General features: G+C 39.6%; 9 protein-coding genes and 1 pseudogene across 20 annotated transcripts; 5 read left to right on the plus strand and 5 right to left on the minus strand.

The window, feature by feature from the left end:
- Positions 1 to 11,865: 11,865 nt before the first annotated feature.
- On the minus strand, positions 11,866 to 16,393 carry LOC148096258 (actin filament-associated protein 1-like). Of its 2 annotated transcripts, XM_087836013.1 has the most exons (8): positions 16,269 to 16,393; positions 15,621 to 15,766; positions 15,225 to 15,339; positions 14,205 to 14,444; positions 13,323 to 13,452; positions 12,432 to 12,596; positions 12,161 to 12,351; positions 11,866 to 12,081 (listed from the first exon to the last, which is right to left on the minus strand). In XM_087836013.1, the coding sequence occupies exons 2-8, from the start codon at positions 15,746 to 15,748 to the stop codon at positions 11,866 to 11,868; spliced, it is 1,185 nt and encodes a 394-aa protein (XP_087692139.1). In that variant the 5' UTR covers positions 15,749 to 15,766; positions 16,269 to 16,393. The 2 variants fall into 2 exon arrangements, with proteins under 2 accessions (XP_087692139.1, XP_087692140.1); XM_087836014.1 differs by lacking the exon at positions 14,205 to 14,444.
- Positions 16,394 to 38,834: 22,441 nt separating this feature from the next.
- Positions 38,835 to 45,335, plus strand: LOC102798480 (dedicator of cytokinesis protein 9-like). 2 transcript variants are annotated; one of them, XM_087836281.1, is made up of 7 exons: positions 38,835 to 38,928; positions 40,842 to 40,988; positions 41,774 to 41,984; positions 42,364 to 42,554; positions 42,654 to 42,754; positions 42,927 to 43,065; positions 43,689 to 45,335. In XM_087836281.1, exons 1-7 carry the CDS (start codon positions 38,866 to 38,868, stop codon positions 43,821 to 43,823), a joined length of 987 nt encoding a protein of 328 aa, XP_087692407.1. In that variant the 5' UTR covers positions 38,835 to 38,865; the 3' UTR covers positions 43,824 to 45,335. The 2 variants fall into 2 exon arrangements, with proteins under 2 accessions (XP_087692407.1, XP_006804171.1); XM_006804108.3 differs by lacking the exons at positions 38,835 to 38,928; positions 40,842 to 40,988 and adding an exon at positions 41,369 to 41,676.
- Positions 45,336 to 48,782: 3,447 nt separating this feature from the next.
- Positions 48,783 to 54,331, plus strand: slc15a1b (solute carrier family 15 member 1b). 2 transcript variants are annotated; one of them, XM_087836280.1, is made up of 19 exons: positions 48,783 to 48,871; positions 48,972 to 49,071; positions 49,611 to 49,701; positions 49,787 to 49,870; positions 50,152 to 50,234; positions 50,339 to 50,425; positions 50,500 to 50,589; positions 50,900 to 50,948; positions 51,074 to 51,102; positions 51,349 to 51,434; positions 52,011 to 52,092; positions 52,183 to 52,299; positions 52,394 to 52,531; positions 52,836 to 52,882; positions 53,067 to 53,168; positions 53,252 to 53,363; positions 53,452 to 53,589; positions 53,727 to 53,834; positions 54,074 to 54,331. In XM_087836280.1, the coding sequence occupies exons 1-19, from the start codon at positions 48,798 to 48,800 to the stop codon at positions 54,323 to 54,325; spliced, it is 1,869 nt and encodes a 622-aa protein (XP_087692406.1). In that variant the 5' UTR covers positions 48,783 to 48,797; the 3' UTR covers positions 54,326 to 54,331. The 2 variants fall into 2 exon arrangements, with proteins under 2 accessions (XP_087692406.1, XP_006804169.2); XM_006804106.3 differs by having other exon boundaries at positions 50,900 to 50,944; positions 51,070 to 51,102.
- Positions 54,204 to 71,686, minus strand: stk24b (serine/threonine kinase 24b (STE20 homolog, yeast)). The gene is made up of 11 exons (XM_006804107.2): positions 70,918 to 71,686; positions 67,638 to 67,868; positions 64,895 to 64,951; positions 63,924 to 64,032; positions 63,481 to 63,638; positions 59,198 to 59,383; positions 58,962 to 59,110; positions 58,674 to 58,797; positions 58,387 to 58,455; positions 57,729 to 57,865; positions 54,204 to 57,630 (listed from the first exon to the last, which is right to left on the minus strand). Exons 1-11 carry the CDS (start codon positions 70,957 to 70,959, stop codon positions 57,594 to 57,596), a joined length of 1,299 nt encoding a protein of 432 aa, XP_006804170.1. The 5' UTR covers positions 70,960 to 71,686; the 3' UTR covers positions 54,204 to 57,593.
- Positions 60,113 to 62,236, plus strand: LOC148096259 (zinc finger protein 862-like; annotated as a pseudogene).
- Positions 71,687 to 73,489: 1,803 nt separating the features above from the next.
- Positions 73,490 to 133,527, plus strand: LOC102797402 (sodium-driven chloride bicarbonate exchanger-like). Of its 3 annotated transcripts, XM_006804105.3 has the most exons (27): positions 73,491 to 73,817; positions 75,346 to 75,375; positions 92,987 to 93,068; positions 110,865 to 111,008; positions 111,169 to 111,310; positions 111,505 to 111,665; positions 114,049 to 114,237; positions 116,279 to 116,367; positions 116,689 to 116,846; positions 117,006 to 117,093; positions 119,602 to 119,748; positions 120,355 to 120,455; positions 122,313 to 122,487; positions 123,170 to 123,303; positions 123,464 to 123,709; positions 124,944 to 125,049; positions 125,662 to 125,823; positions 126,663 to 126,776; positions 127,641 to 127,802; positions 127,983 to 128,234; positions 129,538 to 129,606; positions 129,695 to 129,868; positions 129,956 to 130,078; positions 130,160 to 130,224; positions 130,422 to 130,535; positions 130,809 to 130,846; positions 131,176 to 133,527. In XM_006804105.3, the coding sequence occupies exons 1-26, from the start codon at positions 73,770 to 73,772 to the stop codon at positions 130,819 to 130,821; spliced, it is 3,288 nt and encodes a 1,095-aa protein (XP_006804168.1). In that variant the 5' UTR covers positions 73,491 to 73,769; the 3' UTR covers positions 130,822 to 130,846; positions 131,176 to 133,527. The 3 variants fall into 3 exon arrangements, with proteins under 3 accessions (XP_006804167.1, XP_006804168.1, XP_035769420.1); XM_006804104.3 differs by lacking the exon at positions 130,809 to 130,846 and having other exon boundaries at positions 73,490 to 73,817; XM_035913527.2 differs by lacking the exon at positions 130,809 to 130,846 and having other exon boundaries at positions 111,172 to 111,310.
- Positions 133,528 to 138,575: 5,048 nt separating this feature from the next.
- On the minus strand, positions 138,576 to 140,891 carry LOC102797107 (glucagon-1-like). The gene is made up of 4 exons (XM_035913546.2): positions 140,676 to 140,891; positions 140,421 to 140,527; positions 139,475 to 139,630; positions 138,576 to 138,915 (listed from the first exon to the last, which is right to left on the minus strand). Exons 2-4 carry the CDS (start codon positions 140,516 to 140,518, stop codon positions 138,795 to 138,797), a joined length of 375 nt encoding a protein of 124 aa, XP_035769439.2. The 5' UTR covers positions 140,519 to 140,527; positions 140,676 to 140,891; the 3' UTR covers positions 138,576 to 138,794.
- Positions 140,892 to 141,805: 914 nt separating this feature from the next.
- On the minus strand, positions 141,806 to 158,597 carry dpp4 (dipeptidyl-peptidase 4). Of its 2 annotated transcripts, XM_006804101.3 has the most exons (26): positions 157,848 to 158,597; positions 157,661 to 157,748; positions 157,065 to 157,160; positions 156,083 to 156,174; positions 155,865 to 155,939; positions 155,715 to 155,767; positions 155,510 to 155,582; positions 154,085 to 154,205; positions 152,031 to 152,185; positions 151,846 to 151,943; positions 151,626 to 151,755; positions 150,837 to 150,872; positions 150,371 to 150,469; positions 150,169 to 150,239; positions 148,530 to 148,583; positions 148,331 to 148,440; positions 148,180 to 148,227; positions 148,001 to 148,099; positions 144,323 to 144,392; positions 144,043 to 144,237; positions 143,775 to 143,829; positions 143,521 to 143,620; positions 143,379 to 143,437; positions 143,207 to 143,279; positions 142,619 to 142,692; positions 141,806 to 142,536 (listed from the first exon to the last, which is right to left on the minus strand). In XM_006804101.3, the coding sequence occupies exons 1-26, from the start codon at positions 157,848 to 157,850 to the stop codon at positions 142,444 to 142,446; spliced, it is 2,220 nt and encodes a 739-aa protein (XP_006804164.2). In that variant the 5' UTR covers positions 157,851 to 158,597; the 3' UTR covers positions 141,806 to 142,443. The 2 variants fall into 2 exon arrangements, with proteins under 2 accessions (XP_006804164.2, XP_087692202.1); XM_087836076.1 differs by lacking the exon at positions 157,848 to 158,597 and having other exon boundaries at positions 157,661 to 157,835.
- A 6,250-nt stretch (positions 158,598 to 164,847) lies between these two features.
- Positions 164,848 to 171,011, plus strand: gca (grancalcin). The gene is made up of 8 exons (XM_006804097.3): positions 164,848 to 165,021; positions 165,543 to 165,752; positions 166,870 to 166,939; positions 168,191 to 168,234; positions 168,415 to 168,562; positions 169,292 to 169,405; positions 169,612 to 169,670; positions 170,358 to 171,011. The coding sequence occupies exons 1-8, from the start codon at positions 164,998 to 165,000 to the stop codon at positions 170,382 to 170,384; spliced, it is 696 nt and encodes a 231-aa protein (XP_006804160.1). The 5' UTR covers positions 164,848 to 164,997; the 3' UTR covers positions 170,385 to 171,011.
- A 3,023-nt stretch (positions 171,012 to 174,034) lies between these two features.
- Positions 174,035 to 242,414, minus strand: kcnh7a (potassium channel, voltage gated eag related subfamily H, member 7a). 6 transcript variants are annotated; one of them, XM_087836600.1, is made up of 19 exons: positions 242,358 to 242,414; positions 241,428 to 241,818; positions 240,423 to 240,653; positions 216,741 to 216,896; positions 207,587 to 208,066; positions 206,966 to 206,986; positions 206,215 to 206,238; positions 205,321 to 205,535; positions 198,887 to 199,312; positions 193,243 to 193,474; positions 192,980 to 193,147; positions 192,481 to 192,680; positions 190,347 to 190,599; positions 188,634 to 188,839; positions 188,020 to 188,104; positions 183,170 to 183,460; positions 181,892 to 182,051; positions 177,598 to 177,775; positions 174,035 to 176,119 (listed from the first exon to the last, which is right to left on the minus strand). In XM_087836600.1, the coding sequence occupies exons 2-19, from the start codon at positions 241,501 to 241,503 to the stop codon at positions 175,844 to 175,846; spliced, it is 3,678 nt and encodes a 1,225-aa protein (XP_087692726.1). In that variant the 5' UTR covers positions 241,504 to 241,818; positions 242,358 to 242,414; the 3' UTR covers positions 174,035 to 175,843. The 6 variants fall into 6 exon arrangements, with proteins under 6 accessions (XP_087692726.1, XP_006804162.2, XP_006804161.2 ...); XM_006804099.3 differs by lacking the exon at positions 242,358 to 242,414 and having other exon boundaries at positions 190,347 to 190,590; positions 241,428 to 242,014; XM_006804098.3 differs by lacking the exon at positions 242,358 to 242,414 and having other exon boundaries at positions 241,428 to 242,014.
- Positions 242,415 to 288,358: the final 45,944 nt, after the last annotated feature.

Consider the following 288,358-nt stretch of genomic DNA (forward strand, 5'->3'; position numbering starts at 1 on the left):
ATGCTTGCCAAGGCCAGGGACGCCTAGGCCTTGTCCTCTTGGAGGGATAGTCAGTTGGTCACTGTGGAGCTTGGGGCACTCCAGAATAACTAGGAGTTAGAGTCTCCTTACCGTGTTGAACGGTATCTGCGCTTTTTTGGGCACTGTAAATTGAGTTAGGGATTTTAGAGATGAGGCCAGATACAGTTAGAGTCTGATACTGGTTAATTGATTACAAAAAAGTTGGACTTTCTTCGGTTGGACCCGTTAACTTAAATTTGTCAAAATTGTGTAGGCGCTAAAACTTTCAGGCCTGAGAGTGATTGTAACTATAAGACGTCTTTGTAAAATAATAGAGAGTTGAGTGTGAAACGAGGCTGTGTGTGTGACGACAGTGCGCTGCAGCGCTGCGAGCTATTTTGTGTGAACATGCAAATGAGGTGGCTGCTGTGAAGCCCACAGAGGACTTCCTGTTTAGCGTGTTATTGAGTTTTATATACGTATGATTTGCAAACAATGATACATGCCTGTAATTAAAACGCTGATTTTGCTGATTATAATATTACAAATAAAGTTTTGAATGACTACGGTGAATGTTTAATGTTTGGCTGGGTTTTGATATGGGAGAGACGGCTTCGCAGCTGCTGGGGGTAAGTGACCGGAAACTTGCATGCCCATAAAAGGCAACTGCCTGACTGTGTGAACTATGCACCAAGAGAGAGAGAGTAAAATCTAGGCAGATGAACCAAATGGATGTTGTAAGAAAAATAGTAAATGAATGTTTTAGTCTCTTAATACAGGTGGATTTCTCTCAACCTGGAGACCTGAGTACAGCAGCAAAAGGATAGATTAACAAAATTGGGACGACACACAGGCCAAGCTCTGGCTTAAAATTTTACAGCTTGACCTCTCACTTTGTCCCTACATGAAAAAGAAGCTTAAAGGACATCTTCTCCTCCAGTTATCGGCTACCATCACTGGAAATTTTCAGGCAAGTTTTTCACTGAATTGTTTTTGGCACCATGTGTCCCTGAATCTCACAAGCAAGCTCTAATTCCTGGCTGAAGACATGGAATGCTGTTATTTAAGGTGGGAGATCAAAATTTGGGAAACAAAATTAAAAACACACACAATTAGAGAAATGCCTTGTTGGAGAAAAAAAAAAGTTAAAATAACCCACCCAAAAACGCACACACACGCAATGAAGAAACAGCTTACATTCATGAACACGTGAAGATTTTCCAGCAAGCTTAAAGCAGCTAAACTTAACATACACCTGATGTTAAAAGATAAAGTTTATCCACTACTAACAAATAAACTCTCTGGATTGCAGGACAACTTGACTTCAAAAAGAAAGACACTGGTAAATCACAAACCAGTGATGAAACAACAAATTTAGTGGTTAAAAGAGTCAAATTGTGACGTGATTACTATACCTTTCTAATGTGACGTTGTTGTCCCTCACTCTCTTTCTCTCTGGCTCTGTTCCTGTGCTACTGCAAGTGTAACTAACGCCCCTCCCCCCTCTGCCCAGCGCAAAGTACAGGCCGCGCGTGCGGAGTTTAGCAGAAAAAAGGGCGAGAGAGAGGGTGAGAGAAAGAAAAAAAAAAACCTCACGGCTCCCAATAAGGAGCCGGCTCGCATCGTTCACTTCAAAGAGTCGGCTCTAAGAGCCATTTCGTTCGCGAACGACCCATCACTAGTGTTGATATCTGTGCATTCCTGTATTATCCTTCTGTGTTACACATTTTGATGTTTTTTTTCCTCGCTACCTAGCCTGACCTGTCTCCCCAATGTGATGTTTGTGTATTGTATGTACGGTCGGCAAGGTCTGTCATCTCGGTTGTGGGCAAAAGACCTCCAACTGACAAATAAAGGCTATCTCTCTCTCTCAAATAGATGAAAACCTGTTTAGCATGGTGATTGAGGACTCCCAGCCATTTAGCATTGTGGAGGACAAAGGATTTAAAAGATTTGTTAAATCATTAAATCCTAGCTATGTTCTCCCCACTAAAAAGGCCATAAAAGCAGTGAAAATGTATTTTTTTTACAGAATAAAATGTGGGCATGACTGAGCCTCAGTCTGTAGCTGTCCATACCTCAACATTACAAAAGCACAACCACTGTCCACACCCCAACCACACCTCACCTCACAGTAAATGATCATTTCCATTTTAAGCATTTCCAAATAATCATTTTCCATACTGCCAGTATAAATATACACAGTATACTGCCATCACTACAATATACATGTTTTACACACTCCTTTTGTTGTTGACATTTACAGGCTGTGTGCAAAAGGTCACACTCTTCAAATTCATGCCAACTAATATTTTTACGTCCAGTAGGTGTCCTACTAGAGCAAATGAAGCTTCAAGACGCTTTGCGCTGGGGTGAACCAATTGGATGAAAAGCTTCAGTGCTTCATGAAGCTTCATCTGCCCATCACTACTACCAGGGGACCTAGAAGGGAGAAATACATCGCCCACGGAGGATGCCGAAGCACGCTCCAATAGACGCACACACACAGTACTCTCAAGGTAAGCACTCTTTCGCACACACACACAACAAGTGGAGATCAACGATCACCGGTGTCACGTCTGCACAGCTGTTTTATACGTAAGCTGTGGGGCGTAGCCGGGCATGCCAGAGTGTCTTAAAGAAATATCCACGCGCCACGACCAAGGGGGGGGTCGTACCCCGTACACATGGAATATGTAACGGTGTGGAGAGATAGTCTCGATATGCTAGAGAACTGTCACTATACAGAGATGTGCTTCTGAATGTGGATGATGTGTCTTCTGATTTTGTAATTAAAGTTATGCTTGTGTTAAGTGATGTAAACAACCAATCGATCTACACTCTTCAGACGTCAAAATTGATCATTCGATTTTTTATGACACAGTAATGGTAAGTGTTCCCACCTGCTACTCTTTGTAACTTAACGTGATTCTTCCATTTTCGTGTTTTGGACATGATTTTGGAGTCCATCTTCGCAGTAGCGATTGACTGCAAAAAAACCCCTACCGGAAATGTACAACTCTACATCTGGTCTTAAAACAGGAAGTTAGCATTTTCTTGTCAGGGTCTATTGTGTCAGAGAAAATCTCATGTCCTCTTCATGCAGCTGAGTACATTCAGTTTTTAAAACCGAAGCTCTGCAGGTCTGAGATCAGTGGCTTTCTGAACCACTAAATTGTGGTACTGTTAATGCTGATATATAGTGACACCAGTTAAATGGATGATACCTTTGACTTTTTGTCTTTAACTTTATCAATTAAACAGCTGAAGCTTTCACTGACAGCACATGTGATACTTTAACTTTTGTACTGTTTTCATCAGTTAATTTTAACATGTGAAAATGTTGGATGATCGGTCTGCTGTCACTGGGTGGAGCTGAGGTCTGAATCTGAGGGCAGCTCCTGCATTCACAAAGGGAACAGAACCATCACAAACTGAAATATAAAGTTTATCCCTCGAATCTGAAATAAAGCTGATCCTCCCTGTCCTCACACACTCACATTTTTTTTAGTTCTACATTTCTGCTGACATATGAGCTGTTTATTTACAATGTGCAAAACCTTATATACTATATTTACCTTTGACCTGTTGGTGCTTTTTGCATGATGAACTGCAAAGATGAGATGATGGAGCAGGTTTCAGGCCCGGTTCAGTCTTCTGCTGCATAGTAGACAGCAACATGCAGAGGTATTATAACTGGTGTTTGAGCTGCTGCTTGAGAATTGGACAACAAATATTAACGCTTTCAATTATTTTTCTCAAAGGATGTAAGCTGTAAGCACTACCGGACATCTAACGCTGTGAACAATACCTCATTAAGATTAATTCAGACTGTTTTTTTAACTGAAACTAATTCAGTAAAATAAATACACAGAGTCAGTACTAAAAGTTAATCAGTGGAAAAATTAAACAAATTTTAACTTAAGCTGCCAAATGGCCATAGCCAAATGGCCATAAATAGCAAAAGCTATTTATGTACTGGTCCTTAGGGACTAGCAAAGCGCTATACAAATACAGGCCATTTACCATTTAATCGATAGTGAATGAGTTATGAGGTGCTACTGCAGTGCAACCTTTTTTAAACTTTGGTGTTACTGTCTTTACAGATGTGGCAAGAGACAGAAAACGTGCTGCTGTTTGCTCTGCACAGGAGCTGTAGAATCCAGCCTGTTGCTCTTACAGTATAATACTCATAATAAACGTACAGTAATGGTTTTTCTCAGGATAAATTAATTAACCTGCACAGATGAGCTAAACGAACTTTACAAAATTAGTTATTTTTTATTTTAGTCTGACGCCAGTACTGCAGCCAGACACAAGGGGGCAGTAGAGACATTTTGGCTTCATTTCTGGGGAGTTATCTGACTCATGTGAAAAGAGACTTTTTAATATATTTAAGATGACAATAAACGAAGCAGCTATAACTCCTCCAGACAGTTACATTGAATTCTGTGCTTGAATAATGAATTGTACAATACATGATGCATTTCTAAGTTCATTTACGATTTCATGTTTTAAAATTATTTTATTTATTCAAACATTCAAACAACACTAAAGTAATTTATTATTTAACAAGTTAATTTAAAATAAAAAAAACGTTTTAAATGAAAATTTTAAACCTTATTATTACTATTAATAAATACTTCAAATCACAAAAAATTAAATTCTCAATATAAACCGCATTTGAAAAACTATTTTCGAATTCTAAATTAAAACACAGATTTTCAAAATCATTTTTAAAACACAATTTAAATGGATAAAAAAAAAAAGATTTATTTCTGACATTTAAAATGGCGATTTGTGCCTCTCATTTGAAAATCCATTTCCCTTTCCTGTAAACTCGCGGATTAGCTTTTCAGATTAGCCTGCCTGGATTTTTCTACACAGCTGTGCACTGCCAAAAAGCGTGTGTGCTTGAACAAAGGCCATTCAGCTGCGGGCTTTACACTCTTGCCCGACATGGATATATGAAGAATGAAGGAGCTCTCCAGGGAAACGTAGTGCGCCTGTGGACTCAGCTTGACCACCTGTTGAAGGTAGTTTGATACCATGGCTAATTCTAGCATCACCGCATGTAGCCCTGCTGTTCTAAGAAAATATTACCCAGCTGAACTAGCTAGCATTATCTCCAGTCTTAGCAGAGGACAGTGACACTATTATTTTAACCGGCAAAAGTTGATTCTATTCATCTTATGTACCTTTTTTGGATGAGTGACAAAATGTTTCTCCCACTAAAAAAGATAAGACTTGATGAACAGAATCAACTTTTTAAGATTTCCTTACCTGGATGATTGAGCATACATCAAGACACTATTGATTTAAGTCCATAAGTGTGCGCAAACATTTCTTGCCTCTTGATTTAAATTTCTGAATCATAAAAGTGAATGCATTTAAAGCAGGAACTGCACACCTAGCCATCAAAAGGTTGGTGAACTTAGGGTACTCATCCTACTGTAGGGTCCTGTTAAAAAAAATCACACAAGCATCACATCACCTCTGGTTATATTTTGTAAATTACAATCATAAACTATACATTCCAGTCATCCACTAATCAGTATTTTTTTGAGTAAATGGATGTCACTGATAAATCAGTAAACATCCATCACTACGTTCTCACTATTAAAAAGTACAATTATTTTCTAAATAGATTCATTATTCTCAGTCAGCTACACACAAACCAAGCTATCTAAATCTTGCTGGGTTTGATGGCTTGATAGAATTAATCAAAAAACAAAAATTGGAAGAAAAAAAAAACTTCCATTTTTGCAAAATATACATTGAGAAAATTTCTGCTTTTGTCTGTGTCAACAAAATTAAAATAATTGTGAACGTACACTGACCATCAAAGAACAACATAAAAGCTTCTTCTGACATGAGAATTGTAGAACAGTGAAATCTACTACATCCTGATGAAGCTCTATAGACTAGCTCTACCATACACATGACTAAAGTGAAACTCGACTGACAAATTTAAAGAAAATTTCCAACTCTGACTCTGTCACTAGAAAATTTCAAACCTCTTACACTTTTAATGCTAGGAATGATGATGGATTCTGAGTATTGGATGTGCATAACCTGTAGAACACTGGAAGGAACACTTCCAGAAATCAATGTCTATGAAAAGTTTGTATCTAGATCTATCTACAAATTCAGGTTAAAGCTCTAACATTTAAAGAAGAAGCCAGATGTGAATAGGTCTGGAAACACTGCCATTTGCCCTGGGCCAAAGCTCATTTAAAACGATTGGAAAACTGTTCTGTGGTCAATACATTGCTCTGCTTTTGAAAAGAACCAACAATAAGGCACAAAGTCCAAGACCGGTTTGTTCGGAGGTTTATTAATTTATGTACAAGTGTGCCTGTCCCCGAGTTGGAGACTGTCTGTGATATAAAACAAGAGAAAATGTATATGGTGCAAAAGAAAAAAGAAAAAAAATTCAAAGCCCTCCTGCCCTTCTACAGTACTACATTTACCAAGCTATGTACAGCAGGTTCACATTTACTGACATCAGACATCCTTTTTTGTTGCAGGTCAACACTTGCTGACCACCATCTCTTGTCCCATCTTTAAGCTAACATGCTTGTAAAACCTTAGGGATATCATTCAGGCAGGAGACAGGAAATATTTACATCACCACGAACCAGTGAGTGTCTGTGTGTTCAATGAGTTCCAAACTGAGTGCATGCTTTCACTACATCTGTCAACACTCCCCATAAAGTAAATTAGCCTTATATACATAGTAGCAAAGCTTAGGCAGTGAAACATCGTCCAAAAACAACAACAACAACACAAAAGAAACACCATTATCAGTGTGACACTGATGAATGTATGTGTGTTTAACAGTGTGGAAATCAAACTCACAGTCTTTGATTGAGCAGAACACACAGCAGTGTGAGTTTACAAGTGCCCCCCTTTTAGTCAGTGTAATGTTGAAGGATTTGCAATGTGCCATGAAGACATCTCTGAGCAACACAAGCACACACACACAGAAAGAAGCGCAAGTTCTCCATTAACAATACAACTATTACAAAGCATGGATGATGATGCTCTTAGTGAGGCCTTAATTAGAAACATTTTAATAAACATATAGGCTGTATAATATGTATTTTATTTGGGTCTGTCACCAGTATGGCCTTTCTTGATAAACTGGTCTGATTTGTCATATTTTCAATTTTAACTTTCACCAGTGAGTGAGAGTATGGACTGCAGGCAGGTACTCTTAAAAAATGTCACCTGACTATATGTTGTTCGTAAACTTGTTTACATCATTAATGGTGCCTTCACAGAATGAGCGAGCTTCCCATGCCATGCGCACTAATTTCACTTTGTTATAGCCAACCATGTTACTATCTAATCTAACTGTAAGGCATCCTGTTGTTCTTTAAGCGTTACACCTTTCCTGTCTTTTCTGCCCCGCCTACTCTTTATATTAACAATGTTCACATATTTCACCACATATTAAAAAAAAATCTTATATGTGAAATCGAATATGTAAATTTAACAGGTTATATTTATATTTGACTCAGCATCTAATCTACTTTCAGTTAGTTGGTCAGCTTTCTGTTCATAAACTTCTCTAAACTGGCAGAAAAAGACATCCTTTTGGAAGTTGTCCAGACCACACATGTCTGTATTCAGTCATGGTTGTTTTAATGCAAAAAGAAAAGCTGAAACAAACAGAATAAACAAGGAACTTACCAAACCAACACAAACTTACCATCGGATTACCCATAGCAATAAAGTCACAGATATAAAATATGGACATTCATATTAAAACACGCTTCAAGTGTGATTCATCATGATCTGTGTGTGAAAAGGTCTTTAGCTTTTCAAACACTTAACACAATTAACAAAATCTTCTGCTAGCCATGAGTCGGTGTTTCTGACAGTTGGGACAATTGTATTTGTACTTCTTCAAACATCAATGAGAGAGGAGCTACATTGTTGCCAGGCTGGTGTGTGTTACAATTATTGTTACTACAACAGAGGTATCATGACTGATGACCAATTATGTTGTGGGAAAAGGGAGAGTGAGCAGAGCCACAAACTCTACGAAAATACTTTAAATACGTCAACATAAATAAACACAGGGAAGCTAGCATTTCCTTTAACATTTACAAATAAATACTTGGTTTTGACCTTGGACCTTTTTAACTTCAAATGGCTGGTACACATTTTGAGAGGAAAAATAAAGACAGGTGTTTGCTTGAAAAGATGTCAAAGCGGAAAACACAAGTTGCACAAGCAAGTACACTGAACATGCTCAATAGTATAAAAGTTTATGTTGTGGTACTTACAGTATACTCAAACTAGGCATGTGTTTTAGTACATGTGAATGCTATGCATGTATCCTCCTCAGCACACCTTCTGACGGTATTTTGTTTTTTTGTTTTTTAAATAAATATATACACAATTTCAAAAAAAGAGATTGGAGGAAGACGGATGCAAGGGTGTATATGATGGGTTTATGTGCCGGTCTTCTGTTCCCATTCCTGCAAACAAACACAAAGACTTGGTTTGCATACTTGTACACAGATTGCAAGTATTTGCATTTGCTGGGATTCTCTCATTTGTTTACTACCTCAATGCATTTTTTATTGCTAGTCAGTACCAAATTAAATGAGCAGCTACATCACACTTATGTACGTGTTTGTGGAGTACCTAAACTCACTCGCTTGTAGTTCACTGAAGCATGCAGTGAAATACAAACTTTATTAACCATCTTTATTAGCCTCACTGGTTATCTAGTTGGTGGAACTCCTCTGTGGACCTTGACACACACACACACACACAGCTGTTCTCTGCACTGCAGGAATCCTGAACCATAACGCTGCTGACCCGATCATTCTTATGCAAGTTGTTATGAGCTAACTCACACTGTTTCCACTGCTACCACACAAGTTCAAGACAAATGTAATTAAAATTACATATATTACATATGACTAAAAGAATGGGGATACTAACGTTACATTCATATTTAAATATGTCGATATTTTAGGAGTGACAAAACCATCTTAAGCCGAGGAATGCATCTTTTAGATGTATCAGAGCCTTTCAGAAGGTTCCAAGAAGTTGATTGCTTAAAATACTCAGCCTACTGTTTTATAACAGCCACATCACACAAAACAGGGAAGTCAAAGAGAATAAAACCAAATTTCAAAAACAAAAGACCCTGTCCACACCAAACAATGGATCAAACAATGTGCTTCCAAAAAGGTCCCAGCATAGTTTAAAGTTTTGCAAAAGACAGAGCTAGTCAGAGATGTAAAGTTAAAGGCACACTAGAAAAATTTGCATTTCCTGCGAAAATGCCGTGTGGATGCCTTAACGTTGAAGATGTCTGCTGAAAAAAGCTGAAAAAGTTGCAAAGAGTTGTATGGTGGTGAAGACACTTAAAATTCTGCTGAATACAGGTGAAGAAGCAGAAAATTTTGTTGAAAAGTGGTGAAAAGGCTGAAAATTTTTCAGAAAAGAGATGAATCAGCAGAATTTGGGCTGAAAAGAGGTGAAAATTCTGCTGAAAAGAGTTCAATCAGCAGAATTTCTGCTGAAAAGAGTTCAATCAGCAGAATTTCTGCTGAAAAGAGGTTTTTGCTGAAAAAAGCTGAAAAAGCTGGGATTTGTGCTGAAAAGTGGTGAAAAAATTTAAAATTCTGCTGAAAAGAGATGAATCAGCAGAATTTCTGCTCAAAAGGGTTTTTTGCTGAAAACAGTTTAAAAAGCTGGGATTTGTGCTGAAAAGTGGTGAAAAAATTCAAAATTCTGCTGAAAAGAGTTCAATGAGCAGAATGTCTGCTGAAAAGAGTTTTTTGCTGAAAACACCTGAAAAAGCTGGGATTTGTGCTGAAAAATGGTGAAAAAATTCAAAATTCTGCTGAAAAGAGTTCAATGAGCAGAATTTCTGCTGAAAAGAGGTTTTTGCTGAAAAAAGCTGAAAAAGCTGGGATTTGTGCTGAAATGTGGTGAAAAAATTTAAAATTCTGATGAAAAGAGGTGAATCAGCAGAATTCTGCTGAAAAGAGTTTTTTGCTGAAAACAGCTGAAAAAGCTGGGATTTGTGCTGAAAAGTAGTGAAAAAATTTAAAATTCTGCTGAAAAGAGTTCAATGAGCAGAATTTCGCTGAAAAGAGTTCAATCCGCAAAATTCTGCTGAAAAGAGTTCAGTGAGCAGAATTTCTGCTGAAAAGAGTTCAATGAGCAGAATTTCTGCTGAAAAGAGGTGAATGAGCAGAATTCTGCTGAAAAGAGGTTTTTGCTGAAAAAAGCTGAAAAAGCTGGGATTTGTGCTGAAAAGTGGTGAAAAAATTTAAAATTCTGCTGAAAAGAGTTCAATCAGCAGAATTTCTGCTGAAAAGGGTTTTTTGCTGAAAACAGCTTAAAAAGCTGGGATTTGTGCTGAAAAGTGGTGAAAAAATTCAAAATTCTGCTGAAAAGAGTTCAATGAGCAGAATTTCTGCTGAAAAGAGCTGAATGAGCAGAATTCTGCTGAAAAGAGGTTTTTGCTGAAAAAAGCTGAAAAAGCTGGGATTTGTGCTGAAAAGTGGTGAAAAAATTTCTGCTGAAAAGAGTTCAATCAGCAGAATTTCTGCTGAAAAGAGTTCAATCAGCAGAATTTCTGCTGAAAAGAGTTCAATCAGCAGAATTTCTGCTGAAAAGAGTTCAATCAGCAGAATTTCTGCTGAAAAGAGTTTTTTGCTGAAAACAGCTGAAAAAGCTGGGATTTGTGCTGAAATGTGGTGAAAAAATTTAAAATTCTGATGAAAAGAGGTGAATCAGCAGAATTTCTGCTGAAAAGAGGTGAATCAGCAGAATTCTGCTGAAAAGAGGTGAATCAGCAGAATTCTGCTGAAAAGAGGTTTTTGCTGAAAACAGCTGAAAAAGCTGGGATTTGTGCTGAAAAGTGGTGAAAAAATTTCTGCTGAAAAGAGTTCAATCAGCAGAATTTCTGCTGAAAAGAGTTCAATCAGCAGAATTTCTGCTGAAAAGAGTTTTTTGCTGAAAACAGCTGAAAAAGCTGGGATTTGTGCTGAAAAGTGGTGAAAAAATTTAAAATTCTGCTGAAAAGAGATGAATCAGCAGAATTTCTGCTAAAAAAGGGTTTTTTGCTGAAAACAGCTTAAAAAGCTGGGATTTGTGCTGAAAAGTGGTGAAAAAATTCAAAATTCTGCTGAAAAGAGTTCAGTGAGCAGAATTTCTGCTGAAAAGAGTTCAATGAGCAGAATTTCTGCTGAAAAGAGGTGAATGAGCAGAATTCTGCTGAAAAGAGTTTTTTGCTGAAAACAGCTGAAAAAGCTGGGATTTGTGCTGAAAAGTGGTGAAAACATTCAAAATTCTGCTGAAAAGAGTTCAATGAGCAGAATTCTGCTGAAAAGAGGTTTTTGCTGAAAACAGCTGAAAAAGCTGGGATTTGTGCTGAAAAGTAGTGAAAAAATTAAAAAATTCTGCTGAAAAGAGTTCAATCAGTAGAATTTCTGCTGAAAAGAGTTAAAAACGTTTAATTGTTAACTGAAAGAAATTTTGCCATAAGCGGGATTTGAACCCGGGCCTCCCAGTCTGAGAACGGATGCTCATCTCACTGAGCTAAAACACAGGTCAACCCGGCAAGGAAAATCAGTGAGGCCACTGATAATGTGGCAGAAAAGGGCAAAAAATATTGCAAAAAAAATTCAATATCTCAAAAAGTATAGAAGTTATGAGCACCAAAAGTCATAGCAGGAAAGAGCAGAATTTTTTAAGATTTGAACGGTGAAAATAGCATGAAAACTGAGGGAGTAGTTAAGGTCCAAAAAACCCTATGAGGGCATCCACACAATAAAGAGAAACAGGAACTCAATAGTGTGGATGCCTTTGAGGGGATCCACACAATTATATTCTCAGAGAAAGCCAGTCGCGTTGTGTAGCGTGACCTCTGACCTTAGCCTTCCTGAGGACATGTCCCCGGACTGCTGAGGGCTTCTGGCTGCCCTGCTGCCGGTAGAGCAGTGAGGCGCTGTTGACCGGCAGCGAGCAGGACTCGGTGTCACTGGTGTCACAGCTGGAGAATGGAGAAGACTCGTGTGTCCGTCGCAGCATTGCTGGTGACTATACAAGACAAAAATATGAAGGAAACATGAGTACACTAACGTGTCAGCACAAACTTATAAAGTAACTTCATACTCACCTGGAGGCCAGAGGAGCCAGCTTTCGGCTCGATGGTGAGGCCCAGGGTGACACCTCCGCTAAGGGCTTTCTTCAGGCTCTCTTTCACCTCAGTTAGCTCCAGCTCCAGGTTCACCCGCTCCTCCTCCTTCAGTTTGCACTGTTCTTCCAACTTCTTCAGGCGCTCTGATAGTGAAATATGTGAGCGTTTGCCTAATGTGAAAGAGAGGAGAAATATTACTTTATTAAACTCGTCTTTTAATGACAAGCACGTTTCTATCTCTCTCTCTTACCAGCCGCTGCCTCCACAGCAGCACGAAGGTCTCTCCTCTCCTTCTTCAGCTGAGTCAGGTGGTTTCTGATTTCCTGCTTCTTCTTCATCAGCTCTTCCTCCTTTGATTGCAGTCGCTTGGCATCAGCCTCCACACGGTTCTTCCCATACTTACACTGGTCCCCATCTACACAAGAAAAGTCGGGTTTCAAAAAGTTAGAAGCCAGAGACTGGGGTCATTTGCTAGCAGAGAGAGAGAGGGGGGGGATGAACTGCTTAGAAACCCATTGATCTCAGTGCCATACGCAGGAATTAATTGCCAAGCCTATGTTTCAGTGAAAAATACACTCATTGTGAATAACTGTGAAGAATCAGTCATATAAACCGCTGCTAATAGTTTCAAATTTAGCACTCTTATCTGTGGTACTCTAAACCCAACATGAAACATTTGGTGTTTGCATTCTGACATTTGGAGGAATTGCAAGCTACACTAAGTGGTTACAACCCTCCTCGTTCACACATTAGGCAAAAAATATTTTTCTGAACCACAAGGATTAACTCGACCACATTTCGCTCTCTTCCAATGAGCTAGGGTCTGTTTCTGCTATCGCGCCTCTTACCCTGGAGTTGGCAGGAGGCTCAAGGCCCACATGCGTCACATGAACTGTCTCGAGGGTAGGATAGGTTTAAAGGCTTTCAGTTATTTACTCCCCTCTACTTAAACCAACTGTAATTTAGATATCCTGCATTTTCCACATTGCTGTGGAACAGAATTTTGCTTGAAAGCAATCAGCGGTGAGAAGCCAGACACACTGTCTGCTATTCCTTACAGAGCAAGACCTGACTGGGAAAGGTGGGTGATATTTCAATTCAAGATGACTTCCTGTTGGTATCTTCAAATCTCAAAACTTACTGGAGTTGTTGCGCTTCAGAGACGCAGTCCCATTTGTGGCAATGACTCCATTCTTCTTTGGCTGGTTCTTTGGCTCTGGCTTCTGTTTTGATGCCACCCCATTGGTTGTTGCTCCCTTCTTTCCCTTTAGCTGAACAAACAGGAAAGACACAATTCAAATGACCCTTCAAATAGATGTTAGCAATGCCTATAAGCTATACACATACAAAACTGTACCAACATGCTCTTCCATAAAAAAAATAAATAAACATTTCAAAGAAAAATGTGTAACTGTTGTTTATGCCACAGGTTTTCTACTTGGATTGCACTCAATATCACAAAAGTTACAAACACTTTTATTATTTCATTAATTTTCCTACACTGGACTACTGTAATTCAGTTATCACTTTGTTCTGAAAGTTTCACAAAAAGTCTAAGCTGATCCAGAATTATGCAGCCAGATCACTAACTGGGACTGGAAAGAGAGACTATATTTCTCCCATATTAGCTTCTTTTCATTCCTTCCTTTTAAATTCAGAATTGAATTAAAATCCTTCTCTTGCATTATCAGACATATCTAAACGACTGCACCTTATTATCCTAACAGATCACAGGAGACAGTTTCCTTTTCGGCTTCAGGAGACAGGCATCATCTCTACTTTTGTTGTTTGGTGTTCATAATGACACAGGAAGAAAATCAGCAAACAAACTCCAGTTCACACTAGTTTCATGTTGGCCTATTAAATACATAAACATAAGAGATCACTAAGTAAACAAACAGCGAAGGAGAATTAAAAACACTAAAAGTTAAGAGGAGGTTAAAACAAACCCTGAATTGTTAGACAGTTAATATGCAGAAATGCAAAAAGAAACATGAAGGTTATGCAGCAGAGTGTTAGTCACCTGAGCGGAGTCTTTAGTTTTAGAATCAGCAGACAGGAACTTAGAGGAGATTTTAGAAACAGGGGTTTTGTAGTGACAAGCAGAAGAAGATGCAGCAGTAGAAGAAGAAGCCTTGGGAGGACAGCTGGTGACTAGCTTGGGTGAGGGCATGTTCTCATAGAGCTCAGTGTTTTCATAGTGCAATTCCTCTTTCCGCTGGCGCCCCCCTGTGCTGGGAGTGGAGTACTGCATCTCTGGGTCCTTGGGTTAGACCAGGTGAGCATGCAATAAGCAGAAGATTTAAGAATAAGGAGATGCCATAAAGGGGGGGGGGAGGGGGGGAAATAAGGAGAACAGAAAGGAAGAAGATGATAGCAGCATTACTGCAGTATGTGAAATTAAAGAGCAATTGCTTTGACTTAACAAATTTAGTTTAGCTTCCCAAAATGGAGAGTACTGCTCCACGACTGAAAACATATTTAATGTTTCCTCTTTTTAATTGTTGATGAGCTTTTATCCAAGTCCTATAACGTTAAATCACAGGTTACTCTTTACTCCTTTATTATAGCATCTTTTATGAATAAACAATGTTATATTCTCTGTCTGCTTGTCTTTATTAGTTTTATATCATTATTATCATGCAACAGTGTAATTTTGCTCTTCTTTGGGTGCAGACAGACTCAGCCCTCAGGTTTATATGTAAATCTGTCAGGAGGTCAATGAGTGCAGAAGGTAAAAGCTGTGGTATGCAAGGGGCCCGAGCACCATTATTGCAAATAGAAAAGTACATACCATTACTTGGTCTAATTTGATTTTAGGAAAGAAAAAGATTTTTATCATGCAGGCTCACTGGAACTTCTGAAAGTGTCATAACAAAAATGACACATTTTCCAATAATATGTTAATGATATGCAAAAAATGAAAAGCAAAGAAAGAATCAGCCAAGAGTTTGTAAGCAAACTAGAGGGTGCTGAAGTGAATTATCTCACACTTTTTTCATTGCAGTACATATGCAACATCAGCAAGCAGTTGTGTCCTTACCATTCCATTTATGGGCACATCATCATAGTGTAGTGCCATACCAGTGGGGCAGGCATAGCCACTGACTGGGTTGTCCAGATATGGGTTAGGAGACACGGCACGCTTACTGGTGAAACTAAACATAAAACATCACGATTGAGGCTTAAATATACAGTGCCCTTCATATATCTTCATTACCTGCGATTTTTGTATCTCTTAGTCTACAAAATAGTACAAACTATCGTATAAAAACAGGAAAATGAAAAAAGCCAGACATACTACGTTTCAACATATGAGTCATTGTGAGCTAATGAAATAAGAAATAAAACACATTAAGCACTAATTCTTTAAGAGTTCTTCCAGGTATTAACCAGAGAGAAAAAGATTCATGTGAAATGATGTGGATGCATCTCTCACCAGAAAGACTGTTTGGCAAGCTGGATGACGTTAGCAGTGGTCTCAACATCAATGTAGTCATAGTGCAAGGTGGCTGGGTCTGTGGTAGATCCAGTCTCAGCTAGCAAAACCCCCAACCAGCGACCCATCTCCTCAGAGGAGGAGGCCTGAAGGCAAAAGTCAGAGTTACAAAATATGCAATCCCGCCAGTGTCTGTGAAGAGTTAAATGTTTAAAAAGAGAGAAGGTTTATGATTTAGTGAAGGAGGACAGTAGAAACAGGGTGAGATGGAGGCAAATGATCCCCTAAAAAGACCAGCCAAAACAAGAAGAGGATCCTTATAAACTTTAAATTCCTTATTATTATTATCTGTTTAAATGAAGATAATAATAATTGGATTGTTTAAGGATAGCGTGCAGACTATGTGAGGAAATAGAATCAAAACAAACTGGATGGCAAATGGAGGAAGTTTGTGAAGACCAACAACATTAAACACAAAAATCACTGTGGGTGGAGGAGATATGGAGCACTCAAGAGGAAGATAAAAAATAAGGAGCAATATTTTCCTGCACCAGCTTAAGTGTGATTTAGTGGTGTTTGAGGCATTTCTAATTCCCTCAACAAAGTTTTTTTTCTATGAAAATCTCTCAAGTATGTAATCAAACTCACCTCCAGTACGGCCACTTCTTGGCTGTTACGAAGGAGGCGGAAGGCAAAGGGGTGTTTGTGATCAAGGCCGGGGCTGACCTCACAGCCTCGGAGGGGCAGTGAGGCTATGTGGCTCTTCAGGTCATCCCGGTCCTTGTGAAGGAGCAGCTGGTTGTCCTTGAGGCGGCACCAGCGCTCCCTCCAGCGGTTATTAGAGAGAACATTCAGGTAGCCTGTCAGAGCAAACACAGTCAAGAGGATACCATCTGAAAGAAGCCGTTACAGTGACAATATTTTTACAGGCCTGTCTAGTTGGGAGACATTTTAGTCGTACCTATTTGAGCCTAAATGAAGGAAATAATAAGACATAAAAGGCATTTCTATTTGTTTGTCCATCACTGGTCCTTATTGCACACAATGGGGTTAGCATGGACCCTTGAGTACATGGGTACTTCAGGATCTAGCTAGTGCTACTAGCTACTCAACAAATATCAGCAAACACACAAACTGTTTCTGGGCAGTTTGTCACACATTGTGTTTGGTAGCTAAAGGTACAACTGCTATATTTCCCAGGGAGAGAAAAAATGAGAGATAACTTCACTTTGAGATGGAGAAAGATGTAAGAAAGAACACAAGACGGTGGGGTTACACTATCCTACTAATCTAAAAATGCCAAGAAACACAACAAAAACAGGATGTCCAGAAACATGCACTTCTAAATGATTTTTTAAAAAAAACTTTTAGAATCATTGTTTTATAATACATCTGAAAGCATAAGGAAATCAAAGCAACCTGTCTGAACTGTTTACTTTCAGGACCCTAACATAGCAATCTTAAGAAAAAACTTCCTAGAAGTGAGTTGCACCACTCAGCAGCCATTCTGAAACGCCTCTGGCATTACTTTGAAACATTTTCTTAATTAACCAAAATTCCAAAGATTCATTGGGACATAAATGCATTTATAGACCGGTCAATCAATCAAGATCCATATAAAAGCCATACTTCTACCATGTCAGGATTATTGCGTCTCTCTCTCTCACCACATGTAGGTACGTCTTCTTCAGCTGATGATGTCTGTTCATCTGTGGAGGGCTTCTTCTTTCCAAGTCCAATGATCTTAGTGATTTTCTTACTTGCTCCCTTCCCCACAGTGCCAGTCTTCTGCTCCGACTTTGTATTTTTCTTTCCTTTTCCTGAGAGAACATTTTGAAATTAATTCCTTTTTTACACTGAAGAGTAAATTAGTAAAAAGAACTCTAACAATCCTTGCTGAAGGACTCCTGCAAGCTATGAGGCAATCTATGATCTTGATCTCAGCACAGGAAAATACCAAGAGAGATGTTGATCCAGTTATGTTTGGATGCTTTTGTAATAATGTAAAAAAGAAGAGAAACCTTAGATTCTACTATAAACAACGCCGAGTTCCGAACGGGTTTAATCAGACCCTTGTGTTCAAAAAAAGCAATGTTGGAGAATTAAACTCATTTCAAAATCCCAACATTCCCTCTGGTCTGAGTGTTCTGATTTGAGCTGCCCTAGTTTCTATTCAAATAGCAAAAGAGAGTTGAATGACTGTGCACATTCTGCTGGAAAGAGGGCTAACGGTGAAAAAAAAGGTCATGAGAGGCTATGTCTGAGTCGCTCTGTCTGTGTAAGGAAAATAGCTTCTGCTTGACTCTCTTGCTTTGCTGATACTCTGGTCTGTGATGTATCTGAATGAGTGTAAATGAGAGTGAGAGAATATAAGAAAGACAAAAGAAAGATGTGTGTTTTAATGTGTTTGTATCTCTACACTAGAAAGGAAAAAAAAACTTGACTTTTGACCTCTCTCTACTGTCAGACATCGAAGTAAAACAGACAGTGGAGAACAAGCGGGGGAGGGAAATATAAAGCATTCCCCTTCACTTATGTCATAGCCAACGTCTGGACTGACTCTAAACACACATGTGTACACAGAGATCTGTATAATCACTGAGGCTAGTTTGCACTTGCACTTGCACACACACACACCCATTAATACTTAACAGGAATCAGCACCTGGCTGCTAAAAACAATGAATAGCAGTTCAAACTGATATGATATAATGACAGCAACTCCCTGTGTTAACTTCCTCTTTGCAGTCAAAAATTCCTGATTTGGCATTTTTCCCACATTGCATTTTCCTCAATGCAAGATGACAATTACCATGGCAACTGTCTTAATTAAACAGTAAGCTGTCTGCAGTCAATTTAAGATGCAGGGTCTTTCTTGCAATAACAAAAGAATACAAAGACACAATGCAGGGCTGAGGTGGAGCGTAGACACACAGTTGTAAAAGTAATTTAAAAAAAAACTCTGATCAGGCTAATTTAATTCCAGTAAATCAGCTTTTTTTGTTACCTGCCATGGAAAGAATGTGGCTGATTAAGATTAAGAGAGTTCTTGGACTGAATAAGAGAAGGAGCAAAGGATGAGAACTACTAACTATTTTTTGGCAATTATTACAGCTGATGATATTGCTGTGACGATACTGCATGATTAATATATGTGAATTCTGCTCCAATCAGTCAGAGAAAAACCACATCCAAAACTTCCTGAAGTCTTTAAACATGGTTTGCAATACATTTTGGTGTAACAGAAGTCACATTAATAGTCGCCAATGTTCCCTCTAAGCTGCGCACGTGCGCAATTGCGCACTGCTGGCACGGTCTTTGCGCACAGAAAATCTGCGTTGCGCACAAAAAATCCAACCTGAATTGAAATTAAAATTAATACTTTAACAATTCTGTTTTGCAGTGTTAGTCAGTAAGTGACTGGCTGCTCCCGTATGGGATTAGAACGATCCCACCTTATACCATAGTCCAGCCAATATTGTGATTCACGTTCGTATACGCAGCCAATCAACGTCGCTGACAGGCTATGACAGCGTCCTTATGTGCCGACACCAGTAGTGATGGGATTTCCGGCTCTTTTTAGAGATCCGGCTCTTTCGGCTCGGCTCACTAAAAAGAGCCGGCTCTTTCGGCTCTGAACCGGCTCTTCAGGTTGTTTTGTTGCTTTAATTATTTAATCATTAACAATAATATAAAATTATGCAGAAAAGGAATTACTAATGTAAAAAAAAGTGGTTTTATTTATATATGTTTATATATGGCCCCTAGAGACAAAGCACGTACACACTCTAAAGCATATACAAACTCCAAAAAGCACGTACAAACTCCAAAACACATTTCTAGCGTTTACTGAACTTCCAAAACAGAGCTACCCAGATCACTTAAATTACACAATTGAAAGCATGTGTGTATTGTTTGTGTATTTATAGACAAGCACTCATATTTATTCAAATAATTAAAAAAAAAAAATAATTTACCTGTTACTACCACACACCAAATCCGGTTGTTGATACTTCCTGGCTTGTGTAGCCACTAGGTAACAAAAGCTCAACACTGCGCCCTAGCATCCTGGAGCACTTCTGTTGTCTTTTGTAAGTGCTTCTTAGTTTTTACGTGTTTTGGAGTTTGTACATGCTTCGGGGTTTGTAAGTGCGTCTGAGTTTTTATGCGTTTTGGAGTTTGTACATGCTTAGGAGTTTGTACGTGTTTTGGAGTTTGTACGTGCTTTTTCTCTAAGGGCCACCATAAATATACTTTATTTATTCACTCCACATAAAATGTAATAAATAAATCATATAATACAAAGAACAACTATTTACATTTTAGACTTTTAACTATTTAAATTTTCAGCTTTTTCCTTTTAAACAAATTTAACGTGAAACAACACAAAACACTGCAAACCACAACACAATTAAATATAAATTAAAATATTAAAACAAAAAGAAGATGCACATTCTCTGTCATATGGGCCTGCATGATTTCTGAATCCTTTATCATCTGCAACTGAAAATAGTGGATGATTATGTGGGATTATGATATTATTTTATGCCATGTTATACCCCTAATTAAAGATTGTGAATTATTATGTAGTTTTAGTTTGCATTATGCTCCTGAATTAGAAGAAGGTGATAACTATTACATTTGGTAAACTGATTTGCATTACATTAGACTGCTGATTTATTGTGAATGAATGATATTGTTTTGTGATGCATTATACTGCTGAGTTAGAAGAAAATATTGTTCACAGAAAGTCATCGCCTTATTTGTCTGATTAGAAGAGAACAGAGCATACTGCCCCATCTCATCAGGAGCAGATAAACAGGGAGCCAAGGTCGTAGCTTAGGCGCTGTGTGAGAAAGAATGTGAATGTTTAGGCTTTTATGATTAGGTGGGGGCCACTAGAGGCTATAAGAGTTTGATCAAGGCTCCACCATTTTGAGATCTGATGCTGTCTGCTGTATGGTGTCCATCTCCCACGCGTGTGTTCATTAAATCATCATTTGACTTGACCCGGCCGGACCAGTGTGGTTATTTTGGGTTTTCCTCCTGTATCCATCCCCAATATTTGAATCCGTAACAGTTTTGGGGGCTCGTCCTGTGGTATTGGGATGGAAGTTTTGGAGGTTTGGACGGTCCGAGGTGGTTGAACGGGCAGGCACGAGCCAGTGGTCTGACGTGAGTGGGCAAGCCGGCACATTTAAAGGTGAGGCACAACCTGTTGAATGTAAATCCAAACTGTGCCAAATTGGACTGTATAAATTAAAAGTCTACTCACTGAAATTACTGGTGAAGGCCTGTTTTGATTTTGATGAAAAATCTCATGAGTTTTGAAACTTGAAATAAGCTTAAAGGTAAAAATACTGAGTTAGAGTCTCAGGTAAAGGTAAAAATACTGAGTTAGAGTCTCAGGTAAAGGTAATAATACTGCGTTAGAGTCTCAGGTAAAGGTAATAATACTGAGTTAGAGTCTCAGGTAGTTTGATAGGGAATTGGTCATTTTGTGAGTTAGAGTCTCCATTGGTCTAAGGATTGCATCTGTGTTGGTCATTTTGCGAGTTAGAGTCTCCAATGTCCATAACGTTGCATCTGCCTCAGTCATACTCTTGTTTTTTGGGTGTTGTCTGTTGTTTAAAAGTATTATAAATTTTGTGAGAACGGTGGTTAGAGTCCACTAGGAGGCGCAGTGCTCAGAGGTAACGCTTGCCAAGGCCAGGGACGCCTAGGCCTTGTCCTCTTGGAGGGATAGTCAGTTGGTCACTGTGGAGCTTGGGGCACTCCAGAATAACTAGGAGTTAGAGTCTCCTTACCGTGTTGAACGGTATCTGCGCTTTTTTGGGCACTGTAAATTGAGTTAGGGATTTTAGAGATGAGGCCAGATACAGTTAGAGTCTGATACTGGTTAATTGATTACAAAAAAGTTGGACTTTCTTCGGTTGGACCCGTTAACTTAAATTTGTCAAAATTGTGTAGGCGCTAAAACTTTCAGGCCTGAGAGTGATTGTAAATATAAGACGTCTTTGTAAAATAATAGAGAGTTGAGTGTGAAACGAGGCTGTGTGTGTGACGACAGTGCGCTGCAGCGCTGCGAGCTATTCTGTGTGAACATGCAAATGAGGTGGCTGCTGTGAAGCCCACAGAGGACTTCCTGTTTAGCGTGTTATTGAGTTTTATATACGTATGATTTGCAAACAATGATACATGCCTGTAATTAAAACGCTGATTTTGCTGATTATAATATTACAAATAAAGTTTTGAATGACTACGGTGAATGTTTAATGTTTGGCTGGGTTTTGATATGGGAGAGACGGCTTCGCAGCTGCTGGGGGTAAGTGACCGGAAACTTGCATGCCCATAAAAGGCAACTGCCTGACTGTGTGAACTATGCACCAAGAGAGAGAGAGTAAAATCTAGGCAGATGAACCAAATGGATGTTGTAAGAAAAATAGTAAATGAATGTTTTAGTCTCTTAATACAGGTGGATTTCTCTCAACCTGGAGACCTGAGTACAGCAGCAAAAGGATAGATTAACAAAATTGGGACGACACACAGGCCAAGCTCTGGCTTAAAATTTTACAGCTTGACCTCTCACTTTGTCCCTACATGAAAAAGAAGCTTAAAGGACATCTTCTCCTCCAGTTATCGGCTACCATCACTGGAAATTTTCAGGCAAGTTTTTCACTGAATTGTTTTTGGCACCATGTGTCCCTGAATCTCACAAGCAAGCTCTAATTCCTGGCTGAAGACATGGAATGCTGTTATTTAAGGTGGGAGATCAAAATTTGGGAAACAAAATTAAAAACACACACAATTAGAGAAATGCCTTGTTGGAGAAAAAAAAAAGTTAAAATAACCCACCCAAAAACGCACACACACGCAATGAAGAAACAGCTTACATTCATGAACACGTGAAGATTTTCCAGCAAGCTTAAAGCAGCTAAACTTAACATACACCTGATGTTAAAAGATAAAGTTTATCCACTACTAACAAATAAACTCTCTGGGTTGCAGGACAACTTGACTTCAAAAAGAAAGACACTGGTAAATCACAAACCAGTGATGAAACAACAAATTTAGTGGTTAAAAGAGTCAAATTGTGACGTGATTACTATACCTTTCTAATGTGACGTTGTTGTCCCTCACTCTCTTTCTCTCTGGCTCTGTTCCTGTGCTACTGCAAGTGTAACTAACGCCCCTCCCCCCTCTGCCCAGCGCAAAGTACAGGCCGCGCGTGCGGAGTTTAGCAGAAAAAAGGGCGAGAGAGAGGGTGAGAGAAAGAAAAAACAAAACCTCACGGCTCCCAATAAGGAGCCGGCTCGCATCGTTCACTTCAAAGAGTCGGCTCTAAGAGCCATTTCGTTCGCGAACGACCCATCACTAGTGTTGATATCTGTGCATTCCTGTATTATCCTTCTGTGTTACACATTTTGATGTTTTTTTTCCTCGCTACCTAGCCTGACCTGTCTCCCCAATGTGATGTTTGTGTATTGTATGTACGGTCGGCAAGGTCTGTCATCTCGGTTGTGGGCAAAAGACCTCCAACTGACAAATAAAGGCTATCTCTCTCTCTCAAATAGATGAAAACCTGTTTAGCATGGTGATTGAGGACTCCCAGCCATTTAGCATTGTGGAGGACAAAGGATTTAAAAGATTTGTTAAATCATTAAATCCTAGCTATGTTCTCCCCACTAAAAAGGCCATAAAAGCAGTGAAAATGTATTTTTTTACAGAATAAAATGTGGGCATGACTGAGCCTCAGTCTGTAGCTGTCCATACCTCAACATTACAAAAGCACAACCACTGTCCACACCCCAACCACACCTCACCTCACAGTAAATGATCATTTCCATTTTAAGCATTTCCAAATAATCATTTTCCATACTGCCAGTATAAATATACACAGTATACTGCCATCACTACAATATACATGTTTTACACACTCCTTTTGTTGTTGACATTTACAGGCTGTGTGCAAAAGGTCACACTCTTCAAATTCATGCCAACTAATATTTTTACGTCCAGTAGGTGTCCTACTAGAGCAAATGAAGCTTCAAGACGCTTTGCGCTGGGGTGAACCAATTGGATGAAAAGCTTCAGTGCTTCATGAAGCTTCATCTGCCCATCACTACTACCAGGGGACCTAGAAGGGAGAAATACATCGCCCACGGAGGATGCCGAAGCACGCTCCAATAGACGCACACACACAGTACTCTCAAGGTAAGCACTCTTTCGCACACACACACAACAAGTGGAGATCAACGATCACCGGTGTCACGTCTGCACAGCTGTTTTATACGTAAGCTGTGGGGCGTAGCCGGGCATGCCAGAGTGTCTTAAAGAAATATCCACACGCCACGACCAAGGGGGGGGTCGTACCCCGTACACATGGAATATGTAACGGTGTGGAGAGATAGTCTCGATATGCTAGAGAACTGTCACTATACAGAGATGTGCTTCTGAATGTGGATGATGTGTCTTCTGATTTTGTAATTAAAGTTATGCTTGTGTTAAGTGATGTAAACAACCAATCGATCTACACTCTTCAGACGTCAAAATTGATCATTCGATTTTTTATGACACAGTAATGGTAAGTGTTCCCACCTGCTACTCTTTGTAACTTAACGTGATTCTTCCATTTTCGTGTTTTGGACATGATTTTGGAGTCCATCTTCGCAGTAGCGATTGACTGCAAAAAAAACCCTACCGGAAATGTACAACTCTACATCTGGTCTTAAAACAGGAAGTTAGCATTTTCTTGTCAGGGTCTATTGTGTCAGAGAAAATCTCATGTCCTCTTCATGCAGCTGAGTACATTCAGTTTTTAAAACCGAAGCTCTGCAGGTCTGAGATCAGTGGCTTTCTGAACCACTAAATTGTGGTACTGTTAATGCTGATATATAGTGACACCAGTTAAATGGATGATACCTTTGACTTTTTGTCTTTAACTTTATCAATTAAACAGCTGAAGCTTTCACTGACAGCACATGTGATACTTTAACTTTTGTACTGTTTTCATCAGTTAATTTTAACATGTGAAAATGTTGGATGATCGGTCTGCTGTCACTGGGTGGAGCTGAGGTCTGAATCTGAGGGCAGCTCCTGCATTCACAAAGGGAACAGAACCATCACAAACTGAAATATAAAGTTTATCCCTCGAATCTGAAATAAAGCTGATCCTCCCTGTCCTCACACACTCACATTTTTTTTAGTTCTACATTTCTGCTGACATATGAGCTGTTTATTTACAATGTGCAAAACCTTATATACTATATTTACCTTTGACCTGTTGGTGCTTTTTGCATGATGAACTGCAAAGATGAGATGATGGAGCAGGTTTCAGGCCCGGTTCAGTCTTCTGCTGCATAGTAGACAGCAACATGCAGAGGTATTATAACTGGTGTTTGAGCTGCTGCTTGAGAATTGGACAACAAATATTAACGCTTTCAATTATTTTTCTCAAAGGATGTAAGCTGTAAGCACTACCGGACATCTAACGCTGTGAACAATACCTCATTAAGATTAATTCAGACTGTTTTTTTAACTGAAACTAATTCAGTAAAATAAATACACAGAGTCAGTACTAAAAGTTAATCAGTGGAAAAATTAAACAAATTTTAACTTAAGCTGCCAAATGGCCATAGCCAAATGGCCATAAATAGCAAAAGCTATTTATGTACTGGTCCTTAGGGACTAGCAAAGCGCTATACAAATACAGGCCATTTACCATTTAATCGATAGTGAATGAGTTATGAGGTGCTACTGCAGTGCAACCTTTTTTAAACTTTGGTGTTACTGTCTTTACAGATGTGGCAAGAGACAGAAAACGTGCTGCTGTTTGCTCTGCACAGGAGCTGTAGAGTCCAGCCTGTTGCTCTTACAGTATAATACTCATAATAAACGTACAGTAATGGTTTTTCTCAGGATAAATTAATTAACCTGCACAGATGAGCTAAACGAACTTTACAAAATTAGTTATTTTAGTCTGACGCCAGTACTGCAGCCAGACACAAGGGGGCAGTAGAGACATTTTGGCTTCATTTCTGGGGAGTTATCTGACTCATGTGAAAAGAGACTTTTTAATATATTTAAGATGACAATAAACGAAGCAGCTATAACTCCTCCAGACAGTTACATTGAATTCTGTGCTTGAATAATGAATTGTACAATACATGATGCATTTCTAAGTTCATTTACGATTTCATGTTTTAAAATTATTTTATTTATTCAAACATTCAAACAACACTAAAGTAATTTATTATTTAACAAGTTAATTTAAAATAAAAAAAACGTTTTAAATGAAAATTTTAAACCTTATTATTACTATTAATAAATACTTCAAATCACAAAAAATTTAATTCTCAATATAAACCGCATTTGAAAAACTATTTTCGAATTCTAAATTAAAACACAGATTTTCAAAATCATTTTTAAAACACAATTTAAATGGATAAAAAAAAAAAGATTTATTTCTGACATTTAAAATGGCGATTTGTGCCTCTCATTTGAAAATCCATTTCCCTTTCCTGTAAACTCGCGGATTAGCTTTTCAGATTAGCCTGCCTGGATTTTTCTACACAGCTGTGCACTGCCAAAAAGCGTGTGTGCTTGAACAAAGGCCATTCAGCTGCGGGCTTTACACTCTTGCCCGACATGGATATATGAAGAATGAAGGAGCTCTCCAGGGAAACGTAGTGCGCCTGTGGACTCAGCTTGACCACCTGTTGAAGGTAGTTTGATACCATGGCTAATTCTAGCATCACCGCATGTAGCCCTGCTGTTCTAAGAAAATATTACCCAGCTGAACTAGCTAGCATTATCTCCAGTCTTAGCAGAGGACAGTGACACTATTATTTTAACCGGCAAAAGTTGATTCTATTCATCTTATGTACCTTTTTTGGATGAGTGACAAAATGTTTCTCCCACTAAAAAAGATAAGACTTGATGAACAGAATCAACTTTTTAAGATTTCCTTACCTGGATGATTGAGCATACATCAAGACACTATTGATTTAAGTCCATAAGTGTGCGCAAACATTTCTTGCCTCTTGATTTAAATTTCTGAATCATAAAAGTAAATGCATTAAAGCAGGAACTGCACACCTAGCCATCAAAAGGTTGGTGAACTTAGGGTACTCATCCTACTGTAGGGTCCTGTTAAAAAAAATCACACAAGCATCACATCACCTCTGGTTATATTTTGTAAATTACAATCATAAACTATACATTCCAGTCATCCACTAATCAGTATTTTTTTGAGTAAATGGATGTCACTGATAAATCAGTAAACATCCATCACTACGTTCTCACTATTAAAAAGTACAATTATTTTCTAAATAGATTCATTATTCTCAGTCAGCTACACACAAACCAAGCTATCTAAATCTTGCTGGGTTTGATGGCTTGATAGAATTAATCAAAAAACAAAAATTGGAAGAAAAAAAAAACTTCCATTTTTGCAAAATATACATTGAGAAAATTTCTGCTTTTGTCTGTGTCAACAAAATTAAAATAATTGTGAACGTACACTGACCATCAAAGAACAACATAAAAGCTTCTTCTGACATGAGAATTGTAGAACAGTGAAATCTACTACGTCCTGATGAAGCTCTATAGACTAGCTCTACCATACACATGACTAAAGTGAAACTCGACTGACAAATTTAAAGAAAATTTCCAACTCTGACTCTGTCACTAGAAAATTTCAAACCTCTTACACTTTTAATGCTAGGAATGATGATGGATTCTGAGTATTGGATGTGCATAACCTGTAGAACACTGGAAGGAACACTTCCAGAAATCAATGTCTATGAAAAGTTTGTATCTAGATCTATCTACAAATTCAGGTTAAAGCTCTAACATTTAAAGAAGAAGCCAGATGTGAATAGGTCTGGAAACACTGCCATTTGCCCTGGGCCAAAGCTCATTTAAAACGATTGGAAAACTGTTCTGTGGTCAATACATTGCTCTGCTTTTGAAAAGAACCAACAATAAGGCACAAAGTCCAAGACCGGTTTGTTCGGAGGTTTATTAATTTATGTACAAGTGTGCCTGTCCCCGAGTTGGAGACTGTCTGTGATATAAAACAAGAGAAAATGTATATGGTGCAAAAGAAAAAAGAAAAAAAATTCAAAGCCCTCCTGCCCTTCTACAGTACTACATTTACCAAGCTATGTACAGCAGGTTCACATTTACTGACATCAGACATCCTTTTTTGTTGCAGGTCAACACTTGCTGACCACCATCTCTTGTCCCATCTTTAAGCTAACATGATTGTAAAACCTTAGGGATATCATTCAGGCAGGAGACAGGAAATATTTACATCACCACGAACCAGTGAGTGTCTGTGTGTTCAATGAGTTCCAAACTGAGTGCATGCTTTCACTACATCTGTCAACACTCCCCATAAAGTAAATTAGCCTTATATACATAGTAGCAAAGCTTAGGCAGTGAAACATCGTCCAAAAACAACAACAACAACACAAAAGAAACACCATTATCAGTGTGACACTGATGAATGTATGTGTGTTTAACAGTGTGGAAATCAAACTCACAGTCTTTGATTGAGCAGAACACACAGCAGTGTGAGTTTACAAGTGCCCCCCTTTTAGTCAGTGTAATGTTGAAGGATTTGCAATGTGCCATGAAGACATCTCTGAGCAACACAAGCACACACACACAGAAAGAAGCGCAAGTTCTCCATTAACAATACAACTATTACAAAGCATGGATGATGATGCTCTTAGTGAGGCCTTAATTAGAAACATTTTAATAAACATATAGGCTGTATAATATGTATTTTATTTGGGTCTGTCACCAGTATGGCCTTTCTTGATAAACTGGTCTGATTTGTCATATTTTCAATTTTAACTTTCACCAGTGAGTGAGAGTATGGACTGCAGGCAGGTACTCTTAAAAAATGTCACCTGACTATATGTTGTTCGTAAACTTGTTTACATCATTAATGGTGCCTTCACAGAATGAGCGAGCTTCCCATGCCATGCGCACTAATTTCACTTTGTTATAGCCAACCATGTTACTATCTAATCTAACTGTAAGGCATCCTGTTGTTCTTTAAGCGTTACACCTTTCCTGTCTTTTCTGCCCCGCCTACTCTTTATATTAACAATGTTCACATATTTCACCACATATTAAAAAAAAATCTTATATGTGAAATCGAATATGTAAATTTAACAGGTTATATTTATATTTGACTCAGCATCTAATCTACTTTCAGTTAGTTGGTCAGCTTTCTGTTCATAAACTTCTCTAAACTGGCAGAAAAAGACATCCTTTTGGAAGTTGTCCAGACCACACATGTCTGTATTCAGTCATGGTTGTTTTAATGCAAAAAGAAAAGCTGAAACAAACAGAATAAACAAGGAACTTACCAAACCAACACAAACTTACCATCGGATTACCCATAGCAATAAAGTCACAGATATAAAATATGGACATTCATATTAAAACACGCTTCAAGTGTGATTCATCATGATCTGTGTGTGAAAAGGTCTTTAGCTTTTCAAACACTTAACACAATTAACAAAATCTTCTGCTAGCCATGAGTCGGTGTTTCTGACAGTTGGGACAATTGTATTTGTACTTCTTCAAACATCAGTGAGAGAGGAGCTACATTGTTGCCAGGCTGGTGTGTGTTACAATTATTGTTACTACAACAGAGGCATCATGACTGATGACCAATTATGTTGTGGGAAAAGGGAGAGTGAAAAGAGCCACAAACTCTACGAAAATACTTTAAATACGTCAACATAAATAAACACAGGGAAGCTAGTATTTCCTTTAACATTTACAAATAAATACTTGGTTTTGACCTTGGACCTTTTTAACTTCAAATGGCTGGAACACATTTTGAGAGGAAAAATAAAGACAGGTGTTTGCTTGAAAAGATGTCAAAGCGGAAAACACAAGTTGCACAAGCAAGTACACTGAACATGCTCAATAGTATAAAAGTTTATGTTGTGGTACTTACAGTATACTCAAACTAGGCATGTGTTTTAGTACATGTGAATGCTATGCATGTATCCTCCTCAGCACACCTTCTGACGGTATTTTGTTTTTTTGTTTTTTAAATAAATATATACACAATTTCAAAAAAAGAGATTGGAGGAAGACGGATGCAAGGGTGTATGTGATGGGTTTATGTGCCGGTCTTCTGTTGCCATTCCTGCAAACAAACACAAAGACTTGGTTTGCATACTTGTACACAGATTGCAAGTATTTGCATTTGCTGGGATTCTCTCATTTGTTTACTACCTCAATGCATTTTTCATTGCTAGTCAGTACCAAATTAAATGAGCAGCTACATCACACTTATGTACGTGTTTGTGGAGTACCTAAACTCACTCGCTTGTAGTTCACTGAAGCATGCAGTGAAATACAAACTTTATTAACCATCTTTATTAGCCTCACTGGTTATCTAGTTGGTGGAACTCCTCTGTGGACCTTGACACACACACACACAGCTGTTCTCTGCACTGCAGGAATCCTGAACCATAACGCTGCTGACCCGATCATTCTTATGCAAGTTGTTATGAGCTAACTCACACTGTTTCCACTGCTACCACACAAGTTCAAGACAAATGTAATTAAAATTACATATATTACATATGACTAAAAGAATGGGGATACTAACGTTACATTCATATTTAAATATGTCGATATTTTAGGAGTGACAAAACCATCTTAAGCCGAGGAATGCATCTTTTAGATGTATCAGAGCCTTTCAGAAGGTTCCAAGAAGTTGATTGCTTAAAACACTCAGCCTACTGTTTTATAACAGCCACATCACACAAAACAGGGAAGTCAAAGAGAATAAAACCAGATTTCAAAAACAAAAGACCCTGTCCACACCAAACAATGGATCAAACAATGTGCTTCCAAAAAGGTCCCAGCATAGTTTAAAGTTTTGCAAAAGACAGAGCTAGTCAGAGATGTAAAGTTAAAGGCACACTAGAAAAATTTGCATTTCCTGCGAAAATGCTGTGTGGATGCCTTAACGTTGAAGATGTCTGCTGAAAAAAGCTGAAAAAGTTGCAAAGAGTTGTATGGTGGTGAAGACACTTAAAATTCTGCTGAATACAGGTGAAGAAGCAGAAAATTTTGTTGAAAAGTGGTGAAAAGGCTGAAAATTTTTCAGAAAAGAGATGAATCAGCAGAATTTGGGCTGAAAAGAGGTGAAAATTCTGCTGAAAAGAGTTCAATCAGCAGAATTTCTGCTGAAAAGAGTTCAATCAGCAGAATTTCTGCTGAAAAGAGGTTTTTGCTGAAAAAAGCTGAAAAAGCTGGGATTTGTGCTGAAAAGTGGTGAAAAAATTTAAAATTCTGCTGAAAAGAGATGAATCAGCAGAATTTCTGCTGAAAATGGTTTTTTGCTGAAAACAGCTTAAAAAGCTGGGATTTGTGCTGAAAAGTGGTTAAAAAATTCAAAATTCTGCTGAAAAGAGTTCAGTGAGCAGAATTTCTGCTGAAAAGAGTTCAATGAGCAGAATTTCTGCTGAAAAGAGGTGAATGAGCAGAATTCTGCTGAAAAGAGTTTTTTGCTGAAAACACCTGAAAAAGCTGGGATTTGTGCTGAAAAGTGGTGAAAAAATTCTAAATTCTGCTGAAAGGAGTTCAATGAGCAGAATTTCTGCTGAAAAGACGTTTTTGCTGAAAAAGCTGAAAAAGCTGGGATTTGTGCTGAAATGTGGTGAAAAAATTCAAAATTCTGCTGAAAAGAGTTCAGTGAGCAGAATTTCTGCTGAAAAGAGTTCAATGAGCAGAATTTCTGCTGAAAAGAGGTGAATGAGCAGAATTCTGCTGAAAAGAGTTTTTTGCTGAAAACACCTGAAAAAGCTGGGATTTGTGCTGAAAAGTGGTGAAAAAATTCTAAATTCTGCTGAAAGGAGTTCAATGAGCAGAATTTCTGCTGAAAAGACGTTTTTGCTGAAAAAGCTGAAAAAGCTGGGATTTGTGCTGAAATGTGGTGAAAAAATTTAAAATTCTGATGAAAAGAGTTCAATGAGCAGAATTTCGCTGAAAAGAGTTCAATCAGCAAAATTCTGCTGAAAAGAGGTTTTTGCTGAAAACAGCTGAAAAAGCTGGGATTTGTGCTGAAAAGTGGTGAAAAAATTTAAAATTCTGCTGAAAAGAGTTCAATCAGCAGAATTTCTGCTGAAAAGACTTCAATCAGCAGAATTTCTGCTGAAAAGAGTTTTTTGCTGAAAACAGCTGAAAAAGCTGGGATTTGTGCTGAAAAGTGGTGAAAAAATTCAAAATTCTGCTGAAAAGAGTTCAGTGAGCAGAATTTCTGCTGAAAAGAGGTGAATGAGCAGAATTCTGCTGAAAAGAGTTTTTTGCTGAAAACACCTGAAAAAGCTGGGATTTGTGCTGAAAAGTGGTGAAAAAATTCAAAATTCTGCTGAAAAAAGTTCAATGAGCAGAATTTCTGCTGAAAAGAGGTTTTTGCTGAAAAAAGCTGAAAAAGCTGGGATTTGTGCTGAAATGTGGTGAAAAAATTTAAAATTCTGATGAAAAGAGTTCAATCAGTAGAATTTCTGCTGAAAAGAGTTTTTTGCTGAAAACAGCTTAAAAAGCTGGGATTTGTGCTGAAAAGTGGTGAAAAAATTCAAAATTCTGCTGAAAAGAGTTCAATGAGCAGAATTCTGCTGAAAAGAGGTGAATGAGCAGAATTCTGCTGAAAAGAGTTTTTTGCTGAAAACACCTGAAAAAGCTGGGATTTGTGCTGAAAAGTGGTGAAAAAATTCAAAATTCTGCTGAAAAGAGTTCAATGAGCAGAATTCTGATGAAAAGAGGTTTTTGCTGAAAACAGCTGAAAAAGCTGGGATTTGTGCTGAAAAGTGGCGAAAAAATTTAAAATTCTGCTGAAAAGAGTTCAATCAGCAGAATTCTGCTGAAAAGAGGTTTTTGCTGAAAACAGCTGAAAAAGCTGGGATTTGTGCTGAAAAGTAGTGAAAAAATTAAAAAATTCTGCTGAAAAGAGTTCAATCAGCAGAATTTCTGCTGAAAAGAGTTTTTTGCTGAAAACAGCTGAAAAAGCTGGGATTTGTGCTGAAAAGTGGTGAAAAAATTTAAAATTCTGCTGAAAAGAGATGAATCAGCAGAATTTCTGCTAAAAAAGGGTTTTGCTGAAAACAGCTGAAAAAGCTGGGATTTGTGCTGAAAAGTAGTGAAAAAATTAAAAAATTCTGCTGAAAAGAGTTCAATCAGTAGAATTTCTGCTGAAAAGAGTTAAAAACGTTTAATTGTTAACTGAAAGAAATTTTGCCATAAGCGGGATTTGAACCCGGGCCTCCCAGTCTGAGAACGGATGCTCATCTCACTGAGCTAAAACACAGGTCAACCCGGCAAGGAAAATCAGTGAGGCCACTGATAATGTGGCAGAAAAGGGCAAAAAATATTGCAAAAAAAATTCAATATCTCAAAAAGTATAGAAGTTATGACCACCAAAAGTCATAGCAGGAAAGAGCAGAAAGAGCAGAATTTTTTAAGATTTGAACGGTGAAAATAGCATGAAAATTGAGGGAGTAGTTAAGGTCCTATGAGGGCATCCACACAATAAAGAGAAACAGGAACTCAATAGTGTGGATGCCTTTGAGGGCATCCACACAATTTGCATTTCCTGCGAAAATGCTGTGTGGATGCCTTAACGCTGAAGATGTCTGCTGAAAAAAGATGAAAAAGTTGAAAAGTTGCAAAAAGTTGTATGGCGGTGAGAAAACTGAAAATTCTGCTGAAAACAGGTGAAGAAGCAAAAAGTTTTTGCTGAAAAATAATGAAAAGCAAAAAATTCTACTTATAGGGGTAAAGACGGAGAAATTTTGCTGAAAAGTGGTGAAAAAAAAAAAAAGTTGCCCTGAGCAGGATTTGAACCTGGCCCTCCTGGTTTCAGGTCAGCTATTAATCTCACTGAGCCAAAGTCATTCTCACAACGAAGTGGTGGAGAGACTGACAATTTTGCTGAAATGAGCAGAAGCGGCTGAGAATTGTGCTGATAAGAGGTGAAAAGGCTGAAATTTTTTCAGAAAAAAGATGAATCAGCAGAATTTCTGCTGAAAAGAGGTTGAGAAGAAGAAAGTAGTGCTGAAAAGAGATGAATCAGCAGAATTTCTGCTCAAAAGAGTTTTTTTCTGAAAACAGCTGAGATTTGTGTTGATAAGAGGTGAAAAGGCTGAAAATTTTGCAGAAGAGGTGAATAAGCAGAATTTGGGCTGAAAAGAGGTAAAAATTCTGCTGAAAAGAGTTCAATTAGCAGAATTTCTGCTGAAAAGAGCTGAATGAGCAGAATTCTGCTGAAAAGAGGTTTTTGCTGAAAACAGCTGAAAAAGCTAGGATTTGTGCTGAAAAGGAGTGAAAAAATGGAAAATTCTGTTGAAAAGGGGTGAAAAAGCTGAAATTTGGGTTGAAAAGATTTAAAAAAGTTTTACTGTTAACCGAAAGAAATGTTGCCATAAGCGGGATTTGAACCCGGGCCTCCCAGTCTGAGAACGGATGCAAAATTAGTGACCATATTGATAATGTGTTCCTTTCATTTCAATGGTCAAAAGTCATAACACACATTAGGAGAAATAGCAGAATTTTTTAAAGTTTAAACATAGTATTTCTGCTAAAACTTAGTATTTATACTGAATAATATTTTTTCCTGCCAAATGCATTTTTGCTGAAACACAGAAAAGTCTGCCAAATCATAGTATTTGAGCCAAATCATACAATTTGTGCTTAAACATTATTTATGATTTATGATTTATCAGAAATACTGGGACTTGGTAGAAATACTATGATTTACATGAAATACTTTGACTTAGCAGAAGTACTACAATCTAGCAAAAAGTACTACAGCATAGCAGAAATTCTATCATTGAGCAGAATTACTAGGATTTAGAAGAAATACTATGATTTGGCACAAATACTATGTTTTAGCACAAACACTGATGTGGCTCAAGAACCTTTATTGTGCAGTTTTACTATGATTTGGAAGAAATACTATGCTTTGGCACAAATACTATGATTTGGAAGAAATACTATGTTTTAGCACAAATACTATGATTTGGCTCAAATACTATGATTTAGCAGTAATACTATGTTTTGGTACAAATGCTATGATTTGGCAGACACTATGATTTAGCAGAGATAATATGATTTGGCAGAAATACTAAACTTTGGCACAAATACTATAATTGAGTACAAGTACTATAAGATTACAGAAATACTATGATTTAGCAGAAATGCAATGTTTTTGCAGAAACACTGTAATTTCGCTTAAATAGTATTTTCTGAAAACAGCTGAAATTTGTGCTGATAAGAGGTGTAAAATGCTGAAAATTTTACTGAAAATAGTTGAATGAGCATGATTTCTGGAGAAAAAAGGTAAAGAAGCAGAAAGTTGCACTGAAAAGAGATGAATCAGCAGAATTTCTGCTCAAAAGAGTTTTTTCTGAAAACAGCTGAGATTTGTGCTGATAGGAGGTGAAAATGCTGAACCAATCAGAGGTACTTCTTCTGTCTGCTTTATTAGGCTGTGTACTTGTATGTATTTCTGCCATGGAGTGTTAACAAGAATCTGAGGTCCATATTAGAAAAGTTGCCAAAATCATAAAACTTTGCAGAATTGTAATAAATGATCAATACGAATTACTGGTCTGTGATAGTGTATTAATTTGTAGTGAAAAAAACATGTGGATAAGGTGGAATTGAACACACGACCTTTGGGCTTCAAACCCGTGTCATTACCAACTGCGCCACTGGCAAAGAGAGCGGACACTTGGAAAACAGGCTGATGAGCAGTCAGAATTAGATCGCGGTAAGAGGCGAAAAACGCCGTTTTTTGGAGTTACAAAATGTCGTGTAACTCAAAAACTAGGTGGACTAGAAACATAATTCTTACACTGGGTGAATCAGCGGACTTTGGTGAACTTTGACTGCGATTTACATAGCTCTTTGTACTTCCGTTGCGGAGATATGACGAGAGAAGAAACGGCTTCATTTTCGGAGTTTGAAAACTGAGAGGAGGACAGATTTCCTACCCTCAAACAACTCTAACTCATCTCAGAACGGTAATAGGTGAGAAAATAATTCTTGAATTGTGAGCGTCAGGAGTGTCTGAAGATATACGGGGACAAGCCTCATGTCTTAACTTCGCTTCGTTAAGGAGATATGACGATTTGAAAATGCCTTCAGTTTCAGTATTTTAGCTCTGAGTTTCACAACCTCCCCATAGACTTTGAATGGGGAGTTTTTAGACTTCGTGTCACTTCCATGCAAATTGTGAAAAAACCGTAACTCGCACGATAATTATAGTGACACTGTCTTAAAGCCAGCAAAAATACCTACGTTTTGATGTATAATTTGTGGGGGATGAGTGGAAATTGAGCGAGTAGCAAGAAGTTGTTCAGACATGAAGAGAAAATTCAGAACGCACCAGCTCTCATTCTGAGTTAATTGCATAGCAACCATAACAACACATATATTTTCTGAAAAATCACAAAGCTGCAACTGAAAACTTAAAGAGGCATTAAATGAAAACGGTAACAGATATGAAAAAGCTGAATCACACACGAAAAGCCCAATCATTTGAGAACGTTTTAAAGTTTGAATGGAGTTTCTAGGTGAAAGTATGAGGAAGTAGTTAAGTTTGAAATACAAGCAAGCTTTAGCAGAATTGTGGAAGTTTTCCATTCATTTCAATGGGACAAAAAAAAGGAAAAAAGTGTAATATTTTAAAAAGTATAATAGTAATAAACACCAAAAGATATAGCTGGAATTAGCAGAAAGAGCAGAACAGTTTAGAGTTTGAACGGAGAAAATCGGCTGAAAACTGAGGGAGTAGTTAAGTGCCGAAAAACGTGGAGCAACTATAAGAATAAAGTTTAAAGAGAAACAGGAACTCAATAGTGTGGATGCCTTTGAGGGCATCCACACAATAAAGTTTAAAGAGAAACAGGAACTCAATACTGTGGATGCCTTTGAGGGCATCCACACAATAAAGTATAAAGAATAAAGAGAAACAGGAAAACAATAGTGTGGATGCCTTAAAGCATCCACACAATAATAATAACTAGAAAAATTTGCATTTCCTGCGAAAATGCTGTGTGGATGCCTTAACGCTGAAGATGTCTGCTGAAAAAAGCTGAAAAAGTTCAAATAAAGTGTTGCCCTGAGTAGGATTTGAACCTGGCCCTTTTGGTTTCAAGGCAGCTAGTCATCTCACTGAGCCAAACTCATTCTCACAAAGAAGAGGTGGAGAGACTGACAATTCTGTTGAAATGAGCAGAAGCTGCTGAGAATTGTGCTGAGAAGAGGTGAAAAGGCTGAAAACTTTGCAAAAAAGAGGTGAATCAGCAGAATTTCTGCTGAAAAGAGTTAAAGAAGCAGAAAGTTGCACTGAAAAGAGGTGAATGAGCAGAATTTCTGCAGAAAAGATGGAAAGAAGCAGAAAGTTGCACTGAAAAGAGATGAATCAGCAGAATTTCTGCTCAAAAGAGATGAATCAGCAGAATATCTGCTCAAAAGAGTTTTTTCTGAAAACAGCTGAGATTTGTGCTGATAGGAGGTGAAAATGCTGAACCAATCAGAGGTACTTCTGTCTGCTTTATCAGGCTGTGTACTTGTATGTATTTCTGCCATGGAGTGTTAACAAGAATCTGAGGTCCATATTAGAAAAGCTGCCAAAATGTTAAAACTTTGCAGAATTGTAATAAATGATCAATATGAATTACTGGTCTGTGATAGTGTATTAATTTGTAGTGAAAAAAACATGTGGATAAGGTGGAATTGAACACACGACCTTTGGGCTTCAAACCCGTGTCATTACCAACTGCGCCACTGGCAAAGAGAGCAAGCACTTGGAAAACAGGCTGATGAGCAGTCAGAATTAGATCGCGGTAAGAGGCGAAAAACGCCGTTTTTTGGAGTTACAAAACGTCGTGTAACTCAAAAACTAGGTGGACTAGAAGCATAATTCTTGTACTGGGTGAATCAGCGGACTTTGGTGAACTTTGACTGCGATTTACATAGCTCTTTGTACTTCCGTCGCTGAGATATGACGAGAGAAGAAACGGCAGACCTCAGATATGATTGGCTGGCTGGGAAGCCCTGCAGGCCCTGATATGTAAATTTCAGGGCTAAGTGTCTCAGTCCTCACAGAGGATTGGCTGCCTGGGGACCTGGCAGTAATATATAGAAATAGTATGATTAAGCAGAAATACTATAATTTAGCAGAAATACTATAAAAAGCAGAAATACTATAATTTAGCAGAAATACTATAAAAAGCAGAAATACTATATTGTCACGGTATGGCATGGCAAACCGTGGGGGGTGTGGGGAAGGAGGACCCAGGCGCGGTGCTCTGTGTATAAACAGTGCGTTTATTTACAGTGTGTGGAAATAACAACAATAAATTCCCGTGCTTTCCCCAGACTCCCGTGTCGTGTCTTCTCCCAGTGTTTGTGCTCTCCGCTCCCGTGTCTCAGCACTCCCCGTGCTGGCTGCTGTCTGGCACTCCACCCCTCTCCTGGGGACACAATAGAAGCAGCCGTCAGGACACATGCAATCGCGGGCATACACACACACTAACCAAGCACAACTGGATGACTGACGTGGAGTCTCACCAATGATCCCGCGTCGGTGGGAGCTCCAAGACTCTCTTAAGTAGCTTAAGTAGCCAGAACCAAAACAAGCAAAAACAACAAACAACAAACCCTCCCAGGTCACAGTCCCAAAGTCAGACCGCGCATCCCGCAGCGGCGCAAAAAAAGCGCCGCTCTCCTGCTCGCCGCTCTCTTGCTCGCCGCTCTCCTGCGGCTGCGGCGCGGGCTCCTCCCGCTCGCCGAGCTCCCCCAGCTGCGGCGCGGGCTCCTCCCGCTCGCCGAGCTCCGGCGCGGGCTCCTCCTGCTCGCCGAGTTCCGGCGCGGGCTCCACCCGCTCGCCGAGCTCCGGCGCGGGCTCCACCCGCTCGCTGAGTTCCCGCTCGGGCAGTGCGAGCTCCACCGGATCGCCGAGCTCCCGCTCGGGCAGTGCGAGCTCCACCGGCACGCCGAGCTCCTGCGGCAGCGACGCTGGCTCCACCGGCTCGCCGAGCTCCTGCTCGGGCAGTGCGAGCTCCTCCGGCTCGCCGAGCTTCTGCTCGGGCAGTGCGAGCTCCTCCGGCTCGCCGAGCTCCTGGGCAGGGCAGGTCCGGGTGGCGACGTAGCAGCCGGTGAAGAAGATGGCAGAAGGGTGACTGCAGGCGGATGAGATGACGGCGGTGCCACAGCTGCAGATGTTGAAGCAGCGAGTGGTGTGGAGACCTCTGACCGAGGTGATGTTACCTGCGCTGTCGGCTCGTCCACTGCAGACACAAACACAGATGGTGAGGGAAATGGAAAATTGTCCGTACTACTCACCACAGCCGACTCTTGAGAAGTTCGTGGATTAGGCTGCGGTGAGGAAAGCCGGCGGCGCGAACGTCGTTTCCGTGTAGACGTCGGGGCCGGCATCTCAGGGTGTGAATCCACCAGCGGTCCGGGCCGGTGAGCAGCCTGAGGAGGAGAGTGGAGGTGGAGGGTGGAAAGCAGGAAGTCCAGGACAACTGGATTGAGGGAGTCCACCAGCCAGGGGAATTTAACAAGCGTCTCCACATATGTACAAGCATAGAGCAAAAGGGGAAGCAACACCAAAAATACATAAGATATAACTAGTCCATAACTGCATTCATATATATTCATATATATATATATATATATATATATATATATATATATGAATATAAATTCCCCACTTGGCCCTGTGGGCGGTTTATCCTTCAAGCTCCGGTCCTCTACCAGAGGCCTGGGAGCTTGAGGGTCCTGCGCAGTATCTTAGCCGTTCCTAGGACTGCGCTCTTCTGGACAGAGATCTCCGATGTTGTTCCCAGGATCTGCTGGAGCCACTCGCCTAGCTTGGGAGTCACTGCACCTAGTGCTCCGATTACCACTGGGACCACCGTCACCTTCACCCTCCACATCCTCTCAAGCTCTTCTCTGAGCCCTTGGTATTTCTCCAGCTTCTCGTGTTCCTTCTTCCTGATGTTGCTGTCATTCGGAACCGCTACATCGATCACTACGGCCGTCTTCTCACGTTTGTCTACTACCACTATGTCTGGTTGGTTAGCCACCACCATTTTGTCCATCTGTATCTTGAAGTCCCACAGGATCTTAGCTCGGTCATTCTCCATCACCCTTGGGGGTGTCTCCCATTTTGACCTCGGCCATATTCGGCACAGATGTTTCTGTATACTATGCTGGCCACTTGGTTATGGCGTTCCATGTATGCCCTGCCTGCTAGCATCTTGCACCCTGCTGTTATGTGCTGGATTGTCTCTGGGGCATCTTTACACAGCCTGCACCTGGGGTCCTGCCTGGTGTGATAGACCCCAGCCTTTATGGATATTGTGCTCAGAGCTTGTTCCTGTGCTCCATGATTAGTGCCTCTGTGCTGTCTTTCAGTCCAGCTTTGTCCAGCCACTGGTAGGATTTCTGGATATCAGCCACCTCCTCTATCTGCCGGTGGTACATACCGTGCAGGGGCCTGTCCTTCCATGATGGTTCCTCGCCTTCCTCCTCTTTCTTGGGTTTCTGCTGCCTCTCCCAGAGCCTGGTTCTGCTCTAGATTTCTTCCTGTTAAAAGGGTGTTTTTCCTTTCCACTGTTGCCAAAGTGCTTGCTCATAGGGGGTCATATGATTGTTGGGTTTTTCTCTGTATGTATTATTGTAGGGTCTACCTTACAATACAAAGCGCCTTGAGGTGAATGTTGTGATTTGGCGCTGTATAAATAAAACTGAATTGAATTGGTGTGGCTCAGGTGGTTGACAGGTCGTCTACCAACTGGAAGCTTGGTGGATCAATCTCTGGCCTTGGGTTACAATCCTGAGTTTCTCCGAATGTGTCCATTGGCACGTCATTTAGCATGACAATGCTAAACAGTGTTTATGCATACATAAAGGGCTGTATGAATGTTTGTGTCACTGGCTTTGAGAGCTCAATTTGCGTATGTCATTGTTAACACCTTTAAACAAATACAGACTGCTTCATACATCTTGTTATTGAAAGAATAAATCCACCATCAAGTCATACAATAAGGAGACAGTGCAATACTAACAATGTGGAGCTTGAAATGAGCACAATAGGTCCACTTTAGTCCACAGATATTTTCTTTAACCATCTTATTTCAGTTTTGATCTTTCCGTTTTGCAGGGGTTCTTTGAGGATGAGGATGGAAAAGAATACATCTACAAGGAGCCAAAGTTCACTCCACTGTCTGAAATTTCCCAGAGGCTCCTGAAGCTATACTCTGACAAATTTGGCCAAGAAAATGTCAAGATTATTCAGGACTCTGGCAAGGTGTGATCACATTCTTGTATGTTTGGATGACAGTATGATAGTAAATGGTAGACCTTAGTAACTGTGCAATAATCTTGAGAAAACGTTATTGTAGGTTTGACGTACACATTGCATTCAGAGAATTCACAATGAATATATGAAGTTTTTTTAATTTTTGGCTTCACATAGGAGACAAACCTCGTTCTCCTGCATGAATACATTTTCCCCTATTCATCCACTACAATGTACTTTGTTGCTGTTTATGCTATATCTCCTGGTAACCTAAGCCCCAAAGGCAACCCCCCCTCCCCTCTCCACCACTGTGAATGTTTGTATTCAAAGCCCATAACTATGACAACTGTTGATGAGCCTCAATCTGATTTTGGGTCACATACCACATGCTTAGGGTTACTTTTGAAGTGCTGAAATGACTAGACCCATCTTGCTTAAGAATTATATGAATTCTAAAAAGAAATCTCAATTTTTTAAAGTTAACCTTTTGATTTATTTTCAGCTTGCACTAACTTGACTTGTGAATGTTATTTTTTTTTTGCCAGTATAACCTGTAACCTCAAAAAAAATGAAGTTGTGTAGCTGCAAATACCTTTGTTAAAATGTTAACATGAGAGCATACAAAGCCAGTTGGGAAGAAATCAAATGTAATATATACCTTTTATATGTCAACTGCTATTGGGAAATACCGTTACTGGTTGGTTAACACACTAATTTATTTTCATGTAAGCTTATATAAATATTATGGATTGAACACAAAAAAATATGTTGAAAAACTTCTTCTGCATCCACAGGTGAATCCGAAAGATCTGGACTCAAAGTACGCCTATATCCAGGTAACTCACGTCACGCCCTACCTCGACGAAAAGGAGCTGGAGGACAGGAGGACAGACTTTGAGAAGAGTCACAACATCTGGCGCTTTGTGTTTGAAACACCGTTCACAATGTCAGGCAAAAAGCAGGGCGGGGTGGAAGAGCAATGTAAACGGCGGACTGTTCTCACCAGTATGTCATACAATCATGGAAACTATTTGTAAATGTAGAGTAGATTAACCAAAGTTTAATTATATCTTCCTGATTGTCAGCTGTTATTGTTGATTACAATCGCCTGTGTCTCACTTTAGTGCAAATCACTTAAAAAATTATGTAGATGAATTTAGTTCTGTTTCATTAGTGTACCAGTAAGTTCAGCTCTTACTGTGCCTTATTAATAATTATGCTAACCGACTTGGCTATAGCGGAGACTCCGCTGTGGCCATTTACAGTGTTTAATATCCTGGTTACCAGCATTACTGCGGAATCTACTGTTCCTGTGTTCAAATCACATTTGTATGTTGCTGCTAAAAACAGATATTTTTTCTCTTCCAATCCTATGTTCACTCAGCCACCCACTGTTTCCCATACGTAAAGAAGCGTATAGCAGTCATGTACCAACACCAAACTGACCTGAGCCCCATAGAAGTGGCCATAGATGAGATGAGTGCCAAGGTGAATGAGTTGCGACAGCTGTGCTCGGCCTCTGAAGTGGACATGATACGCCTGCAGCTCAAGCTCCAAGGCAGCATCAGTGTTCAGGTAGAGTCAAAATCACAAGGTTATAATCATTTTTACTTTATCATTAATTATTTTATTCCTTTAATCTAGAATTAACAGTCTTTGATTTTGATTTTTCAGGTAAATGCTGGTCCTCTTGCTTATGCCAGAGCCTTCCTAGACAGCAGCAGTGCCAAGAAATATCCAGACAACAAAGTCAAACAGCTCAAAGAGGTCTTTAGGTACTCACAGAAAACCTTCTTCCCACACACTATAACATGCCCAATATTACTATGATTACATTGTGCCTTAGTGAGCTTGGCCACAGAGGTTGGATGCTCGTCTTTCTGTATTGCATATTACTATTTTGCGCTTGTTGCTTTGCTTTGAGTTTTTTCATGCCTCTCTTTTCAGGCAGTTTGTGGACGCCTGCGGTCAAGCGCTTAGCGTTAATGAGCGGCTGATTAAAGAAGACCAGCAAGAGTATCATGATGAGATGAAAGCCAACTACAGGAATCTGACGAGGGAGCTGTCGAACATCATGCACGAACAGGTGGAAACACTGAAGAATGATGAATAATCACAGCATGTGATGGCTCTGAGATACCTCATAACTGCTAAATATTTTATTTATAAAGTTTTGTTCCGTGTGAAGAATCAAGTTGCACCTGGTCTGTCAGATTTTACTTGTATTCACATCTGCACGCTTCATCTACACTTATCTACACATATATTTTGTTATGAGGGTGTTTGTCAATGTGTAATTTTATATTTAATTGCATGACAAAAAGTGCTGTCCTGTGCTGCAGTTCTTTTACTCTAACCTTTACTAACCATGTTTCCTATCTCCTTTATTTATGCTGTCCTGAGCAGCTTGGATGGTAATAATGATTGTGTCATTGAATAAAGTAACTATTTACACTGTAAAAGATTTATAGACAGCAACTGACTAACAGCTTCATGGACATAGTATTTGCACCCAATTCTGCCTTCCCAAAGATGAAATGTAATGCCCTCTTGAATCAGCTTCATGTGTAGCCTGATATTTATGATTTTCCATGGATTAAGGAAAATTTTAAAAGACCATTCCTCACTAATTCCATCCCCCACCTCCTTTTAAACATAAAACAAACCAAACAGTATATTTTAAGCTTCCTAACAGTCCATTTCTTCCAGATAAACCCAGTGGATGATGGTCCAAGGAGCAATCTGTCTGCTTCTATGGGCATCTTCAACACCATCACTGGCACACCAACCAGTGCCAACCTACAGTACATGGCTCGACCACCATATTCTGACAGAGATATTTGACATCAAAATTGCTGCTCCATCACTACTAATGACTGTTCAAACTACCTGAAGGATCAGCTGAAAACCTTCAAAGAATGTAACACTACCTAAAAACATAATTTGTTACCGTTTTTCCTCCTATTTTATCTGATTTCAAAATTTTCCAGGTCATAACCTGAAAAATCAATTCAATGTTATTCTGTTTTATTTATATAGCGCCAAATCACTACAAGGTGCTTTATATTGTAAAGCAGAGACCATAAAATAATACAGAGGAAAAACCCAACCCCACTGAGCAAACACTTGGTGACAGTGGGAAGGAAAAACCTCTGACAAAACCAAGCTCAGGGAGGGGCACCCACCTGCTGCGACCATAAAGTGAAGTCACGTGTGCCCCCCATTATTCTTGTTTCCTATGGAGACTCCATTAAATACAGATGGTTTTCAAACCTTTACAACAATTGTAATATCATCATCTGTCTACATTTTCATGTGTTGTTTATTCTTTTCTGTGTTCTAAGAGGGTTAAACCACATGTAACTTAACAAGCATGTATTAGTACTTCAGTTTACAACATGGTCTTATCTTGTTCTTCTGTCCAGAGCCCAACCCAAAGGATACTATCATGGGGTTAAAACTACAGACAAGGAAGTTAAGTGTTTTTGTATTTGACTACTTGATCTGTTTTTAACTGTGGGGATCTCATTCACATAGTGTGTTTGTAAAAGAGTGTTTAAGACAGTGAGCCATCAGTGCCGCTGTAACCATTCATACATTCCTATGGTGCACAGTATTCTTTCTTCATTTTCCCCCCATGTCTAGCTATAGCAGGAGCTTTTTTTGTAAAGTGCAGAAGCATCAGAGTTTATCTTTGATCTTTTCAAAGAATTATTCACTCTATTTTAGGCCATTGGGCATTTATAGAAACTATTTATAAAGCCAGATGAACCAAAATGTTTTAACCTATTTTCTGTAACAACATTATGTGCAATATTTTTTTTTACAGTTACCAAGTCTATCCCCTCTTGCCAAAGACATGAGAGAAAAAGACAATGCAATGCAAGCCAAGAGTGTAACAATTTGTAAGCTACCCCTTTGTTTCTTTGTCATGACGCCTTTTATTATCTGTGAATTCAAATTTAAAAAGAAACACAAGACTTTTACTAGATGATGATTCATCCATTCATTCATATGTTTAAGACAAATAAATAAAACATGTAATAATAATAATGCCTACTTCCTTGCTTTGCCTTTAATTGTTTTTTTATTGTATGAAAAACAGATCAGTGCTGAAATACCACACTCCTGTATCTGCAGCATATCAAATTTCATCAAAGTTTACAGCTGTTAAGAAAATAATTACCTAAATAATTCCATCTGTATCTGATGTGATGACTTAGCACCAGTGTTGCTGGAACTCTTTTGCTGTCTGATTGCAAAGGTCACATCTGAGATATTTGCCAACAAGATGTTAAGGCTGTCACAACCTGTGTTTTGTCCTATCATGACTATTACTGAATAAAGAAGCAAAAAATGCAACAATGGTTCAACTTTATTCTAGACACATATATATATATATATACATATATATATATATATATATATATATATACATATACATATATATATATATATATATATATATACCCAAAAAAAAACAAAAAAAAACCCCCGCCCCCCACAAAAACAACCTCTCATTTGTTTGCTGAACAAACTCCTCATGGTGTCATTCAGAGATTTGGGCAGCTGAGCATCATGTGTCTGCTGTGAGTCCTGCTAATGTTTCATGCTGTGTGTGATTGTCTTTAATGAAGTGCAGGGATTCATACTTCTTTGTCCTTTCTATATGCTTTTTGTTGTTTTTACTTTTATACAGAAATGGTAACTTTGTGCTTCTAATTTATTGTTTAGCAGGTTTGTAATATAACAAAACATCCTGTCCTGCAGTTTTAGCTAGCAGAATCATGGTCTGAATGCTTTGCTGTACCAAACATTTGCTTTGCCAAGAGGCGTGTTAATGACTCCTTATAGGGTCCACTTATTAGTCCTTTTTATTACGTTTATTTTAGTGTTATTCTATTGTTCACATTAGTATATGTGGTTGTACAATACCGGAGCTGACAGGAGAAGACAAAACTATCCAACTTTTGCATCTGTAATAAAGCGCACTGAAAAACAATGAGACACATGATGACAAAAATTGCTGTGTGCGAAGAGAGCGAAAGTGTCTGAGTGTTTGCCACAAAACATGCAGGATAATGAGGTTTAGAATCTCCAATCTTTCCACATGGAAGCTCTAGCACACCTGGCCCATCCATGTACTGAAGACCTGAGGTCACGCATCTCAATGTCAACCAAATACCTACCAGAAGGACGCTAGATACAAACTAGGGATCTGTGATTTCCCCCACAAAACAACATTAAAGCAAACTAGTTTAAAGCAATAGCAGGAAGTCAAGTGGCTACTGTAATGGCAGTAGAATCCAATCATTTTTAAGATACTTCATCAGCCCAAAGATAATTCACAGAATGAATAACATTCATGACAGTATCTTATTTATCTGATAATTTTACTGTTCTACACATACAAAGGGTAATTTATATCCCTGACCCATATGTAACTCTGTCTGTGAAGATGGATTTAAGAAATAAGTGTTTTCAGTTTTAAAATGACCTCATGTGGTTGGTTGCGGCTATAATAGACTGGTGACACAAGAGAACTCGGAGAGAAATAACAGTAAAACTAAATAGTTTGAGGGGATCACTGCCCATGGCTGCTATCCAAACAACCTACAGCTACTTATTGCTAAAGACAGTAAAGTGGAGAGTATGGCTAATGTTGCAGCCCAATAAGTGATTCCCTCAAACTGATCTTCTGTTTTAGTGTCGTTATTTTCCTTTGAGTTATTGATTCAGTCTCTAGTTAGCTAACATAAACTAATTTAAGGCTATGACCTGCAACTACAGGTTGCCACAGCAGTTTTTGGGCCTCCATCTTACCCTATCCTCTTGTACATCAAACCAAGCTACATGCCCTCTTCTACTGTATCTATTAACTTTCTCTTTGATTTTCTTCTTTTCCACTTGGCAGCTTAGTCTGCAACATCCATCTCCTGATATACCACTATCTGTCCTCTGCAGCTCTTTCATTCATCTCCAAATCCTCCAAACCTAAGCTATGCCTCTTATTCATTTCTAATCCTGTCCGTCCCAGGAAAAAGGAGTCTTCAAAGAGTCTACCTGTTGCAGATTGAAACGTTTCAACTGTATTCCCTCTCTAGGTGGCAAACACCATCACCAGTTTAGAAATCGTGATAAAAACCTGTACACATGATCAATCAGACATTGACAGGTTGTCTTTGGTCTGCAAAAATGTGTAGCTGGGTGAATGCCTGGACAACGCTTTCCCAGCAGGTCACTGCATCATAATGACACAATCGCTTGTTATTTGCTCCACCTGTATTCACTTTACCTGCCTGTTTTAATGTTGTGGTTGATTGATGTGAAGCTAAACAGGGCTAATGAGGTTTTAAGAGAATGCAATGCCCGAATGTGCAGTTTCTAAGAACTAGTAGTGATAATGGAACCTGAAAGCAAAAAGGAAAAACATTGTACAGTATTGTCCCCGTTATCAGCTGTTCTAACCGTGCCTCTTATTGCACCTGAGTTCTTTGAGTCATCAGATAATTAGGGGTTGGCACAGTCACTTGTGATAACAATGATGCTGAGAAGGGCAAATTGGGAGATGGTACTTGGTTTCACAGTCTAGCATCAGTGGGCGTCGCAGAATTGTTGATAGGAGGTTACATAAGGACCTGGTCATGTTGACTTAGTCTTAGTGTCGAGGATCTAGACAGGAGTCACTAGTCTCTCTCTGTCTTTTGTTCAAAGATTCAGTCAGAGAATTTGGGACCCAAGGTCGACACAGAGCACAGCAGCCATGGCAGGTGAGTCTCAATCTGGAGTATAGAGCTATGTGAGCGGGATTTCTTTATTTTTTTTAAAGAAATATTTCCTGACACACAGATTATTCTTTTTTCCGTATTTGGTTTCTACTTTGTTTCCATAAGTATATAAGTTATATGGGACTTATATTAACTTCTTTCCGCAGTTGAAAAGATAAAGAAGCCCAAGAAAAGAAGTGTAAGTTCAAGTTGCACCGCAGTTCATCCTTTTGTACTGACAATACACAGTGCTTTGATCTTGTTGCAATATCCGTGAGGATTAAACGCTGCAGACCTTCTCCTTTCCCCTTTAACAGGTCACAATCTTCGGCTACCCACTGAGCATCTTTTTCATCGTAGTTAATGAGTTCTGTGAGCGGTTTTCCTATTATGGGATGCGAGGTGAGTGGCTTCATTGGGTTCTGATGTTATTTTTCTTCACCTGAAAGTTGATTTAATCAAGTATTTACTGTATGCTGTTTAAGGATGTTTTTATGCTACTGTGCATGTATAACTTTCCACTAGATTTTTGACACTTATAATTACTTTATTTTTTTTACTTAACACGCAGAATGGATTTTTATAATGTAGAGTAAGCTTCAACTCAATTAACTTTTTCCTTTGTGCTCCCCCCTCTCCCTGCCTTCCTCTCTTCTTGCTGTCTGCAGCCGTGCTGGTGTTGTACTTCAAGTACTTCCTTAGGTGGGATGAAGACTTTGCCACCACCATCTACCACACATTTGTGGCTCTTTGCTACCTAACGCCCATCCTGGGAGCTATTGTGGCAGACTCATGGCTCGGGAAGTTCAAGTGAGCTTCTCAATAAAATAAAATCAATACATGAAAAGACACCAACCTATAATTTGCTTGTATTCAGTTTCAGTATTTGCATGAAGACTCAGTTTAAATGTTTAAAGTGTTTAACCTTGGAGTTTTGATCCTTGTCTATCTTACCTTTATCTGCTCAGTGCCTCACACATCCCTTGTCCTCTTTCCTCTGTGTAGGACGATTGTCTACCTGTCCATTGTTTATGCAGTGGGACAGGTCGTCATGGCTGTAAGTGCTATCCAGGACATCACAGATGCTAACAAGGATGGCACCCCTGACAACATGACCTTACACGTGTGAGCTAAACACACCCAGAAATGACTGGCAAAATAGAAATGCACTGGATCCACACTGTCAGACAAATGAACATCTGTCTGTACTTTGTTTTGCCCCCAGAGCTTTGTCCATGCTGGGTCTCTTCCTTATTGCCTTGGGAACAGGAGGCATCAAACCCTGTGTGGCTGCTTTTGGAGGGGACCAGTTTGAAGATCATCAGGTCAGACGGTGCTCAAAGATACGTGTTACTTACTGCAGAGAGTGGAACTTGCCAGAAACACCTCTTTTTTTTTCAAAGAGTCCAGGAGTTTTACACGTTCATTACAGACTGTATATAAAAGACGGACATAGCCACCTTGACGTGAATCTCAGTCTCGACATCTGTGACCATATATGTTATTATAAAACAACACGACAACCAAAACCACACACAAATTCATGCAGCAACAAAGAGATGTACTTTTACATGTAATTATACACACACCAAATATATACATGACAACATACACTGACTGTCCTTTGCACACAGCAGTTAAAGCTACACCTCCCTAAGTTATCAGCTGTACTCGGTCAGCACTTTGTTTATCTGTGTTTTTTCGTTCCTGCTAGCTTTTTATTAACTACTTGATCGCAAGCACAAGTGCCCCCGTAATTTTATTACACTCTTCAAGGCCGGGGACAAAGATTAATCCATAATGTTAATGACATGGCTAAATTATCTAAGGAAATAAGTGTGCAATATAATGCTGTGCCCCACAGGAGAAACAGAGAAGCACCTTTTTCTCCATCTTTTACCTGTCCATTAATGCTGGAAGTCTCATCTCCACTCTGATTACTCCCATTCTCAGAGGTAGAGCCACAACACTCAAACTGATCACAGAAAATAAAATATACCGCTGGGTCACAAACAGATTTTTGTGTCCTTACATCTTCAGCTCAGACATGTGGTATTCACATCCAGCAAGAGTGCTATCCGCTGGCCTTCGGTGTCCCTGCTGCGCTCATGGTGGTAGCTCTGAGTAAGGATTTTATTATAAAAAATTCTTGTTTGCTGTAATAAGCAAATTAATGCTTCTTTTCGATGACGTATCCTTCATTAAGTGTTGACAAATTGTAGCTAAGTAGTGAGTGCTTGTTACAGAAATTCTAACCAAGCCGCTAAAAAAACCTAGTAGTTACCATAAACTGTGTTTTCTAAGAAAGTTGCACCATAAAGAGATAACTAGTGAAACAATATTGTCATTTATAATTTCCTGTTACTTTTGTAACACCTGTATGTGTCGTGTGTGTGTGTTTGCAGTTGTGTTCATTGTTGGAAGTCCCATGTACAATAGGAACCCCCCGCAGGGCAACATCATTGTGAAAGTTTGCAAGTGCATCGGGGTAGGTGGTTCCAGTGTCTTTCTAGCTTAAAAGTGAATCCCATTTGAATCTCCTGCTGTACAGTTACAGTCATTATTTTGCAATTGTCTTTCTGCTGTTTGTAGTTTGCCGTCAAAAACCGTTTCAGGCATCGTTCTTCTCAGTATCCTAAGAGAGAACACTGGATGGACTGGGCTGAGGAGAAATATAATGTAAGTGGAGCACAGGCACATGCAAATACAAACAGCATGGCCGTAGATTTATCATTTTCTTATTTTTGGTGTAGAAACTCCTGATTGCTCAGGTGAAGATGGCATTGAAGGTGCTGTTCCTCTACATCCCTCTGCCTATGTTCTGGGCTCTCTTTGACCAGCAGGTATGTGTGCATGCGTGAGACTATGAATAACTAGCACCTGAATCCAGTGTTAGGAACATACTGTCTTGAGTGAATGAGTTACTTTTACCTTATAATATAGGTAAATCCCACATTTACCGTATTTTCTGAACTATAAGGCACACTTAAAACACTTTAATTTTCTCAAAAATCGACAGTGCACCTTATAATCCGGTGCGCCTTATGGTCTGAAAAATACGGTATATGGCCTTGAGATGGCTTAAAACTGAAATGAAGGATTGAAGCAAAATCCGGTGACAGGAAAAAAATGACAACTGTGTTTGTTTCACAGGGTTCAAGATGGACCTTCCAGGCGACCACAATGAACGGCAACTTTGCAAGTGTTATGTTTTAATGTTTTGATGCAAAAACCCAGTTAAATACAGGTATAACACCTTGTGACCTCAAACCACAGAAATGGATGATATTAATGAGACTCTGTTTCTCTTCTTTTCCCAATAGGGAGCGATTACAATCCAGCCTGATCAGATGCAGGTGAGATACTGGGCTTGATTACATCTGACTTTGACCTGATTAAATTAAGCATTTTTCATGCACGAAGAGCTGACAGCATTGGGAGAGTCTGGGATTGTCAACAAATCCTTGTAAGAATCAGCCAGTGGTTTAGATGATGGTGCTGGTTTAGCATAATGTCCTGAATGCATGATTGTGATATAAAGCAATGCTCAAAACCACACTGTGTGTGTGAACATGGCTTAAGCATCACTCTCTTCCCACCAGACTGTCAATCCTATCTTGATCCTGATTCTGGTGCCAGTCATGGACACTTTGATCTACCCTCTGATTTCCAAGTGCTTTAACTTCACGTGAGTGTTTTGTTCTGTCTTCATTTTGTTTAATCGATACCATTTTACATTCTAGAATGAAAACAAAATTCATATTTACTATCCATTAGTCATCTTATAATTTATATTAATGTATATTGTTATACTGTGTAAGAAAATAGTTGTTTGATGAATTAGCACAATTAATATTTTTTGTTAATATATATATTTTAGGGTCTTTATTTCTTTACAGTAACCTTTTAAATAATTGGTTCACATGGCAACTAATTAATGTACTACATCGTAGCTTGTTATCTTTATTTAATTATAATTTATTTTTTGTAATAAAAGAAAACAAAGCAAACTAACAAAAACAACTGTTTAATTAGTTGCATAAACAGTCTGTAGATTACATAACTGTAAACAAATCACATCACCAAATTATAAAATGTGTTCAAACTGTAGAAATCTTTAAATAAGCAATTACTTTAAGCCTTCAAAAAGACAAATAGAATAAAGTAAATGCCTCCTATAAAATAACTTCCTGTAAACACTGTTCCATGTGGCTGAATATAGGATAGTGATATAAAGAGGATATCAAGTGTGTGTGTTCTGCAGTCCTTTAAGGAGGATAACAGTGGGGATGTTCCTAGCTGCTCTCGCGTTTGTGGCTGCTGCCCTGCTCCAGATACAGATTGATGTGAGTGTAACACAAAAAAAAACCCCAAGCACACTTTTGGCAACTTATTAAACATGCATCGTATGATGCAAAATTCCATTTTTCTTTTAGGAAACCCTGCCTGACTTCCCATCAAGTACTGAAAGCCAAGTGAAGTTCATCAACATGGTTAACAGAGATCTACAGATTCAAGCTGATAACGAAACTATTTCCTTGAAAGGTTTTGGGGTATACTAGCCAACACAAGAAACTATTCCCAGACACTATGAACAGATGCAAGTTTGAAAAATTTTCTGATATTGGCAATTGTTTTCTCTTACAGGCTAATGAGGATTATCTGACCTTTCATAACCAGTTTACACTGGTTCTGGAGTCTGGGCAACAAAATACCGTCAATTTGGCTAATGGCACTCGGAATACCATTGCTATCATTCAGGGATCCAAGCTTGGGTTTGAAAAGGTAAAAACACCTGGCCAACCCTGAAGCAAAGCTGGGAAAATTTTACTGTAAAATTCTTAATATTGGGAGCATGAACTTGGCCTTTTTTCCTCCAATCTCCTTGGTATAATTCCTGAAGATTTTTCAGATTAAAGCTCTTGCAGCCTTTACTTAACATGTAGACTTTCAAGGTAAAAGCACAGAGGAATGAAGCATTTTGTTGATGGAAGAATAACATATTTGTAAAAACTTACATGTACGTTGAGACAGCTGAGATGAAAACGATACAGTGAATGTGAGATGCTAAAATATTTTTTTTCTCCAGTTCGACGACATAACTTCAAAGCCAGAAAAGGGTGAAAATGCTATAAGGCAAGTGTTTTGTTGTTTTTGTTTTTTTAAAGTTACTCATACATTTTACATTACTGCCGGAGGTTTCTTCCTGTTAAAACAGTTTCCTTCCCACTGTTTTATCGTGTATGATGAGTTAGACCTTGGTATTAAATTCTTTTGTTTATAATTTGATCTTTTCTGTTTTTGAACTGTCCTTCCGCAGAGTTTTGAATGGTTTTGGCTCAGTTTTGAATGTAACCGTGCGTGACAAGGTGTTCAACTTTACCAGCAACATGTCAGAATATCTCAGTGTTTCACATGGAAAGTAAGACTGATTTCTCATTCATATGAAAATTCTATATGGTTATACTATACTGTTTTGACTGGTGGTTTTCTTTAATATGGCAGAGCTGAGTTCATGATCAAGGATAATAGAGAAAGCTGCGTCTACACTCAGGAGCTGGGCTTTGGCAGCTCTTATACACTGATCATCCCATCCACTTTCACATTTGGAGAAAGGGTAACATGTAAATCCACCCTGAGTCACATCATGGTTTCAGTGTTTGTTGGAAGCAGCTAAGACATGCATACCTCTCTGTATGCTCCAGTGCTCAGAGAACATCAAGGCAGTGATGGACATGAAGCCTAACTCTGTGCACATGGCCTGGCAGATCATTCAGTATTTCCTCATGACTACAGGAGAGGTCGTCTTCTCTGTGACAGGCCTCGAGTTCTCCTACTCACAGGTAGAGGGTGCTCTCCTTAACTTTTCTCATTTGATAATAAGGTCTGTGCCAGCTGCCTAGAGAATGCAACATGCAACCCGAGGACTGATGATTCTTGATGTTACTTATAATTTGGGATACTGCTTTTTGCTATCCAGGCACCCAGCAACATGAAGTCTGTGCTGCAGGCTGGCTGGCTGTTAACCGTTGCCGTAGGTAACATCATTGTGCTTATTGTTGCTGAGGCTGCAACGCTAGAAGATCAGGTGAGTGGATGCATATGCATACTGTGCTCACTGACCTTGGGCAGGTTTATTTTAAGTGATATAAATGTCTGAAAGTTGCTGTACTTGCGTTTCATGGACAAGAACAACACAGGTTGAGTTCAATAAGGTACACCAGAAGTACAGTGAAGAATTTCAGAACAACCTATGACTGGTGATGCAGTCTCTCACCCTTTATACCAAGCTCCAAATGAACACTTTTTTGTGTTTCTCTTCACCAGTGGGCCGAGTACATTCTCTTTGCCTCCTTGCTGGTGTTGGTGTGTATCACCTTTGCCATCATGGCCTATTTTTACACCTACACTGACCCAACCAAGATAGAGGCCCAGTTTGATAAAATGGAGCCTGAAGAGAAGGAGAAGAGGAAAAACTTCGACATGCCCAGGAAAGGCTCAGCTGAGAGCCACAAAGAGGACAGGGGGAGTTCTGATTCCAGCTCTGATGACGAGTGCACCAAACAGACAAAGATCTAAAGCAACTCCCTCACTATGGCTTTCCCCTCTCTTCTGCTGGATTTTGTCTTTCATGTCTCAGAGTGCCTGTGCCATTTTGGTCAATTTGTCAGAGAAATCAGCTCACAGTTGGACATGTAGCAGCTAGAGTGACCCGAGTGAAATGGCACTGAATAGCACAGAAGCTGATTATCCGCATATCAGCTCATATAATTAAAATCCATTCATAGGTTTGTCATCTATAGTTGAACTGTTGTAAATTTGACATGATTTATTTTGCACTGAGCTTTATTATCTTCAACTAATTTTGTCTTTCATGTTTTTACACATGCATAATTACAGAGAAATCATCCCAATATTTGTATTTATTTCAAAGTGCAGTGATGTATGTATTGTAATATGCTGTTGGTATTTTATACATAAACAATATTAACAGGAGATAATCTGACACCACACACAGCTTCCTCAGTAAGAAATCTTTGTTATTGAAAGTCTGAATTAATTTTGGGCTTGAAGAACACTGTCATGTTATGGCTATTCAATGTTGCAATGCTCTGACACTAAACATCTATGTCAGCGGTGGTTTCTTCCACATATGCAATGACATCATTTAAAATCAGTGTCTACGTTCTTACAATTCTGTAACTGAATATGCCTTCAAATACAAATGATTGCAGCTAGTTTGATGACTGGGTGGATTTGTCTTTCAGTGCAAGAAGGTAGTGTTCACCATTCTTGCCCAAAGTGTTTACCACAAAAAAACATACAAGTTATTGTGATTACAATAAATCATACTCTTGAACTATTAGAAATGGTATATCATATCTGGGTAATTACTTGGTGCTAATTATTTAGCTTTAAAAAGAGGACACTGACTGTAGTAAATATAGCTCAGTTTGTCATTTCTCTGGTCTCACTGACATTTAATGTCAGTAAATAAAATACTGCCTCAGCCTCCTAGTAGATGCACTTGCCAGATCTGGTGATCAAGAACAAACCTATTGTTGCATTAACAGGTTTATGTTGTGTAGTGTCTCTACTGCAGTTTTAATTATCTTTCACTGTAGCTGTCGACCAACGTGCTCCAGTCACTGTGGCTATTTTGAGGCAGTTACTATCCCATACTGCCAGAAGCTCCCCTTCTGTGTTCTGGGAATTTTGAATAAGAACAGCACTTTTTCTTTCCTACCTAAAAACAAACAAGCAAATGTATACTTTACCATGCTGGGGAATTGCTTTAGCATCCTTTAGAAACACTTGTGAATGTGGCACAATGGTAGGGGAAGTGGAGTAACTAAATTCCTGTATGGTGTTGAAGGAGTTTCCAGTCTACAAACACCAACTCCTGAAAAGTAAATGTGGCCATTATGTTCTCAGTTAGATTAGATCTTTATTTCTCATGTCACTTTGAAAGCTTATAAGGAGCTTAAATTTAACTTGGGGATTCTCAAATGACACAAGCAAAGATTATATACAGTATTATAAACTGTCAGCTATGATAAAGGAGACCAAATGTACACATTTTGTTATTTTCGTAGCATATGTTTTTCTGTAAGTTACAGATTTTTTTTTGTTGTTGCCAGAGGCAGGTGCTGATATCCATAAAGCATTCCATATTTCCATACTCAACTCTTTGCAGTTATAAAAATATCACATATTTCTTAATTTCTTTCAGTCCCTGTGTTGACAAGTGCGTCTTGATGCAACTCACCAACATTATTGCTGCATTAGCACAGTAGTAAATTCTGGAACTCTTAAGTAAACATATATAGTAAAACATGGCTATTAGCAATTTTTGTTTTTTTTTTACAGGTTTCTTTAAATACTTGACACACTTTCAAAGTGCAAAAAAACTGATCTGAAAATTAGAAAAAAAAGGTGCAAATCATACTACAAATATCTGGTGAAAGCATAAAAGAAGACATGGCACTTCTATAGCACGGTGTGGAGGTGAGAACAGAAATGTGTGAGGATAATAAAGATGGCATTGGATTCTGCAGCTTGGCTTGTGCTGATCAATAGTTTAATTTGGCCATGAGCAAAGTTTTGTGTGGATTGATTGCCTTCTTGGGGCCTTGCCATTTTTTCCTCATCTCCATGTTGAGTTTCTAAACACTGCTAAGGAGAAATTACAAGCCGAGGAATAATAATACTTCACATATCAGCATTCGATCACCCCTAAAGGTTCCTCTTTGTAATTGTCCTAACTTCATCTTGACCTACAAAATTTCAAGACTGACTTTAATTGTCTAAACGTAAGTACAGGTAGCAGTTTTCCTCCTGACTAAAGAAACAAAGGAAATTCTTCTGCCACTAAACAAAGTCAGCTTAGTAACAAAGTTAGTTTGATTCAGCAAGTGATTGAAATGTGAGATTGAAACCAAGTCACTTTGGAAAAAAACCCAAAAACACTGATGAATCTCACTCACTGATAAGTCAAAGAAAACTGTGATGTAATGCCAGAACACAGATTTGTGTGTATCTGTAAAGGCAAGGCATTTTCTGTTCTTACTGTTGGAGTAACTTTAAATATCTGCTTTTAAACATTATCAGTATCTACAAAATGCGCATGACCATTTTGTACACAGTGATTCAATTCCCGTAATGACAACTTGTATTCATGTACAGCATGGCCCCCCACCCCCCGCGCCATTGGAGGACAAATTCCACTTAAAGCACTTTACCTGAGGTTTCCTTATGAATGCTGCAATTTGCCTAAGCAGGGAGTCTTACTTACGTGAGAGAACACATGAACACGCAGTCACAGGTACACGCGCACGCACGCACACACAGCTTGCACACTAAGATAATAACCCTGCAGGTTCATCAAGCATGCTTTCAGAAGTTTGGGGGGATATGATTCCTACTTTGGGAGTGGGGGAGGGGTGGGGCGGCTGAAGTCTTGTTGTGGATTTTGGGGAGATTTTTTTGGCTCCTTGTGGACTCTGCTGTGTGAGGCTGGAGGAGTCTCCTCGACACAGAGCCCAGCATCGCTGACATCACTCTGACTGAGTTTGTCCCATCAAAGCCTTTCCAGCGGGTCTTGCTGCCCCCTTAACTTCTCCTTATTACTGAATAAAAGAAGCTCTCCAGAGGTTCCTTCTTTTCCTCTGCTTTGGAGTTCAGTCATTTTTATAGGCCAGGTTAGCACCCCGCCTACACAAAGAGGTCACATGTGGTCAGCTGGTATTGAATGACATCACCCCTGACTTTGAACCCTCTGATCTGGCTGTGGTGTTGGATGGGGGGGTAGGGGCTTGGGAGAGCAGGGCTGGGACAGAACCAATCACTAAGTGGAGGAAGTGGATGTCTTGCTTGTGGAGAAACTGGAAGAAAGAAGAGACAAGTATAAAACAGATTAATGGCATCTTCTGCTTTGTACAGTTACTGACTTCTGAGCACTAAATCTGAGGGAAGCTGTTACCTCTGGAGCCTGTGCACCATGTGAGCAACCAATGAATCAGAGATGCCAGGGTAGGCCTCCTCAGCCAGCAGGATAGCCTCTTTCAGCTCATCCAGGACCAAGGGGTTCCCGTTCACCTGTTCCTGTCGTGCCTTCAGCTGGGAGGTAGAACACAGGGAAGGAGCCACACACTTTGTTAATCTAATGACACAAAGATACAATACAAAACTACACATCTAAGGAGCTAGAAATGGTTGAGCATTAATTTTGCACAACAGGAAGAAGTGGTGACATGTTGTTTATCTTTATATACCGCGTATGTTCTGAAAACGCAGTCACTCAAAATGTAAAAACAAAATAAAACTGCTTGTTTGATTGAGTTTAGTCAATTAATTTGAATGTTTAGATGAGTGAAACAGACAAAGGGAAATTACTCAATGGAAGCCCTGCTTGAAAACCATGGAAACGCAGCAAAGTTCATTTGGACAACACCAAAAACTATGTGAGCGAAAGAATGAGTCACACACAGATTACAGTTCCCAAAATATTCAGTGTGAAAAACAAGTCTCGTCTATAGTTTGCAGAAATCCACCACAGCTACACGAGTCAGACCGAGTGAGAAGTGATGGCTGTGGAGGAGAACAACTACTCAGCTGATCGTCCACATGAAGCTGCTTACCTCAGATAATGCAGGAGAGATAACAGTGGCCAGGCTCTGTGAATAAGGCCTCTTTGGAATGTCTTTTTTCTGTGTTAAAAGAAAATAAAGAAGTGCACTTACAGGGGATTAAAAAACAAAAAATTCTCAATTTCCCCAAATAACATCACAACTTTTTATCACAGTAAAGTGCGCATAAGCTGCAGATACGCTACGTCAAAGTAGGAAAATGGAGCTGGCTAAGGAGCCAGATGAAGTGTCAAATTAAAAAATTTTAAAAACTAAACAAAAATCCATTCATGGCTGACCTGATCTGTTGTTCCTGACTGGCCATCCCCATTCTGCAGCTTCTTGGGGTCCTTCTCTCGGATGGTGAAGATCCAATCATCACTACCAAAGTCGTTCCCACCTGAGGCCTGGCCATCCTGCTCTCTGATTGGACAGATATTAAAGAGGATTTTGGACATTTATCAGGATGAGTGATAAAGTCATGCATGTTAAGTGCTTCCAGCTCATCAGAACAAAGCAGCACAGAGATGAATGCATTTTTTCGTTAATGAAAATTCACTTCACAGTTAAAGACATTTTGGACTTACGAGTCGGACTCGTCAGAACTGGATTCTGTGGTTCTAGACTGCTCTGCCTTCCACCTTTTGTACTTGTCCACCAGTTCGGTCAGGTAGGACGTCTTCTTCGCATGACGGACGATCAGTTTATGCTTCAGCAGCTCTTTGGCAGTTGGTCTCTGTAAAAACAAAGCTTTGAGATGAGCATGTGATGCAGTCTGAAAACTCTGTACAGGCAGCAAAACAAAACTTTTAATATTACTTACAAAACTGGGCTCTTTGTTGAGGCAGGCCTCGACAAATTCCTTGAGTGGTTTACTGTAGTTGCCCTCCAGTGTGGGCGGATTGTTCTTTGGGATGAGGAATAAAACCTTCATTGGATGGAGATCTGAATGGGGCGGCTCACCCTTTGCCAACTCGATAGCAGTGATGCCCAGAGACCAGATATCAGCCTGGAACACACAGAAGATAAACATAAGATAAACTAAATGTCAGAGTTCTTGTTATACCTTGGAGCAGGGCTCGCAAAATCGCTAGCCCGACGTCCCGGGGCTAGCAATATTTCCAGTCGGGCTACCAGAATCTATCTCAGCCCTGCCTGTCGGGCTATCATAGGAAGTAAAAATATATGTCAATGCCTTTGCTTTCTTTTGCAAATGTAGCTGAGTAATTATGTCATAGGCATCGATGAGCCTCTGTCAATATGTGCCATATTGAAATCGCGTTTGAATTTGTGCTCGTTTTTTACCTTATGTTTCACTTTGCGATCGCGCAAACTGTGTATAGAGAGTGGCAGTACTGATTGGTGAGTGATGATTAATTGCGCACCAATTCCTCTGCAATCCTGTTATCATTTGTAGCAGCGACAGGTAATAAACCAGTCCTCATCAAAGAACAGTGCTCTTTAATAAATGCAGCACATAACTTTAGATCGTAGAGGTAACAGGGAGACACCGAGTTATCAGTTAGCCGTCTTAACTATATTCTAACTCTACAATTTCCCGACTGCACTTTCCTCTTATTTCACGACACCACCCTCTAGTGGTGCAATATGGTATAGTCAGACAGGACACAACATCACTCACTAGCTTACTTTTCAAACGTGGCAAGCTTAAACGTGCTAGAGGTTGATTGCGCAGAGAATTAAAAAAATAATAATAATAAATCGCTGGCATGTGTAAAAACAGATGGATTTACGCAGGTATTTTAGTTCTGCTGAGCCAAAAAAGACAGGTCAGGATGAAGAAGGGACAGGCAAAGAAAGGCTTACCACAAAGCGGAAAAGTTACGACAAATCAGACTACGAGGCAAAAAGAAAGCGCAGTTTTTTGGTTTCATGGACAAAAGAATTTCTGTGGCTGGAATATGACAAGGTAAATAACATGATGTTCTGCCGGGTGTGTCGTGAGTTTCCCTCGATTTCTGAGTCGACAAGCGCCTTTGTTACTGGGACCAGTAATTTTAGGAAAGACCCCATCAGAACTCATGAGAAATCTCTGCATCACAAGAAATGCATTGGTGCTCAGTCAGCAGCATCTGTCCCAGAACAAACAGCAATCGCAAAAACCATACTAAAAATAAACCAAGCACAACAAGAAGTCCTGAAAAAGTTGTTTAGAACTGCGTACTACCACTGGCAAAATTTAGCAGTCTTTGCAAACTTCAGAAAGCAAATGGCCTAGATCTTGGTTCCACTTACCTCAATGACCATGCTTGCAGAGAGTTTATTGGAGCAATAGCACAAACTTCAAGAGACCAGATTGAAAAGGAAATTCAAGAGAGCAGGTTCTTATCTATTCTTGCAGATGGCAGTACAGACACTGGTATAATAGAACAGGAGCTGGTTCACGTCAGGTATGTGAGGGATAATGGTGACATATCCACATACATGATCAAATGTCAGCCAGTCAAGAGTGCAAATGCTGAGGGATTTTAGAGGCTATTGATGAAGCAGTGAACACCATGGGTATCAGAGAAGACACATGGAAAAAGAAAGTAGTTTGTGCAAATTTTGATGGTGCTGCAGTGATGATGGTGAGAAAACAGGAGTAGCTGGGAGACTGAAACAGAGGATACCCCACATCATAACAATCCACTGTGTGGCACACAAACTAGGATAGCGTGAAAGGCTGTGAGTACCTGGTGAAATTTGAAGATACACTGAAAACCATCTTTAAGATGTACTACTATTCCCCAAAGAAGCGAAGAGAGCTGACAGAAATAAGTGAACTGCTAAATGAGAAGCTGGCACATTTCAGTGGCCTGAAGAGCACACAGTGGGTTCCAAGCCGGCTGAGATGTCTAAAGGCTGTGGAAAAAAATTACACTCCCACTGTTGTTCATATGGAGAACATGGCAGAAGGAAGTGATGTCAAAGCCGAGGATGCAGCCAAGGCTAAGGAGGTGGTGCAGGAGATGAAGACTGAGAAATTTGTTCGCTTCCTGCATTTCATGTTGGACTACAGTACCATCTTATCCAAGTGCTGTACTGATTTTCAGCATGATAACCTGAACATCACACGAACAAATCAGTTAGTTGAGAGCACAACATCACGCTTACTCAGCCTAAAAACAAAACCAGGAGAATATCAGAAAACCTTGGACACAAAGTTCACAGCGAACCAGGATGGTAGCATTTGCTACTGTGGAACTCGAACATGGACAACAGATTTAAAAATCTCCATGAAAAGCCTCTCTCTTGTTTCAAGGTTTTTGACCCTTCCACTCTTCCCTACCCCAGAGAAGAACTAGCAAATTATGGGGATGAAGAGGTGGATTACCTTGTCACACATTTTGCCTGTTTGCTAGATGCAGAAGAGAAAGAGAAAATTCCACAAGAATGGATGGATCTAAAAATGTGGCTTGCAGAACGCCGGGGTCGCAAAGTAGATTGCTTGTACAGAGATCTCCTCTCTGAGAATCCAGAACACCTCTCTCATATCTTGTTGCTGGTGAAATTAATGCTGACACTTAGTCCATCAACAGCCATCTGCGAGAGAGGATTTTCTTGCATGAACCGAGTGAAGACAACACATCGTACCTCTCTACACCCTGAAACACTGAATGACTGCATGCAACTCTCCATTAATGGGGAAACACTTGAATCTTTTTGCCCTGACAAGTCGATTAGTTTCTGGATGTTTTCTGGAAAAGGTTCAAGACACCTGGATCATAAAACCCCGACAAGAACAAAGAGCAGTGAAATGGAGGGCAATGCACAGGAAGAGAAAGCTGATGAAGGAGATGCTATGCCCTCATCCGTGACTTCAGTGGAAATTTCAGATTCAGGATCTGACACAGACTAATTCATGTTCTACACAGTTCTAACAAGTTCACAGAAATTTCTGTTTAATTAGAACCAGATATTTGAGTTGATTGTAATGTTTATACAGTTGTTGTCATTTGTGTTTTAAAAATGTTTTGATTGATGTTTTGTTTCCTTTAATATATTATACAATAAAAATAATATTTTTTATTCGGGCTACTTAAATTTATTTTGGGCTACCAAAAACCAAAGAGTGCCTGCCCGAAGGGCTACCAGGGATTTTGAAATTTTGTGAGCCCTGTTGGAGTGACTGACCGATGACTGTGGAGCTGTGGACAACCTTTACTTTGTGACAAAGAAGCTAAAAACAACTAAAAACAACTAAAGTCCACAAAGCTAGATAAAGAAAAAGATCATTTGTGGTCAAGTAGTGAAAATAACAACTAAAAAAAGTTCATTTTAAGGCCACACATGTACTTTGTTATCCACTAAAAGACTAATTACAGACAACCAAGACTCTTCTTCCGAGTTTATATGTGCCGGCTGGACGAACCATTACTGATGTCCTTTTGGTTACAAGTCACTCTGGTAACTCACATCTTTCCTCTGCTGCTCATAGGGAGCCAGCGCCCACTTCAGAAAGTTACTCCTGTTCTATGTGGCATTTACCATCCTTTTAAGAAACGCACAGAGCAGTCACCAACAACAATAATAATTAATAATCAATTACTTAACACCCATTTCCACAAACAGTTAATGGATGAAACGAAGGACCAGTTTGCAGGACTGTTATTCCATTTCTTAAGGAGATGACTTTCAGATACTGTTCATCTGCTGCAGAAAGTGGACATGAAATGCAGCACAATCTCAATGAAGTGGGCACCAGCTCGACATGGTAGCTGTCACTTTGAAAGCAGCTGAAAGCACATGTGCTGCTGCAGGCTGCTCTTCCTACGCTGTGTGCATCAGCCTAAGCTGACATAACTATAACACTATTACAACCACATGACTGGTAATGACGCTATTTTCATTGTCACCGGTCTTTCATAGTGTCTGTTAAAAAAATATATGTAATGGATTTATACTGACCATGTTTTCAATTGCTGTCGAGGAAAGCTTTTAGACAGCTCTATGTACAAGTTATTCACAGTTTTCTTTTTTGTGTCATTTTAGCATCGTGAAAACTTTGAAGTTTACATTTACAGCAGAGTGTAGCCTGAAAGATTGCCAGAGGAATGTAAGTCAACGTAGCTGTGTACACTATGTAACTGGTTCTGAACTCACCTTGGAATCATAGGCCGACTGTTTGATGACCTCAGGGGCCATCCAAAAGGGGGTGCCCACAAAAGTGTTGCGTTTGATCTGGGTGTCTGTGAGCTGCCCGGCAACACCAAAATCAGCCAACTTTACTTCTCCTTGCTCAGACAGCAGAACGTTGGCAGCTGCGGAAGGAACAAGAAGGATAGCTGATGTGATCCAGCCTTGCTACTGCTTCAGACAATTCTCTTAATGCCATTTATCTACATCACCAATTTCTATAATAAAGAGGGAACGGTCAGATAGCTTTCAGAGAACTGCTGCAATGTTCATCTCAAGTCTCAAGTGAACAACATCATAATGAAAGAAACTAAGTGGGTGTCAAAACCATGATATTTGTGTTCACTCCTGAAGCCCAAACAGCTGAAACATGTGTCCTCTAATTATAGCACTCAAAGTCAGTCGGCTACCTTTGATATCCCTGTGGATCTTTTTCTCAGAGTGCAGGTACTCCAGGCCCTTGAGGATCTCTCTTAGGATCGTGGCGATCTGGGTCTCATCCAGAGCTCCAGGCTCCATCTTTGGAAAAAAACCAAACAAACAAACAAAAACTATGAGCTGTGGATTTCAGCAGAGTTGTCTTCACGGAGATGACTGCTCATTTTCTGTGAGAAACATGTACAAACCAGAAATAACGACTGAGCACACATACTACTATAGCCAGTACATTTATATCCTTTACATGGTCTTGGGTCAGGTTGACATGTCTATACAGACATGTCACAGATACAAACACACAAATAATGTTACATTATTATAATCTGAGCACAGGGAAGTCTTCCACCCTCAACATGACCAAACGTTTTAGCTGTCAGAGGACTTTAGAGTTCATATTTGTTAATTGTATTCGAACAAAGACTAATTGCAATCAGTAAACATACATGTTTTCTCTACTGTTTGAAACTGAGATGAAGACAATAACTGTTAATAGTTCTATGTCAGACTAGGTTTTAAAACCCCAAATACATCCTCAGTCAGTGTGACCTGGGGGATACCGAATGGTCCTAAAGGTGAAGACAATACAGGTTTTGTGTACAGTGATAAACAGTGATAGTGACACTTGTGTTGTTTACTACTATTGCAATACAATGTTGTTTCAGTAGATGTACATTTTGAATTATGTAGTGTGCCATCAATCCCAGCAGTTCCTGGGAAAAAACAGACTCATTTTACTGCTTCTAAGCTCCAAGCGCTGATAAAATGTTGTTCAGTATCATTAACACAAATTTACAGAAATTTTCTATGGACAACATACAACATTTTGACCCATATAAACATTGGGCTTGAGATGTGAACAAACACTGTCAATACTATATAAAAGGAAAGAGTGTCAGAGGTTTTGTTTTGACAACCATTGTACTGGGTTGAGAGAACCACTTACCAAATCTAATGCTGAACCGCCACCTAAATATTCCATAATGATCCATAGCTTTGTGTCCTGGAATGGTAAACAGGAAGAATGAAAAGAGAAGACATTGAGTACTTTGGCATATTTGTGGGTGAAAGATATACAGTTGCTTTTTTTAAGTTTAGTTTACTTTTTGCATAGTGACAAGTATGTTACAGGATCCAGAGAACACACCACTGCATTTATAGCTTCAGCTAGTTTGCAATGATATTTAGATTCGGACCATAATGTGATACTTAGGCCATGTCCAAACATACAGGTATTTTTGAGAACAGAGAAAAAAAATCCCGTCCACACGTAAACGCAAAAACAAAGGAAAACGCTGCTAGGAACATGCCATGGTGATATATTCCTAACCGTGTAGAAATGTTGGCCAATCAGAAGTATAGAAGCCTGGGTGGGAAAGAGTAAACAAAGATGGTGCATAGAACGGAGTCCTATGTATGGAGGGAGTGTAACTGTGTGTGTATATGTAAGCATTTAAACACTGCAGAGAGTAAAATTAACAGTAACAGTATTTTGTCTAAAGTCCGCCATTGTAAAAATTAATTTCACCAAAACAATAACGTGGCACACAGTGTGACGTGAAAAAAGGCGCACACCTTTGACGCTGTGTTTTCTCTGTTTTCCTCGTCCACACGTAAATGCAAAAATGGAGTTTTAGAAAATATCCACCCTGGCAGGAGTTTTTAAAATCTCCGTTTTCAGTGACCGAAAACGCCGTTTACATGTGGACGAAAGGTGCAAACGCATAGAAAAATCTGCATTTTCAAAAATACCCGGGTACGTGTGGACGTAGCCTTAGAATCCCCGTTGTCATGCACACACATACAAATGCAACTAAAAACACATCTCTGGTGGGTGTCTCGAGTCATTTTTAGGCTAATCCCCATTAAATTTTTGATTATTTGTTGGAAACGTGGGCAGCAGAAGGAAGTTCATTGTATATCTCATCAAATTTGCTCAATGTCAAGTTCGACTAAACATCTTGTGTTAATGCAGGAGGAACTTGGAATACATGTAATCAGGTACTTAAGTTGCACAGACACACATGTAAGAAGTAACTAAAGTCGACCTCAGTAAAGGCCTGGCAGAGCATCTCATGTGTTCCAGATTCCAGAATTCTCATTCCAGTAATAATGGTGGTCAAATGCTTATATACATCAAGCACGGGAATAAATATCGCTGTAATTTGGGGCTTTTAATGATTTGTTTGCATGTTTTTTTTTTCCCAGGCTGGACTGATTGTACAGCATACAGATTTAATGACTTTAAAAGAAACAAGATGACCAAAGCAGGGTCAAAAGTACACATGAAGGCTCAACGGTATATACACTCTCTTAAAATCATTTAAAACCACTTTTAATAACTGGTGCTATACCATTTGGTTAAATGTCTCTTAGCAAGCTGCACCTCAACTAGATGCTTTTGCAGAAAAGCTTTGATGTCCTCATGCTTCATTATTTAATCCATCTTGTGCGATGTACCAGCAGAACTGGCAGCAAAACAGCCTTAGCACGATGGTACTGTTACCATACTTGACAGCTAGTACAGAGGCTTTAGGTTTGAAAGCCTCATCTCCACTCCTCTAATTATACCTCTTTTCATTGTAGACAAGCAGCTCAATCTTTGTCTTGTCTGAGACGAACACAAAAAACATATCTCCGGAAGGTATTTGTTTGTCCATGTGGACGACTATAAATTTCAGTCAAATCTAAAGATGTCGATCTTGGAGCAGGGCCTTTTTTCTTGATCTGCAACCTCTCAGACCACGGCGGTGTCAAACTCGCTTCACTGTGGGCAGTGAGGCTGGTGTTCCAGGAGTTTTCTTAACAGACTTGGTCTTTGTGTCATCCCTGAACATGCTAACCAAATTCCTCTCATCTGTTGCTGACTTTTTGAGTATTCCTCAAGATCAAACTGGTGAAGACATCTGAATAACTTGTACTTGTGTAGTTTCAGCTGATGGTTTCTGAATCTGCAGTTGTTTAGAAATGGCTCCAAGAGACCTCCCAACTTGTGTAAATCTACAATTATCCTTCTTAAGATCCTCACAGAGTTCCTTGAATTTTTCAAGACATTTTTTCTTATAAGAACTGGTCAATCTAATGAGTGCTGTCAAACAAATCCTTTTGATGCTGGCAAAGACAAATTACCAGTAGTCAATCATTTTCACTAACAAGACGTCAACAGGCCTTGACCATATCAAGTTAAAATACACTATAAAACCTTCAGGACCATTAATTAAAGTGGTTTTAAATCACTGAATTAAATGATTAAAGAGAGTGTATGTATAAACCTCCATGTACAGTTTTGACGCCAAGTGATGAGAAAATCCAAAATGGATTTAGATTTGACTTGTGCACATTAAAGCTGTATGTTGTATAATCATTCCACCCTGGCAAAACCCACCAAAAGAAATAAACCCCCCCACAAAATATCATGACATTTATGCCCGTGACAAGCATATGTACACTTCTTACCATAATTGTATACAAATATTAAATGTTTTGCCAGCATGCACAGTCATCTTTGATTCTCTGAAAAGAGAATACTAAAGCTAAGTCTACAATTAAATCAGATCTTGACTGTTTGATGTCAAATCCACTGCAGTGGTGTAAAGAACCAAAATTAGACCAAATGTTTATAAATACGTATGAACCTGAAAGTATGCTGCTGATTGCAACCTTGCTTTTGTGTGAGAAACAAACATCACCTTCAGGTATGAGCCATAGTACTTGGTGATAAAGGGGCTGTCGCACTGGCTCAGCACAGTGATCTCTTGCTGGATGTCTTCGATCTCGTCCTCTGCTTCCTCTAGATCTATGATCTTGATGGCCACGACCTTCTGTGTACGGTTGTCGATGCCTTTGAATACCTCACCAAATGAACCCTTGCCAATGCGCTCAAGCTTGGTGAACAGCTCCTCTGGGTCCACTCTAGCATTCTGATGTTTGACAGGCAGGGGAAACAAAACAAAGGCGGAAAGGGAAGATGGATTGAAAAAACAAAACACAAAACAAACAAACAAAAAAACATTAAAGAAAGGAATGTTTAAAAAGAAATCAGTCTTGGGGAGCAAACAGGAAACACCAGCAGGGTGCCATTCTTACAGGACACATTAATTCACTCATTGCAACACCTTTTGTTTGTGTACACAAAAAGAAAGACACAGGAGAATGAAAGGGAAAAGTGTAAAAATTGGACAGCATGCAGGTTAAGAAAGCATTAAAAAAAATCAAAAACAAACAAACAAAAAACAAAAACCCAAAATGTAAATGGAAGGCAACATTTTAGTCGAGCTACCCCTTTGGGGTTTACTGTGCGCTCATCATTTTCTTCAAAACAAAACAAGCAAACAAACAAAAGAACCCCCCCCCCCCCCCCCCCCAAAAAAAAAAAACATGTAGAAGAGAAAAATGATGACCAAATTAAACTTTCAAAAAGGCTGAGTTACTGTTCTCATGATTATTAGTAAATGAAACATTGTAGCTCTGCTTTGGACTCTCTAGACCTGAGGCAGCATGTATAAACACACACTAAAAATCTTAATACGCTGAGGACTTAAGTCTGACTGCAGTAAAAACATCTAAGATTATGTCTACAAAAAAGCCCTTCCTCAAGAAGTCAATCAACCCGTATGAGGCTTTCAAGGGGACTTGGAGATCAGGGCTACTTAACATGAATCATACATTCATGTCATTACTCATATATCATATACAGTATATAAGCATACAGCTACATACACTATATGGACAAACCTATTGGGCCACACCACTCTGAATTCAAATGTTTTCAGTCACATATGCACGGGTGTATACAAATCAAGCACCTAGCCAAGCAGCCTGCCTTTACAAACAGTTGTGAGAGAATGGCCTGTTCTAAAGAGCTCAATGAATTTGAGTGTGATTAACAGGATGATACCTTTGTAACACATTCGTTTGTGAAATATCTAGGCACGAAGAAATTTCACAATCAACTCTAAGAGCTATTATTAAAAGATGTAAGCCTTTAGGAACCACAGCAACTGATTGACAAAGTGACAGAGCATGTAATGTTGCACAGCAGGGTCGCCAAGTGCTGAGGCTTAGTTACTAACACTCTGCTGACTCAGTAAGTTCAACATCAGCACAAAAAATGTGCATTGGGAGCTTCTTGACATGGGTTGCCATGACTGAGCAGCTCGAGCAGTTGTAAGTGTAGGTGGTAGAGGGTGTGATATAGCTCATGATACAAGAAAATTTGTGTAATACTTTAAAAATACTTTCTATCTGGAATGTTGTATCTTGCAGCTTTTTAACCAGCTACTTAAAGTCCTGCTTTTCAAACATATAACCGCATCAGTAATGACTATCCATGGTTTGCTCTTACTATCATAGAAAGTGTACAAGCCAGTGCTCAGTGGAGTCATTTGTTTACATTTAGGTCACACGTCACCACCTGCTAGCATCTCCTCCTTCATAGCCTGGTTGCACTTAACACTGTTTCTGCCTCACGTGGTGAAACACATTTGTCATTTCCAGCTTTTGTGGTAACACTGTTCTTACATATTTTACAAAGTACTGTGCTTTGTTAGAGACAGTTTAAGTAGCTCCTTTTTAGGTACTAACCCGTTGTCAGAGACTGACACATGGTTCTCAGACAAGACCACAGTAGGGAATGTAAACGCATAGCATTACTATATTAATGATATCACCATATGACATATTTATCTCATGTAAAAATTTGTACAGGTATTTTTGTGATATCATACACAGCTCTTGTACGTCTTATTTCCTTTGACAAGTTTTACATGCTGCCTGTTTAACACTGAGTAACTGCTTTTGCCTGATTTTAAACCGTTTGAGCAGTCACACAGAAAAGCTTAACACTCTGAAGTGCTTATGATGGAAAAACTGAAAGTGTGCTCAGTGAATTCACTGAAAACTGTATCGGTGGGGCCGGTGGATAGTAACACTGAGTGTATCTGAGTGGGGTATGAAAAAACCTTTAACACCACAGGAAGTGAACTAAAATTACTGAATTCTCAAGAGGCTGTTATGTGGGAAACACAGGACTAGGCACCAACAAAAACAACTTCCTTTTTTGACCTCTCTGAGCACAGGCAGGGTCAATGTGTCCATTTTGAGATTACTAAAATATGAAGCCACTGGTTTATACAAGGACCCTTCTGTCAAAGGGTGCCTTTAAATACAATTTTCCAAGGAAAAACCATTGACTCTGCGAGTAAAATGTGTTACAATTTCTCCAAATTGTGGACTGGCAGGCAACAACCATGATTTAGCGTGCTTTAGTGTTGTGCAGACTCATATAACATAAACCTAACCTTTGTATACTTTCAGTATGAGTTACTTTGTATTAACTGAGGTAGCCGTTGGCTAATCCCAAAAGCTTCTCTACTTCTGATATGCATCTTGTGTTTACTAACAAGCCTGCAAAGACAGCATAATCTGGTGCGTGAGGCAGTTTACATTAGGAACAGTTATCTGCTCTAGTCATCTGCCCAACACAAGCTCTACAGGCGCAGTAAGGATACGTGAGATGCAGGAACAAAGTTCCAGCTTGCACGTCTCTGCACAACGGCGCATGAGAGCTCAATATTTCCTTCAAGTCATGACTGAAATATCCGAATTTTACCTCTTGCAATTCAAAATATGTGTCATTAAGTAGAAGACTTGTTGTCAGTGATACTAACAATGAAAACACATTGAGCAGAAAGGTTAATTAACTTACCCTCGACACACGCAAGTCTATGTGTTTTGGTAGCTTTTAGAGAATATGTACCTCCGATTTATTCTGCCCAGTTCACTAATAATGGCATGTCCTACCTCGAGCATGAGGCGAATTGACGCGATGTACCAGAGTACTTAAACGCTTCACTTCACTGAGCCGAGTGGGAGTACAAACTCACAGCAGGGAGGCAAACGATTTAAATTCTGTTCTGACAGTCATCTCGACTACCTATTGCGGACAGACTCCACAGACATTTAACTTACCTGCATCCCCGGCAGGTTACCCTGAACGGGAGAATGGGCCATGGTGATGCTGACTGGTTCTGTAGTGCAGGGCTGAGGTCTGATCGGTTTCACTTGTGTTTACAGTCCCGGCTGTGGTGCCGTTAATGCCCCACAGCGCTCCTGCAGCACACCTAGCTACCCAGATCTGCTCAGAATACCCCCGGTTACTCTCAAACAGGACAATAAAATGTCCTTCCTGTACACGAACTAATGCACCTTTTCTGTATCCGAACAACCTAAGACACCCAAAACAGCTGAGCACGCTAACCAACGTTTGCTAACGCTAACTCTGAAGAAATCCGCAATGTTAGCTTACTAACCAGAAGGCTAAGTGTTAACTAGTGTGTTAAATTAAATTTCTCACTCGTAGAAGTAATACCGTTGGCGAAAAAATGATATCTGTAATAAAGTAGCAGCGACGACTGTGTATTTCAAATTTAACCTGATGTCACTTTCTCAAAGCATATTCTCTAGCTAACGGTGTCGTCAGCTAGCTAACATGATTAGCGGGTTAGCTCCCTGGCCAACGCAGACGACCTGCCAAACGTTCCGTCAGCTTGGACTACAATTCGTCTGCATACGGCAAATGTCACCCACAGAACAGAAACTCTAAGCAACCCAGCTTATATCTTTGCACTAACTCGTCACCCGCTGCTCTACAGGTCTGGCATCCACAGCAAGGATAGTGTCACCAGTGTTTTTGTTTCGTCCCTCATTTTCGTCCTGTACTCTCGGCCATCTTGTCGGTGCCGTGACGCCTGACTGGGCGGATCCGGATCCGAATCAGTAGCAGCATCTTTACTTCTCTCCCACCTAGCAGGTGTTGATGGCAGCTGGATTGATCCTGGGCCTCCAGACTTTATTTGTCTTTTCTTTTTTGAATGACTGAGTGCGAGTTTAATACTAATAAAAAGGATCCATATTTAAACCACAGAATCTCATCTAAGAAGTTCTGTTTGGCCTGTTCTGGTAACACCGCTTTACGGCAAAGAACAAAAACTGTCAATAATTCATAAACGTAGCGTTTTTAAAAAAGACCAAATAGCAGTAGCTTGTCTTAAAATGCCTTAAAGTGCAAACATATTACTTATTTTAATGTTCCCATTAAGGCGTTACGTCAAAATTCAGACATGTTAAGTCCTAATAAGTTTTTTCGGCATTGAATGCATAATCTGTGTAATGACAAATATACTCACTATTCACTATTACTATTTATTCATCACGCGATCATATGTTAAGATAACGGTAAGATAAAAGTAATATGCCCCTTATTTGGAAGGATCACTGAATACGAGAAAAAAATGAATATGTCGTCTTTTCAAGTACAAGTCTTGGAACAATCTTTCATTGTTTTTTTCTTCTTAAATTATTATTTTCATTTAATCATTTATTATAAACAAAACCAGCTTGGTAGACCTGACCTTTTATATGAAACTCAAAGTTTTCCATATTAATACATTTTATTTAAAACCGCCTTTCAAGACACCCAAGGACGCTTAATAGAATTAAAAACATAGTAGAAGATAAAATAAACAAACAATAAGTTTACAGTGAATATGCAGACTTGAACAGAACCGCTGTTTATTATATCTGGGGGAAGAGAGTTTCACATATTCCATATTCAACCTATATCAGCCTATAGAATTTATTTCATTTTCTGCCATATTTATGCACGATCAAACCCCATCATAGCCTAAAGAACTCATAATATCCCAAATAATAGATTTCGGTCTCAGACTGCAGGCTTGCTTACTTGTAGTTCAAAGAGTTGCAAAAGTTAAAATAAAAAGGCAGGGGCAATTTCCCCCCTGCTTCAAGCAAAAGTTTGACAAGGAATTCAAGAGTTGATGTGTTTGACCTTAGAAAGCACTTCACTGTAGCCTGATCATCATTAAATGCCACCATCAACTTAAATATTGATTACTTAGGTACTTAAGTACTGACGTTCATGCTATTGTCTTGTGTTACTCTTAAGTGAGATTAAACAGTTGCATTATGAATATAGGCTAAATCCAATTGCAACGGTTTTCTATGGCCACCAGAGGAGGGCACCCTGGTATAAACTTCACTGCAGCGGCATCCTGGTCAAACGTGAACTCCGGCACAGGCACAGCATGGCGTGCTGCAGCTAGAAATAATGATGGAATGACCGGAGCATTTCTGTAGCCGGTGTGTAAGATGTTCTGGATAGTGGTAATGCGCATTTGACGTAATATTATGCGTTATATGTTTATATCTGAAATGAGAAGAAAATAATGACAATGACTGCGGCTGTTTTAGTGTGGAGGGGGCCTGTGTATGGCGCAGTGGTTGAGAAAATCCACATGGGTAACACCAAACAAGCAGACATTGCTCCATTGCTGTATTGATTGCTGTCGCGGTTAAACTAGATATTAATAACGCACGCAGTACAGTACAGTATTTAAACGGCACCCTACTGAAATACATTGAATGTTTTTTTCACAGATCCAATTGAAACAATAGACTGTTTGGCCGAACATAGTTATGCGTGTCTTAACGACTACAAATGACTATAAATATGTATTCACAAATGAATCCCTGTATGCTCACTCGCCTGTGTGCTCATCACCGCCGCGTCCCGGGGTGAGCGCGTGTAATGGGAAGCACTACCTCCCTCCTTCGTGCGTAAATTATGTAGGGCAGGACGGCAATGCTTTGCTACCTCCATTTGAACAATACGGTGAATACGAGGGAGAAAAGAGACATCAAATCAGCTACAACAAAAAGCCATCCTCGTTTTCGAGACGCATTTGACAGAGGCGGAGTAGCGCATCACGACTTGCCTGTTGTGAAGCCAAGGAGAAGAAAAGATGGACATCACGGATCAAGGAGCTCAAATGGAGCCGCTCTTGCCAACGGTAAGGCTAAATATTCACGTACTTGCAGTATTTGTGTTCAGTTCTTTAAAATTTAACTGATAATCTTGTTGAAATCATAATGGACTGTTGGTGCTCAGTGTTTACCCCCTTGGAATAAGACAGGCGCAAGCACGCGATAAATGAATGATTCATTTTCATTATAATCGTGCTTCAAAATGACCAATATTCGGACGCTTTGCCGGCTATATGACGCATGACTATATCACGACTAACATGGATGTTGCGCATCATATATAGGGGATGCAGTTCCCTTGTGCACTGCATGTATATCCGAGTAGAAGATGTTCATATCCTTAATATCCAAACGCCTTCACACAGGAGGCATTTGTGATGAGGCTAGTTATATTTCATGGGTTCTTTGCTGCTTGTGTAGAAATCATATGGGCTGGCTACCCCCTCGACCCAGTTTTCTTATCTATATGAAAATCTACTGCCAAGCTGTTGCTTTAAGTACACATCATCTCAAGATGATACAGTGAGATGAGCATAAAGTGTTTGATCCTAGCAGTGAGGAGACAGAGACAGGAGAGACTGGATTTTTATGACTTGAAAATATCATATTCGGCAAATTGACTGTATCATGCAGGAATTTATGTGCAGTAATCATATTCTATCTCATGTGTAGGTGTTACAGTCAATACAGTTATAGACAGAGAGATGCAGCACAAATACAAAAAATTGACTGAGGAATACACGCATCTGTAGTATAGCAAATTAACAAACCCAATGGCAGAGTTACACACAAACAAACACATGCAACACACTGAGACACTTGAAGGCACAGCCTGCTTCTGCGGTCAGCCTTTCCTCATTAGCATTCAGGTGAGACTGTGTGGAGAAAAAAAATGTCAGCTGCCTTGGAAGCACTGTCAGTGCCAGAGGAGATATGAAATATGCTGCTTTGTGCTCACCATTTAAAAAAAAGCACCAAATAGAGGCAAATCAATACTCTCATTGTTTGTTCTATTTGTGGCTGTGTTACATGAGGACTTAGTTTTCCGCAGCTTATGGTGTACAGTGAAGCCTGATGGGGCTGATGTGGTATGGGATGGGATGTTCCGTTTCCCCGCAGTGCCATTGCAGTGTAGTCGTTTCCCTGTCATTGTAGTTCATTGCTGTTTCCCCATCCCTCCTCCTACATAGCTCACAGCAAGTGTTGTCATGGTTTCACCAGGATGTGTATGAGTATGTGAGGTGTTAATATAGTGAGAATCTCAGGGACTTCTCAGCAAACGACGTGGCTATAAAAAAACAGTATAATTGTGTACCGTTCTAGTGTGTTACCAGGTTTCCAGGGTCATGCATGAGAGTATGTTTAATTTACAACAGCAAGCGCTGCATTCAAACGCATTATTGGTTTTCAATGTCTGCTGGCTTTGAGTTGTTACACTCAAAGTTTACATGCTAAGGTATGTTTTTCACAGACCATTTTGGCTGACAGTAATGTTCTTGCGTGTCTTGCTTTTGTCCCATTAAGTGATTTCCTGATATATTTTTTTAATTGCAGGAACAAAGTTCCCAAGAAACTAAAGAAGTGGTGAGTAACACAGAATAATGCAAACTATATGACTTTCTTATTGTTTTGCATGGTCAGTGGACTGCTCCAACCCCTCAGTCATCAGTTGGTTTCTGATAAGAGGCAGGTACTGTAAGGTTATAGAGTCAGTCTGGTGTGGGATGGCTGTATAGCTCAGTAGGAAAAAGTAGTAGTGTTAGCAGCGAAAAAACTGCTGGGTACAATTCCAGCTTGCAGGGTATAGATTTACACAACTGTCTAATATATTGTTTTCCCCTTTGTAAGTATTTCTTGTTTGCTTTGTTTTAGTCTTAATGAAAAAATAATCACATGCAAAAATTTGGATAAAAAAGCCCCCTAGTACTAAAAAGTTATTGAATGACATCAAGCAGGTGGCCAGGTAACATGCTGGATGTCTGCATAAGTTTCACTGTTATTTTTTATTTCAGCTATCTTGAATGGATAGTGATGATCAATCAACAACAAAACGTTAGCTGGGTGTACTGATGTTGATTTTGTGTTTGGTGTATGTGTAGAGTTTGCAGTTGAAATAAACGGTAAAGAGTTTTAGAAAAAGATTTTAAACCCTATATACTATAAGCCACTGTTATGCATACATGCATACACCACTCTATTCTCTGTATTTTAAGTCCTGTATTGAGCTCACATCCACACCACAAGCAACGGTGAGAAGAAAACTAGAGAAAACCCGCACAGACTCGGGGAGATCATCCAAACTGTGTTGTTCTTGCCATGAGGTGACAGTGCAAAGTGTTGAGTAGACTTCCAACTTAAGATTGAAAATTTTAGGAAATCTAAAGCTTGACAAAAAACAAATGTTAGAGAGAGCCCACCCCAAATATTGTGTTTTTTTGTGGGGGTGGAGGGAAGCCCTCATCTGCATAAGAAACTGTAAAAAAATAGCTCCACACCACAAACGAATCTGTCTTACTAAGGCAGAATGAATGAATGAGTAGATATTATAAAATTGAATGCAGGCCTGCATTGCTTTACTGGTACTATTGTGCTTCTCAGAACAATAGGAAGTAATTAAAAGTAAATAATCAGATAGATTTACTGATGCCTCAGATGGTGTTCTCACATTCTTTGGTGTTAAAAAGCTGTTAATCTGCAATAATATAGCAGCTGTATTTGGTTCAGATCTTCAATTAGATTGCTTGCTAAACAGATGTTGACTATTTTTAGGTTGCAATAATCACACGTCACCTGCATTTGGCATCTACAATAGGTTAACATAAATAAATAATAACAGATAATCTATGTGAAGGCTTTCTATCTGTGAAATGCCTTTGAGAGTATGAGCCAAATATAGGAGTATGAGAAGAAAGTGCCCCTGTCTAAACTGACAGGGGCACTTTGATGACTTTCACATTACAAGATATTGCAAATATTAGAACCCTGTTTTATTAAGTAATGACAACAGTAACTAAATTAAACTGCGATAGAATGGAAGATAAATCAAATTTATCATTCACACGTATATACAATAATTTCACATGGAAAGTAAAACTTTGGTAACATTAGAAATAGATAACGCTCAAATCTTAGTGTTTCATAACTCAAAACTTAATTTCAGAGCAAATTTATTAAATCATAGAGGCTATTTTAAAAATTCTTTAACTAATAATGTCCGTATATACAATGCTGCTTTTGACAGGAGGCATCAGTCATCTTTAATTTAGTTCAGTTCAATTTTATTTATACAGCGCCAAATCACCAAAACAGTCGCCTTAAGGCACTTTATATTCTAAGGTAGACCCTACAATAATACAAACAGAGAAAAACCCAACAGTAAGCACTTTGGCAACAGTGGGAAGGAAAAACTCTTTAACAGGAAGAAACCTCTTGCCTTTTAAGTAGTCTTTGGTGTGGCATCAGGGTGGCTCAAACACTTTGCGTATCTTTTAGGAATTTCAAAAAGATAATATTTTCAGTTTAATTTCTTTAGTTTAGCAAAAAAATGTTTTAGTTTAGTTTCTTTAGTTTTAGTTTAGCAGAAGCATTCCTAATGACACTTAGATATGAAAATATCTAACTCTAGTGTCTGGAAATTAAATTGAGCAGAATATGTCTAGCCTAACTTAGAATATAAAAACTGAAACTGTCTTTGTAGCCAGCTTCAATAAACCAAAGGGGCAACTAGAAATAATACGTTTTTAAATGTGTTTTTTTTTTTTACCTGAACCAATACATAATTGTTAGTTAAGTCCGTGACCCCAATTAAAAAAAGAATAACAAAAGTTTTTAAAAAAATGGATGGATAGCTCAATGTATAGTTAGCTTAGTTTAGCATTAAGCCTTGTAAATGACCAAAGTGCTAGCATAATGCTATATCCAACTAATTAAAAAAATGTTCACAACGGTACAGTTAGAAAAAGATTTAGAAAAAGTGCGTGACAGCATCTTCGGTGCGCAAAGCTCTATCTGAACACATCACAAGACATGTGACTTCAGCCCAAACAATGTTTTTTGGACAGTGAAGGCCAAAGTGGAGATATTTGTCCATAATAAACAGTGCCAAACACAAAACATCAGCACAAACTCCTTATACCAGTTGTCAAGCCCAGTGGTGAAGAGATGACTGAATGGTAAATGGACTGGTTCTTATATAGCACCTTTCTGCTGTACTTGAGCACTCCAACTTGCCTGATTCATTCATTTATACATGCACCTTTTTCAAACCACCAAACTTCCATTTAGTAATTGAGCTGCTCTACCTCCTAAAGTACAACCACCCAGATTGTCTGTGTAGGTTTTTAATAATCCAGGTCCCGGTATTCCTAAAAGCTTGACAAGAAGGTGACTGGACTTCTTTAAGTTTTTTTCGAGGACATATTACCTCGCATCCAAGAGACTTCAGTTGTAAAACCAAAAGGTGGAGAGTTCCAGTCATGTGTTGTTGTAATAAGGTTATATTTGGCTATAAGTGACCGTGTCTGTGATTGGCCAGTACTGGTTGACAGTATTGTAAAGCAGAGATGTATCATTGTTGTTGTCTTTGCACATACCGGTATTTATCTGTTTCTTTATAGATAAATATATTTATTTTCCTTTACCTATTATCAACTTGACTCCAATTCAAATGACCATTGTTTTGTTTTGGATGTGAACTTGACTGGCACAGCTCTAATTGCTGTACAACCCTGACATAACAGCAGGCTTTCTGCCAATTTGTTCAGTTTAAGCTGGAGAAGATCAGTGAGAACAGATGGAGGAAGCTTGCTGGAGTTGCCGGGGTTTGTTCTATTGAGAATGTTGTTATCTGTGTGAAATCTGTGCTCGACTTAGTGATCTAACTGTGCAAAACTGGCAGGCAGGGAGGAAGCCTCCCCACCTCAGCTAGCAGCCCAGACTGGCTGCACTCCTTTCCATGGTTAATTATAGCAGTGTCAGTGGAGAGGAGGATGATGAGAGCATGGAGGTAGGCAGAAGAAGAGGATGCAGAGCTGGTTGGAGAAGATGAGAGACAGATGGGTGGATGAGGAGAGGCAGGCTTATGGAAAATTAGATTGCATACTATAATTGTAATATGGCTGTCTGATCTTCACTTATAAATGTTTCAATGATAAGTGCTTTTTCTGTTAATGAAATCCTTCAGAAGTATCAGCTGACACAAACCACAAAGGCAGCACTACTGTAATTTCACAGTGGTCTCCGGCAGCGCAGTAGGAATATTTGCTTGTTCCTTTAGGATCTGCTTTTAGCAGATCACAGTTTTGCTGACAATGCACTAGAGCCAGAGAACAGCTTCTTTGCCTCAGGTAGGTCATACATACACTACTGTGCATAATGAAACTGCAATGCTCCACCCTGCCTCTTACGTCCTCTGCTAGATGTATGTGTTGACCCGTAACTGTGTGAAGCTCCTTTCTGAGGATAGTGTTTTTAGAGCCCATGCGACCTACGATTTAGGTAATAGAACAACAGAGCTTGGATGCTCAGCAGTAGAACTCTGCACAGCACAGCACTGGTGATGTCAGAGCGCTAATCTCTCTGGGGGGATTGGCGGATGGACGCTTGTCAGAAACATTTGATGTTACCCTGGATGAAAGGCGTCGGAGGCAGTGGAAGAGGCACAGGGAGAGCTGGCGCGGTGCTGAAGTCTCTGCTTTTGTTTTTATGTTGTGTTCGCTGAGCTTTTTGGAATAAGGTTGCTGCCTTTTTAAAGCATGGGAAGAGCAGCTGAAAAGAGTGGCTGAGAAGAGAGGCAAGGGTTTGACTGAGATGCACAGACAAACAAGCTGTCTGCCTCTGTTATTCTCTCTGAGTCCTCTTACAACAGTCATAGTCATCCTGAGCTGAGTGGGGCTCAGGCCCTTAGCCTTAGCCTCTTATCTTACTATTGCCGCAAGCACAAGGAGAGTTAGCGGGCATCCTGCCCCAACATTTCAAGAGGTGCACCATGCTCTCAGTGGACCTCAATAAAGGATTTATTTATCAGGTAGGCTTCTTTGATGTTGTTTCTGAGTTTATTCAAAGCATTACTTGCAATTCAAGCAGTTAGCTCTCACTGAGTTAGTTGACTTTTGATTTGTATACCCTGTTGTTATAATATTGAAGATAACCAGTAACTTAAAAACAATATCTGAACTAAGGTTTTTATTTTTCCTACTGCATGTATAGTTAATAGCATGTTTGGTTCCTGTGGTGCAGAAAGGACCGGTTGTACTGATGTGCACGCAAAAGGTCCTGAGGAGGCTGACAGATGTGGCTGCCATTCAGGGGAAAGACAGGAGCTTAAACCTGCTGTACTGACCCTAGTAATCTCTGATAGAGAAATGGGTGAACAAAAGCCAGGAATGCTGGATTTGTTTTAGCTGGAGTACTATGTCAGATATGTAGAGTTGCCTCTGTCTTTGTGTGTGTGTTTGCAGAATGCTGAATGCTTTTACCACTGCTAGCTCAAATCCAAACAGCTTAAGTCTCAGCCTCATCCACACCTGATGCCCCTGGAACCCCTGTGTTTACAGCAAGCTAGAAAGCAGGAATGTTCCAAGTATTCCTTGCATATTTTTCCAAGGAAGGCTGCTGATGCTGAGCCTGCTGTCATTGCCACACTAACCATGGCCATCTGTAGGGATGAAAACCCTGACAACAGAAGCTGTTGGCCAATCGCAGTGCTTGTGCAGCCACTGATAATCCGTCTTGGCTAGCTACCACCTATACAATCACTCTATTTCACAACACATGTGGAAAGTCGACTAAAGCAGATTGAAAGTAAAGAGATTTACATTAACAGCCAGTTCGTGCTCCCAGCTGGCTAATATGATTTTTTGTACTCTCCTCTTGTCCTAGATCATAAGGTAAATTAATGTAAATCATCTCTACTGTTGAGAACATATCAGGAAAAATCCCTGAAGAATTCAGTAATGAGGTCACATACTACTTTCCAGAGAGTGATGTGGTAGTGTACACAGATTCCTGGAAATGAGCTTGTGAGAATCAATAGGATCTGATTTATTCTGGCCAAGAATGTGGAATATAAGCTCCCAGACATATCTAACACTGACATTTAAAGATATCTTCTTTGTTGTTTTGTAACTAGTTAAACCCTCAAAGATATTGTGATTGGAGTATCAGCTATGTTGCATTTGATGATTTTATTCCTGTTTCACCCTATATTTTCATTTCTGTGTGCTGGTACACAGTTTACAATGTGAGGATGAAAATAATTTGCTTTTATTTTAATTAAGCAAACTGTTAAAATTCTAAATGTAGGAGGTACTGTATTGTGAACATTTAAAGGATTTCCATGAAAGTAATTTTCATCTTTCCAGTGTGGTGAAATTAGATGCTTGTCATCCTGAGGATTTTTTTTTTTTTTGCTGTAGCTTTCACAATTCACTTTTCTTTTAAAAGTGGCTTCAATAAAAACATGGCTGAATTTCAACATTGAAAAATGTTAGCCACATCCCAGCTTAACTTCTTTATACCAAAAAGGTGATTGCATTTTCATAGAATTTGTGCAGAGAAACACATTTGAGATAACACAAGTCCAGGGTTTATGGTTCAAATAAAATTAGTATTCATCTATAAAATAATTAAAATCACAACGTTATCAATTAAGAGCACTGATTCATATTATAGCTATATAGTCTCACACACTGAAACTAATGCCTGTCGTAATGAGGACACATATGTTCCTTCTTCTTTCTTCTTCTTATACTTTAGAAACATGCACATGTAGAAATGGAAGTTACAATGCTATAAGCCTGATTACTGCCTATTGGAGGCCAGGCTTTTGGCTGCTGGGGACATTAGCCTTTACTCTGCTTTAACATCACTCTGGGTTTTTTGCTAGCCTTGTGTTAGCATGCCGTCTGTTCAGATGCTTACAAAGAGCCAATGTTGTGTTAGCACTATAATGCAGTTGTTTCTGGATGTAGTTTGCACTCTTCTTCTTTTATGGAATGAAAATGAAATGAAATGTCCAAACCTAAACTCTGATATTTTCCTCCTTCCTGCACAAGAACTTTAATCAGCTGTTTGTAGATTAGCTGCTAAGAGAAAAATCCGCTAGCCACCTGTTGTGCAGATAACTTAAGAAACTTTGTTTTGCAGGTATGGCATAACTGTAACTCTAATGTGATTATGTCTTACTTTTGAACGTATTACACCAAAAATGGGTAAGAGGAAATGTTTAGCTGAAACAGTAAATGTGGGAAAACACAATTGTAAGAGTTGTGTTTTTGAAGCAGGATGTTCAGTTAGCATCCTTTGAGTTCAAACAGGTCACATTTTAGTGTTGGCTGGGTTATTTTTTAGACTCATAGCAAAGATACACAAACACTAAATGCCTTATCGATGATTAAAGCTGAAGTTTCAGTTGGTATCACTCAGTAGGTGAATGTGAAAGGAATATTGTTTTGTTTGTTTGACTTTATGCTAGAACTTATTTCAAAAATTCTTAAAAGATTCTATTTTTTTTTTGCAAAGAAATGGTTTACTTGAAGAGTTTTAGTCAGGATTTAGAGTGCACCATAGCACAGAAACAGTATTAGTAAAGGTTATTAATCATCTTCTGTGCGTATCCCGCTAGACCTCAGTGCAGCATTCGATGTAGCTGACCACAATATTTTACTAGAGAGAGTAAAACACACTGTTGGTATTTCAAGGATGTTTGTTGCAGTAGTCTGATTCTTATCTATCTGACTGATTTCAATTTGTGCATGTAAATGGAAACCTTTTTCCACACACAAGATTTAGCCAAACAGAGTTATGTGTTGGGAACAATACTTTCACATTATTCATGCTTCTCTTAGGTAATATTATTAAAAAAAAACAATGCCTACATTTTCATTGCTGACACCCAACTTTATTCATCAATGAAACAGGATGATACAAATCAACTAAACTACAGGCACATCTAAAAGACATGTCAGACTATAGGCCTGGATGACCTTGAATTTCTTGCTAAAAACGATCTAATGCACCTTCAGCTGATCCAGAACGTTGCAGCGAGAGTACTAAATGGGACTGAAACGAGAGCCCATATTTCTCCCTTATTAGCTTTTCTTCTCTGGCTCCCTGTTGTAATCAGGTCCCACCTAATCTTAAAGACCCTCATACTACCTTCAATTCAATGCAGTTTTATTTTTGTAACACTAGATCACAACAACAGTTGACTCAGGGTGCTTTATATTATAAGGTAAAGACAATACTACAGAGAAAACAGAGAAAATCCCCAACAGTCAGATGACCTCCTTTGAGCAAGCACTTTGGCAACAGTGGGAAGGAAGAACTCAATTTAAACAGGAAAAATCCTCTGGCAGAACCAGACTCAGGTAAAGGCGGCCATCTGCTACCGCCGACTGGGAGGAGAAGACAGGACAAACACATCTGGTGGAAGAAAGCCAGAGATTAATAATTACTAGTGATTAAATACAGAGTGGTGTAGAAGCACATAAACACTCAGTGCATCATGGGAATCCCCCAGCAACCTAGACCTTTTGCAGCATAACTAAGGGAGGATTCAGGGTCATGTGATCCAGCTCTAACCTCATGCTTTATCACCTTATAATCCTAACAGAGCACTCTCTGACTGCAGGCTATGGTTCCTACAGGGTGCTGCTACCTCCCATTATCCAAAGTATAATGGGAGGTAGTAGCACCCACCAACGTCTCTAAACAAACACTTTTAAACAGCAATGTTAGAAAAAATATATACTTACATCAGTCTTTATTGTTCATAGCTCCCAGAATAAAATCAATTCATGTACTCTCCAATCTGCCAAATGAGCTAGTTATGTGCTAGCTCCATTGCTAGCATTAGATTGGGTCCTCATCCCAGAGAAAAAAAATTATTAAAAATAAAGACATAAATCCAAGGATGAAACTTGTCTTCAACCCAATTGAATGAGCAAAGGTTCTGGGAACACAGACATTCTTGCATACACACTCACATGTTTGTACTAATTTACATTACATTATTATGACTCTGTCCTAATTTGTTTTGAGACACATTGCTGCCATCAAATTCAAAAAGGAGATAATACTTTAAAAGATTCATTTTCTGTATAACCATTCACTTTTCTGTTTTCTGTTGTAAATAAAACACAGATTTATGAGATTTGCATATCATTGTATCATCCGTCATCTGTCTTTACTGATATTTTACACAGTGTCCGCTAAAATAAGCTGCCTATTTATGTATTAAAGTGCAACTTTATAATGTTTTTTTCTAAACCACAATCTACTGTGGCCACAAGCAGGATATAATTTGTGAAACTGTGCACTGTTTCCAGATAATAAACTTTTATCCCCACTGGGAATGAAACATTATTTAGCAGAGGCAGGAACGTGTTGACCGGAGAGAGGGAAACCCATCCGACCCCCCCTAACGAATCCTGGCCACAAGTATCAGTTACAAGACAACAGCAAGAGCAATTTAGTGTTTCTGTGTGTTTTAATTACCTCTGGATTTTAGAGATTTTGGCCAGCTCTTCTTTACAGAGAAGTGGACCAAAATCCCTCCTGAGACGTGAGCAAACCTGTTGACCAACTATAAGAAACGTTTTACTGCTGTGCTTGCCACCAATAGTTTCTTCACCAAGTGCTAAGTGATGTTTCGCTTGGGGATCAAATACTTATTTCATTCAGTGTCATGCAAATCAATTTATAACAATTATGTAATTAGTTTTTGCTGATAATCTGATTCTCTCTCCATTAAAATGAAACTACAATAAAAACAAAGCAAACTTACAAATTTAGCAGGCGATCAAATAATTATTTCCCTCACTGTATGAGTGTAACTCTTCAAGGCTTTATTTTCCAACCTGGAAGTTATATCCATATTTTATATTGTTTATTAATAAAACACAGAGGCTCATTGTGCAAACTTTGCAGTTGTACAGGTCACTTGGTGGGGGAAACAAGCTTCTATCCAAACAATTGCAATGCAACTCAGACCGACTGCAGTCAATTTCAGACAGACTGGGGAACTGCTGTCTAATGCAAACAGATGGCCAACACATTGATATCAATCCGAGTTAGTCTGGAGTGCAACTCATCAGTTGCAAGGTTGCAGAGCCATTTTACTATTAAATTTCCATCCTACATCAACTATGCCACTATTTGTGGAGTAATTTCTCAATTTCTGGGTCAAATCTATGAGGTTCTGGCTGGGTGCTGAATGTAGACAGTAACAGATTTGTGGTTTTCATGGATTTATCACACATTGCATATAATTGCCAAATTGACATGGATCAATCGTAAATTAATGAACACTGATAGTAGACTGTCTTATTGTAATTTGATCACTGTGCTTCTGCATCAGAGTTGGTCACACACCTTCTTCCCACCATAAATAAACCATTTCAAAGGCTACAAGATCACAAGTTTATTGAACAAAGTGGCAATAAGACCCCCATTGTTTGAAGTGTTTGAAGACCCCCATTGTGCCGTGGGTCTTCAAACACTGTTTTCCATAGTGTGATCGTACCATTAATGATTTGGTGCTGCAGACCCTGACTTTCTACTAGTTGTCCACTTGATATACTATAACCTCCTGAGAACCAGCCTATTCATTTATGTCCTCTGTAATGGACATTTGTTTTTGGTCTATATCTTTTGACTAATGAAGTCCTGATGTACTAAGAGAAGACATTTCTTCATTTCTTAATGAAGCTTTTATTGTGAATGCATGTTTTGAGCATAGCATAGATATCTACATATTGTAGTTGAACATAGACGTTCTAGCAACCTCCGGCCTTAATATAGAACAAAAATAAAGATAAATAAATCACAGCATGAGAAACTAAACCACAAACATAACTGAGAAAGAATATTTTTGGACAAGAACATCTATGCTTGTGAGGGAATGAGGGTTTTTTTGGTGTACATCTACAGAACATACTGTAGATTGAATCAAAACAGATGAAGTACACGTTACAACCTTCCTCCTGAAGGTTGTAACGCTTGGCTTAACATCACTGCGCACATGCTTGCACATGAATACTTCACACTGTGAGGCATCAAAACCACCTCTCATGCTCTCTTTGTGTCCAGGCCTGATGGTTTTTGCATCTCTCCTCCTTTGTGCTGCTGTTTCTTCCTATTTTAACACTGCTTTGTGCCACATATCCAGTACAATTTGTTGATGCTATTTCTTTCACTTATAATAACTAGTGCATCTAAAACTACAATAAAACTAATAAGCTGTACAGGGGGGAAAAAGCTACAAGGTGAACAGCTGTAGATATAATATCTGTTCAGGTTAAATTCAAGTGTCTCTGTTCATCATACCATATCTACCCCTCCTCCATTTCCTCTAGAGTCTTGATCACGTGAGTCCTGCCCCTGTTCCCCCTGAAGCCTCTGTCACTGACCAGCGCATTAACTGAGAACCAGCTGATTTAATTCTACCCACAGTGCAGGGCCCTCAATCACTGATCCCATGGTCAAAGACAAGGCTTTATCCTGCTGGCAGATTAATCTCAACCCAGATTGGTGAGCTGGGATGTAGCTGTGTGTGCTGGTCTGGGGTCAGTAACATACGCCAGAAATACCGTTGTCCAAAAATAGAAGCAGGGACCTGCAGGCAGGAGATTCTGGCTCATCTGTTATATTAAACAGAGTAAAGCTTTGTTTGGGACAGACCTGAAGAGGCGTAAAGCTTAGAAAAAACCAAAAGTCCTCTATGATATTATTTATTACATCATTTATTCTGTGTGGAAATGAGAGAAAATACAGGAGTGAAGCAGTCAGGACAGTAGGGTGGAACTCATTGTTTCTAGTTATTATATTTCTCTCTGGTTTTCAGTAATAGGTAATGAATATAGATGTACAAACTCCTCAAAGCTTCCTGTGTTGAAAAACAAAACAGTTCAGAGGAATGGGAGAAAAGAAGTAAATAAACATACTCCAACAAAATACATGCGCCAGAAAAAAAAATGACATTTTGCCTCTATAATACTTTAGTTTACGGTGAGCTCAAGTTCAACTCAGTTAGTGAACGGTGATCTTTCCAAAGGGCATAATTCCAAAAATCAGTCAGAAGTGGTTTGTCTTTTTCTAATTGCACTGTCTTTAACAGTTAACATGCCTAATTGCAGGCTGATCTTGTGGTGAATCTGTCAAATGACTTTAAATTAGGGTGCACAAACCCAGAACAAAGTTTTGGAGTCACCCTGTCAAATAAACCGGTTAAGTGACCTTTGCAGTACTACAGATTTACTGTGAGGAAGAGTTGAGAAAGATCTTGTCTTTCTTAATATTATTTGCTATTAAGTGTCATGTAGAGTAGTTGTTCTGGCTCCTCTGAGTCCATCCTGAGTGGAGTTTCTCCATTGAAGAAGCTCTCCATACACCTGTCTAGTAATCAAGTATGGAGTATACACGGCCGGAGTTTGCAAAATTTCTCTGACAGATCATGGTCGTCATTATTAATTCCATAATTAACCAAACTTGGATATCCACCAACTGCCCAAAAACAATCTCTAAGTTTCCATTCACTCTTAACTATACGAATAACTAATAAAACTAATGACTATCACAGGTGGACCATATTCTCCTCTTCGACTCCTGGTAATTCTTTATCTCTTCTTTGACAGGGCTCCCATATGCAAACCTATAGTGCTGCTAAATCTCCCTGCCAACTGCTCTCTATCAGTAAACCATTCACTTCTTAACTATGACTACTTTAAACTTGCCAAGTGTTGCCTGAGTTTGCTCTTTGGATCCACCTTTTGGCAAAGCATGACACCAGAACTGTTACAAACATTCAGATCTTCACTGCAGCTTCTACCAAGAAAGAAAAGGACAGGAATTATATCAGTTTATTAGTGTTTCTGTACTTTTTTCGCTCCTTGACATATACACACTTTGTCTTGAGTGACTCATATGTGTGACTGTAGATTGAGGTGCAGTACATGGAGTCTGTAGAGGGTTGATTCTGGGATGCATAGGCATAAATAGTGACAAAATGGAGAGATTGAGGAAATGTCAGATTATCATTTACCATCTGCCACACTGTAAAAAAAATTGTAATATAAAAGTATGTTACTGTGTATTTTACAGTTTTGTACTGTTCTTCTAGAATATCATTAAATTCACATAAATAGACTGTGATTTCACATTTCAAATGTAAATCAACGTAAAATCACTGTAAATGTAATAAAACAGCGGTTCCCAACCCCCGGGCCTCGGACCGGTATCGGTCCGTGAGTCGTTTGGTATCGGGCCGCGAGAGTTGAGGCTCAGGTGTGAAATGTATAGTTTTCAGGTTTTTTATCAGTCTTCAGCGTTATTTTGTTATCGTTTTTATCGTTTACTCGATTTTCTTTGGTCTTTTCACGTGTGTTATGAATACATTTTCTTTTTTTCGGTTTAGTTTTATTTTGTTGTATTTATCCGCGACACCTTAAAGGCCGGTCCATGAAAATATTGTCGGGCATAAACCGGTCCGTGACGCAAAAAAGGTTGGAGACCTCTGTAATAAAACATAATTTTCTTGTTTTTTAAATGTATCTGTCTGTACATATGCATATTTAGATTGTTAAAATACATTCACAAATGTATCATCATTTCACAAATATTTGTTCGTTATTTGAAAGATTGAACTGTTAAATTCAAATGTAATGCTATGGAAAAATATATAAAATGATTCGTATAAACTTTTTTTACATCAAATAATAATAATTATTATTGTTATTTAGGGCGATGGTGGCTCAAGAGTTGGCAGTTCGCCTTGTAATCAGAAGGTTGCCGGTTCGAGCTCCGACTCTCGGTCGTTGTGTCCTTCGGCAAGACACTTCACCTACCACCTACTGGTGATGGCCAGAGGGGAATTATAAAGTAGAATTGTAAAGCGCTTTGAGGGTCTCAAAGAGCGCTATATGAATGCAATCCATTATTATTTAAACTAACTGTATATTTCTGTACATTTAAGTATTATTATTCACATTGCCGCATTCATTGACCTTGTTTATAGGTAATTTCATTGTTTAATCACATTAAAATGTTCTTAATTTAATGTTTAAAAGCACCTGAAAAAGGCAAAATCCCATGTAAAATTAGGGCAACAAACTGTATTGTCATTACTAAAAATAACCGTATTTTTTATGAGAAAGTTATTATCTGTTATTTTCTGGTATTATTTTGGCGCTCCAGCTGCCGGAATATTACTGGTTTTTTTAGGATTTTTTTTTTAACGGTGCAGGGGAAATCTGGGGAAGGTAGCCTATAGGGACTTCATGATGAGTCCTCATTTGGGCCTGTGTGCATGTTATTGTTGCTGCTATTGTCCGTGTATACAGTTACAGTGGGGCAAAAAAGTATTTAGTCAGCCACCGATTGTGCAAGTTCCCCCACTTAAAATGATGACAGAGGTCAGTAATTTGCACCAGAGGTACACTTCAACTGTGAGAGACAGAATGTGAAAAAAAAATCCATGAATTCACATGGTAGGATTTGTAAAGAATTTATTCGTAAATCAGGGTGGAAAATAAGTATTTGGTCAATAACAAAAATACAACTCAATACTTTGTAACATAACCTTTGTTGGCAATAACAGAGGTCAAACGTTTACTATAGGTCTTTACCAGGTTTGCACACACAGTAGCTGGTATTTTGGCCCATTCCTCCATGCAGATCTTCTCAAGAGCAGTGATGTTTTGGGGCTGTCGCCGAGCAACACGGACTTTCAACTCCCGCCACAGATTTTCTATGGGGTTGAGGTCTGGAGACTGGCTAGGCCACTCCAGGACTTTCAAATGCTTCTTACGGAGCCACTCCTTTGTTGCCCGGGCGGTGTGTTTTGGATCATTGTCATGTTGGAAGACCCAGCCTCGTTTCATCTTCAAAGTTCTCACTGATGGAAGGAGGTTTTGGCTCAAAATCTCACGATACTTGGCCCCATTCATTCTGTCCTTAACACGGATCAGTCGTCCTGTCCCCTTGGCAGAAAAACAGCCCCATAGCATGATGTTTCCACCCCCATGCTTCACAGTAGGTATGGTGTTCTTGGGATGCAACTCAGTATTCTTCTTCCTCCAAACACGACAAGTTGAGTTTATACCAAAAAGTTCTACTTTGGTTTCATCTGACCACATGACATTCTCCCAATCCTCTGCTGTATCATCCATGTGCTCTCTGGCAAACTTCAGACGGGCCTGGACATGCACTGGCTTCAGCAGCGGAACACGTCTGGCACTGCGGGATTTGATTCCCTGCCGTTGTAGTGTGTTACTGATGGTGACCTTTGTTACTTTGGTCCCAGCTCACTGCAGGTCATTAACCAGGTCCCCCCGTGTGGTTCTGGGATCTTTGCTCACCGTTCTCATGATCATTTTGACCCCACGGGATGAGATCTTGCGTGGAGCCCCAGATCGAGGGAGATTATCAGTGGTCTTGTATGTCTTCCATTTCCTGATGATTGCTCCCACAGTTGATTTTTTCACACCAAGCTGCTTGCCTATTGTAGATTCACTCTTCCCAGTCTGGTGCAGGTCTACAATTCTTTTCCTGGTGTCCTTCGAAAGCTCTTTGGTCTTGGCCATGGCAGAGTTTGGAGTCTGACTGGTTGAGGCTGTGGACAGGTGTCTTTTATACAGATGATGAGGTCAAACAGGTGCCACTCATACAGGTAACGAGTGGGGGACAGAAAAGCTTCTTACAGAAGACGTTACAGGTCTGTGAGAGCCAGGGATTTTCCTTGTTTGAGGTGACCAAATACTTATTTTCCACCCTGATTTACGAATAAATTCTTTACAAATCCTACCATGTGAATTCATGGATTTTTTTTTCACATTCTGTCTCTCACAGTTGAAGTGTACCTCTGGTGCAAATTACTGACCTCTGTCATCATTTTAAGTGGGGGAACTTGCACAATCGGTGGCTGACTAAATACTTTTTTGCCCCACTGTAGCTCACAATGGCAGACCTCAGCTGTCCACACACTCCTTGTGCAAGCAAGCGGATGTTGAGCCGCTAGTGCTCCATCTTGCATGTTCAGAGATTGATATTTGGGCTGAACTACAGTGTTTCTAATTTAATGGCTATAGTATACATATACCTGATATTCCTTATTAGAAGCAACATCTCTCAGACCCACTTGGACTGATTGCAATCGCTCTGAAACAGACTGGAGAAGGTCCACAATTCATTTCCCTCTAATAAACACAGACTGTAAACAGATTGTAGTCAGTCGGAGTCAGTTTGTAGTCTCCATTTAATACTGCAACACAGAAACCAGAAATGATTAAGGTTTCTGGCAGGTTATTTACTGTAAAATGTGCTAAATGTAACAATGAATAGTATGTTTTATACATGATAGTTGCTGCTAAATGGACCATTTTAATGAAAGGAAACTTCAGTTCACTCTCAAATCTTTAATGATATAACAGCTTGTGACTTAATATTTGTACATATATTTAGGGCTGTCTTTGAAATTGCCTAAATTGCCTCTCAAAATACAAAATGTAGATGAAATATTAATCCTAAAATGAAAATCATCTACATTTACCATGCATCCTTACACTGAGGTCATTGCCAGCTGTCTGTATTGTTAAGACTTTTGCTGAAGTGTTTGTACATACATTATTCATAGTGTGAAGTGGCTGTAGCTCAGGAGGTAGAGCACGCCATCTACTTATGGAAGGTTGCTGGTTCAGTGCTTGGCTGTTCCAGTCTGCATGCCAAGTATCCTTGGGCAAGATACTAACCATTGGATGTCCATGAATGTTAGATAGAAAAAATAGAAAAGAAATATGGGTGTGAATGAGGCAAGTTGTATAAAGCAACTGTCTTAGTCTAAATGATTAACTTACTCTCCAGCCCTGTCTCCAGTTCAGTAACTTCAAATATATACTTCACATATTCATAGTTTTTTCCATGTCTAATTCATTAAAAGTTTTTCCTTGACCTTAAACAGGGTGTAAAAACTGCCTTCCAGTCTGCAAAGATATTCTAACCATATAATGGTCAACATGGTGAGATATTTTGGAGCCAATGGGCAGCATTGCTGCCATTTTGAAATGTCCATGAAAAACTTCAAATTTTCTCTGTCAACAACTTATCATGCTATTGTCCTTTTTTTTTGGTGTAGTTTATTGAATTAGATGAGTGAAGTCTGAAGCAACAAGGTATATTGGACGTTTATTTATTTAGCAAACAGGGGCCTCAGTGGCATGCAGAAGCCACAACAGCCTGAAGGCCCTAACAAAGAAAAATAGACCGAACACAAATTTCTTTACTTTTTGTGCTAAGTTTATTTTTTTGGTCAAATGCTATTGTGTGAAGACTACCAAAATGCTTGTTGATACTGAATAATTCGATGACTTGCACATTCATAGGGGACATCTAGTAAAACACATATGATCTAGGAGCTAAAGACAAGACTCCTAATAAAAAGAGAGAGACATAGAGTGATAAGGCGCAGAGTCAGAGGTATAAGACAAAGTGACAAGGAGATAGAAAATTTATTGCTACAACCACTTTTCTACTACTAGTAAGCCACAGAAGTTGTCTCATTTTTTTTGTCTCCAGAGCATATGTTAAAAACACCACATTCACATTTCAGTGTTTTCAGTGAATATTAAAAGCACAGTGAACACTCAAAAGTTATGCAGCCTGTTTTTTTATTTGTCAAGGTCAGAGCTATTTATAGAAGGGTGTTACCAGAAAAGCACTACTCTGTGTCCATTATCACCAGGCCTTGTTTCTTCCACTCTACACTGAGTGTGTGCTCTTGCTCCAGTTCCCAAGAAACTGGGCTTGGGGAAGGTGTGGGTGGGTTAGGGTTTACATGATTTAAAGTGTACACACAATAAGGCGATCTTCTTAAAGGTGTAACTGAAAATGGTGTACTCTGGCATTCCATAGATGAATGTGCTCCTTCTAAATTGCAATTGACTGTCTGTTGTTGCCATGGTAACAGTGACTGGATGTCAGCTTTAATGCTGAGTTTTCCTGTGTGTTTATTTCAAGACACATCGTTTCACTAGGCTGATAGCAGGGGAGGCAGAGAATTGTTGCATTTAGGGCAACAGGGAAGTGCTACACCTGTGAATTTGTAGGAAGATAATATTAAAAATGTGCATGCTACATACAAATTGTTGGTTCTTATGTTTTTTAATGCTGAGTAATCACCTTTGCCTCTGTGTGTCTCCTGTAGAGAACTGATGAAGAGGCAATAGTGGACCGCGGGGGCACACGCTCCATGCTCACCACCAATTTTGAGAAGGAAGAACTAGAAGGTAACATCACTAAGTGATACTGAACATTTGCTTGATACAGCAGAGGCCAAAATATTCAAATGTTTATTCCCAGGTGACTCAAAAACTGCTCACACCAACATTTTCCATAACACTGATCAATTATATCTGTCATTTTCATGTGTTATATAATATCAATGTAATATATAAAAGCTACAACATAGCAGTGTTAATCATAGCAGAGCCTAGGAACACCAGAAAAGCCCTATATAATATCAGTCCACTTGTCTAAGTCATTGCAAATGGATGTTGGATTTTGATGTGAGTACTGCTGCATCAAAGAGCACAAGGTCTTTTCTCTGCACATCAGCATTTCAGATGACATAAAAGAGACAGAGGTGCAATTTCTGCACCAAACAGCATCCTGAATAGACAACAAAGTTCAAAGCGTTACAAAAGGGTTTCCTTTTTGTAAAAGGGGACTTAATTTTTGTTTAAAAAGAAAAACCTTAATAAATCCACAGGTAAATATCAGCAAATAAGAAAACGTCTTAAAAATGCAAAAAGATCAGTAATCCATGACAATCATATAATGTAAGCAGACCAAACCTTGGGTTTAGTCCAAGAGGATCTGGAACAGGCTCTCTGTTATGATATGTTTAAAAGTCATTAACTTTATAGTGCTAAGTGGCATCGCATGTTAAGACAAAGACTAACCTGACTGAGTATGTTAACAACAATGAGAGAATTGACCAGATGTTGACTCACCAGTTTTAGTAATACAATTGTCCCCATATCTATTTTTGAATGTATTACCTTTATTATTTGACTTTTTTTTCTGCTCTTGCTCTTGACGAAGGCGGTCGCACTTTTCTCCTCTCCTCCTCTCCCTTAGCTTCCCTGCTTAGCCTCTTATGTCTTTGTCTAGTCTCGTGTTTTTTTGTATTACTCTTCCCTGGAACACTCTCTCACAGTCTGTTCTCTAAAACCTAAAAGAGGAATTATGGATTTGATCAGCTGGTCCCTGAATGCAATTGACACCGCTTTCTCAACGAGAAGTTTGGGCTTGGGTGAGCCTGAGTGCTGAAGGTATCTACCTATTCAGAACCATGGTAACAGGGTTCTGGCTGATCGGAGCTGGCTTGGCCCTGACTTATCGAAGAATTAAGAAAGCGGAACCGGCTGTTCAAACCCCCACAAGGCTGCCCGCTGGGATTGAAACGATGGGAAGAGGCGTGAGTTTACGGCTGCCGTGAATACTCAGAATAAGATCTCTGAGCGCAAATTGGATGACATCTCGGGGAGGCACACTGTCGTGAGTTCTCAGAATCGGCTCTTTGAGCACAAGAATGACAACATCACAGAGCGCAAGTATGGCGAAGCTCGCGGCTCTCCAATAGGGCTTTGGAGCGTGATGTCACGGGGGTGGGCGTGGAAAGGATTTTGGCCCGATCCGCCATTTTGGGGGTCTAGCGCAAGTGAAAGGGAGCGAAGGCACACACAACAGCCACGGTTCGTATTTGCTGTGTGGTTGGCTGCAATGTTCAATCGCACGACCGGCAAGAGAATAAGCTTGAAAATGGTTTATCTTTTCATTCTTTCCCAACCTGGAAGCAACATGAGGCAGCTCGTGTATCGGATGTTACCAAACGAAGGCGTGTAGCCTGGATAGCAGCTGTGAGATGAGCTGATATCCAGTTCTCTTCCATCTCCAAATATCTGTTGGTGCTCCAGACATTTTCATTCCAGTAAGTTCTAAATATGTTCATATCACTCTTTATAGCCTATTAGTTTTATTTTCGATGCGCTCTGAGCTCATAGCAAATTAGAACAAACATCCTAATGAGTGATTTTGCAGAACTACCTTCTATTTATAGAGATGCTAATTATTTGGCATTATTGCAGCAAACCAGTCTATGAAATGGATGAAACATCGTGACTGGGTTCCAGCGCTACACAAGGGACCTGCTTCAAACATACCACCATGCCAATCAGATTACTTCTTCCATGTGAGGGTGAAGAGGTGACCCTTCTGGATAAGATGGTGAAGGTTTGCTGCGTTTGGTGAACAGTGTGATAATAAAACCAGGGAAAAATGAAACCAGCACTAATCTGAATGTTTGCAGGGAAATCAAACGCATTTCACACGCAGTACTCGAGCTGACTTACCTTTGTTTGAATGACGTTTTGTACACGCCTACTCCACAGATAAGGTACGAAAATATGTCAGGCTATGTCAGTAGCGGTTGGTCTTCAGGGTTTCTACTCCACGGCCGTATTTCATATGGATCCACATTTCCAATGCACGCTATTTTCTGCAGGTACCGCCGCTTCGCCTCTGAACGAAATCGGTCTCTATACAGTCCATTCTCTTTTGAGCTGCTTTTAAGCATCTTGTAATCGTTGTTCCAACACAGTGTGTTTGTTTTGATTCGTAGACCCCGAAAATGGTGCCGCGCTCCCACAATGCATTGCGGCGTGACGTCAACTCCAAAGCCCTATGGGAGATTGAGAGACCAGTGTTGGACTGTAGAACTGCTTTGAAATTCATATGAGCTGTTCGCACTAAAGTAAAAAGCACTATCACTTCATGCGGATACCCTTTCGGCGCCAGCTGCGGTCGCAGAGCTGGAGCCGAACAAAAACACCCTGATAACGACTGTGTTTAGTCTGTTCCTTCCCATTCCATGCAAGGCCACCTGGGTTGGCTGGTAGACTGTTTACTTAGCCTAGCAGGGCGAAGGACACTGTCTTAGCTGAACTCTGGACACGCACACACATACATATACACTGATATGCACACACTCATCCCCCCTCCCTTTCCAAACGGCTTCGATGCTTGTTCCCTCCTGGGAACACGGCGGGTCTGAGCCCGCGCTGGAATGATAGCGCTGGGCAGGATGGCTGCTGTGTTTGCTTCGGATTACTCCTCATCCCCCACCCGACCCTGTGGCTTGTCACGTGTTCCATAATGTTGTGTTGTGGATATTTATGCGCTTTTTTGTGCAGAAGAGTTTTTTGTTTCCTGTTTTCATGCTGTCCTCCCAAGAGCCCAGCATGAGTAGAGGTCTCTTTTTTTTCCTCTTGTACTTTCCCATTGTAGTGTATATTTCAGTGTTTATTTTTTTATTTATTTATATTTTTTCTGTAACGCTACCAATCTCCGACCTGTATCCCCATGTGATGTGTGCGTGTAAGGTCGGGGGGGGGGGGGGTATTTCACTGCAGGGCAACCTGCACGTGGCGAATAAAGCCTTGATTGAAAGGTAGTGAACATTACTTTATTGCTAAACCTGTAATTTTGCAATACAAGTGTAATTAAAAAAAACCCAAAACAACCCTGATGTATTTACATGTTTAGTAAGATGACCAAAGACAATCTAAACTAGGTGAAAATGGGCAAAATAATGTGGGTACATGAAGTAATTTTAGAAAGCAGCATACAAGACAAAGGCCTGTTAGGAGGCAAACTGTGAAAATAAATGTACATTCATACTGAGAGCATTAAAGAGTTTTCTGTGCAATAGTCAAACAATAGAAAGCTTTGGTACACTCAAAAGACGAGTTATTACTGAAGCAGAATTGGTTTCCCGTCAGCATCCACAGAATTTTTGTTACCAGGCAACGTGGACCTAGGTAGCTGGCAGAAATGTCAGTCTTTTATTCTGACACTCTGTCAGTGAGGCAGTACTTTCATCTCAAGGACCCGTGTCTCTGGATGATGGTTTCCATAATTACTTTATTCTTGTCTGTTGCTGTGGTAACACAGACTCTTCAAAAAGCAGGAAAAGAAGATCCTCTGAAGTTATGTCACTGCATAACTCCTCCTCCTAGATTAGTTCTAGGAGAGTTAATTATGTGTATTACATCACTGTTAATAGATCCAATTCAAATACAAAATTGAACAATATCTCAATAGAAAGTATTCCCTTAATGTGTTAAGTATGACCCCTATTCTAAAAAATTGGAATATTGTGTGAAATGTAAATAAAAAAATATGAAAAGAAAAATATGAGCTTGTTTTGAATTTAAATTTGAATTTGTTTGCAGCAACATGTTACAAAAATATTCTTTCAACAAGAGTCGTAAACATTTGGGAACTAAAGAGATCATCAGTTGGACCTTTTGAGGAGGAATGTTATCTCATTCCCGTCTGACATTCTAGGACTCTAGCTGCTCAACAGTCGTGGGTCTTCTGTCATATTTTTGAAAGGTCCGGACTGCAGGCAGGCAATTCAAATCCTGGGCATCAACAATGAAGCTACGCTGTTGTAAAAGGTACAGCGTGCGGTTTAGCATTATCCCTCTGAAATATGTGAGGCCTTTCCTGAAAAAGATTTTGACTACACCAGAGAAGAGCGGTGACGTTTCTGGATCGTGTTCACATGTTACTACTTCTTTGGATTACAAAGCTTGTGGATAACATGGAAAAGCGATTTCTAGAAGTGATCTTGAGTCTATGTAGATATTTCCATGACATAATCATGGCTTTGTTTAATGCAGTGCCGCTTTAGGCTGAGAAGATCATGAGCATCCAATATTGACTTATTAGAGTGTCCCTTACACGCAGAGACTTCTCTAGAGTCTCAGAATCTCTTGAGTATATGATATGCTCTATATGGTGACATAGTCACAGCCTTTGCTGTTGATGAGCATTATTCTGAAAGCTCTAGATTTTTATAGAGTGGTAAATCTCTTCCACTTTTACTTAAGAGAAGCTCAGTTAACTTAATTAGGTGCAAAATGTTCCTCCGGTTATTTCTTTATCACCACTTACTTTTTGTAATCTTTTGTTGCCCGGTCCCAACATTTTTGAGACATGTTTGCTGACATTAAATTCAAAATCAGGATGATATAATTTCTCTAACTGTTCAAAGTCAAGGAGAAATTTCGCCACCACCTTCCCCTTTTTCACAAGGGAAACATGGTCTTTTGATAAGCTGATGTCCTCAGTAATCTCTTTCATTGCTCATTAGCTGTTGAGGATGGAGGACTCAGCACTGGGTATCTCCCCTGCAGCTGGATGTGAGATATCTTCTCAAATGTATGCCTGATAGGTCTCTGTGAGTGGGGAGATCCAGAAGTGTTCGCTGTTGGTGACCACTTGGATGTGGTTGTTATGAGGAAAACTCTGACAACAGGTGCTTCATTGACTGGGTAGGGGGTATTTTCAAGAGAAGGACCATAAATGGCACTTGGCCCGAGTTGCTCCTTCAAACAAATATGTGGAGGACAGTTTTTCTGGCTTTGAGCTATTTCTTGCTGCTTCTGAAAATTGTAATGTCTTGTTAAGGACGTCAATGCAACAGCAGTGGTGTATATAAACTGTCAGGGAGGCTTTCTCTCGGTGACATTACACAAGTTGGCTCAGAGCCTGATTATGTAGAGCAGCAAACAACTCCTCTCATTAAGTGTGACGCATATTCCTGGTGTGTTGAACACTGGAGCGGATTTGCTCTCCAGAGGTTCTCTACTCTACAGGGAGTGGTGACTCAATCCCAAAATAGTTTACCAGCTGTGGGACAAGTTTGGTCAGGCGTCCGTAAATCTGTTTGCATCATGCAATGAATTATTTTCTCTAAGAAATGAGGGCGAGGACAAAAAATCTCACCTCACCCATGGCTGAATGTGCTGCTATATGTGTTTCTCCCTTTCAACCTCAGGGAGCAGTGACTGTCTCTGATTTTAATTGTTTCTCATTGACCTAACAGGCCATGGATGACCATCCATGGCCTGTTGGGTCAATGAGAAGCAATGAGCCTGTCTGCTCCACAACCAGCAGTGGCCACTGCCTTTGTGACTCAATCCCAAGAGGGTTGAGGGACTTAGCGTCACAGAGACATAGGCAGGTTTTTCATCCACATCCAATGCAGTTAGTTCTCGGGGCCTGGCATGTGAAAACTTGAATTTGAATGAGTCTGTTGTTCTTCTGTGGGTCATTGAGACCATTCAGAGTGCAACAGCTCTTTCCACATGTTCACTTTATGGTGTGTATCTTAGATATGGTGTTCAGATAGGAACATCATTCCTTATTAGTGCTCAGTTCCAAAGCTGTTATGCTCCCTTCAGGATTTGCTAGATAAGAGAATAGCATTTTCCACTCTTATGATGTATTTGGCTGCAATTTCAGCCTGTCATGTTGGCTTTGGTTCTGCACCAATTGGTCAGAATTCTCTGATAAGGAGGTTTATGAAGGGAGGCCACCAGCTGAGGTCTCCTGCCAAGCCTGTTTTTCCCTTGTGCGATTTACTGACAGTTTTAGAGGCACTTTTAGAGCTGCCTTTTGAGCCTTTAGAATGTCTTTACTTAAAGGAACTTTCACTCGAAACACTCCTATTGCTGTCTAGCTAAAATCTGATGCTTCTGTATCCTATGCCTGTCTTCGTGTCTAAGGATAGGGAGTCTACCTATAGCTGTCCCACACTGGAGCTTTTAACTTTTCATCTCCTGTTTTTTGCTGATGAGAGCCAGACGTGGCTTAATTCACTTTGCAGTGTCTGAGCTTAAAAATGTAACCAGAACTAAAGGGTTTAGGAAAAGCAACAAACTCCTTCCTGGGATCCTTCTTACAGAAGGAATCATGTGTCCCTCCAGTGGTTGCCACTCTGGAGTGCCAGGGACTGCAGCCTCCTGTGTACCTGCATGCACATTACACCAGGAGAATACCAAAGGCTAGGTCACGCACCTTTTTTAAGAGTGTTTCTGTTGGGGACATCCATACAACTGCTAGCTGGGCAACCCCACACACATGATTTAGGTTTTATTGCATTGATGTTACCGCACCCTTGTCACACTTAGCATGTTTACTATTATTAGCTGCATGCTGACTTTAGTCTTGTTGACTGGGCGCTGTCACTTGGTGTTCGCTCGCTCTGTGGTATAGTATCGCTTCCTGTTCCTGCTCAAACACAGTGGTGTTTCTGAGTAGCTTATTTGCTTAGCAGTTTAATTAACAACTTTTAAATACATTCTGTTTTTTCCACAGTATAATCTTCACGTGCTTCATCCGAAGCACACTTTCTGTGTACTCACTACCTAATTTATAGCCAAAGTATTCACTCACTGTCTCTGTACTGTTTCGCTAGCTTAGCTCGTAGCCGACCCGTTAGCACCATGGCTACTTCACCTGTCCCTTCTGCACTTTCTTGCTCATTGTGTCAGATGTTTAGTTACTCCTCGGCCTCCTTTAGCAGTAATGATATCTGTAACAAATGTAGCATATTTGCAGCTCTGGAGGCCAGGATTACTGATCTGGAGACTCGGCTTTGCACCCTTCTCTCACCCTTAGCTAGCCAGGCCCCTGTAGCTGGTGCAGCCGAAGATAGCGTAGGCCCCGCTAGCTGTTCCCCGGCAAATCCCAAGCAGCTGCGGAAAGAAGGCGGCTGGGTAACGGTGAGGAGGAAGCATAGTCCTAAACAGAAGCCCCAGGTACACCACCAACCCGTTCATGTGTCTAACCGTTTTTCCCCACTCGGTGACACACCCGCTGGGGGTCAAACTCTGGTAATTGGTGATTCTGTTCTCAGACATGTGAAGCTAGAGACACCGGCAACCATAGTCAATTGTCTTCCAGGGGCCAGAGCAGGCGACATTGAAGGAAATTTAAAGCTGCTGGCTAAGGGTAAACGTAAATTCAGTAAAATCATAATTCACGTCGGCAGTAATGACACCCGGTTACGCCAATCGGAGGTCACTAAAATCAATATTGAATCGGTGTGTAACTTTGCCAAAACAATTTTGGACTCTGTAGTTTTCTCTGGTCCCCTCCCCAATCAGACCAGGAGTGACATGTTTAGCCGCATGTTCTCCTTAAATTGCTGGCTGTCTGAGTGGTGTCCCAGAAATGATGTGGGCTTCATAGATAATTGGCAAACCTTCTGGAGGAAACCTGGTCTTGTTAGGAGAGACGGCATCCATCCCACTTTGGATGGAGCAGCTCTCATTTCTAGAAATATCGACAAATTTATTAAACCCCTCAAAACATGACTATCCAGAGTTGGGACCAGGAAGCAGAGTTGCAGTCTTACACGCCTCTCTGCAGCTTCTCTCCTCCTGCTACCCCCCCAAAAACCCATCTCCATAGAGACTGTGTCTGCTTCCAAAAAGACAAAAAACAAACTAAAAACCAGCAACAAACAACTTAAACATTTACAAAGAAAGAACAATACAGTATCCACATCTGAACCAAAGAGTAAAACAGTGAAATGTGGATTATTAAATATTAGGTCTCTCTCCTCCAAGTCTCTGTTAGTACATGACTTAATAATTGATCAACAAATTGATTTACTCTGCCTTACAGAAACCTGGTTGCAGCAGGATGATTATGTTAGTTTAAATGAATCAACACCCCCGAGTCATTCTAACTACCAGAAATCTCGAAGCACAGGTCGAGGGGGCGGTTTGGCAGCAATTTTTCACACCAGTCTATTAATTAATGAAAGACCAAGACAGACTTTTAATTCATTTGAAAGCCTGATGCTTAACATTGTCCACCCCAGCTGTGAAAGTCAGAAACCAGTCTTACTTGTTATCATCTATCGTCCACCTGGGCCTTACACAGAGTTTCTGTCTGATTTCTCAGACTTTATATCTAATTTAGTTCTGAGCTCAGATAAAATAATTATTGTGGGTGATTTTAACATCCATGTTGATGCTAAAAATGACAGCCTCAACATGGCATTTAATCTGTTGTTAGACTCAATTGGTTTCTCTCAAAATGTAAAAGAACCCACCCACCACTTTAATCACACTCTAGATCTTGTTTTAACATATGGCATAGAAACTGAACATTTAACAGTGTTTCCTGAAAACCCTCTCCTGTCTGATCATTTCTTGATAACATTTACATTTACAATAATTGATTACGCAGCAGTGGAGAGTGGACTTTATCAAAGTAGATGTCTTTCTGAAAGTGCTGTAACTAAGTTTAAGAATATAATCCAGCCACTGTTATCATCGTCAATGCCCTGTACCAACACAGAGCAGAGCAGCTATCTGAACGCTACCCCAACAGAGGTCGATTATCTTGTTAATAATTTCACCTCCTCACTGCGTGCGACTCTGGATACTGTAGCTCCGGTGAAAACTAAGGTCTCTAATCAGAAGTACCTGACTCCGTGGTATAATTCTCAAACACGTACCCTAAAGCAGATGACTCGTAATCTGGAGAGGAAATGGCGTGTCACAAATTTAGAGGATCATCATTTAGCCTGGAGAAATAGTTTGTTGCTTTATAAGAAAGCCCTCCGCAAAGCCAGAACAGCTTACTACTCATCACTGATTGAAGAAAATAAGAACAACCCCAGGTTTCTCTTCAGCACTGTAGCCAGGCTGACAAAAAGTCAGAGCTCTTTTGAGCCAACCATCCCTTTAACGTTAACTAGTGATGACTTCATGAACTTCTTCACAAATAAAATTTTTATCATTAGAGAAAAAATTACCAATAATCATCCCACAGATGTAATATTATCTACAGCTACTCTTAGTACCATTGATGTTAAGTTAGACTCTTTTTCTCCAATCGATCTTTCTGAGTTAACTTCAATAATTACTTCCTCCAAACCATCAACGTGTCTTTTAGACCCCATTCCTACAAAACTGCTCAAAGAAGTCCTGCCATTGATTAATTCTTCGATCTTATATATGATCAACCTATCTCTAATAATCGGCTATGTACCACAGGCCTTCAAGGTGGCTGCAGTTAAACCTTTACTCAAAAAGCCATCTCTAGACCCAGCAGTCTTAGCTAATTATAGGCCAATCTCCAACCTTCCTTTCATATCAAAAATCCTTGAAAGAGTAGTTGTCAAACAGCTAACAGATCATCTGCAGAGGAATGGTTTATTTGAAGAGTTTCAGTCAGGTTTCAGAGTTCATCACAGCACAGAAACAGCTTTAGTGAAGGTTACAAATGATCTTCTTATGGCCTCTGACAGTGGACTCATCTCTGTGCTTGTCCTTCTTGACCTTAGTGCAGCATTCGATACTGTTGACCATAATATCCTGTTAGAGCGATTAGAACATGCTGTAGGTATTACAGGTATTGCACTGCAGTGGTTTGTATCATATCTATCTAATAGACTCCAATTTGTGCATGTAAATGGAGAGTCCTCTTCACACACTGAGGTTAATTATGGAGTTCCACAGGGTTCAGTGCTAGGACCAATTCTGTTTACATTATACATGCTTCCCCTAGGCAGCATCATTAGAAGACATAGCATACATTTTCACTGCTATGCAGATGACACCCAGCTCTATCTGTCCATAAAGCCAGATAACACACACCAATTAGTTAAACTGCAGGAATGTCTTAAAGACATAAAGACTTGGATGGCCACTAACTTTCTGCTTCTTAACTCAGATAAAACTGAGGTCATTGTACTCGGCGCTGAAAAGCTTAGAAATATGGTATCTAAGCAGATTCTTACTCTGGATGGCATTACCTTGGCCTCCAGTAACACTGTGAGGAACCTTGGAGTCATTTTTGACCAGGATATGTCCTTCAACGCACATATTAAACAAATATGTAAGACTGCTTTCTTCCATTTGCGCAACATCTCTAAAATTAGAAATATCCTGTCCCAGAGTGACGCTGAAAAACTAGTTCATGCATTTATTACTTCCAGGCTGGACTACTGCAATTCATTATTATCAGGATGCCAAAAAAACTCACTGAAAAGCCTTCAGTTAATCCAAAATGCTGCAGCAAGAGTACTGACAGGGACTAGAAAGAGAGAGCATATTTCTCCTGTTTTGGCTTCCCTTCATTGGCTTCCTGTTAAATCCAGAATTGAATTCAAAATCCTGCTCCTCACATACAAGGTCTTAAATAATCAGGCCCCATCTTATCTTAATGACCTTGTAGTACCATATTACCCTATTAGAGCACTTCGCTCCCACTCTGCAGGCCTACTTGTTGTTCCTAGAGTATTTAAAAGTAGAATGGGAGGGAGAGCCTTCAGTTTTCAGGCCCCTCTTCTGTGGAACCAGCTTCCAGTTTGGATTCGGGAGACAGGCACTATCTCTACTTTTAAGATTAGGCTTAAAACTTTCCTTTTTGCTAAAGCATATAGTTAGGGCTGGACCAGGTGACCCTGAATCCTCCCTTAGTTATGCTGCAATAGATGTAGGCTGCCGGGGGATTCCCATGATGCATTGAGTTTTTCCTTTCCAGTCACCTTTCTCACTCACTATGTGTTAATAGACCTCTCTGTATTGAATCATATCTGTTATTAATCTCTGTCTCTCTTCCACAGCATGTCTTTTATCCTGTCTTCCTTCTCTCACCCCAACCGGTCGCAGCAGATGGCCGCCCCTCCCTGAGCCTGGTTCTGCCGGAGGTTTCTTCCTGTTAAAAGGGAGTTTTTCCTTCCCACTGTCGCCAAAGTGCTTGCTCATAGGGGGTCATATGATTGTTGGGCTTTTCTCTGTATCTATGAAGCGCCTTGAGGCGACATTTGTTGTGATTTGGCGTTATATAAATAATTGAATTGAATTGAATTGAATTGAATTGAAATTGAATTGAATTGACTTTACTCTGCAATATTCTATATTGCATAAAATTTGGAGCAACACTGAAAGGAGTTCCCAGAAATACTTTATTTCATGTTTGATTAACATTTGATATGAAATTATAGCAAGCAGCTGCTTTAGCAAGTTACTGACATTAGGAATATATTCTGTAAATGTATATTTTACAGAATTTTGAATATAAATATATTTGAAATAATCAGCTATTTTAGCTGTTTAAATAGTCTCCAGTTGGCATCAAAAACTGAGATATATATATAAAGACTATCTCTAATCAAAGAAATATGGAGGCCTTCAAATAAATAATTTTTTAAAACTTTGCAATGTCAACAAGTACAAGAGGTTGCCACACATGACACGAATAAACTGAGAACATAAACTGTACTGCTTCTTCAGAGGCCAAGGCTGTTGTATGATAAGACTGCAAAACCCAGCAAAAGCCAATCAGAATTACTTTTGTCAGTAGTCACGTAATCCTACACATACATGAATACACACCCATGGACTTGAGGATGTGGACGCTAAAACACAGCATGTCACACAGCTGAGTGAATTCAGGCTGAGGCTGACTGAAAGCCAGTGAGATGTGGCAACAGAAGAAAAGAAGCATCCTATGACATCAGCAGTAGTTTAGGCCTGGAGGACAAGTGCTATTTTTGTAAAGTCCTTCACTTGTGAGACTTGCTCATGAACTCTAAAGCTCTCTTGCTTTCCTGTTATGTGTTCCTCAGCTTCCTAGGTCCTGTCTGTTCATATATGAAATTTCCTGCATATGCACAGTCATTCTCTCCTCGGCTTCTGACATGCATAATTCAGTCAATGCTGAGAGCAGTTTGCATCTGCAACAGTACATGCTCTGTTAAGAAGATAGCCTAACAACAAATCTATTCTGACCTGTCGTTCATTTTCTCATCGCGTCCTCTGAGATCTAATTTTTTCTCTGGATTCCTATTGGTGCAGGGTGTGTACTCTGAAATGATCTGATGTTACTGTGCTCCTAGATGATTCATCTTTTGTCTTTTCATTGCTTAAATCTGATTAGTATGCTGTGATGAGATTAGGCATGTATCCAAGCAAGTGAAAACAATTCAAGGCAATCACTGGGATATTTTTATCTGAGAAAATATACAATATACAGTACCGAAAATATACAGTACCGAGTTTTTCTGATAATCAATCAGATATGTATAGGAAGTGTATTCACACTTCAACTGTACATTGCAAATATAATAATAAATAATCTTTCCTCCTATATTAAAAAATACACATATTCTGAGGATTTAAAATACTTGAGAGAACTTACTCATGCTAGCATTACTGGGAATTACTTGTACAGTTTTGGGGAATGTGTTGAAATGTATGACTGTGATGCACACAGTTTTCACATGAACACTAATTTCCAAGGTTATTATCGTTAACGAAAACTAACGAAATAACGAAAACTAGAAGTGAAAAAACATTTTCGTTAACAGAAATAAAAATAAAAACAAAAAAAGGAAAACTAACTAAAACTGGAATGAGTGTTCACAAAACTAACTAAAATTAACTGAATTTATAGCAAAAAAGTGTTTAGTTTTCATTGATGTGTGCGTGTCTTACAACAGTCAAGGGTGAAAATGAAGTTTAGTTTCCAGATTTTTTTTCTTGCTGTGTCTCATTATGCCAGCAGGTGGCAGCACGTTAGTCGAGTCGTCTGTGTTGCTGCTCCGTCCACGCGCAGAATCATGTCAGAAAAAGTCGGAAGAAAGCGCCAGAGTCCAATTTGGGATTACTTTGAATATGACTGTGTTTTGGATAAAGCAAGTGTCTTGTAGTGGAAACAGACAAATTATGAGGGACATTTCTAAAGGGAAAAAAATCCCACAAACCTTAAAGTGCACTTGAAAAGCTCACACAAGAAGGCTAACCTAGCTTAGCTTGAGAAGGTAAGGGAGCACACTCAACCCTCATCCCCAGAAAACAGAAGCTAACCCCAGGCAAGGCAGCGTGATGCATCCCGAGACAACAGGACGGGGATATCTACACAACTGTGTGAGTCAATTACCTTCAAAAAGTTTATCAATTCACTTGAACCAAAATTACGAACACCCGGTGCTGCAAGAGTTAATAGTCTCATTGGGGCCAAGATATACATTTTATAGTTGCCTGGTATCAATGGTTGTTCAGCTGCCTTTATTTATTTATTTAAAGAACCCATAGGTGGGAATGTGAGTTGTCTGTCTCTGCGTGTTAGCCCTGCGACAGACAGGCGACCTGTCCAGGGTGCAGTATGGTAGCTGGAATAGCAACATACCCAAGGATGAGCAGAATGACTGATATGATGAAACTGGGATTTTGTTACACTTAATTATTGCAAACACAACTAAAACTATAACTGAAACTAATCAAAACTAAACTGAAACTAAGGATTTTCAAAAAATAAAAACTAAACTAAACTAGCAAACAATTGGTAAAAACTAATTAAAACTGATATACAATTGAAAATCTGAAGTCAAAACTAAATAAAAATAAAAACTAATGAAAATTGCAAAACTATTAAAACCCTGCTAATTTCAAATGCATATTTTCACTTTGATTCACCATGTATAGTGTTACAAACAAAGTGATATATTTAATGGTTGCTAATGATAAATTATTTATGAATGAAATAACCTTTTTTACAGTGGTATGCAAAATGAGTTTGATCTTTTCCTCTAAAGGTGAATGCCAACAAGAGTGTTGTTTTTTCAGTAAAGTAGACATGTAAATTTGTACAAAAGTGCTAGTGCCTTTGATGGGTTGATGAAAACAGTATAACCTACCACCTTCCCTTGTGTCATCTTTCTGGTGAGAAAAAAATGACTTAAAGTGATGCTCCTTTGACGCACCCTATTTTGTGGCTCCCTAGCATCAAATTTCATGGGGTATATCCATTTGGTGTCACATTATGCCGGACAATGTGGCGCCTCATACGGTGGTGAAGCCAGATAAAGAGAACAGCGTGTGCAGAAGTATTGTCTGTGTCCGGACACAGAGCTGAGAGCCGGCAGGAAGGCAGCAGCGGCCAGGCAGCTCGATTGCAATAAAAGAGGAGAAAGTCATCTCGCATTATCTTACTGACCCTGCGGATGCGCACGTACATACACATGGACATTAGAAAAAGGCCTTTGTGCTACATTGTACAATATCCTTTCACAATCTCTCTTTCATTATCTGTTCTGTATTTATTTGATGAAAGTAAGTAATTACAAAGATATTATAATGTCAAAATCATTTCAACTTGTGCAAAGATGGCCAAAGGCCCTAGAGGTAGTAGTTCATTAAATAATGTCTTTGTGGTTTTTATCTAACAGGCAATGGGATTTACTTCTCTATATTACTGGGCAAGTTGACCATTGTTATTTTTATTTATGTACAAGCTACAAGCTATGATAGCTTGTTTTTTTTTTCTAGACCTGTTTTTGAAATATGATATAATAATATAATTTTGTTTATTAAACCAGCATTTGTGAGAGTTAAAAATATGCCAGTATGGGTTCTTTTTATATGCATAAAAATAGGCTAAAGTCTAAACTCAACACTGCAATTCTATATGTGATTTACTTCTACTTGGGAATGAAAGGTCTATAAGTTGAATTAGATGATGTGCATTGGCATATTTACCGTAACCAATGTACTCATTCAGCTGCTGTCCTAACACCTGTAGCAACGTGTTTACCTGCAGAAAAAGGTTTAGGTAAAATAATATTTACAAGTTTTCCACAAAGTTTAGGCAAGGCAAGTTTATTTGTATAGCACAATTCAACAGCAAGGTGATTCAAAGTGCTTTACAGAGACATTAGAAACAAAAACACATGATTTAAAATTGATTAAAACAAACAAACAAACAAACAAACAAAACAGTATATAAAATCAAAACAGATAAAATCAGAACGGTAGATAAAATCAGTAGTTAAAATGTAAGTTTTGAAATTTAAGCTTAAGTGCGGATTTGTTGCTTTATTTAAATGCAGCTGAGAATAAGTGAGTCTTCAACCTGGATTTAAATAAACTGAGTGTTTCAGCTGATCTGAGGCTTTCTGGGAGTTTGTTCCAGATATAAGGAGCATAAAAGCTGAATGCAGCTTCTCCGTGTCTGGTTCTGACTCTGGGAACTGATAAAAGACTGGATCCAGATGACCTGAGGGATCTGGAAGGTTCATACTGGGTCAGGAGGTCACTGATGTATTTTAGTCCTAAACCATTCAGAGCTTCATAGACCAGCATCAGAACTTTAAAGTCTCTCCTCTGACGGACAGGCAGCCAGTGTAAAGACCTCAGAGCTGGACTGATGTGGTCCACTTTTTTGGTCTTAGTGAGGACTCGAGCAGCAGAGTTCTGAATGAGCTGTAGTTGTCTGACTGACTTTTTAGGTAGACCTGTAAAGATGCTGTTACAGTAATCAAGCCTGCTAAAGATGAATGCATGGACTAGTTTTTCCAGGTCCTGTTGAGACATCAGATCTTTTATCCTTGAAATATTCTTGAGGTGATAGTAAGCTGATTTTGTTATTGTCTTAATGTGTTTTTCTAAGTTTAGGTCTGCATCCATCACTACACCCAAATTTCTCGCCTGGTTTGTGGTTTTTAGGTGTATAGATTGAAGTTCTCTGGTGACCTGTAATCGTTTTTCTTTGGCTCCAAAGACTATTACCTCAGTTTTGTTTTTGTTTAGCTGGAGAAAATTGTGGCACAACCAGTCATTAATTTCCTCAGTGCATTTACCAAGAGCCTGTACAGGGCCTTGGTCTCCAGTTCTCCAGTCGTTTGAGTAATATGTTGTGGTCAACTGTATCAAATGCTGCACTGAGATCCAGTAAAACTAAGACTGACATTTTCCACTGTCTGTATTCAGACATATGTCATTGAACACTTTGGTCAGAGCGGTTTCAGTGCTGTGGTTCTGTCTAAAACCTGACTGGAAGGCATCATAGCAGTTATTCTGTTTTAAGAAGTAATTGAGCTGTTGAGAAACTGCTTTTTCAATGATCTTACTTAAAAATGGGAGATTTGAGACCGGCCTGTAGTTGTTCATTTGTATCTTGTCAAGATCGTCCTTTTTCAGTATAGGTTTAATTACAGCAGTTTTTAGTGGTTCTGGAAACACACCTGACATTAAAGAAAAGCTGACGATCTGTAACAGGTCTGACTCTAAAGTCTTTGAGACCTTTTTGAAAAAACTTGTTGGCAGGACATCTAAACAGCAAGAGGAGGAGTTCAGTTGACCTAAGATGTCCTCCAGGTCTTTGCTGTTAATAGTGTGAAACTGTTTCATGGTGTTTAAACAGTTTTTCGGTGGACACAGTACATATTCTGGATCTGCTGTTGAAGTACCAATTGCTTGTCTAATGCTTGTCTTTTGGATTTTTTCTGTGAAGAATTTGGCAAAGTCATTGCAGGCCATGGTCGAATGAGCTCAGCTGCCACTGACACAGGAGGGTTTGTTAGCCTGTCAACTGTAGAAAATAAGACCCGAGCATTATGGCTGTTTTTAGTGATGATGTCAGAGAAGTAGGACCTTCTTGCACTCAGTTGTAAATTATATTTGTGAAGTTTCTCTTTATAGATGTCATAATGAACCTGGAGGTTTGTTTTTCTCCATCTGTGCTCAGCTTTCCTACACTCTCTTTTTTCATTTTTCACCAGTGTGGAGTTTCTCCACACTGGTGCTTTACAGCAAAAGCTTTACAGCAAATGACTCAAAATACGGTGGCTAAAGGCTAAAGGATGTTTTCTTTTCACTGGAGTACCACAAGGATTGGTGCTCAGTCCCATTTTCTTTGTATTCTACACCAGGTCTTTTGGTTTATTTATCTGTATGGGTGACCTCTGTCACAGTTATCATGCTAATGATACTTAGCTTTATTTCCACAGGAGGTACGTACCCCCAGTTGTGCCAGGGATCTAACAACATTGATAAAATTTCTGCCACGTTTAAACTATATAATAATTAGTTTACCCAGATGGTAAAAGTGTTTGGTTAGGCAGTTATAGAGTAATGTAAGACTGCACAATGTTTTATTTTGCATTTTGATTGTGAAAAAATAATACAGATTTTACATGAATAATTAAAAACATTCACTGAAATAATCAGGACATTTCCTGATAAATAAAAGTTTGTCTCTAAGAATTAAACTTTTGGGCTTTTACTGAGCTACTTCTTAATCTTGCCACATCCCACATTGGCAGTATTCCTGCGTATGAGTCACTGGTTAGTGACTCACCGATTAGGTCTGTCAAATTTTAGATCAATGACACAGCTAATCTTCATCTTTTTCCATCTTTTCTCAAGGTCACCGCACTCTCTACATTGGGGTTCACGTTCCTCTAGGCAGGAGGTCGCACCGACGACATCGTCACCATGGACACAGACACAGGAAGAGATCCAAAGAGAGGGATTCCACAGCTGAGGATGGAAGAGAATCCCCATCACACAGTAGGTTTTGGTTCTAAAATGCTGATTTAGATTACACATTTTTACAGAACCTGGGTTATGTGCTTCTAATCCATGTCTTCCAGTGGGATTCAAATTCTTAATTTCTTTGGCTTTTTTCTTCTTTTCTGTGCTTGTCTTCCACCTATCAAACTTGCTGCAGCAGACACACCAGCTCAGAGGGTGCAGTTTCTGTTGGGGACTGAGGATGGCGATGAGGAACACATCCCCCACGCCCTGTTCACTGAGCTGGACGAAATCTGCCTCAGGGAGGGTGAGGATGCTGAATGGAAGGAGACAGCAAGGTACGCCTTTATTTTTTCTCTCCTGTTGTGCTTGAGACTTTGAATTGTTTCTATCTAAATAAAAGTTTATTAAATGATGTGGCCAGACGACTATGAGTTAGCAATGTGATAAAACATAATGTACACATCAAAACTAAAAGGAAAATACAAGGCAAAATCGAGGATTTTTTTTGTGTGTTTTCTTTTGGTTGCAGGTGGCTTAAGTTTGAGGAAGACGTTGAGGATGGTGGTGAGCGGTGGAGTAAACCCTATGTAGCCACTCTGTCTCTACACAGTCTCTTTGAACTTCGCAGTTGCATCATGAATGGCACTGTGATGCTGGATATGAGGGCAAACTCACTGGAAGAGATTGCAGGTAAACACTAGATGAATTGATTTTTAAAAGGGTTTATGCGACCTTCCTGGCACAAAAACATGCAGCAGGCACATTTGTTCAAAATCTACATAATAAAAAAAACAACCCCAGCTAAAATCTCATCTTTAGACTCGTGTTTAATTAACTTTTTGTTTTTATGTTGGCTTTTGTTGTGAAGCTCTTCGTGGTGTTTCTCTTGAAAGCTTCTTGGCTCAAGTACTTAATATACTCGAGCCACTCTCCCAGTGTCAAGCTCTATTTTGGACCACGCTTTGTCAGTCTCTGGTACAACAGTTTTCTCATGTTCCTTCTTTCTGATGTTGCTTGTCAGTTGGGATTTCCACACAGTTGCCCTCTTCTGCTCCTTGACAGCCACCTCTGTGTCTGGTTGCTGGTTCCTGTCTGGAACTAGAAGTCCCACAGGAACTTTGTGCTGGTGTTCTCAGCCACTTTTGATGGCATGTCCCATTGGGACATGGGGATTTCTAATCCATATGCAGCAAAGATGTTCCTGTACAATATCCGAGTGACTTGGTTATGCCTCTCAGTATATGCTGTCCCAGCTTGCATATTACTTCCTGCTACTATGCCTGCACAGACTTCTGCTTCTGTGCTGTGCTTCATGCTAGCCTTTTCCATCCACCAATAGAATGTCTTGATGTCAGCCACTGCCACTATCCATGATTAAGTACCAAATCCACCCTTTCCTGATCCAGATGCTCCACATGCTCTAGGCTTAGCCTCACTTGCTCTTCTGACTGTCCCTCGTTTCAGAATTGTGTACCAAAGCTTTTGTTGCTCCACACCTCTCTGAAACTTACTACCACTTTACCTCTGTCAGCTAAGCTCTATTACATAATTTAAATCTAATATCATAACCCACCTGTTCACAGCATATCAAATGTATTTTTTTTTAGCTGTTAATTGTGAAGACCAGTATAGTCTGTTCATTTGGTAAAGCACAGAGATCCAAAGTGTAATTAAATAAATATTGTCTTCTTTGAATGATTGTAGAAAAAAAATGAAACCAAGAAAGAGACTATTGAGTGAGCTCCATTGATTCATATCAACAGAGAGAGCGGTGCACTGAGCTGCAAATTCATTAAATCATCTCAATAGAAACCGCCTGCTTGACTTGATCCTCACTCTAACAGTTTACCCACATTGTGCGCAAACAGAATGAAGGAGTATTTATACTGTACAATACTTGACTAGCTGGCACGTTCCATTTCACATTGACCATCACCTTTAAATCTACAGTAACCAAACACATCAGAGTTCAGAGGTTACTCAGGATGAAGGATGAAGAAACTTTCCTTAATTTTAATTGTAGCCTATACTGCTGTAGATGCCATATGTTGTAATATAATGTTCATTCAGTGGTTTGACGTTTTGATGATCTGTTGATCTCATTCTCTTTGGGATATTTACACCAGCAGCACTACTCTGTTTTGGTCCTGGCAGATGGCCGCCCCTCCCTGAGCCTGGTTCTGCCGGAGGTTTCTTTCTATTTAAAAGGGAGTTTTTCCTTCCCACTGTTGCCAAAGTGCTGCTCATAGGGGTCATATGATTGTTGGGTTAATGTATGTATTATTGTGGGGTCTACCACAACGACAAAGTGCTGTTGACGTTGTGAATTGACGCTGTATAAATAAAATTGAATGGAATTTTAGGATTTTTCCTACATTGATAAGATCATTGATTTGAGATTAGGAAATGGATTGTCTTCTTTTCAACCAACCAGATGACAGGTATAACCATGATATGACCTCCAATTGAGTTTAAGTTGTTGTGTAGCAATTACACTCTTTTTTTTAGCAGGCCTGCATGGTACAGCTCCTCACTGTAGTCTGCTTACTGATCCAACTCTCAGTTCTAAACCTATACTCAAGCAAATTATTTTAATTTCTATTTGCCATTGGCTTTTATACATTTTATTTTGCAACTGCTTATTAATTTGTGATCTTTGCATCATTTCCTGTTTTTGTATATTAAGGTTAGGGTCTCTTAATTATTAAAATCACTGATTTAATGGGTTTTATTGGGGTGGAGTCCAGGTTAGCATGCACCATAATATGCCAGAAGAAGTTCATCCACAAGGACAATACAGAGGACCATTTGATCTGCTTCAAACTGTGTTTTAGATTTAGAGGTCTTCAAACTGAATGCTTTATCTGACTGTGGTAAAAACTGTTCTGCTGCACAAATCTATTGTATGTAACCTGGTTTGGTGCGATTAAATCAGGTCATTTTTTGTTGGAATAATCAGCTTAGTATTGCTGGCTGCCACGCAGCACCGGACACCAGCAGCCTTTGTGAATTCAACCATTTTAAGGGGTATTGCATTAAACACAATGGCGTTTGTGTGTGTTTTCTTCCCTAGACATGGTTCTAGATCAGTATGAGGCATCTGGCCCTGTAGGTGAAGATGCCAGGAGAAAGATCCGTGAGGCTCTTCTCAAACAACACCATCACCAAAACCACAAAAAACTGGCCAACCGCATCCCTATTGTACGCTCCTTTGCTGATATTGGCAAGAAGCAGTCTGAGCCTCACTCCATGGACAAGAATGGTGAGCACAGAACATGTACAGGACACCCACACATACACCTGTCTGTAGATGAGACTGCAAGCTTTTCTGTACTCTGTAATGTCCTCAGCTACTCACGTGTTGATGTTGTAAACAAATATATGCAGTATGTTTCTGTTTAATGCTATTATCCTTTGCATGACGATCCAATAATTATCCATCTCGACATGCTGTTTTACTGCTGTTTGATATCTCATTTTCTCCTCTTGTTTGTGTTTCTCCATGTTTGTGTATGTCTTTCTTCCTGTCTGCTGTATTTTGCATGCACGTGTGCATGCGTATATTTAACTTACTCAGTAAACGGCCTCTGTTATCACACTTTAAAATCTCCTAAATGTTCACCTGAAAAAACACTCCTGACAAGCACTTCACCCAGAAAGGCCTTTTCTTATAGGGCTTGTAGGCAGCGTGTTTCTTGTGTGTTATGCTTGTCCACTCCTTCTTCACCTTTGAGCTCCAGCAGGGGCTTTGATCACATGACTCCAGACATGGTCTTTGGTGAAAACAAAACCACATGTCTTAGTGTCCTTTAGGCAGTTGCACAAGGCTACTGCCCCATCTCACTGGAAGACACAGATCAGGAAATCTGCACGGGCAACAAGAGATCCTGTAGGCTGATTATAAAGTCTGTAGACAGTAGTAGTAGTATAAAAAGAACGTGCTAAGGATAGGAGAGTAACATTGTGATTGGTTGGATATGGCTGGTTAATAATCATGACAAAAAAGAAAAGAAAAGCTCAACATTCTTCAGTTCAAGCAGTTTTCTCCCTGTGCAAGGCTCACTGTCAAAATGTTCTTCCAGCTTTTCTACTGTTGAGGCTTCAAAGTGAAGCAATATAAAGAGTTGAAATGTTTTCGTTGTTGCGTTTTGTGAGTTTTTCCACATCCGGGAAATGGACTTAATTGAACTGCAGAATCACAAAAGTTTCTATAATACTCTCCCCTCCTTGTCACTGTCATCTTTATGTTTCTTAAACAGAAACCATAAGATCTTGTAGAGCAACTCTAAAAAACAGTCAGTAATGACTAACTGCAGTACCTGCTCACTAGTCTTTATTTTGCTGCTTTTGGGGATCAGCTTTTATAAAGAAATATTTGAACATTTCTTTATAAAAGCTGGGAAATACACATGTGCTCCTTTTTGGCAACTGAATAAAACACGGACACTGCTTTTGAATAAATGATATGCTAAAATGATTCCTTTAAAGGAGGAGTTCAGCATAATATCATTGTTACTTCTGTCTGTTAAAAAGCCCACAGGCTGTTATCTTCCCTTGTCGGAAAGGCTGGAAACAGTGAAACAACTTGGATTATAAATGTTACAAATTAATCTGTTAATTGTAGATTAAATAAATAATGTATAGCGCATTAATCGGTGGGCTTTATCAAAATGTAGTGATGGGAGTGTTGTAGGCCAGGAGCCAGCTGTAAGCCACACTAGTTTCCATATTAAAGCTACAGTTTCTTAGCTATAGTGTCGTATCGAACAGATATACATTTCATTGCTGGAACTCCTTTAAAAGCAGCACCATAGCACACTCTCTTAAAGAGTTGACATTCTGAGCAAGGCATATTTTTAGCTTTTTTCTTTAACTGTTTTCATTAACGCCCGCAGTTGCAAGGTGAAATCTTTGACTTAAATAAAACAAAATGAATAAGGTGCTTTAAATGAGCACTGGTTAACTGATGCACATAAATCTGAACTGGAAGTTAAAGATTGCACCTTATTTTAAACTCTCTTTAAATGGTCTAGCAACAATTTATATATTGAGCTTTAACTCACCAGGTACACTCTGAAAATGGGTACAATATTATTTGTTTCATCACTGGGGCTAAACCTTTTGTCCTCAATAAAGACTCAGCACCTACAACAAAAGGGACCAGAGCTGTAACCCCTTTTCAGAGAATGTAACTGTACCCTGTAGTCACTCCCTGGAAATCTCTGTCTTTGTGTGGGAAAGAGGTATTGGGATAGGATGAGCCCCTGTGAAAACTGATGTTGGTTTCCTGCTCTACCTGACAGGGCAAACAGTCTCACCTCAGTCCCAGCCAGCCAACAATGAGGGCAAACAGGACGTCAGCCGAGAAAACAGCACTGTTGACTTCAGCAAGGTTAGCTACCAGACCCACCACTGATCATGCTGTTTATCTACAGGCATTGATAGCTGGACACATAAGTAGTGCTGTATATTTAACCAAGCCTGGGTTACATATGAAATCACAACCTTCTTACCCTGGGAAACTGAGTGGAATTTAACAGGAGTACTTCTTTCTTCTCAGAGCCTGATTCTTGCTGTGTTGTTGATTCTCATTTATAAGACGTTCAGTACGACTGCATCTACATCACTGTGTTTTTTCCTTAAAAAAAAGTAAAGCAGACCAATAAACATTTTTACTTTAGAATAATGTGGTGGTTTTCTTTTTCTTTTACAGATTGACCTCCACTTCATGAAGAAAATCCCACCTGGTGCTGAGGCATCCAATGTGCTGGTAGGGGAGCTGGAATTCCTAGAGCGCCCTGTGGTGGCCTTTGTCCGCCTAGCTCCTGCTGTACTGCTAAATGGCCTGGCTGAAGTTCCCATCACCACCAGGTAATAAACAAATTGTTGGCAAAGCCCTTAACTTGCTTCTGTCTCCTTCTTCCTTTATTCTGTGTGAAGGCTGGATAGATGAGCCGGTTAACCTTTGAATTTCTCATTAAAAGAGGATTTGACTTTTACCAAAAACCTTTTGTTCTTTGTCTTGTGCAGGTTTCTTTTCATCTTGCTTGGCCCTCTGGGGAAAGGTCCACAGTATCATGAAATCGGCCGGTCTATTGCTACACTGATGACTGATGAGGTGAGGCAAGAATCTGAAGGAAGTAGCAGGTGTTTAATGCTGTGTTTTAGGATATTTTTCCTCTTGCAGTGATTCTAGGCACAGTGAGATAAAACGCAAAAAAGCTTTCTAGATTATAGGTTTTTACTATTAAAGTGGAATTGCTTGTGTATGTGAAGTAATGTTTAATTTAATTATCATAAACATTAGATCCTTAGTTGATCAAATACAGTAGAGTAGGAATAGGAACGCAAACTGCAATCATGATAGTTCCAATTCTAAAAAGTTGGGATATTATGTAAAATGCAAATAAAAACAGAATGAAATGGTTTACAAATCTCATGAACCAATTTTTATTTTTTACAGTTAAAAAATAGAAAACAAAAATTGCATAAACTACAACATTTTAACATCTTACTCTTTAATGAAAAATATTAGCTCATTTTTGATTGATATAAACAATACTGATGCGCTTCAGTTATAATACACTACCAGTAGAGGTAAAAACTAAAGACTACAGAATCAATTATTGTTTATTACTCATTTTTAAAGGCTTATCTTTGATGCTGTGGTTTGATGCAATCATTACTTTGACCACAATAAGACTGAGTTAGAAATATTTGGAATATAGTATTTTTGATTTTGATGAAACACTCGGGCAGCAAAACCATCACTGTGCACACACTCAGCCAATGTATGCAAGAAGTGTCCCACTCATTAACTAATTTGTCAACCAAAGCAGTGTTCACAGTCCTATTATAGCTTCTGTCAGCCCTGGCAGTGGTCAGTGAAAGAGCCGGTGAACCACCTCCTCTAATTATCTTTCCAAATGCAGCGGTATAGGCTTCCGACAGTGCTGCCACTCCTATGAGTGTATTGGCCACAATCAGCAGCAGCTCACTAAACAGAGCATGCTGCTGCATCTTACAAGCTCAGCCATTCTCTGTGAATCAAATTGGACGACTTATTGCAATAATCAGTTACTGACATGAAGGCGATGACCCAAAGGGTCATCGTGGGGATGACCCTTTGGGTCATCGCCTTCATGTCAGTAACTGATTTGAAAAAGGGTTACTTTTTATTTTGTTACACCATGTTATTTAAATGTGCTTCTTTAAATGTTACATTTATATATGTATCTTTGAACAAGTTATAATGTCTGTGAAGGTTCTCAGTCATCCAGGTCATCGTAGTCAAAGGAGCTTGCAAAGAAAAGCGTCTGGACTTCTTTAAGTTGCTTGAAGACGTTTCACCTCTCAGTTCTGAACTGAAGAAGCTTCTCGGATGAGAGGTGAAACGTCTTCAAGCAACTTAAAGAAGTCCAGACGCTTTTCTTTGCAAGCTCCTTTGACAACAAGTTCTAATGGTTCAGGTCTCAGACAATTCTTTGAAGAGTCTGATGTACATCAAAAATGTGTAAGTTCAGCCAGACTGAGGAAAAATGGCTGTGTGTTCTAAAACTTCAATTCGTCTAAACTGCATTGTGAGCATTTTGTGGGAAGCTTTATTCCAAACATTTTTTGTAACATTTTACAAATATGTTTATAATACACACATTTGTCTTTTGTATTTAGCTGTCATACTGTCATGCCTTTTAAGTCAAGGAATCACATATTTGATGGGCTGAGGCTCACCACTCTGTAGGAGAAGCTTTTTACATGGATAATTTTACAAAAGCATCCATCCATCCATCCATTTTCTAGAAAATCATGCATTGCAAGTTTAAGATGTCAAGATTAAAGTCATTGGAATGGAAAGTGTTAACTAAAGCATCTTAAAGTTGTTCTCAGTAATGGAGTAAGTGTATTTTTCCAAATCTGCCTTAACACATACCATGATCCTTGGGTGGTTTCTTAGTTATTCTGGGTCAAATACTCACATTTGTATCCTGAACCTAGAAAAATCAACGTGAGATTTGCTTTCTGTTCTTATACGTGATATTAGTGTAGCTCGGGGAGTTGAGAAGCTTCAATAAATAAAGCCCAACTACCCACTTCAGGGTTGCTTTTTTTATATCTGAGCCTGACCTTTGACTTATGTCAAAAAAGCAAGGAAAAACATCAACAACAAAAAGCCTTTGGGAATCAGTAAAGTATGACATGAAAATCTCGACAGGAGATTTCCCACAGTGTAGCTATGAGCTAATGTTACATGCCATCATCTGAGCCAGATGTTGTCTCTTTTTTCCCCCTTGTCTGTTGGCAGCAGTCCTTTGGGATGCATGAAAACAGAAGGCAGAGATGTTAACCTACATCATATATGGAAATGGATTGAATGTGTCACTATGATTTGCTTTTGTGCCAGTGCAAGCAAGAATTATACTGTTTTTCATATATTCTTTGGATAAAAAAAATAAACATTAGACAACAGAAATTGGAGCATGAATGTGTCTTATTCTTCTGTAGATTCACTTTGGATGCTGTTGTTGTGAATGAAGTTAGGTTATAAATAATAATTTGCTGACTGTATGGCTGGTATGCTATATGAGTTTACATTTCATTAGGTTATATTTAATCTGCCTCTTCGCAGATTTTTCATGATGTTGCTTACAAGGCCAAAGACAGGAATGACTTGGTGGCAGGCATTGACGAGTTTTTGGATCAGGTGACAGTGTTACCCCCAGGAGAGTGGGACCCCTCCATCAGAATAGAGCCCCCCAAAAATGTGCCCTCCCAGGTAAACAGTGAGTAAAAAAGACCGTTTTTTGGGACTTTAATCCGAGCACCTATGCAGTGTTTTAAAGTCTGTTTGCACATAATAATTTTTTTTTTCACAAATATCCGTGAGTCCCTTCTGTGACCTACTGCCTGACAAGAATTTTTAAACATCTGTGTTCTCCTCTAATCTCTACTGTGTTGTACTCTGCGCTTTGATGCAACTCCCCAGGGTTCTGTTCTCAATCCTCTCCAAAGCATTAGTTATTTCCCTTCATTAGGTAGGCATTAGTATTCTGGTCTACTCTGAAAAGAGAGAGGCCATCTTGAAGGGAAATTTTTTAGTCATACAGAAGAAACATTTTGAAAAAATACAGATGTTGTTTCAGGTATTGTTTTCCATTTCTCTTTTATCATTAGGCTCCTGCAGTGGATTAATGACAGACCACTGAGCAATTAGATTGTTATACTGATGAGCTCAGAATATGATCCATAAGAATTTAATCATTTGACTTTTTAAAATTATATTGTACCAAATGCAGTCTATTTGGTGGAGATTTGATTCCATCTAAGAGTTATATTGATGTGGGCAGCAGACAGCTGACTGACAGTGATCTTAAACACACAGGAAAAGCGGAAGATTCCCCCAGTTCCCAACGGAGTGACAGATCTTGGAGAGTCTGGGGAGCACGGAGGGCATGGTGGCCCAGAGCTCCAGCGCACTGGGAAGTAAGTGTCAGAGAGAAAGATTATGATTTGCTGTGTTTTGAGAGCCCTGATCTCTCAAAACTCCTTTTTGTGCCTGGAACCTTCCTGTCGCCTGTGAGCCTCCTTCCAGTCCTCAAACTGTAAATTTAGTTCTCTTAAGAGGCAGTGCCCTACTTGCCTATTATTGCTCATACATCAATTCCACACTGAGACCTTTTGTTTAGGTTGTAATTCTTTTGGTGTTGTAATGGTTGTAACCACCAAAAGAAAAATCTTCATCTGCTGTTTAAGAAGATTGGAAGCCTCCTGCACCTTTCTGCAGTCCTTCCTGGATGTGTCCATCTTTCTGCAGTCCTTCCTGGATGTGTCCATCTTTCTGCAGTCCTTCCTGGATGTGTCCATCTTTCTGTAGTCTTTTCTGGATGTGTCCATCTTTCTGTAGTCGTTTCTGGATGTGTCCATCTTTCTGCAGTCCTTTCTGGATGTGTCCATCTTTCTGTAGTCGTTTCTGGATGTGTCCATCTTTCTGTAGTCGTTTCTGGATGTGTCCATCTTTCTGCAGTCCTTTCTGGATGTGTCCATCTTTCTGCAGTCCTTTCTGGATGTGTCCATCTTTCTGTAGTCGTTTCTGGATGTGTCCATCTTTCTGTAGTCGTTTCTGGATGTGTCCATCTTTCTGCAGTCCTTTCTGGATGTGTCCATCTTTCTGCAGTCCTTTCTGGATGTGTCCATCTTTCTGCAGTCCTTCCTGGATGTGTCCATCTTTCTGCAGTCCTTCCTGGATGTGTCCATCTTACAATTTTGTCTTAGAGTGTGTTGGTGCACTTTTGGAAACCCTTATGTTTAGTAGAAATCCAACAACAAAAGGCCATTTGGGTTCAGGTTGGGCAGGCCAATCCTCCCAGTCACATCCTTGTAGGTCAAATCAGATGGGACACCTTCCATCTGTACAGTCGTTTGACGTATAAGCACTGATGCAAGGATTCAGGGAAGCAAACCTCTCATCCCCTGGAGATAAGACTAACATATAGGCACTGAATCCTGGAGAGGCCGACTGTACGTAGCCAATACATTGGGCTCCTTCCTCACCAGAGCGATGTTTCATCTAACTAAAGCCAGTTTCAGCAATCAAGCCACCAAGGGCCCCACACTTTATTTATTTACCTTATTTTATTAATAGTTTTTTAATGCTCTCTGAAGTCTCAGCAATGAACACCTAATAATATAAGCATGAGATCTCAAAATATAAATTTAGTTTTTACTTTCATATGCCTTCAAAACTGTTTTTGAGATTAGATAAGGTTTAAAAAAGAGATTAAAAATGAAGAATATCATCTTGTTATCGCCCCAGAAAAAACCCTGATGACAATAAATGGATTCTTGAACCCAAGCTTGAAAGAGTAAAGTGAGAGTGCAGCACCCAGGAAGGGTTTAGCGGCAGAGGAGTGAGTGATGTACGTCTGCTTAGTTGCGGTATACTGCAGTACAGACTCTTATGCCAACTAAGATTGGCTGGAAACCCAGGCTCAGCTATCTGGCTGCTTAGCCTAAAATAAGAACAACAGCCCACCAACTTGCGCGCTTGCCACACCAACCACCTCCAGATTGTTCCCCACCATCCCAGTCCACAGCAGCAGTAGAGCCTGCTCATTGTGATTGAAAGTATACAAAGATAGAGCCATGAGTCAACACAATCACACATATGGATGCACGGAGGTACAGTAATTTTAGTGTGGGTGCCCTGAAAATAACTTGTTTAAAGGCATGTTGATGTTCTTATAAATCTTACAATATCTTACAATAAGATGTAAGATAAGTTGCTCTTTGTTACCTTATGCGTATGTGCAGCTCTTTCATGAAATCCCTTTTTCTCCACAGGTTTTGTGGTGGGTTGATCTTGGATGTCAAAAGAAAGGCTTCTCACTACCTTTCTGACTACACAGACGCTGTCAGTCTGCAGTGTCTAGCCTCATTTCTCTTCCTCTACTGCGCCTGCATGTCCCCTGTGATCACCTTTGGAGGACTCTTGGGTGAGGCTACAGAGGGGCGTGTGGTAAGATCATTGTTATTTTTTTCCTCAAGCCTTTATAAACACCCCCCCAAAGCATCTCTTTACATTCAAGAACAATATACACAATCATCTGCACACCACATCAAACTCAAAGCCTTTGAAACCAATAGATGAATGAAGGATTTGATCTCATCAAAAATTTTCTTTAAGCACCATCACCAGGTCAAAGCTCACATGTCCTCCTTTATTTAGTTTTATGACAAAAATGGTATTACCTTGAGAGACAGTTGGATCCTCCAGATCACATTCATGCATCTCCAGCTATGTGCTGGTAGCCCATAGTCAGATTGGATAAATGACCAGTTCATTGGTGCTTCCGGCCAAAAGCGCACAGCTACAGATGTTCTTTATATGCAGTGAGATGTATTTTTAACACATATCCAAAGCAGTTTCAAAACAGTTTCTAAAGATGACTTTACTGATGCTTCTGTGTAGCAAAGGGTTTTATTGGACACAGGCACTGACAAAGCTCTTTGGGGTTTTTTTGTCCCAGGCAAGCCTCACTTATGTTGTCTGACTTCCTGTTGGCTCCTTGCATGTGTGAACAGGATAAAGTTAGCATTATAGCTTATATGATAGTAAATGCTGATTTAAAGACTAGAACACTCCAAATACAACATGTGTTTGACTAAATGAATCAGAGCATTATTGCGTGTGTTTCCAGAGTGCTATCGAATCCTTATTCGGGGCTTCCATGACTGGAATAGCCTACTCTCTTTTTGCCGGGCAGCCTCTCACCATCCTGGGCAGCACAGGGCCTGTTCTTGTCTTTGAGAAGATCCTCTTTAAGTTCTGCAAGTACGCTATTCACTACACCTTTGTGTTTTTTTTATACAATAATGTTTCTGTTTATTTGATAGGTGTGTGTGTTTTATGCTTCAGTTGAAATGTCATATTGAATTATGTATCCTGCTTTTCTGCCACTGCTATGTTTTTCTGTGTATTTTGTGTCCGTCAGAGAATACGGCCTCTCCTACCTCTCCCTAAGGACCTGTATTGGCCTGTGGACAGCCTTCTTCTGTCTGCTGCTGGTGGCCACGGATGCCAGCTCGCTTGTCTGTTACATCACACGCTTCACCGAGGAAGCTTTTGCTGCACTGATCTGCATTATCTTCATCTATGAGGCCCTGGAGAAGCTACTTCACCTGGGGGTGCATTACCCCATCAACAAGAACAACAACCTTCAGAAACTCACGTTGTACTCGTACGTACATTTTAGTTACAGCCCATGCACTGTGTGCTTTACTCAGCACATTTGCTCAAGTCTTTTACTGTGTCAAGAAACGGCAGATGGTACAGCACTGTATCGGGCATGCTGTTCATTTTTTTCAGACATGGATTGTGCTTTATGATGAATAATCCCATGTTGAGTGTGTGTCAGGATGGATCATCGTGCTTTAAGCTGGCTAGTGGCTATGTCAAGCCAAAAGCTCCTTCTGTGAGTTTCTATTCTGGTGTAGTGGACAGCAGGGTAGGCTGACATTTAGTTTCGATAAATGCCAGCAGAATGAGTTAAGCTAAGAAAAATGTTACCAACAACTCCACACAGTGTTTTTACAACATATTATGAGTGAAACAAGCATTCAGTGAGGCTCAAGCATTTTAAGCTTGAGAAACTCTAGTGTAACACTAACAATCACAAAAACATAACAAATCCAAGGAACCAATCACACCAAGTTTTAGACTTAGACTAGCTTGTCAGAGCCGGAAGTCCGGAAGAAAGTTTATTTAATGTGTTGAATCATTTAAAAGATGAACCAGGTTCCAGGTATGAAAAGTGAAGCCATTTCAATTTCATTTGAAATTGAAATGGCTTCACTTTTAGGTTTCAGTTTTATTTTATTTATACAGCCCTAAATCACAACAACGGTCACCTCAAGGAACTTCATATTGTAAGGTAGATAAATGAATTTATGATACCTGTAAACACTTTTCTTGGTTTCTAGTTTCAGGTCTTTTAATAGAGAATGATATTCATTTTCTAACTTATGACCATGCGTTTTATATCAGGTCAAGGGTCAGTGGTGGAGGGCTGGGCAATAGGAGATAATTTGTGTATGCTTGGATGTGTACAGTTACATCTCAGCCATTTTAAGCTGTAAAAGTATTTATCCATTTGTTTTATCTTTAGTATTTTACTCATCTTCTTCAGAAAGACATTGATATTAATGTCCTATTCTACATTTGCTTTGCTATGTCATATAAAAGGGACTAAAGATTAATTTCATTCAACCCTTTAGTTGACTTTAAGGTCTAGAAAGGCTCTTTTTTTTCTTTAAGAACAAATCATGGCCTCCTCTGCTAGGTGGCGCCAGAACATATTAAATACAAATACACAAAATACACAGCCACCGCTAATGAACTGCAGATAGAGTATATTTATCTTGGCCTGTTGTGTTTACTCAAGAAAATTGAATCTATTTATCCCCCTCCTATAGATGTTCTTGTGTGGAACCTAGGGACCCCAGCAATGAGACTTTGCACTTCTGGGAGGAGAGAAACATCACTGCTTCCCAGGTCAACTGGACCATGCTGGAGGTCACGGTAAGAATAAAAATTATAGCAAAACACTTGCATACATACATATATATGTATATGTCTGAAATAATGCCTGATGCAGAGGAGAAGAAAGGCCGGACCTAGACAGAAACTGCTCATTCAGCAATGAAACATAACACCACACATGTTGTGTTGTACTCAGCCCTTACTTTGTTACATAAACATAATAAGACTAGGCAGGGATTAGGATCATGTGGGCAGTATTTCATGGTATCTAGCTGTGCAAAATGAGGGTGTAGATACAGTGTAAGGAATGATGTCACTTATCAATCACGCTGGTGGCAGCGTGCTGCACCACTCCTACACATGTTAGATGTGGCAGTCAGGTGAGGCCTCTGCTGTATGCAAGTGATGAATCATGCACTACAGGGATAGTAAAGAAAATGAGCAGTCTGACTTTTGGTAGTCAGAATTTTCTAATTCATTAATGACACTGACATCCGTCATTGCCATTATCCCCACTGTCACTCTAATCATTTTTTATTGGCATCATTATCCCTGCTTTCCTCCTTCTCCTGCTCACACCCTGTTTCTCACCACCACCGCCATCATCATCATCACCATCATCATCATCACTGTGTCCTCTGGGGTCAGTAGGAGTGCGAGATGTTGCATGGGGAGTTTGAGGGGAGCGCCTGTGGTCCCCATGGCCCGTACATCCCTGACGTCCTGTTCTGGTGCGTGGTCCTGTTCTTCTCCACTGTCCTTATGTCTGCTTTTCTCAAGGAGTTCAAGACAAGCCGGTACTTTCCAACCAAGGTATATGTTTTATCCAATTCATTTTAAATGTCTGTATTTGGTAACTTATGCTGCCATCAGTTGGTTGTGTTAGGACACAGTATTTGTGGAGAACCTATGTTCAGTTTCTATGATTCATCAATGCGATGATGTGCATGTGTGGCCTGATGCTGCCACACTCATCTGTACTGTCCTGGCGCCACCTTGTGGTGACAAGTGCTGCACTGTAGTCTGGATAGACAGGGGTGCACATGAGTAGCCCCCAGGTGCGCATTCGCTGTCAAAATAAAAGACGCGCACAAGATAAGAAGTTGCAACGCTCGTTCGCGTACATATAAAAGGCTGTTTTTGTCCACTAGAGTGGATATTCTGCACCACATCTCTGTGCGTTTATCATTTGTTTGAAGCCAGCTCACCTCCTGCACTTCTTTTGTGGTTCGGACTCCTTCTGACATTTCTTTGGAGGTGGAGGAACACCAAAGTAATTGCTTAAAGGAGCTTCTTCAACATCTTTAAGAGTCTGTCCTCCTCCAGAAAATCTTATGTACGCAAACGCGCGTTGCAACTTCATGTGGATTGAGGTCAGAAATTAGATGAAAGATCTGAACTCTGTAGTGATGGAGTTAATTAATTAATTTAATGTAAGAAAACAAGCCTTAATGACTGTCAAAACAGAACTTGAGCCATTATAACGAGACCCTTTAAAATATATAGACAAGAAGTAATGTTTCTCATTCTAGATAAAGCGATAGAGACCACATGTTCCAAAAACAGCATAAACAGCATCTAGTTAGCACAGTATGTTGTACTGTTTTTGTAACATACTTCTGTCTAAAGATTGTGTGTCTTGTTTCCTTTAGGTGCGGGCCATCATCAGCGACTTTGCAGTCTTCATTACCATCCTCACTATGGTGTTAGTAGATTATGCCCTGGGTATCCCCTCACCTAAGTTACAGGTTCCTAACAAGTTCAAAGTAAGTCCACATGAATCTCACACAAGCTGCTGTTTACATCAAAATTGGACATTGTATTGGACATTTTTTCTGTGTTTCATAACATTTAAGCATGCAATTTTTTGCGCAAATCTTGCAGCGATACAGAGAGCACTGATCCCCCATTAGCTTCACTGTGGCTGAGGAGTAAAGACACATTAAAACATGTATAAAACAGTATAAGAATGTTTAGATTTAGATTTGGATTCAACAGCTATGTTAGCGGGCTGAATGGAAAAGTACAGCTGTGCATCATTAGCATAGCAAAGGTACAAGATGTCCTTGAAACTGTTCAGTAGATGACCCAGGGGTAACACAAGATAAAAAGTGAAATCAGAATTGGTACGAGGATTGTCTCCTGAGGGACCTCAAATATGAGGGGCAGATATGAGGACATACACCTGTTCCTATTCCTCCTTGCAAAAAGGAGCACCTCCAATTCTACAGCCATGTCCAGCTCTCCTAGACTGACTCCAGTCTCCTGGAATCTCATCCATTCTCTTGAGACTGTGCTGGGAGATACAATAAACCTTCTGACAATTGGTATTGGTGTGCCATCCGAGGGATTGGACTACCTGGGAACCTTTGTAGGATCCGGTATGTTACCAGTAATGACACTGATCCTGGCCAAATAGGAAACTAGTGTAAAAACATGCAGAAAATATATAATTTATATTAGCAGTGAACATCAAAGCTTCCTAATTAAATGTAATAATAGTCTAATAATAATGACTTAGAAGAGAAATTTAGAAATAAAGAGGAAATATGTATTTTGATTTATTAAAACGTTTCAAATTCTTTATGATTAGGATTATTTTTAAATGTTCTTTTTGCCATTACCCTTAGCCAACCAGGGATGATCGTGGCTGGATTATCAACCCTGTGGGGCCCAACCCCTGGTGGACCACAATTATCACCTTCATCCCTGCTCTGCTCTGCACCATTCTCATCTTTATGGACCAGCAGATCACAGCCGTCATCATCAACAGGAAGGAACACAAACTAAAGGTATTTCATTGGATATGTTCACATTGGTGTGTGAAAGTGATTTTAAATGTGGTCAATACAATTAATTCCTACAAGCCCCAGTGTACTGTTTTTTAGTTTTCAAATCTTTGCTTTTCCTGAAGTGGGTAAGTAAGCTAAATCTAATATCTAAATCACACTTTCCTTGATCCAACCCTACAGAAAGGCTGTGGCTATCACCTGGACCTGTTTGTGGTGGGGGTGATGCTTGGCGTGTGCTCAGTAATGGGCTTGCCATGGTTCGTGGCTGCCACTGTGCTCTCCATCTCCCACGTGAATAGCCTGAAGCTGGAGTCAGAGTGCTCGGCCCCTGGAGAGCAGCCCAAGTTCTTGGGAATCCGAGAGCAGCGCTTCACTGGCCTCATGATCTTTACTCTGATGGGTTGTTCCGTCTTCATGACCTCCGTGCTGAAGGTAGGGGATAAACACCTATACTTATACTTATCAGAGATTTCTGGATCTCAAAAAGACTTTTTATTTCTTCAGTTCTTAATACTCTTAACAATATATATATAAAAAAAATAACAGATAATTTATCAAAGGACCTATTTTAAATAATATTTTTAGGCACTTTGCTACTAGCAACCTGTTACAAGAACACATAATGTTGCATAATTTTGTTGAGCCTATGAAACATTTCACCATTTGACTATTTGTTTGCATTAACAAAGGGACTCACAAAAATATTTTAGCAGAAAACTAGTTGCATCTCTAGTGTGTCCATAAAAAATATTTGAGGAAATTAGACAAGTGGACAGTGACAAGCCTAAAACAAACTACCTACTTCAAGTAAATAGCGTCTGAAACTCGTGTCCTTAACAATCCCTTTCTGTTCACTTTAGTCATCTCTCCGTCCTTTTTTTTTTTTATCTCCTTTAAGTTTGTCATCTCTCCATGTTTATTTTTTGTGTTGTCTCTACTTTTTCTAATCACCTGCTTGTGTATATATTGTCTCAGTCTCCCTTTGTCTATTGTCAGAGCATCAGTCAACTTCCCCTTGTGTCGCCTAGCTTTCTGTTAGCAAGAGTTTTTGGTTTCCTTTTGTATTTTATGTCTTACCTTTATTTTGTGCTTTGACCACCAGGCTAAATAAATCGCTTGCTTTTGTTTTTGTTTACTTCAGCTTGCCTCTGTGGGTCTGTGTTTGAGTCATCACATTCCTCAATATACTGTATGATCTGCGTACTCCGCAGACCATGACAGAATCAGTGGTTACTTTCATATCTGATTATGCAGACTGAGTGGACAACCAACCTTGGCAAGGGGGCATTTAGCTCAACTCAGTGTTTGCTTTATTAACAAAAACAGGGCATTTATCCAATCACTTATGTGAACAGTTGTGTTTAGAGTGACACAAGTTATGTCTACAAAACAATGGTTAAGTTAGAATGAAATCACATCATACTTGGTAAGGAATTACAACCATATGATTGCATGGTTACATTTCTCTAGCATGCTCTTATAGAAATGTAGCCACAGTTGCAAAGTACAAAAAAATATCAGACTGGAGCAGCCAGGGATCAAACCACCAACCTTCTGATTAGTTGATGAGCTGCTCTACCTTCTGAACTACAGATAATAATGTCTAGCAAACAAAACAGGAGAAATGTTTTCTGTAACTGCTGACATGGATGAATAAGTTCACCATCTAACAGGAAAGACTTTAACAGTTCTAAGTTTTTACTCATACTGGAAATGCTTTTCTGTCTGTACGCAGTTTATTCCCATGCCTGTGTTATATGGCGTCTTTCTTTACATGGGGGCTTCCTCACTCAGAGGTATTCAGGTGAGGTGACCATGGTATTTTCTGTTGGAAGAAATAATCCAGAAAAGCTTTGAAGGAAAATTCTAATTTTTCCTTTGTATCTCTGCAGTTCTTTGACCGTCTCAAGCTGTTTGGCATGCCTGCCAAACATCAGCCAGACTTCATCTACCTTCGTCACGTCCCTTTGAGGAAGGTCCACCTTTTTACTATCATCCAGCTAAGCTGCTTGGTCCTCCTCTGGGTCATCAAGACCTCTAAAGCTGCCATTGTTTTCCCCATGATGGTAACCCAAGTGTGCTTGTATATGCACGAGTGTTTGTGCAGCTAATGAATATGATGGCTTGACGTCAGTCTGTTTCTCTTGTTCCAGGTCTTGGCCCTAGTGTTTATTCGTAAATTGCTGGACTTCATTTTCACCAAGAGAGAGCTGAGCTGGCTGGATGACCTGATGCCAGAGTGGAAGAAGAAGAAACTAGAAGATGCTGCACAAGAGGTGCAGTAAGAGAGCACTATTTAGAGGACTTGGATGATCTTCAAATTTCTGCCACTGCAATAGATTTTTCTCTTCCCACAGGAGGAACACAGCATTATTGCAGAGGAGGAAGGCATTGTACAAGTGCCACTTGAGGGACACTACAAGTAAGTCTTTCGGATATTTAATTCTATTCTGTGTTTTGTGTTTTACCTAAGCTGTTTTGTTTGTCAACCAAAACTCACACATGCGCATATTTGTGAGTTCATTCTTAGCTCTAGCTCAGACGTATGTGTGGTTTAAGTGCTTGTGCTACTTTAGTGAAAACCAATGAAATAATGTCCTTTTCTCTGTTTGTTTGAAGGAGTGACCCAGCCACAGTAAACATCACTGATGAGATGTCCAAAGGGTCCTTTGGGAATGTGTGGAAGAGTGTGAACCCTGCTGAGAGTGCTAAAAAGGAACAAAGTGCTAAAAGGTTAGCCACATATTTGCATTATTAAGACTTCCAGATCTCCCATACAACAGAGAGCTAATACTGGATGTTGATCCAGATCATAAGTAGGCTTCTTATCTTAAGGTTGTGAAAGCAGCAAGCACAGGTGTTTATTATTCAGGAATACTGACTTTTTCCAAGAAGCTGACAAGCTAGTATGTTTGTTTAGGAGCAGTCCTGCCCTTGTAGATTTCCCGCTGAGCAGACTAACATAGAATTTCCTGCCTGCCTTTCTCATTTCATCCCACCCCTAAGCTCCCCTTCCTAACCTCTCAGAAGCTGATATCCCAAAGGTAAGCAGTTCAGAGGTGACCCCTTCAGCATGGAGAGTCTCATCCTAAGTGTTATTGCATGATGAACATGTGCTGCAAATTATGATTTGGGTGATGGAAGATGTTTGTGGATGTTATTCATTCATGTTTTCTTGATGTCAAATGTGACCTTGGCATGCTAATTACAAATAGTTAATAGCACTGGGTCTAATTTACTAGTCACTATAATCTGTGTTTTAAGGAAAGACTGCTGAACCTTTTTGAGATAAATTTGCATGCATGCATGCCACCGAAATTCTCTTTTTGTATCATTTTTGTTGGGTTTACATTTTCTTTTTTCCCCCATGCAGTTCCAAAAGCAACGAAAAGCGTCACAAACGGCGAAGGCATGACAAGAGCTTGGACAGGGAGACAAGTTTGTGATGACACATACTGGCAAAGCCACTGTGCTGTCAACCAGTAAATCAACAAATATACCGTGCCACACTCAGCCACCTTTGTACTGTGCTACACTGTGTTTTTTCGTCATGTAAGTCTATGTGCAAGTCGGGTGAAACAAAGAAAATTTATTACAAACCGTATTAATGAGAGGAAACTGAGACACATCTGTGTTTTTCTTTTTCTGTGTATATCAGTGTTTAGTGATACCAGCAACCGAAGGATGCCAGAATTATGACACCTGCAGTAACTGCTGTGTCTATGGGCCAATTACGGAAAAATTTTAAAGAATTTTTAAACTTTATTTTATTTGTATTTTGTATGTTTTTATATTTTTCCAACAGCTACAAGTTATCCTTTTAACAAGGTTACAGCGAACCACTAAAGAATTGATTCTATGTGGAACATTGTTTACTCCACGACATTCTCCGTGGAGCATTTAATGCCGCTGTTGTATTTAGCGCCTCATAATAGACTGAAAAAAAGTAGATATTTGCCAATATAAATCTGTAGTACTGATATCTAAAAGAGTTGGCTATATAGCAAATCTAGTAATTTTTTGGACGCATTAAATATACATTTTATATATTAAATATATCTAAATGTTTTTGTGACAGTGAAAACTCATCATTTCCCAGTCTTTTCCATTCCTATCAGGTATAAATGTCTCCTTCTCCACCAGTATGAAGCATTTCCCAAGAAACTCCCCAGACATTTGACTTTGAAATTTGTTTCTGAGAGTCACATGAAGTGACTGACCTAAAGAGATTGCTAAATATGAAGCTAAATCCAGCAGCTAGTTAACTTAGCTTAGCATAGACAGCGTAAACGGTGAAATAGCTTCCATTGCTTTGTTTAAAAGTAACCAAGAAAACAATTGCAAACAGGCACTTTATATCTTACTTCTTAATTCCCTTATTGCAGCGTCTCTCCGACAGAAGACAGAGATGATCGGTATTCCGTTTACCGGCTGTTTATAAAGAACAGTAAAACAGGCTACTGTGGGCCGTAGCCAACGCCAAAAAAGCAGGGAAAACGCTCTCTCTGGAATCAAAACAAAAAACCCTGGGCTCTCCTCCCGAACTTGCGCTCCTTTGTTCCGCATACACACAACACACACTCTCTAACTCCCACCCCCCAAACACTCTCAGCCAACCACAAGAATGTTCTCTTGCTGACTCTCTGTCATAGGTAGCTGATATAATTGACAGGCTTAACAGCCTCTAGACTATTAAACCTTCAAGGACAATCAGTAAATCACATGGCTGCAGGTGTGTAACAACTATGCCATAACTGAGTGGCAATTCTGAACATAATAACACCGATTACACATCAAACTAACTTGTAATCCAGTCCTTTACAATATGAAGTGTAAAAATAACATTTTTGATTGGTGTCACTATTACTTGCTAGTGATTGCGCCATATTAATCAGTCACTGGAATAGACATATCTATCATTTAATCTGACTCTCAGAAACAAAGCAATTAAATTAAACAAATAAAGTATTTTCGGATTTATTTTAGTGAGATTATTATTTTTGGGGGTAGGGTGGGAGGGGAACCTTTGGGTAAATTAGATTTAGCATGGTAACATAGATTGGGAAATTTTGGTATGTATCAACTTTTTTCCCTCAAATTGGACAATGATGAACTCTTGAGCGACTGTACAGTAAAGCACCATGTTTTCCACTTGCATTCTCTTCGTTATCTTGTCAGTAAGTGTCATCCATGGACATGTAATCTCCTCTCCAAATGACCCTCGGTGTGCTAATATCTGAAGCTAATTATTTCTTTAAAAAACAAACAAACACCTGCATGCTGGTGAAACACTGACTGTCTTGCTGCAGGACTATGGTTCTAGAAATGCAATAATACCTTTTTTTTCTGGGAAGGGCAACATGTAATAACAGTAAAGAGTCTTAACAATGTATAATACATAGAATATTTTATTCATGTAAAATGTTACTTATATATTACTAGCATTAAGTCAGTGTTCGATTGAAATTTTTCTTGTAGATGTTATTTTCCCATTGTCTAACTGATGGTTCTTAGATGATTTGATTAGAGAAACTAATAATGGGTCAAAATAATAACTGTATCAAATACTTTGACCACTTCTGTGTGGAATTCTGCCTTAAAATTGGTAGTAATAGTTGTGCACTTTCTGTTAGATAATTTAAGTCACCTGTATAAACAATCAGTTCATTCTTCAATCGTTTAATGAGAATGAGAGAGAGAGAGTAAATAAAGATATTAAACTGCAGGACTGTTTATATTTTCTGTGTTGTATTATACTTATTTTATTTATATTATACTTATTTAATTTTAATTAATTAACCTGAGATTCACTTTCTGTGGGCTAGTTTTCAACTTTCTTTGTGTTTTCAGCTTGGTGTTCATGCCGAAATACTAAAGGAAAAATTGTATGTGTGTCCTCATTAGGACAGAAATTTGTATTGGTGTGTTGGGAATGGAGCCTGAGGTTTATATAGCTAACTGGTAAATGTGTGACACTGAGTTTCAGGTCATTTTAGAGAAAGTAATATAACAGGTAGTTATATTACAAGTGGTTACATTGCAAAAAATTACTCTCTCCTGGGAGTAATTAATAAAATACTGTATACTACTTATTTACTAGAGCAGTGTTTCCCAACCACTGTGCCACAGCACATAGGTGTGCCATTGAAGATTATCTAGTTCCACCTGATTAGTACTCTAACACTAGAATTACTGACCCTTTTTTTTCCTGGTGCAAGTCCCTACTACTAGATTTACTAACCCTGCGCAAATTTGCGTAAATTCCCCTGAACCTAACACCTCCTAGCACCCCGCTGAGAGGCCTTCAGCTCCATTGTTCTCCTGCTTTTGTTATGCAAAAAAAACACACTCTCCCCGAACCAGGAGAGATTGACGTGAGTAACGGGCAGAACAATTGCATTCTCTTCCACTAGAGGGCACTAATTAAATGGGTTGCCAACTGCCAGTAAAACAGAAGAAGGCGAAGAAGAAGTCATGCCGCGAGATGACGCAGCGCCCAATAACAATAGATAAATATTTCAAAAGAAAAAGTCAGTTCCTGGAGAAAACTCCGACCCAGATGAAGGCCCTAGCACGAGTAGTGGTCAGAAGAAAGCAAAAAAGATATACTGGGGACAAACGGAATCAATTACACTATACCTGGTGCGTGGGAAAACAATAGCAACATGCTTTTTGTGACATTTTTGTTTGGTGTTGTGCCGTGTGATTTTTCTAATGTGAAATATGTGCCGTGGCTCCGAAAAGTTGACAAACACTGTACTAGACATGTAATGATTATTGGGTAATACAGTAGGCTACTTTTTTTTTTTTTTTCTTTTCCCATTGACTGACTTGGAGAGTGGACTAAAAAAGTAAATAACAGCACTAGTCACTTTTGAACAGATTTATGCTCCTGCTCCGATCAAAGTTTAGTGTTGGATTATTTAGACCTTGATCAGATCAATAACATTGACCAAATACATTTATTTCATTACATGACAAGCTTATTGTCATCTGTGAAGTGAAAACAGTTGTTCAGTAAAGTTACAGTCATGACCACAACCATACCCAAGTATATTACTTTAACCAGGACTAATGAACTTTCCCTGAACCTGCAAAAGTTTTTGGACCTTAGGTGTTTTTTTTAACCACAAGGGTGTATCGACAAAATACAACAATAGGAAACCCAACAACAGTGTTTTCAGTTTGGAATTATACTGGATATTATATTATTTAGATTTATATATTATATTTTATATTATATTTTCTGTTCTGTCTTTTTTGGTAAATGGTAAATGGCCTGTATTTGTATAGCGCTTTTTTTACTAGTCCCGCCTAGGGACCCCAAATCGCTTTTACACGTCCAGTCATCCACCCATTCACTCTCACATTCACACACTGGTGGAGGCAAGCTACAGTTGTAGCCACAGCTGCCCTGGGGCAGACTGACAGAAGCGAGGCTGCCATATCGCGCCATCGGCCCTTCTGGCCAACACCAGTAGGCGGTAGGTGAAGTGTCTTGCCCAAGGACACAACGACCAAGACTGTCCAAGCCGGGGCTCGAACCGGCAACCTTCCGATTACAAGGCGAACTCCCAACTCTTGAGCCACGATCGCCCCAGGCTTGTTCTTGTTTGGCTTGTTCTCTTTTATTTACAGTTTTATTTTTGTTGCCTGCACTTTCTTTTTGACAACTTTATTTATAATTTTCCAATATGACAAAAGTGCAGAAAAATATAACTCGAATTGCGATTACAAACACTGCCATTGTGAAACTGGTTACGCCACGCAGTGGCAAACCAGTTGGATGCAGAAAAATGTGTAATCTATGGGCACATACAAAAAAAAAGTACTATTACGTGAACAAGGCAAAAAAAACAAAAACAAACAAACGAACAGAAAAAAAAAACAAAAAACAAAAAACAAAACCCACCAAAAAAACAAAACAAACAAAAATAGAAGAGATAGCTATTGTGTGTGTGTGTGGATAATAGCAAACACTGAAATACATTTTTTGCACTCACCAATGAATTTTGTTCACTCAAATTTAGCTTTTCTTTGCTCAAAATAAATTTCTCCTCAAAATGCAACACATGCACCTGCCAATTTTTTTTTACGTGCGCTCAATTTTTTTTTACGTGCGCTCAGAATAGTGGCAGAAAAATAACACCATATTTTTTGGCTCAGCCGAGCCTCTCTGTTGCTGTTTTGAGCAGCCCGTGTCAGTCACCTCTTTCACATGTCACTCGCTCATCCGCTCATGCACTGCGGTCTCATAAGGAAACTCAGCTTTTTGATATGAAGTTTTCCCTTCTTACAAATATTTTTAAAAGTATTTGTTCGAAATAAGTATTCGTAAAAAAACACGTTATTTGTGCCTGTCCGAATACTGTATTCGGGTTCGGCTCCACCCCAAATTTGACCACAGTTAATTTGCATGAATGTTGATTTTCAATGTGCTGCTTAGATATGATGCTTAGCAATAGTGGTGACTCTTAAAGCTAGTCAGTGAGAACCCGGTGAGAATCGATAACAAATTTGAAACTGGTAATGGCTTCAGCACCCCTGCACCTTGCCCACATGGATGTTAAAGGGGAGTAAGCAGCACACTCAAGGACATTTAAATCTGTTAACAGTATTGTCCTATGTCCGTTTCTCCATCTTTGACCTCAGGAGCACCATGTTTTTGGCCTGAAAGGGTGACATACAGTAAAGACAACCCTACGCTACCAATAGATTACTACCTATTGCTTGCGTGACATGTGTGATAAATAAATAATAAATTCATGGTAACAGAAGTGGTAAAGGTATTAAGTCTGTGAAAGAACAGTCAAAAATCTGTCTTAACACATTAATAATGGTGAAGACAAAAACATTATTTGGAATTTGATTATTAAGCTGTTAGCTAAACAAGCCCCCCATAATATGAGCAATCCACTTACCAGTCACTTCAGTCACTGTTCCACACTTTGCTGGAACAATGTTACAATCCATGTTACCTTCCGAACTGCCTTAATTCCTTGTGATCGAAAAGATTCCTCAGGGTGTTTGGTCCATATTGACACGGTATGGTGGAAGCAGCCATAAGAAGATGAACACAGTACTCAGGTTGGCTCTGGCAGTTGAGTGATCCTAAATTTGTACCAAGGGACACAAAGTGGCAAAGACACTATGGATTCATACTTTCATGTTTATGTCTAATTCTGACACTACCATCCAAACGTTAGAGCAGATCAATCAAGATTCATCAGACCAGTCAATGTTTTTTCCAATCTTTGTTGTCCAATTTTGGCGAGCACATGTAAAATTTAGCCTTTGTATCCTGTTTTAATTGACCAGAGTAGCACCGGGTGTGGTCCCCAAACCCAGTTCTGAGGCTGGGTTTGGGGATGTTCTGCATTGTTACATTGTGTTTTGACATTTGAGCTACTGTTTTCTTTTAATTCCAACAGTTTTTACAGACACAATTATCCTTATACTTTCTTTACATATTATGATTTTGAAGTGGGTGCAAAATGTACAGCTTTTACGAGCTCACACAAATCAAGCATTATTACAGATTAAACCACTTCTTCATGGCTTTCATTGTGCTGACTGTTTTTCTATTCATTTTTTAAAAATGGTTTTGCAGGTTGGACTGTTCCTTGGAAAAAATAAGCTCTCTAGATGTGTCATTTTATGTTCTAGTTCAGTATTATAAGAATTACAATACTGTGATAATTAGTTTTAATACTTAAATACTTTTAAAGTGTTTTTGTCTGAATATTTTTTATATAATTTTACTTAATTAAGCTTTAAATACAAATGTTTGGCAGCATTTACTGGTGCATGTTTACATGAATAAAGTATCCAGATCTTTCCTCAACCACATATCTATACATTTCTATGAAGTTCATCTTTGTAATATAAAACAGGACTGAAGCTGAAAAAACAGTGACTGAAAACTTTATTTTGCAGAGCAGAATATTAATATAATGACAATCATAAGCTAGATGTGCTTTCCATAGGCCTACCTGAGATTGAGCGTTTTTGTGTTCATGTTAAAAATATAGAAAATAATTTAAAATTGTAAAATTGAATTTCTTCTTTTGTGTAATGTAAATTATACGGAAGAGTATTTTATATGTTTTGTGTCTTTGCCTTACATTCACAAAAAGTAAAAAAAGAAAAACTTAAATATAGTTTTGACAATACATCATGCAAAGCAGAATGGCTTTCAATTCCTCCTGTGTATGGCTTTGTTTGCAGCATGCAGGGAGCGACCTGGAGCAGACTCTCATTCATCTGCTTGTCTTTTCTTACTGAAAAGAAAGAAAATTACAATCACAGCAATGCTCAGTCAACAAAAAAGACCTCTAACCTCTAGCATTTGCCGAATCAGCCATGATAATTTGATGTTACCTTTCCCCTGAAGGCTTGGAGGTCATGACCCAGAGTAAATATTCCTTGGCGGCCATGGAATCCAGTACCTTGTTCACATCGCTGGTGAAGCTTCCATCTACGTGCCTCTTGCTGAATGTTTCACCCCATCTTTCCATTTCAGATCTGAGTATGTACACAGGCACACAATGTAAACACTGCCCCCTAATGGTCAGTAACCCCACAGTATGGAAACCTGACAATTTAGCTGTAAAATTTGATCTGCACTGGAGAAATCATCAGTTTTTCACATGATTATTTTCATCATAAGTGAAAAGATTGTTCTGGTGTAATCATTTCCTAACTGCTTCATTGTCTCTTTGCATGGTTCATGTCTCATTGCACAGTGTGAGTAAGATACGATCAACACAGTGGAAAAGTTCAAGTGATTTATTTTGGCACAATCACAAGAAACACTAAGGGAAAAAAAGCAGTGGAAAGGGGGAAAATGGTTGAAGAAGCAAGAAGAATCAGCTGATTAGCTCGAGTTCTCTGTTTTGCTTTCCCCATCATGGTGGAATCAGACACAAGCAGGCCATTTTAGAAGGTTTGGGTATTGTAGGAGGAGATGCACATGAAGAAAAGGAGGGCGGCCTACTCTCTTCGGACTTGTCCAGACTTGAGGTTGGCAACAAAGTCTTTGATTGCCTGGTCTTTGAGGAAGGAGCTTACATCACTGGTGAAGGTGCCATCTGCATGTCGCTTCTCGGCAGCACTAAAAAACACAGACACAGACCACTTGATATATGTCTTTTTTATACTATAATATGGAACATATGAGTCAATTATAAAGGCGCTTTCTTATTTGAGGTACCTTATATTTACACTCTAGTGCTTTTAAATGTAAGATTTTACATTTACAAGTATAAAAGATCAACTCACTAAAGACTGGCTCTGAATTCCTCACAAAATGTGTGGCTTGCTGGGCACATGTGTCAGATGCTTTGGAAATAAGCTGTTTAAGGCCTAAGGAGGCCAATGGACAGGCAAATAGAGAAATTCTTGTTTTATTATTATTCTTATGACGCCTCTGATTTATCTGCAGAGGCTTTAGAAGGGCCAGGCCCCTAGTTTGAGAGCCAAAATGCATATAAATACATGAGATGTTAGGCTGCTTTTCTTGTATACCCACACTCCTTTACTACTTTAAGCACTATGTTGTGTTACGTGTTTCACTTGTACAATTGAACACTACTCTGCTAGTATCCTTAGCTACTTTAAAAGATCAGTTCTAGTGTCTTTTATCACAAATTTCAGAGTGTTTTCACACTGACCCGCTCCTCTTGTTGTTCATCAGCCACCGAACAAAGTCCTGTGCTTTCCTGTCCTCCAGATATTTACTGTAGTCATTTGAGAAAGTTCCCTCTGAATGTCTCTTCATGCTCGACAACTCCACAGGCTCGTCATTTAATGTGTTGTCTGATTCAAAACTGCAAGGGAGAGCAAAGTAGGTACCACTGAAGTGTTTTCCATAGCATATCATATCTCTACATAAATATATAAATCTCTAGGAACACTAGAAGTATAAAAAAGAGAAGTAAAAGAAAGGGGAACCGAAAGGAAACACTTGATTCTTAAACTTAGCATTGTCATATATAGTACATGTATCCTTTGTCCTTCCCTTTAATCCTACATTATGTATCACTTGTTTCAGGGTCACACTAAAAAGTTAATCAACCATAGGTTCTATGTGTCAGTATCAGGTCATGTAGGAATTTACAGTACAATAAAAACTGTTTTTAATTGCATTTCAGCATAATCTTTAAAGCTTTTTCTTGTTTTTTAATTCAGTTGGAGAGACTTTTTCTCATATGCAAAATAAATGAATAATCAGGCATCATTAAAGCCCTTATAGTACCTTTTTATTCTAACAGTGCATGTCACTCTCAGACAGCAGACTTATTTGTGGTTCCTAGTGTTTTTAAAAGAGAGCCTTTCTTTTTGACGTATTTTATAGTTGACCTAGCTCTGAATTATGTTTCAATAGGCTCAGGATACTGGGGAGCTTCCCATAATGCACTAAGCATTTCTTTTCCCTCTCTGTTTTTTTATACACCACTACTGTTTAATCACTGTAGGGTCTTTACCTTACAGTATAACTGTTGTTGTGAATCTGTGCTATATAGATAAAATTGAATGGAATTGTTCTTGTGATTTAGTCACGAGAGTAACACAAGGGTGCTAAAAACAGCTTTATCTTAAAGAAGCGTTTCATTGTACCTTAAGCTGTCATCAGCATCATGCAGAGGAACCTGCCAACTGCTCTGGACAAAGCCGAGGACCAGGAGGATGCCAGCCAGGGAGTGAATGCTTTTCATGGTGGTGACCTGTAACAGGGGACAACACACACAAAAAAGAAATAAAACATTCAACCAAACAAAGAAACATTTCCCCCACCCAGAAAAAAAAACAAGAAAAAAGAACTTGACGGCTAAAAGTAAAATACCTTCTCCACTGCAACAAGATACAACTCACCTTTTCTTCTTTCTTTCCAAACACCTGCTGTTAGTTCCACTGCTTATTGCTGGTGTCTGCATCTAACCACCCTCTCTCACTTTGCAGCCTTATATATTGAAAGAAGAGCTGCATAGGTGGGTCTTTTTCCCACTCATAGAGTAACAGTTCCACCTATTACTCTAAACCTATTAGACACACCCATTACACACGGGGCCTGTTGACTGAATAGATGAGCCGACCGTTTGCTTATGAAGTCAAGCGTGATGCCAGCTGGTCCTTCAGTGTTAAGGTCAAACAACCGCAGTTCATCCTGTCAAACAGAAAGTTGGGGAGATGCTTTTAATGTGCTACTGTGTCATTGTGATCGGAAGCAATATTTGTGGCGTCATAACTGGATGGAAGTTGTCGAGTCTTCCATTCAGAATCAAAAGATCGGAAATCTCTCTCCCCCCATTTTTTGCATCAGTTGCCGTTATCTCTGTTTAACCAAGCTGACTATTCAATAATAAATACACACATACAGGTGGGTGATGCTACATGACTGTCACACATAGACCAGATATTTAATTTGCTGGAAATTAAGGTTTATCAGTACAGGATCAGGGCTGGAACCTTTCACTTTGACACTAAATTTTACTGACTTTTTTTGTGACATTGAATATTGATCATGAAATAACACAAATAACATCCAGAAATATTATTCAGGTGCTGGATTTAAACATAAGCTTAGTGACAGCCCTCTTGCCCATATTTAGATTTTCCTGGTGCTGTGGATCCACAGCTGGATCAGGAGGGGTCAAGGAATCCCAAAGAGGCGATGAATGCACAACACTACTCAACTGGGTCTATATAATGGAGGAGAAAATCAACAAGACTGTCTTCATATAGTGTTACAGATTTTTACAAAAGGACAAGAAAACTTCAGGTATTACTATTTCATCACCGGGACCTTTCCCCCCAAGAGTTACGATACTACATGGAACCAACTGTTTGATATGACACATATTTAAATCAGATGTCTTTGACAAAAAACTCCCACTAACCCAGGTACACTAGTTTTCACCTGAGCTACACCCAACCCACTAATGACACCATACTTTAAATACCCCTTAAAATTGAAAGAGAAGCAAGAAGATATTTTTTTCCTCATTGTTAATTATTTATTACATTAGAAAAACTCCATTAACAGTTTTACAAATGTCATAAAACTGTATCAAATCACTTTGATGTGTCTATGCTTAATACAATGCTGTAGAAATTTTAGATGTCCAAGTAGTTCAGGTTCACTAAAACATTCCATTACACTCAGTTCCCATTTCATTCTTTGCATTATTATACTTTTTCTGCTGGCTATGAAATAACCTTTTAAACAATAAATGTACACTTAATACATTTCTAGAAAAATAATTTTTTCACATATATGTTTTACAAGGAACCATATCAGCTTTAATTCTTAAAGAGACAGATATTTTTAAAAGAACATATTACACACTTTTGACTTACCATTATTTTATTAAATTACAACGTATCAGATTGTTTTTTGTACCCGATGAAGGTCAGTTGGACTGAAACGCTGTGGTTTAATAAAATAACACAGAGCAAGACGTTTTTTGTTAATTCAGAGCTTTTTTAAACTAAATGAACATATCTAAAACAAGCTCTCATAGACACAGAATAATATTAGAACTGGGACAGTTTTGCAACCATTAATTTTCCAATACTAAATGAGTTTACATGTATTTTTTTGCATATCTTTATTCATAGAAAATAAAAACAGATTTTGGTTTTATGCAAAGCACCTGAGTAGAAAGTGAGTCATGTGGGTATAGACATGTTGATTGGCAGCGCCAGCGAGCCCATGATCCTTGTCTGTGTACCACTGAAAGAAGAAAGCATTATATGTATGACTGTTTCATGACATTGGTCCCACAATTGTCTGTTGCATTTCCCAAGTTGCTCACCATGGCCTCAAAGTCCACCTGTTCCTCAACCAGAGCTTCTGAGATCTCTGCTGCCTGCTGGAAATGGACATTGTCTAGAAAAACAAACCGAACAATAAGGCAGGGTTCTGTTGAAAGGTAACATAGTGGTATGATCATGGCCATTACTTTTGTCAGTGCTGATCAAGTTGCAAGTGTTGGATCTATTTATTTTACATCAGTCTGTATGAATTTGTTGATAATGATAAGTGCTGGTATACTAATGGATTTTCTGCAATAATATTGGCATTAGACCAAAGACTCAATTTAAAAAAGATGAAAAAAGTGTGCTTTACCAACCACATGTAGAAATTCAAACTAGTTTAGAACATTTCAGTTTAGTTTTCCATAACCACATTAATTTCGTTGCACTTTTCCAACGTCAAGAGATGGCTATGAGGAATGCATCTAAAACCTCCTGTTTGAAAAGGCAGGGCTGCAAATGTATTCTGTCACAGCGAATGAAAAATAAACTCTCACACTTATTGTTATTAAGTTTTAGGCTTATGTTGCCCCCCAAAATTATAAAATAATAAACAGACACAAACATAGAGGCCTTGTGTTGCTCACCATCGGCTGTTCCATGAACAAGAAGATACTGCACTGAATGGAAGTTCCTGGCCCTGGCAGTTACTGTTGTGTTCTGCACACAGTGAGATTTAATTTTTATGCGTCAACAAAGACAATCGCACAGCTGAAAATAAAGGACAGAGAACTTGATATTCCTGGCTGTGAAACTTACATCGTAACCTTCAGAATTCTGTGAAGGCAATATCATGTAACGCTCTGTGTAGATGGAATCTGGTACAAATAGACAGATAGTTGCAGATGTTATTATTTCATATCATTAATGGGATTGTAAAAAGTGACAGCAAAAGAAATACCATAAAAGCGCCATTTGGAGACTGGAGCAACTGCCATTCCACACTTGAAAACTCCACTGCCAGATCCCAAGACCATTGATGTGACATATCCTCCGTAGGACTGTTGAATATAAAAAACTCATTACTGCAGATCATGTCTTATGTACATGCCAAACACATTGACTTGTGAGTGAAACATTAACTTGCACTAAAACATTCTCAATGTGTTTAACCTTCGTGGCGTTTTTGTTTAACACAAAGTCTTCACTACTTACCCATCCCCAAATAGCAACTCTGTCTTTGTCAATGAATCCCATTTTGATGAATTCCCTTGAAAAAAAAAGAGATATGAATTTAATATGGTCATTGCCTGCTGATCATTGCCATCATTGACTCGTGATATTTCCGCTACACTAAGTTTCTCTCTAAATGGGAGTCGCAGAAACAAGTAAAATCCAGTTTTATCAAACTTGCTGGAGCAAAGAAGGAACCTGTTTGTTTGAGATGCACTGACTTGTCTAAACTCCTCCTCACTTTCCTTACCTGGCTGCTGTTATCTGATCTTCCACCTCTTTGGTTCCCAGGCTTTTGTAAATTTCATACATTAACTTGTCGCCCTGGTAACCGCTCCCTCTTCCGTCAAAGCTAGCAACAATGATTTTCTCAGTGCTTGCCAGGTAGGTGGACCAGTTTACTCTGTAGACGTAGTTTACTTTCTGACTGCATGGACCTGCGTACCTGGAACATCAAGCACATTCAGAATGAGTTTTTTGGCCCTACTTTAAAAAGTCTTTTCGTTTTATTTTTTTAAATGAACTCTTACACATCGATCAGTAAAGGGTACTTCTTGGACTCATCAAAGCCTGGAGGCAAAATCATCTGGTACCAGAGATCTGTCAAAAATATGAACATAAAAAGAGTAGTAGGTATAAGACATGTAGTAAAATAAATCATGCAACAATGTACAAATAATAATTTCATGCTGGTCAGAATTGAACCCATGGTACTGCATTTCAGCCATGGAACATTAGGATGCCTGCTCAACCAGAGAGCTACATTATTTTTCATAATTGTTTTTTTTCATGACAGTTTTCCAATGGGTCACCTTCAGGGAAGGTTTACCTGCTTAAACCTTCTATCATGCAAGCTGATGTCCTCTATGTTGACTGGTATTTGGACATCCACTGCTTTTTATTCAAAATGCCAAATTATTCTTTTTGTTTTTTGTTTCCAAATTTTGCTAATGGCAGCTCATATTTAAAACATGCCTGTCTCTTCCAATAATAAATATAAACACGTATTAGTGAATGTCATTAATATAAAAGATATTGCATATATCAGTGCCAGTATCTACCTATTGATCCATTCTCTTCCGTTTATACTCAGCAGAGTTGCAGTGGGGGCTAGAGTCTATCCCAGCTACCATAGGGTGACCCTCGACAGATTGCCAGTCTGTTGCAGGGCTAACCCATGCAAACACAGAGAGAACATACAAACTCCACATAGAAATGCCCTGGGCAGATTGTGGCCTCGGGATCTTCTGGTTGTGAAGCAACAGTGCTAACCACTGCTACTACTATGAATGCTACTACGCATGTAACCCTAGTGGAAGGGGTTACACAAAGAGGATGTGGGACCCATGGAATCTTCGATACCCAGCATCCAAACTGACGGCGAAACAACTAGTAGCTCGGTGTTCCAGCATTCGGAAGAAGGAACTGCTATCACAGCTGGAGATCATTGAGGTACAACAGAAATGCTATGGCAAGGGGGAGCCAAGATGATACGTGATATTATCACCCCCACCTGAGATTGGGTACCAAGCCCCAAATATGATGGAACAAAGGGCGTTGAGTGCGAGAGCAGCTGACCTGAAATGTAAGATCATGGTGAAACTGGAAACCTGGACCCTTCCTAGCCAGTTACCAAGACTATGTGAAGTACCTCCTTGAAGGTCTACTAAAAGATGTGAATGCAGCAACAATCCCTACTGCAACCATCAACGAAACCAACCAGCTGATATACACCATGAAACGAGTGATCATGGAGATCCATGGCTACACTGTAAAAAAAAATTGTAATATAAAATTATTTTACTGTGTATTTTACAGTTTTGTACTGTTTTTCTAGAATATCATTAAATTTACATAAATAGACTGTCATGTTACATTTCAAATGTAAAATAACATAACATCACTGTAAATGTAATAAAACATAATTTTCTTGTTTTTTAAATGTATCTGTCTGTACATATGCATATTTAGATTGTTAAAATACATTCACAAATGTATCATCATTTCACAAATATTTGTCCGTTATTTGAAAGATTGAACTGTTAAATTCAAATGTAATGCTATGGAAAAATATATAAAATGATTCTTATAAACTTTTTTTTACATCAAATAATGTTATTTAGGGCGATCGTGGCTCAAGAGTTGGCAGTTCGTCTTGTATTAAGAAGGTTGCCGGTTCGAGCCCCGGCTCAGACAGTCTCGGTCGTTGTGTCCTTGGGCAAGACACTTCACCTACCACCTACTGGTGATGGCCAGAGGGCCCGATGGCGCAATATGGCAGCCTCGCTTCTGTCAGTCTGTCCCAGGGCAGCTGTGGCTTGCCTCCACCAGTGTGTGAATGTGAGAGTGACTGAATAGTAGAATTGTAAAGCACTTTGCAGGTCTCGAAAAGTGCTATATAAATGCAATCCATTATTATTATTATTTAAACCAACTGTTAACTGTATATTTCTGTACATTTAAGTATTATTATTCACATTTCCGCATTCATTGACCTTGTTTATAGGTAATTTCATTGTTTAATCACATTAAAATGTTCCTAATTTAATGTTTAAAAGCACTTGAAAAAGGCAAAATCCCATGTAAAATTAGGGCAACAAACTGTATTGTCATTACTGAAAATAACCGTATTTTTATGAGAAAGTTATTTTCTGTTATTTTATGGTATTATTTTGGCGCTTCAGCTGCCGGAATATTACTGGTTTTTTAGGATTTTTTTTTACAGTGTACAAGATGATGGAGAAGGACACTAGAGGCCAAGATCACGGTAGCACGGAGGTGCGATGAAGGGTTGCTTAATAAATATAGCAGGCTGCCCCTATCTGAGGCCATGGAAACTACCAAGCAAAGACTCACAGACACTTGAAGAGATGCTGGCCAAAGGAGGCAATAGAAGCCACTGACATCAAGATCAGGAAGCTTGCAACCATGCCTGGAGGGTTTCACCCCAAGTCCAGCACCCTAAGGCTGTACGCTAAGTGGAAGGAAGGAGGTTGGGGACAAGTGAGTGTCATTACCACAGTCCAGAATGAAACAATGAACATCCACATCAGGAAGATGGCTCGAACCGACTGCATGCTCAGTGAATACCTCAGGTAGCAGAAACCTAAAAAAGAGGAGCAAGAGGAGGACCCATCATGTAAGGAGAAGCCCCTGCATGGTATGTACCAGCGGCAGATAGAAAAGGTGGCTGACATCCAGAAATCCTACCAGTGGCTGTACCACTGCCAAAGCTGGACTGAAAGACAGCACAGAGGCACTAATCATGGAGCACAGGAACAAGCTCTGAGCACAATATCCATAGAGGCTGGGGTCTATCACACCAGGCAAGACCCCAGGTGCAGGCTGTGTAAAGATGCTCCTGAGACAATCCAGCACATAACAGCAGGGTGCAAGATGCTAGCAGGCAGGGGATAGATGGAACGCCATATCCAAGTGGCCGGCACAGTATACAGAAACATCTGTGCAGAATATGGCCTGGCCTGGAAGCCCCGAGGTCAAAATAGGAGACACCCCCTAGGGTGGTGGAGAATGACCAAACTAAGATCCTGTGGGACAAGATACAGATGGACAAAATGGCGGTGGCTAACCAACTGGACATAGTAGTGGTGGACAAGCAGAGGAAGACGGCTGTAGTGATAGAGCTAGCGATACAGAATGACAGCAACATCAGGAAGAAGGAAGATGAGAAGCTGGAGAAGTACCAAGGGCTCAGAGAAGAGCTTGAAAAGATGTGCAGGGTGAAGGTAACAGTGTTAATTGGAGCGCTTAGACAGTGACCACCAAAGCTAGGCAAGTGGCTCCAGCAGATCCCAGGACCAACATCTGAGATCTGTTTCTGCCAACATCAAAAAAAAAAAAAAAATATATATATATATATACGACATTTGTAATTGACCAAGATACTCTAATGAAAGGGATTTTAAGAATTTTATCTCATGTTTAAAAACATCTACAGTGTAGTGGGGTTGAGGTTTAAAATGGGCACAGCCAACTGCATATGGTTCAAGATTATGCTTATCCGTTGCCATTGACGAAATATTCTGGCAATCTAATTGTGTAAAAAAAACAAAAGCTTTCTGCAGGGTCGTTGTTTATTATTGCTATTGGATTATCATTAGAGAGTATAGTCAAAAATGTTATCAGCTCAAAATGAAACTGATGGGGAAAGTCTTGAAGGAAAAATTATCATTTCTGCATTCACTTACTGTATTCGCCCAATTTGATGGTGCCTTGACGCATGGTTGGCATTTGAATACCAGAAATCATGCTCACAAATTCCTTGTTGTCTTCCAAAACGTTTTGCTCTACAAATGTACAAATGCAAGAAAGTTATTGGAATACTTTTTTTTCTGGACTGCAGAACCAGTTGCATACTGTAACTTACCTCTGTTGTTTATGTTATCCATGAGAGAATAGAAAGGAGTGCCAGGACCTTTGAGTAAGGAATATGATGATATAATTAACTCAAATTATCTAAAAACACTAGAGAGAATAAGAGGTAGGTTTTTACGAATCAGAAAGAGAATAAAACTGACCACTGCAGCTCATGCGGTAATAGGAGGCATTGTGGCTGAAGTAAGCGGAGTTATACCGACAGTTTTCACGTAGATTACACGTCAGACACTTGGTTTCTTGTTGTGTCCTCCTAAAACACATAAAAATGCCCACATAGCAATTCTTATTGAATTTCTTAATGAAAGATAAAGGATAAAACATAAAAATCAATATTCTTACTTGTAAACGTTTCTTCCTCCTGGCTTGCCACCCTCTTCATTACTTGAAAAATATCTGAGGAGTAATCGGTAAGAATGAGTGAGGCAGGAGTATTAAGAATGTAGCAAAGTAGGAATAAAGCTTGAAGGACACTAGTATGGAGACTTTGGAATTCTTAATTATAATCAGTGGCAATCAGACAATACCAAAACCTACATGGCCCCATGTAAAAAAGTGATTGACGTCTAAACCTAATAATTGGTTTGACCACCCTTATCAGCAAAAACTGCAATCAAGCATTTGCGATAATTGGCAGTTAGTCTTTTACAGCACTGTGGAGGAAATTTGGCCCACTCATCTTTTTAGAATTGTTGTAATTCAGCCACATTAGAGGGTTTTCAGATATGAACTACCTTTTTAAGGTCACGCCACAGCATGTCAATCTGAGTCAGGTCAGTCACTTTGACTAGGCCACTCCAAAGTCTTCATTTAGTTTTTCCTTCAGAGGCGAACTTGCTGGTGTGTTTTGGATCATCAAGATGATTTTTTTTTTTTCCAAAATTGACACAAGCCTTTATCTTCCTTTTTCCTAGCAGCGGTTTTTGTCTCAGAACTCTGCAGGCCATTTTGTGTTGTGTTGAGTCACAAACACTGATTGTACCTTTATTAAGTTAGGCCTGCAGTTATTTGGATATTTTTCTGGGGTCTTTTGTGACCTCTTGGCTCAGTCACCGCTGTGCTCTTAGGATAATTTTGGTTGGCCAGCCACTCCTGGAAAGGTTCTCCTCTGTCCCATGTTTTTGCCATTTGTGGATAATGGGTCTCACTGTTGTTTTGCTAGAGTCCCACAGCTTTAGAAATGGCTTTATAACCTTTCCAGACTGAGAGATTTGTTTCTCATTTGTTCCTGAATTTTCTTGGATGGCAGCATGATGTCTGGCTTTTGATGATCTTTTGTCCAACTCCTTTTTGTCAGGCAGGTCCTGTTTATGTGATTTCTTGATTGAGAACAGGTGTGACAGTAATCAGACCTGTGTGTGGCTAGAGAAATTGAATTGAGCTATGCAAAGATGTGATACACCACAGTTAATTTATGTTATAACAGAGGGGGCTAACCACTTTTTCACATAGGGCCATTTATATTTTGTCTACGGAGTCCTGCACTTGGGTTCTCACTCTGCCTGCGACAGATAGCTGATGACCAAAAACAAAATTTGAAGACACCGTGTGCATCTATTACATTAACAGCAAGCAATTAAATGAATAGATTGGGGATGTCAAACTCATTTTACATTGCAGGCCACATACAGCTCACTTTAATCTTAAGTAAGCCAGACCAATTAAACTACATGATAAATTAGCAAAATTACAGACAAAGTTGTGGGTAAAAACAGCAACTTTTCAGATATATAAATGTTTGTTATTTAATTGTTGGTGGTGGCGGCAGTATTGGTACTGGTTATGATGATAGTGGTGGTGGGGAAGGGGAGGTCTGTATCAATAGGAAATGCTGCAAAACTTGTGAAAAGACAGTTAAAACTTCAGTGCACTCTTTTAAAATTTCTAAAGCTTTTCAGTGGGCCGGATTTAGTCTGTGGCAGGTCAATTCTGGCCCCCGGGCCTTATGTTTGACAACCCTGTAGGAGATGATTTGACTTACACACTATCTGTTGTGACTTTCAGAATGTCAATAACTTCCCATTCTCCAGAAGTGATGGCTGTAGCCTTGCCCTGCATGAATACAGAATATGTGTGGGTGGTTAACATGTCACAAAAAATGATTCATAAAGATTCATAAAAGATATTGTGCAAGACAAAAGAAAGACTAGCCAGCAAAAATATTTCAGTACTCATACACCCACCCCATCCACATAATGGATGTGCTTGTATTGCTGGGTGTCACTCATGAGCAGGTAATAGCTGTTCTTATCTGTGGCAAAAACTGGTTCTGATGGAGAGAACTAAAGAACAAGCGTGTTATTATTTATTATTTAATGCCTTTTCTGTGCAATTCATTCAAGTCAGCACACATTTAATTTTAATATTAATTTTATTTCAGTACCCTTAAATAAATGGTTGTAAGCAAATGTTATCCAACAGTCAGTAGGGAACTATTTTCTGCAGTGGATTAATACACATACAGTGTTCTACTGAGTGTTTCTGCAGCACTGTCTGTTGACAGTGAATTAGTCAGAACAACAGTGTGACTCACTTTGATGTAAGCACAATACTCATCATTGTGGGAGTGAGTCTTTCCATGGAATGTATTACATTAAAACATTTACATATTTAATACCTATTTAACATTTAACAGTGTAGTGACCATACCCGTCCAATCCAGCCAGTGCTTGCCACCTCCAGATGCTGTGAAAAGATGTTAAAACTTGTGTTTATTGGCGTTCTAAACTACAGTTTATAGTACAACACACCAGCCTTATCGGCTCAGCAGCTTTAAACCCAGAGAACACAAAGAGACATTGTGACTGGGAACTGAATTTTGAAACTCTTTAGCCAACAAATTAGGAAAATCTCTAAATGGCAGGGTTGCTCGTTCACATTTTTACATAAATGGAAATAATTAGCAGCCCTTTAGCTAAGTGGAATGCCACAAGAAACTCTGCTGCACCAAGTTAACACTTTCGACTAGCTTTTGTCACAGTTTATATGAAGATATTCCAGAATAGATTTTTAGATCTTTAAAAGTTTATTTTATCCACAGGCATGAATGTATTACACTGCAGCATTTACATACATGACTGTATTTAGTATATAAGCCTGGACTACAGAAAATATTTTTGGACTAGATTTTTTCCTTATAAGACTAGGGATATAGGATGGAAGATGCATTCCAGATCATATTCTACTTCAGTTGTGCAAATTTCCAGTGGATTTGACATACATAACCATTGAGCTCTAAGTTATTTAGAGTAAATCTAGGGATATATTGAACAAATAGTCTTTTGTCCATACTTTAGATAAAAAGATCATTTTTTTTATGTGATTTAACATGAAGCATGTCAAAAAACTCTAGTCTCAGTCAGAAAAATCTTAGTGGTTTTCACAAAGTTATGGACTCAAAGGTAGGAAAAGGTACTGGTTTATACATTTTTGTTTTACCTCATAAGTATTCCATGTGAATCCATTAAAGCTGTAGATCTGAAGGATGAGATGGTTTTGTACTCTCTTTAGCCACTGGACAGCTAGACGCTCATCACTCACCCAGGTTACAGTAGACAAGTAGTGCTCACTGAAGTGAAACAAAAAGAACAGTTAAAGTTCAACATTTTGTTTTTGGATATTTGTGGAAGAAATGATATATTGGAAAGTGTTAGATTACACTGAGCCAAATGAGTCTGGAACAACAATTTCAGAGATTTTTGTTGCATTGTCAGTGTCCACGACAAATAGCTTCACTGTGGGATTGGGAGTTCCTGGCTGCAAAGACAAAAGAATATAAGATAATAGACAAAAGCCAACACTGATTACTGATGTATGTCTTCAACAAAACAGCAAATGTGCTACCTTTGGATATGGAATAGAAACAGTGCTGGGGTACTGGTTTTCACCATACCACGAGTATTCAATAGTGTGGACCCCAGTGTCGTTAAACTCAGCGTAAGCCAAGTTCTTTCCTCCAGGTGACCACCAGAGACCTTGGTTGGATGAGAACATTTCCTCTGGAACGATGAACGTATGAAGCTGTGTTAGAAGATCTTTTACAGCTTATGGTGTAGTAAAGCAGCATGGTTTCATGTTGTCACAGTACGATAGATCGATATGTGTTTGGGGTTTTTTATACTTCATGAAATGTGACTGTAGAAACACAAACATTTTTCTAAATGAATGGGAACATTTGAGGCCTACTGCTGTCTTAGAAAATCTAAGACAGAAGAGAAATGACTGATATTATAGTGTAAAAATATTTTTTTAAAGTACAGACATATTAGGAAAACATCTTTGTATGCATTCTACTGTACAGTAATTAGTCAAAATCATCAATTACATTATAATAAAATATCTGTCATGAAACGCTGTGTGGCAGGCAGGAGTAGGACCCAAGATGCAGGCACTCAGACTCGAAGGATGAACTCAAAAAACTCAGCTTTATTTGCTGACAGGGGAAAGCATACAAAACTGAACTGGGAAATATAAGCTTACACTTGACGGAGAGGCACACGCGGAAACACACAGTTTGAGGGACGACGCAACACTGACTCAGAGAAACACAGGGTTTAAATACACTGGGAAGTAACGAGGGGAATGAGACAGACAGCTCCCATGCACAGCTGGGAGAAATCAGGACTGAGGAGACAAGCAAAGCAGGATGCATTCACATAAGACACGGACCTTCAAAGTAAAACAGGAAGTATGACACAGAGACGCGAACTTGACACGGTGGAGACAGCAACTAAGAAACACAGAGACATAAACCATAAGGCAGAGGTCTAAGAACCGAAAGACACAGAGGGAAACTCAAACATGCAGACACAGACTTACACAGAACAGAAGGGACACAGAGAAACATGAAGGGCAAGGGATCGAAACTAGAAACCATAGAATAACTCACACAAGTACAATAATACAAAAATCACAAAGAACTAAACATGCTGGGTCAGGAAACCCAGGACCCTGACAATATCATTCAAACCAGAAGGGCACTCGGTCTAAGACCATACCACTACAGTGCTCAAAGACCAGCATTGCTCCTTTGTCCTTGCTCTGCATTTCCATTTCATTAATAATTAAAAAAGTTTGACAATAAAAAAAACAGAGACTGTTCACCTACAAAGTAAAAATCTCTCCTTTTGAAATGTGTTGGTCTCAGCAGTAAGGCACAACTTTTACTTTAAAGATGAATGTTCTACATTTCTGGTCTTTGTTATAGTTTAATACTGCTCGGTGGTTGGTTACAGAGTGTTCGCTAACAAGTTTGTATCTTACACTGCAAACTACTGTATAGGTAGTTGCATAATATGCTAGTAATCAAAGCAATCACAAGGAGGTTGTTGGTTCAGCAACCTATTTAGAACTGATTTAAAAAACATTTCACCAAAACAATGGAACCATCACACCAGCCAGCAAACATCTCTTCATCTGAGTTTTTGCTTTTCTCACCAAAAGTTTCCAGTGAGTTCACAACTGATCTGAGGCCTAAACTTTGTATGATATCAAAATGCTAGTCAAGTATGACATCCTTTCTATTACTAATTGTGGCGGTGGCGTAGTCTGTGCCGCTGCTGCAGGGGAGGCGTGATGAGCTGATGCAGTTTCGGTGTGTCAGCCTGTATTTTCCCACAGCGGCGCCACAGACCACGCCTCACCACACTAATGTTGTCTTTTTGTGCTTGAATAATGTCTTTATGTACCTGTATTTATCATATGGTATGGTCTAATATTAATATAAAATGGTTTATTTACATGTGATATTAAAATTTCAAATGTCTGTATCAGGATACGTATAGAGTTGATCAGGGTCTCTTCCTGGAGACACAGGACACAGCTACTTGTGTAACAGTAAGAAGCAAGTTTCCTCATGCAAACACTGAACGTAAATGAGTCATATATCTTCCACTTACCCTCATAAACCCAGTCTGGGATTCCATTTAAAATCTTATTTTCCTCGCCATTGAATGTGACTTGTTGTGATGTAGAGTTGGGGCTGATCTTTATATACACATTATTGTTCCAAACAAAGGCCTAGAAAAACAAATAAACAAAAGTCAAGAGACAAAACTCAAATATCTATCTATCTATCTATATATATTTATATAGCAAAGATTGTATGTGTTTCGTCATTAGGACAGAAATGTGTAATAATAATGTATACTTTATTGATCCCCGTGGGGAAATTTCTCTCTGCATTTAACCCATTCACTCAGTGAAGCAGTGGGGAGCCATTGGGCGCCCGGGAAACAGTGTGTAGGGATGGTACCTTGCTCAGGGGTATCTCAGGGTAGCTGTTCAGGGGAATCGAACCCCCGGCTTTCCAATCATGGGGACACCACTCTACCTACTACCTACTGCACCACTATTTCTGAGGCTACTTGAGCTGTGGCTGCAAGTTGGTTGGTGTTTGTCATGGTGGTAAACCCCAAACTTGAAGGTGGACACTGAAGGTGAAGGGAACCATCAAGCTAACAAAGGAGTTCTATCTGGTTTGGCTAGCCTGTGGGAGGCAGCTGATGGATATCAGCAGGCCAAGCAGAATGGAACTTGGGCAGTGGCTGAAGCAAAAACTCCAGTGTGGGAGAAGTTTGGTAAGGCCATGGAAAAAAACTTTTGGTCTGCCACAAAACAATTCTGGCAAAGTGTCAGGCGACTTAGGAGGGGAAAGCAGTGCTCTACTCATATGGTGTATAGCGCAGGTGGGGTGCTCTTGACATCAACTGATGATAATGGGGATTCTAACCCTTTGCTACAAGCCATTTGGTCCTTGGTGAGAGCTCGGTCTGCATCGCTGGCAATAATTGCTGGCATGAACTTGTTTGCAGCGGATGTTGGACTCTGCCAGAACTTCCCATTGTCACCGATTCTGTTTGTAATTTTTATGGGCAGAATATCTAGGCTGAGCCAAGAGGTGGGAAGCTTTTACTTTATTGGTTTCAGAATTTCAACTCTGCTTTTTGCAGATGATGTGGCTTCATTGGGTGGTGTACTCCAGCTCACACTACAGTGGTTCACAGCCAAGTGTGAAGCGGCAGGAATGACAATCAGCACCTCCGAGTCTGACGCCATGGTCTTCAGAAAAGACATCCCTGACCCACCACATAAAGTATCTCGAGGCTTGTTCATGCTTTAGGGAAGAGGACAGTGAGAGACTGACAGACAGATTGGGGCCAGTGATGCAGGTACTGCACGAGTCTGTTGTGGTGAAACGAGAGCTCAAAATGGATGGATGGGAGGACTTCGAAAAGGTTGTACATGATAATCTTTTACCCACTTCAAAACAGCAGTGTCATTCAAAATTAAGCCTGCAATCATCTGTCTTTCCCTGAACTTACCAGTTTGTTCCCTTCAGGGGCCCAGGCAAAGTACTGGACTTTATCAGGAATGTCAGAGGGTGTGATAAATGTGCTGAAACAGATTTAAGCATACATTTTACGAGGTGCCTGTAACTGGAGTTGTGAATTATGTCGGTGATATAAATATATATTTAAATAGAGGAAGCCAAAACCTTCTTTGTAGTTGAAAAAAAAAGTTACTCACTCTGACTCCCGGTCATAAAGTGAATATGAAGCTGTAAATGAATGTCTCCACAGCTAATGGGACAAAAACAAAGTAAGGTAGTTTATCATTTAAAAACTTTGAATATAAATCAGTTTAGAAATGAATCAGATGTGAATAAAGGTACTTTACCTTGGAGTAGTTGCTCATGAATGCAACGTATCGGCGGTCAGCTGACAGCTGGTAATCATAGGCATTTTTGTCCATCTGTTTGTTGAACAGAGAGATTGTAACCATGTCATAGACACCTCCTCAAAGTCTTGCATACAAACAACACAGCATCTGTATGGAAGCTGTGTGCTATAAGCTTTAAAAGAAGGCTATGGATGCACATGAGAAGGATGTCTTACAAATCTGTCTTTGCTCAAGAAGTCTGATATCTTGTCTGTTGCGACGTCATAGAGGAACACTGAGCCTTCTGACGTATGCAGATATTCATGATCTATGGTGGAAGATGAGAAAGATGAAAGCACACCCTTAAATATTCTACTTACAAGGGAAAATGTGTGTTAAAGAAGAGAGTTACTAAATGATAACATTTTTAATTTCTGTATTCAGTCTGGTTTCTGTTTTTTTTTTCAGAGGTTTTTTTTTAAAAACGATCTTTTATTGGGTACTATGGCAGATTTATGAAGTTGAACAACTGATTACCGTGATAAAAGGCAGTTGACACAGTCATATAGATGATAATCTCAATATGGACCAAAGTTTTCTCATGATTGTTAAATTGAAAAAACTGCTACTACTACTTTATGGAAATGAACTTTAACTTGCTGTAGTGCTCTAATCTAGCTATAGCTACTACTTGATTTATTTACATGCTACAGTTATGCTTAAACATGCCCAAATGTATGGGTTAGAATTAGGGTTAGACCCTATGGTGGGTTAGCTCTGAGAGGGTTAAAACCACTGGTACCAAAATCATAGTGGCACCAGATTTAGCACCAGGGGTTAGTTATCCACTGGGAACATGAATGCAAAAGTATGAAAAAGTACTTGTGATCCATGTAGATGCATGGCCAAAACCAGCTTGATATTTCAGAGAAAAAAGGTGCTGTTCTGGTTTCAGAACAAGTGAATTAGGCAGGTCAGAGCTGTCCTTATTAATATTACTGCATTCTAGGTTATTTGGTTCCATATACTGGGTGACTAAATGCGTGCCAATAATTTCATGTGCCTCAGTGAGTCAGTAACACAAAGTGGATTTTTGGAGATATAAATTATCCTGTCTGATAATATTTTTACAGTCCGGGAGACAATAACTCAGTGTCATCATGCCCCACACTTTCTTTCTTTGTTTCCTTTTAAATACAGGTTAATTACATCACCCACCAGAAATCCACCTCATGTTGTAGGATTTGGGTTTCAGTGAGTTGTTGAAGACGTCCTCAAGGGTGAAAGATCTAATGCTGGCCTCGTCGTTCTTTTCTGAAACACGTATTTGGAAAAGTTAGGAGCTGCCAAGCACTTGAAGATCACGTGTTACAGATATAATATCTGGCCGCCCCCCCCCCCCCCCACACACACACACACACTCACATTTTGATGATCAGCAATGAGATAAGCTAAGAGCTGTAGAGGCTGTAACTGATAACGGCAAGTGGGATGTCGCTTACGTTAATGTGTAATAATGGAAACTGTCAAAGTGTGTACAGAATGGGTTTGGATTTAAAGGTATGCATATGGGGTGTCAGAGAAACGTCATTGCGACTTTAATCACACTTATAAATGTGACTTCGCTCGTTTCTTAGATGGCAACGTGACTCCTGATGAGCTAAATGTTTTCTTTCAGTGTTTTTAGAGAAGTGTTAAGTGACAACGGTCCAAACAACGCGCAATGACGCGCTTAAAATACTTTCTGACAAACGTGTTTAACGGTAAAGCAGAGATGACGCCAGTGTGTGAAGCATTTAATAACAAAGACTCACCATTAAGAAATATAGCCGTGGGGACCGCTATCAAAACGACGACCACAGCTGCCCCAAAAATTCCGAGGAGCACCTTGGCAATGGAAACCTGTTCGAAGGGACAAAAGTCAGAAAGTGCAAACGGTTCCGTGTGAAGCATTCCATACGCATAACAACGACGTGTGAGTATTAACAAACCACCACCAACCATTGTTTCTGGCCGTAAAGTGAAGTATACAACCGATATCGCTCCGAATCACAACTTCATCGATCCAGTGCCACACGCGCAGAGAGCAACAAAGTTATGTGACACATTGGTTTGTTGTTAAATATTATCTCAGCTCAAGTTTCAAAGGTGAGACAGAAAATGTCCAGCGGAGTAAAGTTCGTCAGGTTTTATGATGCACAACAGTTTTGAGGAAGTATGTGCTGTTATCCAGCTGTTCCCCAGCTGTTCTATTCAGAAAATTGTTCCTCTCATTCAGCATGTGGAGCAAAATGCCATTTCACTTAAATATAAGAACACATATCGTGTCTGTAAACACTTTTTGTTTTGTTCAAGGCTGCAATTATCAGTTTAGTCTGTTAGTCTTTTTTGCAATTGCCTGAAATGACAAAATTAAGATCTTGTTTGATTAGTTATTTTCCTGTTCATACAGAAAGAGAAAATTATGCTTGTTAGACAGGGAAGTTTGCCAGGAAAAAGGAAAAAAAAACGGATTAACGGTTTCCAACTATGACTAAACAGAGTGTAGAAATAAATATTGAATAACGTCATTTTACCTCTAAGGACCGGGCGTCCACATATGTGGACATCACATTTTGCGTTGTCTAGACCAAAATACTAAATTTTGCTCTACAAGGGCCCAATATCCACATACGAGGACAGTATACTACCACTGTTCTATCGAAATTTAAAACGAATGTCCTCATATGTGGATATAATTTTTACCAGAAACAAAAATCAGGTAAAAAGATAATACTTTGTTTTTACATTCATCAGGTCCCAATCAGCCCAAATAGCAAAGAGAAATTAAAAATGCATGCCATGAAAGAGTTAGGAGGTTAAAGAAAACGGATTATTTTCATATATTATGAACTACAAAAGATGATCACATAGCACCCAGTATATATTAATTCCTGCAATTGTGTTATTAAATACGATTTAATACTGTGAAGGCTATTAAAAAAAAAGAAGCTTAAGCCAAACTGTACTTGAGCATCCTTATTATGTGCCAAAATCTATTAAAAATATTTCACTGCTTTGATAGCCAGATAGTCACCATTGCTATCACTGGCTATGCTGTGGCTAACTCAGTCAAGCTAAGTTGTAGCATTATATATGCAGTGTCATTATAGTGTCCTGAGAGTTCATTCATAAAAATCAAACAAACACAAGCTACTCATATTGAACCACCATCCTGTATGACAAGGAATAACTTTTTGTTAGCTCTCATATTGCACTGCACATGCTGTCCACCACTTTACATGACTGTCAAAATTATGTCTTAGATGCATCCACCATATAAGAAGTTATAAAGAAAGTGATTTTACATTCTCTGCTCAGATGTATTTGTCTAACAGCTGTACAAATAACACTATCTATTCTATATATGTACACACACACACACACACACACGTATATATATATATATATATATATATATATATTTTTTTTTTCAGTCAGTGTGACTCTCAGAAATACAAGTTTAGGGGTTTTTTTTAGACATTATTTCCACTGACTGTGCAAGTCTTCCTCTTTGCACATGACACTGACCAGTCTGAAAATGCTAAGAGCCCATTAAAGGCTTAACAAATATAAAGCTGTGCCTTTATGAGGAATAGACATCATATTCTGCACTTATTTCCCTCAAACCGGACATCCTCAGCAAACAAATAGACAGTGGATGTCTTCCCTAATGCAGCATGGCTTGTTTGAAGAGTGTTACTTCACAGATGCCTCCATTTAGCTGACACTCAGCCTGACTAAAATCGTTTATAGGTGTCACTTTATACGCATTTAGTCTTATTGGACAGATATAGCTTTGACGTATGAAGGCAGAAAGTGAGGAAAGAAAACATGACAGATATAGAGCAAAGTTTGAACCGCTGGTCATCTGAATCTATGTACAGTTGTGTACTGGTGGATTTATAATCTAATGCAGGATTTTGATACATGGAAATATTGCAATGTCTTGACATAACGACCATTTTTCAGTTTAAAGAAAAGTGAATAAAAACAGAGAAAACAGGAAGTCTTTAATGTAAGATAAACACTGTCACCGAGTCAGATTTTTTTTTCAACTCTCTTTCAACTCTGCACTGTGTTAAATAAAAATTTGTTATATAGGGCATGAGACATTTCTTTGGAGGGTGATTGTGCTTGACTGCAACCAGCCTTCTAATAAAAGTGTGCCGTCTCAGGGATAAATTGAGAAGCTGGGCCTTGACTTAAACAGATTCTTTGCTTCAGGTTGAATAGCCTTGAAATTTGGGAGTTGTTTGGAGGAACTGTGAGGATATCACCGCTGTTGGAAATAAGCCAGTGAACATTTTGTAAACATCCTCACAGCACTGACGTATCAACTTAATAGCAGCAGCTCATTTAAAAACCATTTCCACCACTCACACACAGATACTTCAGATTATACACTACAATTACTAATGTTGTTTTGAAATACCAATTTGTATTTCAGTTTGAAGCTATAAACACTATAAGTGGATAAAGGACCGGGTACTGATAAACTGATAGATCATATAAATGTTTTACTGCTGTAAGTCCTGTAACTAATTGTATTTACTATTACATATGCACAGTATATATGCACTGCTCAAAGAAATGGAACCAAACAAAAAAATAAATGAAAGGTAAATCGCATAAATCAAACAGTGGATCTTGGTGAGTGAACTATACAAAATGAAAATCTTTAACATACATGTGAGCAATGTTCCCTCTAATTTTTCACATGTCTGAGCGACACACAAACTCCCTGAGCGGTCCCTTGGACCACTGTGAGCGACATCAGACGTGTGCACTGTGGTCACGCCAGCATCGAATCCATCCAAGTTACATGGTTTATTAAAATAATCAAATTACAACATTTACATCTATGTTAGACTACTTTTAATTAACTGCTTTAGCCCACTTACAATGAAAATTAAAAAAAAACTTATTTATGACCTGTGTAGGATGTTAACACTATTAAAAGTTATATATATATATATATATATATATATATATATATATATACATATATATATATATATATATATATATATATATATATATATATATATATATATATATCATAAAGCTCTGACTTGTATCATGAGTCTTTGGTCTGGGAGAGAGTCCTGTAACTCTCTGTCTGCAAAATACAGTATATAAAGACCAATGTTGGGCAATTTAATTATATAGTTACTTCTTCAAAAAAGTAACCGAGTTATGGAAACAAAGTTTTTTGCAGCTGTTTACCTAAAAATGCAGCCAAGGCGTTTTTTAAATAAACATTTAAAACTATTTACAGAACAATCAGCTGTTCTGCATCAAATTTGATGCCACAGAAATTATTTGTGCCACTCCAAAAAATAATTTCTGTCCACTATGAGATAAAGGAGAACAACAGCCTGATACCTGCAGGCCTGACAACAGGAGATGTGTCACTCCTGTAACACCTGTAACATTCAGTAGTCCATTGTTCTGACACACACAACAAAACTATTGACTACACTACACACTAACTACACAAGATTTGCGCTAAACGTCTCAAATCTCTCACATCTCAAAACACCTCCGTCACTCCTAAAACTTCCCCCCTTCCTAAACAATAAAGGCCATGTTGCCATATCATGTTTTGATTGGTCGACATGGTACATTTTTCGACCAATAGGAAAGGGCGGGTTTGTTTGTGTCATGGTGCTGGGTCGTTGACCCAGCGTTTTGTGTTTTATGATTATTTTCCTCTGTTCTAGTTATTCTGTGTCCTCCCCCCTTGTGTCCGGTTCGGGTTCTAGATTTCCTGTTTTGTTCTGAAGGTCTGTGTCTGTTGTCGTTGTGTTCAGCTTGTCTCCTCCGGTCCTCATGTGTATTGGGTTCAGCTGTTCTTCCCTCCTGTGTGTGATTACCTGATTACCTTGTGTGTGTATATTTAGTGGGTGTCGGTCTGTGTTCGTTGTCGGCTCGTCTGCGTTCTATGGTGTCCCGTTCCTGTCTCTGCGTCTCTCTGCCCCACACCCCTTTTGTATGCTCTCAGGTTTGTCATTTAGTTCTCCCAGTTTAGGTTTCTTCAGTTGTTTTCTCATGCTTCGTTGTCTGTTCTGCCACTGTCACCTGTAAATAAACCCTCACTCATATCATCAGTCGGCTGCCTGCATTTTGGGTCCTCTTTTTCCTCCACACCACACGGCTCACCCCGCCAGCCGTGACAGTTTGGTTTTGTTTTTGCTCAAAGGTGGAGAGCACTTTCCTTATAAAACGCCGTTTACCGTTTCTTACCGCAGTAAATATAAACAACGATAGTATTCAGGAAGAAAACCAAACATTGCATATATTTGTTTTTATCATAACTCTGGTTTTACATGGCCTATCAACACAAAATTTAAAACTGGTATAAAGTCCACACTTCCGTCAATTGTTCCGTCTGTCCTGCTCACATCTCCAGTGGTTGTACACGTGGCTTCACTCCATATCAGCCACGCCGCTTTGCTAGCTAAAACATCGGTGTCGGCACATAAGGACGCTGTCATAGCCTGTCAGCGACGTTGATTAGCTGCATATATACGAATGTGAATCGCATTATTGGCTGGACTATGGGATAAGGTGGCATCATTCTAATCCCTTACGGGAGCAGCCAGTCACTTACTGACTAACACTGCAAAACAGAATTGTTAACATTTTAATTTCAATTCAGGTTTGATGTTTTTTGTGCACAACGCAGATTTTCTGTGTGCAGAGACCGTGCCAGCAGTGCGCAATTGCGCACACGCGCAGCTTAGAGGGAACATTGCATGTGAGTTAGTAGTGTAGTGTAGGGAGCCGTTGACATGTCTGGAAGTTCTCCAGGGCCTGGTAATGAACTAATCATTTGATTCAGGTGTGTTGACCCAGGTTGATATCTAAAACCTGCAGGACACCGGCACTAGAGGCCTGGGGTTGGACACCCCTGGTTTAGAGCACCAATAAGCTCTCTCTAAAGGACAGAAAGACCTCATGCCAACCTCATGGAGTATCATTCTGACAGTTTAGTCAGAAACATGCACAAGTAGCCTAGTGGAGGTAAATTTGTAGGGCTCTGCTAGTGCTGCTCTTGTTTTTCCTCACACAAAGGACAAAATACTGGTCCGGGTGTTGAGTTGATGCCTGCCTTAGCCTATTTACACTCTTAAGACTGTGCAGCGAGATGCAGCAAACCTTCTAGTACCAGCATTTATTAATGTGCTGTACTGGAAATACTGGACTACCTCTGAACCTAAATGGGCAATAGTGACAATGACACTGGCAAAAAGCAAAACTGGAGAAATGTCAGTCAGAAAGGCCTCTCCAATGGCACAATATTGTCATGTTCAATTGCACCAAAGGAAGTGATGTAATTTTACAGCGAATTGTTGTAGAATGTCACTTTGGTAATTTAGTTAAAAAAAACTTGAGCAACTATATTCACGTGAATAACTGAACACAACATAACATTATGAAATGACAGATTGTGCAGTTTGAAGCACCAGTATTACGGTTTTATCCACTGCCATGTTTCTTTATTTGAACTATATTTGGAGAATCACACTAAAACATAACTGAAAAGTAAAATACAGTTAATAATAGCATAAAACCAAGTTAAGACCCAATAAAATATAATGAAAGGAAACAAAAAATAAAAATAAAAAACAGTATCAATAAGAGTTTCCACAGAAAGACTTAACAAAAAAGTTATCATTTGGTTCTGAGCTTGTGATTGAAGACAGCGAGGAGCAGTATTTTTTTGAAGATAAATTGAGATAAATAGTCTGGAGCTGTTGAGCTGATGTGGCATTGTTGGAGCAGACAGAACCTGATCACTGTAGAAGGTTCCATGATTCCAGATTCTGACAGTCAGACACCTGATTGTTACAATCTGGAAACACTGCAGAGAGGATTGGCTAGTTTTTCATGGGCACAACCAATGACTGTATGGGCACAACCCACAACCCACAAATGCATTTTCCTCACAAGTATGGCAGGAATTCCAACAGTAATAAATTTATTGCTAAGAAACATTGTTACAACAAAGAAATAAGTGACCAAACAGAAATTCCATTTTTATGCTAGGTGTGTGTGTGTGTGTGTGTGTGTGTGTGTGTGTGTGTGTGTGTGTAGACAGAGAGACATTATTCTTTCAAATCTGTGCATCTAGATTTTATCACAGCATAATTACCTTCATAGCAGCCAGTGTGTGTCCTCGATGACCTACAGCACTCTCAGACACTCACTGATTTCGGTGTTTGGCTCTGAGTGTTGGTATTTCCCTGTTATGATAAAGTGGGACCTCCCACCCCAGATGTTGGTTCTGTTAAGATACCACTCCACACTAAGCCATGGACATAACATACTGGAAGTGATGTCTTTTGCACTGTCTTTTGCTCTCACAGTTCTCTTGCAGCCTCAGATATTTTGCTTTTCATTTGAATTTCTTTTACTGAAGTTTTACTGAAGAATGAAATGCCGTGAAGGCTGCTCACTTTTACAGATGTGAATTCTCATCTTCTATTTGTTGATATTTTCAGCTTCCTGTCTTGATTAGATACACATATTCTTATGATAGTGTTTTAGGTAAAGCTACTTTTGACTCCTCCCTTACTCAAAAGGGATCGCGACAGTAGGTAGCTATACATAAATAATTTGGCAGGTTATTTATGCTGGATCAGCAGACAATTAAGAATAAATAAATAAATAAATACATTTTAAACTTAATTTAAACGTATCTTAATGTGCATTTTTCTTACTTTTTCTTACTAATTTTATGTGTTTCGTTTTTATTTAAAGATCTTTAAATTCCTGAAATTATGAAAATAAATAGTATATAGCGCTTCTTTATTACACGAGCAGAACCAAGGTTTCCACAGCACAACCTAGTGGTGAATGACAACATTGCAGGAGAGCAAAGCTAAGAGCATTTTGGCGGTCCTTTTAAAAATCCCCTGTGCTCTTCTGTCATTGGCTAGTTGCACTGTCTGTCAAGGCACTTCCGACAACTCTCGGCAGCTCGGATGTGATGCACTGCTCTTTTGACTTCGGAAGTTACAGCGTTGTTACAGTGTAGCTCGTATCAAACCACACTGACATTATATAGGTATTAAACTTGTCAGAGGTCTTTCCTTTTCACCAAATGGCTTATCCAGGATACGGCGGAGTGAGTAAACTGTACTAAACACTGTTAAACGAGCTACAGTTGCTAGCAGGAGGGTTAGCTGTTGCTGGAGGCTCTTGCATATCTTTCGTTAAGTTGTGACTGTAGAGGTGCTGCATTTGTTCCTGTACTCCTGTAGTAATTATTAATGTGGTGACTTTTCACCTACTGTAACTCAGGAGCTATATTGGCGTCCACTGTTGATTGTAAATGAACTTTTATACCCCGAAAAAATGTCTTCCGGGATGAAAAATCTCTCAGCTGTGTATATGAAAAAGGGCTTGGCATAGAGTAACTTATGAAATTACAGCAAGTACGATTATCTGTGCTAAAGACTTTCTTTATGTCCGTACACTGTATTTAAACAAGCACCGCAGAGTATTTGAAAATGTAGCGTATTGACAGCACTTTGTGTAGGGCACACAGGGCAACAGGCTATAATTGTTTTGTGGTATGAAACAAATCAGCACTCTGATCAGTGTTTTACATACCAGTACTAATCTTCTCTCTACTTTCTGTCTCAGTATGGGGGCCAAATGCCAGGCATGCCACCTCAAGGAATGCCAGGAGGGCCCATGAGAGGTCCCATGCCTGGGAACATGGGGGGTCCGATGGGAGGTGGGCCACCTCAAGGAGGATATGGACAGTATGGAAGCTATCCAGGAACATTTGGTGCCCAACCCCCACCTGCAAATGACCCAATGTGGGGATACTTTACAGCCATAGCAGGCCAGGTGAGTTTGGATGCATGCAGAAACATGTCAGTCATAGTCTTTAAGAAAGTCACATTTTCCCAGCAGCTTTGATTTCATTTTCATATTTCTGGTCAAAAACGAGACAAGCTCTGTCTGCAGATGTTCAAGATGTCATAAGTGTCAGGAGCTCAGATGAAGCAGTAAAGGAGCTCTGACTTAACTTGAGTTCCCTCTGTCATCAATGCATAGATAATGCACAAAATCTTGGCTGCTGGCCTCCAGTTCGAAACGGTGTGAGCACAAAGTTTTACTTGATAGTGTGTGCGCTCAGCTGAGAGGTTGTGGCTTGCTGAGACGAGAGCAGAAAGTTGTTTAGTTTTCGAGAAAAAACTGCATTAGAAACATTACAAAACAGCAGTGTACATGCACTTGCACAATGATGTTTGCAGTTATTGCACTCAAACTATTTTTGTTTAGTGGTTTTTATTCTGGGGTATTATTTCCTGTGGGATGAAACTGTTTTTGAACCTACTGGTTTTCATCTTCAGAGACTTCACACAGCTGCCTGAGGCCGACAGGTCGAACATTCTCTGATATCTGTTGATCTGTGGTCATTATATTTTTCATATTTGTCGCATACTGTAGTCTACCAAAATCTCATGGTTAAATGAGTTTTATTTAAAGTATCAAGGTTAACGGTGGATTATTTTAATTTATTTCATCTTCACTTTCAGTGAAGATGAAATAGTGCAGTCAATAGTGCAGTCTTTGTTTTGTCGTCCAGACCTTGGCACAGGTCTGGACGGTGAAGGATCAGGATCACTTATATTGGAATCTGCATCTGTTTAGAAATGGAAAGGTCCAAGAGACCTTTCCAACTTGTGTAAATCAACAATTCTTCTTAGGTCTTCACTGAGTTCCATGCACTTTCCTATTCTTTGAGGTATTGGCCAATCCAATGAGGGCTGCCAAAATTGTTTTTAAAACTGTCAAATAAATTCTAAAATAAATCTGTTGGGAAAGAGAAATTACCAGTTGTAATTAATAGGCCTTGGCTTTGTCACATTAGGAAACCATCCAATTCCTAATGCAGAACCATCCGCACCACTTCTTACAATTTTAAGTGAAAAAATATGTGACTTCCTGCTCTGTACAGGACGGCGAGATTGATGCAGAGGAACTCCAGAGATGTCTGACTCAAGCTGGTTTTACTGGCAGCTACAGTCGTAAGTTTACTGCTTTCTCTTTAACTAAAGAGGTCGATGCTTGAATTATGCTTTTACACAATTTCTGTTTTAATTTTGAAGGGCAGTTTATATCTCCAATATTGAGCTAAAGGTTCCAGCTAAGTGGGCCCTTTAAATATTTGTTGCTGAGAGCAATTTTTACTGAGAAACTGAGGAATTTTCACTGTCACAGCTTGGATTTTATAAAATGTACACTGTTTTTGTGAAGTCTTGTTTGTGGACTGTTCACTGCATATCATTAATAAGCACCTATGTTTATGTGTATTTAAAAGGGACAGGGAATTAATTAGCAATTAATATGCCAGGTCTTTCCTGGCAGGTTCATGACATATAAAATTAATCAACAAAAGCAAACATTCAGACACATGTGAGCAATAAGTATGAGCAAAAAGGACAAAAATACGTAAGCGACTTTCCGTGAGATTACTTCACATCATGAAACCTGCTGGATTAACCAACAGTAATAACTTTCTAAAGCCGTCCTCTGGCCCGCCCCCTTCGGGCAGCTCTCACATGTTTATACACGTAGTTCCACACACTGCTGAGCTCCAAGAGAGAAGTGAAAGGTTCAAACAATTATTGAAACACCCCAGAGTTAAGAGGAAGGATGAGGTTAACACACGTTGCAAGAATAACTGCTCTTGTGAAAGTTTGGTCATAAATTTTATTTTTTTTTTTTACAAAGTCACGTTTATGAAAACCTTCTGTTGGCTCTAATATTTGATTTAGAAGATGCTGAAGCTGTACAGTTCTGCCATTTTTGGAGTATGACGTGTTGCATTTGATCTTCATAGCCACTGATCTATTGCTCACTGGACTGTTGACTGTCTGTTATAAAGAAGGTAGTGAATGACAGATGAGTGATTTTGGACACAGCTACTGTCACTGTAGTGATTGGTTAACAGGTTTAAAATAGTGATTCAGTAAGTAAATTATCTGCAGCAGTTTTTGTTGTGAGCTAACAAGTAATCTATCACCACCAGCTTTTTCACAAGAGCAAATATTAGTTTAGAGCTTTATTGAGAAACCTTGTAGGAGTCATACGATTTGGAGTCACATGGAACTTCTTTTAGGAGCTTCCTAAATCCAGACCTTATCTTGGGATGCTTTGAGTATGGTATTAGCTCTGAAAGTTGCTTTCAACCACCAGGCAGTACTTTTGTGTTAACTTTAAAATGAAAATAAAAATGTTGCCTCAAGTAATTTCTAACATGTGTATTATCTTTACAGCCTTCAGCCTGGACACATGCAGGATCATGATTGCAATGCTAGATGTATCCTTTTTTGTACAGTATCTTTGGTCTAAGTAGCTGCAATATGCTGCTCGTCATATCCTAATCAAACTTTTCAGGTAAAATTCCTCAGGTATATAGCAGGCGTGACTCAACCTTTGCTTTGTTATAGCAATTACTGTCCTCATATCTGCACTTAAATCTTAACCAACCTGTCACCAGAGAGACTTGACAGGCAAGATGGGTTTCAATGAGTTTAAGGAGCTGTTTTCAGCTCTCAACGGCTGGAAGCAGAACTTCATGATGTTTGACCGGGATCGAAGTGGAACTGTAGAACCTCACGAGATGACTCAGGCTATCAACGCCATGGGTGAGAGTCCTAACATTTCAGCATCAGATACTTAATGGCTAATATCATCTTTAATTTAGTGACACTTAATTAGACCTAATAATATGTGACTGGGTTTTACTGGAGTTACCACTTGGCCCTCACAGTGAGAAGGTTCTGGGCTCCAGGCTTCAGGCTTCTCTGCTTGGAGTCTGCATGTTCTCCCTGTGCCAGTGTAGGTTATCTGGGTACTCCGACTTCCTTGGGCAGTGCAAAGACAGGCATGTAAGGTTAATTTGCGTTTCTAAATTGGCCATATTTATGGATGTAAAGCGGATAAAGCTTTTAAACTGTATAGAATAAAGTACAGGCAATATGACTTATAAAGCCACAGAATAATGCTATAAACAGACGATTCCATAACAGCAGGCCTTAATCTTGAGTCACAGTACTACGAAATGCTGGTGATAATGGTTTTCATCATTATTAAATCTTTCAATTATTGTAAAAAAATCTATTTATCTATATCTATCTATCTGTCTATGAAGTGCTTTGCAGCTTTCTTGCAAAAGACAGCAGTGAAGCACTTGCTTCCACTATGATGAAAGAATAAAATATTGAACTTTATTTTGCTCATAGGAGCGTTCTTTTGATTTCAAATCTAGTAAATTATTTCACAGTGACACAACTTTTGACCAGCAGATTGACGGGAATGATGAGCCTGATATTGTTCCCCCCCCCCCCCCCCCCCCCCTTTTTTTTTTTTTTAAGGCTACCGCATCAGCCCACAGGCCCTGAATGCTATTCTCAAGCGATACAACAAAGGGGGCAGGGTCTTCTTCGATGACTATGTGGCCTGCTGTGTGAAACTCCGAGCTCTCACAGGTATGAGAAGACAGACGAGGTCTGACATGTTCAGTGATCAGCCATTGCAAACGCAGACATGGCTTTCATTTCACCTGTATTCCCCTGCTGTTCGCTGTAGTGTGCTGCAATGTTCTACTTTGCTCCATCCTTACGTCTGAGTCACGAAGCAGCAAGAAATTCGTTTTATTGAAATCGTGACCCTGATCTTACTCTGCCTGTTACAGACAACTTCAGGCAGAGAGATGTCATGCAGCAGGGATCTGTCACCTTCCAATATGATGATGTAAGTATTTTTTATGTCCGGTGTTCCAATTTAGCTCTGCCCGAATCTGCTCAGATCACCTGGTTGTTGTGTTTGTGGTGTTCCAAACACCTGTGTTACCCATGCAGGAAAAAAAAGATTTCTCCAGTCTTACTCTATTTTATTTAATTTATTTATTTTCCTGTCCTAATCACCAGTCATGGCCATATCACAGTCCAAGTTAAGCCCTTTGCAGACATGAATAGGCAGGATTTGGCCAGCATTCTAGACATTTTTCATCGGTTGTGAGTTTGGTGCACTATTCTTACATTAGCACAACGTAAACTTAACAGTAGAAAGTTACAAGGTTAAAGATCCATTTAAACCTGATCTCAGTATATCTGACTTGCTTTTTCATATGCACTTCTTTCAAGCAATGTGTAGAAAACTTAAGAACTACCATTTATCGCTCTGGAGCTTTTGCGTTGCACTGACAGGGCTCCGAGAAACTATCATAGAGGTTTTGTCCTTCCACACCTGTACACCCACGGTGTGAAATGTTCTCAGCATGACAAACAAAAGCACGCTGTGCAGAGGGCCCAGGACGTGATTGCAAGCTGTGGGATCCTGCAGCAGTTGGGGGTTTGCTAGCATCTCGCTTTAAAAAGCACTTCCTGTTGAGTTGCTGTGGATGACCACATTTACCACTCTTCTCCCTCTTGTTGACAGTTTATCCTGTGCACAATGGCCATCTAAGTGCTGTTGTCTGTCCCAAACCACGAGGGCAAGCTGTTCGTGTGCCAATCAGAACCTAATTCTGGATTATTGTCTCACGGGAATGCAAGGGAAGGCCAGTATACTAAGACTGTGCAGCAACAGAAAATTCACCCACTGCTTGTAATGCTTACTATAATGCATTAATTGTGTATTTTACACAGAGATGTGCTGAAGATGTACACACATATTATAAATCAGCATTGAAGGGCAATATTTCAAAGCCTGTAATAGAAATGTTTGTCTTTCAAAATAAGGGCACAAATATTATAATCTTTAAGTTTATTAAAAAAATGTAATCTCATAAAATCTGCATGTAGTGGCTTTAAAGGGTTTCATCATAAACACCTTTTTGGATTTGGACTTCAAAAATACATTTTTTATTTAGGATGATTTTAAACATTTAAAAACACCTGTTTTAACAGAAATTGTAAGATATGCTAACAACGTATCGCTGTTAAAAAGATGCTCTGATGTGCCATTAGACTTTCTGAATGTTCGCTCCGAACACCTTTTGTTGGACTTACAGGAAGTGCATCACGAGTCACGAATGATTGTTGTTACAAGGAACATGTTCATTTGCTTTTTATATTAAATGTTTGACAGTAATGGATTTTGTCAGCTGCTGTTTTCTCATTTGCCCAATCTGATGTATACCTCTGTTTTATACAATTTACAAAACCAGATGCATGTAAATTAAATTTACCAAGCAGTCAGTGATGTTCAAAAATGTTCATGTGTTTGAGATTTTCCAGCTGGGAATGTTTCAGCTTTTCCCCTTCGTCCATTGACAGCATTTTTGGAAAATCAGAATAACGACTTTTAATCAGTAAGCATTCTGTTTATTTATTTATACAACTGCGAATCCCCGCCCCCCAAGTCTATTTACACAATATACTTTATTTCTTTAAATATAGTTAACAGAAACATTCAAATTAGCTGTTAAGTGTTGCATTGTATAAAATACAGTGGCAAACATTTAAAAAAATGCATAAAAACAATTGTGAACAGCACTAGATTTAAAAAGTGACATATCGAGTACAGCAAGTTTTCTAATCTCTGTGCAAAAGTCTGCAAATCCCAAGAAAGTTTATTAGATGCCTCTTCAGGTGTTGGACATGTCAAGTTTTGTTCTACACATGTGCTTGAGAAAGAAAGCTTATCCAAAAAAAGCAGGAAACATTTGTATCGTCCTGTAAAGATCTTTAATCTCACCCATGTTAATCGTGTATTATCTCACCACTTTGTTCTTCTGGAAGGATAAATCTGATTTCATCATTTCTCTCATATCTCACCAAGCTTTTGATCACGTCTACATGTATTATTGAGTGGTTTGGAGTCAAAGGATCAAATGCAAGCCAGGCTCTCTTCAGAGAACAGCGAAGTTCTGGGTTTGAACTTGCTTGTTTCAATATACCAAATGATCAGAGGGAAAGGTCCAAGTAAAAACTGTGGGGAAAAAAAATCATCAAATCAATGTGCAAAAAATCAAGACAAACTCTGTGCAACACATCGCCTTCAGTGTTGCCCATCTCTGCTTGCTACATTGAGAGGCTACGCATGACATTAATCATCATCATCATCATCCCAGCAGTAGTCCACAGCATTCCAACCGAGAGCAGGGCTTTTGGAAACAAACAAGGTACATAGAAAAATAATGGCAAATTAATACTTTGTTTTAGAAAAATAGATGTAACTGTTATTTCCAAGTCTCTGCGGATGAGTCGTGTGCTGTAATTACAGATCAATACGTGTCACGCAGACCTTTTTATAATTGTTTCAAGTGCAGTCTCCATGCAATACACGAGCTTGTGCTGGACTTTATGTAGTTAGAAAACTAAAAGGACTAATTCTCATCATGCAGTCTAATCTAAAATGGTTTGGTACATTTACATTTGTGGATAAGCAGATTTTTGGTGTGTCGGACGGATGTTTGTAAAGGCTAGAGCAGGCAAATAAAGCTAAGGCCGTTTGGAGGCTGAGCTCTGTCCTCAGCATAAAATACATAAAATAAACCTTGTTTAAGATGATTGTTTAATCATCATGCTTTGTTAACGTTCATATAGGCAATGTTATTTTAGGAGTATAATGGAAGACGTAAAGCATGCAACTGAATGAAACTAGCCTCCAGCAATTCCTTCCAGCTTTCAAGAGAATTTGGGACGCTGGTTCCTGTCAAGCAGTCTCATTCTCAAACACTTGAAGGACTTTTATGTCAAGGAAATCAGTTTAGGAGTTTTAATTATTTCTAAAACATTCATTTTCTGTGACAAAATTACAAATGGAGCTCTTCGTTTGAAAGAATAATACCAAGTTAAGATGAATTTGAATAGGTGTAAACGCAAAGTCCACTTTATCTGATGTATCCAGATACAGATAATTCATAAGAAATCATGTATGTGTGCACAAAAACTGAAATGTGTACACATATTCTCACATATTCTTTTCTTCTTGTATGAACCGGGCATGTGTATTAGGAAAATTACCTTCTTTAACCATGAATGGATTTAGCCAATCCTGTTACTGATCTTTTGTATACAAAAACTCTGGAACTTGTGTGAAACACACACTTGTGGGAACTGTGTTCTGTTGGTCTCAGTTCTACAATCAGAAACAGATCAGCAGAAGCTAGAGCTCTGTATGTGTAAAGCAAAGGGCAGAAGGTGCAAGGGTTAAAAAAAATGAATACCAAGGCATCAATAAGGTCCTCCAATAAGCCCCATCCTTATGTATAACCACTACACACTATTATTGTTATTTATAGCTCCCACATCAAAAGCATTTACCAGATTTAGTATGGCTCAGTCACACTAGAGTGTAAATAGGGCAACAACCTTGGTTGCCCTGTGATTGCACTGAATCGTGAAGCACCTTCAAGCTTCAAATAGGGCAGCGACCCATCTCCAAACAGGAAACGTGGACTGATCCTCTCACACAAATTGGCAAAGGTTTGCATATAATTGCTAAGTTAGGAATAAAGTCGGACTACAAACATGTTGCAATGAGGCAACGTGTCAATATGAGCAACTCTCCTGTGATGAGTCTCTGCAACAGCCCACTCGACTCAACTGGTTGCTGCTAGTTGTATAGTGATTATATTCCTGTATCAGAGCCTTTCATTTTGCAGTTATTCTGCTATATTACAAAAACAATTTATGGAGGAATTTCTGTTTTATATACATAAGGTTCTGGACTCTGAATCTACATAGCTAATGTGAATTTCTATTTACTTTCTGTGCATGTAGATGCTAACAGATTAGCAGTTTTGACTAATTCCTCACAGATAACTGCAGTAGTGTTCACAGACCTGATCCCTATCTTTGAAACAACTATTTCAGAGGCAATAAGATCCTAAGGTTGCAGTAATTTTGGTCATACCACAATCTCCACCCACTGTTTTCTACAGTGTGATAATAATTAAATAATAAGAAATTTAAGCTCCGAGACACTTTCTTTTGTTTTATTTCCTTCACATTATTACTGATCTCCACGTCAGCAAGTCAAGCCTGACTTACTCTGAGAAAAACACGTGTACGCATGTTCTGAAGTGTGTTTGACTCATCCTTTGTCCAGCTTTTTCATGCATATTCATGGTTTATATATTTGGCTACTGGTAAAAGTTGGATTTGTGTGTGTGTGTGTTTTAAATGGACTAGCTTAATAAGCTACAGGAATTATTGTTGGTGAATTATCCTGAAAAGACTGGAAAAAATAATACATTTTGTGAACTTTCTGTCACAAACAGCCATCAAAGATTCATGCTGACTTTTGTCAGTGTCTCGTTGATCACTACCAAAATAGAATAGGACAACCAGACAGTGAGCTGTGCTTCACACTGTAAACCATCACAGAAAAAAAAACTTGTCCAAACAGCCTTGACATAAATGTCCTTCGTGTTTTTGACTTCCTCACGGTGTTAATCATCTTCATGTTGTGGTCTTAATTTTTGTTTGTTTCTAATAATTAAAGTGAGCTAAAATGTGTGAAGCTTTACATCAGGTTTGCTCTATACAAGTAAATTCATCCACAGCACAAACGCTATGTTCTTCAGCTCATAGATAATTATTTCCAGAATGTATTTAACTCTAGAAACATACCAGAAAATCCACTGTGGCTCCTCATTGTTACATCATTATTGCTTTCAAAGACTGACAAAGTTGTCATTGTGCTATGGGACATCCAAGCAGCCTCTACAAACTCTAATATTACATCCTTTAATAGGGGCTGAATAACTGGTTTTTCATATGTCATGGCAATGTGGTGTACATTAGGCACGCTAAACATACAGACAGCTCTCCTTGCCAATATGTGACTGCACCAATTTATTTGGAACTTGAAAGCTGTGGAGTGAAATATAAACTTAGCACAAAAAGTAAGGAAGTTTGTGTTTGGCTAATTGTATCAGTGATTGTTTATTTCCCCTTAAATGGTGCCACATTTGTAAGGAAATGCATTTGTGGGTTGAGCAGCAAAGTTAAGTATGTGGTTGCTTGCCAAACAGCTTATTCTGTGACCAACACACCCACTTTGGCTGACTTGGGTCAAATGGTGGTTGTAAAATGGGACACCAGCGCACAGCACTGTGCTACCAAGCTGGTGACTAGGATGAGGAGGAGGTGGAAGGCGAGGCCCCTGTTTTATAATGAACAAATTGTCAATATTTCTTGTTTCTTCGCACTTCAGTCATTTAATTCAATAAACAACACCAAACAAGTCAATAGATAAGCTGGTTTGGCGTGTTTTTCATAGTTTCAACCCACTTACTCAACACTGCTGCTCAACCCACAAATGCATTTTCCTTACAAATGTGACACTAGTTAAAGGGAAATAAACAAGCGTTCCAACAGTATAACATTTATTAGCAAGAAGGATTATTACAACAAAGAAATAATTGACCAAACACAAATTTCCATACTTTTTGTGGTAAGTTTAGAAATGCCTTGGAAAGAGTTTCAAGTAGCTTTGTTCCCTGTGAGGAGGGAAGAGTGATGGAAAATGAGAGTGGAAAGCTACAGTCTGTGTTCAGTCTGTGAGCGTGCTGAGGCCACCCCTGAATGAATGGTGGTTTGCACTGTGTGTGAGGAACATGCAACAGAAGACAACATGAGAAAAAAAAATCATGCATATCTTTTCGGAAGAGCACATTAGGTGCCTTGAGTTGCTGGCAGTGTTCTATTTCAACTATGTACATGGTAGATGATGACTTTACACGTGGTAGTAATATAGTGTATAAATACCTCTGTATAAATGGATTTTATACATCTAAATTGGAGCACAGGGCAGGGACGGAGGAGGGAGCTAGGGGTTTTTCTCAAAAGGAATGGAAGAAAGTCTACAGTTTCTTTTAACCTTTGCATATTTAGTCTCTTTCTTAAACCCTGAGTCAAGCTTTAGAAATAACCTTCAGTCATTGTCGAAGGGTTTGGAGTGGGGGGTGGGGGCTACTTCCCTGGAAGCCCCGGGTCGGAGACTGGCCTGTGGAGTCCCAACATTCCTGAGCTGCTGGGGACATCTGGTAGAGAGGCTTGCCGGCTTGATGGGAAATTCAGTGGATGTTGGTGGTGCTGCTGCTCTGCTGAGTCTAGGATGTCTCTCTGCTCAGTGTTGGTGTTATTCTCAAGCAGTCCAGCTAAGTCCCCATTGGGATGAGTCTCTGCATGGAGAAGGACTGGGGAGGTTTCTTTGGATGTGTTCAGGGCTCTCTCTGAGCCGGGGCTCTGGGGATGGAACAGTACAGTGGAAATCCACAGAAATTAAAGAAAGACTACACACAGCAAGCGACTTCTATCACATGATATAAACCCCTGACAGCCGGTCAACGTAGGAGTGGTTTTTGGTAGTTCTTTCCAAGGCTTTATCTCACTTACTTTCTTATTAGTTTTAATAAATAATAAAAATTAAATTAAATTTAAATTTTACTGTGAATTTTGTCCTTCCATATAGGTGCTCTATTTCAACACTGCTTTCATAAATATCCACCTATAATACAAAACCTATAATAACATGAGATGAAAAATTGTATTTGCTGTCCAGTAGCCTCTGTATTTATATGCCACTACTGCATGCCATTAACTTTTTCTACTCTCTGTATTTCGTTCTGTTTGTTGTTTTTCTGCTCCTGTTTTCTCTCTCTTGTTTTTTTACGTCACCTGATGGCTGCCCTCTCCTGAACCTGGTCCTCCTGGGAGGTTTATCCTGTTTAAAAAAAAAAAAAAAGGAATTCTTCCTCCCCACCATCACCAGTGCTTTGCTCATAGGACACACAAGGGCAAAATGTGGCTTGAGGTTCAGAACTGGCACATGGAGCTTCCTAATCAGGCTCCTGATGTCCTAAAACTAAAAACTAAAAAACAAACAAAACAAAAACAAAAAAAAACAGTTAGTAGATCTCATGGCGAATGACTGAAATGAGTCCATCCTGCTCGATTTAAACAAAAAAGTCCAATAGTGCAAAAAAGTCAATGTGGCCTTTTGAAAAAAACGCTTCTGGTGCTCGTCACAGGAGATTGCTGGTTCATAAGGATAGTATTAATAAATCTTAGAACATTTCAGGCTATTTACCTTCAAATGTAAAAGGACCGTGAACTGTGAACTGCTGCCACAAATAAATCAAACTGGATTTAATGGAATAAAAGATCAATATTTAATATTAATATAAAGGGCAAACACCATGGCAAGCTGCTCCAACTTTACAACAGCAGCACGCTGAGTGATGACGGGCAAAATCCACTGCTGTTCTCTGATCTGTGTAATGCAGAGCTCCATCACAGCTAACCAGTTTGCTCTACTATGCTCCAAAATAACTCCTAACTGATGTTTTCCTTGCTGACCTGTGATGGAGGGACCGCAACATGAACAGCAGGTTTTGTACTGTGTAATCTTTGCTTTAAGTAAACATTAGGTAAATGTAGAGGAAATGACCCCTTTAAGCTCTTTTTGGTAAGGTAGTTGCTATTTGGTTTGACTTTTGGTAACTGTTATTTAATTATATAATAATTACAACAACAAAAAAAAAAACAACAACAACACAAAAACTATGATTGGAATTCATCAACAAGAATCTTAAGATTATACAGATTTGAAATTTACCACAAAAACGGAGCCAAAGCTATTGTAAAACAGTGTGACCACCAGCTGAAAATCGTGGCAGTGTTAGGGAAAATCTGCGTTTCCACTCATTAGGCTTCTGCTGTACCTGCGGCTGGGCTGGAGCAGGGCTCACATCGATGGCAGACACCAGCTGGATCCTGACGGCTGGCCTCTGGTACTCTGGGCTGGAGGTGACGGTGCTATAAGCTGGAGGACCGGCTGCTGTTTGCCTCTGAAGGAGCTGCAGGATAGCCTGGATGTCTGCAGTCATCTGGGACTCAAGTCTGATGGCCACAAAACATGAAATAAACTGAAAAGCAGCATAACAGTGGTTCCATTTTGGATGCTGTAGATCTTTGTGTTTCATTAAAGAAAACACATCTGAAGGAAATATATTAGCAGAACAAAAGTTCACTTCAACAAAGTAACAATGAGCCTTGATAGTTGATTGTTTACATCAGGGGTGGGGAACTCCAGGCCTCAAGGGCCGGTGTCTTGCAGGTTTTTAGATGTGTCCTTGATCCAACCCAGCTGATTTAAATGGTGAAATTACCTCCTCGACATGTCTTGAAGTTCTCCAGAGGCCTGATAATGAACTAATCGCTTGAATCAGTTGTGTTGATCCAGGGTGATATCTAAAACCTGTGGGGACACCGGCTCTTGAGGCCTGGAGTTCCCCCATTTTTGATGCTCGACATCAGGGGTGTCAAACTCCAGTCCTCGAGGGCCAGAGTCCTGAAACTTTTGAATGTGTCCCTGCTGCAACACACCTGAATAAAATTAATAGGTAATTAGCAAGACTCTATAGAAAGTGGTAACCCCTAACTCTACCTAAGTAAATTTAAATAAATGTAAGTAAATGTAAATGTTTGGAAAAATGTACTTCTAAAAGTGTCTGGACTTCTTTAAGTTGCTTGAAGACGTTTCACCTCTCATCCGAGAAGCTTCTTCAGTTTTAAGGGTCAAATGGTGGAGAGTCCCAGATTTAAGCCCTATGGGAGTTTCCCCCACTGGGTTTAAATCTTCTTTCCAAGCTCCTTAGACTACGATGACCTGGATGACTGAGAACCTTCACAGACGTACTTTTAAAAGTACTTTTATTGCACCATGTTCATTCACTCATAAGCTGCTGTAACATGAATCAAATGGTTCTATAGAACTCTCAATCAAGACTGATTTCCATACTGATGACAAACAGGTGATGAGTTCCTGCTTGATAGTTCTGAGTACACCAGTCAAAAACTTTGATCCGAACAAATGAACAGCTGTTATTTCTAAGAGAAGTCTTCTGGTAATGGCTACTCGCTGTTGCTGTGACAGCAAGGAAGACCATTAAAGGTAATCATTACTACACAACATACGGTTACATTGTCACCTTGTTCTCTGAGTGAGAGACTATCTCTCCACTCTGTTACATATTCCATATGTGGGGTATAAACCCCACATATGGAATATGTAACGGCGTGGAGAGATAGTCTTGATATGATAGAGAACTAAAGTACTCTTACTAAATCCCCAACGTCTGCAGTAATAGTATCAGTGTATCAGCAGTGCAGTTTACTACCAGGATTTTAAAAAATGTATTTGTGTAAATTTCAACTGTTTTGCAGAGCGTACGTTATGCAGTGTGTGGACTGTTATACAATGAATATGCAGACAGAAAAAGCATACCACAGTGTAGTGCAGTACCACGGATGGAACACTAGAGGGAGCTTTAAAGCTTCCTTCATATATAGGGACAATCAAGAGTTTCCCTGTAGTATGATCCTGCTCAAATGCAGAGCCTTCAGGAAGATGGGGAATTCTCAAAGGTGTGACCGAATACATGTAGTGTGTGCATGTATTGATGCATTAAAGATTTCACCAGCAATAAATAAGGGAAGATAATTCAAATATTCTGAGTTGTGTGCTAAAGATATTCGCTAGTAAAAAGTATAGTAATTCCCTCTAAAATGAAGTGGAAATGTGAAGTAGTAGATAATGAAGAAGTGCTCCCAGTGCTCAGTTCCCTCACTGTTCTGCCAATTTTGAACCTGATTCTGTGATATCTGCACTTGAAAGTATGACATCCTCTATAAAAATGAACTGTTTTTCATTTCTCCTGGAGATCTCTGCATCACCTTATGCACCAAGTTACATCATGAGCCACAGGGTGTTAGGTGATGAATCACCTCTTTTCCTCCTGCTTACACACTCCTTTTCTGTCCTTCAGTGTAAAATAAAGAGAGTCAGTAAACACAGCGAGCAAAACAGAAGCTTTCCAGCACATTGGTACTTTGTCAGGTGAGTGGGGTTTTTTCACCCAGAGGACAGAGTGGAAGTAAACACTTTGTCTCGGTTCTGCTGTGAGGGTAAATGAGGGTTGGTGGTGCGGTGGCCAAGCCTGCCCATCAACTCAATCAGCATAAATGGCTGAAAGGTATTCAGCAGTGATGAGACCAGCATTTCTACCGAGAGGCAGTGAGCAGAATACTGAAGAAACTCAAGTAGTTCCTCCCTTCAATTCATTACTTCATGTGAGATTTGTGAGACAGTTGCTAACAAATGCCATCTCCTTCAATTGGCAACTTTACTGTGACTTCCACAAACCAAACCTCGTAGGATGACGTCGAAGCCCTTGCAATTTGTCTGTATCTTGTGGCTCTGTGCTATAAATAGACAATCGCTAACTGTCTTCCTCCCCCTCATCTGTATCAGTGCACCAGCCCAGAATCACACCAGCTGCTCACATGGTCCACTCTCTGCATTAACACAGCTGCAGTGAGTGTCTGGCCTAAAATGTGTCTGCAAGTTTTAGCCAATTATAGGCAGAATTATGGGATTCACATGGCTAACTCTCAAAGAAGCTGCTGAAAAATACAAAGCCTATTATAGGAAATTGAGTCAAACATGATCCCGGAGGTGTCTTTAGTAATCCAAAGGTTAAGTGCCTGAAAAATCCTGAAATAGCATCCCACTGATTTAGCTCCTGTAACATTGACTAGTGATGGTAAATCTGATTGGCCAGTAGTACTGACCAATAGACTAGTTTAAGTTTCAACCAAAACTGTTCAAAATGTGAAAAAAGCCTGAAAGTTTACATATTGGTGCATTTTTCTTTGTTCCTTTATTTAAAAACAGGGCATCCGTGATTTGGCAGTTGCTCCCCAGAAAAATGATGGGTTATAATTTTTATGGGATTAACTGAGAAAGCTAGCTTTCTGGTATAAAAATGAGCTATGAGTAGTTTCAACAATGCAAAAAAAGTAGAAGTGATCAAAATGCGTGGTCTACATAGGAAGAGAAATGGAGAAGGGGGTCATCTTGAAGGAAAAGTATGTGAATAATGTGACCGTGAAGAGGGTTGCAGACAGAAATTTAAGGGGTGATGCTGAATGTTGTCAGTGTCACAGTTGAATATGTCAGTTAGAAGAAGGAATTCTAGAGTAAGTTGGATGAAGCAGTAGAGACTGTTCCCATGGGCGAAAGAGTGGTGATTGGAGTGGACGTCAATAGACATGTAGATGAAAGGAACAGAGGTGATGAGAGCATGTTGTATAGCTGTAGTGAGAAATCGAGAAAGACGGATGGTAGTGGATTTTGTGAAATGGACAGAAATGGCTGTAAACACAAAGGGAGGAACATAGGGTGACCTAAGAGTGAAGGAAGTTAAACACAGGTCGATTACATCTTATGCAGAAGGGGAATCTGAAATAGAAGACTGCAAAGTTATGCCAGACGGTAGTCTATAGGATAATACTGTATATTAAGAAGAGGAAGCAAGTACAAGTAAAGCTGAGGATGAAAGAATCGTATGCACAGTTCAGGGAGAGAGACCTGCTCTGGGTTGTAGGGAAGTGTTACCGATGAGTGGGAAAGTACAGCTAAAGTACACCAAACAGCTGCCAAGAAGCTGTTTGGTGTACTTGGTGGGGAAATGGAGAAGTGCAGGAATGTATTCAAAGAAGTAGGTTAGCTAAGAATAAGTTGAGTAGGCACTAATGAAGGCGAAAAGGACTTTTACTGACTGGCTAGGCAGAGCGCTTGAGTTGGAAAGGATGTGCAGCATGTTTGGGTGATTAATGATAAATGAAATGAAAAAAAAAATACTTATGCTATGTATACTTATATATGTAGATAGTAACGTGTTTAAGACTGACATCCTGTTCCATTCTGCTCAGCAGACTTTTGCAGGGACGTTCAGCTTCAGCTCCAGCATTGACTGATAAACTGGTCTTTTCCTGCTGCTGTTGCTATATCGCATTTAGATATTCACTATTGAGTTTAGCCGCGAAAGTTGCCTGAAGCCTCTGTATCAACGTAATCCTGAGTGTGTTGACGATACAAAGAGCATTTGCAGTCTTTTGGTTTGACATGACCAACAAGCTGTTTCAAAACCCTTCCCCTTTGCCCTTGCGCACCTGTTGAGGTGCTGCTGCAGCAAGTCTAGACGTTGCTCCACCTCTCCATAGGTGAGCTCTGTGTCACTGTCATCCTCCCTGGCTGGTGTTTCCTGGCAGTGAGCCGACTCCTCCGCAGCCTCACCGGGATGCTGATGCACCCATTCGTCAGGGTGGAGCTCTGGAGGGAAAGACATGCGAGCAGAGATGAACACGCATACACACGCGTGCACAAGAAACGATCTGTGTTATTAGAATGGTTTCTCAGGGAAAGCACTGTATGTGCTGTGCCCTCTCATCATTTAGCTTTACTGGGCTCTGAGCAGCTTACCATCTTCTGATTCCTGACATTTACACTAGAGAGGAAAACACCCATCTGACCCCGGCTTGCATCACAACCTCAGTGGGATTTTCCTGCCTCTCTTTTGGGTTTCTACTAGAGATTAAATTGACATTTCCTGTGCATTTCTCTCGCCAGTTTGTAAGAATCAATATCACTCTGCTCTCCAGAAGAAATCCTCTTACAGCTGTAACATCTGAATTATGGGATATTATCAAACCAACACGCTGACACAGATTTCCCACGTCAGTGTGGAATCCTGTTGAGTTTGACTTGCAGTTAAAATGCAGGAGCGCCCTGTGCGTGTGTTTAACCAATTTATGGAGGATTTAAGGTGACTGCAGCTGACTACTGAGAGTGCAGATCAAATGAAGTCAGATGCAGCTGTTTATGTGGAAGCTGCATCTGCACTGGAATGCATAGGAGGATTCTGTATCGGTTTGCGGTGCCTTTACAGCCGGTACAGTCCTATTAACAACATTCACATTAACAACATGTTTCCAACAGATCCTTCAGTTTGGCCCGAACCTACAGTCACAAGGGGTGTCCCGAGCCAAGTGCTGGATAAAATCCTCTTACATTTTATTACTGAGTTGGTTTTAGATTTCAACATGACACATAATCCTTTTTGGGATTTTTAATAGATGTGACAATCCTCCCCTCAGGCTTTTTTAACTGGGTTTTTTTGAATTCTTGAAAATGAACTTCTAAGTTAATTACTTATTCTGGTGTCAACCTTTACAGGGGAAAAACAGATTTACAGGAAACTGTGTATTTGAACAATGTCAGTAATTTCCCAGATGTTTCTTTAGTGTTTTATCCACTTGGTTTTTGTTAGAAAAAAAACATTTATTTGAATGACAGGAAAGAAATAAAGACTAATCTCTTGTTACTTGATGGAGAGATAAAAAAACCTCCTCTTCATTTGTAGGAACAAATACATCTGACATGTCTGTCACCTTTGTATTCCTGGTTCTGTGCGTTGTCTCCAGCCTGTGTACTGGAAGTACTGTTCAACCCAAGGCCCAGGGCGTGGTCCCTTACCACTGGGTAGCCCAGCACACCAGAACACAAGGGCCTCTGCTCCTCTTCTTCCTCCCTGCCTTCCTCTTCCTCCTCATCCTCCTCATCCTCTCCCTCCTCAGCAGACTCTCTCCTCTTCTCAGCTGCCGAGGAAGCATAAATCTGCCTCGTCTGCTTTGTGTTGCAGTAGGTGACCGCAGTCTCCTTGTTGTCCTGGTTGTGGGAGCCTACGGGCACAAAGTGCAGTCAGGAAACCTGCTGGGGGAACACTGACTTCCTCTGGGGATGTGGGGGTTGCCTTTGTTATCTGACAACAGTAGCACGTGTCTTGCTTTGGGATTAAAGTGAGGACAAACAATGTTAAAGCACAATCTAGCCTGTTAATGTTGTGCATTATATCATAATGTGTTCCAAATGTGTGTTTACAAGGCGAGCTTGTTCAGCAGTAATGAATGGAATGAAAAGCTCCTGTTCACTAAACTGAAGTGAGGTCTAAATCTTCACACCTGATGGATGCAGGCAAGATATGCCAGCTGCTAGACTGTGAAACGGACCATTAGCTACTTTCTCTGTCCCTACTTGTGTTATACTGTGAGATGGTGACACCAGTGACAGAGGACTCGTAACCATGGTGACCAATTAGATTTTTCCCTGAATCGAAGCTAAACCCCAGGTAGCTGCTGTATGAAGGCTCTGTCGTCAAGTCCCAAGATTCCTGGCTGTTAGAAGTCAAATGGCAACAGATCCCCCTGTGCGGGCCACTCCTGCTCAAACACACGGAGTGATGTTGTCTGGAAGCTGCCCTGCCATCAGAGATCAGGGAGTCTGCTGTATTTACCTACATAATATACAGGCCCTGAGGGGCTGTATCAAAGGTGGCTCTGAAAATCAGGGATGACTGCAAAAAGTCCAGCACACTGGACCATTGTTAATGTTTCAACTCAGCATTGATGCGATCACACTTTCAATTTCATGACTTTACAACAGTAAGTGAGACTTCAAGTGGTCACATTAAAGGTTGGCGTGTTAAAGAAACGGTCCACAAATCAGCAGATATAATCATGCATCATTACACTATAAACTACTGCAACGAACATGGTTTTTCAGAGGATATTACAGACCAGTTAGCTTGGTTAGCTAAGGTAAACTACATCATTTATATAACTGCTCTGTATGAAAAAGTATCAGATAAAAATAATAAACTATATTATGATATTCTGATAAATTTAAAGGACAGCAGGGGACTAGAAACAGATTTAATTTCTTCAATTCAATTCAATTCAATTTATACAGCACCAAATCACAACAACAGTCGCTTCAAGGCACTTTATATTGTAAGGTAGACCCTACAGTAATACATACAGAGAAAAGCCTAACAATCATATGACCCCCTATGAGCGAGCACTTTGGTGACAGTGGGAAGGAAAAACTCCCTTTTAACAGGAAGAAACCTCCGGCAGAACCAGGCTCAGGGAGGGGCGGGGCCATCTGCTGCAACCGACTGGGTGAGAAATTAAATTAAAGATATTCCACCTCACGTACGAAGTACTGAATGATGATGAAGCATTATATTTTTAAAATCTCTTAGTATCAACTGTTGCCAGCAGAGCTCTTCACTCTCATACTGCAGACTTGTTTGTGTATTTTATTTTACAGTCGACTAGGAGGGAGCGCCTTCAGCTACTGGATCTCTTTTCTGTGAAACTAGTTCCCAGTTTGGATTTAAGAGACAGACATACTCCCTACTTTTCATATTAAGCTTTAAACTCTTCTTTTTCCTACAGGTTATGAGTAAGTCTGGATCTGGATATCCAAACAAGTTATGCTACTATAGGCTCTGCTGGGAGATCCACTGAGCACTTATCTATTCTCACCTCCCCCCATTCTCCCCATTTGTTGTTTGTAGCCTCTCTGTGCTCTTCTTTCCGCTCATCTCTTCCCCCTCACTCCAACCAGTCAACATATGGCTGCACCTCCCTGAGCCTGGTTCAGCCAGAGGCCTCTTCCTGTTAAAATGGTCTGTCTCTTTTTGTATGTTGTTGCCAGTGACAGTGACAAAAGATGGATTAATTAATGTAGTTTAATGAAATTGTTTAGACTTCTCTGTATTTTAAATTCTGTCATGTGTGAGCTTCAGAAAAGTACAAAACAAGTCCAGCTTGTCAGTGCCAAGCACTTTCACAATGCATTAACAGTGCCGCAGCAAATAGGAAGGTTCAGAGAATCGCTTTCAGTTTGTATGATTGAGCATGACTGCACAAAGAAACCTAATATAACCCAGCCTAACTGTAAGCAAACATTCTTTATTAAAGTATCTTTTCTGAAAATAAGCTTTTTTTTATTTTATAAACCTCCCCTTTTATTAACATTGAGGCTGTCATTGCACTTGAGTCAGCACACATTCATGAGAAGGGGATAGGAATGAGGAAGCGCAGCTTTGGCAAGTTAAATGGAGCATCAGTGGGCTTCAGTGTAACTCAAACACCACTGCGTAGACCTGTTTATTTAAAATACTGTCCTGAGAATCAAAAATGTTTGTAGGAAAAACCGAATTCGCAGCTACGGTCACCATGACTTCCTACAGAGTGCACGGTGTGCCAAAAGGCCACCGTGTGATAACTAAATGTTGAATTCTTGAAGACATTCAACACATCCAAAGCACTGAAAAACACATCACCCAAAATTCATTCTCATTAGCGCTCATGAGTTTCTGACCTGACACAGGGAGGTCACATGCTTTGCTAAGACATCAGGCAACTCTGATTTGCCTGCTGTCTTCCTTTTAAGGCACAGTTTCCATACTGTTATTTGGTTAAGTGATCAGATTGGATTTGTGTGTCTACATGTCCCCGACTATCTGAATGAGTTGCTATGGTAACAGTGTAATGAGTAAGCAGCTCTGCATGTGTACCTTGTCCTTTGCGTCCTGTGTTTTGCGTGACAAAAGACGCTTTGTAAACTGACTTTAGCATCCACACTGACACACTTCTCTAGAAATGTCCAAATGTGGTTTCAATCCACTTAAAAAAATGCTGGAATCTTTCTGGATACAATATAGATGTGCTAAAAATAGGTCTGAGAAAGGCTTCACACTCAGCTCCACCTAGGCTCTGTGCACAGGTGCATGTATAGGAAAATGACTTCATTTGAATGTGAGTCTCTGTGATAGGTACAGGTATGTGAAACATCAGTCACAGAAAAAAAAACATGAAATAAGGCTAAACAGAGAGTGTAACAGTGGTTTTGGAGATCATTTCTCTCAAATTATGCTGACAATTCAATACCCAAACTTTGGTCATTTAGTCATAAGATCCATAATTGCAGCTGCTGTTGCTCGGATGAAAGGCTCACTGTTAATTATTAATAAAAGCTACTTTCAGATGCTCCCTTACTCACAAGGGTCACCTCAGCAGGTAGTTCCATATTTGATTTGGTAGATTTACATGCTGTGTGTCTCTCTTTTACACAAGTCCAAACAGATCTGTGTCTAAAACAGTGAAAAGAATTTGCAGACTTACAGTTTAAAGTGATTGTCAGATTTTATATGTAAAATTTATGACTAAGTTTTCAGAAGTTGATCAAAGGAAAGTAAATAAATTAAAACTGAGAGAATGTTCATATTACTCTGTCATTAATCTGAAAATCCCCGGTGAGGAAGGACAGGGCAGGAGTACTAGGAAAACTCTGTTTTAACAGGAAGACTTCCAGCATAGCCAGGCTCAGGCAGGTGCTGTCACCTGCTGAGGCCAGGTGAGTCATAAGGAGAAAGACAAGATGAACAAAGAGCAACCACCAACAACAACAAGCAGGTAACAAGACAAAACAAACACACACAATCTTCTGGAAGTCCAAGCCTATAGCCCAGGGGTGTCAAACTCCAGGCCTCCAGGTCCAGTGTCCTGCAGGTTTTAGATCTCACCCTGGGTCAATTCAATTCAATTCAATTCAATTTTATTTATATAGCGCCAAATCACAACAAATGTCGCCTCAAGGCGCTTAACACAGTCAACACACCTGAGTCATTTAAACCAGTCCTCTGGAGAACTTCAAGATATGTTGAGGAGGTAATTTAGCCATTTAAGTCAGCTGTGTTGGATCAAGGACACATCTAAAACCTGAATAACTAAAAATGGTTCAGGCACCTGATCCAATCCTAATTATAAGCTTTATGACACTGTCTGTCTCCTGAACCCAAACTGGGAGCCGTTTCCACAGAGGAGACAACTTGTAGTTGAAGGCTCTGCCTCCCCTTCTACTTTTAGAAACTGCGGGAACCACAAGTAAGCCGTGCAGGCGTATTGAAGAGTGCTCTGTAAGGATAACATGGTACTATGAGGTGTTTAAGATAGAGGGCCTGAAAGATCAGATGGATTCTATGAGGATTTTAAATGGGTTTTCTGGATTTTACAAAAAGCAAAGGAAGACTAGCTAATGTGGACTTTCTGTGCGGAACCATTTCAAATTTTTTCAATATTCTGCATTTTAAAGTTGTTACTAGAGACTTGTTACATGGTCAGGGATGACTTTTAGGCACTGCTCCTTATAACTTACCTTACTGGAGGCCAAGATAATGCCATCCATGGTATGTATCAGTTTTGGCAGTATGTTTCTGAGGAATATTTAAATGAGGGTGCAGCAGGTCTCAGGTGTTAGCTGGCTGAATAAATGGCACTGCTATGGTAACAGTAGACAGTAAACAGCATGTGTGCTGGTTATTCAGATACAAAATAAACAGGGTTTCCCATTTAAAACCACCAACAGTAGTGCTTTTGTGCATCACGCTGACCTGTGGAGGATTTCCTTCTGTATGAGACCCGTTTTCGACACTTGGAGTCATCCATGTTAGAATCAGTTTCTTGTGAGTAGGTCACCTATAAAGAGATGATGTATGATCAGACTGAACCAGTGTAAAAAGTCTGTGTCATATCTGTGTCACTCGCCTCTGTTGTTCTAGAAGTAAAAATGTTAGAAGCACAAAAATTGTGTTGGTGGTAAAACAACAAGCTTCCTTAACTAAGCAATATAAACTCCTGCCTGTCTTGTTGGAACACCATGTCTCTGCTGTTTTTGTTGTAATCCTAGCACGCTCTTCTCATGTGTCTTCTCTGCTCTGCGTCCCTCTCTGCTTTCCAGTTCTCTAAATAAATAACCAAAGGTCAACACAAAGTGCACTCCCAGCTCTCTTTTTAAAAGACAAAACTAGCTCATTTGGATTCACACACACACGATGCTGCTCTCTCACTTAACGCGTTATTACAACCTCCCACATCATGTCTTCTGTCCAGTGATTAGTACTCTCTCATTCTTGTCTTCCAGCAAATGAGCGATTACAGAAATTTCTTTAAAATAGAGCTGAATATGAAAGCCTATAATCGGTGGGGCCAGCCTTATTTAAGTTACCTTTGCATTTTCATCACGGAGGTCAAACGTGAGCTCCAGGTTAGTGAAGAAGTGGTCCGCGAATTCTGGATACATGTCCAGCACCTCCAGAATGTCCTCCCTCTGGATGGTTTGCAGGTCACAATAACTTAGCGCCCGCACGTCTGCGCAGGATTTCCCCGGCTTTGCGTACAGGTGTATCATTTCTCCGAAGATGTCATTTTTGCCTAAAGAAGAAACAAGTGGGGAGGTTGACAGAGGAAGTGCCATCTTTCAGCTTATGAAGGACATTTATTTTTGGCAGAAGAAATTAAATTAAAGTTACTGGAGAACATATAGCATATATAACTAAGCAGTGTTTTGCAGACTGGGGAACCTCTGCCTAAGAAACTCTCCCTCTGATGCTTTTCTTATAACCAAACATGTTACTGAGCTACAAATTAAGATAATTAGATGCAAAATGTTCCTCCACCTGTTTTTCTTAAAATGATAACAATAAAACTTTGTTTCATATTGACTAAAATATGGATTTATGAGATTTTATTTACCTTTTGTCTTATTTTTGTGTTGATCTACTTCCCTCGCAGAGAATGTGCTGACTTACATGTGATGGCCCTTGCTTATCCTAACCCTATTGTGTCATGTGCTTTCTCTAGACCTTATTGGCTGTGTGAAAAGAGCTCTTAATGAAAAACAAGCGTATAAAAGGCTCAGCAGGCTACACCTGCCCACAGCTGAGATGAGAGAAACAGGGAGACCAGATGAGATTTGCTGTGATTAAATCTGGAAGCTGTTGATAGCAGAATGCGGCTTCTGTCATCAAGCACTACATCACACCACGCTGACAACCACACAAAATTTCTCTACTCTCTTTTCTTCCTCTGTCACTTCACATTCTTTGTCTTCTATTGCTATTCTCTTCTCTCTAACCTGCCCACTCGCTCATCCCTCCCCATTTCTTTTGTCATTTGTCTCTATCTGAAAGAAATTGTGCCCTCTTTTTTCCATTAACACATATTCTCTGTTACCCTCATCCCACTATATGTACTCCCCCACTGTGTTCTGTCCTCTCCCTTCATCTTGAGCATGCCTGTGAGGGAGCAGTAATCAGAATTTTCTTTGAAGTTAAAACAACATACCCGATAGGGAACCTCAGCTGCCAGCTCAGCCTTATTATAGCACAACTGAGCCATCTTCATTTAGCTGGCCCACCTGCATCTACACTAATGGAGGTGTACTCAGGCAAGTCCAACCAGACTGGACTATCAGTCATACTCTTTTGAGGTTCCTTTTAAAGTGTTTTTGAGCTGGCTCATCAGCTGGATTCACATGTTATTCACTAATTAAGAACATTTAGATGTTTGCATACTTGGATGCTGAATTGTTGCCAGTGAGTTTTCTGCACTGTGAAAGCTCATGCTGGCTATAATAGCACTAGAATTCATCAAACCCTCAGACATGAGAGTATGATTTGAAGAAAAAATGTTTTTTCTGTTGCTGAAAGCCAATCAAAAACAAAACAAAATTATACTTTGGCTCTTTGGTTAAACTTAGACAAGACAAGAAGTTTGACATCCATCTATATAAACCTATAATCAGCAGGTGGTTGATGGAAAAGAGAAAAAGCCACTAACTTAAAGCATATACTGTATAGCTGCTTTTAAAGTTAATGTTTGTTAATGTGAATGCAATTCATATCTAACGTAAATCTTTAGATGAGTAATGCAGACCCACCCAGGATGGCCACCACAACGTCATCCTTTAGGATTTCAATGGAGCCACGGGAAACAAAGTAGAGTGCTGTAAGTACATCTCCACTGTGGACTAGCGTGTCTCCAGGGGGCGCATGGGTCGTCTTAAACCTCATGGCCAAGGCCCGAAGGCAGCCCTTGGTGGCTCCGCGAAATGCTTTACAGCCCTGGAGGAGATTCTTGTTGAGGTGGAGGCAGATATCCGCCTGTAGGCACTCTGGAAAACCCTTCAGGACCTGAGTCAAAGCACACATGTGTATGGTCAGACGTACTGAGGAAGTATATTATGTAAGCTGTGATGGTTCTTTTTTCTTATATTTTATGACTTTGGGTTTGGGGTGAAGCAGTAGGTCGAATTGACTTAATTTCCAGAGAAATTTAATACAGTTGCCATTTGTGCTCTTTCCTTCTTCTCAAAACCCTGCAGTAGAAATAGTCTGCAATGTCTTTTTACTGTTTTAGTGAGCCTCTGAGGAGCTTAAAATAAGAGGTAAACAGAACATTTAGAGACTGTAAAGCTGTAGATAAATGAAATCACAAAATCAAAACACAGATTTGACATTTAAGTCTTCTCTCTGTTTCTTAAAAATAAATAATAAAAATAAAATAAAAATACTGAACCGATAAAATGTGAAGCATTCCTACACATTTACCATTACAATTAGCATTTCTAGTGACATCACATTCAACTTCTGTTAAAAGGAAGTTTTTCTTTTCCACAGTCACCAGGTGTTTGGTTAAAACACTGTTGGGGTTTTTCTCTCGATTGTAAGGTATTTACCTTACAGTAAAAAGTGACCTGAGGCGATTATTTTTGAACTAAAATTAAAACTTATTTTGCACTTACCGTTTAAAGACATAACCCCCCACCCCCACCCCCCCCCACCCCCCAAAAAAAAACAAAAAAACAAAAAACAGTGACCACTGACAAAAAACTAAAAATCCCAGGACAACTTGAACTGACTGTTAATACGGGTACATTTTCATAGACTGGAAGGTTTGAAAATGAGCTTTGAGTTCACTGGACATCACAAAGGCATTTCTTCTTTTTGTCATTTAGACAATGACACAAGCACAGCAAAAGAAATGTTGCCTGAACAGGATTTCTGGCTCTGACATGCTGTTTGTACATTTGGAAAGGAAAGATTGAACAACATTTGGCAAGCGCAGGTGCCGCCGCGGAGCGTGCAGCCAAGCCTCCCACAGTGGGAGGGAAACCTGGCAGTGCCCAGCGAGGCTGTGCCCACTCTCACAGGCATGATTCACTCACTCTCTCTGGTACCAGATGAATATCATGGGGTTGTGTTTGGATACACAGATTTCATGCAAAAGGAACTTCAAGACAGGCCACATGCAAGTCTACCAATGATAGACGATTACTGGGGCCTGTGAGAAACATGAAGAATTACGTGTGTGTTCCTTAATAAAGGCATGCACAAGTCGATAAAACATATGTGGTATGGTTTCACCACAGTTGTGTATAAAATAGCTATATGTCCATATATGCACAGTAAGTTGTGTAACACCCTGATGAACAGAACACGTCCATTAATTACATGCATGTCTGGGGCACTAATAAAACCTTGACATGGTGTATTTGATGGTCTCGTGGAGAAACTAACAAAGCATTACACTACTAATGTCAGACACAGCTAGGTGAAGCTCTAAGACTGAGGAGCATCTGTATAAACATTGTGTTAGCACATGTACCTCCTGCTCTTACCAGAGTGGTGGGGTCATTCCATTTGACATGAGGCAGACATGGAAAAGACAAACTTATATAAGTACCATGAACAGTTCATGATGACAAAAGCCTGAGTTACTGTATGCACACACAGTAACAGTGGCTTTCATTCACTTGGTTATGGCTAAACATTGCACAGGATAATGAAAGCATTGCACTATGCCAATGACATGGCAAGATAGTTTCACGCTGATGTGGTAAGAGCGTTTTTCAGAACAAGATAGTGGAAACTCAGCAGAAATGGGGTTCAAAACTTCAAACTCACAGAAATGAAATTGAAAAAGGGGGAGAAGAAGTAGCAGAGAGAAAAACCCAACAGCAATCCCAGTTTTGTTATAGTTGCGTACCAGTGCAAACACCATCCCTCTCGTACCATATTCATGTCGATGCCGTTAGTGTACGTCCAAGCGTGTTGGAAGTACTCCTCCAGCCTCTGCCTCAGTGGGTTGGGGATCTGGTGGAAGCGGATGAATTCTTTGACCCGCAGCATCTGGAGGTGATACCTGGCTGTACCTGAATACAACCTCTGGATGATGGCGGACACATTTCCAAAGATGCTGGCGTACATTAGAGCTGGGAGAGAAGCCATAGAGGTGACCTTTGAGTACAGATGGGTTCATCTCTTCATATACATAACACCTACCTTGGGAGTTGCTGCTACTGCCAGAAATGCACAAACTGACATCCTGAATGTGGACTGTGAATCCTTTATGTTCCAATTATGCTATATCAGCAGGTTTTAACAGTCCATTTATTTATATTAAAAAAATACATTGGATCTTTCATGTAAAATGAAAACAGTACTAGTTTCAGTGTTTGGCTTTATGTCTTTCCTAACTGTGTGTATGTGCTGTCATTCAGTTATCACTCACATCCAATGAGCATAACACATATGGAAAAGATCTTCTCAGAGTTGGTGTTGGGGGAAACGTTCCCAAAGCCCACGCTGGTCAGACTGCTGAAGGTGAAGTAGAGTGCTGTGACATACTTATCTTTGATGGAAGGACCTGAGCTTGGGTCACTGTAGTTGTATTTTTTCCCTGTAAAATGCAACATATTCATTTTTCTATCCTACTTTTAAATTCAGCTTTAAAATAGAGAACTGAGGGAAGGAACTATCATCAACAGACATTACCTATTGACACCCCCAGGTTGTCCAGCCAGCCAATTTTATGCTCCAGGTAAGGCTTCTCCACATTTCCAATTGCGTACCAGATGCAGGCCAACCAGTGTGCAATGAGGGCAAAGATGCACATGAGCAGCATGAGGACAGCAGCACCATACTCTGAGTAACGGTCCAGCTTACGGGCCACTCGTACAAGCCGTAGGAGACGGGCCGTCTTTAGCAGACCGATCAGAGTGGTAGTCTGGAAAACAGAGGAGTGCACGCTCACTTAAATTTATGTGTTTTAAATACTCTATATGTACATGGTACAATGTGCTAAAATATGTGATACAGGGTGTGATGGTAGTTTACTCATGTCCTTATTCTACTGGGTGATAAATCTGGGGATGTGCAGGTATTCAGGGATTTCAAAAAAATCCTACTGTTTAAAACTTCCTATTTTTTTTTTTCTTTTAGGCTCACGCAACACAAATAGAGGTCCTGAACATTTGTAATGTTTAGTTATTTATTTAATCTCCAACAGGGACCAGTTCCCTGTTGGAAACAGGGAACTATGGTGTTACCTGTTACAAGGAACTTGCAAATTGATAAATTATACAACACTCAAAACATGGCTAAAAGGCGTTTCTCTCGTCTCTTTTTATTTATCAGGGGTTATAAATGAAAGTCTTGAAAAGCTAATAATGGCTAATAATATCGGTCTGCAAATAAATCAGTTGGGCTCTAATGGTTATCGGTCCATCAGTGATTAGGTTCACTCACTGTTTAGTTAAGCCTATAAGTGATTCTGACCAGTGTGTAATCTTTAGCTACTGCGTTTTTCCTTCCAACATTTGTGAAAATATTCAGCATCCCCACAAAGCAAAGTCAAACTTCAAAAGTTAAAAAAGGGATCACAGGTCTGATCAAAACACATGTGGGATGGCAAACCTCAAGTATGTCACATCTTTGCAAGCAAAGAGAACTCATTATTTGTCTACCATTTGTTTAGGGTTGGGTTTATGAGAATGTTCGGCTCATTATTACCGACTCAAAAACATATGGTGTAGCTTTTTGCAACATACAGTATTAGATCATTCGTGCTGGTATAAACAGATCTTTCAAGGTCTCAGCATCCCTTGGTGTCAGCACAACTTCCCTGCCTCAAGCTCTACAAATCATAAAATGTCAGTAAGTATCTGGCTTCTTAACTGGCATGCCAAAAAAGCGTATGAAAGAAAGGAGGTTGCTTTGGTGATTCATCTGTTGGCAGATGAAAAAAAAACAAACAACTTTTCGATAACTGCATATGATGATGGCAAAATTAGCTTAAAAAAAAAAAAAATATCAGCAGCTTGGAACCTCCATCAACGTCTCAAAGCCAGTGTGCCAATGTGTCCCCATTTTTGACACAATGAATACAGAGTGTGTAACGTGAGAGTGGAGCGGCTATTAGTGTGGAGCAATCTGTAAACACAGTACAAGAAAATGCTAATAGGTCCAACCACTCCCTATCACACCTGGCAATTATCTTAATATCCTTAAAGAAGCACAAACCTTAGTAACTGTGCTTCGTCACTTCTGTGCTTGCCTATTGTTTTATTACCTCTTGTGCAGGTAAAATGATTATTCAAAGCACTAAAAGTAAGAAGGGGGCTTGTTGTTTGTTGTTTTGTTTAGAAGGCAAATGACTGATGAGAAAGAGTGCGTCTACATCATGGTGAGGAAGAGTGCTGTAGCTGCTTCTGATGGGTCCATCAAAGAGCCTCCATTCTTCCAATCTCACCCCTAAATCACAGCCATCTGTCATTGCAGTGTTCCCTTTCAGTGACAACACAGTGAACAGTGAATGAATCTTGTATAGAAACAGATGAGCTTCAAATTATCCAGCGTACAAGTGACTCTGAGTCACCTGCACAGATGACACAGTGCATGCTGTATGATGTGTAAAATTGATTAAAATCTTAAAGTAAGTTGAATGCATTTGGGGCTAAGAGTGAAGCTAAAGCTAACATTAGGAACAAACTATATGAAAAATACCCAGAAAATATCCCTCTGGTCATCTGCCACTGTGGCTTTGCAGGCTCCCCTGGCCACTTTTAAAACCCAAGAGTCAACCAAGGGTGGGATATAACTTTCTGTCTTCAAAGTGGTCACATTCTTTCTATCCGACAAGAGCTCTGCACGGTACAGAACAAGCCAGTAATCACCCAAATGTTTCCCTTCTTCATGTGATCTATAAAGAGAACATATTATCCACAACTATAGTACTGTCTGAGTGAACAGTTGCAGAAAAATTTCAAGTACAAATCTGTCTGTTCTTCCTGTGTGCACAAGCGAGACTGAGGGGGCTGCCTGTTACAACGAATCTGCCTCCTTTCTCTTTGTTTAGTGCAGCCGTTGCTGCAGGTTTTACAGCATAATGGAGTTGGAGTGCATTTTTCTACAGTCTGCTTTAACCAAAGGGAAAACAATGCACATTTACCCTCTGAATGGAGACAGAATGTGAAGCCGGGAAGCAATCCATTACACACGCCTCACTTGATTTGCATGAAAATATTCACAGGACATCTGTTATAGAAAAGAGGATTTGCTTGTGTTGTTCACTTGACCTTAAAGGGTTAATTTGATATTTGTAATCATAAATGTCTCTTTAAGAAGGGCAGATACAGTAACATGATCAACTTTGTGGAACTGTCATGAAGTAGCTAGACACACTGGAAGCACAGTGTTTATGTAAATTTACTACCAGGCACGGAAGAGATGTATGTAACCACCCACGCACCCTGACATTTTGGCTTTGTTCCGAGTTTACAGTGGTCTGCCCAGAATTTCAAGTAAATGACATTTGAATTGTGGTTTAGGTTCACTTTTTTCCTCCATAGTTTGCAAATGTGTCAAATGTGGGCACTATATCCATGTGAATGTGGACATAATATGCAAACTATCTGATCTTATCACAACAGGACATTGATATGAAAATGATGGAGGAGTTGAAACAAGTCCTGCAGGCAAAAATCGAAGCCACATCATTTTCTTTTGTGTGCCAGCTTGCAGCCAAGTCCAATCAAAGCAGGATATCACCCAGGAATATGCACCCAATAAAATCAGCAGAAAAGACCCAACAAAACTGGAAACCACATCTGACACATTGTCAGATGTGGTTTCCAGGCAACAAAAGTGCATGAAATTAAGGCTAAAAATAGTTCCTGTTTCTGCACAGTGAGCTAAAATAACACACCTTAAAGACCAGAGCTAAAAATGTACATGGATGTGTTATTTTCAGCTTCTCTTGATTGGAGGAGGTAAAAATACAACTTTTTTTTTTTTGTCTCATCCTGACTGTGTGCTGTGGACGCAAATTGTAAGTAGAACACATCCTGTCACTGCACAAGTCATTTGGCTGTATGATGAGGACGTATGTTGTGCTGTGGTGTCGCTCAGCTGTCTGCTCTTTTTTCCTTGCCCGCCACTCACTGGTGGCCTGTAGCCATGTACTTCCTCAAAGAAACACACACCTAATGGTAAATAAAGACTTGGCAAACCAGTAGGCTGACATCAGATCAGGACCTTGCTCTTAATACACACCTTAATCCTGGATATATCCTGATTTTATGTGTGTTTTTGAAGGTATTGCTTTGCGTATCGTGGAACCTGGAATTTTCACACATTGCAATGGACTGCATTGCCAGATTTGCTCCTGGATTGATTTGAAAATGTAAGGAAGGGGCTGGGAATCAGACCCGCTCTAGAAACAAGAGAAATGCATGTGTTTGGGGCAGTAAAGGATTGGAATATTGTATTTTCTTTAAAATGTTTTCTTACTATTAAATATTAAATGAACCTTGATGTATGTAATTTTATTTTGGAGTGAAAATAATTAAAAAATGTTTCATTTAAACAGATTTTTTTTGTATATTCTCATGCTAGTAATTATGTCCTCTGCTGCTCCCCGTTCTCAGCAGCGGGAGTTTGCTATGCCATCTCCCTCAGACGTACAGTTGCTTGCAAGCAGAGCTGTTGGGCAGGCACAGACCTTTTTAAAAGATTTGGATGGCCTGGGGCCGTAGAGTCTGTCTCTGATGAAAAGAGAACGGAGGGAAGCAGATGCGAAAACAAAGTGTCAGATTGGTTTGGGAGTCTAAGCGTTCAAGATAACATCTCAAAAAAAGACTGCCCAAAGTGTAGCCTGATGACACAGGGGTAACTAAGGCAGGACTGATGCTCAGCAGCTTCATGTTGAAATTTAGGTTTCACAAAGCTATTTCAGGTAAAAATGACCCCCCCCCCCCCACTCATTAATGTGTTCTGTACTTATTTAAATGTGACTCTGCACAAAGAGTCAATCTGTATCTAAGAGGACAGAGAGGATATTAAGTACAGCATTTTTAAAAATTCCTTTGGACTTCTCTATCCCCAACCAACCCCGGCAGATGGCCGCCCCTCCCTGAGCCTGGTTCTGCTGGAGGTTTCTTCCTCTTAAAAGGGAGTTTTTCCTTCCCACTGTCCCCAAAGCGCTTGCTCATAGGGGGTAGTATGATTGTTGGGTTTTTCTCTGTAGTATGTAGGGTAGGGTCTGCCTTACAATATAAAACACCTTGAGGCGACTGTTGTTGTGATTTGGAGCTGTATAAATAAATTGAACTGAATTGAATTGAATTGGAGGAATGTGTGTTGAGAGATGGACGGAGTACTTTAAGAAGCTGCTGAATTATGCAAATGAGTAGGAGAGGAAGTTGGAGGAAAGTTAGTGAATCTGGAAGTGCAGAGGATTAGTAAGGAGGAAATGAGCAGGTTAAAGAGCATAAAGGCAGCTAGTCCAGATAACATACTTGTGGGGCAGTGAACTGTTTAACTAGAGCATGTAATACAATCTTGTACCGATTTACAAGAATGAGGGTGATGTAAGAACTACAGATGGATAAAGCTGATGAGTCATGAAGCAATGAGAATGAGTTGTAGAAGCTAGGTTAAGAAGAGGGGCGACGATCAATGTGTAATGTGTATGGGCTCATGTTGAGATGGGGTTAGGGTTAGGTACAACAGACGTGATGATTGCTTTGAGAGTATTGATGGAGAAGCATGGAGAAGATCAGAAGGAGCTGCACTGTCTTTGTGGATCTAGAGGAAACGTAACAGGAAGGTATGCTCTGGAGAGAAGATGAATGAAAGTCAGTAGAAGAAGTTAGAAATGAGTGAAATCAGAGAGACAGACTCATGGACGTATTGAAGGATATGCAGAGGGTTGTGTGAAATAGGAGGATACTAGGGATAGGGCAAGATGAAAGCCAGTGATCTGCTGTGGTGACCCCTAAAGGGAAGAAGAAGAAGGACCATACATACTATTGTTACTGCTGAACTGTAATGACCTCAATCACCTGAACGACATTCACCTCAAGATGAACTGAGATACTAGTGACCATAGTGTGTAGTGGTTAACACATTTGCCTAACAGGTAAAAGATCCCTGGTTGGAGACTGGGAGAGGACACAAATAGGGTTGGATGAACCCACCAATGTTATCTCGTGTTCTAAAAGACCTTTAGAGTGAGTTGTGATTTATTCTGTGAGTTCAAGTACTTTTCTTGTAAGGCAGTCAGATACTCGGTCATCACTGTCGTCATCTCCAACTCTGCCTGGTTGATAACTGACTGATAAACGAAATAAATCCTCACCTCATCAGATCCTGAGCCAAAGATGAGCAAGTCAAAAGGGATGGCAGCCACCATGTCTATGAGGAACCAGCCTTTAAAGTAGTGGATGGCGATCTTGGCTGGGTGGCTGACCACCTCCTCATTGGTGTTGACGTAAGTCGTCCTAAAATTTATAAGGATGTCCACTATAAACATAATGTCAACTATCAGATCAACCACATTGAGGGGCGAGCAGGAATAGCCACACTCCCGTCTCCTCTGCTCCTCAATGTCATTGAGGAGGAAGGCAGCAGAGTAGGGGGTGAAAATGGCCGTGTAGATGACCAGCAGCAGGATCAGCCAGTCCCAAACTGCTTTGAATGGACTGTAGTGAAGAATGGTCCACTTATCCATCCGTGGTGTCTGGAGTTTGTATTCAGGAAGCACATCGGCGCCCAGAGAAAGAACCTAGTGAAAAACAAAGAGAACTTTAAAATTTTTACTGCCATTAACATTTGCTATCTGTGTTCAAATACACACACATTTTGGGAAATAAAAGTGTAATACGGTGCTTTTTCTTGCAGATTCTTTGCAAATTTGTTTTTATGACTTCACTGATTGCCTTTGCAGTGCCTGGGAGAGGCTTTCAATTTCTATTTCTCTTTTACGACACCATCAGCAATATTTTCAGAGTAAAGGGTCAGGCGAAAGGATTAAAATTTTAACTACATGGACATTTCAAAGAGTCTGTAAGAAGATTTGCATCACAGGAAATACAGGATGAGCATTGTTTTTGATTAAGAGTCAGATCTTCTTATTATTTGCCACTTTGAGTCTCTACTTTGTGAAGGTGCAACAAATCTAAGAACTGCATGCACTTAACAATCTTAAATATGCTCTGTTGTTTGAGAAAATTTGTTAAATACAAGAAAATTTGAAAATATTTACACTAAGCGTTTGCATGTCTGCTCTCTTACATTGCTGGGCATGCTAGTAAGTGGAATTGCATACAGTCATGGTGATGAGAAAGCACACGTTCTGTTAATTCCAAAGTTTAAATATCAGTACATATTAAAAATCAACTTGTCCTTAGCAGCTCTTAAAGTAAGGCAAATATAAAGTTAGATGAATAATTATTAAGCTAAAATGAAAAAGCAGTGTGCGAAAAATTATAGTACACAATGTCCACAGTTTGGACTGAGAAGAAAGATGGTTTGGAGTAAAGGAGGCCATTTACGTCCACTGTGACAAACCATCGAGGTGACCTCTACAGCTCATATGACGGTGGGGTCGGGTGATGCCTTGTAATGTTAGAGGTTTCACACCTTTGTTCTGGAGGGGGTAATGCCCCTGCCTTTTTTCACATCTTGGTTCATGTGATAACCCGCATGATTAATAGTGGGTCATTGACCCTCAGCACCACCCCCAAGGCGTTGGTGTACGGCAAGGGTGGGCAACTCCAGGCCATGAGGGCCGGTGTCCTGCAGGTCATAGATGTGTCCTTGATCCAACACAGCTGATTTAAATGGTTAAATGACCTCCTCAACATGTCTTGAAGTTCTCCAGAGGCCTGGTAATGAACTAGTTGTTTGATTCAGGTGTGTTGACCCAGGGTGATATCTAAAACCTACAGGACGCCCTTGAGGCCTGGAGTTGCCCACCCCTGGTCTGAGGGTTAAGGGTTAATTTCCTGGGACTCTCCATCAGTTGTTTTAAAACTGAAGAAGCCTCTGATGACAGGAGGAATATCTTCACTATCCTAAAGAAGTCACTGTGGCTCAAGTTTTTAAAAAGTTTAGTTTTAATTAAGTTTGAAATCAAATTTGCTATGAAAAAGACAAACAGGCTATGAGAAACAGAAGCAAACAGACGAAGGTGCATGTGATCTGTCAACCCCACATGAAAAAAACAAAACAAAACTCCTGATTATCCAGCATCTGTGGGAGAGTGCCAAGAAATTAGACTGTAAGTGATAACATCCTAGCAATGACATGCCATATTTTATGAAAGATAATTTAGGATAAGATGAGATAAGGAATACTGGAATATGTTTAAATGAAGGTTAAAGCCTACATCAATGTTACAGAGCACATGGAAAACAAATGGCCACAAACCTCATTGAACTAAAGTAATGATGTAAACAGGTAACTGCTGCTAAAGGTGGTTCTACAAGATACTGAATCATGGGGTGTACTTAGTTTTATTTTGGCTTTGATATCATAAAGACAACATCAGTCATCAATTGTTCATCTGAAATTTTAAGACCTGATAAGGACTTTTTTAATAATGCCCTTATACGTAAAGCTGTGGAATTAACAAAATGTATATTTTCTTTAGATTAGGTCAAATAAAATTCAAAAGAAAAGATTTATCGCTGTGTGAATAATGCAGCTGTACATCATATAGATTCAGATGTAATGCACTTCACCATTATCTGTCATCCACAATAACATCTTGCACATTACTTAAGGCATGATTTCCAATAAATAAATGCTTCTCCAGTGCCTGTTTACAGAAACTCTTAAAATTGAAGCTTCAGTTGAGGGAGTGATACCTTTTATTATGATTATTTGTAAGATAAGAATATTGTTTATAAGAACAGAAACTGAACATATCAAACCAAAATAAAATGCCGATGCATCAACTGCATATAGAAAAATAAGAGCATGCATAAATGTCAAAATGTATCATCAAGACTGGAGGTATAATCCATTCCGGCAAGCCTGAATGTCAACATAATTATCTCTGTTATTGCAGTCACCATATACTACAAAACCTAATAGCTTTTAACATGAATATTAAAGCAGCGTCATGGGACTTTTCGGATAAGAGTCTCAGTGACTTGGAGGTAATTATAGGTGCAGGCAGGGGTACAGCTATTCATCTGAGTGTTCAACACTTCAATAGCTACAAATTTTCATTTTCACTGCTGATTATGGCAGAGGGGGGAGGTTTGATGGGTGGGTGTGCAGGTAAATTGCATGCACTACAAAGGCAAAGATACAATTATGCTGTGATGTATGTGAGTGAGCACGAAACAGAGAATGAGAATGAAACAAGAAGGGAGGGCCTTAAGTGACTTTATTTTGGCATTCATCATATTTTTCATCGCTCCTCTATCGGTGCCCTGTCACCCCTCTATTCTAACCATTGTAACTGGGGAGGTAGGACCGGAGAACAGAAGGATGACGTATAGCACAATGTGGCGTGGTATTAATAATTGAATTGGTTATTAAAACCCCATCCCTCTGTGTGATGAGGAGGGTCAAACGCTTTTACCCTCTGATATGGGATAACCTTTGAAATCGATCAGAAACCAAAGGACAGTCAAAGGGAATGCGCTCTAATATTCATCAAGCTGCCACTTCATTAAAGCTGGATGCTTAAAGTGATGGTCTTAACTCAGAGTTTAATTACTGTTGACTTTGAAATAACACCTTAGATTCCCATTCTTGTAAAATGATTTCTGTTAGGAAGGAGTATAAATGTTGAGAAAAGCTGACACTTGCTGTACCGAGGACGATTGTGGCCCGATCGCTCACATGATCCCACAACCTGCTGGTAATCCTGAGAAAGTTGGTTGATTTGTCAGAGTGACAGTTCTAGATCAAAGTGTTGTAGACATCTGTTTCTAAATTAATGATCCCATCTTAATTATTTAACCTGGTTACAGTAGCCATGTGCACTTGGTCAAATGAACTCTTTCTTGCTGGTTAATGGAAAGCACATTCTGTGTGTGTCTCGGTCTCAAGCACAAATAAACATTAACCTTCCCCACAGTGCACACTGAGATATCATTTATAAGTGCATAGACTGTTATTTGACTCAAGATTCCACCTCAGATAACCGCAAGAAGTATAAACTGCTAAGATGCGGTCATTTGAGCCTCATATGGGGATGAGTTCGATATAACGATATATATCGGATGACAATATAAAAACGTCTGTCGTTTCATTTTACACTATCGTTTGTTTCGTGGTGTCGCAAAATAAACCGTTTACGGTAATATTTTTTCATTGTTTTGATGGTCACTGTAGTGGCTATATTAATTTCTTAAAGTTATCTCTTTCTCTTATATTTTATATAACCACACTACTGACGGACAAGCGCCTGTTTTTATGCGTTGTGGTTAGCAACAACTACGGAGCCCCGCTGGGGACATCGGAGAAAAAAAAAATTAAGACAGACTTTTGCGAGATCTCGCAAAACAAACTTGGGACCTCGCAAAACTTTTGCGAGATCTCGCAAAAGTTTTGCGAGATCTCGCAAAAGTCTGTCTTAATTTTTTTTTTCTCCCATGTCCCCTGCGGGGCTCCGTAAACAACAACGGTAACACCATCGCCTGTCCGCTTGTTTATGTTCCACATAAACCTTTCACAATAAAGCTCAGGATCCTGTTGAGACTTTTCAAAATAAACTGAATCAAGTGAAAGAGCAGATTATTTACAGATGAGAATTAAAAAAGAGCCGCCATGTGCTAAAAAATAAACCTTAGACTCAAACGTTAGAACAGGCTTTTCCCCGCAGCACGCCGTGTAATAAATACTCACAAAGAAAACGGCGACCTTTACAACTTATGTCTAAAAATGTATCGTTTCATACATCGGTTAAAACACTCGACTCCAGTTACATGACGCGCAGCTGGAAACACTTCCCGCAAGACGAGCTGCCCGAGATTCACAGAATTTACAGAAAATGTTACATTTTTGTGATTTATATCGTTATTGGATGATAGAATTCTTATATCGGGATATGAGATTTTGGTCATATCGCACAGCCCTAGCCACACGTGCACTGAGAAGTTCAAAATGTAATAAACAGCCTGTGAGGTGCAAGTCTGCTTTCCTTTTTAGCTGATCAGTTTCCTGGGTGAAGCCACCATCTGGCTGCAGTACCTGTGAGGCGGCCAAGGCCAACAGAGAGTGTATCTGTTCAGATGCTTTAATTATAACTTCAAATAAACTCTGATGAGTTTAAAGTTGCTTTCAAGACATCTTCTGTCACTTGGTTGTCAAAGTCAGGTGTCCAGAAACCCGCTTACCAATCTAAGCTGTAAAGGAAAGTGATAGGATAGGAAAAGTATATTTTATAGTTATATTCTAGGAATTATGAAGCTTCTTGATGCTTTCACCACTCTCATACAGTAGCTCTTCTGAGGTGTTGTATTCTACCACATGTTACCCAAGTCAATTAAAACCATATTAAGCCCTCTCTGACTTTGCACTTGTGTGAGAGGACAGTGTGCCATGCAGTGGTCCCTCTGCCTCTGGCGTCAGTGTAAGGCCTGCAGCCGAAATTGGCTTTGAGCGCAAACAGGGGTCAGTTTCTGTGTCCTCTATCTGTTACACCATTAATTGGCAAAATGCAAAACTGAGACCTAATCAGTAGTTTCAAGCAGCACTGGCCTACTCCTAGGACTACATGAACTTATAGTTCCATGCCTCTCAGTCCTGGCAGGAAAGGTGAGAATGACCTCTTACACTTTTCGTAACTCTAGAAATATAGCCTGAGCTCTGGATGCTGTCTGACAGCTGTAAGAGAACACTTGGCTATCCACCGTGAGCTACAGACACCTCCAATGCTTTACGTATCAGATCCCTTGAATTTCAGTTAATCATCCTGATGCTGACTGAGGGCATTTGGGAGTGTGCATGCAATCTGCTGATAAAGTGCTCAATCTGTCCAAGTCTGATTTGTGATGATCATAAATGATAATATGATGAACGTTATATTAGAATTCTAATATCTCACTGTTCTCCAGTCTGCACAGACTTTATTAGTAAAATCATTACAAATAAATACAGACTAAGGGCCCAACAAGACGTTTCAGTCTATTCCTGATTTTTTTGAGTAGTCCTATTTATGTTGTTATTCTTATTGCAGTGCTGCCTCTGTTTGTGTGGGTGATACATTTGTTCTTATTTTATGTAGGCAAAAACCTTGAAATTACTACTTGTTTCTTCAAGAATGAAAACAGTGATGTAGTATGTTTTATTCCCTTCGCACTGTCCATAACAGTTTGAAGACCCAAATTCATGAGTCCTCAGATGACCAAACACATAGCAAGCACTGTTTAACTGAGGTTGGATAATTCCGAAGGAACAAGGTAATCCAAAAACTAAAACTGGCCTGAGCAATATATGAAAACCACACAGTGGAAAAGCACTGGCATCAAAGGCAGGGGGATGAACACAGCCAGAGAACATACGTAATCAGACAGACTGTCAACTATCAATAGGAATACAGGACTATAAATAAATAGAAAGAATAGAAACTCACAAGGCACAAGTGAAAAATTGAGGCTGACAGGATGTAAATCCAAAGAAAACATTTTTGTTACGTTTGCAGGTTTTTCTCACAGGTAGTATTATTATTATTTTAAGGATCCAACAGATCATTTTATGCCTGTAATTCTAAATTACAGGCCCTCAATTTTTCTCCCCATTCACAAACTTGAAACTGGCTCACGTCCTTACCTGTGTGACTTTGTCTGTGACATTGTGAGTGCGATCTTTGACTTTTGGGGCGATGATAGTTTTCTCAGAGGATGGAGGGGAGGGGCACTTCTTATCATTGTTTGCCTCTGAGAAGTTGAGCGTGATCAGGGGAATCTTGTTGATGGTGGAGTACTTGTTGAGGTTGGAGTCGGAAGTTGAGCCAAGCAGGCTTGATTTGATTTGGCTGAGCGGTCCTGAAAAAAAGAGCACGGCAGAGGGTGGGTGTTATTATTAGAAGATGCCGTATCTTGTTTTATAGCTGGGCTCTTGTTGATCTGTTATGCACTGTCAGTCGTGTTTATTTGGAAGTAGTTGTGACATGGGTAGTGAGCATGGAGTGATTCCTAGTTTTGGAGTGACTTCAACAACAACACAATACCGAGAATACAAAAGATGCTGAAATATAAACTGTACAGCCTTTCAGAGCCTCTCATTAAAACATAATGAACAACACTGTTGGTGAATAAACAGAATGATTTAATGTGCAATCAGAGAGTGCAAGTTCCCATAGTTTGCCAAATCTAGTGCAGTGAACTCACTGTATAGATAAAATTATGTAGTATGATCAGTGAACACTTAAGTAGAACACAATCATATTAAAAACGGATCTGTGCGATAGCGCTACACAAACTGACATGTGGCCCAATGAGAGTGAGAAAAGTGAAAACAAGAAGTTTGCTAATTCAGCTGCATGAACCAGCAGAGGAAGGATACACTGCCCACCCCACAAAGCACAGTGATTGAGAGTCAAGGACAGAGAAACAGACAGTTGAGGATGAAAGATTGCATGCGCAGCTTCAATACATGCCACAGTCAGGATACATCAAAGCCGTCATAAAAAAACAACTGAAAAGAAAAAAGCTGAAGCCATACCCCCAGCCATCCAGGAGCGAGATACTAGCCAACCAGGAGAGAGAAGAAATAGGAGTAAAGGAGAAAGTGGGATTATGGAAAGGTGTTTGGGACGTTGGGTCAGTAGTCTTGGGTAAAAGCATATCAATAATGTGGCATTACTAGTAAATAGAGCTTGACAGGGGCTCTATCAGTAAACCTTTAGAGGATTAAAAAGGGCAGACTATGATGCTAATGTTGCTATTAATGTGTATTCCATTTGATTACAAAGAGCATATGACTTTTAAAGAACCTGGTTGAATATGTACTGTACTATGCATTCAACATAGCACTGCAACAGTTCAATTAAGCATGTAAACAGTCAGGTTTCTTTCCATTCACAAAGACAAGATCCAGAGCTTGCACACAAGAAAGCAAAGGTTAAAGACAGTAGGAGGCATGATTTCTTAAGCATTAATTTATCCTCTTCAATGAACAACAAGCAGGAGAGAAGTTTAACGTGCTGCTTCCATGCAAGCATGTGCAGAGGTTACTGTGTTTTCTTTTTAGTGAGCACTTACAGAGGTGGTTAGGTTTAGGCAGGTCGTGTAGTCACTTAGTGTCTTTCGAGGCCAAAGAACTTACAAACACAGTCATCTGCTGAGGCATTTGCATACAACATGAACCTTTTGTGGGAAAACTCATGCAACAAGCAGGCTTTGACATGTACACGTGTATCATTAGACATGCCGCTATTCACGATCTGAAAATGCAGCAGGTTGCCGTTAGTTACCTTTGATATTGCGACCATTATCTGTGAAGGTGGCAACAGAGTGGGGGAGAAGACAGAAAAAGGGGAGTGGAGGTGAGAGAAGAATTTGTGGGTGTCTATGATGATAAATGGGGGTTGCCGTTAATGACTCGCTACTGTCCCTGTGAACAATGCATTACAGGGAAGTAGATGTATTAAATGTATCTAAATAGGAATTATAGGCAATTGGAGGAGACTGATTGAGCTGCAGGAAACAGGACCAGTATGGGTCACTTCTACCCTCAACCAAATGAGGACCAAAAGGTGGAAGATCAATACCACAGATTATAGATATGACCATCTACTGAGGATTCACTAGAACCCCACATAGCTGATATTTATAGTCTTAGTAATTAATTAGATCTGTAAATAAAATATCAATTACATTTGTTTCTTTCTTATATCACATCAATTCAACAAATCAATAAACAAGACATCATCAACCAGTGCTGTGCACTTTGCAGTTTAATGTAAACTAATGTAAACTGTGTTTACCAGTTTAAAGCATTTAAAATAAAGACAAAGTGATTATTAAGTAATACCATATATACAGTTCAGCAACTGTTGATGCATATCTGAAAATGTATAAAAGGACACTCTTACCTTCACTGGCATGCCGGTCCCTGAACACCATCTTAGAGTTGGACCCAAAGCCTTCCATGTCATGTACTGAAGAGGCCCTGCGAATACTGCACATACTCTCTCTGGAGGCAGTTGGAGTAAGGCCTGGGATTGATGGAGCTGCAATAAGCGTGTCCTCCTGGCTCTGGTTTTGTGTCTGAGCAACGGCCTGGTCCGGGTACATCCGGTCCCAGGGGCCTTTAGGCGACGAGTGGTCCAAAGGCCCAGACACAGGGGTTGAGCAGTGGCTGGGGCCGATGAGGGCACGGGTGTCGTTGGCGTAAGAGGGACTGCAGCTCTCTCGAGTGGTGGGAAGTTGGTAGTCGCGTGTTGCTACTGAGCCGTCACTGTACCGAGGAGAGTCTACCATGACGGCATCAGGGTCTTCCTGGGGCAGGGACTGCTTGCTGATTCCCAGGAGAGGTAAGGCCGGGAGACGGAAACGAAAGAATCTCCCTTTCCCTGACAGAAAACGAGAGAAAAATCAATAAGAACAAGTGGTCGCACTGCCTCTGTTTCTCCTATATTGTTCCACACTTATGCCCCCATGATAATATTTTTTTATAATAAGAATAAGAATAACAACACTGACAAAGTGTCTCAATTCTGATTAGCACATGTTTTTATACAGCGCCAAATCACAACAACAGTTGCCTCAAGATTCTTTATATTGAAGTTAAAGACCCTAAAGAGGGTAAGACTTTTATTCTGAAACACAAAACTGGTATACCCCAGTCCCCTTCGAAGCCTTCCCCAAAACCGCAGCTCAATTAATGTCCAAGCCATTCACCTTTATCTACTAAAACACTGTCAAACCTCAAATGAGGACATGGGCCCTGTGAGTGAAGTAAGACTTAAATTTCCAGCATATCAAATTTCACTTGCTGAGTAATCCTCATCTTTAAAAATAATCTCTCATCTGCTTCCCCGCTCCTCTCTTTCATACATCTGCACTCATCTTTCAGTGTTGTATATTTACAACAACTGTACATTTAGCTTGCAGACACTATTTGTGAGATGCTGCACAGAAACAATTTGTTTCTGCTAGCCAAATGTACAAATGTGTACATATTTATTAAATCTGTTGAAAAAAATCCATTTGAAATTACTTGACACTTAAAAAACCTTACTCAATTTAATCGTGATGCTGAGTGCCATGACAAAAACTTTATTTACATCTACACCATGAACGCATCATAGAAAAAGATGCGTTCAAGGTGTAAGCACGGTGTGGGATTTCATTTTCTTATTACTGAGCAAGAGGTAAACCCAGTCTAGCTATGGACAGAATGGGGACTGTCCATTCAATCATGTCTATTATCCACCTGATCAAAGGTAAAGTAAAAAAAAAAACGTTTTAAAAAAGTAAAGTAATTTGAGTTTTTCTTCAGGGAGTGACAAAAATAGCCCAGAAAATATGAGTATTGTTGCAAATTTTATCTCTAACCTTTAGCTTCTATTAATGGATTGGAACAAAATATTCTTGCATAGATTTGTTTCTGTCAAGCAGGGAACGCCTGAGGACAATTGATATCGCATTTAATGTAACTGATTCACTCAATTAGTGTGAAGACTATTTGACTGTAGTCACACCCAAATAGCATAAAAACAGAGAATACAGTGGATTTTAATGAACCCCTGAGAGACACAACCCCCTGTGACCTTGCGGTGTGTTTTCACGGTGTGTTTATAAGAAAACGTGCTCACATTCTTCAACATCCCTGGTGATACCTCGCATTTGTTTGCCAGCATCACTGAAAAGCCTACCAACACAGCTTTCTTAAAAAGACCCTGGCAGATCAACACAAGTGCCTGCTCTGCTTCAGGCACAAGTTCAGGCTTCAGTTTCCTTCAATTATTCATAAGGGAGCACATTTGTGGAAATACTATAGTGTGATGTATAGAAGAGTCAGTCTTATAGGAGATTACAGAGAGTGCTTTAATGAGTGACTGATAGCTTCTGGGGAGATGGTAAAAAGTCATATTTCTGACCATATTGAAACATACGGCAGTTCTGAGGGATGATAGTATAACAATATAAGTTTACTGTAACGCTTCCCACCCCAAAGACACACACCATTCACACACACATTTACTTGGGTTGTACACTATATGCAAACACCATAAGACAAATGCTCAGACTTACAGGTTTTCACATACTGTATGCACTGCAAAGTCACCTGAACATATGCTATCCATGTCACAATACTCTCTCAGCCTTTAGTCTTACTGCCATGGCGACACAGTGAAAATCAGTAAACACATCACATTATCATGTCTCCTTTGTATATTTTCTGCAGACAGCTACATTGTATACAACATACCGACATATGCAAATAGCGGAAATGGTAAGGATGTATTCAGAAAAGTAGAATTAATGTTTGAGTGTTAGCAGGGAGCAGCCCGTCGCTTTATCTACCTCACTGCTTTTTCTACTGGGGTGAGACTGACAGGGAGGAGAGAGAAAAACTAATTTTAGACACAATGCCAATGTCTGTTTGGGTCAGTGTGGTGTGTTTAAATTAAGTCTGAAGCCAGAAGTGATCATCGGCATTTCATTTGAGATTCAGAGCTGGATTGGAAACTCAAATCTGGGATACCGTTCATATTCATCAGAATGAAAACAGGTTGAATCGGCATTCTTTCTTTGAAAAGCGATTGTGAACAAAAGTCTGTTTCGTGAGAGCTCAGTTCTCTTTTTCTAATCACACCACTGTAATATTACAATACTAACATGTTAGACAATTAATTGTGAAGCATTTCACAATTTTAAGGACCAACATTGACTGCTAAAAGTGACACGTTACGAAAATAATGAACAATATTACTTGCCTCCAATTATTGTGCATGGAGGATAAGTGGACAATGTATGCCACAGCTCCTTAAATTAGTTCATAATTCAGTCACACAGTCAGCGTGTGGTGAGAAAATTGCATGTACATTTAATTGTGGCACTGAAAGAGCCAAACGTTTCATGGATATGTTGCCCTTTTGTGACTGCTGTTACTGCACGTACTGTATGCATCTCTTCCCTCTTTACCCCTCCTGTTCGCTCCCTGCAAAATCTCACTGGCAGCTTTACACAACCAGTACAGTGGCCCTTGTTGCTATGATACCAGATAGTAATATTTGCACTGAATATTAATTGGGTCTTCAGATCCCCATGTTGAGGAGTGAAACATCTTGCTGTAATGTGAGCATCATTCAGAGATTACGTTAGAAGCAGAAAGAGAACAACAACCCTCCATGCTGTGGTAAACGCAGGACAAAAACAATGGTGTGTCTTTTTGTCTCTGTCTTTTGTTCTTGAGCTTTTGCTGACATTACATAAAAAAGAGAGTTGTACAGCAGTTAATGTGTTTGCTAAGTGATTTGAAAGCAGATTTCTTTCACCTTAAGAGTTGTTTTCCTAGATTTCCAGCACAGCCCTACAAACTCACATGCTCTAGAGCAGGGGTCTAGTATTTAGCTGAAGTGTATTTTTTGTATTAGTTCTTTTTAAACTTGTAGTTCTAAATTGGAAGATTATTGTGATATTGAAATATAAAAATAAAATTATTTGTCGCTCAAAATAAGCGTCACACTGACGGAAGCATCTTTCTTGTAGTCGTCATTCTTACACAACAACAGTGTGTTTGTTTTGATTTGTAGACCCCGAAAATGGCGCCACGCTCCCACAATGCATTGCGGCATGACGTCAACTCCAAAGCCCTATACCCGATATATACAGTGTTATCTTCATTTTAGATGTCAAAAAGTATTTGCGGCTCCCAGTGTTTTCTTTTGCGTGGAAACCGGGTCCAACTGGCTCTTTGGGTGTTAAAGGTTGCTGACCCCTGCTCTAGAGGAAACATTTGTATTTCTGCTGGGTCCCAACTTTGCTCTCTGCTTATTTATTACAGAGGAAATTAGGTTGTGATTGCAATGTGCCTGAGTTAATAGTCAAGAGCTTTATTTTATTTATTTATTTCAGTCAGGCAGTTGCCATCGGTGTGTGAAAATATACCTGAGAATAATAATCAGTAAAGGTCCCTGGCTGAACCTTTACTGTACTCACAGAACTTTCTTTCTGAGAGTACAAAACTTCACAGAAAGAAAGTTCCCCTTGGGTGGGCTTCCGCTGGGTTCCTTCTGCAGTCCAAAGACATATGTTATATTCACTGGTCACTCTAAATTGGCTACAGATATAAAGTACACAAATTACTTAAACTGTGTGGACAAGGGTAGAAAAACGAGTAAAGAGGGAAACACTGAAAGCAAAGAAGTCCTGAATAAACTGAAAAGCCATTTCCCCAACAGGAATTTGATGAATCTTTCCTCCTGAGGAAAACGATAGATCATAAATAATTTCCCCCAGCTGCTCTTCACTTCCTAGGCTCATCACCACATTCCCAATGCACAGAAGCCAGTGTGGTTGGTTACAGAAAACTATAGTGCGACTTAAATTAGACAACCAGTCAACCAGCTAAAGACAACACATAGTGCCATCAATCCACTAAATCTGCAATTCCTTGCTCGTTTTTTCCTGAAACCTATTCTGAACCTCCTGTTGTTCTACAGTTATAAACACATCATGTGGTTAGATTAGATGCTGAGCTGTAGTGGAGAGCTCAAAATAAATAGTGTCTAACGTGAAAATCTGGTGTCTAATGTAGAGATAGTAAGGAGACAAGCAGAAACCATTGTAACCTTTCAGCAGCATCATTTTTCTAACTTGAGATGCCTAGCATAGACAGAATATTTAGAAGAAGAACTGATATAGGCCTGGGCAAAGTAAGATAAGAGGTGAGACAATTTTAGAGCTACTTTATTGTTCTAATATATCACAAGCAGACAATCTCACATTATAGGAATGAAGGTACCAACAGTCTTAAAAGACAACAAAACTGTGTGGTGCCTTGCTTCCCCTTATAACTTACAAAGTGTTACGCAGGTTCTGTGAAGATGAATATAATAGTTTTGGTTGTCAGGGTTACAACAAATGACTTTTTGTACACTGCAGTGAAGAGCACCAGGCACACCAAATCCACACACTACCTTCTCCAAATCGCCCTGCATGTCTTCACCACCTGCACTCATGTGAAAATGAAACACCTTTAATCTTGATTTTGGAATTAAATACAGTATCTGTTTGTTATTCTTTAAAGCTTTTATCTATGTGACTTCATCAGCTCTGCATGTGTTTATACAAATCCTCAACAAACAGTGAGGAGCCTGCAGCAAAGCGCATGTCCAGGTTTGACTGCGTTGTCGAATTGTTTTGTTTCTTTCATTAGCAGCCGATGCAACCATCAGCTTCTTAGACCTGGTTTTATTTGTAACACAGCACAATAATCGGGGTTTGCCATTTGCCATCATGGTAGTTTGGTTCAAAGTTATTTCTTGTTGTCTGAGAGAATTTAAATAAAAGCTGACAGTGATCAATCCTAATTGATCCAAACATCACTACAGTCGTCACTACGCTTACTACCTACTGGTTTTTGAAAGCAGTTAGCACAGTAAACAGCAAGCATCTTTTCTTCTACAGTCTTCTCCAGTTCTGACCACTGCAATTTACAGAAGGCCTTACATGTATTTGAATAAATTATTAGTGTTATACCCACAGATAATATTCCTTTGAAACTCTGGGCATTTACAGTCACCCATAAGACAAAAATTACAAATTATTAACCATTCTCTAATTTTGATATCTGCTCTTTTGAACCTACTGACTATTTTATAAAATAGGCCTCTGGTTCAAAAGTATAAGAAGCTCCAATGGTGATGTAAAGAACACAAACCTTTAGGCACACACATACTTATTTGACCTGGATAACTTTTTAGATTTGTCACACACAGCAGACTTAATTTGAACTGCATCTGTCAAATTTGTAGTGATCACATATTTTATTTTCAGTGTTCTGGTTTTAATAGTGTCAGATCTCAGTATACTGACAACATTTTCAACTATTCTGCTTCTTATCTTCCAAGTGATGCTCAGTCCTGGAGGAATTCCCTACTATTGCAACAATACTTATGAATTCATAAGAAACACAACACACAGCATAGTGAAATGAACCATTTTGCGCACATTTCTGTGTGCATTTTGTGGATCTGTTAGTGGCTCTTCTCAGCTACATCAAAGCAATCCAAGACGGTTGCAGAATGTATGACTCATCACTGGTTGACAGAGGGCAATTGATAAGCAGTGCCTAATGCATTCCTCAGATAGAGTCTAGATAACGCAATGCATGCATCATCTCCTCAGTAACAAGCAGTGTAAGGCTATTAATTAGAATAGTAACACTGTATGTCTCACAGTCTTAAATTACATATTTAGCAGTTTTCTCATGCAAAATTCTGCAAAATTATTCATAATTTGTGAACATGACACAGGTTTCTAGAGTTTCTAGAGTTAAATGAATAAATAAACGAAGCACAAAGAGACCTATCCAGCATCGGGCCTTGACCCTATAAGCAAATCTGAACTATATCTGTGGAGGCACTCACTTAGATATTCAGACTGGAAACAGAGCTGGGAGAACTGCTATAGTGTTCAGACTGGGCCTTAGAAAAGTGAAACATGAGGGCCTTATCAGTCACATGCACAACAGCCAAACATGACCCCCTGCCCACACACACGCACACGCACACAAAAGCTTGACTATAGCCTAAGCAAGCACACTGTCATAGTATCATACATAAACATGTATATAAACTGTATGTAAAGAACATGCATTCACACGCCACATGAAGCAAGGCAGTCTGTTCGAGTCCTCGTTCAATTACACTAATCTGAGGTGACCTTTGGTCTTCACGATGCTGCTTTATATGTCACAGACAGAAAATGGGGAAAGTGAAAAACTTTAAAAAAAGACAAGGCATCAAGAACACGTTCAAGAGCACAGCTGGGGAATGACATTATCCACTATTACACCGACAGCTCTGGGAAACTGAGGGACCCACAGCACTGCTCCAGTAGTTCATCAGGCCATCCTGAGCTATAATTGGTCCAGACCTTTGAAATGATAGCAGGCTAACACATCAGTGTCTGCTAAACGCTTGTGTCAACATGCCAAAGGAGCCGTCTAGCTGGGAATTTCAGCAGCTGCCCTCGTGATTACTGCTGCTAGTACAGTTGCAAGATTAAAAAAGAAAGTGAAAATGTAGCAGTCAATATGGGGATAAAAGTACCCCAGAGGTGTTTTTGCAGTAGTCAAGAGTACATGCAAAGATTAGCTTAACATGTCTGGAAAAACAGAAATAAGTGCACCTGAAAAGGGAATGACAAAGAAATACATAAAGAAGAATATAGACTGTACAGAGAAATAAATAGACAATCAGGGAATCAAGTGTAAAAATGCTGAAGTAGCCAAATAAAAGTATAACTAAGATGATTACAGTGTTTTGGTTCTGCGTCTGTGTCTGAGCTTTTTAACTTTCTAGTTATTTAAATATTCTATTTGGTCCCTGATTGGTCTAATGTGTTTGTGCTCATTGTAAACAGTTTGTGTTTTTGTTCATCTTCTTTTTTTCTTTGTAAACTACATCCACAAATACTCAATAAAAATATTTTGAATAATGTGTTCATGCAGTGTTCTTGAGTCTGTTCTCCATGCCCTGCTGTTCATCCTTCCCACTGTTCCCCAGCTCTGTTGTTTCCTAGCCTTAGTGTGTTTTCAAGTTTAGGTTTCAAGTAGTTGCCGTTTTCTTTGTACTTTTTCATTTTTATTCAAATGTGTCATTAGCTTTCAACAAGTTGCCCACTTTTTGTTTATTTCAGTCTGACTGTCTTTGCATCTGGTATTTGGGTCCTCACACTCCACTCTGCATGACATACAATTTTATGTCCTTTGTGTTACGTCTTTGTGCAGAATCTGTGTACCTGCTCTCATTTACTGTTTTAGCTGTTTGGTGGTTCTTGAAATTTTGTGAGGTTTAACCTGAGATTCTGGCGTTTCGGGCAAAATAAATTAATATTAAAAAATCGATTCAGGATTTTAATGAATCGATATCATGTTATCCAAGCCAGAATCGATTTTAATTGATAAATCGATTATCAAAACCCACCTCTAGTCTTGTAGGAATGGGATCTTTTTTTCTGTCTGCAGAAGCCACTGAGATTGTTTAGCTGTTTATAACATCGTTCAGCATGACAGGTTTGGTCGTGCATCAGTCAAGGTCTGGGGAGCCATAACCATGGTGGCATGCACAGACTTCTACAGGCTAGGCAATGAATTCTGACTACTATTAGGTAAATCCCTGCTCCAGAGCTAGGTTGCACCTCAGATTGTCCAGGAACAGCATTGCCCTGGACCAGAACTGGAAGGAGATCCCTTAGTACACCATGTATTGTCTCACAAGGGGCATGCAATTGACAGGCAAGCGTCACAGGGCCTCGGTGTGGTAGATTTATGGTGGACCCAACTGCAGGACAAATAATACAAAACACAAAACAAAAGAATCTAGAAAACTCAGATAACAAAAAACATGGAACACAAGAGGTAGAGAGCATGAGGGAAGTATGATGACAACGTGACAAAGAACTGTGGACTTAAATACACACATCAGAAAATGAGGCAAAGTGGAGACACCTGGTGAACACAACTGAACTGAAACTAACTAATGAGACAGCAGGAAGGAAAACTGAACATAACAGAGACAAGATGAGGTACTTTAAAAAAAGAGAGAGAGGAAACAACACGTATGAACTTGACAAAAAGTTAAATAGACAGCGATATAACTGACTTAGGAGAAAAAACTAACATGACGCAACTAAATGACGAGTCTAGACAACAACACATGACTGTTTTTATTTACTCTGAGTTTGTGTATAATTGTGACTAGATAAAGACCAGGCCACAAATATGAAATTATTGCAGGCAACAACAAAAAAGCAGCAAGTTATACTAAAGTGAAATATCAATTATAGCAGACAGCAGCATGTGCAACGTTAAGATTATAGTAGGTCTCTAGTATATTTATGTATTTCTAATATATGTCCACCTTTATACGTGTATTATTTCTAACACTATATTTACTTAATGGTACAAACACAACCAGATTTGGGGAATGAATAAAAGCTCCGACCAAATGTCACAGACGGTCGTCTAGCACCGGCCCACTCCTGCCTGGGGCCTTGCATGTTTTTACTCACATTGGTCAGCTTTAGAAGGTGAGGTATGGTTTAGTCTCTCCAGCGAGTCACTGCTGCCTTCATCCAGGATGTAATCAAAGTTCAGGATGAACATCATGACCACACCCTCCTCGTTCTTCACAGGGATGATATGGGTGGCACAGAGGAAGTTTGAACCTAAGCAAAAGGAAATCACAGTTAGAAAGAGTTTTCTATTTGATTGACTTAGCATGTGAGCCAGTGGCAGATACAGAACCTCGAAATTATGAGGCCCAATCAATCTTTGTAATTTTTCAGTCTGAAGCAAAATGGAAAACCTGATTTAAACCCCGACATAGCAGGTTTCTAGACATTTTGACCCTGGAGTTTTCCATTAACACCCTTTGACATTCAGGCATCTTATTCCAGATAAAGCTGCTCACACAGGCAGGTCTGGCAGAAAAATGAGGGTGAAAAGGTCAACAAGGCCTTTGAGAGGAAACCCACTGGAGCTCAATGATTTTATACATACAGACATGCGGCAAGTGTCCTTCACAGTTCAGTACAGTTGAAACATTGCAAACAGCTTACCTCAAACCTAACATTAGCAGATTATTTAAATAATGTATCCCCTTAAATAATGAATAATTTCTTCTTCATGTAACAACCATAAATATTTTCACACCAGTTCTCCTGGAAGGAAAAAAAAAAGAGGCCCAATTACTAGAGTTGGCAATGGCTTCACAGTGGGAGGTAATTTAATACAACCCTGCTAGCTGCTAATGCCTCACATCTAAATGTTCCTAATTGATCAAATTGGAAAGAGGTGAACAAAAATAAAGCAGATATAGGAGACAAAATTGTAGACCATTCCTACCAGCTGACTTGTCCTAGCTTCAGAAAAAATCCTCAAATAAACAGAAAATATGATTGTTACATTTTTATTTTTAGGTTTGATTCTGTCTTTAATCCTACTTCTAGGCTTAAATAGTAATTGAAGTGTTGCTTTATTCATTAGTAAAGCTGTAGTACAGGAGCAATGAACAAAAATGAGATGCATGTTTATGTTTTAACTAATAAACATAGACATTGTTGGAAGATGCTCTCTCACACACTAGACTTGAAATCCTGGTATCACTATTAGGCTATTTATAGCTCACCCAGCAGGCACCCAGCCCAGAGCGTTTCTTTTCTGGGGGAGCATAGATGCACTGCTGCTCAAACACCCTAAACTGCGATTCTTACTCTGCCTGCAAAAGAATTGTGGATTACCACTCACTTTCTTATATCAGGTTCTCAAATGCTACTGTGCAGCTTTGTAAACCAAAGTAGTTCACAAGGCCTGGCTTTGATTTATGTTTTAGGAAGTCCAGATTCTGCAGGGCTAAGCAATGTCCAGGGCCTAACAGTATATCAGTGTCACCATGGGTGGGTTGAACTATTCATTTAAATCTGGGGCGGGCGTGCTTCCTGTGACTACAGTGTCAACACTGTAGCACTGTAGCTTACAGATAATACAGAACATAAAGTCACAGCAGATGGTTGCCTCTTCTTCACCCTAGATCTGCCTACTCACTCACAGGGAATGGCCAGATTGCTAGTGTTCTGTACAGTGGCCTGTATTCGTATAGCACTTTACTTAGTTCCTAAGGACCCCAAAGCACTTTACACTACATTCAGTCATCCACACATTCACACACTGGTGATGGCAAGCTACATTGTAGCCACAGCCACCCTGGGGCGCACTGGCAGAGGCGAGGCTGTCGGACACTGGCGCCACCGGGCCCTCTGACCACTACCAGTAGGCAACGGGTGAAGTGTCTTGCCCAAGGACACAACGACCGAGACTGTCGGAGCCGGGGCTCGAACTGGCAACCTTCCGATTACAAGACAAACTGCCAACTCTTGAGCCACAATCGCCCCAGAAGAGTTACCAATATGGCTACCAAGTGGTAAGTCATGCTTCTAGAAGGACTTTGACGTTAGCTAGAGGGATTAAATCCTGACCTACACAAATATACAAACATTATTAGTGGAATATTTTGGATAGGAAAAGAGTGCATCCAGATATTATTGTGTACTTGCCTCATACTGACAGATTCAGTTATTTACCCCAACTTACAAATATGAACTTCAATCAATGACTTTGATTTTAGCTTTCATCTCAGCTCAGATATGTTTGTCATTATAAAAATACAAATGCATCTGTTGTTTTTATCTCTTTAAGCACAAGGAGTAGCACTGACAGTGATAAGCATCCTATAATTTGACTCACTTTGTTTGCAAATTAAAATCTTCTCCGTCTGTCTCCATGGAAACAACTGAGCGCTCCAAAGAAAGTTAAACTCGGTGCACCATTCTGTCATCAGTACAAAGTGACTTCAAGATGTTTTTCAAATGATTATCTTTATTCATCTTTCCGTTTCCACTGAAAACACAAACACCACCCAGCCACCTATCATTACATTTTTTCAGTTGTAGTGTTGAAGAAGTGTCTGAAGTTGTACAAATGCACATTTGCATAGACTAACCAAACATGCAAAACAAATCGCATGCATGCACACAGATGCCCTCACATGTGCACAACCATACAGTGCTGTGCAGAAGTCTCAAAGCATTCTATCCATCAATGAACAAAATCCAATAAAACTTGCTAAATATTATGTGATGTAGGTATAACCATCACTCAAGACCATGACAAAAACATCTTATTCATTTCAAAGTCAGTCTATGGCATAGCAACAAAATCCCAGCACGTGGTAAGTCAAAGAATTATCTTCAAACACAAGGCGAACAAAGAGCCCCACACTAAACACACCATGCAGAGATTATATCAAGAGACAAAAGACAGTGAGCCAGTCTAAAATCCAGAGACCTGTGGCACATTTTCCAAGATTGAAAAACTGCACGTGTACCCAGGAGAACTGGAGATGCTCACATCAAATTTAGATAGTTATGATTTCATTTTTATGTGATTAGTTGACTATACTATATTATTTTTTAACATACAGTACTTTCCAGTACTTGTAGTAAATTCGTTCACAGTACAGTACAGAGCAGTCTATAAAAGTAGTGCTTGCAGGGACAAAACCCCAGCCTTGAAATGCAATCTATGTGTGTACGTGTATGAGGGACTCTAAAAATAAGCTGCTTGGAATCCATAGGCATTTATAATTCATAAGTGTCAAGTATTATATTCTAGAAAACATAATGGTGACAATGACTTTTTTAGGCAACATAAGAATGAGAATGAGTTTAAAACTGTGTGTATGAAGAAGAATAGAAGAAAAAGAAAGTGATGGGAATTTTATAAAAACGTAAAGTTTGTTAAAAAAAATCAATATTTTGTTTATTGTAATAATTTTTCATGTGATCTCATGTCATATACTTAGCAATGGCTCAATTCAAATACAGTTGAATATGAAAAAGACAATGGGGTAGAGAAGTGCTTATAGTTTCTAAAACATACGGGGGCACAAGGACACTGTGATCTTTTTGTCATTACTTCAGTTGAGGCATGTGTTACTCGGAGCGGGGTGTCCAGTTTTAATATGGGTTTAGTATTAGTTTTAAACCTGCATAAAAATAATAATTCTACATGGACTTCTTTTCCCTCTATCTCTCTGGTCATTACTCCCTTACTCCTTCATGTCTCTTAAATCCAGACTCCTTTTTTTTCTGTTGGTTTATTCCCCTTAGTCTTTATTTGCCTGCTCTCGTTCTCTGCCCCTGTCTCTGCATGTCTTTCTTCCTGAGAAGAAAGAGAGCTGCCCAGGTTCTCTGCAGGAAGGCCACCTGACGCGTTATAAATGGACAGATCAGAAAGATTCCCGACACTGCTGCTGATGCAAATTTCTGCCCATCTGCCTGTGTATCCTGCCTCAGAGGAGTGTGACAGGCAAACACAGATACACATACATGCATGCGCACACTCACACAAACAGAAATAACATTTACATTTCTTGCGCGCACACTGGCAGTGAGACAGCCAACCACACAAGCATGCGCACAAAAACGCTAATGAGGTCCACAGATCTCGGCTCAGCACACTCTGAAACAGCCACAGACAGACACTGGCTCACACACATAAACACACACAGTCACTCACACACAGCCTGCCGGCAGCATTAATTAGCAGAATGTTCTCTGTCCAACTAAATCTAATACGCAGGCAATGGAGCTCCTTTACATGGTGCAGTGTAATGAGAGAGCACACCTTTGAAAGGCACTAAAACAACTTTAGTCAGAGAGTCTCTGACCTGAATATTTATAAGGACAAGCAAAGCAAACATAGTTAAATATCTCCATTTAATAGATCGGGTGCCATCTCTACTGCTTTAACAACAGATTTAGAATTGAAAAAAAAAAATACCCTTCAAACTTAAAGAAAGTGTGTGACTCAGCATCAGCCCTCCCATGACACAAATTTACAGTCATGGATGGATGAAGTGAAACAGAAACACAATCTGTTCTTTTCTAGTCTCTAATCCTCAGAGAATGGTGGATGGAGGAAAGTGCTGACACACAGTTCATGTAAGTGGCAAAGAATCTCAAACTTTGGCAAGGTGAAAGTGATCTAATGCGCACAAAACTGCCAATCCTCCCCATAAACAAGATCCTTGAGCCAAACCCGGAGGGAATTCTATATATATAAGCAGCCTGATAAGGCTACTGCTTTGCTAGTGTTGAAACTGCTTGGTGTGTCAAGGTCAAGCCTTAAGCTTGAGAGGAAACGTGGGTCTTATTCATTGAAACATTTTCCACTCAACTTCATTTCCTCGCTGACAGGGTGCAGTTAGGAAGCTACCTGGATTAACAGAGCTACCTAGTAATCTTTTGCTAGACAGATGGCTCGGCAGGATGGCAGCACAGTGTGTTACCAAGTGTATATGCAGAATACGCCAAATCACAGCATGCTCTTTAATGTTTTCAGACCAAAGCCACATTGTATAGCATTATCATTTTTGAACATAACTACTCTGGTACAGTGGGGAGTCAGTGTCCATTCTGATAAAAACACAAGATTAAAAAAAAAAGGTAGTTCCAGTCATGCAAAGTCACCTCCATGCCAGTTTTTGTACTTGATGTCTCTCCAGTAACCTAGATGACTGGTCCAAGCAAAGACATTACTATGAAATTAACACAACTGTGCATGAGATAAAACCGGCATTCATCTCAAACACAGTGGATAAAAGTTGATATTCTGCATAACAGACACGTTATAGACACCTTTTAGTACACAAGACTTCCCGGGAACCTTAATTTGACCTCAAGGTTTGGACTAACAACAGGAACACTAATGGAACTAAGGACAAAGTTCAGATGAGGGTAGTGTCTTATATTGCACTGATACACCAATGACCAACAATTCCAACAATGTCCTTTCATTACAGAGCTATCCAATACATGTCTCTGTTCAACACAGTTCTCTCAGTCTGTGCCTCACTGCCGTGATTCTATTTCTCAACTTATATTAATTACACCATCAAAGGTTGTGCCAGTTCAAGCTCGTTTTAAGCTTGAAGGATCACTGCTCTGCTCTGCTGAAGGACATTACCTCCAGCCGAGCAGAGCTTTGAAATATCCTTCAAGAAGCTTGGAGCTCTTTTCCTGAAGCCTACTTAAAGAAATTACAAGAAAGCTTACGTAAGATATTTCAGGGTCTATTGAAGAATAAAGGTGGGCGTTACAAATTATTGACTTTCATAATCTTATTAGAATTGTGCTAATTCTTTTTTTCTTATATATTGTATTTCGATGCATGTTTCAATTAATAATTTCCCATTTTCATAGCAAATCATTAAGAAATTAGGGATATCTCAAGACTTTTTCATAGTATTTTATAGTGTAGAATTTTTCTTTTATAGTGTAAAAGACCTGGTACTTTAATTATATTTAGTGCTGTACAGGACATGAGATGTCATTGTATTAATTTCACCAATTAAAGAAATTTACTGATTTCTTCAATTTTGGTTTCAAAAAGGAAGAGAGTTGGCAGTTCATTGGTAAATGACTTGTCAGCCAAGCAGGCACTGGAGTTATCTTAATCCTTAATGTTTTCTTGGCTGTTTATCTTAGCCTGCCGAGGAAATAACCTGAGAAACCTGTAGGAGTGTTAACCCACTACTGAAATGGTAACTGTTCAGTTAAACCCTGGTTGAAAAGTTATAGCTCCAAAAAACCAAGATGGCAATGGCCAAAACACAAAACCCAAGGCTCAACAGAGGTCAACAGTCTATGCTACTGGAAGAAATATTCAATTTTCTTACTGAGGTTTTGCAAACATGTGGTGACTAACCAAGTAAAATTACATCATCTGTATGGACCTGTGACAATCATGCTGACAATGTAGGATCAAACGAATAAAGCCCAAGTTACATAGGCCTAGAGATTAGTCTGTGACCAGCTACCAGAAACCACTGATCATGAGGGAAAAAATTGTGTTCCCTAACTAGTTGTGGAAGTTGATGACAGTCATTAAAAAAATAATTGCTAGAGCCCTAGTCAGCGGTCAGCAACCCCCTGAGTTTTACCTCTCACTGGGAAAAATGTGTTGCACAACTCCACAACTGTTTTCGATTGCTCTGGTCTCTAGGACACTGCTGTGGTCACAGTTTGAAGGTGTTGGACTTTTCCACAAACACTGCACAGCTATTCCCTGAGCTGTATGGAAACTGTGAATCTGCAAACTGGAAATGAAAACCATTTGGCTTCAAAGTGAAAGTGTCTTTTGAAACATGCTGGCTGCAGGCACAAGTTTTACTTTAAAGAATTTAACTTTTTCAAATTCTTCTTCTACTCAGCTAATAATTAGTGAGTATTTGCAGACCAACATAAAAAACCATAGGCAGCTATGGCAACTGGCTAGTAGCCAATGTAGTCAAACAACATCTTATTTTCCACAAGCAAAGTTTCAAGATAAAGTAGTCCTCTTAGGCTACGTCCACACTAACCCGGATAGATTTGAAAACTGTGTTTTCGTCTGAAAATACTCTGCGTCCACGCTAGCCTTTTCAGTCGTTTTCACAGAGTTGTGCGTCCACATTGAAACGGCCAAAAATGCTTACGTTCCAGTCCTGCGCATGCGCAAAAGCGAGTGAGAATTAAATAATTTGAAGAGAAGCTATCTGGAGCATGTACAAACTGATATTAATCTTTTTAGGGCTGTCAAAATTGAGAGCAATCAAAACAACTGCTGTATAATGCACTCTGCTATCTTTAATACACATGACTGCATCACATGACTTAAATGCGTCATCGTTTTAGAAAGTCTGCGTTTTCGAGTGTCCATAAAAGCATAAAAGCCGGTACTTGTTTTCATCTTATTTTAGACGGAAGGAATTAAATAGCTGTACTATTAGGTTGCTGTGGGAAATGTCACAGTTTTGCAATTCCTACTGCATAGTTACACCACTTAAGTCCTTGAGTTCGTCATTTGTTTGTAAAATGAAAGTAACTGATAACTACAATGGTAGTTATCCGGTTCTGATGGAAATTTCTTCCTGTTAAAAGGGAGTTTTTCCTTCCCACTGTCGCCAAAGTGCTAACCCATAGGGGGTCATATCATTGTTGGGTTTTTCTCTGTATGTATTATTGTAGGGTCTGCTACAATAACGACTGTTGTTGTGATTTGGCGCTGTATTGTTTTTATCATATTGTAAGGTGGACCCTACAATAATAGGGTTAGGTTTTCCTGTTGCATAAAGCAATTTCGGCTATCTCTAGTTGTCAATTAGATGGCCTCATATGATTCTAGAATACTTTGGTGTACAGAGCATTTGATTGAAAATTCAGTGACTGCATGGAATCCAGATCCTATGGCTCCATACAAGCCCAAATCATCAATGGTCAGAAAACCAAACACATCTTCACCACTGCGCTTGGCACTGGTGGAGGTGTGTTTGGTTTTCTCCAAAAATGGCATTGCGTGTGATGGCCAAACATGGTTTCATACATGCAAAGGACATTGTTCCAGAAGTCTTGTTATTTGTTCAGATACAACTTTGCACGCCTGCTGCCATGTTCAATTTAGAGTCAAGAGGCCTTTTCCTTTCTCCCCTTCTAAACAACCCATACTTGTTCAGTCATTTTCTAATTGTCTTCTTCTTCTTCTACTATAGGGGTTACCACAGTGGATCTTTTACCTTGATCTCACCCTATACCTAGCATCCTCTATCACACCAGTGGTACAGTACAGTGGTACAGTGATTTTCCTCTTTCCTCCTGCCTGTCAGTTCCATATTCAACATCCTTTTTCAGATGTAGTCACCATCCTTCCTCTGCATATGCCCATACATTGTCTCTTTAACTTTGTCAGATTTTTCCGTCTTTTTCTAATTGCCCTGTCATAAAATGTAATATTTCACATATAACTGAAGCCTGTAGAAACTGAGATGTGGCTCTAGGGTTGTTTGCAACTTCTTGAGCATTGCTCATTCTGAACAAGGGTGATGCGCAAAGCTGTAGTAAAAAGTGTTGATGGAGATGTACAGAGAAGGTCAAAAAGAGGTGCTCTGTCTTTGTGGATCTAGAGAAAATGAATAATAGGGTGCAAAGAGATGAGCTGTGGCTGTGCTTGAGAAAGTCAGGAGTGGCAAAGAAGTATGTGAGGCTGGTACAGGACATGCATCAAGACACTGAGATATGGTGGGATGGGATTACATCAGAGAGCTGCCCTTCTTGTTCGCAATGATGATGGATAGGTTGACAGATACGATCAGGCAGGATTCTCAGTGGATTATGATATTTGCCAATGACATTGTGATCTATAGTGAAAGTAGGGCACAGACGAGAGCCTGGATAGGTGGAGGTTTGCTCTGGAGAGAAAAGGAATGAAAACCAGTGGAAGCACGACAGAATATGTGTATGTGAATAAGATATGGGACAGGTGGAAAGGTAAACATAGAAAGAGTAGAGATAGTGAAGGCAGATGAGTTTAAATACCTGGGGTCAACCATACAAACCAATGGAGAGTGCAGAGGTGAAGGAGAAAGTGCAGGCAGGGTAAAGCAGGCTGATATGAGTGTCAGCGGTGATTTGTGAGAAAAGGATAGCAGCAAGAGTAAAAGAGAAGATTTACAAGATGATACTGAGAACTAATATGACATATGGATTGGCGACAGAAGCACTAACAAAAGACAGGAGGCTTGGTTGGAGGTGACAGAGCTGAAGATTATGATTGACACTGGGAATGACCAAAATTGACAAGATCAATTTATTCAAATGAATAAAAGAAGGATATGAAGAGGGTTGGTGTGATAAACAATTTGCATAGCTGAACAAAATCCTGGTATCTTTATTATTAAAAAAACAACAACAATCCTTTGTAAAAAACCAAATTAGTTAGGTAATAGAAATTGCTGAATGTGACTGTGTACCTGACAGTTGCACAGCAGGAGGAGTTCCAGTTTCAGGATGCTGGAAATTTCATTCCATTTCCACTATCAATAATTAAAAGAATGCAGCTGAACGTACACTCATTCACAGTGGAAAGGTAACTAAAGTTCAACACACGCATACATTAATCTCTGCAGTTTGATCAAGTTCTTCTTCTTGCTGTCTCTCTCATACACGGATACACACACACAGTTGTTTAACATCTGTTAACTGGTTATATCTGACAGTTATATGGGAATCTTGACAGCCCTCACTCGGAGAAATCTCTGCCAGCACCATTTAAGTGAAAATCATTTTAAATGGAAAACTCTACTTTTTGCCTTAGTTTGATAGACATGGTGTGTGTGTGTGGGTGTATGCAGTTATGTTTGTATGTGAGCACAAATGAGTGATACTAATGTGAGCTGAGCCTCGAGCAGCTCTGGTGTTACACTACCTCAGGGGTTACAGTGACACCTCCCTCCTTGTTTCCACGCTCTATGTCTCTGTAAAACGCTCAACTGTGAGCTTCTTCAGTTCGCCACAACTAATTGTCATCAAATCAAGTTATCCAGGTCACTCTTTAACCCTGTCTCAGCAAGTTAGTATGTGTTGGAGTCGATCACTGTTGCAGCAGTAGTGTCTTTTATTCAGAAAGTGAGAAAAGCAACATGGGTGTAGGAATGACGGCGACCTGTGTAAACTGCAAAGTGCACAAATTCTCATTTACAGTAACAGACAAGCCACTCAATCTGATGACTCTACTCAAAAACAGAAGATGGGTGAAAAGATGCTGTGATTCCATTAAAGTATTAAAGCTAAATGATTATAAATGAGAAAGATTAAAAAAACAGGCCTCTGCTTCTGGAAATGTAACCAGCGCTTCCCACCCCTCTCCCGTTTTCCTTTTTCCACTGAGAACATTTAGATGTACTCGGAACTGTGTACGTGTATGTCTGCTATCTATTCCAGAATTGAATGTCATCAATCGCAGCACAGGGCCTGGTGGTTTGAGAAACTGTCTCGTAGCACAGAGGTTACTTGTCAAATCAAGAGAAGTGCCTCAACATCTATATGAATAACAGGTACACAGTACACATGTACACATTATTTATAACTGCAGAAATATCCTCTGTTATTATTCATAGAAGAAAATTATTTCCATTTATCCCCTGCCAGCGGTAAGCCAATGACAGTCTTGGAACATAATTAAAATCTAATGTAATGGCATATCATAAATATATTCCTGGAAATTAGCGATGGAGTCATAACATCCCATAACATCTCCTCTTGAACAGACAGGAGATGTGGGTGTTAAACATTGTGATCACAATGACAGAGTACAGCCTTGTTAGCATGAGGCACAATGACTTTCAACAGGACCTGATAATGGTAGGAAGTAAAATTTGAATCAGAGGGTCAATGCATTCTGTTTTAGCATTTATATAAGAGACACTCCATTATGAGTTTAAATCACACAGTATAAAAGCCAAACTGCAGACTGAAGCAGATAAACTTTATTCCAAATCTGAGTCATGATGCAGAACTGGATCTGCAAAAGGCAACTTAATTGCCTTTTGTGTGCCTGATTGTGGTGCAGATTCATTCAAGGTCTTATTTTATGAGCCCCTCCTCAAAATGTAAACCAGCAGTGTTTACCATGCATACATAACTATTACAATATAGTGGTGCAAGGAGTCAGCTGACTCCTGCTTTGCCATTTTCAGTAAACAAGTTTGCCTTTCTGTTCCTCTTTAAGTGTCAGGGAAACAGAGTTACTAAACAGTAAACAACAAAAAATTAGGAGCTCAGTGCCAAAGTTACAGTAGTTAGTTTTTATGTCTTTACTTTATCTTTCCAAACTCAGTGCTACTGCACCATCTTGGACAGACAGATGGTTTTTGTAGCTGATATGACAAGCGCTTCAGATGCTACCAAAAAAGGGACAACATCAAGCATGACAAAATTAAAGCATCCGCCTGTGCTGCTATGTTTCTGTCACTGCTGATCAGAGATGGAGCTGAAAATTACCCACAACTGCAGAGTCATTAAGGGTTTATTACAAAAACTAGTTGCTGTATTTTAGCATTTGTCTGATCTTTTATCTGGTATTTCCTTGGTATTGTTTCTATCCTTGGATCGGGAAAACTTGGCTTACTGCTATTGACAGATTTGATACTAAAATTCCATTATGATGTGTGAGGGTTTAAAAAAGGACCCAAATTCAGAATCCGGAGGACAAAGACAGGATGACAGCTAAATACAAAAGACACTTACAAGAGTAACTTATCTTCCACAGCATGTCTTTGTCCTCCCCTCACAAAAACTGGTCACGACAGATGGACGTCCCTCTCCCTGCCAGGTTCTGCTGGAGATTTCTTCCTGTTAAAAGGGAGTTTTTCCTTCCCATTGTCGCCAAAGCACTTCATCAAACGGGTTTTTCACTGTTTTCTTTGTATTATTGTAGGGCCTTTACTTTACAACATACAGCATCTTGAGGCCACTGCTACTGTGATTTGGCACTATATATAAAAAGAATTACTGAATGCACAAACAACTGATGAGTGACTTTTAAATTTGTGGATATCCTGTGTTTATGTGGTGTATGGGTTACTGTTTACAGTATTATTACAGCACGAGAGTTTGACTGAATGTGTACTGTGTACGTGAACCTATGAAGAATATCTTGAAGAGCCAGTTAATGATTGTACAGTTAGGGCTGGGCGATATGGCCTAAAATTCAATATAATGCAATATAATTTCAAGCATGTGCGGTAACGATATATATCGCGATATATTCTTTTGTTCTGTATAAGGTATTTTCCACACTATAAGGCACACTTAAAATCCTTTAATTTTCTCAAAAATAGAGTGTGCCTTATGTATGAATTCTGGTTGTGCTTACTGACCTCGAACCCGATTTTGGCTGCAGAAATCTGTTAAAAAATGTTTTAGTACAACTTTGGTAAGCTGCACTGCTTGATGGATTGTCAGAGCATTACGGCTGCCGTAGTGAGGAGCTTCACGGAGTAATCTGGGTCCAAAACTCCGTCCCTTCAGGTCCCAAAGTCAAACGAACACTGAGAGTAAAAAACGGTCTAAATTATTTAATCTTTAATAAAATGATCAGCGTTGCTGCTTTACCAGGTGTAACAATTAAGTTTAACATCCAGGCATCCATGAAAACAGAAGTTATTAAATTTAACGGAGTTAGAAGTTAGCAGGAGGTTAGCTCGCTAGTTTCCACGTGACATACCATGTTCTGACTGAGAGATTTTTGAAACTAATTAAAACGTACAGCTCTGCTACCACTTCCGACATAAATGAAGAGAGAAAACTAAACAGCAGTGACGTTTGCAGGGTTACTGAAGTTGGACTACCTAATGTTGTGTTACGTGATTGCTAGAGACACAGCTATGTTAGCATAACATTAGCACAGTGAAGCTGGAGGATGAACGCCAATTTTTTTCCACTCGATAAATGTCATTAATGAATCAATGTTACGGAAGTGGAGGAAGCGCAGTTTTTGGCTTTCCCCATATTTCAAAAGTGCTTCATCTCTTTGCTATGACTGTCGGCATAATTTGCAGATGATAATGGTTGTAGCCGCTGCGATGCTTTCGACCAAAACAGGAGCAGCTTGATGACATCGTCAACATGCGCTATCGCGATAGAGCGGTATAGTCAAAATCTCTATCGTTGGCCAAATTTATATCGTTTCTATCGTATATCGTTTCTATCGCCCACCCCTATGTTCAGTCACTTTTTTCTTTTAGCCAGTTCATAACCAAATACTGGTTTGACTTTGTCAGACAATTAAAAATAGTGTTCACGCAATATAGTAATGCAACATTTGCTAGAAAACATACAGCAATATCTTATGAGGACTTCTAAGACTAAAATTTAAAAAAAGACCCAATAATTTCTTTTTTAGTGTCATTTAGCATTGCAACAATCTGAACAGCATTGGTCATGCTTAACTGTCTAGCAAGAGCCAAAAAAATAAGAAACAACAAAGACAAAATACACAGTACCAACCTGGATGTAAATAAGAAAGACATGCATGATGAAGAGACCTCAAATAGACGAAGTTTGGGAAATGTCAGACTTGAACTACTGCGGTCTAACACCTTGATAATGTCAGATGTCAGGTTTTGTTGACATTTGTACAGTTGTGATGATACATGCCACTAGCTTTAGGCTGTCCCCCTGCCTCTAAGGGTTTGTTGATTGAATCCCCATCAAAGTGGTCCTCCAAGGGTAGCAGAATACAGATCCATGGCATTTAGTGATAGGTTGCAAAAATGCGTCAATTCATGGAAGCAAGTGATTGTTGTGGGGCTGGGATTGTGTCTTGGGGTCTTTGTTGTGTTTTTCAAGTTGTTCCTGCTTTCTGTTATGTGGGAGATGCAGTTGAATTTCAATGTCCAGGTGTGAGGGAACATAAGATCCAAATTAAGGCCAGGACATGAGGTTTTTCAGAACATTTCATTGTTTCCCTTCCCTGATTGTTGCAACAATCCAAACAGCACAAAATCCAGTGAATGAAAAACTATAACAGTGACAAAAAATGAATGGCTGCTCATTCACAGATTTGCTCTTTGCATATTCGTCTCTGAATGAAAGAAAATCTGGGATCAGGTCTGAAATATTGTTCATGAGAAATATGAACGATTAAGTGGAGGGGGCAGGGTTAAATTGGCAGACCCACACTGTGTGATTCTTCCGTGCAGTCAGCATTCATAGAGCCAACCTGTTATCTCCTGGACATCAGATGAATGAACGGCATCTCTGCACATGGAGCTGCTGGACAGGAGATGTGAGCCCCTTAATAAAACAAGAATGAGCAGAGACTTGTGGGGAGGGGGAGGAAAGCCAAGTGTTTGAGCCTGAATGGGTTGGGGGAGGGGCCGTCAGACTGTTTACTGTCTGTTTGCGGTAATACTATCACATAAATGCAGTGAGTGTGGGCTTAATCCAAAGATACAACACCAGACTGACCTACATTTATTCACTGGCACTGTGAAGCCCTGGCTTTGTAATAGATTTCATTCATACCAGTTAATTAACTAGTATGTGTGACTGATATCATAAAATTCTATATGTGGGAAAATGACAAAGCTGTTGACATGTCCAGAGCAGCGTGTATAGCTTTCTGCTAAAAGTTTGATTTATGAAAGTAATTCTTCTCTTTGAAAGAATCCAAAAATGTCAATACCTTAATGGATATCAATGAAATAAAACAGTGAAACAAAATAGAAACAATGGAAGGATATTAACTCCTTTGCAACCTCCTAACAACTAAAGAAAAAAGATCAGATTTCTTTTTTTTTTTAAATATTGTGTTGATTTTATTCTGTAGATATTAATGTCTACAACTATATGTGTAGCATTGTACTTCATCTGACATGTCAGTGAGAAGAAAAAAATGCTACTGCAGTGAAGAATGATCTAACAGGAGCACAATGGAGGGGAGGGATGGTGAAGGAATACGTTATTGATCCGAATGATCTTGTTACACACTAAGTGAAAGGTTTCATGAATTTTAATACAAATAAGAAGACAGAAAGACAGCAAATCATTTATCTGTCTGAGGCCATGCTATTTTCCGCAAAAGATGACTGCAAGAAGAGCAGATCTTTTCATCTTTGTTGACAAAGGCTGCATTTTGGACCTTTATCTTAGCAAAGTGCTGGTGCTCAGTAGTGCCTCACAGAGATACTAGTGTGACATTGGGCAAGTGATACTCGGGCCTATCAACCTAGTCAGGTCTGTCACGGGGGACAACTGTCCAGCTATTCATTGAAATATGGTTTGAAGATGTTACACCTATATGTACCATCATATAAATGCTTTCCAGGGCAACAAAGTTAGCATTTTGCAAGTTAAATTTTTGCAGCTTCTGCTACAACACAAATCTATCTATGTCACTTTAGACTGAGAGTGGTAGCTTTGCTCATTACACTGCTCCCTAGCTGGGCCCTGTAAAGTGATAAGACTGGACAGCTTTATTCAGTCGCACAAAATCAGTTTTCTAAGCAGATCCTTTGTTTTATTTTGTATGGGTTCATTCAATGTTGAACACGAGAACAGCTCACTCTGTTTTTAGCGCAGTCGAGTGAAAATAATGTTCTGTATCTGCATAAAGAGGTAACACTTTGCTTCCAGTGAGACAGACAAAGGGTGTTGGATACAGAACTAAGGCCATCAATTATTTAAGCAGCTCTCAAGCAACTGGACTGAATTCAAGGGGGCGTTCCCACAATGGAAGAAGCCATCTGATATTCAGCTGCACTTGATTTCTTTCCATCTCTGACACCTCCATTTACTCTCTCTGCCAGCCGCCCCAACCACACACACATTTAGATAAGGATGAATGCTCCTTTCTTCATCCCAGCTCTCCGTCTTTCAGTTATGCGCCTTATTTTGTCTTTTGTTGTCCCTTTTTTCTCCCCTGCATCTTCTTTTATTCTCTCTGCATTTCCTTCTTTTTAGCTCGCACTGTTTCCCTTCATACACATGTCTTTCACAGAGACAGGCTGCCCACTGTATGCGCTCAAACACAGCTGAACCCGAGAACATGACGGAGAATGCAGGTGAAACAGAATAAGAGCTTATCTTGTTTGCACAGCAATGGATCTGCAAGAATTGGTTTTATGGAGTGTGGTTTCCATTCAAGACTCACACCATTGAATAACCTGACTCATCTCATCATCAGTCATCCTGTCCAGTTTCCATAGCCTCATTGGCTATTTGCACATTGTGAGTTATTCATAAAAAATTCCCACAATGTGGTGCACTTGTATCAGCAGCACCTTCAAAAAAACACCTTCAAGTCATCTCATTCTTGTACAAATTAGTTAGCCCCAAGTCCCTGCAATACCATGTTTGTATATCCATGGCAATCTGGTTTAGATACTAACCTAAGTGATTCAGGCGCTAACTGGGCAGATGTGTGGATGACACTTGTTTGGTTTACATATGGTGTTAAACTGTATTCTGTAACCTGTAACATTAAGTGTTTTGTGCATGCCCAAATATTAGCCCTTTATGTAGGTGATGTTTGCTGAAAGATAAAGAAGAATAAATATTATTTCCACTGTGTTGTTTTGCTCCTGATGGATCGTTTCCCTACATTCTCTTAATTTTCTCTTAGAAGCACATTTAACAAAATATTACCAACACTAAGGTTTTATAGGATAGTACACCTAATGTTGTTGGATTTCAACTCTTGGACAAAACATGTCATTTTACTGTGTCAACTTGGGTCTAGAAATTGTAATTGTAATTTTTTTAATCAATAGGGAACATGAACATGATGCTGCAATACAAAAAATGGACTGATAGGAGAGGCAGGCTAATTTTCTAATTTATAAACAAACATCAGTTAGTTGAGTAGTAATAACCAGACAACCGTGATAACAGGTCCCAGCAGACCCACTGAGAGAGCAAGCATCTAGTAACCAAAAGAATACAGTGTAAGCACAGGTTTCATTCAATTCAAAAGTAACATGGCAACTTGAATCAACAAGAGGCAGCTGCACATGAAACTGAGACACAAACGCACACAGCACCAGCTGTTGTAACCACTTCTGGACACCAGGATTTGCAAAGGCAACAACCGTCTAATCCAGATGGGCTCTTGTACCACAATTTGGCACCAATCGATTTAGTGTGAATCTGTCCTCTGTACTAATTCAGTTAGTTCCCTAAAAAGTACTAGATTCTGTCCCAAGCCCTAGAAGTATGACCTGAAGTATGTACAGAAGCAGACAGAACAATACATATCCGCCTGCATGTCAATGATGTTAATGTTACAGTGCTTTGTTCATAAAACTTGCAGAAAAACTTTTTCCCCTCTTACATGCCTTGCCATAGTTTAAGTATTGTATATGTATTACTGCTGAGAAAAGATATACAGCTGATCTTGCACTCACAGCTATGTTCACACAATCACTTACACACAATAATATATATTCACTCACATGCACCAAGCCAGAATGCAATCAACCAATTAGGAAATACTAACTATTAGGCACATCTCAGATGTGTACTATTGATCAGATAAGGACTCAGAAACAACATTAGTTTTGTAACTGAGCCTTTAAAAGCCAAAAGGAAAGAAAAGAAAAGACCCACTTTTAACACTCCATTTATGAATAACATTCAGATCCACGATAGGACTAAAAATATCCATTAAACGTTCTAAAAGCATAATTTAAAATGTAGCTTCTACCAATGCTAAATACTAAAAGTTTTTAGCAGGTCCTAAAATAATTCTGTTTGCAAAATTTGGACAGATTGTTAGCAAATCTGACCCAACATGAATAACAGACTGAAAATAACTATGATTTTAACTTTATAATGTCACCTATTTTGTTGACATTATGGCTTTTTAAGCAGCGACAACAAATGTTCATCACAATCTAAAGTTCCCACATTTATCCATGGCATTTGAAGGCTGGAAAAGCTCTAATCTCAGCGAACATCACTGAAGCACAACCAGCTTTAATCTATTTAGAGTGTGACATTTTCACTCTCATTTGCTATTTGCAAGTGAGAGCTGTTAGCATGTGCTGAGCTTATGGATTTCTAGATACACAAAGGACCCCGAGAGTCGGCATTTTTAGCATGAGAAGCAAGGCGCTGTAAATGCTCGGAACAGAGACGCAAATAGAGCGAGTGTTGCTGAGTAAATATGTGCTGCTGAGATTAGAACTGTTTATATTTACTCTGACTTTTTTTTAAAACTGTCATTAAGACACTAACATTTAAATACTTGATCTTTAACTCAGGTAATTTATTTATACACTGGATACATTCATTAGCAAATATAAGCCTGCAGAGTAATAATGAGTGCTGACAGGAACATCAGCTGTAGCTACCTCCTGTGGTGCATTGTTCAATGCCAGAGCTGAAACAGATAGTATTTTAAAACAGGAACTGTTTTACTATATGCTTGTGTTTCAGGTGGCAACAGATGTTCCAAAGACAATTTTGTAGCATTACCATTTAAATGGGCCATGCAACTATATTTAACAAAATCCTGCCAGAGAAGAATGAGCCCTGCATCTGTATTCCTTAAAAGATTAAAGTGCAAGACTCTTTGTACCATTGTCAAAATAATTGTCAGAACAATTATTGGCTAATTTCTTTCAATCTTTTAACTATTTTAGTGTGAATTGCCTGTATTTAACACACTTTACATATTAAACTCATGAAATACATTACCGAATGCATATTTTGTCTTACTACTGCGTATCTTCAATGCACTATTTGCAATTACTTTCCCTGGCAGTTGGAAACAATTTCCACTTTAATGACAGAAGTCAGATGCACTGAAAGGAAAAAGGACCAGTGGTCCAGTGAATGCACAAATCATAAAGCATTAACAATGTGCCAGAGATTGTGCTGATGAGCAGAATCTCCTTCATGGACTGTAAAGGGCATTGGGCAATGTGCTTATATCGACCTAGGATCCTAGGATTAAAAACAAGATTGGCTTGAGGAAACTCCTACAGAGCACTACAATGAGATCTGCTGCAATGACATTTCTCCTAAAATCCTAATACAGAAGACAATAGAGACAGAGGCTGAAGGCTCTCTGATTGCTGGCTGTTACATCTAAATCTATTCTCATAAATGTATAAATCTGGGAGTTGCTAAACCTGATTTTTCTGGATTTTTTTCACTGCAGCACCGCTCAAGACAGCTGGCGCATTTTTTTAAAAGAAATTCTAATTGTTGTCCATTACTGACAAACAACTTCAGTTACATGACTTTATCCATTGCTAGACTGTATCAAAGACATATTATTGTGTAAAGACACAATAATGATGTATTTTTTACAAATGGAGCTGCCTGCTTCAGCACATTTGTATTAACAGTGTGATCACAAGAATGTTTTGCAGTCAAAGATTATAAATGGTTAAACATATCTGCAAACATACCAGATTACATAAAAAGCTAAAAATATATTTATATAAATTCAAAAGAAAAGATGATTTACATGTATGAATACATGTACCCATACTTGCTTATCCTAATACGAGCAGCATGTTTAACAGCAGTCTGCCAAGTTGAAACAGGTGTATGACCTTCCCTGGAGAAACTCTGACTCAGGTAAGAGGAAAACACTGTGGTAATTAGGAACCAGGATACAGAATAGTAATAAGGCCTTTCCCTTGCTGTAGGGCCCAACAGTCTAAATCCAATGAACATTGTTATTATTAACAAACTGTCCAATTTCAGTTTAGATCTCCTGTGGATGGACCAACAGAGGGCGGATGTTTGGCCACGACTGATTTGCACTCTCCAATACATTGTTTTCAGAGATCAATGCAACATGCAGGTGTAATCGTTAATACTGTTTGCCCAGCAGATCAATGGACGCTGAACGTCCAGCTTGTCTTAGCTGACAAACTGGCCTAGAGGAGCATTAGACTCCTAATGGTCAGTTACTTTAATCCTTTAAGTATTAAAAGAAAATTCCATTACGAAAGAATGTTACCAATTTAAAATGTGCCACAATGGACATGCAAAGAAGAGTAGAATAGTGAATAGTGTGGCTGTCTCATAAAATCTTTCCAACTGGTAAACGTCTGGACGGACAGACAACTCAAAATATTTGCAGTTTGTTAATCACACCCCAGCTAATTTTGGTGACAGTGGCAACAATAATGTAAGTCATATTGCTGATGCCAGGGAAGCTCGTTCAGGCCAGCGCACTAGCTGAACTCGTGTTTAGCTAGTGTTACAGCTACACTAAGCACAGGAGGACCGATCCACTGTAGTGAAAATATAGGCTAAAAAATATACACTTAAATCAGCTTCACACAAACTTGTGAAATGCAGACCACTATCAAAGTATATTGTAAGGCAGACCTTACAATTATATATATAGAGAGAAAAACCCAAAAATCATATGACCCTCTATGAGCAAGCACTTTGGTGACGGTGGGAAGGAAAAACTCCCTTTTAACAGGAAGAAACCTCCAGCAGAAGCAGGCTCAGGGAAGAGCGGGCATCTGCCGCAACCGTTTGGGATGAAAGAAGGAAGACAGGACTTTTAACTATGAATCCTCTATGTCACAGGTGTCCAACTCCAGGCCTCGAGGCGCGGTGTCCTGCAGGTTTTAGATGTGTCCTTGATCCAACACAGCTGATTTAAATGGCTTAGTGACCTCCTCAGCATGTCTTGAAGTTCTCCAGAAGCCTGGTAATGAACTAATCCTGTGATTCAGGTGTGTTGACCCTGGGTGTTATCTAAAACCTGCAGGACACCGGCCCTCAAGGCCTGGAGTTCAACACCCATACTCTGTGTAGTTCATGCTAGGTGTTCAATAACTCACATTTATTACACAAAAAGAGTGCAGAAATTCTCTGACACAAAAATAAAGTTCTCATGCAATCACTCAAATAACTGAAATGGACTTTATGGTTTCAGAATGTAAAATATAATTAGAAATATAATATAGAACAAAACCATTTAGATAAGCAAAGGGAAAATGTAGCATTACTGATGCAACATTTACAAAAAGCTCAGCAAGGCCAATATAACACAAAGCTAGATTTTATATTGAAAGCTGTTACAGGTTCAGGCTGTAGCACAACACTTTGCTTAAAAACATGGGCTGACATCTCCTCTCTGCCTATTCCCTCAAGCATTTTTCTCTATCTTTATCACTTTCTTTTAACCTCTGACCGCAAACATCTATGTCTTTGTGACTGCTCCATAAGCTGCTTTTGACCTAATCTACATCACCTTCTTTTGGTCTGGATTTTCTTATACATTACATACACAATCATACTCACACAAACAAACAAAAAAAAGCTCAGTCTTTGAAGCATGCGTCATCCTGATTGAAACCACAGCACCGATTACACATCAAGTGTCAAAACAAATCCTCCTGACAGGATGTTGTTTCACTGTCCCTGAAAAAAATGTCATTTCAAAAGCAGAGATATAACACCATTTTGTAAAAGCTGCATTTATTTCAAAATACCCCCCCCCCCCCCCCCCTTTTGAGTTTGAATACATGGGAACAAATGACTGAAAAAGCTGCAGAAGTACAATCAATTTCAGGATTTCAACTACAGCGCCTGAAGTTCAAAGCTTTTCACAGAAACGCAAGATCAACTTAAATGTGTAAACAAACTCGAGAAGTGCAGGCATGTTAATTGGTAACTGCCTCATTGAAGATGACCTGAGGCAAAGTTAAAAACTGCCCTATGGTCTCGCCAGTCCACATTTAAAAAGTATTTTTGAAACCTAAACATCTGCACTGACTCCTTTGGATGTTAAAGTATGGTCCCATTCAAAGTATAATGTAATTGAAGACAGCCTTTTTAGCTTTTGTTTTTCCAGACAAAAGCCAAAAAGTGTTGTTTAATAAACGATAGATTTTGTCCATTTTGATTAGATTTTGTTGAAGCAAGTCAAAATAGTACTCTTGTATGGCCCCCACGTCCTTGTATGCATGCCTGACAACGTTAGGGCATGCTTCCAGTGAGACGATAGATTGTGTTCTGGGGGATCCAGATACGGACTAGGGCATCCCTGAGCCCCGGGACAATCTGAGGTGCAACCTGGCGGTGTTGGATGGACCCAAACATAATGCCCCAGAGGGGTTGTATTGGCATTAGGTCAGGTAAGTGTGGAGGCCAGTCAGTGGTATCAGTTCCTTCATCCTCCAAGAACTGCCTGCATACTCTCATCACATGAAGCCAGATATTCTTGTTCACCAGGAAGAACCCGGGACCAGCATGGGGTTGGAAATGGGTCCAAGGACTTCATCCTGATACCTAATGGCAGTTAGGGTGCTGTTGCTGAACCTGTTGAGGTCCGTCTGTCTCTCCGTGTATGTGCCTCCTTAAACCATCACTGACCCACCACCCAACCGGTCATGCTGAACAATGTTACAGGCCGTATATTCTCCACTGCTTCTCCAGATCCTTTCACATCTGTCACATGTGCTCATAGCAAACCTGCTCTCAACTGTGAAAATACAAGATGCCAGTTGTGAACTTGCCAATTGTTATATTCTGTGGCAAATGCCAGTCAGAGAGTGAGCACAGGATGCACTAGAGGATGTTGGGCCCTCAGGCCACCTTTGGTGAACTCTGTTTCTGATTGTTTGGTCAGAGACATTCATGCTAGGGGCCTGCTGGAGGTCATTTTGTAGGGCTCTGGCAGTGCTCATTCTGTTCCGAAGCAGATACTGGCCCTACAGGTCGTTGGTCATTACATATTGATACAAGTATTATTACTTGATGTTGTAGCCAACTCCTAAAAGTCATAAGAAATGCTGTAAAATTATCCCTGAGCTCAAGACAAAAAAATAAACAATTCCTAAAACACACAACCACATGGGGATCCTCCCTACAAAGTTCTTACAAAACTATTAATACTTGATTGAATCACAGTGCAATTTTACTGGTCCTTAAGTGTTACGCAAGGAGACTTAATCATCTGAATACATATGCCACGGTTAGAGGACAGCACACGAACTCTCCCTGAACCAGCACAGTTGATGTGACTCAAACAGTTGAACTTTCACTTTGGAGCTAACTTTGTATTTCATCAAAACTATCCCAGCTGTCAAGTCATGAATTAGCATATGCATGCTACATCATCTTAATCATAGATGAGTGATACAGATCCCATCAGTTACAGACAACTGCCACGCCTATGGAGGCTTACACTGGAAAATGTAAAGTAGCAGAATGAAGAGTGACATATGTGTTCAGTAAACTGAGGAGAAACCGAGAGATGGCAAGAACAGAAAGAGAGAAACCGCACACTTGACTATCTTCACATTGGCCTTATGGGAGCTGAGCTACATCCTTCCCAGAGTGTCCTATCCGGCGAAGGCTAATGAACACCCTTTCCCAGTCATTCAGTGCATGCATCATTTCAAAACTGGACATCATGGGAGACAAAACTTTAACAGTTGCTCTTTTCCCCCCTCAGGGTTCTAAATGGGTGCACTTGGTGATTTGCTGCTGCAAAATGCTCCAGCTAGAGCCGACTCAGAACTAAAAATTACACACTAAATGTACCTACACTGGCAGATGTTGTACAAGTCACCCTTCACGTATTTTTTCTTCATCTAAAGGCTTTCCTTGCAGATAGCAGCACAAAATCTATTCAAATTCAAACACTGTAACACTAGATTTTAAAACTGTATTTATTTTAAGCAATTTCTTTACATCGAAAGGTATAACAGGGATCACAACATAAAGTCAAAATATAAGCAGCTTTCCAGCCAGTGTGGATTTTAATGTCAGACTATTGCAGCAGCCTTATGTCAAGTTCTGCATGTGCCACCTGAACCTTGCAACACTCACCATCCTTGCGGTGGTAGGTGATCTCCACTTTGCGCTCCTCGGACCCCAGCAGTGCCTGGGCCACCTGGGCCACAGCGTGCCGACTGGTGAACTGGCCATGCAAGAAGTCACAAGTGCATGGCTTCTGCATTACATCCGGCCTGGAAAAGCCCGTCATCTCGCAGAAACCATCATTACAGTAGATAATAGCGCAGTTCTGCACCCGGGCATTGGCTATGATGAATTTCTTATCTGTGACGAGGCAGAGAAGAAATTGGGGGAGAAAGAGTGTTACCGTGTTTATAGATGTAATTTTAAACTATTTGCACATAAATAAGAATATGACAAAGTATAACAAATGTTTTATTTAACTAATACAAGTGGGTGTATTGGTTTGCATGGGATTATCCAGAATTACAGTCCTGAATGCTACTCAGCTGACTGAATAAAATTATGAAACTTCACATGTAGGTGGGATTGCTCTAGACAATAAGCACGTTCAGTAAATCCTTAGTAGGCTTAAATACTCCACTTTCTATTAACGAGGTGGCGTTAAATTTGACATTTTTTTTTAAAACAACAATGTGGAGAGACAACTGATGCACATTTTTGAGTTGTAAAAACCAGATTTGAGGCATAACTGAAACCCATTTTTAAAAGCGTAATTAGCTAAATTCATATATGGGGGATACAATCTGTAATTAATTACGTTAATCCTTTAATCCGTGTATATCACATGCAGCATTTTAAACTACATTTCCCACCGGAGCAGGAGAAAATGAGAAGCACACCAGAACTAAACAAACCTGGTGCGCGATAACACAGTATGGTAATTGACTCATAATGACTTTCATAGACTTCTGGCATTAACATCACAGGGTTAGCCATCCAAAGCCTTGCTGGTGTATAAAAGAAGGCCTATTCCTAACAATAACTGATCTCGAGGAGCAGCGGGACAGACACAAAAGACAAGCAGCACAGCACAGTGCACCCACACAGTACCTGACACCCAGGAAATCGACTTACTTTGTCCTTCGAATTTCCGAATAATTACTCCCAAAAATGTGTTTTGCGGCGCAACATGACCCCTCCGGACAGGCATGGTTCCCCTTCCAAAAATAATAATAATGATGGAAGAAAAAAAATCTTTGTCTGTCCAAGTGCGAGCACACCGGTCCCCACAAAAATGTCTTCCGTAAAGTTATAAAGCGGGTGTCAACCGCAGCCAGAGGGGCTCCCCGTATTCTTTGTCATCAGTCAGTCATCCTCGTAAAAAAAAAAAAGAAAAAAAAAAAGCCCCAACCAACCGCTTTCCGGTTTTCTTACCCAAGCCCCAATGTTTCCCTTATTTCAACTCCGACGTGTCCCCCGTTGAGCGCATCGCAGAGGCTTCCCTGCGCTTCTCGCCGACGTGAAGCTAGAAAGAAAGAAAGAATCGGCAAACCGCAGTTTAAACATTTCACCGTCGCTCCTCGAAAGCACTGCGCGCTTTTTGTGTCGGCGCGTGAGCAGAAGGCGCGCGTGCGTGCGTGCGAGCGAGCAGGGGTCTATTGTTGTGAAGGGAAGACGGATGGTCTCTGAGGCCAATGGCTGAGAGGCGCAGCACCGACACTGCGAAGGGAGAACCCACAAGGATGCGCAGACAAAGCAGCAAACGTAGAGATGTTAGAGGCGAGGCGGAGAAGTAACGGATTACTGTAACACCTTCCAGTGTGGTTAGACGCATCATTTCATGAGTAGGCTTTAGTTAAGTTAGCACAGAGTAAACACAGCTCGTACTTTTAGCTGATACACGCCTAAAGGCGAATTATTATCGACATTTTCAATATTCAGTTTTCCTTTTTATCTGTCTTATCACAGCTGCTACATTTATTGTAGACTTTATGAGCGCAAGCTAGCTTAACTTTGCCTGCTTGAATAAAAAACAAAAACGGATTTTTTACTGAAATGACTTACCTTATTTTGGTTTGCAACATGACATCGAGTGAGGAAATACGTTTTGACATAGAATCATTTTTTTCTTTGTTACTTTTTCTGAGTCGCAAGCCCGACAGCGGCAGTGGGAGGCTGAGATCAGGGCAGCCGATGCAGGTGTATTTTATTCAAAGAGAGCGCTTGGCCACCACATATCTCCCCTTTCCGCTTTTCCTGTAAAACACCGTTTGCATCCAAAATGGAGCAAGGATCCACTGTCACTGCCTCGGCCAGGCGCTGGCCATGGTGCTGCTGTTGCGGCGTCTCACATTTCCCCCCGCTGCTGGTTTCAGTAACTTTTTTTGAAAAGATTCAGCCTTTGTTGCTGCCTTGTAACGAACGCAATACACTGTGTAAAAAATAACAAAAAAAACAACAATAAAAAAGATAATAGTTCCCATTCAAGCAGTCTACACTTAGTTGCTGTAAACTCTCCTTAGTATGCAACAGCTTACTTGAGGTCAAGTAATTACTCTCTCTTCCAAAATTGTGCTTTTTGGCAGAGATTTAATAGTATATTCTGCACATTAGCGGTACTTTCATATGATTGAATGTTTTATTATTGAACTATTATTTGTTTACCATTAACAGCATTTTTCTAGCTTGTTGGGTGTGTTTTTTTCATTAACAAAAGCTACTTATCTTTTCAATGCCATTTTTACATTCAAATACACAAAGAAGATAACAAATAACAGTAGACTGAAATAAAAAAAACATAAATTAGAGTGACTTTAGCTAGCATTTCATGTTATTTACATGCAAATTAGGGCTCAGGTCATAGAACGGGCCATTTAGTAATCTACTAATACCACTAATGAAGGTCAGCAGTTTGATCCCTAGCTCTTCCAGTCTGCAGGCTTCCAGTGTTCCTAAATTGCACCCAGTGTATCCATTACAATCGTCTGGGCGTATAGTGAAAAAGCAATTAAAGGCATGGAATTAAAGTGCTGCATGAATTTGTGTGGTATGAGTGGATGAATGTGGCATATAGTGTTTAAAGTGCTTTGTAGTGCTCAGTAAAAATAGTTAAGAGCCATTTAAATAGTAATCTATCACATATGAACTGGTAACATGTTTATATCAGTAGTTCTATAAATGACATTTATTAGGTCATATATGTGCAATCTTAATCTACAAACCCATAGCTATAAAATTAAAGTAGCATTTATTGTATAAATGTGCTTTCAACCACAATTATCTGTATTTCTTTTGGAGAATTTGCACTAGATCACCTACTGGTCATTTAATAAACTAAACCAACATGAGCTAGCAGGTTATCTATACCGGGGGTCTTAAAATGCTCTTGTTTCCTTTTATTATCTTTTCCCCCTTGGTCCACTTTCCTTGCAGATTCAATTTATTCTCTATGTCTCCTTCAGTGTTCCACTCAGACACGCACAGGCAAATAAGCACTCCCATACTCTAGTGGAACATCTGTCCTGCTCCATTGAGAAAATGATTCACAATTCAACAGACATGGCGGGGAGGGGAGTTGCAGAGACTGCAGACCATGTTGCTTTTGCAGTCTTTTATTTCTCTCTTATTCCCCTACTCCTCCCTCAGTCTGTGTCTGTCACAGAGCGAGCAAAACTCTCCCTTCACTGAAACAGTGAAGGTAAGGCCTACCCCTGCCATAGTCACAATCTCATTTAAAGAAAATGCAGTGTTTGTTAGTTTGTATTCCAGCTCTTAACGTGCTCAATGAAATGACAAAACAAAATTTACATAAAAATCTGAGGGCCTTTTTTATTCCTGTTTCCTTCTAGATGATCACCATCTTCTTCTTTTGACTGGTCCCTTTAGGTGTTGTCACAGTGGATTATCTGCCTCCATCTCACTCTGTCCCAGGAACATCATGCAATCAAAAAATCAAAAATAGGTATTCCCCAACAAATTGTGTGGGGTTTCTGAAAGTAGCTAAGAGTTACTGTGATTTCCAATTCATACAGGTCTAGTGACTGGTCAGTGTACCCCTGGTAATGGCATAGGGAAAGGTCTTGTATCTGTTTAAAAAAAAAAGATGTGCATAACATTTTTAATCAATTTCAATCATTTTATCGTAAAATGAATTGAATTAAAAGTTTAAAATTGAAAATGAGATTATGATGGCTGCAGATACTGGTGTTTGCTCTTTAATAGCATTAGCTCAGCTTTTAAAACAGTGGATCAGAGATAGGTTACAGCATCTAGTTTTTCCATCAGAGGATTATTGCCTACCACTTGGAGAGTAGCTGGTGAGTTTCTGCAGACAAGTCAGCATCTTCATGAAAGTTACAGATGACTGCAACAAATCTGCTAGAACAAGGAGGTTTTTGGCACAACACCATAACTGTGGGGCTCTGGCCCTGTGTGAGTGAAACCTTACATAGGTAAAAGGGTGAACTGCTACTTTATCAGTTAATACTAGCAAGCTTGGTTTGCATGCTGCTTTCAAAAACTGTGGTTGCAATGCAGACACAACAACTCGGCCATTTAGTGCTAAATAACTGAGTAATAACATGGGGACATTTGACTCAAACATTTAACACAAATGTTTTGAATAGTCGCTACCACACAATAAGCTAGCTTCAGGGATCACCCGAAATCTTGTAAAGCATCGTGTAAACCTTGCTTTACAAGGAAGGATCCAGGCCTAACTACGTGCTTTATCAAAAGGGAATGTTTTAAGCCTGATCTTGAAAGTAGAGATGGTGTTTGCTTCCAGAATACAAACTGGAAGCAGATTCTATTATTTTGTGGGGATTTCAGCCCGCATTGTCTGTAGTGGGTGTTGACCTCATTCTAGGCCAGGGGTGTCCAACTCCAGGCCTCGAGGGCTTGAGGGTGTCCCCCAGGTTTTAGATGTGTCCTTGATCTAACACAGCTGATTTAAATGACTAAATTACCTCCTCAACATGTCTTGAAGTTCTCCAGAGGCCTGGTAATGAACTAATCATTTGATTCAGGTGTGTTGACCCAGGGTGAGATCTAAAACCTGCAGGACACCGACACTTGAGGCCTGGAGTGGGACACTCCTGTTCAAGGCAATGATTTTGCATGCAGTTGTGTTTGGGCAACCGTGTCATCATCAAACGTGGTCGCTTTTCAGCTCAGATCAGGTAGAAAGTGTAGTCTGTCCTTACACTTACCTGGCCTGTGCTGTTACTCAGGCAATGAGTAGAATGAGTCCAAAGGGGCTGAGTGGGGTCAAATCTTTTGTACCAGTGGTTCTTGATTACGCATTATCTGTGTCCTATGGTGAGTTAAGGAATGAGCTGACCCGTCTCTGAAACAGCTGTTTCAAACTGTGCTCTATGCTGGGGGAGGTGAGAAGTCTTGTTAATGGATATTTACTTTGTATTTTTATATTTATTTTATTTTATTTTTTTTTTTGGAGCTCCAGTTTTTCAGCTAGAAAGACACCTCTGTGGGACTTGTCAGCTGACTGGAAAGGCAAATATGGTTATTAAACCTGGTACCCTCTAGCGATTTAAGCTATTAGTCAGCTGTTTTAGTATTTGCTCATTGACTATGTGAGTCCTCTGTCCCATGCAAAGTCTGGTGGCATGAACTTTTGAGTGTAATAATATGTAGTTAAGGCCATGAAAAAGTTCATTAGGCATCCTCAGGGTTATTCAGAGTGATCGGGGATCCAATTCTTCATCCTACTTGTTGGCCTGAGTTTTGAAACTGTTGGGGGTCAGGAGTAATCAGTCACCACCTTTTTATCCACAGAGTTAAGGTGTTTTGGAGTGTTTTCACTAAATGACTGGGAAGAGGCCCTGCTGTGCTTGCTTTTAGCTGTGGGAGTGATGATGTAGGAAAGCCCAAGTTTTAGCCCAAATGATCTGGTGTTTGGCCATGCCGTCAGGGATCCATTGTCTGTGTTTAAGATGGGTAGAATGAGACAGATACTCAAACAAATTTAATTGACTATGTGAATGGGTTTAAGCACTGGTTAAATATTGCAGGTGAGCTAGCAAGGGAAACACTGGCTGCGTCCCAGCCTAAAATGAAAGAGAGATATGATTCCTGAGCCGAGCTGCGTGAGTTTATTCCTGGTGACAAAGTCTTAGCTCTTGGCCCACTTGTTCGTTCACCTTTCCAATTTGTTAATTTGTTAAGACTTTATTATGAGCAGTCTCCTGGTTTGTCTTATCCAGTGTTGGGGAGTAACGGAATACATGTGCCGCCGTTACGTATTTAAAATACAAAATATGAGTAACTGTATTCCGTTACAGTTACCGTTTAAAAAGGTGGTATTTAGAATACAGTTACTTTGTTGAAATAAATGGATTACACGGCGGTACTTTCCTGTTTCATATTGTGGCGGGTCAGGACTGTTTGGGTTTTGTTTGACAGCTACGTTCTGTTGTTCCAGGTGGCAGCGTTGCGGTTGCCATGGTTACAGGGCGACGCTCTCGCTCTGCGTGTTTCCTGGGTGAGAGAGGCCTTTTTGTTGTTGTTGTGCTAAGCTAACAGGCAGAATGCAGAATGTATCATCATGGGCAGTGTAGTCGTGCTGCAGGGAGAATGCACTGCCATACTCATTATGTGTCTGTGAGCGCCAGGTGGGAGAAAAAGCAGAGTCGAAAAGTACGAGTTGTCATCGAGCAAAAACGGGCGCTGGAAGCATGTAAATATAATAATAACCACTGCAGCCAAGAGTGCCTGACGAGCCCAGCTGTAAGTAAGCTATTAAGACTCGACTGTACACCGTGTTCGTGTTTTCCTCCGAAACAATAAGTTCCGTTGGAGCAGCCTTTCAACGCCTCTCTCTGTCTCTCGCAAGCAGAGTTGACCCAGACAACAAAGTAAAGCTATTTTTCCGGCTACGAGCCCGACACGGAGCCCGTATTAGTCAGAGGTCCCTTTACTACGGTTCGGAGCCGCGGACCTTCAGTAATAGTAATAAATCACAGCAATAGTACATTCACGTAGTTGTAAACAGCATGATAATATGTTAAGTAATCCAAAGTATTCAGAATACGTTACTCTCATTGAGTAACGTATTCTGAATACGTTACAGAATACATTTTAGGGCATGGATTCTGTATTCTGTAATGGAATACATTTTAAAAGTAACCTTCCCAACACTGGTCTTATCCTATTTGTCAAGAAGGAGGTGTAGTTGTCAGTCCCGTTTTGGTATTTGGCAAAATGAAGGCCATCTCAAGTGAATGTACCAATGCTGTTCTTGTTCTAGATGAGGAGTTGCTGTCTGAATACCTGAAGAATTCAGAGACCCTTAAGAATTTAAGGTGTCTTCTGGTCCATTTATCAGAAACTCCTGCCTGGGAGTTTGAAGAACCCATTCTCCACCCAGCCCTGTTGCACAGAGTGTGTGGAGCATGACACTGAAGTAGCCTTTTTGCCAGTATTATTATAGTTTCTCCTAGAAGGCATGAATGTCTAGATACTGAGGCAGACTACATGCTTAAGCGCAGTATTTTGGTGCCTTCGTCAATGAGTTTGACATCGAATTTAACCGAAGGGTTAGCACCAACAAACGTCCAGGTTCTGTTCTGATTTTCCAAGGGTTGAGAGTGTCACAAAGTCAGACTCTTGTCCTTTACCCCACATGGCATACTGTGTAGACCAGGTTGGTCCTGCCAGTTTGATGTGTTAAAAGATTACTGACAGATTCCCTTGTCGAAAAGAGCACAGGAAGTAGCATTTATTTCCTCCATCTTGGCTGTATTCCTATAAAGTAATGCCATTTGATTTGAGAAATGCATCAGCCACGTTTCAGCACCTTATGAGTCATGTTGTGGCTGGGTTGACAAGTTGTGCAGTATATTTAGCTGATTTGGTGGTCTGTAGTGACTTGGTTTACTCACATGCAGAGGTTTAGAGTAGGGATGCACCGATACCGATACTGGTATCGGGTATCGGCCTCGATACCACATTTTCTAAAGTACTCGTACTCGTTAAAAGTCCCCCGATACCGGGGACCGATACCACGGTCTGAGACCTGTCTATGTTTGAGTGGCATGTAAGGGGTTAATCACAGGCGCCGAGTGCCCGCCCCCAGGCCCCGGCTGCAGCTCAGAGCTGGGAGAAGGGCAGGCGAGACAAGTCAGCCGTGTGGAACTATTTCAAAGTGAACGAAGACACTAAAACAAAGGTGGACTGCAAATTGTGCTCAGCAAAATTGTCCAGAGGCTCTAAAGGTAGCGCTTTTAACACAAGTAATTTAATCAAGCACCAAACACGACAAGGAGTACAAAGAGTTTACCCACGCTTATTTACCCATGCTTATTTACCCACGCTTATTAGCACAGAGGAGCATAGCTGATGCTACAGCAGTGGGACGGAAAATAGTTGGGCATTTTAAACATTCCGCCTTAACCTACTCCCGCCTCGAGGACATTCAGGGACAGCTCAACCAGCCAATAAAGAGACTGCAGCAGGACGTACAGACGCACGTATTACATGCTCCAGTCCCTCATTGAGCAAAAGCGAGTGCTGGGCGTGTATGAACTCCCTGATTATCTCACCGCTCACCAATGGGCTCTTATGGAGACGACTGTTGCCATCCTCGCCCCCTTTGAGGAACTAACTAAAAAAGTGAGCAGCTACGACGCACTAGCCTCTGATGTCATCCCAGCTGTGACTGTGCTAGTGAGACTTCTAAACAGAGAAACAGACGAGCAAATTTAAAATTAAATTTTGTTTTTTTATAATTATTTATTCTGTAATATGTTGCATACAACATGCTTTTCATTTTAAATAAATGTTCTTAATTCCAAACTAGTCCCTTGTTGTTGTTTTTTTTTGTTAAATTATAGGACTAAAGCTGTTACCTGTAAATTTAAATCATGTACTCGGTATTGGTATCAGCGAGTACTGAAATGCAAGTACTCGTATTCGTACTCGTTTCCAAAAAAGTGGTATCGGTGCATCCCTAGTTTAGAGCGCTGTTTGACTGCTTGTCAGAGAAAAAGCTGAATGTGAATTTACTTGGGCAACTGTGACGTACTTGTGCTGAGGGCTGGGGCAGGGGTGTGTTGCTCCTGTGCAGGTCAAAGTAGTGGCTAGTTGAGCAGTTTCCACAACAAAGGAATGGTGGGATATTATCTCGGCTTCTGAAAAAATGTCTCCACCATGGTTGTGCCACTCACTAGCCTGGCCAAGATTCCGTTTATGTGGTCATTTGATTTCCAAGAAGCTTTTGATAATGGTAAGTCTCTGTTGTGCTCAGCACCTGTTTGACCATCTTTTGGTTTTACAGGTAGTTGCAAATTCATGTGGGGGCAGGAGCTGTATTAATACAGGCAAATGAGCAGGGAGTTGACAGTCCAGTCAGTTTCTTTTTAAAGGACAAAGCAAACTTTGATTAGTATGTTTCATTGTTTATTCTTTCTTTAGGGGACAGAGATCCTATGGAGGACTGCGGTCTTAAGGGGGTGGTGTGATGACCCATGGCGCCTGGTTTTCTTTTCCAGCTTGTTGGTGTGGCAGGTCTCGTTTGTAGGCACTGGAGAGCTGGTGTAGCTCGTTTCCATCAGTAGCACTGGCAACAACTGGGACTTTTGTGTCAGTGTACTATAAAAGCCCTCAGAGCTGGGTGTGGTGACTGTCTTCCCTGAGAAACTTTTTTAGGTTTTGGTTTGAGTTTTTTGCACCAAACAACATTACATTCACCATTTATTCTCTCATGCACTCACCTACACCACTTATTATACTGATGCACACATGCCAAGCTTAGATTATTTAACTGTGGAAGTAGAGTCATACTTAGAGCTTTCAGGAGATACGATGGAGGATGGGCAGACATAGTACATACCAGATTTTGAGGAGCCAGTGCAAAATTGGCATAATAATGACAACACAAATCCATTATGGATTGCCGGTGTCTGCCATACAAGACACCTGCCTATGAAAGGAATCTTCTTTCCATGGTAGCTTTTTAGGAGTTTATTTCTTTCCCACTTCTCAGAGACATCAAGATAATTTGTTACTTTGATGGCCTATCTAGTCTTGAATAATCTATTTCAACTTACTGAATTTTGGCTAGAACTACAAACCAGTTAACTCAGATACTATCTAACCATAGATGTGCTGAATGTTTCACTTCCAGAATTTTGTCAGTTTTAATGCTACGTCCGGTGATAAGCATCTCCCTCTTGTTTGTGTTCTGATTATTTTTCTCTAAAACCTGATTACTTGTTTTCTGTTTGATGTAATTAGGGGAACACCCATTTGGTGGTTGCAGCAATGTTGTCCTGTGTTCATCTTTCATGGTAAAAAAGAATTTCAACCCAATTTCAGTATACCATAATGCTACTTTCCATTCAGAGATGAGCACCACCGCATGTTTTGTGAGCACTGACATGTTTTATAATTCTATAATCCAGTTGCTGGATTCTATGATCCATTTTCTGTTTGATGTAATCAGAGGATCACCCAGTTGATGTTTGTGGGCAGCATTATCAGCCCAGTTTCAGCATGACTGAAATTGAATTGATAAAGACAGGAGAGGTATGGTTTAATGCATTTTTAGCATTAATCTAATTGCATAAATTGACAGCTGGTGTGTGTGTGTGTGTGTGTGTGTGTGAGAGAGAGAGAGAGAGAGAGAGGGGGAGAGAGGGAGAGAATTCAACTTAAAAGGTTCCCATTTCCCGTTCTAGATATCTTAATTTACAAAACTTAAGAGCCCCACATTCTTATTATTATTGGCGGTAGGTGCCATGTCTCTGTACCTGCTCCTACCTGCTCTGATGTCTGGCCCTCTACAGAAAGACTGACTCCCATAATTCTGAGTAAAATCAGTAAAATCATAAAATCTGCCACATTCTGGTCCCTAATTCCTGAAGTATGGACATTGGTTGAAAATGCAAGGTTGTAAGTCCCGCTCATGACTACAAAAGTCTTTTTGTTATTTTTGTTTTTTTTACAAGGAGTAAAATTCCTGTACATTTCTGAAATCCTAATACATCAGTTTTAAGTTTAAGTAAGAAACAATTAGAGCTCAAGCAATAGAATCATGTCTGCAAAAAAGTATCACTAGACCTCCATTTTGGCTATAAATATGGAATCTGTCAATGTGCTGTGCTTTCCCAGCACACACAAATGTCAAATCAATAGAAGGCCATGTATGTCCCCTTAATAGTAGAGTAGGAGTCATATATCTCTGGGAATTTGAAACCACCAGAACTCTTTGTTGGACTGAATGCCCTGGCATTTTCAGTGATCAGGTGATCAGATGATGATCATATGATCAGTTCACCATCATCAATATGATCATATTGATGATGGTTATTATATGTCAGAAAAGTCAATTTATTTATAAATTTTATTGCTATGTTAATCTTTTCACTGATAATGATACGGTAACTGTTAGAAAGCATATTAAATGCCTCCCCACAGACAATTGAGACCCGAGAATTTCAATTGGCATTTCATTCAATGAGTTTGAGTATGACCGGTACTCTTTCCTGTAGTGAGGAGCTCGAACAAGGAGTAAGACAATGCTCTACTCATACACAAAAAGATGTGAGTGGGGAGACTTTAACTTAGGCTTGACTCCATTAACAACAAACATCCACCCTCTTGAGCCTCCCAGAGCATGAGAAGATAATGAATTCTCATCTATAGACAAACTTTTTCATTAATAGAAAAATCACATCATTTTCCCCTTCACTGTTAGAAGTAAATTATTTTAAAGCAGCTTTGTCATGGAAAAATTAGGGATGCTGTCCACCTTTAAATACCCCCCTTTCACTTTATGTGACACCAGATTGAAAGGTTAGGGTCTACACGGAGTTTATTTTCCATCTTTTGTGAGTCTAAGAAAGCTGACATGGGTTAATTACATGGACCACCAAGAAATTGGCAGTAATTTCCCCTGATGGTAGTAAAGGATCTCTATTACTATGAGATGGGTTTTTTAAACCTCATCCCATAAGCTCTAGCTGCTGTAGCTGGTTCAGCAGTTATTAAATTAACCCAGAGCATCCTAATCCACTCAGTGTATGAACATTTATTTGTAAAGAATGCCACTCTACTTTGTCTCGATCCTTCCATTGGATATTATTACACAACAAGAAGAAGCAACACGTTTTGGGTTCTACACGTTCTTTATTACATTACATTCTTCTTCCTCTTCTTCTTTCAGCAGCCCCCTTTAAGAGGGTTCCCACAGTGGATCTTCCTCCATCTCCACCCTATTTCTTGCAACCTATTCTGTCACCCCAACCCTTTGCATGTCCTTCTTCACTACTACTCTAACCTGGCAGCTCCACAGTCAGCATCCTTTGCACACTATATCCACTATTCCTCCCCTAACAAGAAAAAGAAAATAAGCTGTTCGGAAATTTAAAAAATGAGATGCACATGTGTTAACAAGAATATCTGCTATGGGTTTTTTGAAACATCAATCTGATGTTAGGGGGACTTGGGAAGGAGACATTAGAGAAAATGGCTGGGCTTTGGCAGCATTCTTTAATGCACAGAACTTGCAATACTATAGTATTTATGTATGTATGTGCAGATGTATATACGTGCATTTATTTGTCTGGGGTTTTTTTGTTTCCCTTTTTTTTCTTTTTGTTGTATAAAAATGTTTCTAAATAAAAAGTATCAAAATAATATCTGCTCATGTTTTATAATAGTTGTTCTAGAAAAGATTACAGAAAAATTGTTGCCTTTATTTGATTGCATTGTTGCCCTAAGTTAATTATATTAAAGAAGAAATAGATATAGTGAATGCAATTGAATAATAAAACCTTTTAAACGCTAAGGTGGCCTGTGCACACTTATGTTTTTGAGATAAATGCTAAAATTAGATGTAAACATTGGAAAAGAAGTTTGGGGAACCTCCTAAATGTTTGGAAGCGCACGAATGACTGAACCAGATGTAATCCAGCAGTTGTCAGGACACTGGACAAACGATGCAGCACAGGGAAAGCTGGCCAAAGAGACATCTTGGATGCACAAAGAAAGAGTGTATGAGTATTTATCTATCTGCATTGTGACTAAACTACAATAATTCAAAAAATGGACACAATTTGAAATTTCCAAGTTAAAAAATGTTGTTGTCAAGCTAAACAAAGACCTATTTTGATAATAGATGATATTATTAATGTTAAATCAATGCCACTGATGAGGATATAATTGGGACAGTCCTATTTGTGTTTTCTTCTGTGAGAAAAAACTTTCTTCTTTGTGTTAATCTCCCATCAAAACTTGCATCAAAATATAGCCTCCTACTGCCGCCACTGGAGCTTAGGCCTGACTATCAGCTCAGTTGCCCCATTCATTTGTGGCTTACTCTTTTCAGTATGTGGAGCAATTTAGATCGGGCAGCTAGGCCTTGGCCCCTAATCCACAGATCACTCCAGGGCAAATGACTGCCGACATCCAAGAATGACCCTATCTCTTCCTATTCTCTTGTGATTTACCTCTGCCCATTTTTGTTTTTGTTGGCTCTTCTCTGTTCTGGCTGGCAGCCAGGTGAAGACATGGGGACAGTCAGAAATATCCAAAGCAAATTAATTCAGACACAGTAAAGCAGAATAGAAGAATGCATGGCAGTAAGGTTAAGTAGGTAATAAAGCATTGCATTGGTTTTTGCTATGATCACCCATCCACCTTTTGTCACAGACTTTTTCCACAGCTGGCCCCATGCACAGATACATTTCTCACCTTTCCTCTCTACTGTCTTGCTATCATTTGGTGACTGTGCAGTCCACCTTTGAGGTTCATGGGAAATAAATACTTAGGATGTAGTGTGGGCATTACAACGATAACCCACATGTCACTCTTGATACCCCTGACAGCTCTCTATAAACCCACAGTTTTGTCTTCTGTCAGTGTCACCATCCTAACTAAATGCCTGTGATTGCACAGCTCATTGCCAAAGAGAGGTGTCATCCCAGAGATTTATCACCCTACACATGACCCAGTCTCCTTGGTAGTCCACTTGAGGTTCCAAAGTGGACTGACTGTGACTCAGAGCTGTATATATATATCCATTTGTGAGTGTAATGCTGTGGCTGTCCTTGTAAGAGCAGATTTGAGTTTGAGGCAATTTTCATAAAAAGAAATGATTTTAGCGTGCTTTAACTGCACTTTATGGACTCATTGCCTGGTTCACCTGAGATCCCAGGGGCAGAGATTTGTGCCTCAAAGCTGTGAGAGTACAGACACCACATTTTAGATTGCAGTCATTTTGTTTTTCACCCATAAAACCATTCAAACAAACAATACTACTGGCTTTCTTTGTTTTGTGCCTCTGTTTGTTTCATGTTGTTTGATTAACTTTTTTTTGTATAAAGCATTATGTTAGCAAAATAAAAAAGACAAAGGCAAAGCACCCCATAGAAAAAAGGGCCTGGGTTTAAATCCACTGACCAGCTGGGGGCTTTCTACGTGGCTTTTGCATGTTTTGCACCAGATGACTGCCCCTCCCTGAGACCTGGTTCTGCTAGATGTTTTGATGAGGAACAACACAAATGCTACAGCAAGGGGTGCCAGGACCTCAGGTCAGGAGGGAGATATCATCATCCCAATCCAAGATTGAGTCTACAAGAAGATGTGAATGCACCACAGGCCTTCAAGATGGCAGCAGTTTAGCCATTACTTAAAAAGCCATCTCTTGACCCAGCGGTCTTAGCTAATTATAGGCCAATCTCCAACCTTCCTTTCATATCAAAAATCCTTGAAAGAGTAGTTGTCAAACAGCTAACAGATCATCTGCAGAGGAATGGTTTATTTGAAGAATTTCAGTCAGGTTTCAGAGCTCATCACAGCTTTAGTGAAGGTTACAAATGATCTTCTTATGGCTGCTGACAGTGGACTCGTCTCTGTGCTTGTCCTGCTTGACCTCAGTGCAGCGTTGGATGCTGTTGACCATAACATCCTATTAGAGCGATTAGAACATGCTGCAGGTATTACAGGTATTGCACTGCAGTGGTTTGTATCACATCTATCTAATAGACTCCAATTTGTTCATGTAAATGGAGAGTCCTCTTCACACACTGAGGTTAATTATGGTGTTCCACAGGGTTCAGTGCTAGGACCAATTCTGTTCACATTATACATGCTTCCCTTAGGCAGCATCATCAGAAGACATATTCACATTTTCACTGCTATGCAGATGACACCCAGCTCTATCTGTCCATGAAGCCAGACACACACCAATTAGTTAAACTACAGGAATGTCTTTTTTTTTTGCTAGGATGATTGACTGATAAATACCTAACTGCTGTATGTTAATGTCTGTCTGTCTCTTCAACAAAGTATGCTGTAAAACGTGATATGCCTTAGATCTTTGTAGATAAATAATAATTAAGTTCATAAATGGGAAGGATTAATTATTTACAGTCCATCATTAACACAGATCCCGATTCAAGTCTCAGATCAGCTTCTTGTGCCAATTCTTAGAACCAAATCCACGAGCATGGCAATTTTGTTACTGCTTTTTGAATTTTTTGCCCTATAATGACGTCTGCTTTTGTAGTCATTTGTGAAATAACGAATATTTTCTTGTTCTTAGACTTATCCTGTAAACACTCACTCATCCTACATGTATGGGTGAATTAAATGAAGCAGTGACTGCTGTTACAATTAGTGACAACTGCATCCATTTATGATTGTAGCTGGATACTTCCCAGCTGCAGAATTGCAAACAAGTCACATTAGTCATCTTAATGGCAACAATAGTGGGCTGGTATTTGCATTGGAGAAATGATATTGGAACAAAGTCATATAAAAATATCACTCACTTGGCAGCAGAACTACATTGGACAACATTTACTTTCAAATATAGCCTACTTTCAGTAAAGAAACAAGAATTAATTCAGAAATATGAACTTTTGGCTGCCAGTTTAGCTCACAGGGTGAGGAGGCGACCATATGCTGTAAGGCTCAATGCAGCGGCCTGGATTTAACTCTGACCTGAGGTCTTTTGCTGTTTGTCTTCCCTCACTTTCTCTCCCCGCTTTCCTGTCCTCTCTTCTCTATGCTATCAAGTAAAGGCAAAAAGAAGTGTGAAATTATACAGCAGTCTTACCCTGGTTTCAGTTTGTACTCAACATTGAAAACAAAATTATTCATGTCTATGCAGCTTAGAAAGTGCTTTTCTTAAAATGAGATGTATAGATGCATTACAGATAGAATGGGGATAGTCAGCTGTGTACAATTTGTGCCTATATGTCTGGGAAATTAAAATACAGATCATTGTGCAGCTCAGTACAATGCATATGACATAGTAACAAAATTAGACCAGTGGCATGATGTTTTGTGATTAATGTTGACAGAACAAACAGAGGCTGAGGTATTTTTAGACTTTGTTTACGAGCTAAATTACTTTTCTAATTTTTTACATTTCCTTTTCCCCCCATTATTATTAGGTTCATAATTAGGTTCATAATTTGACAGTTTTTTAAATAGATTTAGCTCTAGTACACATTTTAAATGGACTTTAAATAAAAAAAATGTGATTGAAGTGCAGACTTCAATTAAAACTTTAATTCAAGGTGATTAGCAAAAAATAGTACATTAACTGTTTGGGAATTACAGACATCATCTGTTTAGCCAATTTAATTAAAAACTTACACATAACATCTTTTTTCATAGTGTAATCTTTATGTTCTGGGTGCTGCTCACGTGATGGTGATGAATGGTAAATGGCACTTTACTTAGTCCCTAAGGTCCCCAAAGCGCTTTACACTACATTCAGTCATCCACCCATTCACACACTGGTGATGGCAGCTACATTGTAGCCACAGCTGCCCTGGGGCGCACTGACAGAGGCTGTCGGACACTGGCGCCACCGGGCCCTCTGACCACCACCAGTGGGCAATGGGTGAAGTGTCTTGCCCAAGGACACAACGGCCGAGACTGTTGGAGCCGGGGCTCGAACTGGCAATCTTCTGATTATAAGACAAACTGCCTACTCTTGAACCACGATCGATGAGGAAGCGTAGCTCTAAACAGAAAGCCCGGTCCACCACTAACCCATTTATGTTTCTAACTGTTTTCCACGCTCGGCAACACACCCACTGAGGAACAAACTCTGGTAATTGTCAATTCTGTTTTGAGACGTGTAAAGTTAGAGACACCAGCAACCATAGTCAACTGTCTTCCAGGGGACAGAACAGGTGACATTGAGGGAAATTTATAACTGCTGGCTAAGGGTAAACATAAATTCCATAAAAAATTATATTTCACGTCAGGAGTAATGACACTTGGTTATGCCAGTTGGAGAGCACTAAAATTAATATTTAATCAGTGTGCAACTTTGCCAAAACAATGTGGGACTCTGCATTTTTCTCTGTTCCCCTCCCCAACTAGATCAGGAGTGACATGTTTAGCTGCATGCAGAACTCTTAAATGTGCACCTTAAAGCAGATGATCTGTAAGCTGGAGAGGAAATGGCATCTCACTAATTTAGAAGTTCATTATTTAGCCTGAAAAAATAGTTTGCTGCTTTACAAAAACATCTAGAACATCTTACTATTCATGACTGATAGAAAAAAATATGAACAACCCTAGGTTTCTCTTCAGTACTGTAGCCAGGCTGACAAAAAGTCAGAGCTCTGTTGAGCCAACCAATCCCTAAAGTACTCTTCACACACTAAGGTTACCAATTATGTTTACAGGCAGTATCATGAGAAGGCATAGCATAAATTTTCACTGCTATGCAGATGACACCCAAATTTATCTATCCATCAAAACACATGATAACACACACCAATTAGTTAAACTGCAGGAATGTCTTAAAGACATAAAGACCTTGACAGCCTCAAGGCATTACCTTGGCCTCCAGTAACACTGTGAGGAACCTTGGAGTAATTTTTGACCTGGATATGTCCTTCAGTGCACATATTAAACAAATATGTAGGACTGCTTTCTTTCATTTGTGCAACATCTCTAAAATTAGAAACATCCTGTTTTAGAATGATGCTGAAAAACTAGTTCATGCATTTATTACTTCTAGGCTGGACTACTGTAATTCATTATTATCAGGATGTCCTAAAAACTCCTCGAAAAGCCTTCAGTTAATCGAAAATTAGAGCACTTCACTCTCGCACTGCGGGCTTACTTGTTGTTCCTAGAGTATTTAAAAGTAGAATGGGAGGCAGAGCCTTCAGTTTTTAGGCACCTCTTCTGTGGAACCAGCTTCCAGTTTGGATTCGGGAGACAGACACTATCTCTACTTTTAAGATTAGGCTTAAAAGTTACCTTTTTGCTAAAGCATATGGTTGGGGCTGGACCAGGTGACCCTGAATCCTCCCTTCCTGAGTGAAAAAAGTGACTGAAGAAGAAACACTCAATGCATCATGGGGATCCCCCAGCAGCCTAGGCCTATTGCAGCATAATTATGTGTTTATAAACCTCTCCACATTCAGTTGCTAGTTATTATCAATCCCTGTCTTTCTTTCACACAGTGTCTTTGTCCTGCTTTTCATCCCTCACCCAAACCCGTGGTGGCAGATGGCCGCGTCTCCCTGAACCTGGTGCTGCTGGAGGTTTCTTCCTGCTTAAAGGGAGTTTTTTCTTCCCACTGTCACCAAAGCGCCAAAGCAATTACTCATATGGGGTCATAAGATTGTTGGGGTTTTCTCTGTTTTCTTTGACAAAAGACCATATGAAATTCAAAATCTTCAAAAAAAGAAAATAAAAACAGTATAAACTTTAAAAAATATTGAGAATTCCACATTCAACAATCTGAATCCAAAGTACAATTTGACTACAGCACATAGTTTCTGGATCAACGGCAGCAGCTGAGAACTTCAGAAATTACATATGTTCATCATTATCAAACCAATAGTTTGAAACTAATAGACAAGAATGTGTTTGTGTGACACATACATAAGTGTGTGTGTGTGTGTTTCTTTAATCTTACTATTTCTGATATACTGGAATTTGTTCTGAAAATGCATCTGTGGATATTTGTCTGTGTGTTGTCAGTCTTGTCACTGAATAATGGTTTCAGATGGCCCAACCATTGAGAGGTTATCCCTCTGGAGACCCCCGTGCAATGACTCTATCCCTCCTGTTCATTACTGCACTGTGCTGTCAAAACCTCTGGCAGCACTTCAGCTGACCGAAGGCACCCCACCTCCTCCATTCCTTCTTTCACCTCCAGTGTGACTCTTGCTTGCTCTCACTTTCTGTCAGCTCCAGTCGGTCTGACAGATCAGGAGGTAAGGTTGCCATGGCAACTTATCCATCCATGGATTGTTCCCTACTACCACAAACTCTTTGGAATACAGAAAAACAGAAACATATGCCAAGACAAAATAAACTTCAGTAAATTCCTTGTTTAAGCTGAACTATAGGAACAGACGTGTCGCTGTCAGATTTTCCATCATGCTTCCTTTGTTGGCAAAGTATTATAGGCTAGTAATAATGAAATTCTGCAGGGAAGAAGTGACATCTTCAGGTTTTTAGGCTATAGACGAGAGGAAGGGAAGGATTGTTTCCAGTGTTGTCAGTGTGTGACAGCACACACATGCACAGATAGTCAAATGTTCATGCAAAACTACTGACATATATTACAGGCAGATCAGTTTTAGACATCTCTGAGGGAGAGACTTTCACTAAAAGCAGAGATACTACATTAGCCAAACCATTTATATTATTCACATTATTCTCTGCTCTTGGCATTCAGGTTTGATCCCTGCTCTTTGGTAACTGAGGTTCGTCATGTCCCCAGAACAGGACTTTTAAATTTCGAAGAAAATATGGCTCTTGGCTGATCAAACAGCCATAAGTTGCCAGGTGATGTTATTCATTTACACAGTAATACATTTGTGGCCGTGAACAGCTGTCAAAGGACAGACAGTGCTACCAGGTATATTAAAAGCGCTGTGATCACCACATCACTTTGGTTTAGACATGAGAGGACAAGTGTACGTGCACTGGAGTTAACTCTATCAATTTACCACAACACGCTTTGGGAGTCAAGACACTCCTCCCCACAGTCCAAACTAAAACAGATAAGTTTGTGTTTGTTTTTCGGCCAACATACCAATTCACCTGGGGTGCCTAAAAAATTCCTAAATCTGGAGAGTTTCCCTTTGGAAAATATTTGCATTAGCCAGGACTAATTACACACAGGTTCACACCCCTATAATCACTGACTCTGTCTAATATCTTGACAGGACAATTAGTTAAAAAAAGATGTCATACAAGGTGAAGTTGGCCACTGATCAATCTCCTTCTAATCGATTTATGGATAACGACGTTGACTGATGACTGCAAAAAGCTCTTACAGGTAGCTTATTGACATGCTGTATTGAGTGAGTGACTGCTTACTGAGAATCATTTTCTCGGATAATCAACCTGCTTGCCGGCTTATTGATAGTATAAAGGGCTAAATATAGAATATAGCTGTAATGAATAGGGATAATTAAAGCATGGCTACTGAGTGTCTCATAAAAAACAAAACAAAACAAACAAAAAACAAAAAGAGTGATTGTGACTTCTGTGTTACCAAACAATGAGGTGAGCTGGGATGGGAGCCTGTCGTTCAGCTAAATCAAATTTTTAAGTTCTCACAGTGAATGTTTTAGCTTTAGCTCAGACGCATGAACACTTGTAAAGTGTTACACTGGTCACAGTGTAAAGAGAGTAAAGAAAAAACAACATTTACACCAGGTTGTAGTTCATTAAAGTGAAATAATTAAAATCAATTAATCAGAACTGTCAGCAACTGATGGTGTCGAGCAATAAGTGGAGCTCATTCATCACACACACACACACACACACACACACACACACACACACACACACATATATATATATATATATATATAAAACACCCAGCACGTCCCTGCGGCCGGTTTATCCTTCAAGCTCGGGTCCTCTACCAGAGGCCTGGGAGCTTGAGGGTCCTGCGCAGTATCTTAGCTACATATATATATATATATATATATATATATATATATATATATATATATATATATATATATATATCATAAAACAAAGCGTTTCATAAAACAAACAGATAAGTCTCTATCGCCCTCTTTTGGTGATGTTATTTAAGCACACATCTAAAGTTGTATGGAACGCTGAAACACAGTTTGCCATGGCATCCACAGATGCAGGTTAAGGCTTTATCATGCAAAGAAGGAACAATAGAAGTCCATCCATCTTCTCTGTTTCAAAGCTAATTTAAAATGAGCTGGAGGAAGAAGAAAACTATTCTGTAGTCAGATGAAATAAAATTAGAAATTATTTTTGGAAAAGAGTAAGTTAAAAAGGGACCATCTGGAATTTTATCAGGACTCATATCAGGTCTGCATTTGCAGTCTAAGCATTTAGACATATTTTTTTTTAATACCTAATAATATATAGGTATAGGTAGGTAGATTTAGACTGCCATAGCCTGTAGAGGTCTGCATGGATAAGCCTCACCAGACCATCACTGATCCACCACCAAACTGGTCGGGCTTAATGATGTGACAGACAGTCACAGATAATGTTCTCTATGAATCTCCAAAACCTTTTAGTTCGCTAGTGGTAGATTTTCCAATTCTGGTATTCACTGCAAATGTCATTCAGGTTTCACGGTGCCAGGCAGATAGCACAGATCTACTAGAGGACATCAAGCCCTCAGACCACCCTCATGAAGACTGTTTCTGATTGGTGAGAGACATTCACACCAGTGCTAGAGGCCATTTTGTAGAGCCCTGGCAATGATCATCCTGTTCCTGCTTGCATAAAAGGAGAAGATACCCGTTCTTCCGAGGACCTTAAGGTCCTTTGTCCAGTGTGAGATGACACACTCAGTTGGACTTTTTGTGGTGCAGACTGCGGTCAGCCTGGCAAGTGAGAGTTCCTCTCCAGCCTGTGAAGAGAGCCTAATGTGAGTTTACACACTCAGTGCTTTCTAAAGTTTGTGTATGTAGACTATAAATATATTTATATATGATAAATTCACATCCATTTAACCGCTACAGCCAATAGCAATGGTTTTAATGCTCATTCCCTTTTATGAATTTAGCAAAGTAAAGTTCAGCACACGTTTTTTCCTGAGCCTAAAGAGTACTGTTCTAGAAGCACACTCAACACTAGCATTCAGTGACTTGAACAGGACTAATTTCACTAATTGGAATCATTTATGAGTCTTGTTTTCGGGGGAGAACACAATAAGCTGTAATGAGGACCGCTTGAAAGTAGACCCATGACTTTCATGCTGTCTGGAAGGGCAGGCTGAATACACAATCACAGGTGTAGGCTGACCCTCACTGTAAGGTCATGACTGAGCTTGGTTTCATGATATGACTTGTGTCTCGATCAATCATTTAGCACATCTTGTCAACTTAAACCTGGTGTTGACCTGGGCTCTCAGCCAGCGTAGCCGAGTATCACTCGCTCTCATTAACTCTATAACAACTAAAGTAAGAGCAGAAGTGGAATGAAACTAGAGGAGCGAACTTTACCAACTGAGAGTATAATCCCTGCTCGTTTGGCAGTCTATCTCTCTCTTTCTTCATCTTCTCAATTACAGAGCTCATGTGTGTCCAAGTGTCTGCATCACAGACCCCAACCAGGACTCAATATAAGAGAAGCTTTGTCACGTCTGAACCACTTAGAGGATGAGCAATAGCCTCAGCTCCCTTAAGACATAGCATTCGACTGAGAATAAGATCTGGGAGCAGGCCTGTTTAGCCACAAGTAGCATCTCCACCTCTTCAACCCGGATTCCCAAGAGCCTTTTAAAAGATGTTGCACAGTTTTCTCTCTCTTAAAAACAGCTGAGTTTAGCATGTAGCAGTGGCTGGCAATTGTTGGGAATATATTTTATATTTCTATCACCAGCTGCTGTAAAAAGAAACCACAGCACAACAGCAGATACCACACAAAGGAGTGCATTTTAGTAAAATGCTAACTGTGTATTTACCAATTCAATTCAATTCAATTCAATTTTATTTATATAGCGCCAAATCACAACAAAAGTCGCCTCAAGGCGCTTCATGGATACAGAGAAAAACCCAACAATCATATGACCCCCTATGAGCAAGCACTTTGGCGACAGTGGGAAGGAAAAACTCCCTTTTAACAGGAAGAAACCTCCGGCAGAACCAGGCTCAGGGAGGGGCGGGGCCATCTGCTGCGACCGGTTGGGGTGAGAGAAGGAAGACAGGATAAAGACATGCTGTGGAAGAGAGACAGAGGTTAATAACAGATATGATTCAACACAGAGAGGTCTGTTAATACATAGTGAGTGAGAAAGGTGACTGGAAAGGAAAAACTCAATGCCACATATTTACCACACAGCACAAAATATAAACAATCCCTGTCAACATAATTTCCCCCAGAGTCAGTCATTATATCTGGTTATTTGTAACAGCAGCCATAGTAGGAGTTAAATTTGGCAAATTTTTGGTCCTTGAATTTACTCCTTGAATTTACTCAGATGGGAATTCTAAGAGAGGATCTTTCCTAACAAGTTTATCCTGCTGTTATGCCAAAGCGCAGTTGCCTGCCAAGAAGTGATTTCTAGTCTTATAGTGTTATAAATGACTTGTTGGCCAATAACCTGTCAAACAAATCTCATGAATGATTTCATGTTATTTAGAGCCAAAAGAAACATTCCTATTACACGTTAGAAGCTATGAATAGTTTTAGGCAATGTCACTTTTCTATCCTTTGTTTATCCAGTACTTGTTCTTTTATCTCATTGGGATTAAAAACATGTCTTTCAAGAGACCTGAACATGCAAAATATTAGAAATATTAGTCTTTTTGGCCACTGATCACTTTTTGACGCAACACTTATTTTCTGATGTTGCCTCTCATTTCAAAAGAGAAGTGGTAGATGCTATCAGGAGTAAACAGTTGTCACCCAGTGCCTTGAACAGTTGTTTAATATTTTACAATCAATCCATGCTAAACTACCTTCTGCTCCTTCCACAGGCTCCTCCACTCCTGCTCAGTCAGCTGTTCCAGTATCCACGACAACCTCGACAACCTCTTGCTCTTGGAGCTATTTGGTGGGGGGTAGGTTGCTGTGCTGTTTTATTGCTCCACTGCTGGGGTGGAAGGGGTTCTGTTCTGCATTTGGAGCTAAGGTACATCTAAGCTCTGGGATTGCAGAAAAAGATTGAATAAGGAGTTGGAGACTGCCATTCATTGTGTCATTGCCACTTCATTCTGGAGTTGACAGTTGTGCTGACAATGCCCATAACACATTGATGTCCTTTTGCTACTGGGCTGTTCAATTTGATGCCATTTTCAGAGGTGCAGGCACACCTGGGAACAGACTAAGTTTGCCTTAATTCCACTGTTCACTACAACTGTTGCTTGGCTAACCAAGGCACTTTCTATTGTAAGGTAGAGATGCTACAATAATACAGAGAAACCCCCCAACAATCAGATGATCTTGCAGGGATGGGAATCGAGAACTGGTTCTTGGAGAGTACTGGTTCCTAGTAGTCCAATTCCTCAGAATTATTAGTTTGCTTGCCTATCGATTAGGCTAATTGGTTCTTGCACTCACGCTACATTTAGCTGGTTTCAGTTTATTTGTCTGAGGAGGGAAATCGTGGCACAGTTGCTCAAAAAAAAAAAAAAAAAAGAGATTGCGATGGTAAAGTGCATCCAGGCCAGAAACAACTGCATAATGCTGCTAAGACAACTTTGGCTCATTGCAACTACCTGCACAGCTCTCTTGCACAGCATGTGGAGAAACATGCTAATGCTTAGCTAGCCCAGATCCCAGAGTGATGTTAAAGCTCACTGTATGCTGACCCCAGTCCAGCAGCCAGACCCTGTTCATGTTTCTACAGTGGAATCACTGTGCCATCACTTTAAAAGTCTCTTTGTGCTGGTTTTCATCTTTGGTTTGTGCTGTCGGCTTTGTGTTCTACTTGTGTAATACTAAGAGAAAGATCGTGTGTTTCATCATTAGGATAGGGATCTGTGTTTGTGCGTAGGACTGTAGCCCGACTGTAGCGCTTTATATCACTGAATGGTTATTATGACACAATGCTCTCAGGTCATTTCACCGAGTAACACGAAAGTAATGTAATGAGTAGTATAACAAATTACAGTTTTTCTCCATTGGTTTGGCTCATTTCTTTAAACAGAAATTACATTCTCAAAACTCTAAGATCATTTGGCAAAACACTCTTACAGTTTAGCACAACACTATAGCTCACCTGCAAAAGCTCATATCTCTTCCAAAACTGTTCACTCAGGCTTCAATCTAAATCCCTTTCTCATTTAAACAGTCAGTGTCTCCAAAATGGCAAAGATCCTTCTCAATAGCTTTGGCTCATTCCTCGACACAGATCGGACAGTCTCATCATTCTTGGTGCTTTTGTCAAAATAAACCTGGATGGTTGATCACAACAACATGGTCCACCTGCAAAAGCTCATATCTCCCCTAAAACAGTTCACTCATGTGTCAAAACTACATTTCTTTCTAATCTGAATAGTCAGTGCCCCCAAAGTGCATCGTCCCTTTGGCATTGTGTGAGTACTGCCATACAAAATGTTTAGATGTTTTGTCACTATGGCAGAGGACCAACAATATACAACAGAAAAGAGTAGCCTCCGAGGTTTGACATCACAGATTGCACTCACACTACGACTTATTCAGTGGTCGCTGTACTCATTCTCCCGCTGCACAGTGACTGGAATACTTCTCTAAACTGTATAAATTATGTAATTCCATAGTTTACAGTAATTTGTTCAATATATTTCTTGTCATATTTAGTATCAAAACATTCCACTAGTCCTCTCCACCTGCTAGTATAGACCTACCACTGTAGGCAGATGCACACAAAATCTCTACAGTAAGTTATACATTTTTTGCCTCACGCACAGTGCCCTGTCCTATACAACATATAATTCCATCATAGATTACATAGAGTACATACCTGTTTTCCCTGCGAAAGGTTTGGATGATGGAGGAGACTGTAGAGCGAGGCACATTAGGCTGCACTCGACGACCTGTCTCTGCCATTGTGAGGCCATGGTTTATGACATGGTCTATATTTGTGGCCCGAATTTCATTCGGGACAGCACAGTGTCTTCGCGCTCCTCAGCCTCTTCCCCCTATTCCTCCACCACGCATTCTCAGTCCTCTTCTTCTTCTTCTTCTTCCTCTTCCTTGAGGAAGAACTTCCCCTTGTCCGTTTGCTTGGCCTTGTCTATCCATGTTCAGAGATCGGACTGGCTCTGATCAAGCTCTATATATCTGTGTTTGGCAGCACACAATCATGGAACACACCTGTGTGTGACACCTAGTTTCACCTGACTGTCAATGACTGTCATCAATTTATCAAATATTCAAAGAAATTCATATATGGTATTCATGGTATTATGTTCTTGACCAATTTTGACAATTGAACAGACGGTTGTGCATGCGAGTACTTATACAATGAAATCATGCTGACATGTTTTGGAGAGAATGATCATTAGACTGAGAATCAACTAATCAGTTTAGATCTACAAGATCTATTCATTTGGAAAATGTGCTAAATGTGGGCTAACTGTATAACTGTAGGCTACTTGTACTTAATCATTTGCAAAGATGCATTGAGACAATTGAGACATGTACTAAGGCATTTGCCATTTGATAAAATGAATGAGAAATGCCATTCTGTTGTGAACATTTGCCAAGAGGTTTGGAGGTTTGTCCATGTTATTTTGCGAATGTAATTTCTGTTTCAAGAAATGGGCCAAACCAATGGAGAAAAACTGTAATATCTCCTGGGAGTAATAATGTACTGCATTACTTTTAAGAAAACGTACTCTGTTTAATATGTGTAACACTGATCACAACAAAGAGGGGAAATACTGCCAACATGAACAAACATTTGATGAATTTCAAAATGTAATGTCTAAATTCTTATCAGTTCCCATCAGTACCTATGAGCAAGTGCTTTGGCAATAGTGGGAAGAAGAAACTCCCTTTTAACCAGAATAACCTCAGGGAGGAGCGGCCATCAGCTGCAAGTGGTTGAGGATGAGCGGGGGAAGAAAAACAGTCTTCAATCCCAACACTCCCTTTCTCCATGAGAATTCATCACACATTTTATGTATAACAGAAAGAAAAAACCTTTCCAGCCCACTGTGGCCTCCATCCAATCACCCTCATCTTGATGTTTTGTCATCAGACAGGCATACCCCTGCTAAATGGCATCACAATGTACCAAATGAACATCAGGTTCTCTTCCGTAACATCTCAAACTAGTGACCGAGTCAATAAACTCATAACGAAAGTTGTTAAGGCACATCTTTAATTATTGGTTTCACCTTTGGACCCTCTATCTTTTATTAATAGTTTCTGCACTCAAAAAAATAACTCTTTGAATAAACATGAACATGCTTTATTTTAGCGTTATGCAATTCTTTTATTCCAACTTAATGTACTTGAGTTGGACCAACTTAATTAATTAATGATGAATCAACTTATTTACTGCAGTTGAGTCCAACTTAATTTGACTGAATTGATCCAACCCATGCAAATTACGTTAGTCTGATAAAGATACTTAAGGCTAATAGAAAGCCATTCATTAATGTGGAAATCCTTTCCATGATTATTGTAAGTTTATTTAAAGAGTTATTTTTTGGAGTGTTCAACAAAGTCTGGTTAACATAAAAAGCTGATGGATTCATCCATCCGGTGGTGGGGTGCAGGGGCCTATTCCAGATGTGATAGTAAGGTGTGTCTATCACAGAGAGACAGATTACACTTACATTCACACTTATGGGTAATTTAGAAAGAACCTAACCCTGATAACTGCATGATTTTTGACTGTGAGAGGAAACCCAGGGCCCACAGAGAACGCACACAAACTCAGCCAGCCTGTAGATTTGAACCCAGGACTTTTGCAGTGTTAGATAACAGTGCTAACCACTGTGCCAACAAGCTGGCTTAAAAAAAAGCAGGAAAGGTATGATTACAAGGCATGACAAAGAATTTTCTTCACATTTTTGTCCTTGACAGGTTAAGCGATGAAAAGCGAAACCTCTCCAAAGAGTAATGAGTACAGAGACGGAAGTAAAGTGTCACACATAGTTCTTACAATTTAAGTTCTGTACATGGCAGTGGTGAATGTGATGGGGACTACACATAAACTGTCAGGGGTCCTTCCTCCTGCTCCTGCTCCCCCTCACTCGCCTTTTGCTGTTTCCCTACCCTCAGGTGGAAATGGCTTTAGTGACACACAAATTCTTCAGGTTCTTTGTTTATCACATGTAGTTAAAAGTGGTTGTGGTAATCAGGTTCTCTTTCTGGTAGAAATTTCTAGTGTTTTCCCTGTGCTAACAATGTGTTTCTCTTTGCCTCTCAGGAACCTATCAGAAATAACCTACCTACAATTCCAAGTCCTGTCCTCAAAAGGAGGAATTCATTCAATGAATTAACTTACAATTTGAAGCTCACCTTCCTGCTCTCTGGGACTTCCAGTGTTAATCACCAACCTCTCCTCAACTTTTGGAAAACTCTTGACCAGTCAATCATACCACTAACAACTTTGTGAAGGATCAAAGTCAAAAGCAAAATTATCAAAATCATTAACACTCAACATAATTCTGGCAACAAGCAGGAATCTATATCTCCCCTTTGACCTTTGGTCACTAAAGTAATTTATTTTTATTACTGCCCTCTGCCAACGCAAAGAAGAGAAACAGAACTGATTGATTTAAGTACATCTATTTTAATTACACGACTGTACACATTCATTCTCAACTGAATATAGATGATCATCAAGGACCATGTTCACCTAATCTCAGCCTCTAACACAGTATGTTGAATTTTATCAGTGAATGGTCAGTATATTGCAATGAGTAGCATGTAATCATTTACTGCACCTACAGTACTTATACAGTGGGGCAAAAAAGTATTTAGTCAGCCACCGATTGTGCAAGTTCCCCCACTTAAAATGATGACAGAGGTCAGTAATTTGCACCAGAGGTACACTTCAACTGTGAGAGACAGAATGTGAAAAAAAAATCCATGAATTCACATGGTAGGATTTGTAAAGAATTTATTCGTAAATCAGGGTGGAAAATAAGTATTTGGTCAATAACAAAAATACAACTCAATACTTTGTAACATAACCTTTGTTGGCAATAACAGAGGTCAAACGTTTACTATAGGTCTTTACCAGGTTTGCACACACAGTAGCTGGTATTTTGGCCCATTCCTCCATGCAGATCTTCTCAAGAGCAGTGATGTTTTGGGGCTGTCGCCGAGCAACACGGACTTTCAACTCCCGCCACAGATTTTCTATGGGGTTGAGGTCTGGAGACTGGCTAGGCCACTCCAGGACTTTCAAATGCTTCTTACGGAGCCACTCCTTTGTTGCCCGGGCGGTGTGTTTTGGATCATTGTCATGTTGGAAGACCCAGCCTCGTTTCATCTTCAAAGTTCTCACTGATGGAAGGAGGTTTTGGCTCAAAATCTCACGATACTTGGCCCCATTCATTCTGTCCTTAACACGGATCAGTCGTCCTGTCCCCTTGGCAGAAAAACAGCCCCATAGCATGATGTTTCCACCCCCATGCTTCACAGTAGGTATGGTGTTCTTGGGATGCAACTCAGTATTCTTCTTCCTCCAAACACGACGAGTTGAGTTTATACCAAAAAGTTCTACTTTGGTTTCATCTGACCACATGACATTCTCCCAATCCTCTGCCGTATCATCCATGTGCTCTCTGGCAAACTTCAGACGGGCCTGGACATGCACTGGCTTCAGCAGCGGAACACGTCTGGCACTGCGGGATTTGATTCCCTGCCGTTGTAGTGTGTTACTGATGGTGACCTTTGTTACTTTGGTCCCAGCTCTCTGCAGGTCATTCACCAGGTCCCCCCGTGTGGTTCTGGGATCTTTGCTCACCGTTCTCATGATCATTTTGACCCCACGGGATGAGATCTTGCGTGGAGCCCCAGATCGAGGGAGATTATCAGTGGTCTTGTATGTCTTCCATTTTCTGATGATTGCTCCCACAGTTGATTTTTTCACACCAAGCTGCTTGCCTATTGTAGATTCACTCTTCCCAGTCTGGTGCAGGTCTACAATTCTTTTCCTGGTGTCCTTCGAAAGCTCTTTGGTCTTGGCCATGGCGGAGTTTGGAGTCTGACTGGTTGAGGCTGTGGACAGGTGTCTTTTATACAGATGATGAGGTCAAACAGGTGCCATTCATACAGGTAACGAGTGGGGGACAGAAAAGCTTCTTACAGAAGACGTTACAGGTCTGTGAGAGCCAGGGATTTTCCTTGTTTGAGGTGACCAAATACTTATTTTCCACCCTGATTTACGAATAAATTCTTTACAAATCCTACCATGTGAATTCATGGATTTTTTTTTCACATTCTGTCTCTCACAGTTGAAGTGTACCTCTGGTGCAAATTACTGACCTCTGTCATCATTTTAAGTGGGGGAACTTGCACAATCGGTGGCTGACTAAATACTTTTTTGCCCCACTGTATGTAGTCAAATGTGTGATAAAAACACCCTGAATGCTGTTATAGGGTGGCTGTTTTCAGGTGGTAGAGCAGGCCACTTAATAACTGGACGATTGGTGGTTCAATTCCTGTCTGCTCCAGTCTGCATACCCAACATCGTTGGGCAAGGTAGAAAGCCTGTGTTCCATCTCACATTGGAGTATGAATGTTCGATAGAAAGCACTTATTAAAAAAAGTGCTCAGGTGAATGAGGCAAGTTGTATAAAGTACTTTGAGTACAAATGCCCTATTTAAGAACCAGTCCATTTTCCATATACAGTAAATGATGTGGAAATAATTAGCAGAGAGTTGATAAAAGTTGACAAAAACCTCTGCTGATATTTTGGCTCATGTCAACATATTTTAAGTACACCCTCATGCAGCTAAATTGTCCATTTTTTCTAGCCTATAAATTCCAATCTAAATTCACTGTTTGAGCTCAGTTTTGGTCTGAAACTCCCAAGAACAGCACCTGGCTCAGTAATAATTTAGTCTGATGATTGGCAAATAGCTTACTGTCTTAGCTGCTTGCTAAGACTGAAAGTAAGAGAAATGTTAATATTACACGAACTGTGCTGTGTGCCGCAGGATCAACACGCTCTTCCCCGTGCAAGTCTCCTCACATAGTTCAACCTTATATGGGCTATAGGTTTACTGACACTAATACCTCTGGATTATATTGAAACACCAGCAGCGTAATGATCTCAGGAAGAATGCTTATTGTACCACACTTTGTAGCATCTCTATTTTCAGAGACGGCTCGATTCAAAGGCACACAGAGCTTACCTGTCAGTCAGACTCACACAAGAACGATTTCTTTCAGCTGACCTGAGGTAGCAGGAGTCACTTTCAAGTAAATGGAGCAGGAACTGTACTGGAGCAGCTGGTGAAAGGCAACCCAATCTGTTCTCTGGCTGGCCATGTGGTGTTGTTTGGGTTTCCTTGGGAATCTCATAATGAGGCTATAGTTAATGAGAAAAACCTTTAGGGAAGACATTTTAGTAGTTGAACAGCTTAATGTACTTAGGTTTAGGTTTGCAGGTTTAACTCCTGCTTTCTATTGTACAAATTGGAAAATCTATACAAACTATAAATGGGATATTAATCAGATATTTTCAGTTCCATAGTTTAGTTTTTTAATATTGTATATTGTGTACACTACTAGGGTGAAATCTAGAATGGACAAGCCTCCTTTTTAATCAAATTATAGATGCTAGTTATGCAGAGTACAGCAGAATTTTTAACCCATCGTAGGACTGCCACAGTCTGCTATATCCTGCATATCAGAAATGCACCTTTTATTTTTTGCACCACATGTCTAAGTTTAAAATGATCGACATTGTCACGAATCATGGGAAATGATGAAATGTGTTGATAAAAGCAAAAATAGAACAGAGCATAGAACAGTGCAGGAAACACTGAATACATAAAAGGCATGTAAAACCATGTCAAAACAAACATATTGCACCTAATATTAGCACAACACTACAACTCATGTCTTAACATTTGCTTCTTTTAGTAAATATTCATCTTTCACAAACAGATTCCTTCCCGTATCCATGTTATGTAAGCTGCAAGTAAATATGAATTACATGGGTTTTAAACCTGACGTTGCTCATAGAGTTCAGTGCCAGTAGGTGGCAGTGTTTTTATATAAATGGTCAATCCACACAATTAATGATTCCATCTCTTAACAGGCAAAACCACTTTTATTTTCATTAATTTGTTACAAAAAATAAATATTTTAACAAATGAAATAATTTTATTCCCATCAGAATTTAAATTGAAAAAAAAAAAAAGAAATAAATAAAATACATGTTCTATGTGCTGTTGAAATGAATTCCTCACGTTGTTTTAAACATACTAACAGCATCATTTAAAATAAATGCAAAAATGTGTAATTCCCTGTTACTAACATGTACACTACTTCTTATTTAATTGACACTCAATTATGAAAAGTAAGCTGAGATTTTTCACACTTACATTTATCTGTATTTACATTATTTTTCATTATTTATATATAGTTTTTGGCTATATTTCTGTTACCACATTGTGCTTTGAATCATTTGGTAACATCCATTTTATAATAGCATCATATAGTCATTTTTTTTAGTTTCTTCTTCGTGACACTGTCTAGTGAATAAATTTAGATATTCATAATTCAGGCACATTGAATTATGAATATAATTCATATCACTAAATGCAGCATACTTAAAAGTAGTTATAGGTGGATTTCAGTTTTTTTTTTTTTTTTTTAAATGTTTAAATGTTCCAGTTTTGACATCAGTCATGTTCCAATTGCACATTGGATTACAACTGGCTCCAGGCTAGTTGTGACGTCACAAGTCCTGTAAGTAAGTCAAGGTTTTAAACCCAGCCTGACTTGTTGATGTAAGAACAATACTGTACTTTAGAGAAAAAAAACATCAAGTAACACAGATATTAAGATGACATTCAAAATGTAGAAGAGGATTGATGATGATGTGCTATTTATTAAGAAATTAACATTTTTTTTTGCATCAACTGTGCAATCACATTATTAAAATGATTATTATTATTGCCATGTGATTTACCTTTCATATATTGGATAAGTGAAGATCAGCTTTAATCTGATTGTTGGCAACAAAATATTATCAAATGATTTCCTATTTAAGTTGGTATTTAGTTTAAGGTGCTTTTTTAAATTACATTAATTTTCATGTTTTTGAAGCTGTGAATACATAAACATTCAATGTGCAAAGTGGATATGAGTGACAGAAAATTAAATACAGATGGAGTAAGCAGTTACAGAGCCATTGTTCTATCTATCTATCTATCTATCTATCTATCTATCTATCTATCTATCTATCTATCTATCTATCTATCTATCTATCTATCTATCTATCTATCTATCTATCTATCTATCTGTGCTAACACATTTAACACCTTCATTTACTGATTGGCTCATAAATACAGAAAACATAATATTTAATATTATGGGTGCAATCAATAGTGAATGAATTGATCACAAAACTACTTTCAGTAACCAAGCAGTCATCATTTCCCCCACAGAGCAAACATAAAACAAGGATTTTTCCAGATCCTTGTTGTTAATGTTTATTTGGTAAACAGTTTTAATTTGGAATATTTTGGAGTAATATGATAAAACAGTATAACTATGTTTAGGATATATTAGTGTACATTATGTAAAGAAAACAATTCATGTTCCTATAATTGTTCCTATAATTCAACAATTCATCTTCCTACAAATACAAATTTTGGATGAATAAATTAAATTTGTTAAATTTGTTCACTGAGAAAAATTTATGATTTTACTTGTTTTTAAAACGTCCTACATTTATTTGATATAAAGCATATCAAACTATCACTGTCAGTTGTTTTCTTTTTTTTTTGGCTTTGTTTCTTTGTTTTTAGAGCATGGAGCTTGGTTATTGCACACTGAGCACCTGCAGCATAAAGAACTAGCTGTCTTAGTTCTCCAACAATTGTCTTTTCTGGCTACCAGCATCTATCCATATGTTTATAAACAATTTTTAAAACCAAGGGCTTTATATGTATGTATAATAATAATAATAATAATGGATTGCATTTATAGAGTGCTTTTCAGGGCCCTCAAAGCGCTGTACAATTCCACCATTCATTCACACTGGTGGAGACAAGCTACAGTTGTAGCCACAGCTGCCCTTTGGCAGAAGCGATGCTGCCATATCGCGCCATCGGCCCCTCTGGCCATCACCAGTAGGCGGTAGGTGAAGTGTCTTGCCCAGGGACACAACGGCAGAGACTGTCCAAGCCGGGGCTCGAAACGGCAACCTTCCGGTTACAAGACGAACTGCCAACTCTTTGAGCCACGATCGCCCCACGATTTATCTCCACCTAAAAAAGATAACCTGTAATTCCCAACTTGACATTAACTTATCTCCAGATAAGACTGCTACAGTTTCTTTTTTATTAAGACTGATGTTCTGCTATACAGAATTAATTGAACAGTTAACTGTTCAGTGTAGTATTCTCATAATCTGCTGTGTAGTGTCCTCTTTACCCACCACCAGCCCCACCCTGACAGTGACTTACAGTGACCTGCAGTGCTTCATTTATCCATGCCAAATGATCCTATTTTAAGTATTGAAAAGGCCTTTCTCTACCACAACTAATGTCTTACCCAGCACGTCCACTAGGTGATGATGAAGCTCAGGAGACAAGACTCCACAAATAAGGCTGTTTCATTTGTGTTATATATAATACAGAAAAAAAATCAGGCCTGATCCCTCTTCCTGTGTGATTAAGGAGTGGATGAAATAAGGAGCTGTTAATACTAGAGGCAAATTATACCTTTTTAATTCCTCCTTAAACTGTAGTCTGGTGTAAGGAAAAGGCCAATGAATTTAGCAGTGGTTACATTTGAATTATATGGCAGGATGAATGTTCATGAAGAATATTTAATCAGATGAATTTGGTTTAAAGTTGAGATTTTACAGTGCAAATATGCATATTTCACATTGTCCCATTCAAAGATGCCATTAAACCTTTTTTTTTTAACCTAATGGTGTGAAATCATCACTATCAAGTTACGTATAATTATCATCACATTAATGATGACCCTTCCACATCTTTCTTGATGGTATGGCGGTAGGTGCATTTTCAAGAATCGTCATATTTGTGCTGATTGCAGCGTCTTTGTATTTGCATTATGTGCCAGGGAAAGCAAGAACCTACAGGTGGGCTTCCTCTCCCAGAGCGCGGGAGTGAAGTAGGAAGTAAGGTAACTAAATCAATATCATGTGAATTATTAAGAGCTTCCTCCTCTGTCACGCAAGGTGGATCTCAAGCTCAGAGATTTACTCTCTCTCTTGCTCTCCCTCCTTCTCTTGTTTTCTTTCTCTCTTCCTTCATTTCCCCTTGTAAGTTTCTTCTTTAAATAATGCTGTATGCTCTGTACGACACATGCGTATGGCTACACCATTTACACACACGTGCACGCTCACAGACTGGTCTTTAAGTTCACCCTTGTTGGAGTGCTCATTAGTCAGTGCAGTGATGCAGAGTAGCCCTGTCATTAACTGAGAGCTCTCTGTCCTCCACTCCCTTCCCTCTGTTTTGTTCTCCTTCCTCTACTAAGGATTTGTCTTCATTTTATCTTGGACACCAGGGGCATTCCAGAGATCTACATGACAAAGATCTGCCTAATCCCACTGAAGTCTAAATACCCTCTGCAGACAGTCTTTATTAGCAGAATTGAGATCAGGTATCCTAATTGCCTTTGCCATACATGTCACTTGTTACTGCCGAAGTCAAAACTGTTAAGGCGAAGAGTTTGTTCCACTCTGCCTTTGTTTTCTTCCTTTGGATGGTCAAAAAAAATCACATAATTATCTGTTATGATACAAATTTTTTCACCCTTCACATGCTGGTTACACCAGACATTGTTTAGTCTGGTAATGAACATATTTGGAAAACTACATTTACACAAAGACGTTATAAGAGAGTGACATGAGAAAATCTCAGATTGAAATCTTTGGTAAATCCCTAATTTCCTTAGGAATTAATAAAGTATTCTCATTCTTAGTCTGTTTCTGGTGGAAAATAGCAAAGAGGGTAGTAGAAGTAACTTCATCAAACTGTTTAAACATTGCTTTTCTAATATTAGATTTGACTGTGGATTCTATGCATGTCCTAAACTATGCTCACTATCAACTTCATTAGTAACACGTGTGGACTTCTTTTGCCTTTAGAGCTTTCTTAATTTTTCAATGCACAGAATTAAAAAGGTCCAGGAAATATTGCTCAGAGATGTTGATTTATATTGAGGTGATAACAACTACAAACTCATGATGCGAATCTTCCATTCCACCACATTACAAAGCTGCTGTAGTTGAGTCCTGTTAAAGACCAGTTTGAGTTTATCATAGCTTGGTGACATAGCACTTTATCTGCTAGAAGCAGCCACTGTAAGATGGGTACATTGTGGTGTACACATCTTCCAATAGCATCTACTGATGTCCCATGGCTAGCAATAATACTCCGGTAGGCTGTGATGTTTTATGATTATGATTATGATTTAGATTTGGTATTAAAGGACCCAAAGTGTGCAACATCCATCTACACCATCATCACCAGGAGCCTCAACTGTTGTTACAGGGTAAAAATGATCCATGCATGTTGTTTATGCCAAATTCAGAAATCAAGACTCACCAGACCAGGCTTCCTCTGCTGCTCATTGGATCTCACAGTCCCATTCTCCTGATATGTTCTTTCAAAAACATAAGATAGCAAGGCTGAAGATGCTAGCAACAGGACTTCGCTAAACCACGTGTAACATGTGTGGTAGCTCCTTCTATATTTTCAGTAAAGTCTACGCTTCAAGCTAGCATCTACTCATTATTGCAGATAAATAACAGTTCACAAAATAAGGATTATCCCCCAGAATGCAATTTTATATTTGCCTCCAGAAACTAGCAGTGTTTTCTGATGATTGTAAAAACACAATATGCATGTAATCTATCCAAGAAAATAATGTTAGGGCTTTGGAATAACTCTACAATCTCATTATTCAAATGAGTGAATTTATCAGCAGCCTTAACATGTTTTGATGTAGTTGGAAATGCACTCTTTTTAAAGAAATAGATAAACTTACTGTATGGAATCAATTTCTTGCTTGAGTGGAGACCCTGGAACCGCTTCACACGACCTCAACATTTATTATTGTATATTCAAGCTTGCATTGAAAGAGCTGTGTACAGGTATATAGGTATTACATTATTCATTATTACAATTTCATTTTTGAAATGCTGAATACAGTTCCCTGTCCAGGTGTGAAGTGTAACAATGAGATGGGTGATAACTGTTGGGGAAATTTTATAGCTAAGAGTGCTGTAGTACCATTTTCAAACCTCTTTCCCTTTGTCATGGTTTGATTTAAAGTGGACCTGTGCTTTTCTAGATTTTCTGTCATAAATATATATACAGATATAATTGTGCATGCTTGCATTAAACATAGGCAAAGTTTCAAATAATGAGTTCAGCATATTTCACATATTTCACGTAATCACCAAAAGCCCAGATTTCCAATTGCTTCAAGTACCAGAGATTCCAAAGACCGTAATATGCTCATTTCAGTTATGGCTATGAGCTAAAGGCCCAGTATAAGATACAGTGGTGTGAAAAAGAGTTTCCTATTTTTTGTGTGTTTGTCACACTGTTGCAGACCATCAGACAATTTAAAATATGCAATATGTAGTTTCTAAATGAATGTGTTTACTATTGAGGGGGAAAAATCCATTTATTCTAATCTCTATGTTTTCTACGACTTGTGAAAATACTCTGTGGACTGAAGAGAAAAAAGTGGAACTTGGAAAGTGTGTATGTCCCATTATATGTGGCATAAAAAATAACACAACATTTCAGAAGAGGAACATCATACCAACAGTAAAATAAGGTGGTGGTAGTGTGTTGGCCTGGGGTTGTTTTGCTGCCTCAGCACCTGGAATGGAACCATGAACTCTGGTGTCGAGCAAAACATCCTGAACAAGAATGTCCGGCCATCTGTTCGTGACCTGAAGATGAAGTGTATTTGGGTTCTGCAGAAGGACAATGATCCCAAACACACCAGCTAGTCCACCTCTGAATAGCTTATGAAAAACAAAATGAAGAGTGGCCTAGTCAAAGTCCTGACCTCAGTCCGATTGAGATGCTGTGGCATGACCTTAAAAAGGCGACTGATGCTCGAAAACCCCGTGGCTGAATTACAACAATTCTGCAAATTTGGCCAAAATTCCTCCACAGCGCTGTAAACGTCTCATTGCCAGTTATTGCAAACGTAATCAACTGCAGTTGTTGCTGCTAATGGTGGCCCAACCAGTCAATAGGTTTAGGAGGCAATCACTTTTTCATGCAGGGCCATGTAGGTTTGGATTTTTGGTGCAAGTATACCATCAACACTGACATAAATACAAGAAAACGGCCTTTGAATAGCTGTCCACTGTAGTGACCACCATGCGTGACAGGGTTAAATGTGACAAACATATTAAAAGAACAGGAAATCAGGAAGGGGACAAACACTTTTTTTACACCTGTAAATTAAATTTTCAAACTGTAAATGAATAATGAAATATAAATATACTCCCATAGATTTAGATTTATTTCAAGAATATGGAGCTAAATCAAATAACTGTTTGAATCAGGTGAACAGTCATCAGAGCAAATCTTTTTAGTTGACAATTAAGCTGCTTAAAGATACTTAAATGTCTGACTGCGTTCAACACTGTCAGTTAATACAATTTTGTCAAAGCCCTTGTGTGGCTTATTTACACATAAGGTGAACATTGCCATCTCTGACCCGAGGCACTGGTTTATAGCATTAATAAGATTTGTCATTTTTTTAATGTGCAGGATTTTCCCTCACTATGGCCTTTTCCTAACCAAGTAAACTGTAGTGCCCAACCCTAACCATGCAACCTTTTCTTGCCAAAAGTAAAAAACAAGCATCAAATATGATTCAGTTCAATTCTATTTTATTTATACAGTGCCAATTCATAACAAGTCACCTCAAGATGCTTTATATTGTCAGGTAGATCCTACAATAATACATACAGAGAAAGTCCAACAATCATATGACCCCCTATGAGCAAACACTTTGGCGACAGTGGGAAGGAAAAATTCCCTTTCAACTGGAAGGGGCTCTAATGGGATGTATAAGATACAGTGATATGAAAAAGTGTTTCACCCCATGTTTGTCACACTTAAATGTTTCAGATCATCAGACACATTTAAATATTGGACAAAGACAACAAGTATACACAAAATGCAAACTTCCATGCCCCCCACCCCCTATTATAAATGAACTGTGGTGTATCACATCTTTGGAAGGCTGAGTTCTTCCAAAGACCTGACTGATAAATTGAAAACTTATGACACGACTACCAAACCTTGTAATGAGGATTTTTTTAATGTATCTAAAATGGGAACCACTCAGCAGCCAGCCATGCCACGCCCATTGATACACTGATGCCAAAGGACAACTTCTGTATAAGAAAGTGATGCAGGTGACATCTGGAAACTAAATTTTATTGGACACTAGGGAATATGAGGTTAGAATATCTTGAATACACTCATATAAAGGTTTAAATGTGATTAATAAAAATGAGCCTGTAATAGATTAAACGAAACATGATCTTCTTCCTTACATAAATTTAAAAGTAAGAGGAATGAAGTTCTGGCTACATTTGCTGATTTTTCTTATTCCCACAGACATCTGACCTTGAGATATTTCCAGCGCTGCTATGATGTTTTAGTGTCAGGCCTTCACAATCAAAGACTAATGGCCTCTTTCATCATCTTTCCAGCAACATTCAGCAATCATACACTGAGAAATACATACACTAGAATGGAAGACATTAGTTACTGAATGTGATTATTGTATTATATTTTATTATATGTGTGGTCCAGATCTAAATTGTAGGCAATATGTTTCTTGATGATCATGAACACACACACACACACACACACACACACACATACACACACACACCTTTATGGGCAAAAAAGGGAGAACATAAGCAGAGCAAGCAGAGTAAGACAATAAAGCAAACAAAAACTACCAGAGATTCAACAGTGGGACAAAGAGAGATGCAGGGCTACACGTACAGAAAGGTTAGGAGGACATAGGAGGAAACAATTCATGGCAGGTGAAAACATATAATGATGAGACACTGAAGGCTAACGCCATTGTGAAGGCTCACAATAATAATTCAAGAAAGCCAAACACGCTAATAACAGAAATAAACAAAGATGAGATTACTGTAGCTTAAAGAGGTTTCCTACTTTTTTCCATATGGATATGGCCTCTTCATCATTATGGTTACAACAATAACTTCTTTGTGAGGGAAAGAGAAGAGTGCTGGTTATGGGTCACTTCTCTACTCGCTCATCTCTTGTAAAGGAGAATTTTAGGAATGAAACATTTTGCATGGTTAGATCAGTTTCCGGGACACATTGAGGAGGAATGGCATAGACTCTGCTTCTAGTCTATTAGATAGTCGTAATAGTATAGACTTTTAGTAAAGTCTGTAAACCTCCTTTCACTTGTATGGACGCTGTTAGGTGTGGGAGAGACAAAAGAACAAAACGTAACAAAAACAAAGGCTACGTTCAAGCTCTCAATGGCACCAAAACAATTGAGCACAACTATTTCTCTGTTGAGGAGGAGAACGATACTGATGCTAGAGCTCAAAAATCACAACAGCTATCTTTTAATTTGGCTAAAGCTTTGAGGGAAATAAGGATGCTAGAAAGAAAGTGTACTTTATTGATCCCCGTGGGGAAATTCCTCTCTGTATTTAACCCATTCACTCAGTGAAGCAGTGGGGAGCCATTGGGCGCCCGGGGAGCAGTGTGTGGGGACGGTACCTTGCTCAGGGGTACCTCAGGGTAGCTGTTCAAGGGAATCGAACCCTCGACCTTCCGACCATGGGGCCACCGCTCTACCTACTGAGCTATCCGTGCTCCAGCTTTGTGGAGGAGAAGATGCTATCATTATCACTGCACTATACAATGAGATAAACTTAATGCACTGTAAATGTGAAGTAGGCTCTGGTTATATAACTCTCTGGTTATATAACCAACAAACACATTTAAATTTAAAGTGGTGTGTATTTTTTTGGCAATGCAAATGTACTGCACTGTAATTTAATATAGTAGGTTACCTATAAATTGCACTTTTAAAAGTAAAAATAATCACCAACAATAAAAGAAAAAGGTAAACATGACTTCCTAATTTCAAACCATCTGATAGACTGATGACTTCATTATAATGACCACACACTGTTTCAAGAGCTACAGCTACTTAGTGTGTTCTAAAAACGTGACTCGAAATAATGAATTTATCGGTGAACTTATCATGTAACATATAGACACACTGTGAAAAAAATTAAGTCAACATCAAGTGATGATGAGCTAATCCTAATGTTTCTAAATGTGATAAGCAAGAAACAGAGATCGGTTTCATCCAATTCGCAAGAAAAGGCAGCAGCAGGAAAAATCTTGAAGCCATATCATGTTATTAAGTTATCATTTCTATATTCAGTACCAGTTCACGTTTTGAGCTACAGTGCACTTGTGGCCAAATGCAGTAGCCTGATTGGTCAGATTTATTTATTTGTATAAAAAAAATGGATGTTCGAAAAAATAAAATGTTGCAAATCCATCCAGTGAAATTAGCAGTTGGTGTGAATGGCTGCTTTATGAATAGAGTCCAAAAAATATTTTTAATGCAAAGGATATTTACATGGATTTCCAATGGTCTGTAAAGGCCTTTACTTGGTAATATGGGTATAGTCATGTCTTGTTGTCAAGTTTGTGCCTGGTAACACAGGGCAGCTTCAGAGGTCCTATAGAATCCATGTGGCACACGGAGGATGAACAGCAGGGCAGGGTATAAGGTCGAGCTGGTCATAATGTTTTGGCTCATTAGTGGATTCCAGCAAAATAGAAACCTACCCAGTTCTACCCAGTACAAAAGAAAGAAAGAAAATTACATGATCACAACAAACAGATTTATTCTCTCACATTGGGCACCCTGGGAGAGAATAAATCTACAACCTGAGACTGGCGTGTCACACAGAAGGATGGGATACACTCATGCAGTAGTATCAGTCTTCTTCTATTTCTCCTGCTGCTGTTTCTTATCTTGGAATTGGTGTCTTGTTTACAGACACCATCAGTTAAGCACAACATTCTCTAATATCTGTTCAGCTAATGACTGGGTTGTAAAACCTATCAATCTGCAGGAAGTACAGGCACCCGGGGAGATGTTGAGGAATGAAACTGTTAAGACTAAACTGTAAAGTTGTTAGAAAACATGCCAGGTAAATTTCCCAACAGGCATTCTTTAACAAGTATGAGTTTCAATTCCTAGCAAAACCATATTTACCAGAATGTGGGCTATTTCTGTCGAATAAACACTCATCACATTCAACCTGCTGTGCTACCAGCTAGCCATCAACAATGCAATTAATGAACACAATGATGATAGCGCCAGGAGGACATTCCTCATTGCTCATCGTGCATTCCGCGCTGCATGCTATTACAAATGACCAAACACTCCATATAATAGCACATCATTTAGCCGACGTCCTTCGCTGGCTTTGCTCCCCACATACTCCAGACTGGCCATCAAAATCTCTCTGATAGAGCACATTAATTACACCCATCCAGAGACAGCTATGATTACAATTTCACACGTTTGAATGGACTACAGCCATTTGCAACAAAACTGCAGAGGCAGAGCAATGACTTTAGTGCGGGGGGGTGGGGGGGTTGGGTGGGGAGGGTTATTCGTAATTCTCCGATGAGAGCAGCGGATGCAGGATGCGTGGATGCATGGATGCTGACAGTTTTGGCGTTCGAGCAATGTTCTGTAATCTCATGCAAATAGACCTGAATCTCTATCTTAACACATCTTCATTAGCCAGTTCACAAGTGTCTGCAGCATAGATTGAGGGACAATGGAGGGTGGAAGTTAATGCGTAGTAGGCTGTCTCTGTTTTCATATTGGACAACTTTAATTAAGCGATAGATTAAGTTTTGAAGGGATGGTTTAATGCACTGAATCCCATGAGTGCTCTAATAAACAGCAGAATAGAACCAGTCAGTGGATCTCTAATGGGGCTGAAAATAGACACAGACATCTATATTTCTGCAAGTAAGTCACTTATTTAAATAGAGATGTTATATTTAATAATTAAAGGGGTTTGCATACAAACAGTATATATGTACTCGATGGAGTTTCCAAGGTCTCTAATAGACACATTTAATGTGATCCACAGAATTGTGTGCTTTACATGTTTTTGTCCACAGTAAACAAAGTGAATTTAGAACAGAGACAGGCAGCTGTTATCAGTGAAAGTAGAAAGTTAGATTTAAAAAGAGCCAAGTGAAAAGCTGGGTGAGTTTAATTTAATTACTAAAGCAAAACTTTAAGACATTTAAGCTATGCATGCTTACATGTCTATTTACACATTATACTAATACACTGTTAATCTAACATTAAAATAGAGTAACTTTGTTGGCCCTATTCACACGTCTAACATGACCTTGAATTGTAGGCTGGATGTGTAATAATTGTTGATAGGAATTCTGTTTGTGGCAGCACATGTGATAATCATTCTCTACAGTAAAGAGTATGCACTGTTTATTTTTTTCCTTTCTTGTGTCTGGAATTGTTTTGACCTGTAATCCCCAAGATTATAGTGGCTAAACTGCCCACTGTGTGTTTTCATGCTCTTTATCAACTCCTAGCATGCTAGGCTGAGATGACTGCTGGCCTCTGGGTGCCCTTAGCCTGACATTCAGGGATCACAGAGGTAGCTCACTGTGCGTGCGTGTGCACACGTGCACGTGCCTGCATGAGCACAGGCGTCTCCAATGCCCTTGGGTCACAGACCAACCCCTAGGAGGTAACAGTGGGTCAGGGGGCACAGCAATTAGGAAGCAGTTGGAACCATTAATTAGCTGATATATCACCTATACTTTTGTTTATATAGACTGTGTACTGGAAATAACCTCTGGAAAACTTTTCCTCCTCATCATATCCCTGTTAGGCTTAATTCATAAACATTATTACCGCTCATACTTTTAGTCCTCCACCTTAACTAACCCAAAAGCTAGACAATATGATGCAGCAGTCATAGAAATGATAATGGCAGGGAATAGCAAATAAGTAAGTGAACCTCAAAGATGATGTCTGGCATTGAGAAAGACTCTTGTGCCCCGTCTTCGGGCAACATGTCTCCCGAATTCACATCAAGATTTTTTTCCTTTCTGAGGGTTTCACCTGTGATCCGAGCCTGCCTTGAGCAGTTTGATTTTCCTCTCTGTGCCTCCAAGCCAGACTGTGAACTTTCAAAGGCTGCGAGTGAAGTCGTGGTGAAAATTCAGAGAGGGGGTAAGCTAAGCCTGTGAGCTCCAGAGCTGTGCAGCTGAAAGGGATGCTGGATGGGAGGATGCTGCAGTTGTTTTAGAAACCATAGAAATGCGGGTAGTAATGGGGATTGACAAGGCCACCCACGTGAGGGAAAGACAGTGTGCTAAGACAGACATGAGCGGATGCGTGAGAAGAAAATGATGCGCACAAGTGTGATTGTGTGAGAAGACCCTTTCAGAGAAATGCCATCAAACGCCCCGTGTGTGGTATGTTGGGGTGATATCCTTGTGAGCAACACACAGCCAACACTTCAGTTCAGTGATAAGGCTTTTCCTGCCATTGCTGCACCTCTCTAACCCACAACCAAAGGATAAGCGAGAACACAGCAGAGCTCCTCAGGAGCAGCAGAGGCCATTTTGCCAAGCCGCCGAGTGATTGACAGGGGCTGACGATAAAGGGAGAGAGGAGGGGCGTTGAAGGATAGCGGCCTAGGTGATGGAGTGCTCATAGGGAAGAGCAGCTATTGAATCCTCTTTTTAATCTGTCTGTCAAGGTTATTGAAAGTGCTGTCTTCATTATTGCATGGCAGCCTTGGACTTGGATGGACCGTAAGTATAAGAGCGTGCCATGTTCTGGCAAGCAAATAAACAAGCTGTAAGCAAATACATACAGACCAATAAATGTACAGAATATAAAAGCAAATAAAAGCAATAGAGGCTAATATGCATGGCTGAATTTGTAAATGTTCCCAAGTGGACAGATCTCATCCAGACCTGCTCTCTCACTTTGAGGTGCACTCTCATCCAACCAACGGCTATTCTTTTTGCCCTCAGTCAAAATCCACCCCCCCACCACCACTATGCTGCTGTTTGAGCTCCGGTTAGACCGAGGGGGCTCCACTCCAAACTGGACCCCTTTTTCAATCGATGTTCATCAGCAGGGCTAGCAATAAGTTGTCAATGGGATTCTCATTAGAATTCAAGTATGCTTTTGAATAATATTGTATAGTACTGAATCACACTGACAGATGACTGGGTGAGTGGCAGTTGAGAGCTAGTCATGGAGTGAATTTTAATCAAAAGAGGCGATAGTGTCAGGCTGAAATTGATGTGTCTGTATCAAACCACTTATACTGCATGTTCCTGTTTTGTTGAATAATCTTTAGAAGAACAGGGTTTACATAACCTATCGTACCCTCACAGTAGTTTGAAAGGTTAAGACTTTCATTATTCTATACGTTTTTTGTATTGTTGATCTATCTAAAATATCTCCTCTTAGTTTCTACTCGAGATGTAAATTTTTGACAGTGTGTCAATCATAAAGTATCTGAAGTTTTACATGGTTAGGGTTCCCTGCTGTGCTTAGAGCGCTAATACTGGATTTTTGTTCATGGTTTCAGGTTTCCGTGAGATATTAGGGACTTGGAGGCTGGTTGTAGCTTGTAACCACAATAAAAATAAATCAGAACACATTAAATGTTTAAGAGGGTAATGATTTGAAAGCAGAGGAATCATAAAGTCACAGGAACCAACAAACAAACAAAAAAATTCACACACTTGAAAAGCAGCAAAATCCAAAATACTATGTGTGTGACAGAGGTCTGAGGCAGCTTCCCGCAATGGTGACGCTATCCGGTCTTTAAGTCTGACATCATTATCCATTTCCGGGTCTAAACTTCAGGTCCCAAAGTAAAACGAACACTGAGGCGTCACTGAGAGTTAAAACTGTCTAAATTCTTTCATCTTTAATAAAATGATCAGCGTTGCTGCTTTACCAGGTATAACAATTAAGTTTAACATCCAGGCATCCATGAAAACAGAATTAATGAAATTTCACAGAGTTAGAAGTTAGCAGGGAATTAGCTCGCTAGTTTCCACCTAAACATGATATACCATATTCTGACTGAGGGATTTCTGAAAAATTAAAACATACAGCTCTGCTATTACTTCAGACATAAATGAAGACAGGAAACTAAACAGCAGTGTCTTTTGTAGGTTTACTGAAGTTGGGCTAGCTGGTATATAATGATGTGCTATGTGGTGGCTAGCTATGCAGCTATGCATAATATAAACACAGTGAAGGTGGAGGACGAACGCAAACTTTTTTCCACTCGATGAAAGTTAACGCGAGGGTTCCCGATGGTTAGGGACAAATGTAATAGGGCAGGATCCTGTAAATGGACCAAACTTTAGTCGGGAGAACAACTGAGATAATCCATCCACAATAAGAGGTCAGTGCTGCATGGGCTGGGCTGTAGTTACATCGTAAGGTTTTAAAAAGTTAGAGAGGCTGACAGTGATCACTGACTTTTTTAAGGGGCTTGTTCAGATTAAATAGAACAAGATACAAAACATTAAAACATTATAAAAACACAATAGTCTTAATAAATGCAGAGTAGTTTGGACCCGGAAGCAGGGTCCATATGTCATCACTTAAAGACTGGATAGAAGAACTATTGACTAGAAAGAGGTGTTTTAACCTGCTCCAGAGCAGGTAAGGTTTACAGCATAAGTTGCCATGGTAATGTTCTCTAGTACAAACTGAACAACCTTCATATTTGTGAAAACCCAGGATTAGCGCTGAAGCTAACTGGATAAGTCTAAATCCTGCTTCATAGTACTGAGGGGTGCATTGCGAAGAGAGATTAAAGGCTTAGTGAGCTATGTGAAACTTAAAAGTCAGAGCTTTCTGTGTCACTACAGTGGTTCTCTTGTTACCTGGCTAAATCACCATGGTAACTTATGCTGAACACATAACCTGGTTGAAAGCAGGTTATAATATAATAGTTATGGATACACTAGTTTGAGAGCAAACTATTGTTGTTGATTTTCATGTTATCGTTGATGGATTAATACTTTATGGCCAATTTAGTGTGTGTTCATGAGTGCAGGATGGTGTGTAATTGTATATTTGATACACACACACGCTACTTAGCAGTTATACACATTATACAAAATAACATAACAACCCTTGTGTTTAAGGACATATTTATATAATGTTAGCTTGGAGTGGAAAATAAACTTTGTTGTAAGAAAAATGATCCCCACGTTCATCCGTAACATCCTGAGATGTGTGAAATGCATGACCAACCAAATGGAACTAAATGTAATTAAGATGTACTCAAGGTTAATTTGGTCAGTAATGGTAATACGTACGTATGGGGTAGCCCTTTTCTAAATACCAGTCCATTCAATCTGTGTTATTAAAAGCCAACGGTAAAATGAGACCAAGCATATACACATTAAAAATAATTAGTTTGTTCTGTATGTTTTCCTCCAGAGAAAAATGAGTGTAACTAAGGTAGGGTTTTAATGTTTATTATCAGTTCTCTTTTCTTCACTCATGCATGTTTTTTCCTCACAATTCCCTTTCCTCGTCATTCTGCGTGGAGCGCGTTATTCATGCGCTTTGGTTCAAATCGATTGGATGTCGTCCACTCATTTGAGCTCCTTTCAAATTACAAATAAAAGACAGCCTTTTTAAACAGAGCTACTTGAAAACAGGGATCTATCCAAGAGAAATAACCTTCTATTCTCTTACCCATTTCATTAGAAAACTTGCCCTCATACAGAACAACTTTCATATGGCAAAAGTATTGCTTTGTTATCACTGCAAGGCTAGCTTCTATCAACAAACTAGCCTGAAATTACCAAATAATCCATCA

The sequence above is a fragment of the Neolamprologus brichardi genome, chromosome 23, assembly GCF_056152115.1.
Source record: "Neolamprologus brichardi isolate AB-2024 chromosome 23, ASM5615211v1, whole genome shotgun sequence".
NCBI lineage: Eukaryota > Metazoa > Chordata > Actinopteri > Cichliformes > Cichlidae > Neolamprologus > Neolamprologus brichardi.

Bases quoted from the DNA above. Each gene is read 5' to 3' on its own strand.
- gca (XM_006804097.3), top strand. From the start codon at position 164,998: ATGGCTTATCCAGGATACGGCGGA. The intron at 166,940-168,190 runs GTAAGTTTACTG...TTATCTTTACAG, and splicing joins TTTTACTGGCAGCTACAGTC to CCTTCAGCCTGGACACATGC. The intron at 169,406-169,611 runs GTATGAGAAGAC...TGCCTGTTACAG, and splicing joins GAAACTCCGAGCTCTCACAG to ACAACTTCAGGCAGAGAGAT.
- kcnh7a (XM_087836600.1), bottom strand. From the start codon at position 241,503: ATGCCTGTCCGGAGGGGTCATGTTGCGCCGCAAAACACATTTTTGGGA. The intron at 240,654-241,427 runs GTAAGTCGATTT...GCCTCGTCACAG, and splicing joins TCGGAAATTCGAAGGACAAA to ATAAGAAATTCATCATAGCC. The intron at 193,475-198,886 runs GTGAGGATTTAT...TCTGTTTTCCAG, and splicing joins TTGGCTCAGGATCTGATGAG to ACTACCACTCTGATCGGTCT.
- LOC102797107 (XM_035913546.2), bottom strand. From the start codon at position 140,518: ATGAAAAGCATTCACTCCCTGGCTGGCATCCTCCTGGTCCTCGGCTTT. The intron at 139,631-140,420 runs GTACAATGAAAC...TCTCCCTTGCAG, and splicing joins GATGCTGATGACAGCTTAAG to TTTTGAATCAGACAACACAT. The intron at 138,916-139,474 runs GTCAGTGTGAAA...TGTGTTTTTTAG, and splicing joins ATGAACAACAAGAGGAGCGG to TGCTGCCGAGAAGCGACATG.
- slc15a1b (XM_087836280.1), top strand. From the start codon at position 48,798: ATGGCTGTAAGTGCTATCCAGGACATCACAGATGCTAACAAGGATGGC. The intron at 51,103-51,348 runs GTGAGATACTGG...TCTTCCCACCAG, and splicing joins TCCAGCCTGATCAGATGCAG to ACTGTCAATCCTATCTTGAT. The intron at 52,093-52,182 runs GTGAGTGTAACA...TTTTTCTTTTAG, and splicing joins TGCTCCAGATACAGATTGAT to GAAACCCTGCCTGACTTCCC.
- stk24b (XM_006804107.2), bottom strand. From the start codon at position 70,959: ATGGCCCATTCTCCCGTTCAGGGTAACCTGCCGGGGATGCAG. The intron at 64,952-67,637 runs GTGATGTTTGTT...TTACCATTCCAG, and splicing joins ACTATGGCTCATACCTGAAG to GACACAAAGCTATGGATCAT. The intron at 57,866-58,386 runs GTAAGCAGCTTC...TCTACCTCCCAG, and splicing joins TCTCTCCTGCATTATCTGAG to CTGAAGGCACGACAGGAACA.
- LOC102798480 (XM_087836281.1), top strand. From the start codon at position 38,866: ATGACGGCGGTGCCACAGCTGCAGATGTTGAAGCAGCGAGTGGTGTGG. The intron at 42,755-42,926 runs GTACTCACAGAA...CTCTCTTTTCAG, and splicing joins CAGCTCAAAGAGGTCTTTAG to GCAGTTTGTGGACGCCTGCG. The intron at 43,066-43,688 runs GTGGAAACACTG...CATTTCTTCCAG, and splicing joins CGAACATCATGCACGAACAG to ATAAACCCAGTGGATGATGG.
- LOC102797402 (XM_006804104.3), top strand. From the start codon at position 73,770: ATGGACATCACGGATCAAGGAGCTCAAATGGAGCCGCTCTTGCCAACG. The intron at 73,818-75,345 runs GTAAGGCTAAAT...TTTTAATTGCAG, and splicing joins TGGAGCCGCTCTTGCCAACG to GAACAAAGTTCCCAAGAAAC. The intron at 127,803-127,982 runs GTATTTCATTGG...CCAACCCTACAG, and splicing joins GGAAGGAACACAAACTAAAG to AAAGGCTGTGGCTATCACCT.
- dpp4 (XM_087836076.1), bottom strand. From the start codon at position 157,799: ATGCTTCACACGGAACCGTTTGCACTTTCTGACTTTTGTCCCTTCGAA. The intron at 152,186-154,084 runs GTAAGTGGAAGA...TCATCGTTCCAG, and splicing joins CCCAGACTGGGTTTATGAGG to AGGAAATGTTCTCATCCAAC. The intron at 148,100-148,179 runs GTAAGTTACAGT...GTACATTTGTAG, and splicing joins GGATAACATAAACAACAGAG to AGCAAAACGTTTTGGAAGAC.
- LOC148096258 (XM_087836013.1), bottom strand. From the start codon at position 15,748: ATGGGTCGCTGGTTGGGGGTTTTGCTAGCTGAGACTGGATCTACCACA. The intron at 15,340-15,620 runs GTGAGAGATGCA...TTTTATGTTTAG, and splicing joins CTTGCCAAACAGTCTTTCTG to TTTCACCAGTAAGCGTGCCG. The intron at 12,082-12,160 runs GTGAGTATGAAG...TGTCTTGTATAG, and splicing joins CTGGCTCCTCTGGCCTCCAG to TCACCAGCAATGCTGCGACG.